We start from the raw sequence: 288,358 nt of genomic DNA on the forward strand, positions 1-288,358 counted from the left end.
GTGTAACCTGGGTGACTGACTACACTCCAGCAAGGGCAACCAGCCTTAGTGATGCTGAATGTATTTGCATTACTGACTGAAACCTCAAACCCCACTCGGTTGTGAATACTGTGCATGATTCCACAGGGTAAGCAGCTGGCTGTGTGCTAAGAGTCTGCTTCTGCATAAAAAAATACCTCCCCCTTTCCATCTAATGCAAATGTAAAATCACCAGAGCAATACCAAACAGCTTTCTGAGACCAACAACATGTGTAACCTGGGTGACTGACTACACTCCAGCAAGGGCAACCAGCCTTAGTAATGCTGAATGTATTTGCATTACTGAGTGCAACCTCAAACCCTAAAAGTATTCCTTATTTATACCAGTACACCTTAATTTATCGTGAAAACATAGTCCATATTATTTTACATGTTCCTCACATTTAAATTTCTCCCAAAACAGAAAATGATAAACACAACTTCAACAAAAGGAATTCCATTTCTATTATTCATTTCTTAATTTACCATATACATCCCCTCTCAAACTCTAAACTCACCTTTAAAATTAGTTAGTTGTGAAAGAAATGTGGCACTCAAACAGCAGATTATCAGAGCCAGGATCTCTGTTCTTTACACCTCTCTCCTCTCAGCAGAACCAGATAATGGCAAACTTTTCCTCTCTTTTTCCACACATATACATGTTAATTTCAAATCTCAGTGCTTCCCCCTTTTTTTCAAATGTAATCACACATTTCTATTGGTTGAAAACCAACCCTTTTCCAAAAGTACCCTTCCCCCAACTTGACGTCTGCCTAGTACCCTTCCCCCAACTTGACTTCTGCCTGCTACCATAGCAACAGCTCATGGAACACTGCTGTGTGGAGTTAGGTCAGAAGTTCACCAAACAATGTTTCATTTCCAAAGAGCAAGAGTGCTTGACTTTTCAAACCTAACAGCAAATCCATAGTACTGTTCTTTGGTAACACATTTTTCTGTACCAATACAAAACATGCTTCTATTAATTTACACATACAGCCTAGTTTTTATTGTAGAATGGTATGAAACAGCCAATCAGTTCTTTTTTTTATAAAAAAAATATGTATGCCCCCATTTCCAAACTGTCTTTCATTTCTTTTTACCATTCTACTGAATTACACCTCCTGAGTGCATCCAGTTCTCCTTTGAAGATGTTCACAGTGTGGATTGTAGGCCAAGCTATGTCTTCTGGAGTGAAAAGTATGCAGAGAAAACAGATATGGTGAGAGACCTTGCTTTGCCAAATGTAGACATTAAATGGATTGGTCAGAGAGGGTTAAAGTGGCACCAATTGATGCCATTGGTGAAATCCTTCATGCAAATCCAACACCCTGACCTCATAATAGTGCACTGTGGTGGCAATGACCTAGGCACTTTGACTGGGGTAGGTCTGGAAATGCTTATGAAGGACACCTTTGCACAACTGTTTTCACTTTTCCCTAAAACTGCCTTTGTGTTTTCTAACATATGCCAAAGGCAAAAATGGAACTGGTCCAATCATTTCTGTCCGCAGATTGACAAAGCAAGAAAGCACGTCAACAAATCTGTTTCTGCTTTCCTCCGTGACTATGGTATGGGTTCCATTTACCACAACAACTTGCGTTACGACATGCAAGACATTTATAGAGGAGATGGTGTACACTTCAATGATGAAGGGAACAGAGTCTTCCTCTTGAACCTTAGACTCTGCATCGGTACTTACTTGTAGGTACCACTAAAAAATCACTTCATAAACACAACGGCTCTTTTTAGAGCCTCCTAATATCTAAACTCTTAAATCTGCATTTCATTTCTTTTTTTTTCTTTTTTTTCTACCGTACGCATACGTTGAGCTTACCGTACGCGTACCCCGTGATTTTTTTTAAAATCAATAAATGTTTTCTTTGTACTTTTCTGTCCTTCTTTGACCCCCTTACAAATGTTAGGGGGTCTGTAACTCTCTCCCTTGCCCCCTCTTCAAGATATCACCCTTTTTTTTCTGAGTGAAACACACGAAATGGCGGCCGCCGCTTCCTGGTTTCGACCGATTCGAATGTTTACTAAGATCTAAGAGCCAATCAGAATCGCGCTCGCGCACGCCACCGTACGCGTACGGTAAGCGCACCGTAAGTGCACCGTACGCTGGCTCAGATATATATATTGATTTAAAGGCTATTTTCTCAGAATCTACTGAACAGATTTACACCAAACCTACAAAAGGCACTTCCTTGACCTGAGGACTACCTCTCTGCCAAATTTCAAGTAATTCTGTTCAGCCGTTCGGGCTGTAGCTGTGTCTAAAGGTCCTATGGAAAAATGCATGGGAAAAACGTGTTTTGGGACCCCCCTTTTATCTCAGCCCCCGCTTGACGAATCCCCCCGAGACTTTCAGGGTAGGAGCGGAGCGTAGCGCCCCACCTATTTTGAAAAATTCGCGAGGATTCGTCAACCGGCGCCAAAGTTATTCAAAATAGAATGTTGCGGATTTCCTATGGAAACGTGGTCCTAACTATAACTACCTACTGGCGACCGCCAGTAGGTAATATATCTATATATATGTGTGTATATATGTGTTTATATATATATATGTTAGCGGAAGATGCTTGAGATGCTGCAGCCACGGGAGGGCATGTGTACGGCCCCAACGGGACTGTGATTACACAGAGAGACTCGCAGCATTGTCACAAGTTTTCACAAACCCTGCCCACTACGGAGGCTTCAGAAGGTGTTGGGCAGTTCAGGTGTTGTAATTTGTGTAAAGAAACTGTTCTTCAATCCAGGTAGCCTTCCTGTCATCCGCCCAGATGGATGCTGGATCCTGCAGTCCTTCCGTGTTTCACCAATGGGGAGGAGGTAGTTACCATAAAAGGAGGGACTGCGGCAGGCACCTGAAAAACATGGATGGCACCTGACAAAGAAAGTTGTTCCGAAACGCGTTATGCCATGCTAAATAAACCTACCTGAAACAGGCCCGCTGTGTCCCTTTCATTTCTTCATTTAAGGCAAGTGAACTTTGATAGATATATATGTATATATATATCTACATATATATATGTGTGTATATATGTGTAAATATATGAGTATATATATATTCACTGAAAAAACCATAGGTTTCAGGGGCGTTATAGTTAGCTGGACTTTTCACTCGTACAAAACCATTGAAATTGCCCCGTTATAGTTAGTTCAGCTAACTATAACTCGCGCGCCCGCAATGCACTGCTGATGACGTCACATATTACATCACTCATGACATGGTCAGTGACATCACTCATGACATCGTAAGATGTCGAACAGATAAAGAAAACCGCGACCTAAACATATGGCTTAGGAATGATTAAACGGAACTCATTTCTCTTTTGTTTCCCCATTCCAACATGGCGCCCATACCGATGAGCAATAGTCCGTTTTTTAACTTGCTTGCTTGCTCACTCGTGACATTGCAGGGAACACTTCCGGGACATAATTGGTTTTTAAATCAGACCTCGGGCGGGTCTATCTGATGCAGGAAGGCTACGGACGGGAGGATTCTTAGGAAGTCACAATTTACAGACTGAAGGTAAATGCGGTGGACAGTGTAGTGTGTGACGGGAGGTTTTTGTTGGTGGTTAGTAGTCCTTACACTCGTAATCGGAGATAAATTGCCGTAAATGCCATAACTGGATACCGTAGCACTAACGATGGCCGAATACTTAGGATCCATCTTTTCCTGTTTTTCAAAATTACTTAAACTTGTAACAACCAGTTATATGTTGGGCTTGACACATTAGTGATATTTATTTTTATATTCTTGAACTTTAGGACCTTATCATGGTGCCTTAGAAGAATTCACGGGATACTTGACGAATAGCAGAGCGTATATAGCTTGCTGGTGACTTCGTAAGTGCTTTTGAGCTAGACATAGTTATTTTTACTATTTTAGCTTTATTATTAAATATGAGGAATCTCATACTCAAATTAAACAAATCCTTCCTACTATGTATTGAATGTGCACACTTTTTTCTTTCCATAGACTTTTATTTATTCGGATAGAATGACAGGGATATCTATCACTTCTGGATGTAAGAGCCTGTGTCCTTAAACTATAACGTGCTTTATGTAAGTCACGCTCATTTGATGTGTTTTACAAATAACAAGGCCTGATGACCTTCAAAAAAAATTTTTTTTTAAAGAAAAAAAAAAAAAAAAACACATTTTGTAACTTCATTTCTTTCTTGTCTTATATGTAGTTTTTGCCAAATCGCACCAAACTACTTACTGCTTACTGGACTTCAACACTCTCCAGGACTTTGGAGGGTGTACACGATCCTAATATAGGACAATCCTCTCTTCCACATATAAGAAGCCATATAAGGTGAATGTCTAGCTGTCCGGTTATAGGTACAGACAATATAATGTATTGGCCTGGGTTCTAGAATTATCAACGCTTGCTCAAATGGACTATCTAATTTTGCTAGGACTGGTTCGCTTTTTCTCCTTCTCCAGCTTCGATTTTTTCAACCTTACGAGACAGTGAATATCCGGAGTCATCGAGATATTTTCGAGGGATTGCGGAGAAATCTAGGGGATCGGGCCGACTATAGCCATCGCTAACTCTTTTACAACCATCATAGCTGAAGGTGATTTACAAATACAAGAATTTGGACTACATAATGTTTCTATATATACTCTTCAATTCTTTTCTTTTGACTAGTTATACTTGGGGTCAATAGGGGGACCATTTCAGATTCACTTTACTTTTCGTTAAAATACTTTTGTATTCTTGTTCCATATTAATGGAGTAGTTTCTTCTCACTATATCTTGGGAGTGGACATTGACTCACAGATCCTCTTTATTTCACTGGTTTCTAGCTTTTTTCTCATAGTCACGAACACCCTTTCAGTTGGCTTGACTTTGGTACTCTTTGGTATGACTGTTTCTTTTGTACTCGGAGTCTTTTTCACGCTTCCCACATTACTCCAATCTCTGCATGTCTTTTCACTTTTATTTTTGGCTCGTGTTTTTAGGGTGATATTAAAACATAGAAATCGTTTTTAAGCGGTCTTCTGTCACTGACATATATCTTTTTTAATAGTATTTAAATAAAAACTTTTAGAAACGGACATTTAAAGTAGCTTGTGCACTGATGTCGGAACACTTCAATGTTTGTTCTACTATTACCTTACAGCCTTGAGGAAGTCACGGTGGTGACGAAACGCGCGTTGGCTGTTTCAGAGAGAACACTCTACGTGTCAAACCCTTGCATTTACAAGAACTACAAGAATTGAGATGTATATACCAACGAAAAAAATCTTCTTTGTTTGATGTCTTATCTGATATATGATGTTACACGCTAGATGAAGTGCTTTGTGTCTGACAATCATTAAAACTGAGCTCACAGCACACATTTGTATGTTTCATGACATTCTTTATGCCAATTGGTTTCTTCTCTATATTACTTGGAGCTTGCAGCTTATATGATTAATTTCTAACAAATGTGTATTGTTTTCAATTTGATGAAGAGTGCCGGGGTCTTTTTGTATGTCTATATTACGGGCCATGTTTGACCTGTTCAACTGATATCCTTGGTAGTGGGATGTCTGACCTCGAGTCGGCACCTTCTTTACATGTGTCTCATAGTTGAATATACATATTGTATCGAACTGCCCCATTATCTGATTTAAATTGTTTATGTGATTTTGCGACTCACTATCCAAAACTACCTTGTGTATTGATTGCGCTTACTGGAAGCACCTGGTGGGCTAGTTGGCCCCCAGGGTCCCTCAGGATTGAAAGGGAATTATTTCCCCAACTTAAAACGTGCCACAGGGCGTGTTTGCACACATCACCTCAGGCCCCGTCCCCTCCCTTCACCACTGTGTAAACGTGCCCTGTGGCCGTTCTATGTTGAGAGATTAAGTCCCCTTGAATCCTAATGGTCCCTAGGGTCAAACTAGCCCACTAGGTACCTCTCTAGGTACCTCCTGTAAGCGCCACAGAGCAGCGTTGCATAGAGGTGTAAAAGGGGCGTGGCCTCAGAACACCTGTCTGCAATGCAGCTTCCTGGCGCACACTGGAGATACCTGTTGGGCTAGTTGGCCCTCCGGGACCCTCAGTATTGAAGGGGAATTAATTCCCCAACTTACAACTGGCCAGGGGGCGCGTTTGCAGAGTGCTGCAAGGAGGGGGCGTGGCCTCCAGCGCGATGCTGGTCTTTTATTTATTGTATTTTTTTAAGAAGGAGGGCTGTGTGGCCCCCCTTCTTTTTCTAATTTACTGGCCCTGGGGACCCCATCCCCCAGTGCCTGCACCCTAATTTTTTTTGTTGAAAAAAATAAATTTGGCCCTCCCAGGGCATTAATCGGCCCCAGGGACCCCAACCCCCGGGTCATGGCCTTTTTTTAATTTAAATTCTTTAGGAGGGGGCTGCGTTGCCCCCCTACTCAAGCCACTTATTGCTCCGGGGACCCCATCCCCCGGGGCTGAACTTTGTTTTTTATTATTTTAAAAATATATATATTTACAGAAACACCTAGGACATGCTGGACAAACCGTATGTACCTATCACCATGACGATTTGCGTCATATTCATTAAAAGGTGACTATGCATAGAATGAATCCACATGGAATGTATTTACACCGCTAGTGAAGCTCTGACGTGTCTGACGCCCTACCGTGCCTAATCCCAGCGCCCCTGCCGGTGGGTACTCTCCAAGTAGACACCCTTGTCGTTTATTTATACAAACATGGGCAGCTATTGATGGGCACATTTAATATACACGCACACCAAGCCATTCAAAGGGGATTCGACAAAAATTCGACCAAACTATGCAAGAAACCCCCCTCACGGTTAATAAAAAACACATCCACCGCCGGATGTGTAATACTTTTTATTTTACTCTCTGGAAAGGAGACGAACCTCACTTGAGAGTCACAGCGTGCTCCTGGCTGAGCACAATGCTGTGTTACACCCACCAGTGCCCGCCGATTGCCTCACACCACTGTGTTGTATTCCACCAGCTAGTGCGTATGCTATGACACTCTCTAGCCCATGTGCACTGTAACACCACCCCGTGAATATGTCATGCCACACTTGCCTTCGCATGGATTATATTGCCCCATCTAACGTGCCTTCCTCGATGTGTATGTTATAATGCACAGTGCTATGCCATACATATTACAATCTGGGATCCATATCTTTGTCACAGTGCATATGCAACGTTACACTCCCCAGCACATATTTTATATTACAACTTTAGAGACTAGTTATGTTACACAACACTGCCCTGTGCATGTTACACTCCAAGGCGCATATCGCATAGCACGCGCTAGTGCCTGTGCCATCTCGTGCTCTCCAATGAATCTGTCATTGCACACAATGTATTGCATATTATATTTCACGCCCCGGTTCATCTTATATCACACTTTTTGGTGCATAGTTTATACCATATACTACATTTAGTGTTTCTGCCAAGTGAGCCCGGAGTCACAGTCACAAACGTCCTCTTCTTCCTGAATAAAAGTGAGATTATGCTGCATACTTGTTCATATTTTAAGTAGTTCGCACAGACACACATTTTAAAAACAATAAAGTTCTTAATACCCACCTTCTCTGAACAGTTAGCTTGCTGCCCCATCCACCTCCTCCCTATCCTCTGTTGTCTGAATCCATGGACTAGCCTCCTCCCTCCTGCAATGCATGGTCTGATGTGCTGCCACTGCCCTCCATTTAGCATGATGTACCAGTCCACTCCTCCTGCCCTCCATTGCCCAATTCTATGGCCCATCATTGACCTCCTGCTTAGCCTCTGTGCTTAGCTTGCTGCCCCTATTCTCCTTCCCCCTGCCCTCCGATGTCTTAGTGCATGCCCCTGCTCCATCTGTTCTCTTGAGCTGCCACTCCCCTCCCATCTGCCTAGCATTGTCAGATGACTGTAACCTGTCCCTGCCACCTCCACCCTGCCTGTCCACATGCCAGGCCCCTATCCCCTTCCTCCTGTCCTCCATGGTCCATTTTACTGCCACACCCTTCTGCCCTCCCTGATCTGTTGTGCTGCACCTGCTCCTCCTGCCTGTCCCGCGCGGTCTGTTGTGAGCCCCTTCCCCTGAACTCTCTTGTCTGTGCGCAGGTCATGACCCTCCCTTCTATCCTCCATGGTCCTTTGTGCATAGCCCTGCACCCTCCTTCTTGCCCATCATAGCCATTGTGCTGCCACTAACTCTCCCGCTTGCCATGCATGGTCTTCTGTGCTGCCATGGCCCCTCCCACCTTCCCTGTGTGGTCAGCTAGCTGCCCCTGACCTCCTCCTACCTTCCCTCCATGGTCTGTGTGTATGCCACCATAGTCTCATTGTTGCTCTCCATGGTGTGTCTTGTTTCTAGTGCCTATCCTGCCTGACCTCCATGGTCATCTTGCTGCTCCTGCCCTGCCACCTTGCCCCCAGCCCTCTGTTTCCATGTGCAGACCCCCTATTCCCTCCCTCCTGGCTTGTCTGTTCCATTGTAATGCCCCTGATCCGTCCCTCCTGCCCTTTATGGTCTGTTATGCTGCAGCTTTCTCTCCTGTCTGTCCATTATGGTCAGCTAGCTACCATTGCCTCTTTCCCGTCAGTTCTCTGTTGTACATGTGCATGGTCCTGTCCCCTCCCTATTGCTTTCTATGGATTGTTGTGCTGCACTCCCGTCCCGCATGTGCTGTGTGGTGTATTGTGCTGCTGCAAACCCTGATGCCTGCCCTGTAGGGTCAGTTTGGTGCACCTCTCCATGTCCCTCCTGTCCTCTGTTATCCGAGTCCATGTCCCTACCCCAATTCCTCCTGCCTACCATGATTCAATGTACCATACTTGCGAACATTTTGAACTTGGTAAAAGGGAGATTTTGAAAAAAAAAAACTGGGGTATTGATTTTCCCCTTTGAGTTACATTGAAAAAGAGGAGATTGTAGACAGGAGACAGATCAAATAAAGCCCATTTGAGCTTAAAAACATTGGACGTTTCCTGTCTGAAACGGGTCTGTTGGCATGTATGGTTGTACTACCACTGCCTCTTCCTTCTGCCCACAATGGTCTATTATATTGCCACAGCCTCTCTTGCAAGTCCTGTATTGTTGGTTTGTTGCCCCTGCCCCCCTTTCCACTGCCCTCCATAGTCTGTTGTGCTGCCACTGCCCTTCCTGCCTGCCCAGTGTGGTCAAATTGTTGCCTCTGCACTCTCCTACCTGCCTTCAATTTTCACAGTCTGTGCCCCTGGCCTCTGCCTCTCAACAGCATCCCAATGAACAGCTAGATTGCTAACATTCTATATTTATTACAAAAGTGTGGAACACCTGACGTCATCTTGATGTAATCAAAACTGTAATACCTAGAGTATTTCCTTTAGAAATTAAATATATGAGAGGGTCTTATTTGCATCAAAATTATGGTTAGTGATCTAAAAAACTAAAATGAGGACATATTTTCTGAGTTTTCAAATAGCGACAAAAAACTTTTAAATTATTTGTAATCTTAGTTTTTTTATCCAGTTGACCACTTGATTAAATGTTGCATCGAAGGGGAGAGGGTGTGGTGTTACTTCCAGAGCTGCAGACTTTGCAACTGGGGAACCAGGTTAGAGTTTCTGCTTCAGCTCAACATTCTGTGATTCTGGTCAAATCACTTAATCTCCCCATGTCTACAACCAAAATGAATTTGATCTTGTGTGATGTAACCAATGTTCATGTAAAGCACTCCAATACCTGACAAGTCTGCACTTAGAATACAGTGAAAACACCTACATACACTAGGGAACATTATGCGTTGGGGTCCCCCTGTGATTAGCATGACCTCCTCTGTAAGCCCCTAGTATATAATAGGGCAGGGGGATTAAAACTACCTCTTAAAACGGGCCACAGGGTGTTTTTGCACATGTTAACTCAGGCCCCGTCCCCTCCCTTCACCACTGTGTAAACATGCCCTGTGTCCATTTTTAGTTGGGAGATTAAGTTCATTTGAATCCTGAGGGTCCCTAGGGTCCAACTAGCCCACTAGGTACCTCCAGTAAGTGCCACAGAGCTGCGTTGCAGAGAGGTGTAAAAAGTGGCACGGCCTGGACCACCTCTCTGCAATGCAGCTCAGTGGCGCTTAATGGAAGCACTTGGTGGGCTAGTTAGCCCCCAGGGGCCCTCAGGATTGAAGGGAAATTATATCCCCAATTTAAAACGTGCCATAGTGCATGTTTGCACACGTCACCTCAGGCCCCGTCCCCTCCCTTCACCACTGTGTAAACGCGCCCTGTGGCTGTTCTAAGTTGAGAGATTAAGTCCCCTTGAATCTTAAGGGTCCATAGGGTCAAACTAGACTACTAGGTACCTCCAGTAAGCGCCACAGAGCTGCGTTGCAGAGAGTTGTAAAAAGGGGCTTGGCCTCAGAACACCTGTCTGCAGCACAGCTCCCCGGCGCATACTGGAGATGCCTGTTGGTCTAGTTGGCCCTCAGGGACCCTCAGTATTGAAGAGGAATTAATTCCCCAACTTACAACTCGCCAGGGGGCGCGTTTGCAGAGTGCTGCATGCGCGCGTGCTCCGTACGCGCATGCGTGCGTGCTCCGTGCGCGCACCGTGCGTGCTCCGTGCACGCACCGTGCACGCACCGTGCACGCACGGAAAGTCATGTGATTTAGAAACAACACTTTTCATTGGTATATAGTAGTTTCAGGTCATGTGATTAAGAAACAACACTTTTCATTGGTTTATAGTAGTTTCAGTTCCAGAAACTTCCAACACCACACCCACTCCTCTCATTATTTCTTCTGATTCCCTGGGAGAAGGAGCTGAGCAGCTTTTCCAGTACTCCAGTACTTCAGAATGGCAGAGCAGCAGTCATCTTCTGGGAGTGAGCAGGAGACCCTTGTGAGACAGAGGAAACAGAAAGACTCTTTATATGGCAATTTTTTACATTTCCATACGGGCAGAAGAAGGTGAATGCTCCAAAAGTCACCTGCACTATTTGTGGTGTTGGCTTATCAAGAGGAGATCCTAAAAAGAAATACTCTTTTAGTATTTTCACTATGATCAGGTACGTTAAAGGAGTACATCCTGTGGCTTTTGTTCGAGCTGCTAGAGACAACCCTCCAGCAGCTCAGCCGAGCACATCCGCAGCAGCTCAGCCGAGCAAATCATCGGCAGCTCAGCCGAGCACTTCATCTGCGGCGGCAGCTTCACCTGCTTCTGTTCCTCTGGATATACACCCTCTTTTCAAGAGGGTGCATATACAGTGCAATGCGTGCAATGCTCTTCTCTCTTATGGTGACACCAGCATTCCCCTAATAGAGAGCAAGATACAGCAGCACACATGCGGCACCCCATAATTTTTTTCATTTTTTTATTCCTCTGTTCCTCAATTAACACAGCGGCTCTTTTTAGAGCCACCTAACATCTAAACACTTAAATTTGATTTTTCATTCTATTTTTTTTAATGATTTTTTTCCGCCGTGCGCGCACCGTGTGCGCACCTTGCGACGGTGCGCGCACGGTGTGCGCACCCCTCGAATTTTTAAAAGAAAATAAAATGTTTTTTTCACCCTTCGGGGTCCTTCAGAGACCCCCTGACAAAACCTAGGGGGTCAGAAACTCTGTACCCTGCCCCCTTTTCACGTTCTCCACCTTTTTTTTTCACTGTCACACACAAAATGGCGGACAACACTTCCTGATTTCGACCGATTCGAATGTTGACTGACATGTAACCACCAATCACAATTACGCTCGCGCACGTTAAGGTGCGCACACGGTGCGCACATATAGATATTTATGTACTTTTAACTGCAATTTTCTCAGGAACTACTGAACAGATTGACACCATATATGCAAAAGGCACATCCCTGACCTGAGGACTACCTCTTTGCCAAATTTCAAGTAATTCTGTTCAGCCGTTCGGGCTGTACCTTCGACTAAAGGTCCTATGGGAAAATGCATGGGGAAAATGCGTTTTGGGACCCCCTTTTTTCTCAGCCCCCGCTTGACGAATCACCCCGAGACTTGCAGGATAGGAGCTGAGCGGAGCGCCCCATAAGTTTTGAAAATTTCACGAGGATCTGTCAACCGGCGCCAAAGTTATTCAAAATAGAATTTTCAGATTTCCTAGACCGCCAGTAGATAATAAACATGTATATAGACATACATATATAAACATATATATATATACATATATAAACATATATATACTTACATATATACACATATATACATACATATATACACATACATACACATATATACACATATATACACATATATATACATATATACACATATATACACACATATATATATATTCACTGAAAAAACCATAGGTTTCACACATGTTATAGTTAGCTGGACATTTCACTCGTACAAAACCAATGAAATTCCCCTGTTATAGTTAGTTCAGCTAACTATAACTCGCGCGCCCGCAATCCACTGCTCATGATGTCACATATTACATCACTCATGACATGGTCAGTGACATCACTGATGACATCACTGATGACATCTCAAATGACATCACTGATGACATCACTGATGACATCATCTAGTGAGTATGTGTTTTATAAAAATTTGAATATGTTTAATATATATAGGGAAAGGCCTGTTTAAGAATGTGTGGGTGTACAAGTGTGTAAATGGATGATTTTCTGTGGTGCATAACATGATTCTTTAAGTTAGTCATTAAATGTATCTTACTGCAGACTAGTGAGTAAACTGTGTAAATGTATGTATGTGTATGTATGTTGGTGTATAAGTGGCTGCATGGTTTTGAGAACAGCTATATGAGCGTCTATATGAGTTATTGATTGCTTGTGTGAGTATCTGTATGGGTTCATAAGTGTTTGTGTGGGTAGGGTGTGTGTGACTCTGGATATAGATGTGTGAGTGGGTAATTCTATGGGTGCATGGTTTTAAGAGTGCATCTGTGTTGAACTGTATGGTTAGGTGAGTGTATGTATGGGTGTGTTAGGGATTGCATGCATATCTCAATGGTACATGTGTGACTAACTACATATGTGAAAGGCAGTATATATGCGTGTAAGAGTATATAAGTGGGTATATGTGAGAGTGTGTGATTGTGAGAGTGGCTGTATGGATGAGTGTGTGCTTGCATCAATGATTGTATAAGAGCGTAAGAATGTGATACTATTTTTATGTGTAGGTGAACTTGAGTGTGTTTCACTGCCTAGATGAGTAAATGGGAGTGTGATTATTTGCATGATTGAGTAAGTGTGAGAGTACCTCTATGGATGATTTGTAGTGTGTGAGTGTCTATTTATGTGTGTGTATAAATTCATATGACACATTTGTTTGAAGTGACTGTAAGTATGAGTGACTGTACAGGTGAGTGTGTGGAGGTGTATGTTGACCTAAGAGTTAATAATTGGGTATGTAGTTATTGGTATTGCAGTATGTATGGTTTTGAGAATGGAAATCTTACATTTTTTGTCGGTGTTTTAAAGGTTATTTTATTGTGTGAGAAGATGTGCTACTCTATCACACGGATGATGTCATGAGTGATGTCATGAGTGATGTCATTTGAGATGTCATCAGTGATGTCATCAGTGATGTCACTGACCATGTCATGAGTGATGTAATATGTGACGTCATGAGCAGTGGAATGCGGGCACGCGAGTTATAGTTAGCTGAACGAACTATAATGGGGGAATTTCATTGGTTTTGTACGAGTGAAATGTCCAGCTAACTATAACATGTGTGAAACCTATGGTTTTTTCAGTGAATTTGCAAGGTTTTTTAAATGCTAATTTCTAACTATAACGTGTGTGAAACCTATGGTTTTTTCAGTGAATTTGCAAGGTTTTTTACATGCTAAGTTATGTATTTTTTATTTATATTTTTTAAATATTTTTTTTTACAAAAATTTCCAATGTATTCATTTATATATTATCTTTATCCTTTAATTTTTTTTGGCTCATTTTTTTATAAATTTTCAATTAGGATAAAGTTGAACAGCATAGTTAATATTTTCTATTAAGTTATCTCCTTTTTTTTTTATATTAATTCTTAGGGTGCGCGCTCAGAGCGCGCACCTAGTACGTTTGCGTAAGTTTTTATGAATTCCGTTTTACGTTATTTACGTACGCATACATACGTTTTTTTTCGCGCTCGGAGCGCGCACCCATTACGCATGCGTACGTACGCATGCGTGCGTGCGTCGTACGTGCTCCACGCGGTACACTTCCGTATACGCGTAGAGTACGCGCGCTGTCGTTTGCGTATACGTGCGTGCTACGTATGCGCGTTACGTACGCGCATACCACGTATGCGCATGCGCTCGTACTCGTTCGCGCATGCGTAATTGCCCGGTGCGCGCTCCGAGCTTGCTCCCTGCGCGCACCTCGGGTTATGTTCTGAATAAAACAACACTTCTAATTGGTTTTCATTACTTTCAGTTTCTGATTGTTTCAACACCACTCCCAATCCCCTCATTGCAAGTCATGTGATCAACAATAATCACTTTTGATTGGTTTGAAGTACTTTCAGTTCCAGATTCTTCCAACACCACTCCCACTTTCTTCATTATTAGTTCTGATTCCCTTGGAGAAGGAGCTAATCTGTTGTTGAGAGACAATGGCTGAGCAGCAACCATCTTCAGAGAGTGAACAGGACACTCTTGAGGAACAGGAAGCAGAAAGACAGCTTTATATGGCAGTTTTTTACTTTCCCTGAGGGACAAAAAAAAGTGAATGCACCGAAAGTTACAGTCTTGACCCTGTGCCTCATGGGAACAGTCCAGCCCGAACTGCCAAGCCATGTCTTCCCTGGACCGGAATCAAGCATCCTAGGACCGGTTTCTGGCTATCAGCCGTCATCAGCCAGGATAGCTTGACTCCAGTGGCGTAGTGAGCACGGGTCCCACGTCTGGGAATACCCATCCCACTTAGGGCGAAAAGCGTTACAACAAACAAATGATGGACGGAATGCTGACAATGCATACATTCTCCCCCAGTCAAGAGATCTGGGTTAAATCCATCGTTCTTTTGCCCACTACACCACCCCAGTTTAGACATGGCCATGTGCAAATCAGTCTTGACCCTGTGCCTCATGGGAACAGTCCAGCCCGAACTGCCAAGCCATGTCTTCCCTGGACCGGAATCAAGCATCCTAGGACCGGTTTCTGGCTAGCCCGAAACCGGTCCTAGGATGCTTGTTTCCAGTCCAGGGAGGACCTGGCTTGGCAGTTCGGGCTGGACTGTTCCCAGGGGGCACAGGGTCAAGACTGATTTGCATATGGCTGGGTTCAAACTGGAATGGCATGGTGAGCAAAAAAACGATGGATTTAGGCCCAGATCTCTGTACTGGGGTGAATGTATGACATTGTTCTGCATTCTGTCCATCAATTGTTGTTTTTGCATTTGTCACCCCGAGTGGGAAGGGTATGCTCAGACGTGAGTCCCTTGCTCTCCATGCCACTGGAATCAAGCTATCCTGGCTGATGAGGGCTGAAAGCCCGAAACCGGTCCTAGGATGCTTGTTTCCAGTCCAGGGAGGACCTGGCTTGGCAGTTCGGGCTGGACTGTTCCCATGGGGCACAGGGTCAAGACTGATTTGCATATGGCTGGGTTCAAACTGGAATGGCATGGTGAGCAAAAAAACGATGGATTTAGGCCCAGATCTCTGTACTGGGGTGAATGTATGACATTGTTCTGCATTCTGTCCATCAATTGTTGTTTTTGCATTTGTCACCCCGAGTGGGAAGGGTATGCTCAGACGTGAGTCCCTTGCTCTCCATGCCACTGGAATCAAGCTATCCTGGCTGATGAGGGCTGAAAGCCCGAAACCGGTCCTAGGATGCTTGTTTCCAGTCCAGGGAGGACCTGGCTTGGCAGTTCGGGCTGGACTGTTCCCATGGGGCACAGGGTCAAGACTGATTTGCATATGGCTGGGTTCAAACTGGAATGGCATGGTGAGCAAAAAAACGATGGATTTAGGCCCAGATCTCTGTACTGGGGTGAATGTATGACATTGTTCTGCATTCTGTCCATCAATTGTTGTTTTTGCATTTGTCACCCCGAGTGGGAAGGGTATGCTCAGACGTGAGTCCCTTGCTCTCCATGCCACTGGAATCAAGCTATCCTGGCTGATGAGGGCTGTAAGCCCGAAACCGGTCCTAGGATGCTTGTTTCCAGTCCAGGGAGGACCTGGCTTGGCAGTTCGGGCTGGACTGTTCCCATGGGGCACAGGGTCAAGACTGATTTGCATATGGCTGGGTTCAAACTGGAATGGCATGGTGAGCAAAAAAACGATGGATTTAGGCCCAGATCTCTGTACTGGGGTGAATGTATGACATTGTTCTGCATTCTGTCCATCAATTGTTGTTTTTGCATTTGTCACCCCGAGTGGGAAGGGTATGCTCAGACGTGAGTCCCTTGCTCTCCATGCCACTGGAATCAAGCTATCCTGGCTGATGAGGGCTGAAAGCCCGAAACCGGTCCTAGGATGCTTGTTTCCAGTCCAGGGAGGACCTGGCTTGGCAGTTCGGGCTGGACTGTTCCCATGGGGCACAGGGTCAAGACTGATTTGCATATGGCTGGGTTCAAACTGGAATGGCATGGTGAGCAAAAAAACGATGGATTTAGGCCCAGATCTCTGTACTGGGGTGAATGTATGACATTGTTCTGCATTCTGTCCATCAATTGTTGTTTTTGCATTTGTCACCCCGAGTGGGAAGGGTATGCTCAGACGTGAGAAACCGGTCCTAGGATGCTTGTTTCCAGTCCAGGGAGGACCTGGCTTGGCAGTTCGGGCTGGACTGTTCCCATGGGGCACAGGGTCAAGACTGATTTGCATATGGCTGGGTTCAAACTGGAATGGCATGGTGAGCAAAAAAACGATGGATTTAGGCCCAGATCTCTGTACTGGGGTGAATGTATGACATTGTTCTGCATTCTGTCCATCAATTGTTGTTTTTGCATTTTCCCCTTACAATGCCTAGCGGGTCAATATCTCCCCACTCTGCCCCCTTTAAACGTTCTCCCCCTTTGTTTCTCTCCCCCTCTAAATGCGAGAGACAAAATGGCGGCCACTGCTTCCTGATTTCCACTGATTCGAATGTTTACTTACTTCTAACAACCAATCAGAAGTGCGCTCACGCACTGCCGAGTGCGTGCACCCAGCGCGTACGCTGCGCGCATACAGATATATATATTGATTTAAATGCTTTTTTCTCTGGAAATACTGAACAGATTTACGCCAAACCTGCAAAAGGCACTTCATGGACCTTTTAGCTACCACTCTGCCAAATTTCACATAATTCTGTTCAGCCGTTCGGGCTGTAGCTGCGACTAAAGTCCCTATGGAAAAATCCATGGGGAAAACGTGTTTTGGGACCCCCCCTTTTTCTCAGCCCCCGTTTTACGAATCAACCCGAGACTTCCAGGGTAGGAGCTGAGCGGAGCGCCTCATTAGTTTTGAAAATTTCGCGAGGAATCGCCAACCGGCGCCAAAGTTATTCAAAATAGAATTTTGAGATTTCCTATGGAAACTCGGTCCTAACTATAACTATCTACTGGCGACCGCCAGTAGATAATATACATATATACATATATCAAAAACAGCAAATGGCGATTTACACTGGCGTGCTTCCAGAACGTCGGTGGTGCTGGCTGTGGAGCGCTTCACCTCGCTCCAAACGTATTCAAAAATAAGATTCTCCTTGGTAGGAAGAAAACCGTCCAGCACTCCAGAGGGATTAAATCATTCAGATTTTTATTTAGATGAAAAACATCTACGCGTTTCGGCAGTCTCAGCTGCCTTGTTCACGATCAGCTGAGACTGCCGAAACAAGTAGATGTTTTTCATCTAAATAAAAACCCAAATGATTTAATCCCTCTGGAGTGCGGGAAGGTTTTCTTCCTACCAAGGAGAATCTTATTTTTGAATATATACATATATTACCTACTGGCGGTCGCCAGTAGGTAGTTATAGTTAGGACCGTGTTTCCATAGGAAATCCGCAACATTCTATTTTGAATAACTTTTGCGCCGATTGACGACTCCTGGCGAAATTATCAAAATAGGTGGGGCGCTCGGCTCCACTCCTACCCTGAAAGTCTCGGGGGGATTCGTCAAGTGGGGGCTGAGAAAAAGGGGGGGTCCCAAAACGCGTTTTCCCCATGCATTTTTCCATAGGACCTTTAGTCCAAGCTACAGCCCGAACGGCTGAACAGAATTACTTGAAATTTGGCAGAGAGGTAGTCCTCAGGTCAGGGATGTGCCTTTTGTAGGTCTAGTGTAAATGTGTTCAGTATTTGCTGAGAAAATAGCATTTGAATCAATATATATATCTATAGGCGCGCTCCGAGCGCGTACGGTAAGCTTACCGTACGCGCACGCTGCCGTGCGCGAGCTTAATTCTGATTGGTGGTTACATGACTGTAAACATTCGAATCGGTCGAAATCAGGAAGTGTCGGCCTCCATTTTGTGTGTCTCACACTGATAAACAAAGGAGGAGAACGTGGAAAGGGGGCAACGAAGAGAGTTGCAGACCCCCTAGCGTTTGTCAGGGGGTCCAAGAAAGTCATAAAAGTATGAAAAATAAATTTACATTTTTTTTAAAAAAATCACGTGGTGTGCGTACGGTAAGCTTACCGTACGCGTACGGTAGAAAAATAAAATAAAAAAAATAGAAGTAAAAAACAAATTTAAGTGTTAAGATATTAGGGGGCTCTAAAAAGAGCCGTTGTGTTTATGAAGTGTTTTTTGGTACCTATAAGTAAGTACCGATGCAGAGTCTAAAGTTCAAGAGGAAGACTCTGTTGCCTTCATCATTGAAATGTACACCGTCTCCTCTATAAATGTCTTGCATGTTGTAACGCAAGTTGTTGTGGTATATAGAACCCATACCATAGTCTCTGAGGAAAGCAGAAACAGACTTATTGACGTGCTTTCTTGCTTTGTCAATTTGCGGACAAAATTGGTTGGACCAGTTCCACTTTTGCCTTTGGCATATGTTAGAATATACGAAGGCAGATTGAGGAAAAAGCGACATCAATTGTACAAAGGTGTCCTTAATAAGCATTTCCAGACCTACACCAGTTAAAGTGCCTAGGTCATTTCCACCAGAGTGCACAATAATAAGGTTAGACTGTGGGAGATGTTGAAAGGTTTTCACCAAAGGCAATAATTGGTGCCACTTTAACCCTCTCTGACCAATCCATTTAATGTCTACATTTGGCAAAGCAAGGTCTCTCACCATACCTCTGTTTTCTGCATACTTTTCACTCCAGAAGACATAGCTGTGAACTACAATCCACACTGTGAACATATTTCAAGGAGATCTGGATGCACTCAGAAGGTGTTTTTCAGTAGAATGGCAATATGAAATGAAAGACAGTTGTAAAATGGAGGCATACATATTTTTTTTAAATAAAAAGAACTCATTGGCTGATTCAAATCTTTTTACAGTAAAAAGTAGGCTGTATGTGTACATTTTTAGAAGCATGTTTTGTATTGGTTCAGAAAATGGTGTTCCCACAGAATATTAGTTTGGATTTGCTGTTAGGTTGGACAGGTAAAGCACTCTTGCTCTTTGGATTTGAAACATTGTGTGCTGAACTTCTGACCTCTCTCCTCACAGCAGTGTTCCATGAGCTGTTGCTATGGTAGCAGGCAGAAGTCAAGTTGGGGGAATGGTACATTTGGAAAAGGGTTGAAGTTTTCAACCAATAGAAATGTGTGATTTCATTTGAAAAAAAGTGGGAAGCACTGAGATTTGTAATTAACATGTATATGTGTGAAAAAAGAGAGGGAAACATTGCCATTTACTGGTTCTGGAGAGAGGCGAGAGGTGTAGAGCTCTGATATTCTGACTCTGATAGTCTGCTGTTTGAGTGCCACATTTCTTTCTCAACTAACTAATTTTAAAGGTGAGTTATTATTTTTTCGAGGGGATGTATGTGGTGATTTTTGATATAAATATTAGAATTGTGATTCTTCTTTAAAAGTTATGTTTTACATTTTGTGGTTTGGGAGATATTTAACTGTCTTTAACTAGTTAAATATTATGGAGTGTGTTTTTACCATAAGTTAAGGTGTACTGGTATCACTGAGGAATACTGTTTTGTGCCTAGAATCAACCCATGACTCTGTGTACACACAGGAATTGTTGTTAGAGATTTTAATAGTGATGGTCCGGTTCTGTAAGAATGGCATTTGTAGGAAAGGGGCAGCTTTCTTTTTGTAAATATGATGGTTTCCATTCAGCATAAATCAGTAAGACACAAATGGGAGGCAAATGCTAACACATTTGAAATTGATATCGCATATTTTGCTTCTAATCATGCAATTGCTGAGCTTGGTCATACATATTCAAAACTGCAATTAAACCTTGCCACACATGTACTTTTACATACATTACTACAATGTTTAAGCTGTTATGGATGCATGCATGAATATGTCTCTTGCAACTGAAAATACACAGTCTGCATAAGCAGACTGTTAGCACACACCCAGCAGTTTATCCTGTAGAATCATGCTGAGTATTCACAAGTGAGTGGTGTTTCAGGTAGCAGTGAGTAACGCTAATACATTCAACATCACTAAGGCTGATTTCTTTTGCTGGAGTGTAGTTAGTCACGAAGGTCACACATGTTCATGGTCTCAAAAAGCTGTTTGCACATGTGCTCTTTTGTGTTTCTGAAAACTGTAATGAAAATGTATCAGACTGTTAGAGTACTTAACACTTGCAGAAAAAAACAGTAGTAAGTGTGCTTTGAAATTGGCAAGCAAATTTCATTTTCTGCCTAGAATCACAGCATGAGTCTGTGAGCACACAGGAATTGTTGTCAGAGATGTATTTCGTGTCACTCTGGGTCTTTTAGGATGTATCCATGCATATGTCTCTTGTAACTGAAAATACACAGTCTGCATAAGCAGACTCTTAGCACACACCCAGCAGTTTATCCTGTAGAATCATGCTTAGTATTCACAAGTGAGTGGTGTTTCAGGTAGCAGTGAGTAACGCTAATACATTCAACATCACTAAGGCTGATTACTTTTGCTGGAGTGTAGTCAGTCACCAAGTTCACACATGTTCATGGTCTCAAAAAGCTGTTTGCACATGTGCTGTTTTCTGTATATGAAAACTGTAATGAAAATGTATGAGACTGTTAGAGTACTTAACACTTGCAGAAAAAGACAGTAGTAAGTGTGCTTTGAAATTGGCAAGCAAATTTCATTTTCTGCCTAGAATCACAGCATGAGTCTGTGAGCACACAGGAATTGTTGTCAGAGATGTATTTCGTGTCACTCTGGGTCTTTTAGGATGTATCCATGCATATGTCTCTTGTAACTGAAAATACACAGTCTGCATAAGCAGACTTTTAGCACACACCCAGCAGTTTATCCTGTAGAATCATACTTAATATTCACAAGTGAGTGGTGTTTCAGGTAGCAGTGAGTAACGCTAATACATTCAACATCACTAAGGCTGATTACTTTTGCTGGAGTGTAGTCAGTCACCAAGGTCACACATGTTCATGGTCTCAAAAAGCTGTTTGCACATGTGCTGTTTTCTGAATATGAAAACTGTAATGAAAATGTATGAGACTGTTAGAGTACTTAACACTTGCAGAAAAAAATAGTAGTATGTGTGCTTTGAAATTGGCAAGCAAATTTCATTTTCTGCCTAAAATCACAGCATGAGTCTGTGAGCACAGAGGAATTGTTGTCAGAGATGTATTTCATGTCACTCTGGTTCTTTTTGGAAGTATCCATGCATATGTCTCTTGTAACTGAAAATACACAGTCTGCATAAGCAGACTCTTAGCACACACCCAGCAGTTTATCCTGTAGAATCATGCTGAGTATTCACAAGTGAGTGGTGTTTCAGGTAGCAGTGAGTAACGTGTGTGTGTGTAATGTGTCAGACTGTTAGAGTAATTAACAGTTGCACAAAAAAAAGTAAGTGTGCTTTTGAATTGCAAATGAAATATCGTGTTCTGCCTAGAATCACACCAAGAGTCTGTGTGCACACAGGAATTGTTCTTAGAGATTAAATTTGTGTTGGTTTTGTTGTGTTTTTCACTTGTAGGAGAGGGGTAGATAGTGTTATAAGATTAGAAAAGATCATAACAAATATAGTAATATATTTAAATTACAAAAAGGTATTTTTTTTTAGTTTCATTCAGGTATTGCTGCAGAGCAGTGAAGGAAAAACATGTATATTTGAAGACAACTGGAGGACCCAAGTTAGTTGAAGATGCTCATGTTGGGAAAAAGAAAAAGTCTTCTGGTAAGCAGACAAAGGAATTCTTGAAAAATATATTCAAAAAAAGGAAAAAATTAAAAAATGTCCCCATTGGAAAAACTGTTTCAAGTAGAAAACAACAGGACAATAATGAGAATTTACTAAATGCTAATGTAGAAGCACAAGCAATAAAAATTGACTTGAAAAGAAAATCAGCATTTAAAGAGATCCGTAGGAAAATGTTTCAGAGAAGAGTGATGTCCAATTTGCTAAAGGATGTGAAAAAATATAAGAAAAGAGCTAAATTTTACAAGAGAAAAAAAGATATTGAAGCCATTGTAGCTAAGGCTTTAGAATTAAAAAGAAAACTATTCATTTTAATTTTGAACAGGATGCGTACATTAGATAAAATGGTCAATGCAATGAAGTCACAAAGCAAAACGAAAAGAGTAGTGAAAAGAAATAACTTTTGTAAAGTGTTTTTAGGAGAATGGATGCATAGTTCAAGTACTGAACCATTTTTTAATGAAGAGAGTTATCTTCAAAGTAATAGTTTGCTGCATGCAGTTGACACCACTGGACGAGCATATGAAGTAAAAGATGGTTGTATATTGGAAAAGGAGAAAATGGTTCCAAGAAATGAGGAAGAAGTGATGGCGGCTGAGGTTATGGGGAGACGTCCTAAAGCCCCAGTGTATACTTGGAATTGTAGTAGTATTTGTACTTTGCGACAGGAATCTATTGATAAATTACGTGAGTTTTTAAGAGAATATAGTAAAAAGAGTGTTAAACAGAAGATTAAGGTGCTTCAAGGACTAGATCCATGCAGAGTGAGAGAGAATACTGGTTTGCAAGGACACTCTCTGGCTTGTCTATCTAGGAAAGTTTGTAAAAGTGTTTTTCACCATTTTAGGATGCTGGCAGTTCATCATACTGAAATGAGAAAGTTTGTGAGAAGATTGTATTTTGCTAAAAGTCCAACACTAAAGTTAAAGGAGTTGAATAGAGATCTGTTCCGTGGATCTGTATCAGATGTAGAGAAGGTTACTGATGAAATTCAGTTTTGTTACTTTGGTCCGGAACAAGAAAGTGCAGAAAATGACACAGTTATTGAGGAAAATGTGGAAGAGAATGTAGAACCCTCTGTAAGTAAGAAATTTGAAGATCAGATGACAAAATTTGCTATCACCTCTAATGAAAGACCAAATATTACTTGTATATGTTGCCGGAGAAGCCATTACAAAAATCAAACAAGGAATGTTGATCTGTATGAAAAAAGTGAAGAAGAAGATAATTATAAGTGGAAGGATTTTGCAACATATATATTTCTTGAAAAATGTTTTGATTTGGGTGAAGATCAGCGTATTTGCAAATATTGTTATAACAAGTTAGAAGAAAATAAAATGCCTGCTAGAGCTGTACATAATAATTTAGAACTGGTTGATATTCCAGTTGAACTTTCTGATTTAAATACGTATGAGTCTATACTCATTCAATGTGTTCATCCGTTCCAGACCATAGTACGTATGGAGCCAAAAACCGGTAAATTACCTCCTTCAGATTTACAGAGAGGTTTAAAAGGAAGAAAGGTCTAGTTGCCGTTGGATTTGAAAAAAAATATGGAAACTATTGATGCAGATACTTTGGAAACTGAACCATTAGTTATTCTGGTTAATGGTGTACCTACGAAGAATAAGACAATTTGGCAGGAGCTGGTAGATGTACGGAAAGTACAAAGAGTTAATTTATATTTGAAAAGGAATAATAAATGGTGTGAATCAATTTATATAGATGAAGATGAAGAAGATGTACTAGGAGACACAGAAACACCAACTGGGCAAATTGAAAAAGTTGACAAGTCAAAAGAAAAAGAAATTTATGAACATTTCAGCATACATCCTCTTCATTCAAAAGAAGTAATGGCAAACACCATTGATCTGTTTCAAATGAAAAAAGCCAAAGGAATTCCCGTGAGTGTATGGGAGGAGAGCTTGGAAGCTCGTTGTTTTCCCCAGCTGTTTCCTACAGGAGAAGGTGGACGATACAATAAACGCCCAGTACAGATTCCTGCTTCTGAGTATCGGACTACAAGATTATATGCAGAAGATCCAAGATTTCGTCAAAGTATTCCATATTTGTTCCATCTGTTATTTGAAAGTGACTTGTCTGCACTATCTTATGCAGTAAACCATATTTTAAAAAGTGGAACACATCTACATAATGTGTCTACTAAGGATTTTATGAACAAAGTGCAGCAGCGAGATGATCATTTGGAATCACAATTGATCAATCTGATGGCTTGTCAGCGTGGGACAAATGAATATTGGTACCGACGCCATGGAGAATTGAAATGTATGTTACGAAATTTAGGAACTCCTACATGGTTCCTAACCCTAAGCTGTGCCGAGTACGCTTGGGATGATTTACTGGATTTTCTACGAGAGGCAAATTCAAACATTAAAAACATCGAATACAAGACAGCAGGAGAACTGTGCTCATTGGATCCGGTTAATGTTTGTAGATATTTCAATCATAGATTTGAGGCTATGATGTCCTTCATCTGCAATAAAAAAAATCCACCTCTTGGAGAAGTTGTGGATTTCTTTTGGAGAAAAGAGTACCAAGCAAGAGGTGCTCCTCATATTCATATGCTGTTGTGGATCAAGGATGCTCCAAAATTTGGAACAGATGCTGATGAAGCAGTGTTATCTTTCATTGAAGAATATGCAACATGTGCTATACCTAAAAGCACAGAAGAGAAAAAGTTAAAAGAGCAAGTTTTACGTTTCCAAAGTCATCGGTGTGGAAAATACTGTCGACGGAAATACAAGAGCAAAGATAAATACTACACTAAATGTCGATTTGGATTTCCTAGACCTGTTCTTTCAAAAGGAAGAGTCAACAGTTTTATGTCAGCTGTGCGACATACTATTACAAGAAAATCTCCCAAAAATACGTACAACCTAAGAAGGAAAGAAGAGTCAAAATATATAAATGACTACAACCCAGTCATTTTATCCATGTGGAATGCTAACATGGATATTCAGTATGTGGCAGACAATTCTATTGCTGTTGCTCGGTATGTCACATCTTACATCACTAAATCTGAGAAAACGGAATTGAAGGAAATGTGGGAAGAGATTTCTCATGAGAAGACTGTCAGTAAGAAGCTGTACAGTTTCAGTTTAAAGATGTTATCACATCGAGAAATTGGATCCTACGAATGTTCAGATAGGTTTTCATCTGCAAGTCTGTACTTGAAATCAAGAAGAATAATTTGGGTCAGTTTAGGCCTTGCAGGAATGCGAAATCGGGTACTGAAATCTGTTGGAGAAATTGAATATTTGGCCGAGAACGACCCAGAACGTACAGATATTTTGAAAACAAACATGTTGGACACATATTCCCCAAAAAGAAGTCATCATCTTGACAACATGTGTCTCTATGAAGTGCTGCAGAACTACATTTTTTCAAGGAAAGCCACAGAAGACATCAACAATGGAAAATATAAAGTCATTGGTGAGGAAGGATGTTTGGTGAAGCAAACAAAAGGAAGTTTGATTAATCACAGGAAGCTGAGTTGTGACACTACTGACAAAAAGGAATTTTACTACTTGGCACTTTTACAGCTGTTTAAACCATGGCGTTCAGAGGACAAACTACTTGGAGAATTTCAAAGCTATGAGGATTCATTTAATGCATGTAAAGATACCATTGAATGCAGTATTTTCCGGAATTATGTCCAAATGTTAAACGAAGAAATTGAACAGGAAGCTACAATTGCAGCTGAAGTAGCTAGAGACAGTTCTCAAGACAGCCAAAGTTCTGGAACGCTCAGTCAAGATCCACTAGGACAGCCAATCTTAGAAAATGAAGCTGCAATAGCCATGACTGAAGTGGAAACGGCTATGAATCAAGCTCAGGAAGATTTAATAGACTTACTAAATTTGGAACAACAACTGAATGAAGAACAACAACAAATTTATGAAGAAGTCAGAAAAAAAATTGATCACGGATTACTACATGAAAATAAAGAGTGCACATGCACATCATTTGAACCAATTAGGTTGTATGTGAGTGGACAAGCTGGAACTGGGAAAAGTTTCTTAATTAAAGTCATCAGAAGCTACCTACAGCAAAAAACTGATTCAACTTTATCTTGTGTTGTTACTGCTCCAACTGGGTTAGCAGCATATAACATTAAAGGAATTACTCTCCATCGCTTGCTAATGTTACCAGTGGAGCATGAGAACAAAATAGAATATCACAAGCTAACTGGCGAAGCATGCTTCGAAGTTTCAAGAGTGTTGAAGAAGATGCAAGTTCTCATTATTGATGAGGTAAGCATGGTATCAAACTTAATGCTTGCCTTTGTTCATTTAAGAATGCAGCAAATTCTAAAGAGAGACTATGACGTGTTATTTGGTGGAAAACATGTTATAGTTTTTGGGGATCTTCTACAGCTTACTCCAGTTAAAGGACAACCAGTGTTTAATACTGTGACACATGAGGACACGAAGAAGTCATTAGGAAGCATTGGTAATGCGAATATTTGGTCATTCTTTGAGTACAAAGAACTCACTACCAATATGAGGCAAGCAAACGATGAAGAATATGGAAGTATTCTGAAAGATATCAGAATTGGACTACTCACAGAAGTTGGCAGAAACGCATTACAGAGTCGGTTGCTACATAATTTATTTCCAAGTGAAGAAATAGTTGCAGAGTAAATATACAAGAACATTGCAGAAAAAAATACTGTAATCTGCTTAATGCCAACACTACGTGAATGCTCAATATTCAATGAGGAACTTTTGAAATTGGAAAAGGAAGAGATTAAGAAAATGGAAGCAGTGGACAAAATCCAACATGAAAGAATTACTATTACATTAACAGGCGAACTGAAAAATAAATTGGATTCTCTAGAGAAGAACATTTCGAAAACAGCTGGATTAGAAAAAAATCTATATCTTTGCATGAACTGTCGAGTATTTTTAAGGAGAAATATGGATGTTGAAAAAGGTTTAGTAAATGGAGCTATGGGTAAAGTTGTGGGTTTTGTTAACTACCAGAAAAAAGAAGGAATTGAGTTTTTAAAAATAAAATTTGATCAGATTGAAGAGGTAAAAGACATTAGTCGTTGTTCAGTTCGTTTTTTGTTTGTGAAAGACTTATATGTACGTAGGAAGCAGTTTCCATTTTCTCTAGCATATGCTGTAACTATTCACAAATCTGAAGGATTAACTGTAGATAGTGCTTTTGTAAACATTGGTTCTACTGTGTTCAAAGAAGGTATGGCATATGTTGCTTTGTCACGAGTGAAAACATTATCTGGTTTATTCATGATAGACTTTGATGACTCAAAAGTTAGTGCTGATGCAAATTGTGTAAAGGAGTATAATAGATTAAGAAGAATCTATGCTCCTCATTTAGGTCAGTATCCTGTGTTTGAAAAACGTGTTGTTTCTCGGAAAAGGAGATTTGAGAATATCTGTAATGAGGATGTAGAGAAGAGGAAACAAAAAGAGAGTCATGTAATTGCAAGCAAAAAGAAAAAGGACAATGTTGAAGAGGTTGTTGGTTGCCATTTTGAAAATAGCTCTGGTGTCAACTGCTACGCAAATGTAGTGCTGAATGTTGTATTTTTTCTTGAAAGTTTGCAAGAGCAGATAATAGAAAATCATGAAAAAAGATTCTGTTCTGTGCTAAGTCTTCTTTATGAGAAGCTGAGTGTTGATAAAGCTAAAATGGAAAGTGCGACTGAAATTAGAAATCTATTAGATGTATGTTCAGGACGAACACAGTTTTCTCAAAATGTCCAGCAAGATGCACAGGAATTCTTGATGTACATCCTTTTGGTACTTGAAGATGAAGGGATAGAAATTGAAAATTTGTTTGGTCTCTGTTATAAATGGGAGCATAGTTGTGAAAACAGTTTCTACACATGCAGCTCTAATGTTGACTCAGAAAGGTTTATCTATTTAACATTGCCAGAGACTAAATCAGTGACTTTTAGTAAATTAGTTAAAGATGCCAATCATAGCATGGAATGTTGTGAATGTAAATCTGACATGTTTTCAACCTTACTTTTAAAGAAATATGGACAGTATGTAATTTTAATGATGCAACATTGTAGAGCTGATGGAACAAAATTGGACACTTTAATAAAGAAATTTACAGGACAGCAATTATCAATTTCTGGAAAAACTTTTGTCACAGTTGCAATAATTTTCCATGATGGGCCTATTGTAACTTCTGGTCATTACACAGTTTTTCTTAAATGTGAAAAAGGCTGGACACTGTGTAATGATTCTCAATTGGTTTTCAAGCAACGTTTGCCTTTTGATTTAGCAAATTCCTATTTAATTTTTCTGAAACCAACATTTTAGACAGAAATTGCAACATCTGTACAAAACATTATTGCAATTTAATTGGATTACCATTGGAAATGTCATCAAAAAATATTTTAAAAATTACCATTTGGCCTAAAAGAAAGGTAATAATTTGCATTGTGGACTTCTTTGACACAAATTATTTTGGTGATTATGCTTATGCAACAGAATTTTCAGACGATATTTATTGGAATTAGTTATTGTTCTTACTTGAGATTTTTATTGCAAATGTTACATTTCTATTACGGTATGTTTTAGTGAGAAGAGATTCTGGGCTTTTTTTAAACAATCTTTCAGATTGTTTTTTTTTTTTGCCCACTGTTAAGTGATGAATGCAATTGCTTTTACGATTTACAGTGAAAAGCAATATATTCTGAAAACAGCAAAAAAAGGGCAAAAAAATGTTTGTTGAAATATGAAAATGTGTGCACTGTATTCTAAAATGTATTGCTAAATATTAATACTTTTTTCTTTTTTTACAGATTGAGAAAGGAAAAATATGAAAAATAAACTTCTTTATAGAAAGTTAAATAAATCACTTATTATTAATTAAGGTTTTTTGATTGGCAGGTAAGTGTGAAATTTCTGGAATTATCACACATTTACTTTAATGCTCACTTTTTTTCACTACTCTTCTCTATGTTTTTCTCATTTCTATAGTAGTCCCTCAAGGACCTTGTACGGTGATTTAAAAATTTTTGTTTAAAAAAAAAAAACAAAAAAATGCGCATACCGTACGCGTACGGTAAAAAAAATAAAATAAAAAAAGTGATTACAAAAATTTAAAAAAAGTTAAGAGGTAAGGTTGGCTCTTAAAAGAACCGTTGTGTTCATAAAGGGAAAGAGGAAAGAAAGAATGGGAATATTAACAAGGACCACAGATGTGCTGGTCTATCCTATTGTTTATTAGGGAAACACTGGTCTCCGCATGAACAATTAGGCCATGACATCTTGTGCACCTCATTGAAACCCTCCCAAAACAAGGGTTTATTTCCAGAGGAGCAGAAGAGGGTGATGCTCCCACCGCAGAGGAAGGGCTCAGCTGAGCTGCCGAAGATGTACTCGGCTGAGCTTCTGCAGGTGTGCTCGGGTGACTTACTGGAGATGTTTCTCCAGTATGTCGAGCATAAGTCCTGGGATGTTTATCCTTAATGTGTCTAACCATAGAGTGATTACCAAAGGAATACTTCTTCCATGGATTCCCTCTAGATAAGACACGCTCACAAAGTGAGCAGGTGACTAAAGGAGCATTTACCTTTTTCTGCCCCTCTGGATAGGTAAAATATTCCCATACAAAAGAAGTCTTTTGTTTCCTCCTTCTCTCTCTGATGATGCTGCTACCAGGCTCACTCTCAGAAGAGGACTGCTGTTCTGCCATCGTATCTCAAAGAAAATTCAGCTCCTTCTCCTAAGGGGTCACAAGCAGTAATGAGGGGAATGGGTGTGGTGTAGGAAGGTTCTAGAACTGAAAGTAGTTTAAACCAATCAAAAGTGTTGTTTCTTGATCACATGATCAACCGTACGCGCACGTTAAGCTTACCGAGCGTGTACGGTAAAAGTACGCATGCGCATACGGAAGACACGCGCACGCGCGCATGCGCATTACAGGCACGCTCGTACACTTCCGCATAACGTGCGCGCGCGCGTGCGCGTGTAAAGCATGCGCTTACGCGTCGCGTAGGAAGTACGGATGCCTACGCAAATTGCGTAACCATACACAAACAGAGTAGAAATATTACGTACATAAAGCGAACCGTGCGCTTACGGTAAAAATTAAAAAAAAAAAAAAAAAAAGTTTGTTAAAGAGTTTCACTATGTTATACAACTATATCTTACCTTTTTTTTAAAAAAGGTGAAACTTTATATATTGCAGAATGCATTACATTTCAGCATAGTGTTTAAAGGGAAAAAAAAGTATTAAAAAAAGATGTAAAAAACCTTGCAAAGTAAAAAAATAAACGAAATGTTTCACACACGTTAAATTTAAGAATTAGCATTTAAAAAACCATACAAATTCACTGAAAAAACCATGGGTTTCACACACGTTATAGTTAGGAATTAGCATTGAAAAAAACCTTGCAAATTCACTGAAAAAACCATAGGTTTAACATACGTTATAGTTAGCTGGACATTTCACTTGTAAAAAACCAATGAAATTCCCCCATTATAGTTAGTTCAGCTAACTATAACTCACGCACCCGCAATCCACTGCTGATGACGTCACATATTACATCACTCATGACATGGTCAGTGACATCACTCATGACATCACTGATGACATCTCAAATGACATCACTGATGTCATTACTGATGACATCATCCTTGTGATAGAGTGGCAGACCTCCTCTCACCCTAATATAACAATTGATACACACATTCAAAAATAGAGACTAACATTTTCAAAATATTGGACATACCAATACCAGTTACAACAATCTCTTCAGTAATTCTAAGATCCACATACACATCCACTCATTCACCAACAGTCCAATACAGTCACTCATACATGTACTCACTCATATGTACTCATACACCTATACATTCTGTTACACAATGCCACTCATCCATAGAGTTACTCACACTCATGGGTGTCTATATAGGTTATTAGTTGGTTTTTTGAGTATCAGTCTGAGTGTCTGCATGGTTCGGTGGGGGTATTACGTAGTGCATAGGTGCATGAATGAGTGACTCACTGTATGTGTTGAAGACAGCATGTGTGCAGGACTGTATGGGTGGATGAGTGTGCGTAAGGGTGTGTTAGTGAGTGAATGACTGTCTCAATAGTGTCTTTATGCGTAACTACATATGTTTTAAACTAGTATATGTGACAATTGGTGTATATAAGTGAGTATATGTGAGAGTGAGAGATTGAAAGAGTTCCTGTATGAATAAGTATATGTTTCTATAAGTGATTGTTTAAAAGACTAAGTATGTGTAATTTTCTGTAGAAGTAAGTGTGGTGGTTTGTGTATAACTGTATATGCAAGTAAATGGATGTTTGATTCTTTATTAGCATGAGTGACTATGTGTGTGAGTAACTCTATGGCTGAGTGGTGTTGTGTAACTGGATGTATAGGTGTGTGAGTACATATGATGAGTGAGTACATGTATGAGTGACTGTATAGGACTGTTGGTGAATGAGTGGATGTGTATGTGGATCTTAGAATTACTGAATAGGTTGTTGTAACTGGTATTGGTATGTCCATTGTTTTGAACATTGTAGTTTCTATTTTTGAATGTGTGTATCAAAGGTTATATTAGGGGAAGAGGAGGTCTTCCACTCTATCACAAGGATGATGTCATTAGTGATGTCATTTGAGATGTCATCAGTGATGTCATGAGTGATGTCACTGACCATGTCATGAGTGATGTAATATGTGACGTCATCAGCAGTGCATTGCGGGCGTGCGAGTTATAGTTAGCTGAACTAACTATAACGGGGGAATTTCAATGGTTTTGTACGAGTGAAAAGTCCAGCTAACTATAACACCCCTGAAAACTATGGGTTTTTCAGTGAATTTAAAAGGTTTTATAAATGCTAATTCCTAACTATAACGTGCCTGAAACCTATGGTTTTTTCAGTGATTATCTACTAGCGGTCGCCAGTAGATAGTTATAGTTAGGACCGTGTTTCCATAGGAAATCCACAACATTCTATTTGGAATAACTTTGGCGCCGGTTGACGAATCCTCGTGAAATTTTCAAAATAGGTGCGGCGCTTCGCTCTGCTCCTACCCTGAAAGTCTCGGGGGATTCATCAAGCGGGGGCTGAGAAAAAAGGGGGGTCCCAAAAAACGTTTTCCCCATGCAATTTTCCATAGGGACCTTTAGTCCAAGGTACAGCCCGAACGGCTGAACAGAATTACTTGAACTTTGGCAGAGAGGTAGTCCTCAGGTCAGGCACGTGCCTTTTGCAGGTCTGGTGTCAATCTGTTCAGTAGTTCCTGAGAAAATCAAAAGTAAAATCATATATATATGTGGGCGGAGCCTAACCACACATCTCATCCTGAGATCTGATTGGCTGTCAGCACTTCATCCAAGAAGTGTTGGCAGCCATCTTGGGACCAATATACATGATAGCACCTCATTAAAAAGCATTTCAGTTTTTAGAAGGTTTTAAGACTTTAGTTACATTATAAATCATTTGTTGATGGTACATACTCATTTTAGGAATTGTCATATGTTCTAAGGTGATTTCACCATGTGAAAAAGCCTTCTGTTGGGATATCATGATTGAGAGAAAAATATTTTCTCATGCTTTTCCCACAGAGGTTTGGAAGGTGATCTATAAGCTAAACTGAGAGCTTATTTTCTGTAAATTCACATTATCTTTCTCAGTCATGTGAGAATGAAGTCTGACATTCTCAGTAAAACATGTACATCCAACAAGGGCAGAGACTGTCAGTTGATTCCTTTGTGTTCTACTGCAGCTTCCCAGAGTGTTCCAAAGTACAACTAGAGCGTTAACAGTCCTACTTATGATAAACATATGGCACACCTGAAGCCATCTTGCTTGGATTAAAGTGGTAACTCTTAAAATATTTAATTTAAAAAGGAACAAAATGAGGGGGTTTATTTTTCCATAAAAAGTATGATTAGTGCTGCAGAAAGAAAAATTAGGGCACATTTTGAGTGACTTCTCAAATCCTCTTCTATTTCATTAAAAAATTCTGACATGCAGACTGAAACATGCACTTTCAATACCAGCAGCAGTTTTCCCTGGTGAGCAGTAGCTTTACTACAGTGATCTAATGAGCAAAAAGAGTGCTAACATTCAGAATTTATGGCAAATGTGTGACATATCTGAATACCTTCATGATGGAATCAAAGTAAAAAAACTGAAAGCATTTCCTACTGAGGAGACTGCAGTACATGAGGAAATTAGGAAACTTCATAACCAAAAAATCTCCCAAGATGGCCACCGGAGACAAAAGAGCCCAAATGTAGCCCAAAATCACCCAGATGTAGCCCAAATATAGCCCAATGACAGAAGTGTGCAAAACACTAATTATTTTGTGTTTTTGCAGTGTTATATAGTGCAGACCTGTCAGGTATTGGAGTGCTTTACATGAGCATTGGTTACATCACACAAGAACAAATTCACTTTGGTTGTAGACATGGGGAGACTAAGTGATTTGACCAGAATCACAGAATGTCGAGCTGAAGCAGAAACTCCAACCTGGTTCCCCAGTTGCAAAGTCTGCAGTTCTGGAAGTAACACCACATCCTCTCCCCTAAGTGCAACATTTAATCAAGTGGTCAACTGGATAAAAAAACATAAAGATAACAAATAATTTAAAAGTGCTTTGTCGCTATTTGAAAACTCAGAAAATATGTTCTTATTTTAGTCTTTTAGAGCACTAACCATAATTTTGATGCCAATAAGACCCTGTCATATATGTAATTTCTAAAGGAAATGCTCTAGGTATTACAGTTTTGACATAGGCATCGAGGAAGGCACTTTAGATGGGGCAATATAACCCGTGCGAAGACAAGTGTGGCATGACATATTCACAGGGTGGTGTTATAGTGCACATGGGCTAGAGAGTGTCATAGCATATGCACTAGCTAGTGGAATACAACACAGAAGTGTGTGGCACTCACCAGGCAATGGTGGGTCTAACACAGCATTGGGCTCTGTCAGGAGCGCGCTGTGACTCTCAAGTGATGTTTGTTCCCTTTCCAGAGAGTAAAATAAAAAGTATTACACATCCACGGCAGTGGATGTGTGTTTTATTAATCGTGAGGGGGGTTTCTTGCATAGGTTTGGTCGAATTTTTGTCGAATCCCCTTTGAATGGCTTGGTGTGCATGTGTATTAAATGTGCCCGTCAATAGCTACCCATGTTTGTATAAATAAACGACAAGGGTGTCTAACGGGATTAGGCACGGTAGGGCATCAGACATGTCAGAGCTTCACTAGTGGTGTAAATACATTCCACGTGGATTCATTGTATGCATAGTCGCCTTTTAATGAATATCACGCGAATCGTCATGGTGATAGGTACGTATGGTTTGTCCAGCATGTCCTAGCTGTGTCTATAAATATATATTTTTTAAAAATAATAAAAAACAGTGGCCGGCCCTGGGGATTGGGGTCAAAAAAATATAATTAGGAGACAGGCCCTGGGGGATGGGGTCATCAGGGACAATAAATTAGAATAAGAAGGGGAACCACACAGCCCCCCTTCTTAAAAAATTAAAATAAATAAAAGACTGGCATCGTGCCGGAGGCCACGCCCCCTCCTTGCAGCACTCTGCAAACGCGCCCCCTGGCGAATTGTAAGTTGGGGAATTAATTCCTCTTCAATACTGAGGGTCCCTGAGGGCCAACTAGCCCAACAGGCATCTCCAGTATGCGCCAGGGAGCTGCGCTGCAGACAGGTGTTCTGAGGCCAAGCCCCTTTTTACACCTCTCTGCAATGCAGCTCTGTGGTGCTTACTGGAGGTACCTAGTGGTCTAGTTTGACCCTAGGGACCCTTAGGATTCAAGGGGACTTAATCTCTCAACTTAGAACAGCCACAGGGCGCATTTACACAGTGGTGAAGGGAGGGGACGGGGCCTGAGGTGACGTGTGCAAACACGCACTATGGCACATTTTAAATTGGGGATATAATTTCCCTTCAATCCTGAGGGCCCCTGGGGGCTAACTAGCCCACCAAGTGCTTCCAGTAAGCGCCACTGAGCTGCATTGCAGAGAGGTGGTGCAGGCCGTGCCACTTTTTACACCTCTCTGCAACGCAACTCTGTGGCACTTACTGGAGGTACCTAGTGGGCTAGTTGGACCCTAGGGACCCTCAGGATTCAAATGAACTTAATCTCCCAACTAAAAACGGACACAGGGCGTGTTTACACAGTGGTGAAGGGAGGGGACGGGGCCTGAGTTAACGTGTGCAAAAACGCCCTGTGGCCTGTTTTAAGAGGTAGTTCTAATCCCCCTGCCCTATTATATACTAGGGGCTTACAGAGGAGGTCATGCTAATCACAGGTGGACCCCAACGCATAATGTTCCCTAGTGTATGTAGGTGTTTTCACTGTATTCTAAGTGTCTTTTAACATAGCACTGGCTCTAGGACTGGTTAGTCAGACTCAGTTACCACCAGTATCCGTCTGAAAAAGTTGAGGGTACAGGATGATTTTGCAACAAGGCTTCTTTCTGCTCTTCCTTATGTTCTTTCTGCACGTTGTCCTTCTTCCTGCACTTTTCTTCGTCTTTGAGGACTTCTGTTGCTTCTTTCTGCACTTCTTTTTTTTCTTTCTGTGCATTTTTTCTTCTTTCTTCACATGTCCTATCTCTGTAGGCATAGTTAGAAATTAGCATTTAAAAAACCTTTGAAATTCACAGAAAAAACCATAGGTTTCAGGCATGTTATAATTAGGAATTAGCATTTAAAAAACCTCAGAAATTCTCTGAAAAAACCATAGGTTTCAGGGGTGTTATAGTTAGCTGGACTTTTCACTTGCACAAAACCATTGAAATTCCCCCGTTATAGTTAGTTCAGCTAACTATAACTCGCGCGCCCGCAATGCACTGCTGATGACGTCACATATTACATTACTCATGACATGGTCAGTGACATCATTTATGACATCACTGGTGACATCTCAAATGACATCACTAATGACATCATCCTTGTGATAGAGTGGCAGACCTCCTCTCACCCTAATATAACCTTTGATACACACATTCAAAAATAGAGACTAAAATGTTCAAAACAATGGACATACCAATACCAGTTACAACAACCTCTTCAGTAATTCTAAGATCCACATACACATCCATTTATTCACCAACAGTCCTATACAGTCTCTCATACATGTACTCACTCATCATATGTACTCATACACCTATACATCCTGTTACACAATGCCACTCATCCATAGAGTTACTCACACACATAGTCACTCATGCTAATAAATAATCAAACATACATTTACTTGCATATACAGTTATACACACACCACCACACTTACTTCTACGGAAACTTACACATACTTAGTCTTTTAAACAATCACTTATAGAAACACATACTTATTCATACAGGAACTCTTTCAATCTCTCACTCTCACATATACTCACTTATATACACCAATAGTCACATATACTAGTTTAAAACATATGTAGTTACTCATAAAGACACTATTGAGACAGTCATTCACTCACTAACACACCCATACACACACTCATCCACACATACAGTCCTGCACACATGCTGTCTTCAACACATACAAACAGTGAGTCACTCATTCATGCACCTATGCACTACGTAATACCCCCCACCGAACCATGCAGACACTCAGACTGATACTCAAAAAACCAACTAATAACCTATATAGACACCCATGTAGCTACTCACCAACCCATGCAGCCACTTATACACAAAGTGAGAGACTGATACAGATATTTACATATTTAAACATTAATCACTAAGCCATGTATTCACTATGATACACTTAATCAGTCAGTTACACAATCAATTTTTCAAAAACAAATCATCCATTTAGACACTTATATACCCATTTATTCTTCCATCGACCTTGAGATATACATATATAAAACATATTTAATTTTCAGAAAAACACACATTCACTGGATGATATCATCATTGATGTCATCAGTGATGTCATTTGAGATGTCATCAGTGATGTCATCAGTGATGTCACTGACCATGTCATGAGTGATGTAATATGTGACGTCATCAGCAGTGGATTGCGGGCGCGCGAGTTATAGTTAGCTGAACTAACTATAACGGGGGAATTTTATTGGTTTTTTACGAGTAAAATGTCCAGCTAACTATAACGTGTGTGAAACCTCTGGTTTTTTCAGTGAATTTGCAAGGTTTTTTAAATGCTAATTCCTAACTATAACGTGTGTCAAACCTATGGTTTTTTCAGTGAATTTCAAAGGTTTTTTAAATGCAATTTTTTTTATTTTTTTATTATATTTTTTAAATATTTCTTTTTTAAAAACTTCCCTATGTATACATTTATATATTATCTGTATCCTTTAATTTGGTGTGGCTCATTTTTTTTAAAAGTTTTATTTATTTTAAAGTTGAACAGCATAGTTAATATCTTCTATTAAGTTATGTCCACTTTTTTTTTTTATATAAATTCTTGGGGTGCGCGCTCAGAGCGCGCACCTAGTACGTTTGTGTATATTTTTCATGAATTCCGATGTACGATATTTACGTACGCATACATACGTTTTACTGCGCGCTCGGAGCGCGCACCTAGTACGCATGCTTACGTACGTCGTATGTACTCCACGTGGTACACTTCCGTATATGCGTAGAGTGCGCGCGCTGACGTTTACGCATACGCGCGTGCTGCGTATGCGCATTATGTACGCGCATAGTACGTAAGCGCATGCGTGCATACGCGTTCGCGCATGCGTAATTGTACCGTGCGCGCAGGGAGCTTGCTCGGTGCGCGCACCTCGGGGTATGTGATAAATAAAACAACACTTCTAATGGGTTTTCATTACTTTCAATTTCAGATTGTTTCAACACCACACCCAATCCCCTCATGGCAAGTCATTTGATGAAGAAACATCACTTTTCATTGGTTCAAAGTACTTTCAGTTCCAGATTCTTCCAAAATCACACCCACCCCCCTCATTGTTAGTTCTGATTCCCTAGGAGAAGGAGCTAATCTGTGTGTTGAGATACAATGGCAGAGCAGCAGCCATCCTCTGAGAGTGAGCAGGACACTCTTGAGAGACAGAGGCAGAGGAAGCAGAAAGACTCCTTTATATGGCAGTTTTTCACTTTTCCTGAGGGACAAAAGAAGGTGAATGCACCAAAGGTCACCTGCAAACTGTGTCAGCGCGTCTTGTCATGTGGGAATCCTAACAAGAAGTATTCTTTTAGTATTCATACTATGACGAGGCACGTTGAGGCAATGCATCTAGTGACTTTTCATCAAGCTTCTGGAGCAAACCCTCCATCTGCTCAGCCGACGACATCTGCAGCAGCTCAGCCGAGCACATCTTCGGCAGCTCAGGCAAGCACTTCTTCTGCAGTGGTGCCTTCACCTTCTTCCACACCTTTGGATATTTGTCCTTGTTTTGGGAGGATGAGTACACGGTGCATAGATTGTGGTACTCTTATTACTATGGGTGAGAGCAGTATTGATCTCATTCAGAGGAAATTTAAGGAGCATCCTTGCACTAGGCCATAGTTTTTTTTTTTTTTTTCGTTTTTCTCTTCCTCTGTCCCTACATTAACCCAAGGGCTCTTTTTAGAGCCACCTAAAATCAAAACTCCACAACTTGTTTTTTAGAATCTAATTCTTTTTTTTTTTAGAGTGCGCGCACCCAGCGCGCACCCAATGGGTTTTAAAAAAAAAAAAAAAATCATTTTTTTTCACCTTAAGTAAACCTTCAGGAACTCCCTGAGAAAGAGAGGGGAGTGGCAAAGTAATTAAAAAAGAGATGGTGTACATTTCACAGATGAACGGAAGACAGTCTTCCTATTAAACTTTAAACTCTGCATCAGTATTTATGTATAGGTACCCAAAAAACATAATAGCTCAATTAAGTGCTGCATTTGAATTGGCTGTATTTACAACGAGAGGAAAAGACACACAGAGAGGCTTATCCTCTCCTTGTAAATATGGAGGAGCACCCTGCGCCACAAGTTCGTCAAGAAAATTGACGTAGTGGTGGCGCAGGTGGCTTGTAAATGTGCCCCAGAGATGTTAAGGAAATTAAGGGTGAAACAGACAAACCGAGAGTGACAGATACAGACACAGAGAGCAAACAACTGAGAAGGAGTAAGGCAGTTAAAAAGACTAAGACATGTGGATGCAGAAAAAGAAACATGGATGACAAATTAGTGATGGAGGTAGTAAAGGTAGGGGAGTAGTATAGAAGGAGGGAGGGAGTTACAAAAGAGTAGTAAAGCAGGAAGAGAGAGTGAGAAGAGAAATGAGAAAAGTAGAGTAAGGAGAGGTGAAGAAAAGGAAGCATGAAACGAAACCAGTGACACATACAGATATGTTAAACTTACCTGACCATCAAAATAAATAATTTAGAATTAAATGTTTTTATTTAATTGCAAAGATAACTGAATAACATCTTCTAAATTTTCTTTCTAGTTCTGAAAAAAAGAAAAAAAGTATTAATATTCAACAATACACTTTATTAAACAGTACATGTTTTTTCATATTTAGCAAAGCAATTTTTTGCCCTTTTTTTCTGTTTTCAGAATGTTTTGATTTTCACTGAAAATAGTGAAATCAATTGTATTCATCATTTAACAGCGGACAAAAAAAAAACAATCTGAAAGATTGTTTAAAAAAGCCCCAAATGTATCCTCACTAAAACATACCTTAATAGAAATGTTAAAAATACCTTTTAAGAAGAATAACAATTTCCAAAAAATAACGTCTGTAAACCTTGATGCAAAAGAACATTTTCCAAAATAATATCTGTCAAAAAAGTCCACAATTGTTTGTTTTACCTTTCCTTACGGCCAAATGATAAGTTTAAAATCTCTTTTGAGCAAAATATCCAATTTAAATCCTTTTAAATTTGAATAATGTTTTCTTCCAATGATGATGTTAGTATTTAAAATTTGGGTTTCAGAAAAATTAGGTAACAATTGGGTAAATCATAAGGCAAACGTTGCTTGAAAATCAATTGAGAATCATTACACAGTGTCCATCCTTTTTCACATTTAAGATAAACTGTGTAATGACCAGAAGTTATAGAAGGCCCATCATGAAAAATTATTGCAACTGCAACAGACGTTTTTCCAGATATTGATAATTGTTGTCCTGTAAACTTCTTTATTAAAGTGTCCAATTTTGAACCATCAGCTCTACAACGTTGCATCATTAAAATTACATACTGTCCATATTTCTTTAAAAATAATGTTGACAAAATGTCTGATTTACTTTGAGAACATTCCATGTTGTGATTAGCATCTTTAACTAATTTACTAAAAGTCACTGTTTTACTCTCTGGTAATGGTAAATATATGAACCTTTCAGAATCAACATTACTACTGCTTGTGTTCATACAGTTATCACAAGAATGTTCCCATTTATAAGAGACACCAAATACATTTTCTACTTCTACTCCTTCATCTTCCAGTACCATCAGGATATACATCAAGAATTCCTGTGCATCTTGCTGGACATTTTGTGTAAACTGTGTACGTACAGAACATACATCTAAAAGATTTCTAACATCATAAGCACTTTCTATTTTAGTTTTATCATTACTCAGCTTCTCATAGAGGAGACTCAGCAAAGAACAGAATCTTTTTTCATGATTTAGTGTTATCTGCTCTTGCAAAAATTCAAGATAAAATACAACATTCAGCACTACATTTGCGTAGCAGTTGACACCAGAGCTATTTTCAAAATGACAACCAACAACCTCTTCAGCATTGTCCTTTTTCTTTTTGCTTGCATTCACATCACTATCATTTTGTTTTCTCTTCTGTACACCCTCATTACAGATATCCTCAAATCTCCTTTTCCGACAAACAACACGTTTTTCAAACACAGGATACTGACCTAAATGAGGAGCATAGCTTCTTCTTAATCTATTATACTCCTTTACACAGTTTGCATCAGCACTTACTTTTGAGTCATCAAAGTCTATCATGAATAAACCAGATAATTTTTTCACGCGTGACAAAGCAACATATGCCATACCTTCTTTAAACACACTAGATCCAATGTTTACAAAAGCACTATCAACAGTTAATCCTTGAGACTTGTGAATAGTTACAGCATATGCTAGAGAAAACGGAAACTGCTTGCTACGCACATATAAGTCTTTCACAAGCAAGAAACGAACTGAACAACGACAAATGTCTTTAACCTCTTGTATCTGATCAAATTTTATTTTTAAACATTCAATTCCAACTTTTTTCTGGTAATTAATAAAACCCACAACTCTTCCCATAGCTCCATTCACTAAACCTTTCTCTACATCCAAATTCCGTCTTAAAATTACTCTCCAGTCCATACACACATAAAGATTCTTTTCCAAACCAGCTGTTTTTGAAATGTTTTTCTCCAGAGAATCCAATTTAGTACCCAATTTGCCTGTCAATATAACAGTTATTCGTTCATGTTCTATTTTATCCACATCTTCCAGTTTTATGATCTCTTCATTTTCCAATTTCAAAAGTTCTTGATTGAATACAGAGCATTCATGTAGTGTTGGCATTAAGCAGATTACAGTATTTTTTTCTGCAATTTCCTTGTATATTTTCTCTGGAACTATTTGTTCTGTTGGAAACAAATTACTCAGCAATCGACTCTGTAATGCTTTTCTGCCATGTTCTGTGAGTAGTCCAATTCTTATATCTTTCAGAATACTTGCATAGTCCTCATCATTGGCTTGCCTCATATTGGTAATGAGTTCCTTATACTCAAAATATGTCCAAATATTTACATTGCCTATACTTCCTAATGACTTTTTTGTGTCTTCATGTGTAAGTGTATGGAATACCAGTTGTCCTTTAACTGGAGTAAGTTGCAAAAGATCTCCAAAAACTATGACGTGTTTTCCTCCAAATAGGACATCAAAGTCTGTCTTCAGAATTTGCTGCATTCTTAAATGCACAAAGGCAAGCATTAAGTTTGATACCATGCTTACCTCATCAATAATCAGTACTTTCATTTTCTTCAATACTCTTGAAACTTCCAAGCATGCTTCTCCTGCTAGTTTGTGGTACTGTATTTTGTTCTCATGCTCTACTGGTAACATTAGCAAACGATGTAAGGTAACTCCTTTGATGTTATACGCTGCTAACCCAGTTGGAGCAGTAACAACTAGGCCTGGGCAAAAATTTCGTTCCGTTCGCGGAAATTGCGATAATTTGACATTTTTGCGTTCCACGGAGAGCGCGAAAATGTCAAAAATTCCGGTTTCCGCAGCTTGGCGATAATTTGTTTCTTGCTCGCGCTGTAAAATGATACATTCTCGCGCGCGCGCGATCGCCTTACCTGAATCCCTGCGTTCGCCGACAAGTTTTCTTGATCCGGTCGCGTTCTCCATGAGATGTTGTATTGTTTTTAGCCATTTGCGCTGTCTCGCGACAGTTCGCGCCCGCAGTGACGTCATGCGTCGCGCGATCACGTCTTTCTTCTCGCGATCATGCACCGCGAGAACAACTCAAAACAAGATGGCCGCGCCCGCAAGCAACCACATGGGTAAGTTGGCGACCCGCAACCATGCAGAAAATCTCGCGAACATGCCGGAAAAAAACTTCCGCATCTTCGCGATATTTCTGCTTGTTTGCGATAATTTTAAACATTCTCGCGATAATTTGCGAAGGTTAATTCCGCAAATTCCGCCCACCCCTAGTAACAACACAAGACAAAATGGAATCCATTTTCTTCTGTAGGTAGCTTCTAATTACATTAATTAAGAAACTTTTTCCAGTTCCTGCTTGTCCACTTACATACATTCTCATTGGTTCAAAAGATGTGCATGAGCACTCTTTATTTTCATGTAGTAATCCGTGATCAATTTTTTCTCTGACTTCTTCATAAATTAGTTTTTGTTCTTCATTCAGTTGCTCCTCCAAATATGTTAAGTCTACTAAATCTTCCTGAGCTTGATTCATAGCTGTTTCCACTTCATTCATGGCTATTGCTGCTTCATTTTCTACGATTGGTTGTCCTAGAGGATCTTGACTGAATGTCCCAGAACTTTGACTGTCTTGAGAACTGTCTCTAGTTACTTCAGCTGCAATTGTTGCTTCTTGTTCAATTTCTTCATTTAACATTTGAACATAAGTTGTGAAAGTACTGCATTCTATGCTGTCTTTGCTAGCATTGAAGGAATCTTCATAACTCTGGAATTCTCCAAGTAGATCATCCTCTGAACGCCATGGTTTAAACAGCTGCAAAAGTGCCAAGTAGTAAAATTCCTTTTTGTCAGGAGTGTCGCAACTCAGCTTCCGGTGATTTATCAAACTTCCTTTTGTTTGCTTCACCAAACATCCTTCCTCACCAATGACTTTATATTTTCCATTGTTGATATCTTCTGTGACATTCCGTTTAAAAATAAAGTTCTGCAGCACTTCATAGAGACACATGTTCTCAAGGTGATGACTTCTTTGTGGATAATATGTGTCCAACATGTTTGTTCTTAAAATGTCTGTACTTTCTGGTTCGAACTCTGCTAAATATTCAATTTCTCGAATAGGTTTCAGTACCCGATTTTGCATTCCTGCAAGGCCTAAACTTGCCCAAAGTATTCTTCTGGATTTTGAGTACAGACTTGCAGATGATAACCTATCTGAGCATTCATAGGATCCAATTTCTCGATGCGATAACATCTTTAAACTGAAACTGTATAGCTTCTTACTGACAGTCTTCTCGTGAGAAATCTCTTCCCACATTTCCTTCAATTCCGTTTTCTCAGATTTAGTGATGTAAGATGTGACATACCGAGCAACAGCAATAGAATTGTGAGCTACATACTGAATATCCATGTTAGCATTCCGCATGGATAAAATGACTGGGTTGTAGTCATTTATATATTTTGACTCTTCTTTTCTTCTTAGGTTGTAGGTATTTTTAGACGATTTTCTTTTAATGGTATGTAGCACAGCTGACATAAAACTGTTTACTCTTCCTTTTGAAAGAACAGGACGTGGAAATCCAAATCGACATTTTGTGTAGAATTTATCTTTACTCTTGTACTTCCGTCGACAGTATTTTCCACACCGATGACTTTGGAAACGTAAAACGTGCTCTTTTAAATTTTTCTCTTCTGTGCTTTTAGGTATAGCACATGTTGCATATCCTTCGATGAAACTTAAAACTGCATCATCAGAATCTGTTCCAAATTTTGGAGCATCCTTGATCCACAACAGCATATGAATATGAGGAGCACCTCTGGCTTGGTACTCTTTTCTCCAAAAGAAATCCACAACTTCTCCAAGAGGTGGATTTTTTTTATTGCAGATGAAGGACATCATAGCCTCAAATCTATGATTGAAATATCTGCAAACATTAACTGGATCCAATGAGCACAATTCTCCTGCTGTCTTGTTTTGGATGTTTTCAATATTTGAATTTGCCTCTCTTAGAAAATCCAGAAGATCACCCCAAGCGTACTCAGCACAGCTTAGGGTAAGGAACCATGTAGGAGTTCCTAAATTTCGTAGCATACATTTCAATTCCCCATGGCGTCGGTACCAATATTCATTCGTCCCACGCTGACAAACCATCAAATTGATCAATTGAGATTCCAAATGATCATCTCGCTGTTGCACTTTGTTCATAAAATCCTTTGCAGTCACATTACGTAGATGTACTCCAGTTTTCAAAATGTGATTTACTGCATGAGATAGTGCTGACAAGTCACTTTCAAATAAAAGATGGAACAAATAAGGAATACTTTGACGAAATCTCGGATTTTCTGCATATAGTCTTGTAGTCCGATACTCAGAAGCAGGAATCTGTACTGGACGTTCATCATATCGTCCTCCTTTTCCTGTAGGAAACAGCTGGGGAAAACAACGAGCTTCCAAGCTCTCCTCCCATACACTTACGGGAGTTCCTTGTGCTTTCTTCATCTGAAACAGATCAATACCGTTTCCCATAACTTCTTTAGAATGTAGAGGATGTATGCTGAAATGTTCATAAATTTCTTCTTCTTTTGACTTATCCACTTTTTCAATTTGCCCAGTTGGTATTCCTGTGTCTTCTAGTAAAACTTCTTCATCTTCATCCATATAAATGGCTTCATACCATTTATTATTTTTTTTCAAATACAAATTTGCTCTTTGTATTTTGCGTACATCCACCAGCTCCTGCCAAATTTTCTTATTCTTCGTAGGTACACCATTAACCAGAATAACTAATGGTTCAGTTTCCAAAGTATCTGCATCAATTGTTTCCATATTTTTTTCAAATCCAATGGCAAATACACAACTCTTCCTTTTAAACCTCTTTGTAAATCCGAAGGAGGTAATTTACCAGTTTTTGGCTCCATACGCACTATGGTCTGAAACGGATGGACACATTGAATGAGTATAGACTCATACGTATTTAAATCAGAAAGTTCTGGAGGAATATCAACCAATTCTAAATTGTTATGTACAGCTCTAGCTGGCATTCTATTTTCTTCTAACTTGTTATAACAGTATTTACAAATACGCTGATCTTCACCCGAATCAAAACAATTTTCCAGAAATATATATGTGGCAAAATCTTTCCACTTATAATTATCTTCATTTTCACTTTTTTTATACAGATCAACATTCCTTGTTTGATTTTTGTAATGGCTTCTCCGGCAACATATACAAGTAATATTTGGTCTTTCATTAGAGATGATAGCAAATTTTGTCATTTCATCATCAAAATTTTTACTAACAGTGAGTTCTACATTCTCTTCCACATTTTCATCAATAACTGTGTCATTTTCTGCACTTTCTTGTTCTGGACCAAAGTAACAAAACTGAATCTCATCAGTAACCTTCACTACATCTGATACAGATCCACGGAACAGAGCATTATTCAACTCATTTAACTTTAGTGCTGGACTTTTAGCAAAATACAATGTTCTCACAAACTTTCTCATTTCAGTATGATGAACAGCCAGCATCCTAAAATGGTGAAAAACACTTTGACACACTTTACTAGATAGATAAGCCAGAGAATGTCCTTGCAAACCAGTATTCTCTCTCACTCTGCATGGATCTAGTCTTTGAAGCACCTTAATTTTCTGTTTAACACTCTTTTTACTATATTCTCTCAGAAAGTCACGTAATTTATCAATAGATTCCTGACGCACAGTACAAATACTACTACAATTCCAAGTGTACACTGGGGCTTTAGGACGTCTTCCCATAACCTCATCAGCCATCACTTGTTCCTCATTTCTTTCCATTTTCTCCTTTTCCATTACACAACCATCCTTAACTTCATAAGCTCTACCATTGGTGTGAACTGCATGCAACAAACCATTACTTTGAAAATAACTCTCTTCATTAAAAAATGGTTCAGTACTTGAACTATGTTTCCATTCTCCTAAGAACACTTTACAAAAGTTTTTTTTTTACTTCTCTTTTCCTTTTGCTTTGTGACTTCATTGCATTCACTAATTTATCTAATCTACGCATCTTTCAAAATTAAAATGAATAGTTTTTTTTTTTTATTTCTAATGCCTTGGTAGCAATACTTTCAATAAATTTATTTTTCTTGTAAAATTTTGTTTTTTTCTTATATTTTTTCACATCCTTCAGCAAATTTAACATCACTCTTCTCTGAAACATTTTTCGACAAATGTTTTTAAAATCTATTTTCCGTGTTAAGTCACTCTTCCTAACTTCTGAGTCTATATTAGCATTTTGTTTTTGCTGTCGACTCTGTTGTAGTTTTGTACTTGAAACACTGTTTGAATGTATCTTTCGATCATTTTTTTTTTTTTAACATATTTTTTAAAAATTCTTTAGTTTGCTTACCAGAAGACTTTTTCTGTTTTCCAACACGTGCTTCGCCTCCTATTTTTTTTTTATCAGTCGTCTTCAAATATAGTTATGTTTCTTTTCTTATCTTTTTCTTGACTTTATAGGCATCTTTATATTTTTTCACTGTTGCTCACCAATACCTGCAAAAAACTAAAAAAAATACCTTTATGTAATTTCAATTCATTACATTTTCTTTTTAAAAACTTTTCAAATCCTATCACATGAGCTGATCCTTTCCTACGAGTCAAACTCTTACAAAATAGAAGAAACATCAATTAAATCTCTGACAACAATTCCTGTGTGCACACAGAATCATGGTCTGATTCTAGGCAGAAAGCGATATTTCTTTTGGCAATTTGAAAGCACATTTACTACTGGGGTAGACCAAGTGATCATTACTGTAACAGCCTGACACATGTTCCTTCTAGTTTAGAAAGGCAGAAAAGAGCACATGTCCTAACAGCTCCTTGAGACCATGACCATGTGTTAGAGGGTGACTGATTAGACTAGAGCAAAGGAAGTGAGCCCTGGTGATTTAGAATCTGTTTGCGTTACACACTGCTATCTGAAGCACCACACTGAGCTGACTATTACACATGGGAGTGTAGCAGAAGCTGCTGCGTGTGTGCAAAGAGTGTGTTTCTGGAGACAGTGTATTGTCAGCTGCAAGAGAGATCTGCATGGAGACTCCCACAACTGCATGAAGAGTACAGACATGTGTGTAAGAGTACATGTGTGATAAGGGTTAATTGGAGTTTTCAACATGTAGGAACCACCTCAGCCATTGCAAGAATTGATGAAAACTCTACCATGCTATTTTCAAATGTATTTGCATTTGCCTCACATTTTTGAGATACTGATTTCTGCTGAGTGCTAACCAACACATTGGAAGAAAACAAGCTGGGCCTTTCTTGAATGTGCAAGTTTTACAGAACAACAGCAACACAAATTAAAACGCTGACAACAATTCCTGTGTGCACACAGACTCATGGTCTGATTCTAGGCAGAAAGCGATATTTCCTTTGGCAATTTGAAAGCACATTTACTACTGGGGTAGAGCAAGTGATAATTACTGTAACAGCCTGACACATGTTCCTTCTAGTTTAGACAGGCAGAAAGGAGCACATGTCCTAACAGCTCCTTGAGACCATGACCATGTGTTAGAGGGTGACTGATTAGACTAGAGCAAAGGAAATGAGCCTTGGTGATTTAGAATCTGTTTGCGTTACACACTGCTATCTGAAACAGCACACAGAGCTGACTAATACACATGGGAGTGTAGCAGAAGCTGCTGCGTGTGTGCAAAGAGTGTGTTTCTGGAGAATGTGTATTGTCAGCCGCAAGAGACATCTGCATGGAGACTCCCACAACTGCATGAAGAGTACAGACATATGTGTAAGAGTACATGTGTGGTAAGGGTTAATTGGAGTTTTCAACATGTAGGAACCACCTCAGCCATTGCAAGAATTGATGAAAAATCTACCATGCTATTTTCAAATGTGTTTGCATTTGCATCACATTTTTGAGATACTGATTTCTGCTGATTGCTAACCAACACATTGGAAGAAAACAAGCTGAGCCTTTCCTGAATGTGCAAGTTTTACAGAACAACAGCAACACAAATTAAAACGCTAACAACAATTCCTGTATGCACACAGACTCATGGTCTCATTCTAGACAGAAAGCAATATTTCCTTTGGCAATTTGAAAGCACATTTACTACTGAGGTAGAGCAAGTGATAATTACTGTAACAGACTGACACATGTTCCTTCTAGTTTAGACAAGCACAAAGGAGCACATGTCCTAACAGCTCCTTGAGTCCATGAGCATGTGTTAGAGGGTGACTGATTAGATTAGAGTGTTACAAAAAACAAGCTGCCCCTTTCCTGCGAGTGCAAGGGTAATAGAGCAAGACCAACTGGAATGAAATCTCTCTTTACATTTCCTATGTGCTCACTGTCTCATGGTATGATTCTAGGTAGAAAACAGTATTCCTGAGTGATACCAGTAAACATTAACTTATAATGAAGACATACTCCATAATATATAACATGTTCAAGCCACTTAAATATCTTCCTTAACATAAAATGTAAAACACAACTTTTAAAGTGGTAGGAAAATGTACCATACTATTTTCAAATGTGTTTGCATTTGCCTCTCACTGATCAGTAAATGATTTCTGCTGAATGCTAACCATCACACTTTAACATAACAAACTACCCCTTTTCTGCGAGTGCAAGGCTAACAGAACAAAAGCAACACAAATTAAATCTCTGTCAACAAATCTTGTGTGCAGACAGACTCATGATGTAATTCTAGTCACAAAACAAAATTCCTCACTAATACCACTACACCTTAACTTACAGTGAAGACATACTCCATAATATCTTACTAGTTCAAGACAGTTAAATTTCTCCTAAATCACAAAATGTAAAACACAACTTTAAAACAAGAATGGCAATTCTATTATTTATATCAAAATACACCACATACTTCCCCTCTCAAACTCATAACTCACCTTTAAAATTAATTAGTTGAGAAAGAAATGTGGGACTCAAACAGCAGATTATCAGAGCCAGAATCTCAGAGCTGTACACCTCTCTCCTCTCTCCACAACCAGTGAATGGCAATTTTTCCCTCTCTTTTTTCCCACATATACATGTTAATGTAAAATCACAGTCCTTCCCACATTTTTTCAAATGGAATCACACATTTCTATTGGTTGCAACTTTCAACCCCTTTGCAAATCATCCCTTCCCCCAACATGACTTCTGCCTGCTACCATAGCAACAGCTCATGGAACACAGGTGTGAGCAGAGAGGTCAGAAGTTCAGCAGACATTGTTTCAAATCAAAAGAGCAAGAGTGCTTGACTTTTCAAACCTAACAGCAAATCCAAAGTAATGTTCAGTGGGAACACATTTTTCTGTACCAATCCAAAACATGCTTTTAAAAATTTAAACATACAGCCTAGTTTTAACTTTAAAATGGTTTAAATCAGCCAATGAGTTCTTTTTATCAAAAAAAGTATGTATGCCTCCATTTTTCAACTGTGTTTCTTTTCATATTGCCATTCTACTGAAAGACACCTTCTGAGTGCATCCAGATCTCATTGAAAGATGTTCACAGTGTGGATTGTAGGTCATAGCTATGTCTTCGGGAGTGAAAAATTTGCAGAAAAAAGAGGTATGGTGAGAGACCTTGCTTTGCCAAATGTAGACATTAAATGGATTGGTCAGAGAGGGTTAAAGTGGCACCAATTAATGCCTTTGGTGAAAACCTTTCTACATCTCCCACAGCCTAACCTTATTATTGTGCACTGTGGTGGAAATGACCTAGGCACTTTAACTGGGGTAGGTCTGGAAATGCTTATTAAGGACACCTTTCTGCAATTGATGTCGCTTTTTCCTCAATCTGCCTTTGTATATTCTAACATATGCCAAAGGCAAAAGTGGAACTGGTCCAACCAATTTTATCCACAGATTGACAAAGCAAGAAAGCACGTCAATAAGTCTGTTTCTGCTTTCCTCAGAGACTATGTTATGGGTTCTATATACCACAACAACTTGCGTTACAACATGCAAGACATTTATAGAGGAGACGTGTACATTTCAATGATGAAGGGAACAGAGTCTTCCTCTTGAACTTTAGACTCTGCATCGGTACTCACTTGTAGGTACCGAAAAACACTCAATGAACACAAGGGCTCTTTTTAGAGCCACCTAATATCTAAACACTTAAATGTGATTTTTATTTCTATTTTTTTTAAGGTTTTTTTTCGGGTGCAGGCTAGGTGCGCGCACGTCGTGATGTTTTAAAGGTTTTTTCAGGTACGCGTAGAGTGCGCACACTTCACGATGTTTTTTAAAAAAATTTAAATCTTTTTTTTTGCCCTTCGTGGTCCTACTGTGCCCCCCTGACAATGGCTAGGGGGTCTAGAACTCCCTACCCTGCCCCCTTTTCATGGTCTCCATCTTTCCTTTTTAGTGTGACAGACAAAATGGCGGCCGACACTTCCTGATTTCGACCGATTCGAATGTTTACTAACATGTAACAACCAATCAGAATTACGCTCGCGCACGGCAGGGTGCACGCACAGGGCTTGCTCAGTGCGTGCACGCTGCGCGTGTATAGATATTGATATGCTTTTAAATGCTATTTTCTCAGGAAATACTGAACAGATTTACACGAGACCTGCAAAAGGCACTTCCTTGCCCTTATGGCTACCTCTCTGCCAAATTTCAAGTAATTCTGTTCAGCCGTTCAGGCTGTAGCTGTGTCTAAAGGTCCTATGATACAGATACAGATATTTTCATATTTAAACATTACTCAGTAAGCCATGTATTCACTAAGATACACTTCATCAGTCAGTTACACAAACAATTTTTCAAAAACAAATCATCCATTTAGACACTTATATACCCATTTATTCTTCCATTGACCTTGAGATATACATATATAACACATATTTAATTTTCAGAAAAACACACATTCACTGGATGATGTCATCAGTGATGTCATCAGTGATGTCATTTGAGATGTCATCAGTGATGTCATGAGTGATGTCAGTGACCATGTCATGAGTGATGTAATATGTGACGTCATCAGTAGTGCATTGCGGGCGCGCGAGTTATAGTTAGCTGAACTAACTATAACGGGGGAATTTCATTGTTTTTTTACGAGTGAAATGTCCAGCTAACTATAACATGTGTGAAACCTTTGGTTTTTTCATTGAATTTCTAAGGTTTTTTAAATGCTAATTCCTAACTATAACGTGTGTGAAACCCATGGTTTTTTCAGTGAATTTGCAAGGTTTTTTAAATGCTAATTCTTATATTTACATTTTCTTTTTTTTTTTTTTAATTTTTTTTACATAGTTTTATTTTAATTTTCTATCCTTTTTTAAAGACTATGGTTACATTTTAAAAATTCTACAATATATTTTTTATTTTTACCATTTTTTTAAACTAAACAGGTAAGATTTATTAATATAACATAGTGGGTTTTTTTTCCCCTTTTTTTTTTTTGTTTTTAGTATTTTTTTAACGTGCGCATACGGTAAGCGCACGTCTTGCTTTTATAACGTTAGATTTCTACGCTGTTTGCGTTCCTTTACGCAATTTGCGTAGACGTACGTCACGCGTGCGCAGCGCGTAACGCGTACGCTGCACGCGCATGTTACGCGGAAGTGAAGGGGCGTGCCTGTTTTGCGCATGCGCGCGTGCGCGTGTCTTTTTTACGCGCATGCGTACTTTTGCCGTAAGCGCTCCGTAAGCGCACCGTAAGCGTAACGTATGCGCACGGTAGGTCATGTGATCAAGAAACAAAACTTTTGATTGGTTTAAAGTACTTTCAGTTCTAGAACTCTCCTACACCACACCCATTCCCCTCATTTCTGCTTGTGATCCCTTAGGAGAAGGAGCTGAGTTGTCTTTGTGATACGATGGCAGAACAGCAGACCTCTTCTGAGAGTGAGGCTAGCAGCACTACCTTGAGGCAGAGAAGGAGGAAACAAAAGAGCTCTTTCATATGGGAGTATTTTTCTTTTCCAGAGGGCAAGAAAAAGGTAAATGCACCCTTAGTGACTTGTAAGCTTTGTGACCGTGTACTTTCAAGAGGGAATCCCAACAAGAAGTATTCCTTCGGGAATCACACCATGTTGAGACACCATCATGATGTACACGGTAGGACATATGCTCGACATACTGAAGGTAACCCTTCAGTAAGTCAACCAAGCACATCCACAGCAGCTCAGCCTGGTCCATCATCTGCAGGGCCGAGTCCATCTTCGGCAGGTCAGCTGAGCCCTTCATCTGTGGGGGGGAGCATCTCCTTTTTCTGGTCCTCTGGAAACCAACCATCGGTTTGCGAGGGTTTTAATTTGGTGCGCCACTTGTCATGATCTAATTTGTCATAGGGAGACCAGTGTTGCCCTAGTGAACAATTTAATAGATCAGCACATTTGTCGTACCGACTAATATTCCCATTCTTTCTTTCCTCTGTCCCTGCATGAACACAACGGCTCTTTTAAGAGCCAACCTTACCTTTCAACTTTTTTTATATATTTTTTTTAACTTTTTTTTATTTTTTTGTTTTTACCGTACGCGTTTTTTTAAAAACACTAAAAATCAATTATCACATTACAAGGTCCTTGAGAGAACTACAATGAAAAACTGAAAATGTGATTGTGGAGAAGTGGAAAAATGGGACCATGAAATTTTTGACTTACCATACCCACTCAAAAAATTATTTATTAATTAAAATTTAATTTTAATTGCTTTAAAAATGGTTCAAGTTTTCGAAAATTTTCTATCTCAATCTGAAAAAAAAGAAAAAAGTATTAATATTTAATAAAACATTTTATAATACAGTACACATATTTACATATTTTCCCCAAAAAATGTTTGCCTTTTTTTTGCTGTTTTCAGAATATATTGCATTTCACTATAAATTGTGAAAGCAATTGCATTCATCATTTAACAGCGGGCAAAAAAAAAATAACAATCTCAAAGATTGTTTTAAAAAAGCCCAGAATCTCTTTTTACTTAAACATAACATTATAGAAATGCATAATATTCTAAAAAAATATCATCTAACATCAATACTTATTTCTTTAAAATACCGTCTGACATTTTTGTTTCAGAAGTATAATCACAAAAATATATCTCAAATTACTCCACAATACATCTGGTTCCATTTCCTTTAGGCCAAATAGTAATTTTAAAATTCTTTTTTGATTAAATTACCAATGTTAATCCAATAAAATTCTAAAGTTTAAATTGTACAGATCTCACCGATTCTCTGTAACATTTTGGTTTCCGAAAGATTAATTAATAATTAAATAAGTCCACAATACAATTGTTTACCTTTCCTCATGGCCAAATAGTAATTTTAAAAATCTTTTTTGAATAAATTTCCAATGGCAATCCAATAACATTCCAAAATTTAAATTGTGCAGATGTTACCGATTTTGTCTAAATTTTTGGTTTTCCAAAGTTTCATTAAAAATGTAAAAAGTCCACATTACAATTGGTTACCTTTCCATTAGGCCAAATGATAATTTGTAAAATCATTTTTTTTTTAAATTCCAATGGTAATCCAATAAAATGGTAAAATTGTTTTGTACAGATCTTGCCAAGTCTCTCTAAAATTTAGGTTTCAGGAAGATTAGATAGGAATTTGCTAAATCAAAAGGCAAACGTTGCTTGAAAATCAATTGGGAATCATTACACAGTGTCCAGCCTTTTTCACATTTAAGATAAACTGTGTAATGTCCAGAAGTAACAGTAGGTCCTTCATGGAAAATTATTGCAACTGTTACAAAAGTTTTTCCTGAAATTGATAATTGCTGTCCTGTAAACTTCTTTATTAAAGTATCCAATTTTGAACCATCAGCTTTACATCGTTGCATCATTAAAATTACATATTGTCTGTATTCCTTTAAAATTAACGTTGAAAACATTTCAGATTGACTCTCACTGCATTCCATGCTATGATTAGCATCTTTAACTAATTTAGCAAAAGTGACTGTTTTACTTTCTGGCAATGTTAAATAAATAAACCTTTCAGAATCAACATTAGAGCCACATGTATTGTAACAGTTTTCACAACTATGTTCCCATTTATAAGAGACACCAAACATATTTTCAATGGGAACCCCTTCTTCTTCCAGTACCTAAAGAAAAAACATCAAGAATTCCTGTGCGTCTTGCTGTACATTTTGAGAAAACTGTGTTCGTCCTGAACATACATCTAAAAGTTTTCTAATTTCAGTAGCACTTTCTATTTGAGTTTTATCATTACTCAGCTTTTGAAAAAGGAGACTCAACTCAGAACAGAATCTTTTTCTCTGATTTACTATTATCTGCTCTTGCACACTTTCCAGATAAAATGCAACATTCAGCACTACATTAGCGTAGCAGTTGACACCAGAGCTATTTTCAAAATGACATCCTACAACCTCTTCTTCATTTTCCTTTTTCTTTTTGCTTGCAATTACATCACTCCTCTTTTTTTTCCTCCTCTCTACATCTTCATTACAGATATTCTCATTTCTCCTTTTACGAGAAACTACACGTTTCTCCAACACAGGATACTGACCTAAATGAGGAGCATAGGTTCTTCTTAATCTATTATACTCATTTACACTATTTGTATCAGCACGAACTTTTGAGTCATCAAAGTCTATCATGAATAAACCAGATAATGTTTTCACTCGTGACAAAGCTACATAAGCCATACCTTCTTTGAACACAGTTGAACCAATGTTCACAAAAGCACAATCTACAGTCAATCCTTGAGACTTGTAAATAGTTACAGCATATGCTAGAGAAAACGGAAACTGCTTCCTACGTACATATAAGTCTTTCACAAGCATGAAATGAACTGAACAACGACAAATGTCTTTAACTTCTTCTATCTGATCAAATTTTATTTTTAAACATTCAATTCCATCTTTTTTCTGATAATTAATAAAACCCACAACTCTTCCCATAGCTCCATTAACTAAACCTTTTTCAACATCCAAATTTCTCCTTAAAAATACTCTACAGTTCATGCAAACATATAGATTTTTTTCTAATCCAGCTGTTTTGGAAATGTTCTTCTCTAGTGAATCCAATTTATTTTTCAGTGTGCCTGTTAATGTGATAGTAATTCTTCCATCCTCAATTTTGTCCACTGCTTCCAATTTCCTGATATCTTCCTTTTCCAATTTTAAAAGCACCTCATTGAATATTGAGCATTCACGTAGAGTTGGCATTAAGCAGATGACACTTTTCTTTTCTGCAATGTTCTTGTATATCTTCTCTGCAACTATTTCTTCCTTTGGAAATAAATTATGTAGCAGCCGACTCTGTAATGCTTTTTTGCCAACTTCTGTGAGTAGTCCAATTCTGATATCTTTCAGAATACTTCCATATTCTTCATCGTTTGCTTGCCTCATATTAGTAGTAAGTTCCTTGTACTCAAAGAAGGACCAAATATTTGCATTACCGATGCTTCCCAATGACTTCTTTGTGTCTTCATGTGTCACAGTATTAAACACTGGTTGTCCTTTAACTGGAGTAAGTTGTAGAAGATCACCAAAAACTATGACATGTTTTCCACCAAATAACACGTCATAGTCTGTCCTTAGAATTTGCTGCATTCTTAAATGCACAAAGGCAAGCATTAAGTTTGATACCATGCTCACCTCATCAATAATGAGAACTTGCATCTTCTTCAATACTCTTGAAACTTCCAAGCATGCTTCTCCAGTTAGCTTGTTGTATTGTATTTTGTTCTCATGCTCCACTGGTAACATTAGCAAACGATGTAAGGTGATTCCTTTTATGTTATATGCTGCTAACCCAGTTGGAGCAGTAACCACACAAGACAAAGTAGAATCCGTTTTTTGCTGTAGGTAGCTTCTGATGACTTTTATTAAGAAACTTTTTCCAGTTCCAGCTTGTCCGCTTACATACATCCTGATTGGATGAAATGATGTGCATGAGCACTCTTTTTTTTCATGTAGAAATCCGTGATCAGTTTTGCTTCTGATCTCTTCATAAATTTGTTGCTGCTCTTCATTCAGTTGTGTTTCCAAATTTTGTAAGTCTATAAATTCTTCTTGAGCTTGATTCATAGCCGTTTCCACTTCATTCATGGCTATTGATGCTTCATTTTCAACGATTGGTTGTCCTAGGGGATCTTGACTGAGTGTTCCTGAACTTTGGCTGTCTTGAGAACTGTCTCTAGCTCCTTCAGCTGCAATTGTAGTTTCCTGTTCAATTTCTTCATTTAACATTTGCAGATAAGTTGAGAATGTACTGCATTGTATGCTGTCTTTGCAAGCATTAAAAGAATCTTCATAGCTTTGAAATTCTCCCAGTAGTTCATCCTCTGTACGCCATGGTTTAAACAGCTGTAAAAGAGCCAAGTAGTAAAATTCCTTTTTGTCAGTAGTGTCGCAACTCAGCTTCCTGTGATTTATCAAACTTCCTTTTGTTTGCTTTACCAAACATCCTTCCTCACCAATGACTTTATATTTTCCATTGTTGATGTCTTCTGCGGCTTTCCGTGAATAAATGTAGTTCTGCAGCACTTCACAGAGACACATGTTCTCCAGATGATGACTTCTTTTTGGATAATATGTGTCCAACATGTTTGATTTCAAAATATCTGTACTTTCTGGGTCATTCTCGGCCAAATATTCAATTTCTCCAACAGATTTCAGTACCCGATTTCTCATTGCTGCAAGGCCTAAACTTGCCCAAATTATTCTTCTTGATTTCGAGTAGAGACTTGCAGAAGATAACCTATCTGAACATTCGTAGTATCCAATTTCTCGATGTGATAACATCTTTAAACTGAAACTGTACAGCTTCTTACTGACAGTCTTCTCGTGAGAAATCTCTTCCCACATTTCTTTCAATTCAGTTTTTTCAGATTTAGTAATGTAAGACGTTACATATCGAGCAACAGCAATGGAATTGTCAGCTACATACTGTATATCCATGTTAGCATTCCACATGGATAAAATGACTGGGTTGTAGTCATTTATATTTTTTGATTCTTCTTTTCTTTTTAGGTTGTAGGTATTCTTAGGTGATTTTCTTGTGATAGTATGTCTCACAGATTACATAAAACTGTTTACTCTTCCATTTGAAAGAACAGGTCTAGGAAATCCAAATCGACATTTAGTGTAGTATTTATCTTTGCTCTTGTATTTCCGTCGACAGTATTTTCCACACCGATGACTTTGGAAACGTAAAACTTGCTCCTTTAACTTTTTCTCTTCTGTGCTTTTTGGTATAGCACATGTTGCATATTCTTCAATGTAAGATAACACTGCTTCATCAGTATCTGTTCCAAACTTTGGGGCATCCTTGATCCACAACAGCATATGAATATGAGGAGCACCTCTTGCCTGGTACTCTTTTCTCCAAAAGAAATCCACTAGTTCTCCAAGGGGTGGATTTTTTTTATTGCAGATGAAGGACATCATAGCCTCAAATCTATGATTGAAATATCTGCAAACATTAACCGGATCCAATGAGCAAAGTTCTCCTGCTGTCTTGTATTCAATGTTTTTAATGTTTGAATTTGCCTCTCGTAGAAAATCCAGTAAATCATCCCAAGCGTACTCAGCACAGCTTAGGGTAAGGAACCATGTTGGTGTTCCTAAATTCCGTAACATGCATTTTAATTCACCATGGCGTCGGTACCAATATTCATTTGTCCCACGCTGACAAGCCATCAGATTGATCAGTTGTGTTTCCAAATGATCATCTCGGTGCTGCACTTTCTCCATAAAATCCTTAGCAGACACATTTAGTAAATCTACTCCACTTTTTAAAATGTGATTTACTGCATAAGATAGTGCAGACAAGTCGCTTTCAAATAAAAGATGGAACAAATAAGGAATACTTTGTCGAAATCTGGAATCTTCTGCATATAGTCTTGTAGTCCGATACTCAGAAGCTGGAATCTGTTCTGGACGTTCATCGTATCGTCCTCCTTTTCCTTTAGGAAACAGCTGGGGAAAACATCGAGCTTCCAAGCTCTCCTCCCATACACTCACAGGAGTTCCTTTTGCTTTCTTCATCTGAAACAGATCAATATTGTCTCCCATAACTTCTTTTGAATGTAGAGGATGTATGCTAAAATGTTCATAAATTTCTTCTTCCTTTGACTTGTCCACTTTTTCAATTTGTCCAGTTGGTGTTTCTGTGTCTTCTTGTAAATCTTCTTCTTCTTCTTCTATATAAATTGATTCATACCATTTGTTATTCCTTTTCAAATACAAATTTGCTCTTTGTACTTTCCGTACATCTACCAGCTCCTGCCAAATCTTCTTATTCTTTGTAGGTACACCATTAACCAGAATAACTAATGGTTCAGTTTCCAAAGTATCTGCATCAATAGTTTCCATATTTTTTTTCAAATCCAAGGGCAAATACACCACTCTACCTTTTAAACCTCTCAGTAAATCTGAAGGAGGTAATTTACCAGTTTTGGGCTCCATACGTACTATGGTCTGGAATGGATGAACACATTGAATAAGTATAGACTCATATGTATTTAATTCAGAAAGTTCGGCAGGAATAACATCCAATTCTAAATTATTATGTACAGCTCTGGTTGGCATTCTATTTTCCTCTGACTTGTTGTAACAGTATTTACAAATACGCTGATCTTCACCCAATTCAAAACAATTTTCAAGAAATATATATGTGGCAAAATCCTTCCACTTATAATTATCTTCATTTTCACTCTTTCTGTAGAGATCAACATTCCTAGTTTGTTTTCTATAATGAGTTCTGCGGCAACAAATACAAGTTATATTTGGTCTTTCATTAGAGATTATTGCAAATTTTGTTATGTGATCATTAAATGTTTTACTTACAGAGGGTTCTACATTCTCTTCCACTTCTTCCTCATTTACTGTGTCCTTTTCTGCACTGTCTTGTTCAGGACCAAAGTAACAAAACTGAATTTCATCAACAACCTTCTCTACATCTGATACCGATCCACGGAACAGAGCCCTATTCAATTCATCTAACTTTATTGCTGGACTTTTAGCAAAATACAACCGTCTCACAAACTTTCTCATTTCAGTATGATGAACAGCCAGCATCCTAAAATGATGGAAAACACTATTACACACTTTTCTAGATAAACAAGCCAGAGAATGACCCTGCAAACCAGTATTCTCTCTCACTCTGCATGGATCTAGACTTTGAAGCACCTTAATCTTCTGTTTTACACTTTTTTTACTATATTCTCTTAGAAACTCACGAAATTTATCAATAGATTCCTGATGCACAGTGCAAATACTACTACAATTCCAAGTGTACACTGGGGCTTTAGGACGTCTCCCCATAGCCACATCCGCCATCACTTGTACCTCATCTCTTGGAACCATTTTCTCCTTCTCCATTATACAACCATTTTTCACTTCGTAAGCACGACCTCTGGTGTCAACTGCATGCAGCAAACTATTACTTTGAAAATAACTCTCTTCATTAAAAAAAGGTTCACTACTTGAACTATGCATCCATTCTCCTAAAAACACTTTACAAAAGTTTGTTCTTTTCACTACTCTTTTCCTTTTGCTTTGTGATTTCAGTACATTGACCATTTTATCTAATGTACGCATCCTATTCAAAATTAAAATGAATAGTTTCCTTTTTAATTCTAATGCCTTTGCTGCAATGGCTTCAATTTCTTTTTTTCTCTTGTAATATTTTGCCTTTTTCTTATATTTCTTCACATCCTTTATCAAATTGGACATAACTCTTCTCTGAAACATTTTTCTACGAATCTCTTTACACGCTGTTTTTCTGTTTAAGTTAATCTTTGTTATTGCAGAAGGTATATTTGCATTAACTAAATTCTCAATTTTTTCCTGTTCTTTTCTATTGAAAACATTATTTCCAGTACAGACATTTTGTACATTTTTCCTTTTTTTGAAGATGTTCTTTAAAAAATCTTTTGTCTGCTTACCAGAAGACTTTCTCTTTTTCCCAACATGAGCATCTCCAGCTAACTTAGGTCCTCCAGTTGTCTTCAAATATAGATTTTTTTTGTGGTTTTTCCTTTGTCTGGATTTTGTAGGCATTTTAAATTTTGTTCACTGCTCTTAAGCAATACCTGAAAAAAACTAAAAAAAAATTCCTTTATTTTATTTAAATATATTACTACATTTTTTATGATCTTTTCAAATCTTAAAATACTATGTACCCCTTTCCTACAAGTGAAAATCACAATAGCACCATCACAAATTAAATATCTAAAAACAATTCCTGTGTGCACACAGAGTCATGGTTTGAAATTAGGCAGAAAACGAAATTTCTTTGCCATTTTGAAAGCACACTTACTACTCTTTTTTTTGGCAAGTAATAAGTACTTTTACAGTCTGACACATTTTGAATCCACTTTTCAGATTCTGATGAAAGCACATGTTCAAACTGCTTTTTGAGACCAGCACCATGTGTAACCTGGGTGACTGCCTACACTCCAGCAAGAGCAACCAGCCTTAGTGATGCTGAATGTATTTGCATTACTGACTGAAACCTCAAACCCCACTCGCTTGTGAATACTGTGCATGATTCCACAGGGTAAGCAGCTGGGTGTGTGCTAAGAGTCTGCTTCTGCACCAACAAATGGCTCCCCCTTTCCATCTAATGCAACTGTGAAATCACAAGAGCAATACGCAATAAATCTCTGCCTGTAATTCCTTTTTGCACACAGAGTCATGTTTTCATATTAGTCACAAAACGAAATTTCTTTGCCATTTTGAAAGCACACTTACTACTCTTTTTTTTGGCAAGTAATAAGTACTTTTACAGTCTGACACATTTTGAATCCACTTTTCAGATTCTGATGAAAGCACATGTTCAAACTGCTTTTTGAGACCAGCACCGTGGGTAACCTGGGCGACTGACTACACTCCAGCAAGGGCAACCAACCTTAGTGATGCTGAATGTATTTGCATTACTGACTGCAACCTCAAACCCAACTCGGTTGTGAATACTGTGCATGATTCCACAGGATAAGCAGCTGGGTGTGTGCTAAGAGTCTGCTTTTGCATAAAAAATTAGCTCCCCCTTTCCATCTAATGCAAATGTAAAATCACCAGAGCAATACCAAACAGATTTCTGAGACCAGCAACATATGTAACCTGGGTGACTGACTACACTCCAGCAAGGGCAACCAGCCTTACTGATGCTCAATGTATTTGGATTACTGACTGCAACCTCAAACCCTAAAAGTATTCCTCATTTATACCACTACACCTTAATTTATGGTGAAAACATAGTCCATATTATTTTACATGTTTTTATTTGCATTATTAAGTGCAACCTCAAACCCCACTCAGTTGTGAATACTGTGCATAATTCCACAGGATAAGCAGCTGGGTGTGTGCTAAAAGTCTGCTTCTGCATAAAAAAATAGCTCCCCCTTTCCTACTAATGCAACTGTAAAATTACCAGAGCATAACGCAATAAATCTCTGCCTGTAATTCCTCTTTGCACACAGAGTCATGTTTTCAAATTAGTCTGAAAACGTAATTTCTTTGCCAATTTGAAACCACACTTACTACTCTTTTTTTTTGGCAAGTGATAAATACTTTTACAGTCTGACACATTTTAAATCCACTTTTCTGATTCTTAAAAAAGCACATGTCCAAACTGCTTTTTCAGACCAGCAACATGTGTAACCTGGGTGACTGACTACACACCAGCAAGGGCAACCAGCCTTAGTGATGCTGAATGTATTTGCATTACTGACTGCAATCTCAAACCCCACTCGGTTTTGAATACTGTGCATGATTCCACAGGATAAGCAGCTGGCTGTGTGCTAAGAGTCTGCTTCTGCACAAAAAATAGCTCCCCCTTTACATCTAATGCAAATGTAAAATCACCAGAGCAATACGCAATAAATCTTTGCCTGTAATTCCTCTTTGCACACAGAGTCATGTTTTCATATTAGTCAAAAAACAAAATTTCTTTGCCAATTTGAAAGCACACTTACTACTCTTTTTTTTGGCAAATGATAAGTACTTTTACAGTCTGACACATTATGAATCCACTTTTTAGATTTTTAAAAAAGCACATGTCCAAACAACATTTTCAGACCAGCAACATGTGTAACCTGTGTGACTGAGTACACTCCAGGAAGGGCAACCAGCCTTAGTGAAGCTGAATGTATTTGCATTACTGACTGCAACCTCAAACCCCACTCGGTTGTGAATACTGTGCATGATTCCATAGGATAAGCAGCTGGTTGTGTGCTAAGAGTCTGCTTCTGCATAAAAAAATAACACCCCCTTTCCATCTAATGCAAATGTAAAATCACCAGAGCAATACCAAACAGCTTTCTGAGACCAGCAACATGTGTAACCTGGGTGACTGACTACACTCCAGCAAGGGCAACCAGCATTAGTGATGCTGAATGTATTTGCATTACTAAGTGCAACCTCAAACCCCACTCGGTTGTGAATACTGTGCATGATTCCACAGGATAAGCAGCTGGGTGTGTGCTAAGAGTCTGCTTCTGCATAAAAAAAATGCTCCCCCTTTCCATCTAATGCAAATGTAAAATCACCAGAGCAATACGCAATAAATCTCTGCCTGTAATTCCTCTTTGCACACAGAGTCATGTTTTCATATTATTCTGAAAACGTAATTTCTTTGCCAATTTGAAACCACACTTACTACTCTTTTTTTTGGCAAGTGATAAATACTTTTACAGTCTGACACATTTTAAATCCACTTTTCAGATTCTTAAAAAAGCACATGTCCAAACTGCTTTTTCAGACCAGCAACATGTGTAACCTGGGTGACTGAGTACACTCCAGCAAGGGCAACGAGCCTTAGTGATGCTGAATGTATTTGCATTACTGACTGCAACCTCAAACCCCACTCGGTTGTGAATACTGTGCATGATTCCACAGGATAAGTAGCTGGCTGTGTGCTAAGAGTCTGCTTCTGCACAAAAAAATAGCTCCCCCTTTACATCTAATACAAATGTAAAATCACCAGAGCAATACGCAATAAATCTCTGCCTGTAATTCCTATTTGCACACAGAGTCATGTTTTCATATTAGTCACAAAACGAAATTTCTTTGCCAATTTGAAAGCACACTTACTACTCTTTTTTTTGGCAAGTGATAAGTACTTTTACAGTCTGACACATTATGAATCCACTTTTCAGATTCTTAAAAAAGCACATGTCCAAACAACATTTTCAGACCAGCAACATGTGTAACCTGGGTGACTGACTACACTCCAGCAAGGGCAACCAGCCGTAGTGAAGCTGAATGTATTTGCATTACTGACTGCAACCTCAAACCCCACTCGGTTGTGAATACTGTGCATGATTCCATAGGATAAGCAGCTGGTTGTGTGCTAAGAGTCTGCTTCTGCATAAAAAAATAACACCCCCTTTCCATCTAATGCAAATGTAAAATCACCAGAGCAATACCAAACAGCTTTCTGAGACGAGCAACATGTGTAACCTGGGTGACTGACTACACTCCAGCAAGGGCAACCAGCCTTAGTGATGCTGAATGTATTTGCATTACTGACTGAAACCTCAAACCCCACTCGGTTGTGAATACTATGCATGATTCCACATGATATGCAGCTGGCTGTGTGCTAAGAGTCTGCTTCTGCAGAAAAAAATACCTCCCCCTTTCCATCTAATGCAAATGTAAAATCACCAGAGCAATACCAAACAGCTTTCTGAGACCAGCAACATGTGTAACCTGGGTGACTGACTACACTCCAGCAAGGGCAACCAGCCTTAGTGATGCTGAATGTATTTGCATTACTGAGTGCAACCTCAAACCCTTAAAGTATTCCTTATTTATACCAGTACACCTTAATTTATCGTGAAAACCTAGTCCATATTATTTTACATGTTCCTCACATTTAAATTTCTCCCAAAACAGAAAATGATAAACACAACTTCAACAAAAGGAATTCCAATTCTATTATTCATTTCTTAATTTACCATATACATCCCCTCTCAAACTCTAAACTCACCTTTAAAATTAGTTAGTTGTGAAAGAAATGTGGCACTCAAACAGCAGATTATCAGAGCCAGGATCTCTGTTCTGTACACCTCTCTCCTCTCAGCAGAACCAGATAATGGCAAAGTTTCCCTCTCTTTTTCCACACATATACATGTAAGTTTCAAATCTCAGTGCTTCCCCCTTTTTTTCAAATGTAATCACACATTTCTATTGGTTGAAAACCAACCCTTTTCCAAAAGTACCCTTCCCCCAACTTGACTTCTGCCTAGTACCCTTCCCCCAACTTGACTTCTGCCTGCTACCATAGCAACAGCTCTTGAAACACTGCTGTGCAGAGTTAGGTCAGAAGTTCACCAAACAATGTTTCATTTCCAAAGAGCAGGAGTGCTTGACTTTTCAAACCTAACAGCAAATCCATAGTACTGTTCTTTGGTAACACATTTTTCTGTACCAATACAAAACATGCTTCTATAAATTTACACATACAACCTAGTTTTTATTGTAGAATGGTATGAAACAGCCAATCAGTTTAAAAAAAAAAAAAAAAAATATGTATGCCTCCATTTCCAAACTGTCTTTCATTTCTTTTTACCATTCTACTGAATTACACCTCCTGAGTGCATCCAGTTCTCCTTTGAAGATGTTCACAGTGTGGATTGTAGGGCACAGCTATGTCTTCAGGAGTGAAAAGTATGCAGAGAAAACAGGTATGGTGAGAGACCTTGCTTTGCCAAATGTAGACATTAAATGGATTGGTCAGAGAGGGTTAAAGTGGCACCAATTGATGCCATTGGTGAAATCCTTCATGCAAATCCAACACCCTGACCTCATAATAGTGCACTGTGGTGGCAATGACCTAGGCACTTTGACTGGGGTAGGTCTCGAAATGCTTATGAAGGAGACCTTTGCACAACTGTTTTTACTTTTCCCTAAAACTGCCTTTGTGTTTTCTAACATATGCCAAAGGCAAAAATGGAACTGGTCCAATCATTTCTGTCCACAGATTGACAAAGCAAGAAAGCACGTCAACAAATCTGTTTCTGTTTTCCTCCGAGACTATGGTATGGATTCCATTTACCACAACAACTTGCGTTACGACATGCAAGACATTTATAGAGGAGATGGTGTGCACTTCAATGATGAAGGGAACAGAGTCTTCCTCTTGAATCTTAGACTCTGCATCGGTACTTACTTGTAGGTACCACTAAAAAATCACTTCATAAACACAACGGCTCTTTTTAGAGCCCCCTAATATCTAAACACTTAAATCTGCATTTCATTTCATTTTTTATTTTTTTTTCTACTGTACGCGTACGGTTAGCTTACCGTACGCGTACCCCGTGATTTTTTTAAAAATTAATAATTTTTTTTTTTTTTGTACTTTTCTGTCCTTCTTTGACCCCCTTTCAAATGTTAGGGGGTCTGTAACTCTCTTCCTTGCCCCCTTTTCAAGTTATCTTCCTTTTTTTTTCTGACTGAAACACACGAAATGGCGGCCGCCGCTTCCTGGTTTCGACCGATTCGAATGTTTACTAAGATCTATCAGCCAATCAGAATCGCGCTCGCGCACGTCACCGTACGCGTACGGTAAGCGCACCGTAAGCGCACCGTAAGCTGGCTCAGATATATATATTGATTTAAAGGCTATTTTCTCAGAATCTACTGAACAGATTTACACCAAACCTACAAAAGGCACTTCCTTGACCTGAGGACTACCTCTCTGCCAAATTTCATTCAGCCGTTCGGGCTGTAGCTGTGTCTAAAGGTCCTATGGAAAAATGCATGGGAAAAACGCGTTTTGGGACCCCCCTTTTATCTCAGCCCCCGCTTGACGAATCCCCCCGAGACTTTCAGGGTAGGAGCGGAGCGCAGCGCCCCACCTATTTTGAAAATTTGGCGAGGATTGGTCGACCGGCGCCAAAGTTATTCAAAATAGAATGTTGCGGATTTCCTATGGTAAGAGGGTCCTAACTATAACTACCTACTGGCGACCGCCAGTAGGTAATATATATATATATATATATACATATATAAACATATAAATATAATCTGCGTATCTATATAAATATAAATTCATGCAAACATATACATATACATATATGCATACATATGCATGGTATGTATATGAAAGTTTGAAAATGCTTGTTTACTTTGATTCCATCAAGAAGGCATTCAGATGTGTCACACATTGTAAATAAATTCTGAATGGTATCACTCTAGTTGCTCATTAGATCACTGTAGTAAAGCTACTTGAAGTATCTTAAATAAGAACAGGATCAAGGGTTGATATAAACCATAAGATTTATTGTAGTAAGGAAGATCTCATCCAACCACCAGCCATCAGATTAATAACTGAAGATCTCTAGAACATTGTGACACAGAACAGTCCATGACATCAGACAGTGATGTCATGATAACTCATGAGATACCACACATCTCCCTTCCCCAAATACAAAACAACAATAAGCAATCTTAATATACAATCTTAATAAACATCATATGCATTAAATAAAATGAAGACTGCCAAGTAAATAGGCTTCTCAACCGCAGTGGAAAACTCTCTTTGAACAATACAATTTTACATACAATATACAATCCTAATAAATGTCATGTAAAATAAATTAAACGAAGTCAGCCAAGTAGCTAGGCTTCACAACCACCCTGGTAGATTTCCTTGAACAACTTAATTTCTCACCCACTCCACTAGTATCATGTGAAGAGATGTTATCATCCCCCTTATACACAGTGTCACCACCACATTCCAATTTTCCCCTGCACACAGCTACTCTATTTAAATTCCAAATGCGATGATCTTGGGTTTGAATCGCATTGTTAAAAATTTTAATCACCTTAATTGGTTTCATGTACTTGGACATGGAGCCGCCTAGTACACCAGGACGTTTAATCCTGACCCAATCCCCAACATGCACCACAGTCTTCTTCACAGCATGTCTTCTATCAAAATACTCTTTTCTTATTCTCCCTTTTTCCTCTTCAACTCTCAACATCTTCTCCCCATCACATTCTTTTTCTTTTCCTTTTTGCATTTCATATTTATTAACCCAAAATGGTTCAACACATGTGTTGGGAAGTCTACCCCGAAACAGTAAGAAAGGAGTTTTCCCTGTAGTTGCATGTGGAGCCAACCTATATTCCTCAATTTTTGCAACAACCTCTTTTTTCCAGTCTAACCCAACACTCTTCGCTAAGGCAATAGTCTCCTTAACAACTCTGTTAAATCTCTCTACCATCCCATTCGTCTCTGGATGATAGAGAGCAGAGGTTTTATGGACAACACCCTTAGAGGACAAAAATTGTTCCATTTCTCTTGAGATTAACTGAACACCATTATCCGATAGAATGGAAACAGGCAAACCTTCCCTGGCAAACAGAGACTTCAAACACTCAATTACACAACCTGTGTTGACATGTGACAAAAAAAATACTTCAGGCCACCTAGAGTACATGTCTATGACCACTAGTAAGAATGTTTGAGATTCTTTCCCATGAATGGGACCAACTATATCCAAAGCGATTTCCTGCCAAGGACCATTAGGACGTTTCCTTAATACCAAAGGTTGTTCATGTGTACACTTAGATTTATCACTTATGGCACACGACACACAATCCCTAATGATCCGCTCAATCATTCTGTCCATGCCTGGCCACCAATAAGACAAACGCAATCTTTCTTTACACTTAGATAAACCTGAATGAGCCACATGTACTGAGTCTACCAATTCCCTTCTTAAACTAATGGGAGGAATCAATCTTGTTCCCCTAAACAAGAGATTGTTATCCACAGACAATTCATTTCTTACCCCCCAAAAACATCTTACATCTTCTGATACATTTTTGTTGGAACACCACCCTGCCTTTAACAAAGACATAACCTCACACAAAGTTGAATCTTTCTTAATTTCATCCAACCACTTGTCCTCCGATATGATAACCTGGTCTACAACACAAACAATTTCATCATCCTCATCATACACAGGATTATCCTCACAGAAACCGACAGAAGGCACCAAACGCGAGAGAACATCCGCTACCCCATTTTCAATGCCTGGAATATACTTGATCATGAAATTATATTCCTGTAAGCCAATCACCCACTTGGTAATTCTACTAGAAACTAGATCCAAACCTTTCTTACTGAAAATCTCAACTAAAGGCTTATGATCCGTATGGACCTCAAAATCTACACCCCACAGAAACTTCTTGAGTTTTTTTACCGCCCAAAACACTGCTAGAGCTTCCCTCTCCACAACTGAATATCGAGTTTCTGGATCTCTAAGACTTCTAGACAGAAACATGATAGTTTTCATTCCATCAACACCACTCTGCTTCAATACAGCTCCCAATCCCTTCTCACTCGCATCTGTAACCAAAATGGATTTTCCAGAAGGATTGAAACTCTTCAACGAAGGAGCTAATCCCAACTTTTCCTTCATGGCCACGAACTCATCCTCACATTTTACTGACCACAAATACTCCTCACCCTTTCGTAATAACCTTCTCATATTCACAGTTGCTAAGGCAAAGCCTTTGATGAACTTCCCATAATATTCAATCATGCCTAAAAATTTCATAAGCTCAGACTTATTGGTGGGAGAACTCATATTTCTAATTGTTTCAACCAATTCTGACTTTGGCTTCACACCTTCCCCTGAGATGCTATGGCCTAGATAATTAATGGTGTTGGATCCAAATGTGCATTTTTCCACTTTAATAGTGAGATTGTGCTCACTCAATGCCTTTAACACAGCTCTCAACCTACAGTCATGTTCCCTAACATTTTTAGCAAAGACCAATATATCGTCTTGGTAGACACACACACCAGGGAGATTCTTTAATACTCTTTCCATTACCCTTTGAAATACTGAGGATGCAGACACCAACCCGAAAGGCATTCTTCTAAATCTAAAAGTACCAAATGGAGTAATAAACGAGGTACAATCTCGAGACGACTCATCAAGCTCAATTTGGTGATACGCCGATGTTAAATCTATCGTACTAAAAATCTGTGCCCCATCAAGTAATGTTAATAATTCGGTAATGTTAGGCAAAGGGTATCTGTCCACCACAACACTCTTATTTAGTTGTCTCAAGTCAATGCACAAACGCAAACTGCCATTTGGTTTGCGTGCAGCGACAACTGGAGCAAGCCATTCCGAACCTTCAACTTCCTCAATGATCCCACCTTTGCTCAATTTCTCAATTTCCTTTTTCATGTCATCCCTAACTGATAGAGGAACATTCCTCACTTTACATTGTGTTGGAATTGCATTAGATTTTAACAGTATTTTGTGCTTGTACCCTTCCAGGCATCCCAAGGTTTCGCTAAATACATTAGGAAATTCTGATTCAAGCACGTGAGCATACATTTCATTTGCGTTCTTTTCTACAGATTGAATCCTTTCTCTCAATTGTATAGGAAAATCCGCATTTGGGTCAAGATACACACCTAAATCCCCTTGATGCAGCCAACTAATAATGCTGTCCCCACGCTTTGAAACATAAATTTTCCCATTGATCAATCGATCCTTATACTCTACCAGCCCATTAAAATAACCATGCAACTTTATTGGTTCTCCCCCATACGCTAAAGGTATAATGTCTGGTTTAGCAAGAGTAACCTTTCCTTTCAGTTTAGAAGCATAAAAATCATTTGATACTATGGTGATCTTCGCCCCGGAATCAAATAATACCTTCGTACATTCTCCTTCCACCATAATTTCATCATAGGGTCCTGTCTTTTTCATGTTTTCACCCTCCACCTGCACCACAATTTGCTCACAAATTTGATTCTCAAAATCACTACCTTGGTAAATTTCTACCTCTTTGACCTTTGTCTTAAGTTTAGTCTTACAAAAAGCAGTGAAATGTCCCTTCAACTTACACTTTGAGCATGTTTGACTAAGAGCCGGACACTTTCTATCATTAGCCAGATGGTCCGTTTTGCCACATCTATAACATTTTCTTTCTAACCCTACTTTGTCTGAATGAGTTTTAGTATTAGAATCATTTCTTTTTGTTTTAATCTTTATCACCTCAACCTTGGCCCCTTTTTCAGCATCCTTCTTAATCACCGCAACACATTTCAAAGAGTGTTCTATGCGTTTTGCAACACTCAACACTTCATCCAGCGACGGTTCATCCCTCAACCATAACTCTTCTCTAACCTTTTCCATGTTGCACCCAAACATAAATTGATCTCTGATACGTTCATCCGTTAAAGTATCAAACTTGCATGAAGAGGCAAGTTTCCTCAACTGAGTTATATAATCTTCAATTGATTCATCAGTAGATTGCATTCTCTTTGCAAACTGATACCTTTCCAGTATAGTGCTGACCTTGGGCAAATAATGTTTATCAAGTTTTTTGATACAGATTTCGTAATCATTTAAACCTCTTGCTTCTTCTGGTGATAGATCTGGCAAATTATCAAACACATCTTGGCCCTCCGAACCCAAACAGTGGAGTAAAAGAGCTGACCGTCTTTCAGCACTCAATGACGGACCACATACTCTGGCATATCTTTCAAAAACCACCTTCCACTTTTTCCATTTAATTGGGGGAGAGCCCGGACATGATAAGAAGAAAGGTGCCGCAGTTACATTCTGCATGGTTAAATTCACTTAAAATATTTTCCTTTTTTTTTTTTTTTAACCCGCAGCTACTGTGATATATAAATAAACCCCAAAACAGTGTACACCAAAAGAAGAAAAGACCTACTGTTTAGAGTGGCTGATTCCGCAGTTATAACACGCAGTTATGATACAGCGATATGATAAAACCTCATGCCATTCACTCACTCGTACATAACAACGCTCTGAATAGAAATTCACAGTTGCTAAGCAACCGTAAACAAAATGGCCGCCACGCACATCCAACGTAGCGTGATACGGAATGACGAGCTACGGAAAGTCCTAGAAGCCAGTTCCTGCATCGGCTGGACAATGACGCGTTCCGAAGATCATCACAGAATTCCGAGAAGAAGAACCACTGCTTGCAGATTGAAGTTCCAATTCCAGGTAGGATGAGGCGCTCGTCGACGCGTTGAAAAGTTCTAACTGGAACGAGAATAAAAGTTCCAGATGCTGTGCTCCGCGACAGTTGGGCAAGTGTTTATTTTTAAATAGCTCAGGTTAAAGTTGAAAGCTCCCATAACAATCAATCCCTTTTTGAAAAACGATCGAAAATAAAATAAATAGCCGCGAATACACTAGTCTGGTAGAAAAATCGCTCACCAGTAGTTCCTTGGCAATAACACAAAGCAGACAATATAGCTGCATCACATAACTGCTACACGATGAACTGATACGCAGTTAGTGTGCCATGCCCCGTCGTTCCCAAAACTCTTCACAGTTAATGTGTCAGGCTTCGCTCCAAAGACATCCAAAAGGCAAAAGATCAACGAGCTTATCCGACTCCACCAGACTCAAAAAGAATTTCTTCACAACGATGATTTTCCAACGCTGAAGCACTTGATAATAAGTCCGCTTCTTAAAGTCCAACATTAATTAACTGAGGGACATAGTAGACTGATGTGATTGCACGCAACCATTTCTTCCTCTTTTTAGAGTTTTCTCAGAAGCTTTACTCTTAAATTCAGTAGAAGCTTGACTCTTGTGTTGAGATCTTCCTCATTCCAATGCCGACTACGCCAGTGAAGTATCTTAAATAAGAACAGGATCAAGGGTTGATATAAACCATAAGATTTATTGTAGTAAGGAAGATCTCATCCAACCACCAGCCATCAGATTAATAACTGAAGATCTCTAGAACATTGTGACACAGAACAGTCCATGACATCAGACAGTGATGTCATGAGAACTCATGAGATACCACACTACTGCTCACCAGGGAAGTCTGCTGCTGGTATTGAAAGTGCATGTTTCAGTCTGCATGGCAGAATTTTTTAATGAAAAAGAAGAGGGTTTGAGAAGTCACTCAAAATGTGCCCTAATTTTTCTTTTTTCCTCACTAATCATAATTTCTATGGCAAAATGAACCTCCTCATTGTGTTCCTTTTAAATTAAACTACTCACTCTCAACTACTCACTCACCACTACTTTCTACTACTCACTCTCTACTACTCACTTTCTACTACTCTCTAGTACTCTACTACTCTTTACTACTACTCTCTACTACTCACTCTCTACTACTCACTCTCTACTACTCTCTACTACTCTCTACCACTCACTCTCTACTACTCTACTACTCACTCTCTACTACTCTCTACTACTCTCTACTACTCTCTCTCTACTACTCCCTCTCTACTACTCACTCTACTACTCTCTACTACTCACTCTCTACTACTCACTCTCTACTACTCTCTTCTACTCTCTACTACTCACTCTCTACTACTCACTCTCAACTACTCACTCTACTACTCTCTCTACTACTCACTCTCTACTACTCTCCACTACTCACTCTACTACTCACTCTCTACTACTCTCTCTCTCTACTACTCACTCTCTACTACTCACTCTACTACTCTCTACTACTCTCTCTGCTACTCACTCTCTACTACTCTCTACTACTCACTCTCTACTACTCTACTACTCTCTACTACTCTCTCTACTACTCACTCTCTACTACTCACTCTCTACTACTCTCTACTACTCTCTCTCTACTACACGCTCTCTACTACTTGCTCTCTACTACTCACTCTACTGCTCACTCTACTACTCACTCTCTACTACTCCCTACTACTCACTCTAATACTCACTCTCTACTACTCTCTACTACTCACTCTCTACTACTCTCTCTCTACTACTCACTCTCTACTACTCACTCTCTACTACTCGCTCTCTACTACTCACTCTCCACCACTCACTCTCTACTACTCGCTCTCTACCACTCTCTACTACTCACTCTCTACTACTCACTCTCTACTACTCTCTACTACTCTCTACTACTCTCTCTGCTACTCAATCTCTACTACTCACTCTCTACTACTCTACTACTCTCTACTACTCGCTCTACTACTCACTCTCTACTATTCTCTACTACTCACTCTACTACTCTCTCCTACTCTCTACCACTCACTCTCTACTACTCACTCTACTACTCTATACTACTCACTCTGTACTACTCTCTACTACTCACTCTGTACTACTCACTCTCTACTACTCACTCTCTACTACTCTCTAATGCTCACTCTCCACTACTGATTCTCTACTACTCGCTCTCAACTACTCTTTACTACTCACTCTACTACTCACTCTCTACTACTCTACTACTCTCTCTACTTCTCACTCTCTACTACTCTCTCTACTACTCACTCTCTACTACTCACTCTCTACTATACACTCTCTACTACTTGCTCTCTGCTACTCGCTCTCTACTACTCTCTAGTACTCACTCTAATACTCACGCTCTACTACTCTCTACTTCTCACTCTCTACTACTCCACTACTCTCTCCTACTCACTCTCTACTACTCACTCTCTACTACTCTACTACTCTCTCTTTCTCTCTCTCTACTACTCACTCTCTACTACTCACTCTCTACTACTCTCTCTACCACTCTCTACTACTCTCTACTACTCACTCTCTACTACTCACTCTCTACTACTCTCTCTCTACTACTCTCTACTACTCACTCTGCTACTCACTCTCTACTACTCTCTACTACTCACTCTCTACTACTCACTCTCTACTACTCTCTACTACTCACTCTCTACTACTCTCTACTACTTTCTACTACTCACTCTACTACTCACTCTCTACTGCTCTCAACTACTCACTCTCTAATACTCACTCTCTACTACTCACTCTCTACTACTCACTCTACTACTCTCTACTACTCACTCTCTGATACTTTCTCTACTACTCTCTACTACTCACTCTCTACTCTCTATTACTCGCTCTCTACTCTCTACCTCTCTACCTCTCTCTCTACTACTCTCTACCTCTCTACCTCTCTACCTCTACACCTCTACCTATACACCTCTACCTCTCTACCTCTCTGTACATGCACACATATGCATATATATATATATGCATATATATGCATATGCATTTATATATATGTATGTATATATATATATATACATATATAAATATATAAATATCTGCATATCTATATAAATATAAATTCATGCAAACATATACATATACATATATGCATACATATGCATGGTATGTATATGAAATTTTGAAAAACTCTAATACAAGCAAAGCTAAAAAGCCACCTAACTACAAATAGAATTGCTTTAAATTAAACGAGGGCGAGACCTATTGCATTTTCAATGCTTATTTACTTTGATTCCATCAAGAAGGCATTCAGATGTGTCACACATTGTAAATAAATTCTGAATGGTAGCACTCTAGTTGCTCATTAGATCACTGTAGTAAAGCTACTGCTCACCAGGGAAGTCTGCTGCTGGTATTGAAAGTGCATGTTTCAGTCTGCATGGCAGAATTTTTTAATGAAATAGAAGAGGATTTGAGAAGTCACTCAAAATGTGCCCTAATTTTTCTTTTTTCCTCACTAATCATAATTTCTATGGCAAAATGAACCTCCTCATTGTGTTCCTTTTAAATTAAACTACTCACTATCTACTACTCACTCGCTACTACTTTCTACTACTCACTCTCTACTACTCACTTTCTACTACTCTCTAGTACTCTACTACTTTCTACTACTACTCTCTACTACTCACTCTCTACTACTCACTCTCTACTACTCTCTACTACTCTCTACCACTCACTCTCTACTACTCTACTACTCACTCTCTACTACTCTCTACTACTCTCTCTCTACTACTCCCTCTCTACTACTCACTCTACTACTCTCTACTACTCACTCTCTACTACTCACTCTCTACTACTCTCTACTACTCTCTACTACTCACTCTCTACTACTCACTCTCAACTACTCACTCTACTACTCTCTCTACTACTCACTCTCTACTACTCTCCACTACTCACTCTACTACTCACTCTCTACTACTCTCTCTCTCTACTACTCACTCTCTACTACTCACTCTACTATTCTCTACTACTCTCTCTGCTACTCACTCTCTACTACTCTCTACTACTCACTCTCTAGTACTCTACTACTCTCTACTACTCTCTCTACTACTCACTCTCTACTACTCACTCTCTACTACTCTCTACTACTCTCTCTCTACTACACGCTCTCTACTACTTGCTCTCTACTACTCACTCTACTACTCACTCTACTACTCACTCTCTACTACTCCCTACTACTTACTCTAATACTCACTCTCTACTACTCTCTACTACTCACTCTCTACTACTCCACTACTCTCTACTAATCACTCTCTACTACTCACTCTGTACTACTCTCTACTACTCACTTTTATTTATTTTTATTTATTTCACATTTATAAAGCGCATTGATACCCAGAGGTGTCCTGGCGCTAATTGACAGAGAGTGTATGGGCAGGGGATTAATGTGTGAAGAGCCACGTCTTTAAAACTCTCCTAAAGGACAGGAGGTCCGGCAGTTGTCTGAGGTTCAGCGGCAGAGCATTCCATGCCTTTGCTGCACCTAGGGAGAAGCTCCTGCCTCCCAAAACGAGCTTTCCTGACTCTGGGGATGACTGCCAGACCCTGCTCAGCTGACCTCAGTAGTCTTATCGGTCTGTGCCATTGGAAGAGTTGGGAGATGCAGTGGGGCCCTAGGCCATGCAGGGCCTTAAAAGTTACGCAAAGTGATTTGAAAATAATTCTTTTGCGAACTGGTAGCCAGTGTAGCTTCACCAAGTCCCGCGATACAGAGGCAAATTTAGGTGTACCTGTAATCAGTCGGGCTGCCGCATTCTGCAAAATTTGGAGTTTGTTGAGGAGCCCCTGATGGGCATTCAACAATAAGCTGTTACAATAGTCCAGTCGGGACATCACCAATCCTGTTACCACGGTCTTCTTGTGCTCGTCCGCAAGAAACGGCAAGACTTTCCGAATGGTTTTTAGGACGAAGTGAGTTGCTGAAGAGAGCGCATTGATTTGAGGCCTGAAGGACAGCGAGTCGTCCATCAATACACCCAAGTTTTTGACCTTCGAGACCGGAACTGGGGGGGTGCCCATTTCCTCCGGCCACCAGCGTGCCACCCGAACAGCAACACTTCGGTTTTAGCTGAGTTTAACTTGAGACAGTTATCAGCCATCCAGCTACTGACTTCCCGCATGCAGCCTCTGAATCTATCAGCTGTGCTGTCTGTTTCCCCTGGTAGCAGAGAGACCACTATCTGAGTATCATCTGCGTATGATGTTAACTTGAAGCCAAAGGATCTAATAATTGGTGCCAGGGTGGAGAAGTATACATTATAAAGAGTGGGACTCAGGGAGGACCCCTGAGGGACTCCGCAGGGAAGCACGACAGGGTCTGATTCATAGTCCCCTAGTGCCACCTTCTGAGTACTGTCGGACAGGAAGGCGAGCAGGATTTTAAGCGCATTTCCCTGAATCCCGGTGGCCCTGAGCCGATCCCCTAGTATCTTATGGTGGACCGTGTCAAAGGCCGCGGACAAGTCCAACAGGATCAGGGAGGCTCTGCCTCCTGCATCCACCACTGTTCTCACGTCTTCTGCTGATTTAATCAGTTCAGATTCGGTACTGTGCCCCGTCCGAAATCCATGTTGAGAAGGGTCCAGGCTCTGGCCTGCCCCCAGGAAGGCGCTTAGCTGTGTGTTTAAAATACCCTCCAGGACTTTAGCCGGAAGGGGCAGCCTGGCTATTGGCCGATAATTATTCAGGTCGGTCACCTCTAAATTCGGTTTCTTCAACAGGGGTAAAATGGAAGCTTGTTTCCAGCGTGAAGGAAACTCCCCACTGTCCAACATAGCATTGAACAATGGGGTGAGTCCTGCGGCCAAGGCCGAGGAGGCAAGTTTGACCACGCTGGCTGGACAGGGGTCATTAGGGAAACCTGATTGTATCCGCTGAATTCAGTTCTCCACCTCCTCCTCGCTAATGGGGGAGAAGTTGAGTAGCCTCTGTAGGTTACTGTCTGCCTCTGGTTGAGTTTCTGGAGTGGCGGTCTTGGCGCGAGTGTCTAGTGGAAGGAAGATGTTTTCTACCTTTTCCTGGAAGAATTTCGCCAAATCTTCGCATAATTTGCGGCTAGGAGGTATCTCAGCTGGTTTGGGGGTAGCCAGGGACGATACTGTGCGAAATAATTCCTTAACGGAATTACTAGCCTCCTTAATGCGTTTCGTGTAAAACTCATATTTGGCCTCTTGGATCGCGTGTTTATACCTTTTCAACTCTGCGTTGAGAAGCTTTCTGTCCTCCTCTTTGTAGTTTTTCCGCCAGATTCTTTCCTGCTTTTTTCAGAGCATTTTATGGTCCCTGATATGTTCAGAGAACCAGGGCACAGAGGGGCTAGATCGTGTAGAGTAATACGTTTTAGGAGGGGCAAGGTTGAGGCAAGCTGCCTCCAGCCAGTTCTAGTATGAAGTGGCTGCATCTTCCACATTGACTATGAGGGGCCCCATGGAGGTTTTAAGCAAGCTCTCTAGAGCCTCTCCATCTATATTTTTCCACCTCCTGATCGTTCTAGGCGGGTTCATGATCTTGCTAGGTCTAGGAGGCGGGACCAGGCTAATTTGAAATTGCACTACCGCGTGGTCAGACCAGGGGACCGGTCGAACTGCAGTAATTTCTAGGTTGGGAAGATTTGAAACAATCCCGTCTAGAGTATGTCCTGCCCTGTGGGTTGGGCCAATGACCCTTTGGTTTAGCTCAACCCCATGCATCAGTTCTATGAAATCCCGCATATCAGGGTCTGAATCACATTCCAGATGAAAGTTCAAATCTCCCAGCACTGTAAATGTCTTGGCGCAAAGCGCTTCTTCTAGCAGGCAACTTAGTGCTGGGAGAAACGGGGCTTTGGGTCCGGAGGGCCTGTACATTAGGCCACCCTTGAGAGTTTGATGGTTGGAAAGGGTAAAGTTATAGATAAGTGCTTCAAATAGGTCTGTGGTACCCGGCTGGAAGGATCCTCTAATTGAGTTGTGGTAAATAATGGCAAGACCTCCTCCCCTTTTCTTTTCTCTGTTCTGGACAAAGCACTCGTACTCAGGGGGGGTGGCTTTGACAACATCTGGACCTGAGGCTGCATCTGTCCAGGATTCCGTTACGAATGCTATCAGGGATTTGGTTTCGACTATAAGCTCCGCTAGCTCTATACTGTGTTTCACCAGAGATCTGGTGTTCAGTAGCAGGCATTTGACTACAGTGTGATCTTTCCTCTTCCACGGCATGGATGGGGCCGAGAAACAGTTACTGGTTTGCCAACATACCTTGGGGAGAGCCTGCTTGCAATTAGTGCAGAGCTGTGGGGGGGACAGCAAATCCTCCCGCATTTCTAGGATAGCGCATCCAGTGTTCCCGCCTTTGCACCGAAGGGCCAGAAGAGTGTCACGGCTGTAGAAGTAACGACTCGAGTTTTTCCTTAACCCCCAGGACCAGGGGTTCTGGCACTAGGCGCGGAACCGGCACGGACGGGCTGCGCTTCCTGAGGACGGTGGCCATTTTATACAGATTGGGGAGTGAGGGGCGGAGCACTAGTCTGCTCGCCCAGCTCCTCTAAGAAGAGGGCGGTACAGCGGGCCACTAATCACGGGTTCGATCCCCGAGTGTGCAAAATGTGCAAATTTACAAAGTGTGCAAGTTTCCAAAATACAGGCAGTAGAATAAAAACGAGTACTTTTAAAAACAAGCAGCAGGTTATGTAGGGCATAAAAACCACATACCAAACAACAAAGTGACGGAGCTTCAAGTCCCGGCTTCCGCCTCAGGACCGTTCTGACACATACACACACTAGCAATCAGCGGTGATGTGTTGGGGCGGGAAGTTTATACAGATCGGGGAGTGAGGGGCGGAGCACTAGTCTGCTCGCCCAGCTCCTCTAAGAAGAGGGCGGGACAGCGGGCCACTAATCACGGGTTCGATCCCCGAGTGTGCAAAAAGTGCAAATTAACAAAGTGTGCAAGTTTCCAAAATACAGGCAGTAGAATAAAAACGAGTACTTTTAAAAACAAGCAGCAGGTTATGTAGGACATAAAAACCATGTACCAAACAACAAAGTGACGGAGCTTCAAGTCCCAGCTTCCGCCTCAGGACCGTTCTGACACATACACACACTAGCAATCAGCGGTGATGTGTTGGGGCAGGAAGTTTATACAGATCGGGGAGTGAGGGGCGGAGCACTAGTCTGCTCGCCCAGCTCCTCTAAGAAAAGGGCAGGACAGCGGGCCACTAATCACGGGTTCGATCCCCGAGTGCACAAAATGTGCAAATTTACAAAGTGTGCAAGTTTCCAAAATACAGGCAGTAGAATAAAAACGAGTACTTTTAAAAACAAGCAGCAGGTTATGTAGGGCATAAAAACCACGTACCAAACAACAAAGTGACGGAGCTTCAAGTCCCGGCTTCCGCCTCAGGACCGTTCTGACACATACACACACTAGCAATCAGCGGTGATGTGTTGGGGCGGGAAGCTTATACAGATCGGGGAGTGAGGGCCGGAGCACTAGTATGCTCGCCCAGCTCCTCTAAGAAGAGGGCGGGACAGCGGGCCACTAATCACGGGTTCGATCACTCTCTACTACTCTCTACTACTCACTCTCTACTACTCTCTCTCTACTACTCACTCTGTACTACTCACTCTTTACTACTCACTCTCTACTACTCACTCTCTACTACTCTCTCTCTACTACTCTCTACTACTCTATACTACTCACTCTCTACTACTCTCTATTACTCACTCTCTACTACTCTCCCTACTACTCTCTACTACTCACTCTACTACTCATTCTCTACTACACATTCTCTACTAGTCTCTCTCTGCTACTCAGTCTCCACTACTCACTCTCTACTTCTCTCTACTACTCACTCTCTAATACTCACTCTCTACTACTCACTCTCTACTACTCTCTACTACTCCCTCTACTACCCACTCTCTACTGCTCTCTACTACTCTCTACTTCTCACTCTCTACTACTCTCTACTACTCACTCTCTACTACTCACTCTACTACACTCTCCTACTCACTCTCTGCTACTCTCTCTACTAATCTCTACTACTCTCGCTCTACTCTCTAAAACTCATCCTCTACTCTCTACCTCTCTACCTTTCTCTACCTCTCTCTCTACTACTCTCTACCTCTACCTCTCTACCTCTACATCTCTACCTCTACACCTCTACCTCTCTACCTCTCTCTACCTCTCTCTACACGCACACATATGCACATATATGAATATGCATTTATATATATGTATGTGTATATATATATATACATACATATATAAACATATATATAATCTGCATATCTATATAAATACAAATATAAATGCATGCATACATATACATATATGCATGTTATGTAGATGACATTTTGAAAAACACTAATAAAAGCAAAGCTAAAAAGCCACCTAATTACAAACAGAATTGCTTTAACTTAAACGAGGGCGAGACCTATTGCATTTTCAATGCTTGTTTACTTTGGTTCAATCAAGAAGGCATTCAGATGTGACACATTTGCCATAAATTCTGAATGGTAGCACTCTAGTTCCTCATTAGATCACTGTAGCAAAGCTACTGCTCACCAGGGAAGTCTGCTGCTGGTATTCAAAGTGCATGTTTCAGTCTGCATGTCAGAACTCTTTAATGAAATAGAAGAGGATTTGAGAAGTCAAAATGTGCCCTAAGTTTTCTTTCTGCAGCACTAATCATAATTTCTATGGCAAAATGAACCCCCTCATTTTGTTCCGTTGCAAATTACATTTTTTAAATGTTACCACTTTATTCCAATCAAGATGGCTTCAGGTGTGCCATACCTTTGTCATAAGTAAGACTGTTAGCGCTCTAGTTTTTCTTTGGAACACTCTGGGATTTCTGTCATTGGGCTATACTTGGGCTACATCTCGGTGATATTTGTGCTACATTTGGGCTCTTTTGTCTCTGGTGGCCATCTTGGGAGACTTGTTATGAAGTTTCCTAATTTCCTCATTTACTGCAGTCTCCTCAGTAGGCATACTGTCAGTTTTTTACTTTGATTCAATGAAGAAGGCATTCAGATGTGTCACACATTTGCCATAAATTCAGAATGTTAGCACTCTAGTTGCTGATTAGATCACTGTAGCAAAGCTACTGCTCACCAGGGAAGTCTGCTGCTGGTATTGAAAGTGCATGTTTCAGTCTGCATGTCAGAATTCTTTAATGAAATAGAAGAGGATTTGAGAAGTCACTCAAAATGTGCACTCATTTTTCTTTCTGCAGCACTAATCATACATTCTATGGCAAAATGAACCCTCTCATGTTGTTCCTTTTTAAATTAAATGTTTTAAATGTTACCACTTTATTCCAATCAAGATGGGTTCAGGTGTGCCATACCTTTGTCATAAGTAAGACTGTTAGCGCTCTAGCTGTTCTTTGGAGCTGCAGTAGAACACAAAGGAATCAACTGACAGTCTCTGCCCTTGTTGGATGTACATGTTTTACTGAGAATGTCAGACTTCATTCTCACATTACTGAGAAAGATAATGTGAATTTACAGAAAATATGCTCTCAGTTTAGCTTATAGATCACCTTCCAAACCTCTGTGGGAAAAGCATGTGAAAATAGTTTTCTCTCAAAGATGATTCATGATATCCCAGCAGAAGGCTTTTTCACATGGTAAAATCACCTTAGAACATACCACAATTCCTAAAATGAGTATGGTACCATCAACAAATGATTTATAATGTAACTAAAGTCTTAAAACCTTCTATTAGCTGCAATGCTTTTTAATGAGGTGCTATCATGTATATTGGTCCCAAGATGGCTGCCAACACTTCTTGGATGAAGTGCTGACAGCCAATCAGATCTCACAATGAGATGTGTGGTTAGGCTCCGCCCAGATATGTATATGATTTTACTTTTGATTTTCTCAGGAACTACTGAACGGATTTACACCATATTTGCAAAAGGCACGTGCCTGACCTGAGGACTACCTCTTTGCCAAATTTCAAGTAATTCTGTTCAGCCGTTCGGGCTGTACCTTCGACTAAAGGTCCTATGGGAAAATGCATGGGGAAAACGCGTTTTGGGACCCCCCTTTTTTCTCAGCCCCCGCTTGATGAATCACCCCGAGACTTTCAGGGTAGGAGCTGAGCGGAGCGCCCCATTAGTTTTTAAAATTTCACGAACATAAGTCAACCGGCGCCAAAGTTATTCAAAATAGAATTTTTAGATTTCCTATGGGAACTCGGTCCTAACTATAACTATCTACTGGCGACCGCCAGTAGATAAAAGATACATATATACACATACATGTATACACATACATATATCCATATATATATACACATATATACACAAATACACACATAGATATATACACATATATAGATACATATATTACCTACTGGCGGTCGCCAGTAGGTAGTTATAGTTAGGACCGTGTTTCCATAGGAAATCTCAAAATTCTATTTTGAATAACTTTGGCGCCGGTTGACGAATCCTCGCGAAATTTTTAAAACTAATGGGGCGCTCCGCTCAGCTCCTACCCTGAAAGTTTCGGGGTGATTCGTCAAGCGGGGGCCGAGAAAAAAGGGGGGTCCAAAAACGCGTTTTCCCCATGCATTTTTCCATAGGGACTTTAGTCGCAGCTACAGCCCGAACGGCTGAACAGAATTATGTGAAATTTGGCAGAGAGGTAGCCATAAGGTCCATGAAGTGCCTTTTGCAGGTTTGGTGTAAATCTGTTCAGTATTTCCTGAGAAATTAGCATTTAAATCAATATATATATCTGTACGTGCGCAGCGTGCGCGCACTGAGCAAGTCCTGTGCGCGCACCCTGCCGTGCGCGAGCGCACTTCTGATTGGTTGTTAGATGTCAGTAAACATTCGAATCGGTGGAAATCAGAAAGCGGCGGCCGCCATTTTGTCTCTCGCATAAAGAGGGGGTGATAAACAAAGTGGGAGAACGTGAAAAGGGGGCAGAGTGGGGAGATATTGACCCACTAGGCATTGTAAGGGGGTCACAGTAGGACCTTGTAGGGCAAAAAAAAAGATTTATATTTTGAAAAAAAATATCGCCGAGTGAGCGCAACCAGCGCGCACCCGAAATTTTTTTTAAAACAAAATAATAAAAATTTGCAATTAAGTGAAAAGATATAAGGTGGCTCTAAAAAGAGCCCTTGTGTTTATTGTGTGTTTTTTGGTACCTACAAGTAAGTACCGATGCACAGTCTAAAGTTCAAGAGGAAGACTCTGTTGCCTTCATCAGTGAAGTGTACACCATCTCCTCTATAAATGTCTTGCATGTTGTAACGCACGTTGTTGTGGTATATAGAACCCATACCATAGTCTCTGAGGAAAGCAGAAATTGATTTGTTGACGTGCTTCCTTGCTTTGTCAATCTGCGGACAAAATTGGTTGGACCAGTTCCACTTTTCCCTTTGGCATATGTTAGAATATACAAAGGCAGTTTGTGGAAAAAGCGACATCAATTGCAGAAAGGTGTCCTTAATAAGCATTTCCAGACCTACCCCAGTTAAAGTGCCTAGGTCATTTCCACCACAGTGCACAATAATAAGGTTAGGCTGTGGGAGATGTAGAAAGGTTTTCACCAAAGGCATTAATTGGTGCCACTTTAACCCTCTCTGACCAATCCATTTAATGTCTACATTTGGCAAAGCAAGGTCTCTCACCATACCTCTTTTTTCTGCAAATGTTTCACTCCAGAAGACATAGCTGTGACCTACAATCCACACTGTGAACATCTTCCAAGGAGATCTGGATGCACTCAGGAGGTGTCTTTAAGTAGAAAGGCAATATGAAATGAAAGACAGTTGAAAAATGGAGGCACACATAGTTTTTTTTATAAAAAGAACTCATTGGCTGTTTCAAACCATTCTACACTAAAAACTAGGCTGTATGTTTAAATTTTAAAAAGCATGTTTTGTATTGGTTCAGAAAAATGTGTAACCAAAGAACATTACTATGGATTTGCTGTTAGGTTTGAAAAGTCAAGCACTCTTGCTCTTTGGATATGAAACATTGTCTGCTGAACTTCTGACCTCTCTCCTCACAGCAGTGTTCCATGACCTGTTGCTATGGTAGCAGGCAGGAGACAAGTTGGGGGAAGGGTACATTTGGAAAGGGGTTGAAGTTTTCAACCAATAGAAATGTGTGATTTCATTTGAAAAAAAGTGGGAAGCACTGAGATTTGAAATTAACATGTAAATGTGTGAAAAAGAGAGGGAAACATTGCCATTTTCTGGTTCTGGAGAGAGGAGAGAGGTGTGGAGCTCTGATATTCTGACTCTGATAGTCTGCTGTTTGAGTGGCACATTTCTTTCTCAACTAACTATTTTAAAAGGTGAGTTATGAGTTTGAGAGGGGATGTATGTGGTGATTTTTGAGATAAAAATTAGAATTGTGAATCTTCTTCAAAAGTTATGTTTTACATTTTGAGGTTTGCGAGATATTTAACTGTTTTGAACTTGTAAGATATTATGGAGTATGTTTTCACAATAAGTTTATGTAGACTGGTAAGAATGAGGAATACTGTTTTGTGCCTACCATCAAACCATGAGTCTGTGTGCAGAGAAGAATTGTTGACAGGGATTTAATTTGCGTTGCTGTTGAAAAGTAAGAGTTGCAGTTGAAAGGAAAGGACAGCTTGTTTTTAATTGTGATGGTTAGGATTTAGCAGAAATCACTTTGAAAGAAAAGAGAGGAAAATGGCAGCACATTTGAAATTAGCATTAGTTCTGTAAGAATTGGTGACCCAGGAAAGGGGCAGCCTGTGTTTTGTGCCTACCAACACAGCATGAGTCTGTGTGCATAGAGGAATTGTTGTCTGAGATTTAATTTGTGAAGTTGTTGTTCTGTAAGGATTGCAGACCCAGGAAAGGGGCAGCCTGTGTTTTGTGCCTACCAACACAGCATGAGTCTGTGTGAATATAGGAATTGTGGCCAGAGATGTATTTTGTGTTGCAGTTGTTTTGTAAAACATGCACTTGCAGGAAAGGGACAGCTTGTTTTCTTCAAATGTGGTGGTTAGCAGTCAGCAGAAATCACTTAATCGCAAATGAGAGGCAAAAGCTAAAACATTTGAAACCAACAGGGTAGATTTCCCTTTCAAAATAGCAAAGGCACAGGTAGTTGCCATATGTTCAAAACTGAAAATAACCCTTAGCACACATGCACTGTTACATACATCCCAGCAGTCTTCATGCAGTTTTGGAAGTCTCTTTGCTCATCTGTCTTGCACCAGACAATACACAGTCTCCAGAAACACATTCTTGGCACACACGCAGCAGATTCTCCCACACTCCCATGTGCAGTACTCAGGTCTGTGTGGTGTTTCAGATAGCACTGTGTAACACAAACACATTCAACGTCATCAAGGCACATTTCCTTTGCTCTAGTGTAGTCACTCACCCAGATTGCACATGGTCATGGTTTGATGTAGCTGTTAGGACATGTGGTCTTTTCTGCCTCTGTGATCTAGAAGGAAAATGTGTCAGGCTGTAACAGTAATTATCACTTGCTCTACCACAGTAGTAAATGTGCTTTGAAATTGCAAATCAAATTCTGTTTTCTGCTTAGAAGCACACTATGAGGCTGTGTGCGCACAGGAATTGTGGCCAGAGATGTAATTTGTGTTGCAGTTGTTTTGTAAAACATGCACTTGCAGGAAAGGGACAGCTTGTTTTCTTCAAATGTGGTGGTTAGCACTCAGCAGAAATCACTAAATCGCAAATGAGAGGCAAAAGCTAAAACATTTGAAACCAACAGGGTAGATTTTCCTTTCAAAATATCAAAGGCACAGCTAGTTGCCATATGTTCAAAACTGAAAATAACCCTTAGCACACATGCACTGTTACATACATCCCAGCAGTCTTCATGCAGTTTTGGAAGTCTCTTTGCTCATCTGTCTTGCACCAGACAATACACAGACTCCAGAAACACACTCTTGGCACACACGCAGCAGCTTCTCCCACATTCCCATGTGTAGTACTCAGGTCTGTGTGGTGTTTCAGATAGCACTGTGTAACGCAAACACATTCAACGTCAACAAGGCTCATTTCTTTTGCTCTAGTGTAGTCACTCACCCAGAATGCACATGCTCATGGTCTCAAGGAGCTGTTAGGACATGTGCTCTTTTCTGCCTCTGTGATCTACAAGGAAAATGCGTCAGGCTGTAACACTAATTATCACTTGCTCTACCATAGTAGTAAATGTGCTTTGAAATTGCAAATCAAATTCTGTTTTCTGCTTAGAAGCACACTATGAGGGTGTGTGCATATAGGAATTGTGGCCAGAGATGTAATTTGTGTTGCAGTTGTTCTGTAAAACATGCACTTGCAGGAAAGGGACAGCTTGTTTTCTTCAAATGTGGTGGTTAGCACTCAGCAGAAATCACTTAATCGCAAATGAGAGGCAAAAGCTAAAACATTTGAAACCAACAGGGTAGATTTCTCTTTCTAAATAGCAAAGGCACAGGTAGTTGCCATATGTACAAACTGAAACTAACCTTTCGCACACATGCACTGTTACATACATCCCAGCAGGCTTCATGCAGTTTTGAAGTCTCTTTGCTCATCTGTCTTGCACCAGACAATACACAGTCTCCAGAAACACACTCTTGGCACACACGCAGCACCTTCTCCAACACTCTCATGTGTAGTACTCAGCTCTGTGTGATGTTTCAGATAGCACTGTGTAATGCAAACACATTCAACGTCACCAAGGCCTCATTTTTATTGATCTAGTCTAATCACTCACCCTGTAACACATGGTCATGGTCTCAAGGAGCTATTAGGACATGTGCTGTTTTCTGCCTCTGTAAATGATAAGGAAAATGTGTCAGGCTGTAACAGTAATTTGGTACTATTCAGGAACACTGTTTTGTTCCAAAAAACATAGCATGAGTCTGTGTGTATACAGGAATTGTGGGTAGAGATTTAATTTGTGAAGTTGTTGTTCTGAAAGAAATGCAGTCCCAGGAAAGGGGCAGCCTGTGTTATGTGCCTAAAATGATGATATGAGTCTGTGTGCACACAGGAATTGTGGGCAGAGATTTAATTTATGAAGTTGTTGTTCAGTAAGAATTGCAGTCCCAGGAAAGGGGCAGCCTGTGTTATGTTCCTAAAATGATGGCATGAGTCTGTGTGCGCACAGGAATTGTGGGCAGAGATTTAATTTGTGAAGTTGTTGTTCAGTAAGAATTGCAGTCCCAGGAAAGGGGCAGCCTGTTGTCTTTACACAAATTATCCCTTAGCATACATGCACTGTTACATACATCCCTGCAGTCTTCATGCAGTTCTGGAAGTCTCCTTGCTCATTTCTCTTGCACCAGAGAATACACAGTCTCAAGAAACACACTCTTGACACACACGCAGCAGCTTCTCCAACACTCCCATGTGTAGTACTCAGTTCTGTGTGATGTTTCAGATAGCAGTGTATAACGCAAACACATAAAAACATCATCAAGGCCTCATTTTCTTTGCTCTGGTCTAATCACTCACCCAGGTTGCAGATGCTCATGGTATGATGTAGCTGATAGGACACGTGCTCTTTTCTGCCTCTGTGATCTACAAGGAAAATGTGTCAGGCTGTAACAGTAATTTTCACTTGCTCTACCACAGTAGTAAATGTGCTTTGAATTTGCAAATCAAATTCTGTTTTCTGCTTAGAAGCACACCTTGAGGCTGTGTGCGCACAGGAATTGTGGCCAGAGATGTAATTTGTGTTGCAGTTGTTCTGTAAAACATGCACTTGCAGGAAAGGGGCAGCTTGTTTTTTTTCAACTGTGGTGGTTAGCACTGTGCACAAATTAGTAAGTCACAAATGAGAGGCAAATGGTAAAACATTTGAAATTAATGAAAAGCTTAAAAAATATTTTAATGAATTATAATTACAAAAAAGATTTTTTTTTAAGTTTCTTGCAGGTATTGATGAGCAACAGTGAAAAAATAAAAAAATGCCTTTAAGGACAAGAAAGAGGAAAGAAAAGCAACAACAAGTATATCTGGACAAAACTGTGGAAAAAAAAATCGGAGGAGAAGCTGGTGATGGCAAAAAGAAAAAGTCTACTGGTACGCAGAGTAGAGATTTCTTAAAAAAGATCTTCAAAAAACAAAAAAATGGCAAAAATAAATGTAAAAAAAACAGTGTTTTATGTACAAAGCAACAACAGAGTCAACAGCAAAAAACAAAAGCTAATGTACAATCAGAAGTATGTAAAACTGATTTAACACGAAAATTAGATTTTAAAAACATTAGTCGAAAAATGTTTCAGAGAAGAGTGATGTTAAATTTGCTAAAGGATGTAAAAAAATATAAGAAAAAATCAAAATTTATTAAGAAAAAAAATGTATAGAAAATATTGTAAGTAAGGCTTTGGAAATAAAAATAAATCTTTTTATTCTAATTTTGAATAGGATGCGTAGATTAGATAAATTAGTCAATGCAATGAAGTCACAAAGCAAAAGGAAAAGAGAAGTGAAAAAAAGTAACTTTTGTAAAGTGTTCTTGGGAGAATGGAAACACAGTTCAAGTACTGAACCATTTTTTAATGAAGAGAGTTATCTTCAAAGTAATAGTTTGTTGCATGCAGATGACACCAATGGTAGAGCATATGAAGTTAAGGATGGTTGTGTGATGGAAAAAGAGAAAATGGTCCCAAGAAATGAGGAAGAAGTAATGGCTGCTGAGGCTATGGGGAGACGTCCAAAAGCCCCAGTGTACACTTGGAACTGTAGTAGTATTTGTACTGTGCGTCAGGAATCTATTGTTAAATTACGTGACTTTCTAAGAGAATATAGTAAAAAGAGTGTAAAACAGAAGATGAAGGTGCTTCAAACACTAGATCCATGCAGAATGAGAGAGAATACTGGTTTGCAAGGACATTCTCTGGCTTGTCTATCTAGAAAAGTGTGTAAAAGTGTTTTTCATCATTTTAGGATAAAGGCTGTTCATCATACTGAAATGAGAAAGTTTGTGAGAACATTGTATTTTGCTAAAAGTCAAGCAGTAAAGTTGAATGAGTTGAATAATGCTCTGTTCCGTGGATCTGTATCAGATGTAGTGAAGGTTACTGATGAGATTCAGTTTTGTTACTTTGGTCCAGAACAAGAAAGTGCAGAAAAGGACACAGTTAATGAGGAAAATGAGGAACAGAATGTAGAACTCATTATTACTAAAAATTTTGAGGAAGAAATGACAAAATTTACTATCATCTCTAATGAAAGACCAAATATTACTTGTATTTGTTGCCGCAGAAGCCATTATAAAATTCAAACAAGGAATGTTGATCTGTATAAAAAAAGTGAAAATGAAGATAATTATAAGTGGAAGGATTTTGCAATATATATATTTCTGGAAAATTGTTTTGAATTGGGTGAAGATCAGCGTATTTGTAAATACTGTTAAAACAAGTTAGAAGAAAATAGAATGCCGACCAGAGCTGTACATAATAATTTAGAATTGGATGCTATTCCTGCCGAACTTTCTGATTTAAATACATATGAGTCTATACTCATACAATGTGTTCATCCGTTCCAGACCATAGTACGTATGGAGCCCAAAACTGGTAAATTACCTCCTTCAGATTTACTGAGAGGTTTAAAAGGAAGAGTGGTGTATTTGCCCTTGGATTTGAAAAAAAATATGGAAACTATTGATGCAGATACTTTGGAAACTGAACCATTAGTTATTCTGGTTAATGGTGTACCTACAAAGAATAAGAAGATTTGGCAGGAGCTGGTAGATGTACGGAAAATACAAAGAGCAAATTTATATTTGAAAAGGAATAATAAATGGTATGAATCAATTTATATAGATGAAGAAGAAGAAGATTTACAAGAAGACACAGAAACACCAACTTGACAAATTGAAAAAGTGGACAAGTCAAAGGAAGAAGAAATTTATGAACATTTTAGCATACATCCTCTTCATTCAAAAGAAGTTATGGGAGACACTATTGATCTGTTTCAGATGAAGAAAGCAAAAGGAACTCCCGTGTATGGGAGAAGAGCTTGGAAGCTCAATGTTTTCCTCAGCTGTTTCCTACAGGAAAAGGTGGACGATACGATGAACGCCCAGAACAGATTCCAGCTTCTGAGTATCGGACTACAAGACTATATGCTGAAGATTCAAGATTTCGTCAAAGTATTCCTTATTTGTTTCACCTTTTATTTGAAAGCGACTTGTCTGCATTATCTCATGCAGTAAATCACATTTTAAAAAGTGGAGTACATCTACATAATGTGTCTGCTAAGGATTTTATGGAGAAAGTGCAGCACCGAGATGATCATTTGGAAACACAACTGATCAATCTGATGGCTTGTCAGCGTGGGACAAATGAATATTGGTACTGACGCCATGGTGAATTAAAATGCATGTTATGGAATTTAGGAACTCCTACATGGTTTGTTACCCTAAGCTGTGCCGAGTATGCTTGGGATGATTTATTGGATTTTCTACGAGAGGCAAATTCAAACATTAAAAACATTGAATACAAGACAGCAGGAGAACTGTGCTCATTGGATCCGGTTAATGTTTGCAGATATTTCAATCATAGATTTGAGGCTATGATGTCCTTCATCTGCAATAAAAAAAATCCACCTCTTGGAGAAGGTGCTCCTCATATTCATATGCTGTTGTGGATCAAGGATGCCCCAAAATTTGGAACAGATGCTGATGAAGCAGTGTTATCTTTCATTGAAGAATATGCAACATGTGCTATACCTAATAGCACAGAAGAGAAAAACAAGTTTTACGTTTCCAAAGTCATCGGTGTGGAAAATACTGTCGACGGAAGTACAAGACCAAAGATAAATTCTACACAAAGTGTCGATTTGGATTTCCTAGACCTGTTCTTTCAAAAGGAAGAGTCAACAGTTTTATGTCAGCTGTGCGACATACTATAACCAGAAAATCTCCCAAAAATACATACAACCTAAGAAGAAAAGAAGAGTCAAAATTTATAAATGACTTCAACCCAATCATTTTATCCATGTGGAATGCTAACATGGATATTCAGTATGTGGCAGACAATTCTATTGCTGTTGCTCGGTATGTCACATCTTACATCACTAAATCTGAGAAAACAGAATTAAAGGAAATGTGGGAAGAGATTTCTCACGAGAAGACTGTCAGTAAGAAGCTGTACAGTTTCAGTTTAAAGATGTTATCGCATCGAGAAATTGGATCCTACGAATGCTCAGATAGGTTATCATCTGCAAGTCTTTACTCGAAATCCAGAAGAATAATTTGGGTAAGCTTAGGCCTTGCAGGAATTTGAAATCGGGTACTGAAATCTGTTGGAGAAATTGAATATTTGGCCGAGAATGACCCAGAAAGTACAGATATTTTGAAAACAAACATGTTGGACACATATTACCCAAAAAGAAGTCATCATCTTGAGAACATGTGTCTCTATGAAGTGCTGCAGAACTACATTTTTTCACGGAAAGCCACAGAAGACATCAACAATGGAAAATATAAAGTCATTGGTGAGGAAGGATGTTTGGTGAAGCAAACAAAAGGAAGTTTGATAACTCACAGGAAGCTGAGTTGCGACACTACTGACAAAAAGGAATTTTACTACTTGGCACTTTTGCAGCTGTTTGAACCATGGCGTTCAGAGGACGAACTACTTAGAGAATTCCAGAGTTATGAAGATTCCTTCAATGCTAGCAAAGACAGCATTGAATGCAGTACTTTCAAAACTTATGTCCAAATGTTAAATGAAGAAAATGAACAGGAAGCAAAAATTGCAGCTGAAGTAGCTAGAGACAGTTCTCAAGACAGCCAAAGTTCAGGAACACTTAGTCAAGATCCCCTAGGACAACCAATTGTAGAAAATGAAGCTGCAGTAGCCATAACTGAAGTAGAAACGGCTATGAATCAAGCACAGGAAGATTCAATCGACTTACTAAATCTGGAACAACAACTGAATGAAGAACAAAAACAAATTTATGAAGAAGTCACCAAAAAAATTGATCATGGATTACTACATGAAAAAAACAGTGCTCATGCACATCATTTGAACCAATCAGGATGTATGTGAGTGGACAAGCTGGAACTGGTAAAAGTTTCTTAAAAAAAGTCATCAGAAGCTACCTACAGCAAAAAACAGCTTCAAATTTGTCTTGTGTGGTAACTGCTCCAACTGGGTTAGCAGCCTATAACATAAAAGGAATTACCTTACATCGCTTGCTAATGTTACCAGTGGAGCATGAGAACAAAATAGAATACCACAAGCTAACTGGAGAAGCATGCTTCGAAGTTTCAAGAGTGTTGAAGAAGATGCAAGTTCTCATTATTGATGAGGTGAGCATGGTTTTAAATTTAATGCTTGCCTTTGTGCATTTAAGAATGCAACAATTTCTTAAGAGAGACTATCACGTGTTATTTGGAGGTAAATACGTCATAGTTTTTGGAGATCTTTTACAGCTCACTCCAGTTAAAGGACAACCAGTGTTTAATACTGTGACACATGAAGACACGAAGAAGTCATTAGGAAGCATTGGTAATGCGAATATTTGGTCGTTCTTTGAGTACAAAGAACTCACTACCAATATGAGACAAGCAAACGACGAAGATTATGAAAGTATTCTGAAAGATATCAGAATTGGACTACTCACAGAAGTTGGCCAAAAAGCATTACAGAGTCGGTTGCTACATAACTTATTTCCAAATGAAGAAATAGTTGCAGAGAAAATATACCAGAACATTGCAGAAAAAAATACTGTAATCTGCTTAATGCCAACACTACGTGAGTGCTCAATATTCAATGAGGAACTTTTGAAATTGGAAAACGAAGAGATTAAGAAAATGGAAACAGAGGACAAAATTCAGCATGAAAGAATTACTTTTACATTAACAGGCAAACTGAAAAATAAATTGGATTCACTAGAGAACAATATTTCCAAAACAGCTGGATTAGAAAAAAATCTATGTTTGCATGAATTCTCGAGTGATTTTAAGGAGAAATTTGGATGTAGAAAAAGGTTTAGTGAATGGAGCTATGGGAAGAGTTGTGGGTTTTATTAATTACCAGAAAAAAGATGGAATTGAATGTTTAAAAATAAAATTTGATCAGATAGAAGAAGTTAAAGACATTTGTCGTTGTTCAGTTCGTTTCATGCTTGTGAAAGACTTATATGTACGTAGGAAGCAGTTTCCATTTTCTCTAGCATATGCTGTAACTATTCACAAGTCTCAAGGATTGACTGTAGATAGTGCTTTTGTAAACTTTGGTTCTACTGTGTTCAAAGAAGGTATGGCATATGTTGCTTTGTCACGAGTGAAAACATTATCTGGTTTATTTGTGATAGACTTTGATGACTCAAAAGTTAGTGCTGATGCAAACTGTGTAAAGGAGTATAACAGATTAAGAAGAACCTATGCTCCTCATTTAGGTCAGTATCCTGTGATTGAAAAACATGTTGTTTGTCGGAAAAGGAGATTTGAGAATATCTGTAATGTGGATGAACAGAACAAAAAAAAAAGGACAGTGATGTGATAGCAAGGAAAAAGAAAAAGGACAGTGTTGAAGAGGTTGTTGGTTGCCATTTTGAAAATAGCTCTGGTGTCAACTGCTATGCAAATGTAGTGCTGAATGTTGTATTTTATCTTGAAAAGTTGCTAGAACAGATAATAGTAAATCATGGAAAAAGATGGTGTTCTCTGCTGAGTCTCCTTTTTGAGAAGCTGAGTACTGATAAAACTAAAATAGAAAGTGCTACTGATGTTAGAAATCTTTTAGATGTATGTTGTGGTTCTACACAGTTTAAAGAAAATGTCCAGCAAGATGCTCAGGAATTCTTAATATATATTTTGAGTGTACTAGAAGATGAAGGAGTAGAAGTAGAAAACTTATTTGGTGTCTCTTACAAATGGGAACATTGCTGTGAAAACTGTATGAACACATGTAGTAGTAATGTTGATTCAGAAAGGTTCATATTTTTACCATTACCACAAAGTAAATCAGTGACTTTTAGTAAATTAGTTAAAGATGCCAATCGCAACATGGAATGTTCTGAATGTAAATCTGACATGTTTTCCACGTTATTTTTACAGAAATATGGTCAGTATGTAATTTTAATGATGCAACGTTGTAGAGCTGATGGTTCAAAATTGGATACTTTAATAAAGAAGTTTACAGGACAGCAATTATCAATTTCTGGAAAAACTTTTGTTACAGTTGCAATAATTTTTCATGAAGGACCTACTGTAACTTCTGGACATTACACAGTTTAGCTTAAATGTGAAAAAGGCTGGACACTGTGTAATGATTCCCAATTGATTTTCAAGCAACGTTTGCCTTATGATTTACCCAATTCTTACTTAATTTTTCTGAAACCTAAATTTTGAAAACTAAAAACTGCATCTGAAGGAAGCATTTTTTGTAATTTTAAAGGATTATAATTGAAGATATCACTTAAAAGGGATTTTGAAATTACTATTTGGCCTAAAGGAAAAGTAATAAAAACAATTGTGGACTCCTTTGACAGAAATTATTTTGGCATGTGTGCTTTTGCGACAAGGTTTGAAGACGGTTTGTCTAGAAATTTTTTATTCATCTAGAGAAGTAGTTGTAATATATATGTAATATTTCTAACAAGGTATATTTTAGTGAGGAAAGTTTAAGGGCTTTTTTTAAGCAATCTTTTAGATTGTTTTTTTTTTGCCCGCTGTTAAATGATGAATACAATTGTTTTCACTATTTTAAGTGAAAAATAAAAAATTCTGAAAACAGTAAAAAAAGGGCAAAAAATTGCTTTGTAAAATATGTAAAAACATGTAATGCTTTTTGTAATGTATGATTGAATATTAATACTTTTTTTCTTTTTTTGCAGAACTGGAAAGAAAAAAAAAAAAAATTATGTTCCCTTGTAAAATACTTTAAAAAAAAAAATTTGGGGAAAATTTTTATTTTTTAAAAAAAATAAGTGAAAAATATTAGTATTACTCAATCCTCCCTTTTCATGCTTCCATTTCTTCACCTCTTTTTGTACATTAAATTTAAAAAAAAAACAACCTAATTTAAAAAAAAAAACCTTGGGTGCGCGCAGGGTGCGCGCACCTCAAAGAAAAAAGAAAAAAAATCCCTGAAAAAAAATTTTGGGGGTTTAGTTTATAAGTGGCTCTTAAAAGAGCCCTTGAGTTAATGGAGGGAAACAGGAAGAGAAAAACGAAAAAAAAGAAAAAACATCTATGGCCTACTGCACTCATGGGCATCAAATTTTCTCTGAATGAGATCAAGACTGGTCTCACACACAGAAATAAGTTTACCGCAATCAGTGCAACGTGTGGACAACCTAGCAAAACAAGGTGGTCCAAAACGAGGTGTGGAAGAAGGCAAAGGCACCACTGCAGCTGAAGTGCTCGCCTGAGCTGCCGAAGATGTGCTCGGCTGAGCTGCTGCAGATGTCATCAAGCTTCTGGAGCAAACCCTCCACCTGCTCAGCCGATGACATCTGCAGCAGCTCAGCCGAGCACATCTTCGGCAGCTCAGCCGAGCACTCCTTCTGCAATGGTGCCTTCACCTTCTAACACACCTCTGGATATTCGTCCTTGTTTTGGGAGGATGAGTACATGGTGCATGGATTGTGCTACTCTTATTACTATGGGTGAGAGCAGTATTGATCTCATTCAGAGTAAATTTGAGGAGCACCCTTGCACTAGGCCATAGTTTTTTTTTTTCGTTTTTCTCTTCCTCTGTCCCTACATTAACTCAAGGGCTCTTTTTAGAGCCACCTAAAATCAAAACACAAAAACTTGTTTTTTTAATCTATTTGTCATTTTTTTTTGGGGTGCGCGCACCCTGCGCGCACCCATTGACGTTTTAAAAAAAAAATAAAATTTTTTTCACCTTTAGTAAACCTTCAGGGACTCCCTGACAAAGAGAGGGGAGTGGCAAAGTAATTAAAAAAGAGAACTTTAAACTCTGCATCAGTACTTACCTATAGGTACCCTAAACCTATCAAAAAAGATAATAGCTCATTTTAGTGCTGCATTTGAATTGGCTATATTTACAAGGAGAGGAAAAGACACACTGAGTGGCTTATCCTCTCCTTGTAAATATGGAAAAGCACCCTGCGCCACTAGTACGTCAAGAAAAGTGACGTAGTGGTGGTGCAGGTGGCTTGTAAATCTGCCCCAGAGATGTTAAGGAAATTAAGGGTAAAACAGACAAACAGAGAGTGACAGATACAGAGACAGAGAGCAAACAACTGAGAAGGAGTAAGGCAGTTAAAAAGACTAAGACATATGGATACAGAGAAAGAAACATGGATGAAAAATTAGTGATGGAGGTAGTAAAGGTAGGGGAGTAGTAGAGAAGGAGTGAGGGAGTTACAAAAGAGTAGTAAAGCAGGAAGAGTGAGTGAGAAGAGAAATGAGAAAAGCAGAGTAAGGAGAGGTGAAGAAAAGGAAGCATGAAACGAAAGCAGTGACACATACAGATATGTTAAACTTACCTGACCATCAAAGTAAATTATTTAGAATTAAATATTTTTATTTAATTGCAAAGAAAACTGTATTACATCTTCTAAATTTTCTTTCTAGTTCTGAAAAAAAGTATTAATATTCAACAATACACTTTATTAAACAGTACATGTTTTTTCATATTTAGCAAAGCAATTTTTTGCCCTTTTTTTGCTGTTTTCAGAATGTTTTGATTTTCACTGAAAATAGTGAAATCAATTGTATTCATCATTTAACAGCGGGCAAAAAAAAAAACAATCTGAAAGATTGTTTAAAAAAGCCCCAAATGTATCCTCACTAAAACATACCTTAATAGAAATGTCAAAAATACCTTTTAAGAACAATAACAATTTTCAAGAAATAACGTCTGTAAACCTTGTTGCAAAAGAACATTTTCCAAAATATTATCTGTCAAAGAAGTCCACAATTGTTTGTTTTACCTTTCCTTGAGGCCAAATGGTAAGTTTAAAATCCCTTTTGTGTGAAATATCCAATTTTAATCCTTTTAAATTTTAATAATGCTTTCTTCCGATGATGATGTTAGTATTTAAAATTTGGGTTTCAGAAAAATTAAGTAACAATTGGGTAAATCATAAGGCAAACGTTGCTTGAAAATCAATTGAGAATCATTACACAGTGTCCATCCTTTTTCACATTGAAGATAAACTGTGTAATGACCAGAAGTTATAGAAGGACCATCATGAAAAATTATTGCAACTGCTACAAAAGTTTTTCCAGATATAGGTAATTGGTTGCCAACAAACTTCTTTAGTAAAGTTTCCAATTTTGTTCCATCAGCTCTACAACGTTGTACTATTAACATTACATACTGTCCATATTTCTTTAAAAATAACATTGACAACATATCAGACTTACATTTAGAACATTCCATGTTGTGATTAGCATCTTTAACTAATTTACTAAAAGTCACTGTTTTACTTTCTGGTAATGGTAAATTTATGAACCTTTCAGAATCTACATTACTACTGGCTTGTGTTCATACAGTTATCACAACAATGTTCCCCTGTATAAGAGACACCAAATAAATTTTCTACTTCTACTCCTTCATCTTCCAGTATCATCAGGATATACATCAAGAATTCCTGTGCATCTTGCTGTACATTTTGTGTAAACTGTGTGCATCCAGAACATACATCTAAAAGATTTCTAACATCTGAAGCACTTTCTATTTTAGTTTTATCATTACTCAGCTTCTCATAAAGGAGACTCAGCAAAGAACAGAATCTTTTTTCATGATTTAGTATTATCTGCTCTTGCAAAGTTTCAAGATAAAATACAACATTCAGCACTACATTTGCGTAGCAGTTGACACCAGAGCTATTTTCAAAATGACCACCAACAACCTCTTCCACACTGTCCTTTTTCTTTTTGCTTGCAGTCACATCACTATCTTTTTGTTTTCTCTTCTGTACATCCTCATTACAGATATTCTCAAATCTCCTTTTCCAACAAACAACACGTTTTTCAAACACAGGATACTGACCTAAATGAGGAGCATAGCTTTTTCTTAATCTATTATACTCCTTTACACAGTTTGCATCAGCACTTACTTTTGAGTCATCAAAGTCTATCATGAATAAACCAGATAATTTTTTCACGCGTGACAAAGCAACATATGCCATACCTTCTTTGAACACAGTAGACCCAATGTTTACAAAAGCACTATCAACTAGCAAAAAACGAACTGAACAACGACTAATGACTTTAACCTCTTCAATCTGATCAAATTTTATTTTTAAGAATTCAATTCCATCTTTTTTCTTGTACTTTACAAAACCCACAACTTTACCCATAGCTTCATTCACTAAACCTTTTTCTACATCCAAATTGCGTCTTAAAATTACTCTACAGTTCATACACACATAAAGATTATTTTCCAAACCAGCTGTTATTGAAATGTTTTTCTCCAGAGAATCCAATTTAGTAGCCAATTTGCCTGTCAATATAATAGTTATTCGTTCATGTTGAATTTTATCCACAGCTTCCAGTTTTATGATCTCTTCATTTTCCAATTTCAAAAGTTCTTGATTGAATACAGAGCATTCATGTAGTGTTGGCATTAAGCAGATTACAGTATTTTTTTCAGCTATGTTCTTGTATATTTTCTCTGGAACTATTTCTTCTGTTGTAAACAAATTACTCAACAATCGACTCTGTAATGCTTTTCTGCCATGTTCTGTGAGTAGTCCAATTCTTATATCTTTCAGAATACTTGCATAGTCCTCATCATTGGCTTGCCTCATATTGGTAATGAGTTCCTTATACTCAAAATATGTCCAAATATTTACATTACCTATACTTCCTAACGACTTTTTCGTGTCTTCATGTGTAAGAGTATGGAATACCGGTTGTCCTTTAACTGGAATAAGTTGCAAAAGATCCTCAAAAACTATGACGTGTTTTCCTCCAAATAACACGTCATACTCCGTCTTCAGAATTTGCTGCATTCTTAAATGCACAAAGGCAAGCATTAAGTTTGATACCATGCTTACCTCATCAATAATGAGTACTTTCAATTTCTTCAATACTCTTGAAACTTCCAAGCATGCTTCTCCTGCTAGTTTGTGGTACTGTATTTTGTTCTCATGCTCTACTGGTAACATTAGCAAACGATGTAAGGTAACTCCTTTTATGTTATACGCGGCTAACCCAGTTGGAGCAGTAACAACACAAGACAAAATGGAATCCATTTTCTTCTGTAGGTAGCTTCTAATTACATTAATTAAGAAACTTTTTCCAGTTCCAGCTTGTCCACTTACATACATTCTCATTGGTTCGAAAGATGTGCATGAGCACTCTTTATTTTCATGTAGTAATCCGTGATCAATTTTTTCCCTGACTTCTTCATAAATTTGTTTTTGTTCTTCATTCAGTTGCTGCTCCAAATATGTTAAGTCTACTAAATCTTCCTGAGCTTGATTCATAGCTGTTTCCACTTCATTCATGGATATTGCTGTTTCATTTTCTACGATTGGTTGTCCTAGAGGATCTTGACTGAATGTCCCAGAACTTTGACTGTCTTGAGAACTGTCTCTAGTTACTTCAGCTGCAATTGTTGCTTCTTGTTCAATTTCTTCATTCAACATTTGAACATAAGTTGTGAAAGTACTGCATTCTATGCTGTCTTTGCTAGCATTGAAGGAATCTTCATAACTCTGGAATTCTCCAAGTAGTTCATCCTCTGAACGCCATGGTTTAAACAGCTGCAAAAGTGCCAAGTAGTAAAATTCCTTTTTGTCAGGAGTGTCGCAACTCAGCTTCCGGTGATTTATCAAACTTCCTTTTGTTTGTTTCACCAAACATCCTTCCTCACCACTGACTTTATATTTTCCATTGTTGATATCTTCTGTGGCATTCTGTTTAAAAATGAAGGTCTGCAGCACTTCATAGAGACACATGTTCTCAAGGTGATGACTTCTTTGTGGGTAATATGTGTCCAACATGTTTGTTCTTAAAATGTCTGTACTTTCTGGTTCAAACTCTGCTAAATATTCAATTTCTCGAATAGATTTCAGTACCCGATTTCGCATTCCTGCAAGGCCTAAACTTACCCAAATTATTCTTCTGGATTTCGAGTACAGACTTGCAGATGATAACCTATCTGAGCATTCGTAGGATCTAATTTCTCGATGCGATAACATCTTTAAACTGAAACTGTATAGGTTCTTACTGACAGTCTTCTCGTGAGAAATCTCTTCCCACATTTCCTTCAATTCCGTTTTCTCAGATTTAGTGATGTAAGATGTGACATACCGAGCAACAGCAATAGAATTGTCAGCCACATACTGTATATCCATGTTAGCATTCCACATGGATACAATGACTGGGTTGTAGTCATTTATATATTTTGACTCTTCTTTTCTTCTTAGGTTGTAGGTATTCTTAAGCGATTTTCTTGTAATAGTATGTCGCACAGCTGACATAAAACTGTTTACTCTTCCTTTTGAAAGAACAGGTCGTGGAAATCCAAATCAACATTTTGTGTAGAATTTATCTTTACTCTTGTACTTTCGTCGACAGTATTTTCCACACCGATGACTTTGGAAACGTAAAACTTGCTCTTTTAAGTTTTTCTCTTCTGTGCTTTTAGGTATAGCACATGTTGCATATCCTTCAATGAAAGATAAAACTGCTTCATCAGCATCTGTTCCAAATTTTGGGGCATCCTTGATCCACAACAGCATATGAATATTTGGAGCACCTCTTGCTTGGTACTCATTTCTCCAAAAGAAATCCACAACTTCTCCAAGAGGTGGATTTTTTTTATTGCAGATGAAGGACATCATAGCCTCAAATCTATGATTGAAATATCTGCAAACATTAACCGGATCTAATGAGCACAATTCTCCTGCTGTCTTGTATTCGATGTTTTCAATGTTTGAATTTGCCTCTCGCAGAAAATCCAGTAAATCATCCCAAGCGTACTCAGCACAGCTCAGGATAAGGAACCATGAAGGAGTTCCTAAATTCCGTAACATACACTTCAATTCTCCATGGCGTCGGTACCAATATTCATTAGTTCCACGCTGACAAGCCATCAAATTGATCAATTGAGATTCCAAATGATCATCTCGCTGTTGCACTTTGTTGAGAAAGTCCTTTGCTGACACATTATGTAGATGTACTCCAGTTTTTAAAATGTGATTTACTGCATAAGATAGTGCAGACAAGTCACTTTCAAATAAAAGATGGAACAAATAAGGAATACTTTGACGAAATCTGGGATCTTCTGCATATAATCTTGTAGTCCGATACTCCGAAGCGGGAATTTGTACTGGACGTTCATCTTATCGTCCACCTTCTCCTGTAGGAAACAGTTGGGGAAAACAACGAGCTTCCAAGCTCTCCTCCCATACACTCACAGGAGTTCCTTTTGCTTTCTTCATCTGAAACAGATCAATAGCGTTTCCCATAACTTCTTTAGAATGAAGAGGATGTATGCTGAAATGTTCATAAATTTCTTCTTCTTTTGACTTATCCACTTTTACAATTTGTCCAGTTGGTATTCCTGTGTCTTCTACTATTTCTTCTTCATCTTCATCCATATAAATGGCTTCATACCATTTATTATTTTTTTTCAAATACAAATTTGCTCTTTGTACTTTTCGTAAATCCACCAGCTCCTGTCAAATTTTCTTATTCTTTGTAGGTACACCATTAACCAGAATAACTAATGGTTCAGTTTCCAAAGTATCTGCATCAATTGTTTCCATATTTTTTTTCAAATCCAATGGCAAATAGACAACTCTTCCTTTTAAACCTCTTTGTAAATCCGAAGGAGGTAATTTACCTGTTTTTGGCTCCATACGCACTATGGTCTGAAACGGATGGACACATTGAATAAGTATAGACTCATTTATATCCGAAAGTTCTGGAGGAATTTCAACCAATTCTAATTTATTATGTACAGCTCTTGCTGGCATTCTATTTTCTTCTAACTTGTTATAACAGTATTTACAAATACGCTGATCTTCACCCAAATCAAAACAATTTTCCAGAAATATATATGTTGCAAAATCTTTCCACTTATAATTATCTTCATTTTCACTTTTTTATACAGATCAACATTCCTTGTTTGAATTTTGTAATGGCTTCTCCGGCAACAAATACAAGTAATATTTGGTCTTTCATTAGAGATGATAGCAAATTTTGTCATTTCATCTTCAAAAATTTTACTAACAGTAAATTCTACATTCTCTTCCACATTTTCATCAATAACTGTGTCATTTTCTGCACTTTCTTGTTCTGGACCAAAGTAACAAAACTGAATCTCATCAGTAACCTTCACTACATCTGATACAGATCCACGGAACAGAGCATTATTCAACTCATTCAACTTTAGTGCTGGACTTTTAGCAAAATACAATGTTCTCACAAACTTTCTCATTGCAGTATGATGAACAGCGAGCATCCTAAAATGGTGAAAAACACTTTGACACACTTTCCTAGATAGACAAGCCAGAGAATGTCCTTGCAAACCAGTATTCTCTCTCACTTTGCATGGATCTAGTCTTTGAAGCACCTTAATTTTCTGTTTAACACTCTTTTTACTATTTTCTCTTAGAAAGTCACGTAATTTATCAATAGATTCCTGACGCACAGTACAAATACTACTACAATTCCAAGTGTACACTGGGGCTTTAGGACGTCTCCCCATAACCTCATCAGCCATCACGTCTTCCTCATTTCTTGGAACCATTTTCTCCTTTTCCATTACACAACCATCCTTAACTTCATATGCTCTTCCATTGGTGTCAACTGCATGCAACAACTATTACTTTGAAGATAACTCTCTTCATTAAAAAATGGTTCAGTACTTGAACTATGCTTCCATTCTCCTAAGAACACTTTACAAAAGTTATTTTTTTTTACTTCTCTTTTCCTTTTGCTTTGTGACTTCATTACATTGACTAATTTATCTAATCTACGCATCCTGTTCAAAATTAAAATGAATAGTTGTTTTTTTATTTCTAATGCCTTGGTAACAATACTTTCAATTAATTTCTTTTTCTTATAAAATTTGTTTTTTTTCTTATAGTTTTTTCACATCCTTTAGCAAATTTAGCATCACTCTTCTCTGAAACATTTTTCGACGAATGTTTTTAAAATCTATTTTCCGTGTTAAGTCACTCTTTCTTACTTCAGAGTCTACATTAGCATTTTGTTTTTGCTGTCGACTCTGTTGTTGTTTTGTACTTGAAACACTGTTTAAATTTATCTTTTGATCATTTTTTTTTTTGGAAGATATTTTTTAAAAATTCTTTAGTTTGCTTACCAGAAGACTTTTTCTGTTTTCCAACACACGCTTCGCCTCCTATTTTTTTTCTACCAGTCGTATTCAAATATAGTTGTTGTTTCTTTTCTTTTCTCTTTCTTGACTTTATAGGCATCTTTATATTTTTTCACTGTTGCTCAGCAATACCTGCAAAAAACTAAAAAAAAATACCTTTATGTAATTTTAATTCATTACAATTTTTTTTTTCAACTTTTCAAATCCTATCACATGAGCTGATCCTTTCCTACGAGTCCAAGTCTTACAAAACAAGAGAAACATGAATTAAATCTCTGACAACAATTCCTGTGTGAACACAGACTCATGGTGTGATTCTAGGCAGAAAACGATATTTGATTGGCAATTTGAAAGCACATTTACTTCTGTTGAGGAGCAAATGATAATTACTGTGACAGCCTGACACATTTCCCTTATATTTTAGGGAGGCAAAAAGGAACACATGTCCTAATAGCTACTTGAGACCATCAGCATGTGTTACAGGGTGAGTGATTAGAGTAGAGCAAAGGAAATGAGCCTTGGTGACGTTGAATGTGTTTGCGTTATACACTGCTATCTGAAACACAACACAGAGCTGAGTATTATGCATGGGAGTGTAGGAGAAGCTGCTGCATGTATGCAAACAGTGTGTTTCTGAAAACTGTGTATTGTCAGTTGCAAGAGAGATCTGCATGGAGACTTTTACAAGTGCATGAAGACTGCAGATATGTGTGTAAGAGTACATGTATGGTAAAGGTTAATTGGAGTTTTGTACATGTAGGAACTACATCACCCATTGCAGGAGTGGAAGGACAATCTACCCTGTTGATTTGAAATGTGTTACCATTTGCCTCTCATTTTTCTGATAGTGATTTCTGCTGAGTACTAACCAACACATTTGAACAAAACAAGCTGGCCCTTTCCTGAAAGTGCAAGTTTTACAGAACAACAGCAACACAAATAAAATCTCTGACAACAATTCCTCTGTCCACACAGACTCATGCTGTGATTCTAGGCAGAAAACGATATTTCCTTTGGCAATTTGAAAGCACATTTAGTACTGTGGATGGAGCACGTGATAATTACTGAGACAGCCTCACACATTTCCCTTATATTTTAGAGAGCCAAAAAAGAGCACATGTCCTAATAGCTACTTGAGACCATCAGTATGTGTTACAGGGTGAGTGATTAGAGTAGAGCAAAGGAAATGAGCCTTGGTGACGTGGAATGTGTTTGCGTTACACACTGCTATCTGAAACACAACACAGAGCTGAGTATTATGCATGGGAGTGTTGGAGAAGCTGCTGCATGTGTGCAAACAGTGTGTTTCTGGAGACTGTGTATTGTCAGTTGCAAGAGAGATCTGCATGGAGAGTTTTACAAGTGCATGAAGACTGCAGATATGTGTGTAAGAGTACATGTTTGGTAAAGGTTAATTGGAGTTTTGTACATGTAGGAACTACCTCACCCATTGCAGGAGTGGAAGGACAATCTACCCTGTTGATTTGAAATGTGTTACCATTTGCCTCTCATTTTTCTGATAGTGATTTCTGCTGAGTACTAACCAACACAGTTGAACAAAACAAGCTGGCCCTTTCCTGAAAGTGCAAGTTTTACAGAACAACAGCAACAGAAATAAAATCTCTGACAACAATTCCTCTGTCCACACAGACTCATGCTGTGATTCTAGGCAGAAAACGATATTTCCTTTGGCAATTTGAAAGCACATTTAGTACTGTGGATGGAGCAAGTGATAATTACTGAGACAGCCTGACACATTTCCCTTATATTTTAGAGAGGCAAAAAAGAGCACATGTCCTAATAGCTACTTGAGACCATCAGCATGTGTTACAGGGTGAGTGATTAGAGTAGAGCAAAGGAAATGAGCCTTGGTGACGTTGAATGTGTTTGCGTTACACACTGCTATCTGAAACACAACACAGAGCTGAGTATTATGCATGGGAGTGTAGGAGAAGCTGCTGCATGTGTGCAAACAGTGTGTTTCTGGAGACTGTGTATTGTCAGTTGCAAGAGGGATCTGCATGGAGACTTTTACAAGTGCATGAAGACTGCAGATATGTGTGTAAGAGTACATGTTTGGTAAAGGTTAATTGGAGTTTTGTACATGTAGGAACTACCTCACCCATTGCAGGAGTGGAAGGACAATCTACCCTGTTGATTGGAAATGTGTTACCATTTACCTCTCATTTTTCTGATAGTGATTTCTGCTGAATACTAACCAACACATTTGAACAAAACAGGCTGCCCTTTTCCTGCGAGTGCAAGTTTTACAGAACAACAGCAACACAAATAAAATCTCTGACAACAATTCCTGTGTGCACACTGTCTCATGGTGTGATTCTAGGCACAAAACAGTATTCCTGGGTGATACCAGGCCCTTTTCCTGCGAGTGCAAGTTTTACAGAACAACAGCAACTCAAATTAAATCTCTGACAACAATTCCTGTGTGCACACTGTCTCATGGTTTGATTCTAGGCACAAAACAGTATTCCTGGGTGATACCAGGCCCTTTCCTGAAAGTGCAAGTTTTACAGAACAACAGAAACACAAATTAAATCTCTGACTACAATTCCTGTGTGCATGTTGTCTCATGGTGTGATTCTAGACAGAAAACAGTATTCCTGGGTCATACCAGTACACCTTAACTTATGGTGAAGACATACTCCATAATATCTTTCAAGTTCAAGGCACTTAAATATCTTCCTTAACATGAAATGTAAAACACAACTTTTAAATTGGTAGGAAAAAGTACCATGCTATTTTCAAATGTATTTTCATTTGCCACACACTTTTCAGATAGTGATTTCTGCTGAGTGCTAAGCAACACACTTGAAAAAAAGAAACTGCCCTTTCTTAAAAGTGCAAGTTTTACAAAACAACAGCAACACAAATTAAATCTCTGACAACAATTCCTGTGTGCACACAGACTCATGGTGTGATTCTAGGCACAAAGCGATATTTTCTATGGCAATTTGAAAGCACATTTAGTACTGTGGTGGAGTAAGTGAAAATTACTGTGACAGCCTGACACTTTTTGCTTATATTTTAGACAAGCAGAAAAGAGCACATGTCCTAACACCTCCTTGACACCATGACCATGTATTACAAAAAACAAGCTGCCCCTTTCCTGCAAGTGCAAGGGTAATAGAGCAAGACCAACACGAATTAAATCTCTGATAACAATTCCTGTGTGCACACTGTGTCACGGTGTGATTCTAGGCAGAAAACAGTATTCCTGGGTGATACCAGTACACCTTAACTTATAGTGAAGACATACTCCATAATATCTAACATGTTCAAGGCACTTAAATATCTTCCTTAACATAAAATGTAAAACACCACTTTTAAAGTGGTAGGAAAATGTACCATGCTATTTTCAAATGTGTTTGCATTTGCCTCTTTTTTGTGAGTAACTAATTTCTGCTGAATGCTAACCATCACACTTTAAGCAAACAAACTGCCGCTTTTCTGCGAGTGCAAGGCTAACAGAACAAGAGCAACACACATTAAATCTCTAACAACAAATCCTGTGTGCACACAGACTCATGATGTGATTCTAGGCACAAAACAGTATTCCTCAGTGATACCAGTACACCTTAACTTACAGTGAAGACATACTCCATAATATATTACTAGTTCAAGACAGTTAAATTTCTCCTAAATCACAAAATGTAAAACACAACTTTCAAACAAGAATGACAATTCTATTATTTATATCAAAATACACCACATACTTCCCCTCTCAAACTCATAACTCACCTTTAAAATTAATTAGTTGAGAAAGAAATGTGGCACTCAAACAGCAGATTATCAGAGCCAGACTCTCAGAGCTGTACACCTCTCTCCTCTCTCCACAACCAGTAAATGGCAATTTTTCCCTATCTTTTTTCACACATATACATGTTAATGTAAAATCACAGTCCTTCCCACATTTTTTCAAATGGAATCACACATTTCTATTGGTTGCAACTTTCAACCCCTTTCCAAATCATCCCATCCCCCAACATGACTTTTGCCTGCTACCATAGCAACAGCTCATGGAACACAGGTGTGAGCAGAGAGGTCAGAAGTTCAGCACACAATGTGTCAAATCCAAAGAGCAAGAGTGCTTGACTTTTCAAACCTAACAGCAAATCCAAAGTAATTTTCAGTGGGAACACATTTTTCTGTACCAATCCAAAACATGCTTTTAAAAATGTAAACATACAGCCTAGTTTTAACTGTAAAATGGTTTGAATCAGCCAATGAGTTCTTTTTATTAAAAATAAGTATGTATGCCTCCATTTTTCAACTGTCTTTCTTTTCATATTGCCATTCTACTGAAAGACACCTCCTGAGTGCATCCTGTTCTCCTTGGAAGATGTTCACAGCGTGGATTGTAGGTTATAGCTATGTCTTCTGGAGTGAAAAGTATGCAGAAAAAAAGAGGTATTTTCAAAGACCTTGCTTTGCCAAATGTAGACAATAAATGGATTGGTCAGAGAGGGTTAAAGTGGCACCAATTAATGCCTTTGGTGAAAACCTTTCTACATCTCCCACAGCCTAACCTTATTATTGTGCACTGTGGTGGTAATGACCTAGGCACTTTAACTGGGGTAGGTCTGGAAATGCTTATTAAGGACACCTTTCTGCAATTGATGTCACTTTTTCCACAAACTGCCTTTGTATATTCTAATATATGCCAAAGGCAAAAGTGGAACTGGTCCAACCAATTTTGTCCGCAAATTGACAAAGCAAGAAAGCACGTCAATAAGTCTGTTTCTGCTTTCCTCAGAGACTATGGTATGGGTTCTATATACCACAACAACTTGCGTTACAACATGCAAGACATTTTTAGAGGAGACGGTGTACATTTCAATGATGAAGGGAACAGAGTCTTCCTCTTGAACTTTAGACTCTGCATCGGTACTTACTTGTAGGTACCGAAAAACACTCAATAAACACAAGGGCTCTTTTTAGAGCCACCTAATATCTAAACACTTAAACGTGATTTTAATTTCTATTTTTTTAAATGTTTTTTATCGGGTGCGCGCAGAGTGCGCGCACCTCGCGATGTTTTTTAAAAAAAGGAAAATCTTTTTTTTTCCCCTTCGTGCTCCTACTGTGACCCCCTTACAATGGCTAGGGGGTCAAGAACTCCCTACCCTGCCCCCTATTCATGGTCTCCACCTTTCCTTTTCAGTGCGACAGACAAAATGGCGGCCGACACTTCCTGATTTCGACTGATTCGAATGTTTACTGACATCTAACAACCAATCAGAATTACGCTCGCGCACGGCAGGGTGCGCGCAAAAGGCTTGCACTGTGCGCGCACCCTGCGCGTGTATAGATATTGATATGCTTTTAAATGCTATTTTCTCAGGAAATACTGAACAGATTTACACCAGACCTGCGAAAGGCACTTCCTTAACCTTATGGCTACCTCTCTGCCAAATTTCAAGTAATTCTGTTCAGCCGTTCGGGCTGTAGCTGTGTCTAAAGGTCCTATGGAAAAATCCATGGGGAAAACGCGTTTTGGGACCCCCGTTTTTCTCAGACCCCGCTTGACGAATCACCCCGAGACTTTCAGGGTAGGAGCTGAACGGAGCGCCCCATTAGTTTTGAAAATTTCGTGAGGATTCGTCAACCGGCGCCAAAGTTATTCAAAATAGAATTTTGAGATTTCCTATGGAAACACGATCCTAACTATAACTATCTACTGGCGACCGCCAGTAGATAATACACACATATATATAAACATACATATATACACACATATATATTACCTACTGGCGGTCGCCAGTAGGTAGTTATAGTTAGGACCACGTTTCCATAGGAAATCCGCAACATTCTATTTTGAATAACTTTTGCGCCGGTCGACGAATCCTCGCGAATTTTTCAAAATAGGTGGGGCGCTACGCTCCGCTCCTACCCTGAGAGTCTCGGGGGGATTCGTCAAGCGGGGGCTGAGATAAAAGGGGGGTCCCAAAACGCGTTTTTCCCATGCATTTTTCCATAGGACCTTTAGACAGGGCTACAGCCCAAACGTCTGAACAGAATTACTAAAAATTTGGCAGAGAGGTAGTCCTCAGGTCAAGGAAGTGCCTTTTGTAGGTTTGGTGTAAATCTGTTCAGTAGATTCTGAGAAAATAGCCTTTAAATCAATATATATATCTGAGCCAGCTTACGGTGCGCTTACGGTACGCTTACCGTACGCGTACGGTGGCGTGCGCGAGCGCGATTCTGATTGGCTCTTAGATCTTAGTAAACATTCGAATCGGTCGAAACCAGGAAGCGGCGGCCGCCATTTCGTGTGTTTCACTCAGAAAAAAAAGAGTGATATCTTGAAAAGGGGGCAAGGAGGAGAGTTACAGACCCCCTAACATTTGTAAGGGGGTCAAAGAAAGACAGAAAAGTACAAAGAAAACATTTATTGATTTTAAAAAAAATCGCGGGGTACGCGTACGGTAAGCTTACCGTAAGCGTACGGTAGAAAAAAAAAATAAAAAAAGAAATGAAAATCAGATTTAAGTGTTTAGATATTAGGGGGCTCTAAAAAGAGCCGTTGTGTTTATGAAGTGATTTTTTAGTGGTACCTACAAGTAAGTACCGATGCAGAGTCTAAGGTTCAAGAGGAAGACTCTGTTCCCTTCATCATTGAAGTGCACACCATCTCCTCTATAAATGTCTTGCATGTCGTAACGCAAGTTGTTGTGGTAAATGGAACCCATACCATAGTCACGGAGGAAAGCAGAAACAGATTTGTTGACGTGCTTTGTTGCTTTGTCAATCTGCGGACAGAAATGATTGGACCAGTTCCATTTTTGCCTTTGGCATATGTTAGAAAACACAAAGGCAGTTTTAGGGAAAAGTGAAAACGGTTGTGCAAAGGTGTCCTTCATAAGCATTTCCAGACCTACCCCAGTCAAAGTGCCTAGGTCATTGCCGCCACAGTGCACTATTATGAGGTCAGGGTGTTGGATGTGCATGAAGGATTTCACCAATGGCATCAATTGGTGCCACTTTAACCCTCTCTGACCAATCCATTTAATGTCTACATTTGGCAAAGCAAGGTCTCTCACCATATCTGTTTTCTCTGCATACTTTTCACTCCAGAAGACATAGCTGTGCCCTACAATCCACACTGTGAACATCTTCAAAGGAGAACTGGATGCACTCAGGAGGTGTCTTTCAATAGAATGGCAATATGAAAAGAAAGACAGTTTGGAAATGGAGGCATACATATTTTTTTCAAAAAAAAGAGAACTGATTGGCTGTTTCATACCATTCTAGAATAAAAACTAGGCTGTATGTGTAAATTAATAGAAGCATGTTTTGTATTGGTACAGAAAAATGTGTTACCAAAGAACAGTACTATGGATTTGCTGTTAGGTTTGAAAAGTCAAGCACTCTTGCTCTGTGGAATTGAAACATTGTTTGGTGAACTTCTGACCTAACTCCACACAGCAGTGTTCCATGAACTGTTGCTATGGTAGCAGGCAGAAGTCAAGTTGGGGGAAGGGTACTAGGCAGAAGTCAAGTTGGGGGAAGGGTACTTTTGGAAAAGGGTTGGTTTTCAACCAATAGAAATGTGTGATTACATTTGAAAAAAAAGGGGCAAGCACTGAGATTTGAAACTAACATGTATATGTGTGGAAAAAGAGAGGGAAAGTTTGCCATTATCTGGTTCTGCTGAGAGGAGAGAGGTGTAAAGAACTGAGATCCTGGCTCTGATAATCTGCTGTTTGAGTGCCACATTTCTTTCACAACTAACTAATTTTAAAGGTGAGTTTAGAGTTTGAGAGGGGATGTATATGGTAAATTAAGAAATGAATAATGGAAATGCAATTCTTTTTGTTGAAGTTGTGTTTATTATTTTCTGTTTTGGGAGAAATTTAAATGTGAGGAACAAGTAAAATAATATGGACTATGTTTTCACAATAAATTAAGGTGTACTGGTATAATAAAAGAATAGTTTAAGGGTTTGAGGTTGGACTCAGTAATGCAAATACATTCAGCATCACTAAGGCTGGTTGCCCTTGCTGGAGTGTAGGCAGTCACCCAGGTTACAAATGGTGCTGGTCTGAAAAAGCAGTTTGGACATGTGCTTTTTAAAAAATCTGAAAAGTGGATTCATAATGTGTCAGTCTGTAAAAATGTTTATCACTTGCAAAAAAAAAAGAGCAGTAAGTGTGCTTTCAAATTGGCAAAGAAATTTAGTTTTGTGACTAATGTGAAAACATGACTCTGTGTGCAAATAGGAATTACAGGCAGAGATTTATTAGGTATTGCTCTGGTGATTTCAAATTTGCATTGGATGGAAAGGGGGAGCCATTTTTTGGTGCAGAAGCAGACTCTTAGCACACACCTAGCTGCTTACTATGTGGAATCATGCACAGTATTCACAAGCGAGTGGGGTTTGAGGTTTCAGTCAGTAATGCAAATACATTCAGCATCACTAAGGCTGGTTGCCCTTGCTGGAGTGTAGGCAGTCAACCAGGTTACACATGGTGCTGGTCTGAAAAAGCAGTTTGGACATGTGCTTTTTAAAAAATCTGAAAAGTGGATTCATAATGTGTCAGTCTGTAAAAATGTTTATCACTTGCAAAAAAAAGAGCAGTAAGTGTGCTTTCAAATTGGCAAAGAAATTTCGTTTAGAGGCTAATGTGAAAACATGACTCTGTGTGCAAATAGGAATTACAGGCAGAGATTTATTGCGTATTGCTCTGGTGATTTCACAGTTGCATTAGATGGAAAGGGGGAGCCATTTTTTGGTGCAGAAGCAGACTCTTAGCACACACCTAGCTGCTTACTATGTGGAATCATGCACAGTATTCACAAGCGAGTGGGTTTTGAAGTTTCAGTCAGTAATGCAAATACATTCAGCATCACTAAGGCTGGTTGCCCTTGCTGGAGTGTAGGCAGTCACCCAGGTTACAAATGGTGCTGGTCTGAAAAAGCAGTTTGGACATGTGGTTTTTAAAAAATCTGAAAAGTGGATTCATAATGTGTCAGTCTGTAAAAGTGTTTATCACTTGCCAAAAAAAAGAGCAGTAAGTGTGCTTTCAAATTGGCAAAGAAATTTCGTTTTGTGACTAATGTGAAAACATGACTCTGTGGGCAAATAGGAATTACAGGCAGAGATTTATTGCGTATTGCTCTGGTGATTTCACAGTTGCATTAGATGGAAAGGGGGAGCCATTTTTTGGTGCAGAAGCAGACTCTTAGCACACACCCAGCTGCTTACCATGTGGAATCATGCACAGTATTCACAAGCGAGTGGGGTTTGAGGTTTCAGTCAGTAATGCAAATACATTCAGCATCACTAAGGCTGGTTGCCCTTGCTGGAGTGTAGGCAGTCACCCAGGTTACAAATGATGCTGGTCTGAAAAAGCAGTTTGGACATGTGCTTTTTAAAAAATCTGAAAAGTGGATTCATAATGTGTCAGTCTGTAAAAATGTTTATCACTTGCAAAAAAAAAGAGCAGTAAGTGTGCTTTCAAATTGGCAAAGAAATTTCGTTTTGTGACTAATGTGAAAACATGACTGTGTGCAAATAGGAATTACAGGCAGAGATTTATTGCGTATTGCTCTGGTGATTTCACAGTTGCATTAGAAGGAAAGGGGGAGCCAGTTTTTGGTGCAGAAACAGACTCTTAGAACACACCCAGCTGCTTACCATGTGGAATCATGCACAGTATTCACAAGCGAGTGGGGTTTGAGGTTTCAGTCAGTAATGCAAATACATTCAGCATCACTAAGGCTGGTTGCCCTTGCTGGAGTGTAGGCAGTCATCCAGGTTACAAATGGTGCTGGTCTGAAAAAGCAGTTTGGACATGTGCTTTTTAAAAAATCTGAAAAGTGGATTCATAATGTGTCAGTCTGTAAAAGTGTTTATCACTTGCCAAAAAAAGAGCAGTAAGTGTGCTTTCAAATTAGCAAAGAAATTTCGTTCTGTGACTAATGTGAAAACATGACTCTGTGTGCAAATAGGAATTACAGGCAGAGATTTATTGTGTATTGCTTTGGTGATTTCACAGTTGCATTAGATGGAAAGGGGGAGCCATTTTTTGGTGCAGAAGCAGACTCTTAGCACACACCCAGCTGCTTACCATGTGGAATCATGCACAGTATTCACAAGCGAGTGGGGTTTGAGGTTTCAGTCAGTAATGCAAACACATTCAGCATCACTAAGGCTGTTTGCCCTTGCTGGAGTGTAGGCGGTCACCCAGGTTACAAATGGTGCTGGTCTGAAAAAGCAGTTTGGACATGTGCTTTTTAAAAAATCTGAAAAGTGGATTCATAATGTGTCAGTCTGTAAAAGTGATTATCACTTGCCAAAAAAAAGAGCAGTAAGTGTGCTTTCAAATTGGCAAAGAAATTTCGTTTTGTGACTAATGTGAAAACAAATGTAGTAATATATTTAATTAAAATAAAGGATTTTTTTTTTAGTTTTTTTCAGGTATTGCTGAAGAGCAGTGAACAAAATTTAAGATGCCTACAAAATCCAGAGTAAAAAAAGACCACAAAAAAAACCTATATTTGAAGACAACTGGAGGACCTAAGTTAGTTGAAGATGCTCATGTTGGGAAGAAGAAAAAATCTTCTGGTAAGCAGACAAAAAATTTTCTAAGGAACATATTCCAAAAAAGGAAAAATGTACAAAATGTCTGTACTGGAAAGAATGATTTCAATCGAAAAGCACAGGAAAAAATTGAGAATTTAGTTAATGCAAATATACCTTCTGCAACTAAAAAGATAAACTTAAACAGAAAAACAGCGTTTAAAGAGATACGTAGAAAAATGTTTCAGAGAAGAGTTATGTCCAATTTGATAAAGGATGTGAAGAAATATAAGCAAAAGGCAAAGTTTTATAAGAGAAAAAAAGAAATTGAAGCCATTGCAGCAAAGGCATTAGAATTAAAAAGGAAACTATTCATTTTAATTTTGAATAGGATGCGTACATTAGACAAAATGGTTAATGTACTGAAATCACATAGCAAAAGGAAAAGAGTAGTGAACAGAACAAACTTTTGTAAAGTGTTTTTAGGAAAATGGATGCATAGTTCAAGTAGTGAACCTTTTTTTAATGAAGAGAGTTATTTTCAAAGTAATAGTTTGCTGCATGCAGTTGACACCAGAGGTCGTGCTTATGAAGTGAAAAATGGTTGCATAATGGAGAAGGAGATAATGGTTCCAAGAGATGAGGTACAAGTGATGGCGGATGAGGCTATGGGGAGACGTCCTAAAGCCCCAGTGTACACTTGGAATTGTAGTAGTATTTGCACTGTGCGTCAGGAATCTATTGATAAATTTCGTGAGTTTCTAAGAGAATATAGCAAAAAAAGTGTAAAACAGAAGATTAAGGTGCTTCAAAGTTTGGATCCATGCAGAGTGAGAGAGAATACTGGTTTGCAGGGTCATTCTCTGGCTTGTCTATCTAGAAGAGTGTGTAATAGTGTTTTCCATCATTTTAGGATGCTGGCTGTTCATCATACTGAAATGAGAAAGTTTGTGAGACGGTTGTATTTTGCTAAAAGTCCAGCAATAAAGTTAGATGAATTGAATAGGGCTCTGTTCCGTGGAACGGTATCAGATGTAGAGAAGGTTGTTGATGAAATTCAGTTTTGTTACTTTGGTCCTGAACAAAACAGTGCAGAGAAGGACACAGTAAATGAGGAAGAAGTGGAAGAGAATGTAGAACCCTCTGTAAGTAAGACATTTAATGATCACATAACAAAATTTGCAATAATCTCTAATGAAAGACCAAATGTTACTTGTATTTGTTGCCGCAGAACTCATTATAGAAAACAAACCAGGTATGTTGATCTCTACAGATAGAGTGAAAATGAAGATAATTATAAGTGGAAGGATTTTGCCACATATATATTTCTTGAAAATTGTTTTGAATTGGGTGAAGTTCAGCGTATTTGTAAATACTGTTACAACAAGTTAGAGGAAAATAGAATGCCGACCAGAGCTGTACATAATAATTTAGAATTGGATGCTATTCCTGCTGAACTCTCTGAATTAAATACATATGAGTCTATACTCTTTCAATGTGTTCATCCGTTCCAGACCATAGTACGTATAGAGCCCAAAACTGGTAATTTACCTCCTTCAGATTTACTGAGAGGTTTAAAAGGTAGAGTGGTGTATTTGCCCTTGGATTTGAAAAAAAATATGGAAACTATTGATGCGGATACTTTGGAAACTGAACCATTAATTATTCTGGTTAATGGTGTACCTACAAAGAATAAGAAGATTTGGCAGGAGCTGGTAGATGTACGGAAAGTACAAAGAGCAAATTTGTATTTGAAAAGGAATAACAAATGGTATGAATCAATTTATATAGAAGAAGAAGAAGAAGAAGATTTACAAGAAGACACAGAAACACCAACTGGACAAATTGAAAAAGTGGACAAGTCAAAGGAAGAAGAAATTTATGAACATTTTAGTATACATCCTCTTCATTCAAAACAAGTTATGGGAGACAATATTGATCTGTTTCAGATGAAGAAAGCAAAAGGAACTCCCGTGAGTGTATGGGAGGAGAGCTTGGAAGCTCGATGTTTTCCCCAGCTGTTTCCTAAAGGAAAAGGAGGACGATACGATGAACGTCCGGAACAGATTCCAGCTTCTGAGTATCGGACTACAAGACTATATGCTGAAGATCCCAGATTTCGACAAAGTATTCCTTATTTGTTCCATCTTTTATTTGAAAGCGACTTGTCTGCACTGTCTTATGCAGTAAATCACATTTTAAAAAGTGGAGTACATTTACAAAATGTGTCTGCTAAGGATTTTATGGAGAAAGTGCAGCACCGAGATGATCATTTGGAAACACAACTGATCAATCTGATGGCTTGTCAGCGTGGGACAAATGAATATTGGTACCGACGCCATGGTGAATTAAAATGCATGTTACGGAATTTAGGAACACCAACATGGTTCCTTACCCTAAGCTGTGCGGAGTACGCTTGGGATGATTTACTGGATTTTCTACGAGAGGCAAATTCAAACATTAAAAACATCGAATACAAGACAGCAGGAGAACTGTGCTCATTGGATCCGGTTAATGTTTGCAGATATTTCAATCATAGATTTGAGGCTATGATGTCCTTCATCTGCAATAAAAAAAATCCACCTCTAGGAGAAGTAGTGGATTTCTTTTGGAGAAAAGAGTACCAGGCAAGAGGTGCTCCTCATATTCATATGCTGTTGTGGATTAAGGATGCCCCAAAGTTTGGAACAGATGCTGATGAAGCAGTGTTATCTTACATTGAAGAATATGCAACATGTGCTATACCAAAAAGCACAGAAGAGAAAAAGTTAAAGGAGCAAGTTTTACGTTTCCAAAGTCATCGGTGTGGAAAATACTGTCTACGGAAATACAAGAGCAAAGATAAATACTAAACTAAATGTCGATTTGGATTTCCTAGACCTGTTCTTTCAAATGGAAGAGTTAACAGTTTTATGTCATCTGTGAGACATACTATCACAAGAAAATCACCTAAGAATACCTACAACCTTAAAAGAAAAGAAGAATCAAAAAATATAAATGACTACAACCCAGTGATTTTATCCATGTGGAACGCTAACATGGATATACAGTAGGTAGCTGACAATTCCATTGCTGTTGCTCGATATGTAACGTCTTACATTACGAAATCAGAAAAAACAGAATTGAAGGAAATGTGGGAAGAGATTTCTCACGAGAAAACTGTCAGTAAGAAGCTGTACAGTTTCAGTTTGAAGATGTTATCGCATCGAGAAATTGGATCCTACGAATGTTCAGATAGGTTATCTTCTGCAAGTCTCTACTCGAAATCAAGAAGAATAATTTGGGCAAGTTTAGGCCTTGCAGCAATGAGAAATCGGGTACTGAAATCTGTTGGAGAAATTGAATATTTGGCCGAGAATGACCCAGAAAGTACAGATATTTTGAAATTAAACATGTTGGACACATATTATCCCAAGAGAAGTCATCATCTGGAGAACATGTGTCTCTATGAAGTGCTGCAGAACTACATTTATTCACGGAAAGCCGCAGAAGACATCAACAATGGAAAATATAAAGTCATTGGTGAGGAAGGATGTTTGGTGAAGCAAACAAAAGGAAGTTTGATAAATCACCGGAAGCTGAGTTGCGACACTACTGACAAAAAGGAATTTTACTACTTGGCTCTTTTACAGCTGTTTAAACCATGGCGTACAGAGGATGAACTACTGGGAGAATTTCAAAGCTATGAAGATTCTTTTAATGCTTGCAAAGACAGCATACAATGCAATACATTCACAACTTATCTGCAAATGTTAAATGAAGAAATTGAACAGGAAACTACAATTGCAGCAGAAATAGCTAGAGACAGTTCTCAGGACAGCCAAAGTTCAGGAACACTCAGTCAAGATCCCCTAGGACAACCAATCGTTGAAAATGAAGCATCAATAGCCATGAATGAAGTGGAAACGGCTATGAATCAAGCTCAAGGAGAATTTATAGACAACTGAACGAAGAGCAGCAACAAATTTATGAAGAGATCAGAAACAAAATTGATCACGGATTTCTACATGTAAAAAAAGAGTGCTCATGCACATCATTTCATCCAATCAGGATGTATGTAAGTGGACAAGCTGGAACTGGAAAAAGTTTCCTAATAAAAGTCATCAGAAGCTACCTACAGCAAAAAACGGATTCTACTTTGTCTTGTGTGGTTACTGCTCCAACTGGGTTAGCAGCATATAACATAAAAGGAATCACTTTACATCGTTTGCTAATGTTACCAGTGGAGCATGAGAACAAAATACAATACAACAAGCTAACTGGAGAAGCATGCTTGGAAGTTTCAAGAGTATTGAAGAAGATGCAAGTTCTCATTATTGATGAGGTGAGCATGGTATCAAACTTAATGCTTGCCTTTGTGCATTTAAGAATGCAGCAAATTCTGAAGACAGACTATGACGTGTTATTTGGAGGAAAACACGTCATAGTTTTTGGAGATCTTTTGCAACTTACTCCAGTTAAAGGACAACCAGTGTTTAATACTGTGACACATGAAGACACGAAGAAGTCATTGGGAAGCATCGGTAATACAAATATTTGGTCCTTTTTGAGTACAAGGAACTTACAACTAATATGAGGCAAGCAAACGATGAAGAATATGGAAGTATTCTGAAAGATATCAGGATTGGACTACTCACAGAAGCTGGCAAAAAAGCATTACAGAGTCGGCTGCTACATAATTTATTTCCAAAGGAAGAAATAGTTGCAGAGAAGATATACAAGAACATTGCAGAAAACAAAAGTGTCATCTGCTTAATGCCAACTCTACGTGAATGCTCAATATTCAATGAGGAGCTTTTGAAATTGGAAAAGGAAGATATCAGGAAATTGGAAGCAGTGGACAAAATTGATGATGGAAGAATTACTGTCACATTAACAGGCACACTGAAAAAAAAATTGGATTCACTAGAGAAGAACATTTCCAAAACAGCTGGATTAGAAAAAAATCTATATGTTTGCATGAACTGTAGAGTATTTTTAAGGAGAAATTTGGATGTTGAAAAAGGTTTAGTTAATGGAGCTATGGGAAGAGTTGTGGGTTTTATTAATTATCAGAAAAAAGATGGAATTGAATGTTTAAAAATAAAATTTGATCAGATAGAAGAAGTTAAAGACATTTGTCGTTGTTCAGTTCGTTTCATGCTTGTGAAAGACTTATATGTACGTAGGAAGCAGTTTCCGTTTTCGCTAGCATATGCTGTAACTATTCACAAGTCTCAAGGATTGACTGTAGATTGTGCATTTGTGAACATTGGTTCAACTGTGTTCAAAGAAGGTATGGCATATGTTGCTTTGTCACGAGTGAAAACATTATCAGGTTTATTCATGATAGACTTTGATGACTCAAAAGTTAGTGCTGATGCAAATTGTGTAAAGGAGTATAATAGATTAAGAAGAAGCTATGCTCCTCATTTAGGTCAGTATCCTGTGTTGGAGAAACGTGTAGTTTCTCGTAAAAGGTGAAATGAGAATATCTGTAATGAAGATGTAGAGAGGAGGAAAAAAAAGAGGAGTGATGTAATTGCAAGCAAAAAGAATAAGGAAAATGAAGAACAGGTTGTAGGATGTTATTTTGAAAATAGCTCTGGTGTCAACTGCTACGCTAATGTAGTGCTGAATGTTGCATTTTATCTGGAAAGTTTGCAAGAGCAGATAATAGTAAATCAGGGAAAAAGATTCTGTTCTGTGCTGAGTCTCCTTTTTGAAAAGCTGAGTAATGATAAAACTCAAATAGAAAGTGCTACTGAAATTAGAAAAGTTTTAGATGTATGTTCAGGACGAACACAGTTTTCTCAAAATGTACAGCAAGACGCACAGGAATTCTTGATTTATTTTCTTCAGGTACTGGAAGAAGAAGGGGTTCCCATTGAAAATATGTTTGGTCTCTCTTATAAATGGGAACATAGTTGTGAAAACTGTTATAATATATGTGGCTCTAATGTTGATTCTGAAAGGTTTATTTATTTAACATTGCCAGAGAGTAAAACAGTCACTTTTGCAAAATTAGTTAAAGATGCTAATCATAGCATGCAATGCGGTGAGTGTAAATCTGACATGTTTTCAACATTAATTTTAAAGGAATACAGACAGTATATAATTTTAATGATGCAACGATGTAGAGCTGATGGTTCAAAATTGGATACTTTAATAAAGAAGTTTACAGGACAGCAATTATCAATTTCAGGAAAAACTTTTGTAACAGTTGCAATAATTTTCCATGATGGACCTACTGTAACTTCTGGTCATTACACAGTTTATCTTAAATGTGAAAAAGGCTGGACACTGTGTAATGATTCCCAATTGATTTTTAAGCAACGTTTGCCTTTTGATTTAGCAAATTCCTATCTAATCTTCCTGAAACCTAAATTTTAGAGAGATTTGACAACATCTGGACAAAACAATGTTACCATTTTATTGGATTACCATTTGGAATTTACAAATAAAAAGATTTAACAAATTATCATTTGGCCTAATGGAAAGGTAACCAATTGTAATGTGGAATTTTTCCATTTTTTAAGGAAACTTTGGAAAACCAAAAATTTAGAAAAAATCGGTAACATCTGCACAATTTAAATTTTGGAATGTTATTGGATTGCCATTGGAAATTTTTTCAAAAAAGATTTTTAAAATTACTATTTGGCCATGCAGAAAAGTAAACAATTCTATTGTGGACTTATTTAATTATTAATTAATCTTTCGGAAACCAAAATGTTACAGAGAATCGGTGACATCTGTACAATTTAAACTTTAGATTTTTATTGGATTACCATTGGAAATTAAACAAAAAAAGAATTTTAAAATTACTATTTGGTCTAAAGGAAATGGAACCAGATGTATTGTGGAGTTATTTGAGATATATTATTGTGATTATACTTGTGAAACAAAAATATCAGACGGTATTTTAAAGAAATAAGTATTGATATTAGATGATATTTTTTAAGAATATTATGCATTTCTAAAAAGTTATGTTTATGCAAAAAGAGATTGTGGGCTTTTTTAAAACAATCTTTGAGATTGTTAATTTTTTTTTGCCTGCTGTTAAATGATGAATGCAATTGCTTTCACAATTTATAGTGAAATGCAATATTTTCTGAAAACAGCAAAAAAAAGGCAAAAATATTTTTTGAAAAATATGTAAATATGTGTACTGTATTATAAAATGTTTTATTAAATATTAATACTTTTTTCTTTTTTTTCAGATTGAGATAGAAAATTTTCGAAAACTAGAACCATTTTTAAAGCAATTAAAAAATAAATAAATGAATAAATCTTTTTTTGAGTGGGTATGGTAAGTCAATAATGTCATGGTCCCTTTTTTCCACTTCTCTACAATCACATTTTCAGTTTTTAATTGTAGTCTCTCAAGGACCTTGTAAAATGATAATTGATTTTTAGTGTTTTTAAAAAAAAAAAAAAAGTTTTAAAAAAAATATATAAAAAATAGATGAAAGGTAAGGTTGGCTCTTAAAAGAGCCGTTGTGTTCATGCAGGGACAGAGGAAAGAAAGATTGGGAATATTAGACGGTACGACAAGTGTGCTGATCTATTTTACTGTTCACTAGGGACATACTGGTCTGCCTATAAGTAATTAGATCGTGACAAGTGGCGCACCGTACTTCAACCCTCGCAAACCGAGGGTTAAATTCCAGAGGACCAGAAAAAGGAGATGCTCCCCCCACAGATGAAGGGCTCACCTGACCTGCAGAAGAAGGACTCGGCCCTGCAGATGATGGTCCAGGCTGAGCTGCTGTGGATGTGCTTGGTTGAATTACTGAAGGGTTACCTTCAGTAAGTAGAGCATGTGTCCTTCTGTGTACATCCTTAAGGTGTCTCATCATGGTGTGATTCCCAAAGGAATACTTCCTGTCAGGATTACCTCTTGAAAGTACACGCTTACACAGCTTGCAAGTCACTAAGGGTGCATTTACCTTTTGCTGGCCTTCTGGAAAAGTAAAATACTCCCATACGTAAGAGGTCTTTTGTTTCCTCGCTCTCTGCCTCAAGGTAGTGCTGCTAGCCTCACTCTCAGAAGAGCTCTGCTGTTCTGCCATCGTATCACAAAGACAACCCAGCTCCTTCTCCTAAGGGATCACAAGCAGAAATGAGGGGAATGGGTGTGGTGTAGGAGAGTTCTAGAACTGAAAGTAGTTTCAACCAATCAAAAGTTGTGTTTCATGATCACATGACCTACCGTACGCTTACGGTACGCTTACGGCAAAAGTACGCATGCGCGTAAAAAAGACACGCGCTCGCGCGCATGCGCATAACAGTCACTCCCCGACACTTCCGCGTAACGTGCGCGTGTAGCGTACACGCGTACGCGCCCCACACGGAGTACGCACGACTACGCAAATTGCGTAACTATACGCAAACAGCGTAGATAAATTACGGACATTGCGTAAACCGTACGCTTACCGTAAGCTTACCGTACGCGCACTAAAAAAAAATTTTAAAAAAAGGAAAACATTTATTGCTAATAAATTTTACCTGTTTATTTTATAAAAAATGTACAAAAAAACATATTGTAGAATTTTAAAAATTTAACCATAGTCTTTAAAAAAGGATAGAAAATTAAAATAAAAATATGTAAAAAAAAAAAGAAGAAAAAAAAAAAAATTAGCATTTAAAAAACCTTGCAAATTCACTGAAAAAAACATGGGTTTCACACACATTATAGTTAGGAATTAGCATTTAAAAAACCTTTGAAATTCACTGAAAAAACCATGGGTTTCACACACGTTATAGTTAGGAATTAGCATTTAAAAAACCTTAGAAATTCAATTAAAAAACCAAAGGTTTCACACATGTTATAGTTAGCTGGACATTTCACTCGTAAAAAACCAATGAAATTCCCCCGTTATAGTTAGTTCAGCTAACTATAACTCGCGCGCCCGCAATGCACTACTGATGACGTCACATATTACATCACTCATGACATGGTCAGTGACATCACTCATGACATCACTGATGACATCTCAAATGACATAACTGATGACATTATCCTTGTGACAGAGTGGTAGACCTCCTCTCACCCTAATATAACCTTTGATACAAACATTCAAAAATAGAGACTAAAATTTTCAAAAAAATGGACATACCAATAACAGTTACAACAACCTATTCAGTAATTCTAAGATCCACATACACATCCACTCATCCACCAACAATCCTATACAGTCACTCATACATGTACTCACACATCATATGTACTCATACACCTATACATCCTGTTACACAATGCCACTCATCCATAGAGTTACTCACACATAGTCACTCATGCTAATAAAGAATCAAACATCCATTTACTTGCATATACAGTTATACACACACCACCACACTTACTTTTACAGAAACTTACACATACTTAGTCTTTTAAACAATCACTTATAGAAACACATTCTTATTCATACAGGAAGTCTACCAATCTCTCACTCTCACATATACTCACTTATAAACACCAATACTCACATATATTAGTTTAAAATATATGTAGTTACTTATGAAGACACTATTGAGACAGTCATTCACTCACTAACACACCCATGCACACACTCATCCACCCATACAGTCCTGCACACATGCTGTCTTCAACACATACAAACAGTGAGTCACTCATTCATGCATCTATGCACTACGTAATACCCCCCACCGCACCATGAAGACACTCAGACACTCATACTGATACTCAAAAAACCAACTATTAACCTATATAGACACTCATGTAGCTACTCACCAACCCATGCAGCCACTTATATACAAAGTGAGAGACTGATACAGGTATTTACACATTTAAACATTACTCACTAAGCCATGTATTCAAAAAGATACACTTAATCAGTCAGTTATACAATCAATTTTTCAGAAACAAATCATCAATTTAGACACTTATATACTCATTTATTCTTCCATCGACCTTGAGATATACATATATAAAACATATTTAATTTTCAGAAAAACACACATTCACTGGATGATGTCATCAGTGATGTCATTTGAGATGTCATCAGTGATGTCATGAGTGATGTCACTGACCATGTCATGAGTGATGTAATATGTGACGTCATCAGTAGTGCATTGCGGGCGCGCGAGTTATAGTTAGCTGAACTAACTATAACGGGGGAATTTCATTGGTTTTTTACGAGTGAAATGTCCAGCTAACTATAACATGTGTGAAACCTTTGTTTTTTTCATTGAATTTCTAAGGTTTTTTAAATGCTAATTCCTAACTATAACGTGTGTGAAACCCATGTTTTTTTCATTGAATACATATATATATATATACACATGTGATCAAGCTCCCTGTGTGGAGCGAAACGCATCATGGAGGACACTGGTCCGAATATTTCTTCGTTTTAAAAACTTTGGGTATTAAACTCTTTTGCTTCACCCACCTTTTGCTTGTGGATTGGCTAATTTTGGGATCGGAGGCGAGAGGTCCGTGCCTACATTTCCGCCGAGAGAAGAGCGGAATGGACTATTTCTATATATATACACATATATACATATACACACACACACACACACATATATATACCCATATATACACATTACCTACTGGCGGTCGCCAGTAGGTAGTTATAGATAGGACCACGTTTCCATAGGAAATCCGCAACATTCTATTTGGAATAACTTTGGCGCCGGTCGACGAATCCTCGCGAATTTTTCAAAATAGGTGGGGCGCTACGCCCCGCTCCTTCCCTGAAAGTCTCGGGGGGATTCATCAAGCGGGGGCTGAGATAAAAGGGGGGTCCCAAAACGCGTTTTTCCCATGCATTTTTCCATAGGACCTTTAGACAGGGCTACAGCCTGAACGGCTGAACAGAATTACTAGAAATTTGGCAGAGAGGTAGTCCTCAGGTCAAGGAAGTGCCTTTTGTAGGTTTGGTGTAAATCTGTTCAGTAGATTCTGAGAAAATAGCCTTTAAATCAATATATATATCTGAGCCAGCTTACGGTGCGCTTACGGTACGCTTGCCGTACGCGTACGGTGGCGTGCGCGAGCGCGATTCTGATTGGCTCTTAGATCTTAGTAAACGTTCGAATCGGTCGAAACCAGGAAGCGGCGGCCGCCATTTCGTGTGTTTCACTCAGAAAAAAAAGAGTGATAACAAGAAAAGGGGGCAAGGAGGAGAGTTACAGACCCCCTAACATTTGTAAGGGGGTCAAAGAAGGACAGAAAAGTACAAAGAAAATATTTATTGATTTTAAAAAAAATCACGGGGTACGCGTACGGTAAGCGTACGCTAAAAAAAAAAAAAAAAAAGGAATGAAATGCAGATTTAAGTGTTTAGATATTAGGGGGCTCTAAAAAGAGCCGTTGTGTTTATGAAGTGATTTTTTAGTGGTACCTACAAGTAAGTACCGATGCAGAGTCTAAGGTTCAAGAGGAAGACTCTGTTCCCTTCATCATTGAAGTGTACACCATCTCCTCTATAAATGTCTTGCATGTCGTAACGCAAGTTGTTGTGGTAAATGGAACCCATACCATAGTCACGGAGGAAAGCAGAAACAGATTTGTTGACGTGCTTTCTTGCTTTGTCAATCTGCAGACAGAAATGATTGGACCAGTTCCATTTTTGCCTTTGGCATATGTTAGAAAACACAAAGGCAGTTTTAGGGAAAAGTGAAAACAGTTGTGCAAAGGTGTCCTTCATAAGCATTTCCAGACCTACCCCAGTCAAAGTGCCTAGGTCATTGCCACCACAGTGCACTATTATGAGGTCAGGGTGTTGGTTTTGCATGAAGGATTTCACCAATGGCATCAATTGGTGCCACTTTAACCCTCTCTGACCAATCCATTTAATGTCTACATTTGGCAAAGCAAGGTCTCTCACCATACCTGTTTTCTCTGCAAACTTTTCACTCCAGAAGACATAGCTGTGTCCTACAATCCACACTGTGAACATCTTCAAAGGAGATCTGGATGCACTCAGGAGGTGTATTTCAGTAGAATGGTAAAAAGAAATGAAAGACAGTTTGGAAATGGAGGCATACATATTTTTTTATAAAAAAAAGAACTGATTGGCTGTTTCATACCATTCTACACTAAAAACTAGGCTGTATGTGTAAATTTATAGAAGCATGTTTTGTATTGGTACAGAAAAATGTGTTACCAAAGAACAGTACTATGGATTTGCTGTTAGGTTAGAAAAGTCAAGCACTCTTGCTCTGTGGAATTGAAACATTGTTTGGCAAACTTCTGACCTAACTCCACACAGCAGTGTTCCATGAGCTGTTGCTATGGTAGCAGGCAGAAGTCAAGTTGGGGGAAGGGTACTAGGCAGAAGTCAAGTTGGGGGAAGGGTACTTTTGGAAAAGGGTTGGTTTTCAACCAATAGAAATGTGTGATTACATTTGAAAAAAAGGGGGAAGCACTGAGATTTGAAATTAACATGTATATATGTGGAAAAAGAGAGGGAAAGTTTGCCATTATCTGGTTCTGCTGAGAGGAGAGAGGTGTAAAGAACAGAGATCCTGGCTCTGATAATCTGCTGTTTGAGTGCCACATTTCTTTCACAACTAACTAATTTCAAAGGTGAGTTTAGAGTTTGAGAGGGGATGTATATGGTAAATTAAGAAATGAATAATAGAAATGGAATTCTTTTTGTTGAAGTTGTGTTTATTATTTTCTGTTTTGGGAGAAATTTAAATGTGAGGAACAAGTAAAATAATATGGACTATGTTTTCACAATAAATTAAGGTGTACTGGTATAAAAAAAAGAATAGTTTAAGGGTTTGAGGTTGGACTCAGTAATGCAAATACATTCAGCATCACTAAGGTTGGTTGCCCTTGCTGGAGTGTAGGCAGTCACCCAGGTTACAAATGGTGCTGGTCTGAAAAAGCAGTTTGGACATGTGCTTTTTAAAAAATCTGAAAAGTGGATTCATAATGTGTCAGTCTGTAAAAGTGTTTATCACTTGCCAAAAAAAAGAGCAGTAAGTGTGCTTTCAAATTGGCAAAGAAATTTCGTTTTGTGACTAATGTGAAAACATGACTGTGTGCAAATAGGAATTACAGGCAGAGATTTATTGCGTATTGCTCTGGTGATTTCACAGTTGCATTAGATGGAAAGGGGGAGACATTTTTTGGTGCAGAAGCAGACTCTTAGCACACACCCAGCTGCTTACCATGTGGAATCATGCACAGTATTCACAAGCGAGTGGGGTTTGAGGTTTCAGTCAGTAATGCAAATACATTCAGCATCACTAAGGCTGGTTGCCCTTGCTGGAGTGTAGGCAGTCACCCAGGTTACAAATGGTGCTGGTCTGAAAAAGCAGTTTGGACATGTGCTTTTTAAAAAATCTGAAAAGTGGATTCATAATGTGTCAGTCTGTAAAAGTGTTTATCACTTGCCAAAAAAAAGAGCAGTAAGTGTGCTTTCAAATTGGCAAAGAAATTTCGTTTTGTGACTAATGTGAAAACATGACTCTGTGTGCAAATAGGAATTACAGGCAGAGATTTATTGCGTATTGCTCTGGTGATTTCACAGTTGCATTAGATGGAAAGGGGGAGCCATTTTTTGGTGCAGAAGCAGACTCTTAGCACACCCAGCTGCTTACCATGTGGAATCATGCACAGTATTCACAAGCGAGTGGGGTTTGAGGTTTCAGTCAGTAATGCAAATACATTCAGCATCACTAAGGCTGGTTGCCCTTGCTGGAGTGTAGGCAGTCACCCAGGTTACAAATGGTGCTGGTCTGAAAAAGCAGTTTGGACATGTGGTTTTTAAAAAATCTGAAAAGTGGATTCATAATGTGTCAGTCTGTAAAAGTGTTTATCACTTTCCAAAAAAAAGAGCAGTAAGTGTGCTTTCAAATTGGCAAAGAAATTTCGTTTTGTGACTAATGTGAAAACATGACTCTGTGTGCAAATAGGAATTACAGGCAGAGATTTATTGCGTATTGCTCTGGTGATTTCACAGTTGCATTAGATGGAAAGGGGGAGCCATTTTTTGGTGCAGAAGCAGACTCTTAGCACACCCAGCTGCTTACCATGTGGAATCATGCACAGTATTCACAAGCGAGTGGGGTTTGAGGTTTCAGTCAGTAATGCAAATACATTCAGCATCACTAAGGCTGGTTGCCCTTGCTGGAGTGTAGGCAGTCACCCAGGTTACAAATGGTGCTGGTCTGAAAAAGCAGTTTGGACATGTGGTTTTTAAAAAATCTGAAAAGTGGATTCATAATGTGTCAGTCTGTAAAAGTGTTTATCACTTGCCAAAAAAAAGAGCAGTAAGTGTGCTTTCAAATTGGCAAAGAAATTTCGTTTTGTGACTAATGTGAAAACATGACTCTGTGTGCAAATAGGAATTACAGGCAGAGATTTATTGCGTATTGCTCTGGTGATTTCACAGTTGCATTAGATGGAAAGGGGGAGCCATTTTTTGGTGCAGAAGCAGACTCTTAGCACACACCCAGCTGCTTACCATGTGGAATCATGCACAGTATTCACAAGCGAGTGGGGTTTGAGGTTTCAGTCAGTAATGCAAACACATTCAGCATCACTAAGGCTGGTTGCCCTTGCTGGAGTGTAGGCAGTCACCCAGGTTACAAATGGTGCTGGTCTGAAAAAGCAGTTTGGACATGTGCTTTTTAAAAAATCTGAAAAGTGGATTCATAATGTGTCAGTCTGTAAAAGTGTTTATCACTTGCCAAAAAAAAGAGCAGTAAGTGTGCTTTCAAATTTGCAAAGAAATTTCGCTTAAGGGCCTAATGTGAAAACATGACTCTGTGTGCAAATAGGAATTACAGGCAGAGATTTATTGCGTATTGCTCTGGTGATTTCACAGTTGCATTAGATGGAAAGGGGGAGCCATTTTTTGGTGCAGAAGCAGACTCTTAGCACACACCGAGCTGCTTACCATGTGGAATCATGCACAGTATTCACAAGCGAGTGGGGTTTGAGGTTTCAGTCAGTAATGCAAATACATTCAGCATCACTAAGGCTGGTTTCCCTTGCTGGAGTGTAGGCAGTCACCCAGGTTACAAATGGTGCTGGTCTGAAAAAGCAGTTTGGACATGTGCTTTTTAAAAAATCTGAAAAGTGGATTCATAATGTGTCAGTCTGTAAAAGTGTTTATCACTTGCCAAAAAAAAGAGCAGTAAGTGTGCTTTCAAATTGGCAAAGAAATTTCGTTTTGTGACTAATGTGAAAACATGACTGTGTGCAAATAGGAATTACAGGCAGAGATTTATTGCGTATTGCTCTGGTGATTTCACAGTTGCATTAGATGGAAAGGGGGAGCCATTTTTTGGTGCAGAAGCAGACTCTTAGCACACACCCAGCTGCTTACCATGTGGAATCATGCACAGTATTCACAAGCGAGTGGGGTTTGAGGTTTCAGTCAGTAATGCAAATACATTCAGCATCACTAAGGCTGGTTGCCCTTGCTGGAGTGTAGGCAGTCACCCAGGTTACAAATGGTGCTGGTCTGAAAAAGCAGTTTGGACATGTGCTTTTTAAAAAATCTGAAAAGTGGATTCATAATGTGTCAGTCTGTAAAAGTGTTTATCACTTGCCAAAAAAAAAGCAGTAAGTGTGCTTTCAAATTGGCAAAGAAATTTCGTTTTGTGACTAATATGAAAACATGACTCTGTGTGCAAATAGGAATTACAGGCAGAGATTTATTGCGTATTGCTCTGGTGATTTCACAGTTGCATTAGATGGAAAGGGGGAGCCATTTTTTGGTGCAGAAGCAGACTCTTAGCACACACCCAGCTGCTTACCATGTGGAATCATGCACAGTATTTACAAGCGAGTGGGGTTTGAGGTTTCAGTCAGTAATGCAAACACATTCAGCATCACTAAGGCTGGTTGCCCTTGCTGGAGTGTAGGCAGTCACCCAGGTTACAAATGGTGCTGGTCTGAAAAAGCAGTTTGGACATGTGCTTTTTAAAAAATCTGAAAAGTGGATTCATAATGTGTCAGTCTGTAAAAGTGTTTATCACTTGCCAAAAAAAAGAGCAGTAAGTGTGCTTTCAAATTTGCAAAGAAATTTCGCTTAAGGGCCTAATGTGAAAACATGACTCTGTGTGCAAATAGGAATTACAGGCAGAGATTTATTGCGTATTGCTCTGGTGATTTCACAGTTGCATTAGATGGAAAGGGGGAGCCATTTTTTGGTGCAGAAGCAGACTCTTAGCACACACCCAGCTGCTTACCATGTGGAATCATGCACAGTATTCACAAGCGAGTGGGGTTTGAGGTTTCAGTCAGTAATGCAAATACATTCAGCATCACTAAGGCTGGTTGCCCTTGCTGGTGTGTAGGCAGTCACCCAGGTTACAAATGGTGCTGGTCTGAAAAAGCAGTTTGGACATGTGCTTTTTAAAAAATCTGAAAAGTGGATTCATAATGTGTCAGTCTGTAAAAGTGATTATCACTTGCCAAAAAAAAGAGCAGTAAGTGTGCTTTCAAATTGGCAAAGAAATTTCGTTTTGTGACTAATGTGAAAACATGACTCTGTGTGCAAATAGGAATTACAGGCAGAGATTTATTGCGTATTGCTCTGGTGATTTCACAGTTGCATTAGATGGAAAGGGGGAGCCATTTTTTGGTGCAGAAGCAGACTCTTAGCACACACCCAGCTGCTTACCATGTGGAATCATGCACAGTATTCACAAGCGAGTGGGGTTTGAGGTTTCAGTCAGTAATGCAAATACATTCAGCATCACTAAGGCTGTTTGCCCTTGCTGGAGTGTAGGCGGTCACCCAGGTTACAAATGGTGCTGGTCTGAAAAAGCAGTTTGGACATGTGCTTTTTAAAAAATCTGAAAAGTGGATTCATAATGTGTCAGTCTGTAAAAGTGTTTATCACTTGCCAAAAAAAAGAGCAGTAAGTGTGCTTTCAAATTGGCAAAGAAATTTCGTTTAAGGGCCTAATGTGAAAACATGACTCTGTGTGCAAATAGGAATTACAGGCAGAGATTTATTGCGTATTGCTCTGGTGATTTCACAGTTGCATTAGAAGGAAAGGGGGAGCCATTTTTTGGTGCAGAAGCAGACTCTTAGCACACACCCAGCTGCTTACCATGTGGAATCATGCACAGTATTCACAAGCGAGTGGGGTTTGAGGTTTCAGTCGGTAATGCAAATACATTCAGCATCACTAAGGCTGGTTGCCCTTGCTGGAGTGTAGGCAGTCACCCAGGTTACAAATGGTGCTGGTCTGAAAAAGCAGTTTGGACATGTGCTTTTTAAAAAATCTGAAAAGTGGATTCATAATGTGTCAGTCTGTAAAAGTGTTTATCTCTTGCCAAAAAAAAGAGCAGTAAGTGTGCTTTCAAATTGGCAAAGAAATTTCGTTTAAGGGCCTAATGTGAAAACATGACTCTGTGTGCAAATAGGAATTACAGGCAGAGATTTATTGCGTATTGCTCTGGTGATTTCACAGTTGCATTAGATGGAAAGGGGGAGCCATTTTTTGGTGCAGAAGCAGACTCTTAGCACACACCCAGCTGCTTACCATGTGGAATCATGCACAGTATTCACAAGCGAGTGGTGTTTGAGGTTTCAGTCAGTAATGCAAACACATTCAGCATCACTAAGGCTGGTTGCCCTTGCTGGAGTGTAGGCAGTCACCCAGGTTACAAATGGTGCTGGTCTGAAAAAGCAGTTTGGACATGTGCTTTTTAAAAAATCTGAAAAGTGGATTCATAATGTGTCAGTCTGTAAAAGTGTTTATCACTTGCCAAAAAAAAGAGCAGTAAGTGTGCTTTCAAATTGGCAAAGAAATTTCGTTTTGTGACTAATGTGAAAACATGACTGTGTGCAAATAGGAATTACAGGCAGAGATTTATTGCGTATTGCTCTGGTGATTTCACAGTTGCATTAGATGGAAAGGGGGAGCCATTTTTTGGTGCAGAAGCAGACTCTTAGCACACACCCAGCTGCTTACCATGTGGAATCATGCACAGTATTCACAAGCGAGTGGGGTTTGAGGTTTCAGTCAGTAATGCAAATACATTCAGCATCACTAAGGCTGGTTGCCCTTGCTGGAGTGTAGGCAGTCACCCAGGTTACAAATGGTGCTGGTCTGAAAAAGCAGTTTGGACATGTGCTTTTTAAAAAATCTGAAAAGTGGATTCATAATGTGTCAGTCTGTAAAAGTGATTATCACTTGCCAAAAAAAAGAGCAGTAAGTGTGCTTTCAAATTGGCAAAGAAATTTCGTTTTGTGACTAATGTGAAAACATGACTCTGTGTGCAAATAGGAATTACAGGCAGAGATTTATTGCGTATTGCTCTGGTGATTTCACAGTTGCATTAGATGGAAAGGGGGAGCCATTTTTTGGTGCAGAAGCAGACTCTTAGCACACACCCAGCTGCTTACCATGTGGAATCATGCACAGTATTCACAAGCGAGTGGGGTTTGAGGTTTCAGTCAGTAATGCAAATACATTCAGCATCACTAAGGCTGTTTGCCCTTGCTGGAGTGTAGGCAGTCACCCAGGTTACAAATGGTGCTGGTCTGAAGAAGCAGTTTGGACATGTGCTTTTTAAAAAATCTGAAAAGTGGATTCATAATGTGTCAGTCTGTAAAAGTGTTTATCACTTGCCAAAAAAAAGAGCAGTAAGTGTGCTTTTAAATTGGCAAAGAAATTTCGTTTAAGGGCCTAATGTGAAAACATGACTCTGTGTGCAAATAGGAATTACAGGCAGAGATTTATTGCGTATTGCTCTGGTGATTTCACAGTTGCATTAGATGGAAAGGGGGAGCCATTTTATGGTGCAGAAGCAGACTCTTAGCACACACCCAGCTGCTTACCATGTGGAATCATGGACAGTATTCACAAGCGAGTGGGGTTTGAGGTTTCAGTCAGTAATGCAAATACATTCAGCATCACTAAGGCTGTTTGCCCTTGCTGGAGTGTAGGCGGTCACCCAGGTTACAAATGGTGCTGGTCTGAAAAAGCAGTTTGGACATGTGCTTTTTAAAAAATCTGAAAAGTGGATTCATAATGTGTCAGTCTGTAAAAGTGTTTATCACTTGCCAAAAAAAAGAGCAGTAAGTGTGCTTTCAAATTGGCAAAGAAATTTCGTTTAAGGGCCTAATGTGAAAACATGACTCTGTGTGCAAATAGGAATTACAGGCAGAGATTTATTGCGTATTGCTCTGGTGATTTCACAGTTGCATTAGAAGGAAAGGGGGAGCCATTTTTTGGTGCAGAAGCAGACTCTTAGCACACACCCAGCTGCTTACCATGTGGAATCATGCACAGTATTCACAAGCGAGTGGGGTTTGAGGTTTCAGTCGGTAATGCAAATACATTCAGCATCACTAAGGCTGGTTGCCCTTGCTGGAGTGTAGGCAGTCACCCAGGTTACAAATGGTGCTGGTCTGAAAAAGCAGTTTGGACATGTGCTTTTTAAAAAATCTGAAAAGTGGATTCATAATGTGTCAGTCTGTAAAAGTGTTTATCTCTTGCCAAAAAAAAGAGCAGTAAGTGTGCTTTCAAATTGGCAAAGAAATTTCGTTTAAGGGCCTAATGTGAAAACATGACTCTGTGTGCAAATAGGAATTACAGGCAGAGATTTATTGCGTATTGCTCTGGTGATTTCACAGTTGCATTAGATGGAAAGGGGGAGCCATTTTTTGGTGCAGAAGCAGACTCTTAGCACACACCCAGCTGCTTACCATGTGGAATCATGCACAGTATTCACAAGCGAGTGGGGTTTGAGGTTTCAGTCAGTAATGCAAATACATTCAGCATCACTAAGGCTGGTTGCCCTTGCTGGAGTGTAGGCAGTCACCCAGGTTACAAATGGTGCTGGTCTGAAAAAGCAGTTTGGACATGTGCTTTTTAAAAAATCTGAAAAGTGGATTCATAATGTGTCAGTCTGTAAAAGTGATTATCACTTGCCAAAAAAAAGAGTAGTAAGTGTGCTTTCAAATTGGCAAAGAAATTTCGTTTTGTGACTAATGTGAAAACAAATGTAGTAATATATTTAAATAAAATAAAGGAATTTATTTTTAGTTTTTTTCAGGTATTGCTGAAGAGCAGTGAACACATTTTAAGATGCCTACAAAATCCAGAGTAAAAAAAGACCACAAAAAAAACCTATATTTGAAGACAACTGGAGGACCTAAGTTAGTTGAAGATGCTCATGTTGGGAAAAAGAAAAAATCTTCTGGTAAGCAGACAAAACATTTTCTAAAGAACATATTCAAAAAAAGGAAAAATGTACAAAATGTCTGTACTGGAAAGAATGATTTCAATCGAAAAGGACAGGAAAAAATTGAGAATTTAGTTAATGCAAATATACCTTCTGCAACTAAAAAGATTAACTTAAACAGAAAAACAGCGTTTAAAGAGATACGTAGAAAAATGTTTCAGAGAAGAGTTATGTCCAATTTGATAAAGGATGTAAAGAAATATAAGCAAAAGGCTAAGTTTTATGAGAGAAAAAAAGAAATTGAAGCCATTGCAGCAAAGGCATTAGAATTAAAAAGGAAACTATTCATTTTAATTTTGAATAGGATGCGTACATTAGACAAAATGGTTAATGTACTGAAATCACATAGCAAAAGGAAAAGAGTAGTGAACAGAACAAACTTTTCTAAAGTGTTTTTAGGAAAATTGATGCATAGTTCAAGTAGTAAACCTTTTTTTAATGAAGAGAGTTATTTTCAAATTAATAGTTTGCTGCATGCAGTTGACACCAGAGGTCGTGCTTATGAAGTGAAAAATGGTTGCATAATGGAGAAGGAGATAATGGTTCCAAGAGATGAGGTACAAGTGATGGCGGATGAGGCTATGGGGAGACGTACTAAAGCCCCAGTGTACACTTGGAATTGTAGTAGTATTTGCACTGTGCGTCAGGAATCTATTGATAAAGTTTGTGAGTTTCTAAGAGAATATAGTAAAAAAAGTGTAAAACAGAAGATTAAGGTGCTTCAAAGTTTGGATCCATGCAGAGTGAGAGAGAATACTGGTTTGCAGGGTCATTCTCTGGCTTGTCTATCTAGAAAAGTGTGTAATAGTGTTTTCCATCATTTTAGGATGCTGGCTGTTCATCATACTGAAATGAGAAAGTTTGTGAGACGGTTGTATTTTGCTAAAAGTCCAGCAATAAAGTTAGATGAATTGAATAGGGCTCTGTTCCGTGGAACGGTATCAGATGTAGAGAAGGTTGTTGATGAAATTCAGTTTTGTTACTTTGGTCCTGAACAAAACAGTGCAGAGAAGGACACAGTAAATGAGGAAGAAGTGGAAGAGAATGTAGAACCCTCTGTAAGTAAGACATTTAATGATCACATAACAAAATTTGCAATAATCTCTAATGAAAGACCAAATATTACTTGTATTTGTTGCCGCAGAACTCATTATAGAAAACAAACCAGGTATGTTGATCTCTACAGAAAGAGTGAAAATGAAGATAATTATAAGTGGAAGGATTTTGCCACATATATATTTCTTGAAAATTGTTTTGAATTGGGTGAAGTTCAGCGTATTTGTAAATTTAGAGGAAAATAGAATGCCGACCAGAGCTGTACATAATAATTTAGAATTGGATGCTATTCCTGCTGAACTTTCTGAATTAAATACATATGAGTCTATACTCATTCAATGTGTTCATCCGTTCCAGACCATAGTACGTATGGAGCCCAAAACTGGTAAATTACCTCCTTCAGATTTACTGAGAGGTTTAAAAGGTAGAGTGGTGTATTTGCCCTTGGATTTGAAAAAAAATATGGAAACTATTGATGTGGATACTTTGGAAACTGAACCATTAATTATTCTGGTTAATGGTGTACCTACAAAGAATAAGAAGATTTGGCAGGAGCTGGTAGACGTACGGAAAGTACAAAGAGCAAATTTGTATTTGAAAAGGAATAACAAATGGTATGAATCAATTTATATAGAAGAAGAAGAAGAAGAAGATTTACAAGAAGACACAGAAACACCAACTGGACAAATTGAAAAAGTGGACAAGTCAAAGGAAGAAGAAATTTATGAACATTTTAGCATACATCCTCTTCATTCAAAAGAAGTTATGGGAGACAATATTGATCTATTTCAGATGAAGAAAGCAAAAGGAACTCCCGTGAGTGTATGGGAGGAGAGCTTGGAAGCTCGATGTTTTCCTCAGCTGTTTCCTAAAGGAAAAGGAGGACGATACGATGAACGTCCGGAACAGATTCCAGCTTCTGAGTATCGGACTACAAGACTATATGCTGAAGATCCCAGATTTCGACAAAGTATTCCTTATTTGTTCCATCTTTTATTTGAAAGCGACTTGTCTGCATTGTCTTATCTAATAAATCACATTTTAAAAAGTGGAGTACATTTGCAAAATGTGTCTGCTAAGGATTTTATGGAGAAAGTGCAGCACCGAGATGATCATTTGGAAACACAACTGATCAATCTGATGGCTTGTCAGCGTGGGACAAATGAATATTGGTACCGACGCCATGGTGAATTAAAATGCATGTTACGGAATTTAGGAACACCAACATGGTTCGTTACCCTAAGCTGTGCGGAGTACGCTTGGGATGATTTACTGGATTTTCTACGAGAGGCAAATTCAAACATTAAAAACATCGAATACAAGACAGCAGGAGAACTGTGCTCATTGGATCCGGTTAATGTTTGCAGATATTTTAATCATAGATTTGAGGCTATGATGTCCTTCATCTGCAATAAAAAAAATCCACCTCTAGGAGAAGTAGTGGATTTCTTTTGGAGAAAAGAGTACCAGGCAAGAGGTGCTCCTCATATTCATATGCTGTTGTGGATCAAGGATGCCCCAAAGTTCGGAACAGATACTGATGAAGCAGTGTTATCTTACATTGAAGAATATGCAACATGTGCTATACCAAAAAGCACAGAAGAGAAAAAGTTAAAGGAGCAAGTTTTACGTTTCCAAAGTCATCGGTGTGGAAAATACTGTCGACGGAAATACAAGAGCAAAGATAAATACTACACTAAATGTCGATTTGGATTTCCTAGACCTGTTCTTTCAAATGGAAGAGTTAACAGTTTTATGTCATCTGTGAGACAAACTATCACAAGAAAATCACCTAAGAATACCTACAACCTTAAAAGAAAAGAAGAATCAAAAAATATAAATGACTACAACCCAGTGATTTTATCCATGTGGAACGCTAACATGGATATACAGTATGTAGCTGACAATTCCATTGCTGTTGCTCGATATGTAACGTCTTACATTACGAAATCAGAAAAAACAGAATTGAAGGAAATGTGGGAAGAGATTTCTCACGAGAAAACTGTCAGTAAGAAGCTGTACAGTTTCAGTTTGAAGATGTTATCGCATCGAGAAATTGGATCCTACGAATGTTCAGATAGGTTATCTTCTGCAAGTCTCTACTCGAAATCAAGAAGAATAATTTGGGCAAGTTTAGGCCTTGCAGCAATGAGAAATCGGGTACTGAAATCTGTTGGAGAAATTGAATATTTGGCCGAGAATGACCCAGAAAGTACAGATATTTTGAAATCAAACATGTTGGACACATATTATCCCAAGAGAAGTCATCATCTGGAGAACATGTGTCTCTATGAAGTGCTGCAGAACTACATTTATTCACGGAAAGCCGCAGAAGACATCAACAATGGAAAATATAAAGTCATTGGTGAGGAAGGATGTTTGGTGAAGCAAACAAAAGGAAGTTTGATAAATCACCGGAAGCTGAGTTGCGACACTACTGACAAAAAGGAATTTTACTACTTGGCTCTTTTACAGCTGTTTAAACCATGGCGTACAGAGGATGAACTACTGGGAGAATTTCAAAGCTATGAAGATTCTTTTAATGCTTGCAAAGACAGCATACAATGCAATACATTCACAACTTATCTGCAAATGTTAAATGAAGAAATTGAACAGGAAACTACAATTGCAGCAGAAATAGCTAGAGATAGTTCTCAGGACAGCCAAAGTTCAGGAACACTCAGTCAAGATCCCCTAGGACAACCAATCGTTGAAAATGAAGCATCAATAGCCATGAATGAAGTGGAAACGGCTATGAATCAAGCTCAAGGAGAATTTATAGACTTACAAAATTTGGAAAGACAACTGAACGAAGAGCAGCAACAAATTTATGAAGAGATCAGAAACAAAATTGATCACGGATTTCTACATGAAAAAAAAGAGTGCTCATGCACATCATTTCATCCAATCAGGATGTATGTAAGCGGACAAGCTGGAACTGGAAAAAGTTTCCTAATAAAAGTCATCAGAAGCTACCTACAGCAAAAAACGGATTCTACTTTGTCTTGTGTGGTTACTGCTCCAACTGGGTTAGCAGCATATAACATAAAAGGAATCACTTTACATCGTTTGCTAATGTTACCAGTGGAGCATGAGAACAAAATACAATACAACAAGCTAACTGGAGAAGCATGCTTGGAAGTTTCAAGAGTACTGAAGAAGATGCAAGTTCTCATTATTGATGAGGTGAGCATGGTATCAAACTTAATGCTTGCCTTTGTGCATTTAAGAATGCAGCAAATTCTGAAGACAGACTATGACGTGTTATTTGGAGGAAAACACGTCATAGTTTTTGGAGATCTTTTGCAACTTACTCCAGTTAAAGGACAACCAGTGTTTAATACTGTGACACATGAAGACACGAAGAAGTCATTGGGAAGCATCGGTAATAAAAATATTTGGTCCTTCTTTGAGTACAAGGAACTTACTACTAATATGAGGCAAGCAAACGATGAAGAATATGGAAGTATTCTGAAAGATATCAGAATTGGACTACTCACTGAAGCTGGCAAAAAAGCATTACAGAGTCGGCTGCTACATAATTTATTTCCAAAGGAAGAAATAGTTGCAGAGAAGATATACAAGAACATTGCAGAAAACAAAAGTGTCATCTGCTTAATGCCAACTCTACGTGAATGCTCAATATTCAATGAGGAGCTTTTGAAATTGGAAAAGGAAGATATCAGGAAATTGGAAGCAGTGGACAAAATTGAGGATGGAAGAATTACTGTCACATTAACAGGCACACTGAAAAATAAATTGGATTCACTAGAGAAGAACATTTCCAAAACAGCTGGATTAGAAAAAAATCTATATGTTTGCATGAACTGTAGAGTATTTTTAAGGAGAAATTTGGATGTTGAAAAAGGTTTAGTTAATGGAGCTATGGGAAGAGTTGTGGGTTTTATTAATTATCAGAAAAAAGATGGAATTGAATGTTTAAAAATAAAATTTGATCAGATAGAAGAAGTTAAAGACATTTGTCGTTGTTCAGTTCGTTTCATGCTTGTGAAAGACTTATATGTACGTAGGAAGCAGTTTCCGTTTTCGCTAGCATATGCTGTAACTATTCACAAGTCTCAAGGATTGACTGTAGATTGTGCATTTGTGAACATTGGTTCAACTGTGTTCAAAGAAGATATGGCATATGTTGCTTTGTCACGAGTGAAAACATTATCAGGTTTATTCATGATAGACTTTGATGATTCAAAAGTTAGTGCTGATACAAATTGTGTAAAGGAGTATAATAGATTAAGAAGAAGCTATGCTCCTCATTTAGGTCAGTATCCTGTGTTGGAGAAACGTGTAGTTTCTCGTAAAAGGAGAAATGAGAATATCTGTAATGAAGATGTAGAGAGGAGGAAAAAAAAGAGGAGTGATGTAATTGCAAGCAAAAAGAATAAGGAAAATGAAGAACAGGTTGTAGGATGTTATTTTGAAAATAGCTCTGGTGTCAACTGCTACGCTAATGTAGTGCTGAATGTTGCATTTTATCTGAAAAGTTTGCAAGAGCAGATAATAGTAAATCAGGGAAAAAGATTCTGTTCTGTGCTGAGTCTCCTTTTTGAAAAGCTGAGTAATGATAAAACTCAAATAGAAAGTGCTACTGAAATTAGAAAAGTTTTAGATGTATGTTCAGGACGAACACAGTTTTCTCAAAATGTACAGCAAGACGCACAGGAATTCTTGATTTATTTTCTTCAGGTACTGGAAGAAGAAGGGGTTCCCATTGAAAATGTATTTGGTCTCTCTTATAAATGGGAACATAGTTGTGAAAACTGTTATAATATATGTGGCTCTAATGTTGATTCTGAAAGGTTTATTTATTTAACATTGCCAGAGAGTAAAACAGTCACTTTTGCTAAATTAGTTAAAGATGCTAATCATAGCATGCAATGCGGTGAGTGTAAATCTGACATGTTTTCAACATTAATTTTAAAGGAATACAGACAGTATGTAATTTTAATGATGCAACGATGTAGAGCTGATGGTTCAAAATTGGATACTTTAATAAAGAAGTTTACAGGACAGCAATTATCAATTTCAGGAAAAACTTTTGTAACAGTTGCAATAATTTTCCATGATGGACCTACTGTAACTTCTGGTCATTACACAGTTTATCTTAAATGTGAAAAAGGCTGGACACTGTGTAATGATTCCCAATTGATTTTTAAGCAACGTTTGCCTTTTGATTTAGCAAATTCCTATCTAATCTTCCTGAAACCTAAATTTTAGAGAGATTTGGCAACATCTGGACAAAACAATTTTACCATTTTATTGGATTACCATTTGGAATTTACAAATAAAAAGATTTAACAAATTATCATTTGGCCTAATGGAAAGGTAACCAATTGTAATGTGGAATTTTTCCATTTTTTAAGGAAACTTTGGAAAACCAAAAATTTAGACAAAATCGGTAACATCTGCACAATTTAAATTTTGGAATGTTATTGGATTGCCATTGGAAATTTTTTCAAAAAAGATTTTTAAAATTACTATTTGGCCATGCGGAAAGGTAAACAATTCTATTGTGGACTTATTTAATTATTAATTAATCTTTCGGAAACCAAAATGTTACAGAGAATCGGTGACATCTGTACAATTTAAACTTTAGATTTTTATTGGATTACCATTGGAAATTTAACCAAAAAAGAATTTTAAAATTACTATTTGGCCTAAAGGAAATGGAACCCGATGTATTGTGGAGTTATTTGAGATATATTATTGTGATTATACTTCTGAAACAAAAATATCAGACGGTATTTTAAAGAAATAAGTATTGATATTAGATGATATTTTTTAAGAATATTATGCATTTCTATAAAGTTATGTTTATGCAAAAAGAGATTGTCGGTTTTTTAAAACAATCTTTGAGATTGTTAATTTTTTTTTTGCCTGCTGTTAAATGATGAATGCAATTGCTTTCACAATTTATAGTGAAATGCAATATTTTCTGAAAACAGCAAAAAAAAGGCAAAAATATTTTTTGAAAAATATGTAAATATGTGTACTGTATTATAAAATGTTTTATTAAATATTAATACTTTTTTCTTTTTTTTCAGATTGAGATAGAAAATTTTCGAAAACTAGAACCATTTTTAAAGCAATTAAAAAAAAATTTGAATGAATAAATCTTTTTTTGAGTGGGTATGATAAGTCAATAATATCATGGTCCCTTTTTTCCACTTCTCTACAATCACATTTTCAGTTTTTAATTGTAGTCTCTCAAGGACCTTGTAATGTGATAATTGATTTTTAGTGTTTTTTAAAAAAAAAAAAAAAATTACGCGTACCGTACGCGTACGGTAAAAAAAAAAAAAAAAAAAGTTTTTAAAAACATATATAAAAAATAGATGAAAGGTAAGGTTGGCTCTTAAAAGAGCCGTTGTGTTCATGCAGGGACAGAGGAAAGAAAGATTGGGAATATTAGATGGTACAACAAGTGTGCTGATCTATTTTACTGTTCACTAGGGAAATACTGGTCTCCCTATAACTAATTAGATCATGACAAGTGGCGCACCGTACTTCAACCCTCGCAAACTGAGGGTTAATTTCCAGAGGACCAGAAAAAGGAGATGCTCCCCCCACAGATGAAGGGCTCACCTGACCTGCAGAAGAAGGACTCGGCCCTGCAGATGATGGTCCAGGCTGAGCTGCTGTGGATGTGCTTGGTTGATTTACTGAAGGGTTACCTTCAGTAAGTCGAGCATGTGTCCTTCTGTGTACATCCTTAAGGTGTCTCATCATGGTGTGATTCCCAAAGGAATACTTCCTGTCAGGATTCCCTCTTGAAAGTACACGCTTACACAGCTTACAAGTCACTAAGGGTGCATTTACCTTTTGCTGGCCTTCTGGAAAAGAAAAATACTCCCATACGTACGAGGTCTTTTGTTTCCTCGCTCTCTGCCTCAAGGTAGTGCTGCTAGCCTCACTCTCAGAAGAGCTCTGCTGTTCTGCCATCATATCACAAAGACAACCCAGCTCCTTCTCCTAACGGATCACAAGCAGAAATGAGGGGAATGGGTGTGGTGTAGGAGAGTTCTAGAACTGAAAGTAGTTTCAACCAATCAAAAGTTGTGTTTCATGATCACATGACCCACCGTACGCTTACGGTGCGCTTACGGCAAAAGTACGCATGCGCGTAAAAAAGACACGCGCTCGCGCGCATGCGCATAACAGTCACTCCCCAACACTTCCGCGTAACGTGCGCGTGTAGCGTACACGCGTATGCGCCCCACGCGGAGTACACGCGGCTACGCAAATTGCGTAACTATACGCAAACAGCGTAGATAAATTACGGACATTGCGTAAACCGTACGCTTACCGTAAGCTTACCGTACGCGCACTAAAAAAAAATAAAAAAAAAAGGAAAAAATGTATTGCTAATAAATTTTACCTGTTTATTTTATAAAAAATGTAAAATAAAAACGTATTGTAGAATTTTAAAAATTTAACCATAGTCTTTAAAAAAGGATAGAAAATTAAAATAAAAATATGTAACAAAAAAAAGAAGAAAAAAAAAAAATTAGCATTTAAAAAACCTTGCAAATTCACTGAAAAAACCATGGGTTTCACACACGTTATAGTTAGGAATTAGCATTTAAAAAACCTTGCAAATTCACTGAAAAAACCATAGGTTTCACACACGTTATAGTTAGGAATTAGCATTTAAAAAACCTTAGAAATTCAATGAAAAAACCAAAGGTTTCACACATGTTATAGTTAGCTGGACATTTCACTCGTAAAAAACCATTGAAATTCCCCCGTTATAGTTAGTTCAGCTAACTATAACTCGCGCGCCCGCAATACACTACTGATGACGTCACATATTACATCACTCATGACATGGTCAGTGACATCACTCATGACTTCACAGATGACATCTCAAATGACATCACTGATGACATCATCCTTGTGATAGAGTGGTAGACCTCCTCTCACCCTAATATAACCTTTGATACACACATTTAAAAATAAAGACTGAAATTTTCAAAAAAATGGACATACAAATAACAGTTACAACAACCTATTCAGTAATTCTAAGATCCACATACACATCCACTCATCCACCAACAATCCTATACAGTCACTCATACATGTACTCACACATCATATGTACTCATACACCTAAACATCCTGTAACACAATGCCACTCATTCATAGAGTTACTCACACATAGTCACTCATGCTAATAAAGAATCAAACATCCATTTACCTGCATATACAGTTATACACACACCACCACACTTACTTTTACAGAAACTTACACATACTTAGTCTTTTAAATAATCACTTATAGAAACACATACTTATTCATACAGGCACTCTTCCAATCTCTCACTCGCACATATACTTACTTATATACACCAATAGTCATATATACTAGTTTAAAAAATATGTAGTTACTCATAAAGACACTATTGAGACAGTCATTCACTCACTAACACACCCATACACACACTCATCCACCCATACGGTCCTACACACATGCTGTCTTCAACACATACAAACAGTGAGTCACTCATTCATGCACCTATGCACTACATAATAACCCCCACCGAACCATGAAGACACTCAGACACTCATACTGATACTCAAAAAACCAACTAATAACCTATATAGACACTCATGTAGCTACTCACGAACCCATGCAGCCACTTATATACAAAGTGAGAGACTGATACAGGTATTTACACATTTAAATATTACTCACTTAGCCATGTATTCATAAAGATACACTTAATCAGTCAGTTACACAATCAATTTTTAAAAAACAAATCATCAATTTAGACACTTATATACTCATTTATTCTTCCATCGACCTTGAGATATACATATATTAAACATATTTAATTTTCAGAAAAACACACATTCACTGGATGATGTCATCAGTGATGTCATTTGAGATGTCATCAGTGATGTCATGAGTGATGTCACTGACCATGTCATGAGTGATGTAATATGTGACGTCATCAGTAGTGCATTGCGGGCGCGCGAGTTATAGTTAGCTGAACTAACTATAACGGGGGAATTTCAATGGTTTTTTAAGAGTGAAATGTCCAGCTAACTATAACATGTGTGAAACCTTTGGTTTTTTCATTGAATTTCTAAGGTTTTTTAAATGCTAATTCCTAACTATAACGTGTGTGAAACCTATGTTTTTTTCAGTGAATATATATATAGATATATATACATATATATATTATCTACTGGCGGGCGCCAGTTGTCGTGGCGCACCTGGGGTGTTCTCCTCGGGATGATGCTGATGCTATAGAGGGGTCCCCCTCCCATCCGTCCCCAGCCCGGATTCGTATGAAAGACCCTCGGACTTGGGAGACAGGTGGGCGAGGGAAGGAAGGGAGGAGTCAGCAGGGAGAGATACCTGTAATGAGAGAAGGAGAGGTATTAAGGACGAGTCCTTCCTTCTTGTGACAAGAGTTCGGTCTGTTGTAGCTTTCTACTTCACCTGCGTCTCTCTTCCTTAAACGGGGGGTGTTGGGTTCTATATCCTCTTCCAGGTTGTAGCGCACGGCAGACGGTAGTTAGGCCCCCTCTCGCAGGGAAGGCACAAAGGGCCTCTGATGAGGCTTCCTGATCGGCTCCTGGCGCGGTACCCCAATGCGTTTTTGGAGCGGCGCCAACGCCGAGGGGGAAGTGCTACTCCAGGCCCAGGTATCCTTGGGGCCGAGCAGCGCCAATAGTGCAAGTGGTTGGAGAGGTTGGCATGATGGTCAAGGAGTTCCCTGTCACCGCCGAAAGCGCTTCTACTCGAAGGCCAGGTAAGGGATCCGTGGGGCTGATGAGCGCAGAGATAGCGGTTCTCACAAGGGAACTGTAGGGGACTCACCGGAAGAGGTGCACTCTGAGGAGCCGTTAGCCGCGCTTCCACTCGAAGCCCAGGTATCCGTGGGGCTGAGGAGCGCTGAGGGAACGGCTCTCGTGCGGAAACTGGTCGTACTGCGAGGTCCCGCAATACCACTGACGAGCACTCTGCGGGGGAAGGAGGGCGGGCCCACCGAAGACGGGATCTCGGCAACTCTTGGGTGTTCCAGGAGGGAGGCCGGCGTTCTCACTCACCTCATACGCTGGGTTCCGAGGTGGCGGCGTAAGAACCTTCTTCGGGAGTGAGGAGGACGGGCAGGAATCAAGGCGGGAATCACTGAGTGATGAGCTCTTCGGATGTCGAGATGGAGGGCCGATGACTGGAAACCAGAACTGATGAGGAATCATTGGCACCGCCCCCTGCCTCTGGCGGTCTTTTATGTCGGCAGTGCTCCTGCCCACTGGGGAACATAGGCGCGGTGCAATCTGGGTGATGTAGTCCTGGAGCGCTGTTTGCAGCCAGCAGGGTGCGCGGGTTCGTTCTCTCCCGCCGGGGCGATCATGACAGCACATCCCCCTTCACACCGCTCCCGCGGCGAGAGAAGGACCGGGCCTGTCCGGGCAGCGGCGGTGGAAGGCCGCCACCAGGCGATCAGCATGGACCGCCGAAGCCGGTTCCCAGGAGTTTTCTTCCGGGCCGTACCCCTTCCATGCTAGAAGGTACCACAGTTTGCCTCTAGAGAACTTGGAGTCCAGTACACGTCTCACCACGTATTCCTGCTCGTGTTGTACCCAGACCGGGGCCATGACCTTGCGGACCGGACAGAAGGAGGGTTTCAGCAGGGAGACGTGAAACACAGGATGTATTTTCAGAGTCTTGGGTAGTCGCAGCTGTACCGCCACCGGGTTCACGTGTCGAACCACAGGATAAGGAGGATATTTCGGGTTGAACACGCTAGGTTTTCGGAACCGGATGTGTTTCGTCGACAACCACACCTTGTCGCCTTTGTGGTACTCTGGAGGGTCTCGTCGTCGTTTATCAGCCTGGGCTTTATAGCGAGTTTTAGCCAGGTTCAGATTGTCTCGGGCTTTTTTGATCGCCTCGCGAATATTTTTCAACCTGTCTTGGACCGCAGGAAGCTTACTGTGTGTGTAGGGGAGGAGAAACGGGAGGAATCGGGGGTGATGACCGGTAGCAAGAAAGAAGGGCGAGTAGTGCGTGGAGGAGTGTATGGAGTTATTGTAGGCTACCTCGGCCACCCAGAGCCAGTCCACCCAGGAGCCCGCTGCCTGATCTACGTAACAGCGCAGGTACTGTTTGAGGGTTTGGTCCAGTCTTTCGGTCTGACCATCTGTTTGAGGATGGAAGCTGGTGGACAGGGATGAGTGGATGCCAAGTTCTTCACACCAGACCTTCCGAAAACGGGCTGTGAATTGCGATCCCCTGTCAGATACGATCCCTAGGGGGAGGCCATGGAGCCGTACCACATGTATCAATAGGAGTTTTGCCAGGGCCCCTGCGGTGGGCACTTGTTTGCACGCGAGGAAGTGTCCCATCTTTGTGAGATAGTCGACGATGACTATTATCGCGGAGCAGCCCTGATCCTTAGGCAGACCGACGATGAAGTCGACAGAGATTTTCTCCCACGGCTGCGTCGGGGTCGGCAGCGGCATCAGAAGGCCTTGTTCTTTTTGATGATCTGTTTTCATTTGGGCGCAGACGTGACAGCTTTTCACCCATCGTAGCACATCTGGACGCACCGAAGGCCACCAGCATTGTCTTAACACCAGTTCTAGTGTCTTTGTTCCTCCCATGTGACCTGCGCATGGGGCCGTGTGACACCAGGTGAAGATGAGTTTGCGGAGCCGAAGATTAGGGAGCAACACTCGAGAACCGCACATGGGAAGGCCGCGGTGTACTTTCCATTCCTTGTGTCGCTTCAGCCAATTCGCCCAGGCGAACGTCTGTATCCCTTTTTTCACTTCCTGTAGGAATGACGTGGTTTGTACGCTGCCCACCACTTGACTTGGTGACAGTATGGGCTGCTCGAGGGTCTCTGCCGGGAAGCAGGGAAGATCCTGGCGGGATAAGGCGTCTGCCTTCTTGTTCAGGGCTCCTGGCCGGTAGGTCACTAGAAAGTTGTATTCCGCAAAAAAGAGCATCCATCTTTTTTGGCGGGGCGAGAGATGTCTTGCTGATCGGAGGAACTGAAGATTTTGGTGGTCGGTAAACACCGTCACTTGGTGTTGCGCGCCCATCAACCAATGTCGCCACTCCAGAAACGCTTCCCGTATGGCGAGCAGCTCTTTTTCTGAGATGGTGTAATTCAGTTCGGCCGGGACATAAAGGCAACTGGATGGAGCTGTCCGGTATGGGGTTGTTTTTGCGACAGGACAGCCCCGACTGCCACATCGGAGGCGTCTGCTTCCACGATGAAGGGAAGGTCGGGTTTGGCGTGGCGTAGGATGGGCGTGGAGGTAAACGCCTTCTTCAGGTGGTCGAAAGCCGTTTGGGTCTCGGCAGACCAGACAAATGGAACCCCTTTTCGTGTTAACCTGGTGAGAGGGGTCACCAGTTGGGAGAAGTGGTGGATGAATCTCCTATAAAAGTTCGAAAAGCCCAGGAAGCTCTGGACCTCTTTCACGGTTCGGGGTTGGGGCCACTCGGCCACGGCCTGTACCTTCCGATCGGCCATGATCTGCCCGGTGGGGGTCAACAGGACACCCAGGAATTCCACGGTGGTGACATGGAACTCGCACTTCGTGAGTTTACAGAACAGATGATGGTTTTTCAGGGCTTGAAGTACGGTCCTTATGTGGTGTACATGGTTGTGCAACATAGATGAAAAGATTAAAAGGTCATCTATGTACACCACGACGTACTTGTCTAGGAAGTCCCTCAACACTTCGTTGAGGAAAAACTGAAAAGAGGCCGGGGCATTACAGAGCCCGAAGGGCATGACCAGATATTCGAACAGGCCAAACCTAGTTTTGAATGCGGTCTTCCACTCGTCCCCTCTTCTCATGCGAACCAGGGAGTATGCCCCTCGGAGATCCAACCGGGTGTAGATGTTTGCTTCCTGTACTTGTTCTAGGAGCACCGGAATGAGTGGGAGTGGGTATTGATTTTTTATGGTTAGCGCATTGAGCGCGCGGTCGTCGATGCAGCAGCGGTGTTCACCGTTGGCCTTCGGGATGAAGAAGAGGGGGTATGCCGCCGGAGACCTGGAAGGGCGGATGAAGCCCAATTTCAGGAATTCATCCAAATACTCACAGAGGTGCTGGGTTTCGGGACCCGTGAGGGCGTGTATCCTGCTACATGGAACTACCGCGCCAGGGATCAAGTCTATGCGGCAATCGTATTGCCGGTGTCGTGGTAGCTCTTCTGCTCTTCGTTTATCGAAGACCTCTGAGTAGGTGGAGTACCAGTGCGGGAGCGAGACGTCCTTCTCAGCAGCTGTGGCCACGTGCTGGTGGGGTATGTCTTCCGTGCCTGGTTGACGTCTTGGTTTCTTGCACTGCTGGTGACAGAAAACGGAGTCGAACTTTATGGAGTTGTCCGCCCAATTTATGTGTGGTTCGTGTACTCTCAACCAAGGCAATCCCAGGATGAGATTGCAACGTGGAGCCTGGATGACGTTGAAGGTGAGCCATTCACCATGGTCTTCCCCGATGTTGACCCATAGAGAAGGGGTTTGATGTATTATAGGACTGGAGTCCAGCTCTTTTCCGTCCACCGCATAGACGAGTTCCGTCTTCTCCTTGAGCCGTAGGGGGATTCCTAGCCTTTCGGCCTCTGTTTTGTCGATGAAACACCCGGTGGCTCCGGAGTCGATCATGGCTCGAACGGGTCGGGGACAGTGGTTTACTACCACAGATACGGAAACAAAGAAGTGGTTGGGTTCCTTGGTGATGTCAGCCTCGGTTGAAGGGATGTAGTGGAAGCTTGAAGATGTCCCTTCCTGGACCTTCAATCTCTCGGGTTTCCCGCCGGTTCGTCTTGGAGCACGACTGCTGCTTGGCCGCTGCGGTTGCGACCGATCTTGGGACGCACTGGACATTCTCGCAGGAAGTGACCCTTCTTGCCGCAGTATAAGCAGAGACCCTGCTTCCGTCGATGGTCTCGTTTGCTGAGGGTTAGCGACGCTCTGACGGTCCCTATTTCCATAGGGTCGGGACGAGATGGCCTGTGCTCCGTAGCGCGGGGGAGGTCGTATGCCACCGAAGGCTTCTCCTTTCGTTTATTATCTCCTTTACGTTCCGTCAGACGATACTCTAGACGGGACGCCAACTCGATCATAGCCGTACAGGTGCGGGGTTGGGGGTCTATTTATGCGATAATGTCCTTGAGTTCTTCTGTTAGTCCTCGGTAGAAAATGGCCGCCTGCTTGGATTCGGGCCAGTCCGTTTCGGCCACCAACCTTCGAAAGCTATTGATGTATCCGATAAGGTTGTTGTTCTTTTGACGAAGGTCAAGGAGGTCGCTGTCTGCTGAGAAGGTGTCAGCCCGACGATCGAAGGTTTTTTCAAACTCCAGCCGAAAGGTGTCCCAGTCATATAGGAGGGCATCGTCTCTCCTGACGATTGGAACAGCCCATTGCGCGGCTTCTCCAGCCAGGTAGGAGATGAGGAAGGCAACCCGGGCTTGGTTGGTTACAAATAATTTAGGTTTGCAATGGAAGTGCAACAAAATTTGCATCATGAATACCTGCACTTTTTGTATCTCCCCATGATATCGTTCTGGAAGAGCTAAAGGAACGTGGGAAGGCATCTCCACGACCACTTGGGGAGAGGTTGTAGGGAACACAGTCCCTGCATCGAAGGGGTTTCTCTGGAGGCGGTCCAAGCGGGTATGCAATGCCGCTGTTTCCGCTCTAGACGTGGCCAGCTCTACCTGAACCTGCGCCAATGCGGCTAACACGTCCTCTAACATGGCCATCTCTAGGTCAGCGTGATCAGGAGGAGGGTAATTCGTGGGCCAATGATTCTGTCGTGGCGCACCTGGGGTGTTCTCCTCGGGATGACGCTGATGCTATAGAGGGGTCCCCCTCCCATCCGTCCCCAGCCCGGATTCGTATGAAAGACCCTCGGACTTGGGAGACAGGTGGGCGAGGGAAGGAAGGGAGGAGTCAGCAGGGAGAGATACCTGTAATGAGAGAAGGAGAGGTATTAGGGACGAGTCCTTCCTTCTTGTGACAAGAGTTCGGTCTGTTGTAGCTTTCTACTTCACCTGCGTCTCTCTTCCTTAAACGGGGGGTGTTGGGTTCTATATCCTCTTCCAGGTTGTAGCGCACGACAGACGGTAGTTAGGCCCCCTCTCGCAGGGAAGGCACAAAGGGCCTCTGATGAGGCTTCCTGATCGGCTCCTGGCGCGGTACCCCAATGCGTTTTTGGAGCGGCGCCAACGCCGAGGGGGAAGTGCTACTCCAGGCCCAGGTATCCTTGGGGCCGAGCAGCGCCAATAGTGCAAGTGGTTGGAGAGGTTGGCACGATGGTCAAGGAGTTCCCTGTCACTACCGAAAGCGCTTCTACTCGAAGCCCAGGTATCCGTGGGGCTGAGGAGCGCAGAGATAGCGGTTCTCACAAGGGAACTGTAGGGGACTCACCGGAAGAGGTGCACTCTGAGGAGCCGTTGGCCGCGCTTCCACTCGAAGCCCAGGTATCCGTGGGGCTGAGGAGCGCTGAGGGAACGGGTCTCGTGCGGAAACTGGTCGTACTGCGAGGTTCCACAATACCACTGACGAGCACTCTGCCGGGGAAGGAGGGCGGGCCCGCCGAAGACGGGATCTCGGCAACTCTCGGGTGTTCTCACTCACCTCGTAGGCTGGGTTCCGAGGTGGCGTCGTAAGAACCTTCTTCGGGAGTGAAGAGGACGGGCAGGAATCAAGGCGGGAATCACTGAGTGATGAGCTCTTCGGATGTCGAGGTGGAGGGCAGCGCTCCTGCCCACTGGGGAACATAGGCGCGGTGCTGTTTGCAGCCAGCAGGGTGTGCGGGTTCGTTCTCTCCCGCCGGGGCGTTCATGACACCAGTAGATAGTTATAGTTAGGACCGATTTTCTATAGGAAATCCGCAATATTCTATTTGGAATAACGTTGGCGCCGGTTGACGAATCCCCGTGAAAGTTTCCAAGCTTTTGGCCAGCTCCGCTCTGCTCCTTCCCTGAAAGTTTTGCGGTGATCCGTCAAGCGGGGGCCGAGAAAAAAGGGGGGTCCCAAAACGCGTTTTCCCCATGCAATTTCCCATGGGATCTGTTGTCGCAGTTACAGCCCGAACCGCTGAACAGAATGACACCAAATTTGGCAAAGAGGTAGTCCTCAGTTCGGACTCGTGCCTTTTGCATATATGGTGTGAATCTGTTCAGTAGTTCCTGAGAAAATGAGGGTAAAAAGGTTAGTGATATCTATGGCCGCGGAGGATCCGCGGACCGTACCGGCACCGTATGCGCACCCTCCCCGAACCGAGCGCGCACCCTCCCCGAACCGAGCGCGCACCTTCCCGATCGCGCGCTGAATGCTAATTGGCTGTCAAGAGTCTTTCTACATTTGAAACCAGGAGCTGTTGGCGGCCATTTTCTGCCTCGGTAGAAGCGAGGCTGAAGATGCAAGGGTAATAAGTGTGTAAAACATATAAAGGGGGCAGAGTGGAAATACTCTGACCCTCTAGAGGTGCTTAGGGGGTGCTAGAAGGACCCCCTGGGGCCCCCCTTTTAAAAAAAACAAAACGGCAAAATGCACGCATGGTGCGCGCATCCTATCGCGTTGGATGCACGGTTCCTCTCGTGGTGGGTGCGCGGATCCACGGCAACGTTTTTTGAAAAACGACAAGAAATCATTGGTTGTATGACAACTTTCTACACTGAAAGGTAGGGTGTATATTTCTGTTTTTTAAAGGTATGATTGTTATTGGTTAACAAAAACAGATTGTAAGGAACATAATATATGATAAGCTGATATGTTGAAAAGTCTTCCTGTCTTGTGAAGGAACATTGTGTGCTGAACTTGTGACCTGTGAGCTCAGTGCAGTGTTCCATGACCTTTTTCTATGGTAACAGGCAGAAGGTAGATTGGGGGAAGGGTGGAAATGTATTTAAGTTGGAAAGGGTTGAAATGTTTAACCAATAGAAATGTGTGTTTGCTTTTGAGTTTATGTGCGAAGGATTCTGATCTGATGTTTACATGTATATGTGTGGAAAATGAAAGGGAAACTTTTTCATTCTTTGCTTTTGCTGAGAGGTGCACAGTGCAGAGATTCTGTAAAAGAAAATATGGTGAGTGATTTATATACTTCTTAATCTACAAAAGAACTTGAAAGATGAGTTATTTAATTGTGAGGGGATGTATGTAGACTATTTTGATTTTAATCAGACTAATGTATGTTTCCTGCTAAAGTGTAGGGAGTACTTTTTTTCTCTACAATGTGTGTGCATGTAGAAACCATTCTGTGATAAGCATTTGTGTTTTTCATGTGTTTGTAAATAGATAACTGTGCAGTTTTTATATTTTGGTAGAATTAGAAACCAGTCATTGTTTATGAATTTGTGAAATGTGTTATGTTATCTTTCTATACTAAAATGTAGTACTACTTCTAGATGAAGAAATGTGTTTTGATATAGTGCAAGGGATAGTGTTGTTTGTCTAGAATCACACAGTGAGTCTGTGTGCATTTGGGAACCACTGTGAGAAAAGCATTTGGTGACATCGTGTATTTGCTGACAGATAACTGTTTTAACTTGTCATGTTGTGAAGTTTTAGTAGCATTAGAAGACAGTTATGGCTTATGATTTGATTAAATGAGTCAGGCTTTGACAGAAAAGTTCAGTCCTAAAATATGTAGATTGTGTGCAGTTCCCTTACCAGTTGCACTGTAGTGAATGAGTTTTGGTAAACTCCTAGGGATAATGTTGCATGTCTAGAATCACAGTGTGAGTTAGTGTGTATTTGGCATCAGTGTGAGAGAAGCATTTGGTGATATAATGTATTTGCTTACAGATAACTTTTTTAAAACCTGTCATGTTGTGAAGTTTTAGTAGCCTTAGAATCCAGTCTTTGCTTATGCGTTGATTAAATGAGTCATGCTTTGACACTGATGTGCTATACTTAAATATGTAGATTGTGTTCAGTACCATTAACTCTTCTAGACTAGTGAATGAGTTTTGGTAAACTCCTAGGATAGTGTTGATTGTCTAAAATCACACTGTGAGTCTGTGTGCATTTGGGTAAGGATTGTGAGAGAAGCGTTTGGTAATATTGTGTATTTGCTGACAGATAACTGTTTTAAAACCGGTCATGTTGTCAAGTTTTAGTAGCATTAGAAGCCAGTCTTTGTTTATGCTTTGATTAAATGAGTCAGGTTTTGACACAAAAGTGCAGTCCTGAAATATGTAGATTGTGTGCAGTTCCCCTTACCACTTGCACTGTAGTGAATGAGTTTTGGTAAACTCATAGGGATAGTGGTGCTTGTCTAGAATCACACTGTGAGTTAGTGTGTATTTGGGATCAGTGTGAGAGAATCATTTGGTAACATCATGTATTTGTTGACAGATAACTGTTTTAAAATCTGTCATGTTGTGAAGTTTTAGTAGCATTAGAATCCAGTCTTTGCTTATATGTTGATTAAATGAGTCATGCCTTGACACTGATGTGCTGTACTTAAATATGTAGATTGTGTGCAGTCCCCTTACCCCTTCCACAGTAGTGAATGAGTTTTTGGTAAAGTCCTAGGATAGTGTTGATTGTCTAAAATCACACTGTGAGTCTGTGTGCATTTAGGTTAGGATTGTGAGAGAAGCATTCGGTAACATCGTGTATTTACGTTGTCAAGTTTTGGTAGCAATTAGAAGCCAGTCTTTGCTTATGCGTTGATTAAATTAGTCAGGCATTGACATTAAAGTGTAGTTGTGAAATATGTAGATTGTATGCAGTTCCTTTACCACTTCCACTGTAGTGAATGAGTTTTGTTAAACTCCTAGGGATAGTGTTGTTTGTCTAGAATCACACTGTAAGTCTGTGTGCATTTGGGAACCACTGTGAGAGAAGTGTTTGGTAACATCGTGTATTTTCTGACAGATAAGTGTTGTAAAACATGTTATGTTGTCAAGTTTTAGTAGCATTAGAAGACAGTTATGGCTTATGCTTTCATTATATGAGTCAGGCATTGACAGTAAATTGCAGTTGTGAAATATGTAGATTGTGTGCAGTTCCCTTACCACTTGCACTGTAGTGAATGAGTTTTGGTAAACTCATAGGGATAGTGGTGCTTGTCTAGAATCACACTGTGAGTTAGTGTGTATTTGGGATCACTGTGAGAGAAGCATTTGGTAACATCATGTATTTGCTGATAGATAACTGTTTTAAAACGTGTCATGTTGTGAAGTTTTAGTTGGATTAGAATCCAGTCTTTGCTGATGCGTTGATTAAATGAGTCATACTTTGACACTGATGTGGTGTACTTAAATATGTAGATTGTGTGCAGTACCATTAACTCTTCCAGAGTAGTGAATGAGTTTTGGTAAACTCCTAGGATAGTGTTGCTTGTCTAAAATCACACTGTGAGTCTGTGTGCATTTGGGTAAGGATTGTGAGAGAAACATTTGGTAACATCGTGTATTTGCTGACATATACCTGTTTTAAAACCGGTCATGTTGTGAAGTTTTAGTAGCATTAGAAGCTAGTCTTTGCTTATGCTTTGATTATATGAGTCAGGATTTGACATAAAAGTGCAGTCTTGAAATATGAAGATTGTGTGCAGTTCGCTTACCACGTCCACTGTAGTGAATGAGTTTTGGTAAACTCCTAGGGATAGTGGTGCTTGTCTAGAATCATACTGTGAGTCTGTGTGCATTTGAGAACCACTGTGAGAGAGGCATTTGGTAACATCGTGTATTTGCTGACAGATAACTAATTTAAAACCTCTCATGTGGTCAAGTTTTAGTAGCATTAGAAGCTAGTCTTTGCTTATGCATCGATAAAATGAGTCAGGGTTTGACACTAAGGTGCAGTACCATGTACTATTCTGTTCACTGTGGCAGAACTGAAAATTTAGAAGTTTTATCTAAGCACTGTCCTAGAAGTAGTCTGATTATTTAGTCAGTTTCTAAGTACCAAATAGACTGCTTCAAATGTCTATGCAGTATGCATGTAGTGTTCTAACATACTATACACTTGTCTTTTACACCTTCAATTCCCGAGTCAGTATCCATACACTTCCAGGAAATATCCTGTCACTTCCTTTGCAGTCCTCTGGAGACCCTTTCAACAGCATGTACTAATCCATTCACTGTGTCAAAACCCAAACACTTATAAATTCACCAAGACACTCTCTTTCCAGTACTCTAATGATTCAGTCACTGCCTAAGTATTCATGCACAGAGCCAGGTCTTAGCATATGGACTTCTTCAAACCCCTATCCACGATGCATGCGGTCCTCTAAGCACCTACACACTTGTCTTTCACACCTTCAATTCCCGGGTCAGTATCCGTTCACTTCCAGGAAATACCCTGTCACTCCCTTTGCAGTCCTCTAGTGACCCATTCAGCACCATGTACTAATCCATTCACTGTGATAAAACCCAAACACTTATAAATTCACCAAGATACTATCTTTACAGTACTCTAATCAGTCAGTCAGTGCCTAGGTATTCATACACTGAGCCAGACCTTAGCACATGAACTGCTTCAAACCCCTATGCACTATGCATGCAGTCTTCTAACCACCTAGACACTTGTCTTTCACACTTTCAATTTCCTAGTCAGTATCCATACAGTCCAGCACTTGTGACTGCCTTTGCACTCCTCTAGTGACTCATTCAGTACCAAGTACTAATCCATTCCCTATGCGAAAATCCTAGCACTTATAAATTCACCTAGGCACTCTCCTTGCTGTACTCTAATCATTCAGTCAGTACCCAAGTAGTCATGCAGTGAGCCAGGCCTTAGCACATGGACTGCTTTAAATGCCTATGCAGTATTGATGCAGGCCTCTAATCACCTACACAGTTGTCTTTCACACCTTCAATTCTCTAGTTAGTATTTATACTCTTCTAGCAAACACCCTGTCACTCACCCAGTGTGTCTCCTTATAGTACTGTAATCATTTAGTCAGTTAGCATGTAGTCTTTTAGTGAGGTAGGCTTTAGGGCATGAACTGCTTCAAAGTAGTATGCACTATGCATGTAGTGTTTTAACGATCGTCACACTTGTGGTTCAGGGCTATAATTTCTTAGTCAGTTTTTATATAAAATGTGTTTGTACAGTAATGGAATAGTATAAATTTGAAAGTTATTAATATACATTTATTTGTGATTCTTTTTTACAGATACAGAACAGGAGTGTTTCTCATCTGTTTGCACTCTTCTCGTGCAAGATTGTTTGGATGAAGGGTCCTTAGGTGTTTCATCATACTTGCTGTGCCGCACGAGTATTTTTTGTTAGGATCCCCTCATAACAGAACTCTTTGGCAAATCTTGCGAATGAAGAAGGTGGCATTGGTCTTTGTTTGCCCCTTGGAAAAAAGTAAAAATTTCTTCACCACTGATGAAAAACTTTGTGGGCGTGGTGTCTTCTGCAAAAAAAATTCCTCAGATTCAGTAAATATTTTAAAGCGGCAACATTTACAGTTTTTGTAAGTTAAACTTATGAAATTTTGTTAGCTGTAGACATTTTATATATCTGTGATTTGTTTCTTGTGGTATTTTGTTAAGAATACCATGTTGGTTTTTTTTAACAATCTTTTTGATTTTCCAGGTCTGTCGTCGACATCCGTGGTTCCCACAGGAATGTTCTGCTTTGTTGTTTTGTGTTATTGTTGTTACATTTTGTTTATTAGTTTATTGTTTATATTTATGTTAATAAAAATATAAAGTTTGAAAATAGTTCATCGTTTATATTTTTATTATTATAAAAAATAAAGTTTGAAAAAAAAATAATAATGTTTTTGGTTGCTCTCATAACTGCTGTGTGACTCTTTCTTGTTCTTATTACTGTTATTTGATGAAGTCCACCATGGTGTTAAATTTTGGGGCACTTATTGCTGGAATACTAGTGATATCTGCAGTTTGCACCAACTTCTGAATAGTGTGTTAGATTTATCTCAACTTTACTTCCGTTAAAGTGCTGATAATGAAATGGAGAGTAGCCGTCCCGTGCAAAAAGACATGAGGTGCACCTTTGCGATTTATTCTAAATACTAAAATCCTGTATTGTATTGCACTGAGGTATTGGCTGCACTAGCAGTGTACACACGAAATCTATTAAGAAATCTCATTGTATTTATATTGATTGGGAATAGTGCGTCAGGTGCTGGATCTTGACGAGATACACTGCTCAGTTTGTATATTGTTCTGCATACGAAAAAAATCATATCACAACTTTCACACTAATTGCAATGCGAACCAAATTCCGGCGATAAGACACATTAGCACCAGGGATTTTACACCTGCTTTCTGCTGGTGTTAAGCAGGACAACTACCTGCACCATGAAAGGGAACACAGCCAAGAGCCACACCAGAACACCCACAGGTGCCATATAGTCAATGAGCATGATACAGGGATACCCATGAGGGCCAGAAGACTCATCTCAACAACTCCAGGACCGCCAATGCCCCACAAACCCATATCTTAGTAAGTGTGTCCCTGTGGTCATTGTCTTAGCATGATAGGCACGAGCCCTGCAACATCACAGTGTGCTGTCACCTCAGAGTTGGCAGTGAGCCTAGATGGGTAGCTACGTACGCATCCTCCTGCATGCACAACTGGCGTGTGCTGGTCTGGTGTTCACAGGTCAGTGGAGGGGGTGTGCCTATCCGGCAAGGGGAACGGGGTGTCTCAGACATGTCAGTGTACAGGAAGTGCGGTAAGTGTGTCTCTGTGTTCTGGTGTGGCCTGTTACAAGAGCCGCAGCAGTCGATGTTGTACAGTGGCATGTACTACCTCCAAACGGCACTGTGATGTTGTTGTTGGAATGTAGCAGGACATGCGCAAATAGGCATTACAATGGCATGCCGTACAAGTGCACGAGATACAACAGCTCACTGTACAAAAGTGTGGGGGCTCGTGGGAGGGAGGAGCAGCCGTTTAGCAACATAACACACAGTGAACTCGACCATGTGCCACATGCTGGGCATCTCATCCATGATGACTACGGTCACAGACATCCCACAACACCGACTGGCCTTTGTACACATCCTGAATGCAGCGTGGTTTTCACTTCTATGCTCGTTCGGTGGTATGATATTGGCGGGTTGTGTGACTTGTGCTCCTTGTTGGTGTATTTCATTTTGGCCATTGTTTGTCTATACTTGTGCTGTACTTAATTGTGCATGTGTGCCATTCTGCCCATCTCCCCTCATCCCCCCACTCCCTGCTTCTTCCTCTTCCTGGTGCTGTTGTGTCTATAATTTTGTTGCTGCACACATAAATACATGTGAACAATAAATTAGAATAGTTCCTTGATTCTTTTAGGTTTCAAAACTTCTCTATTGGTTTCTTTTTAATTTTCCATATGAACCGTTTTTTTAATATTCAACAACACATAGAAGTCAGAAGTGCAACGTATTCTATCAACACACTTTCTAGAACATTCTACAACACGTGCAGGTTAAAAGTTCATCAATTTTTTAAAACTTTACGACATTTTTTTGTAACATTTTCTTGAACATTTAATGACACGTGCAGGTTAAAATTTGATGATTGTTTTAAGTTCGAACAGTGCCTTCCAAATGCAAGTAGCAGGTGTGGTTGAGCTGAGCATATTTTATCCTATGATATGTACTCCACGTTGAAACTGCTTTTTCTTAACCAATCACAAAGATGCTTTTCCACAAAACTAATGTGTAAAAAAGAATGCCTTTCATGATATCTTCAGAGATAAGTTATAGATAGGAATTAGCATTTAAAAAACCTTTGAAATTCACTGAAAAAAACTTAGGTTTCATGCACGTTATAGTTAGGAATTGGCATTTAAAAAACCTTTGAAATTCAATAAAAAAACAAAGGTTTCAGGAGCGTTATAGTTAGGAATTGGCATTTAAAAAACCTTAGAAATTCACTGAAAAAACCATAGGTTTCAGGGGTGTTATAGTTAGCTGGACATTTCCCTCATACAAAACCCTAGAAATTCCCCTGTTATAGTTAGTTCAGCTAACTATAACTCACGCCCCCGCTATGCACTGCTGATGACGTCACATATTACATCACTCATGACATGGTCAGTGACATCACTGATGACATCACTGATGACATCTCAAATGACATCACTGATGACATCACTGATGACGTCATCCATGTGATAAATTAGTGCTTCTTCTCACACCCTAATATAACCTTTGATACACCGACTCAAAATTTCAGACGGCCATTTTGACAACCATAGATACTCCAATACCAATAACTACTCACCCACTCATTGACTTTTAGGTCTACATACATCTCCACTCACTCACCTGTACAGTCACTCATACTTACAGTCACTCTGTGGATTTATACACCTATATAGACACTCACAAACCGCCAATCATCCATTGAGGTACTGATACATCTAGTCAGTCATGCAAATAATTAATCACAGTAAAATTTACTCACCTATACAGTTAAAAAAACTTACAGTTCACTTACTCATAAAAATACTAACAAATTCTGTGTCTTCCTGCAGAAAAGCAAACAGCACATGACACAGATATCCTTGCACTATGGCGCATACAGTCACTCCCAAAATCACACACTCTCACATATAGATAATTATATACTCTTACACACATATACATTGCATTGCACATATGTAGTTAATGACACATGTACAACTGAGATATACATTCAATCACTAACACACCCATACATACACTCACCCAACCACACAGTCCATCACAGATGCACTCTTAAAAACATGCACCCACTGAATCACCCACTCACACATCTAGTCACAGAGTCACACACACCCTACCCACACAAACACTCAGGCACCCATACAGATACTCAGACAACCAATCAATAACCCATATAGACACTCCTATAGCTATTCACAAAACAATGCAGCCACTTATACACCAACACACAGACACATACAGACATTCACACAGTTTAGTCACTAGTCTGCAGTAAGATACATTTAATGACTCACATATAGACTCAGTTACGCACCTAGAAAATCATCCATTCACACACTTGTACACCCACTTATTTTTCAACAGGCCTTTCCCTATATATATTAAACATAATAAAACTGTTCAGAAACACATACTCAATGGATGATGTCATCAGTGATGTCATCAGTGATGTCATCAGTGATGTCACTGACCATGTCATGAGTGATGTAATATGTGACGTCATCAGCAGTGCATTGCGGGGGCGCGAGTTAAAGTTAGCTGAACTAACTATAACAGGGGAATTTCTAGGGTTTTGTACGAGGGAAATGTCCAGCTAACTATAACGCCCCTGAAACCTATGTGTTTTTCAGTGAATTTCTAAGGTTTTTTAAATGCTAATTTCTAACTATAACGTGCCTGAAACCTATGGTGTTTTCAGTGAATTTCAAAGGTTTTTTAAATGCTAATTTCTAACTATGCCCACAGAGATAGGACATGTGAAGAAAGAAGAAATAACGCACAGAAAGAAAAAAAAGAAATGCAGAAAGAAGCAACAGAAGTCCTCAAAGACGAAGAAAAGTGCAGGAAGAAGGATACCGCGCAGAAAGAACAAACAGAAGAGCAGAAAGAAGCCTTGTTGCAAAATCATCCTGTACCCTCAACTTTTTCAGACGTATACTGGTGGTAACTGGGTCTAACTAACCAGTCCTAGAGCCAGTGCTATGTTAAAAGACATTCAGAAAACAGTGAAAACACCTACATACACTAGGGAACACTATGCGTTGGGGTCCCCCTGTGATTAGCATGACCTCCTCTGTAAGCCCCTAGTATATAATAGGTCAGGGTATTAAAACTACCTCTTAAAATGCGCTACAGGGTGTGTTTGCACATGTCACCTCAGGCCCCGTCCCCTTACTTCCCCACTGTGTAAACACGCCCTGTGGCCATTTTAAGTTGGGAGATTAAGTCCCCTTGAATCCTGAGGGCCCTAGGGTCCAACTAGACCACTAGGTACCTCCAGTAACGCCACAGAGCTGCGTTGCAGAGAGATACAAAAAGGGGCACGGCCTAGACCACCTCTCTGCAACGCAGCACAGTGGTGCTTACTGGAAGCACCTGGTGGGCTAGGTGGCCCCCAGGGTCCCTCAGGATTGAAGGGGAATTATTTCCCCAACTTAAAATGCGCCAGTCTTACTTATGACAAAAGTATGGCACACCTGAAGCCATCTTGATTGGAATAAAGTGGTAACACTTAAAACATTTAATTTGCAAAGGACCCAAATGAGGGGGTTCATTTTGCCATAGAAATTATGATTAGTGCTGCAGAAAGAAAAATTAGGGCACATTTTGACTTCTCAAATCCTATTCTATTTAATTAAAAAGTTCTGACATGCAAACTGAAACATGCACTTTGAATACCAGCAGCAGACTTCCCTGGTGAGCAGTAGCTTTACTACAGTGATCTAGTGAGGAACTAGAGTGCTACCATTCAGAATTTATGGCAAATGTGTCACATCTGAATGCCTTCTTGATGGAACCAAAGTAAACAAGCATTGAAAATGCAATAGGTCTCGCCCTCGTTTAAGTTAAAGCAATTCTGTTTGTAGTTAGGTGGCTTTTTAGCTTTGCTTTTATTAGTGTTTTTCAAAATTTCATGTACATAACATGCATATATGTATTAGTATGCATGCATTTATATTTGTATTTATATAGATATGCAGATTATATATATGTTTATATATGTATGTATATTTATATTCACTTAAAAAACCATAGGTTTCACACAAGTTATAGTTAGCTGTACATTTCACTCGTAAAAAACCAATGAAATTCCACGTTATAGTTAGATCAGGTAACTATAACTTGCGCGCCCACAATAAACTGCTGATGACGTCACATATTACATCACTTATGACATGGTCAGTGACATCACTCATGACATCAATGATGACATCTGAAATGACACATTGTGCATTGCGGTCGCGCAAGTTATAGTTACCTGATCTAACTATAACGTGCAATTTCATTGGTTTTTTACGAGTGAAATGTACAGCTAACTATAACTTGTGTGAAACCTATGGTTTTTTAAGTGAATTTGCAAGGTTTTTTAAATGCTAATTCCTAACTATAACGTGTGTGAAACCTAAGATTTTTTCAGTGAATTTGTACGGTTTTTTAAATGCTAAGTTATGTATTTATTTTAAATTTTTGCGAGCACGGTGCGCTTCGCGCACCGTGCGCGCGCTGTGGGCACTCGGTGCGCATCGCGCACCGAGCGCCCACGTTGCGCATTTCGTACCGTGCACGCCTCGCCATTTTTTACAAAATATCAATTGTTTTTTTCTCCCTTGGGGGTCCTTAGATTTATATATTAAATGTGATTGTTAATTCTATTTTTTTTTTTTTTTTTTTTTACCGTACGTGTACGGTAAGCTTACCGTACGCGCACTCCGCGATTTTTTTTTTAAATTATTAATTTTATTTTTCATACTTTTTGGTCCTTCGTGAACCCCCTGACGAACGCTAGGGGTCTGCAACTCTCTTCGTTGCCCCCTTTTCATGTTATCAACCTTTGTTTTTCAGTGCAAGAGACAGAAAATGGCGGCTGATACTTTCTGATTTCGACCGATTCGAATGTTTACAGTCATGTAACCACCAATCAGAATTGAGCTCGCGCACGGCACCGTACGCGTATGGTAAGCTTACCGTAAGCGCACGGAGCGCGCTTACAGATATATATATTGATTTAAATGCTATTTTCTCAGGACCTATTGAACAGATTTACACCAGACCTGCAAAAGGCACATCCCTAACCTGAGGACTACCTCTCTGCCCAATTTCAAGTAATTCTGTTCAGCCGTTCGGGCTGTAGCTTGGACTAAAGGTCCTATGGGAAAATGCATGGGGAAAACGCGTTTTGGACCCCCCTTTTTTCTCAGCCCCCGCTTGACGAATCCCCCCGAGACTTTCAGGGTAGGAGCGGAGCGTAGCGCCCCGTTTGTTTTGAAAAATTCGCGAGGATTCGTCAACCGGCGCCAAAGTTATTCCAAATAGAATGTTGCGGATTTCCTATGGAAACACGGTCCTAACTATAACTATCTACTGGCGACCGCCAGTAGATAATATACACATACATATATATAAATGCATATGCATATATGTGCATATGTGTTCGTGTAGAGAGAGGTAGAGAGAGGTAGAGAGGTAGAGGTGTAGAGGTAGATACGTAGAGGTAGAGACGTAGAGGTAGAGAGGTAGAGAGTAGTAGAGAGAGAGGTAGAGAGAGGTAGAGAGGTAGAGAGTAGAGGATGAGTAATAGAGAGTAGAGAGTAGAGAGAGAGTAGTAGAGCGTAGTAGAGAGAGTAGCACAGAGTGAGTAGGAGAGAGTAGTAGAGTGAGTATTAGAGAGTGAGTAGTAGAGAGTAGTAGAGAGTGAGAAGTAGAGAGTAGTGTAGAGTGAGTAGTAGAGAGTAGTAGAGAGTGAGTAGTAGAGAGTAGTAGAGAGTGAGTATTAGAGAGTGAGTAGTAGAGAGTAGTAGAGAGTGAGTAGTGGAGACTGAGTAGCAGAGAGAGAGTAGTAGAGAATGAGTAGTAGAGAATGAGTAATAGAGTGAGTGGTAGAGAGTAGTAGAGAGAGAGTAGTAGAGAGTGAGTAGTAGAGAGCAGTAGAGTGAGTAGTAGAGAGTAGTAGAGAGTGAGTAGTAGAGAGTGAGTAGTAGAGAGTTGTACAGAGTGAGTAGTAGAGAGTGATTAGTAGAGAGTAGTGGAGTAGTAGAGAGTGAATAGTAGAGAGTGAGTAATAGAGTGAGTAGTAGGGAGTAGTAGAGAGTGAGTAGTAGAGTGAGTAGTAGAGAGCAAGTAGTAGAGAGTGTGTAGTAGAGAGAGAGTAGTAGAGAGTAGTAGAGAGTGAGTAGTAGAGAGTGAGTAGTAGAAAGAGTAGTAGAGAGTAGTAGAGTAGTAGAGAGTGAGTAGTAGAGAGTGAGTACTAGAGAGTAGTAGAGAGTGAGTAGCATAGAGAGTAGTAGAGAGTAGTAGAGTAGTAGAGAGTGAGTAGTAGAATGAGTAGTAGAGTAGTAGAGAGTGATTATTAGAGAGTGAGTAGTAGAGAGAGAGTAGTAGAGTGAGTAGTAGAGAGTGAGTAGTAGAGAGAGAGTAGTAGAGAGTGAGTAGTAGAGTAGTAGAGAGTGAGTGGTAGAGGGTAGTAGAGAGTAGTAGAGTGAGTAGTAGAGAGTAGTAGAGAGTGAGTAGTTGAGAGAGTAGTAGAGAGTGAGTAGTTGAGAATGAGTAGTAGAGCGTAGTAGAGAGTAGTAGAGTAGTAGAGAGTGAGTAGTAGAGAGTGAGTAGTAGAGAGTAGTAGAGTGAGTAGTAGAGAGTGAGTAGTAGAGAGAGAGTAGTAGAGAGTGAGTAGTAGAATAGTAGAGAGTGAGTGGTAGAGAGTAGTAGAGAGCAGTAGAGTGAGTAGTAGAGAGTAGTAGAGAGTGAGTAGTAGAGAGTGAGTAGTAGAGAGTAGTAGTAGAGAGTAGTAGAGAGTAGTAGAGAGTGGGTAGTAGAGAGTGAGTAATAGAAAGTAGTAGCGAGTGAGTAGTAGAGAGTGAGTAGTTTAATTTAAAAGGAACACAATGAGGAGGTTCATTTTGCCATAGAAATTATGATTAGTGCGGAAAAAAATTAGGGCACATTTTGAGTGACTTCTCAAATCCTCTTCTATTTCATTAAAAATTCTGACATGCAGACTGAAACATGCACTTTAAATACCAGCAGCAGACTTCCCTGGTGAGCAGTAGCTTTACTACAGTGATCTAATAAGCAACTAGAGTGCTAACATTCCGAATTTATGGAAAATGTGTGACACATCTGAATGCCTTCTTGATGGAATGAAAGTAAAAAACCTGAAAGTATTTCCTACTGAGGAGACTGTTGTAAATGAGGAAATTAGGAATCTTCAAAACAAATAAGTCTCCCAAGATGGCCACCAGAGACAAAAGAGCCCAAATGTAGCACAAATATCACCGAGATGTAGCCCAAGTATAGCCCAATGACAGAATGTCCCAGAGTGTTTTAAATAACAACTAGAGCGCTAACAGACTTACTTATGACAAAAGTATGGCACACCTGATGCCAAACTTTCATGTACATACCATGCATATCTATGCATATATGTATTCACTGAAAAAACCATAGGTTTCAACCAAGTTATAGTTAGCTGTACATTTCACTCGTAAAAAACCAATGAAATTCCACGTTATAGTTAGTGCAGGCAACTATAACTCACGCGACCGCAATCCTCTGCTGATGCTAATACTGTATTTAGACACTTATTTGCCCATGTCTTCTTCCATTAAATTTTAGCTATACATATATTACAAATATTTTTTTTTCATAAAGACACATATGTCATTAGCAGAGGATTGCGGTCGCGTGAGTTATAGTTGCCTGCACTTACTATACCGTGGAATTTCATTGGTTTTTTACGAGTGAAATGTACAGCTAACTATAACTTGTGTGAAACCTATGTTTTTTTCAGTGAATTTGCAAGGTTTTTTAAATGCTAATTCCTAACTATAACGTGTGTGAAACCTATGGTTTTTTCAGTGAATTTGTACGTTTTTTTAAATGCTAAGTTACTTTACGCCGTTCGTGCCGTGCGCGCCCACTTCACGCAGTTCGCACCGTGCGCGCACAGTGAGCACGCGGTGCGCTTTGCGCTCCGCGCGCCCACTTAACGCAGTTAGTGCCGTGCACGCACGGTGGGCACGCGGTGCGCTACGCGCACCGCGTGCCCACGTTAGGCTGGATGGGCCATGTACGCACGATGCCCTTCGCGCACCGTCCGCACACGGAGGACATATTATGCGCTTCGTTCTGAAAGGTTTTCTATTAAATGTTCACTGAGGAAATACATGCCAAGCTCAAAAGGTGGCCTGCGGGCACCTTTTGCACACGGGGGGGGGAAATGGATTTTGTTTTTTTTTTATTAATTTTTTACCGTACGCGTACGGTAAGCGTATTCGCTGTTTTTTCAAAAAAAAAAAAAAAAAAATGTTGGCCTTGGATGTCCTTCTGGCACACCGTAACCAAGGCTAGGTGGTTAGGAGCTGTCTAGCCTGCCCCCTTTTTATGATATCCAACTTTGTTTTTCCTCCACCCCTCCGAGTGCGAGACGGAAAATGGCGGCCGACACTTCCTGGTTTCGACCGATTCGAATGTTTACTAAGATCTAACAGCCAATCAGAATCGCGCTCGCGCACGGCACCGTACGCGTACGGTAAGCTTACGGTGCGCGCTCGGAGCGCGCTTACAGATATATATATTGATTTAAATGCTATTTTCTCAGGAGCTACGGAACAGATTTACACCAGACCTACAAAAGGCACTTCCTTGACCTGAGGACTACCTCTCTGCCAAATTACAAGTAATTCTGTACAGCCGTTCGGGCTGTAGCTGTGTCTAAAGGTCCTATGGAAAAATGCATGGGGAAAACGCGTTTTGGGACCCCCCTTTTTTCTCAGCCCCCGCTTGACGAATCCCCCCGAGACTTTCAGGGTAGGAGCGGAGCGGAGCGCCCCATTAGTTTTGAAAATTTCGCGAGGATTCGTCGACCGGCGCCAAAGTTATTCCAAATAGAATGTTGCGGATTTCCTATGGAAACAGGGTCCAAACTATAACTACCTACTGGCGACCGCCAGTAGGTAATATGTATATGTTTGCATGCATTTATATTTATATAGATATGCAGATTATATTTATATGTTTATATATGTATATATATATACACATACATATATATAAATGCATATGCATATATATGCATACATATGTGCATATGTGTGCATTTACAGAGAGGTAGGGAGGTAGAGGTGTATAGGTAGAGGTGTAGAGGTAGAGAGGTAGAGAGATAGAGAGTAGTAGAGAGAGAGGTAGACAGGTAGAGAGTAGAGACCGAGTAATAGAGAGTAGAGAGTGAGTAGTAGAGAGTAGTAGAGAGTAGTAGAGAAAGAATCAGAGAATGAGTAGTAGAGAGTAGTAGAGTGAGTAGTAGAGTGAGTAGTAGAGAGTGAGTATTAGAGAGTGAGTAGTAGAGAGTAGTAGAGAGTGAGTAGTAGAGAGTGAGTAGTAGAGTGAGTAGTAGAGAGTAGTAGAGAGTGAGTAGTAGAGAGTAGTAGAGAGTGAGTAGTAGAGAGTGAGTAGTAGAGAGTAGTAGAGAGTGAGTAGCAGAGAGAGAGTATTAGAGAGTAGTAGAGAGTGAGTAGCAGAGTGAGTAGTAGAGAGTAGTAGAGAGTAGTAGAGAGTGAGTAGTAGAGAGTAGTAGAGAGTGAGTAGTAGAGAGTAGTAGAGAGAGAGTAGTAGAGAGTGAGTAGTAGCGAGTAGTAGAGAGTGAGTAGTAGAGAGAGAGTAGTAGAGCGAGAGTAGTAGAGAGTAGTAGATTAGTAGAGAGTGAGTAGTAGAGAGTGAGTAGTAGAGAGTAGTGGAGTAGTAGAGAGTGAGTAGTAGAGAGTAGTGGAGAGTGAGTAATAGAGTGAGTACTAGAGAGTAGTAGAGAGCGAGTAGCAGAGAGCAAGTAGTAGAAAGTGTGTAGTAGAGAGTGAGTAGTAGAGAGTAGTAGAGAGTGAGTAGTAGAGAGAGAGTAGTAGAACGTGAGAAGTAGAGAGATTAGTAGAGTAGTTGAGAGTGAGTAGTAGAGAGTAGTTGAGAGTGAGTAGTAGAAAATGTGTAGTGGAGAGTGAGCAGTAGAGAGTAGTAGAGAGTGAGTAGTAGAGAGTAGTAGAGTGAGTAGTAGAGAGTGAGTAGTAGAGAGAGAGTAGTAGAGAGTGAGAAGTAGAGTAGTAGAGAGTGAGTGGTAGAGAGGAGAGAGAGAGAGTAGTAGAGTGAGTAGTAGAGAATAGTAGAGAGTGAGTAGTAGAGCGAGTAGTAGAGAGTAGTAGAGTAGTAGAGAGTGAGTAGTAGAGAGTGAGTAGCAGAGAGAGTAGTAGAGAGTAGTAGAGAGTGAGTAGTAGAGAGTAGTAGAGAGCGAGTAGTAGAGAGTGAGTAGTGGAGAGTGAGTAGTAGAGAGCGAGTAGTAGAGAGTGAGTAGTAGAGGGTGAATAGTAGAGAGTGAGTAGTAGAGAGAGAGTAGTAGAGTAGTAGAGAGTGAGTGGTTGAGGGCAGCAGAGAGTAGTAGAGTGAGTAGTAGAGAGTAGTAGAGAGAGAGTAGTAGAGAGTGTAGTAGAGAGTGAGTAGTAGAGAGTAGTAGCAAGTGAGTAGTAGAGAGTAGTAAAGAGTGAGAGGTAGAGTAGTAGAGAGTGAGTGGTAGAGAGTAGTAGAAAGTAGTAGAGTGAGTAGTAGAGAGTGAGTATTAGAGAGTGAATAGTAGAGAGTAGTAGAAAGTGAGTAGTAGAGAGAGTAGTAGTAGACAGTGAGTAGTAGAGAATAGTAGAGCGTGAGTAGTAGAGAGTGAGTAGTAGAGAGTGAGTAGTAGAGAGTAGTAGCGAGTGAGTAGTAGAGAGTGAGTAGTAGAGTAGTAGAGAGTGAGTAGTTGAGAGTGAGTAGTAGAGAGTGAGTAGTAGAAAGTAGTAGAGTAGTAGATAGTGAGTAGTAGAGAGTAGTAGAGAGTGAGTAGAGGAGAGTGAGTAGTAGAGATAGAGTAGTAGAGAGTAGTAGAGAGTCAGTAGTAGAGTAGTAGAGAGTAGTCAGTCAGTGTCAGTCAGTGTCAATCAGTCAGTGTCAGTCAGTCAGTCAGTGTCAGTCAATCAGTGTCAATCAGTGTCAGTCAGTGTCAGTCAATCAGTGTCAGTCAGTCAGTGTCAGTCAATCAGTGTCAGTCAGTGTCAATCAGTGTCAGTCAGTGTCAGTCAGTCAGTTAGTGTCAGTCAGTCAGTGTCAGTCAATCAGTGTCAGTAAGTGTCAGTCAATCTGTGTCAATCAGTGTCAATCAGTCAGTGTCAGTCAGTCAGTCAGTGTCAGCTAGAGCAGCTCTGCTGACCTGGTTCTCTGGCTCTAAAGCAGCTCTGCTGACCTGGTTCTCTCGCTCTAAAGCAGCTCTGCTGACCTGGTTTCTCTGGCTCTACAGCAGGTCTGCTGACCTGGTTCTCTGGCTCTAGAGCAGCTCTGCTGACCTAGTACTTATGCTACAGAGCAGCTCTGCTGATCTAGTTCTCTGGCTCTACAACAGCTCTGCTGACCTGGTTCTCTGGCTCTAAGAAGCTCCGCTGACCCAGTTCTATGGCTATGAAGCGGTTCTACTGACATGGTTCTCTGGCTCAAGAGCAGCTCTGCTGACCTGGTTCTCTCCCTCTAAATCAGCTCTACTGACCTGGTTTCTCTGGCTCTGCAGCAGCTCTGCAGACCTTGTTCTCTGGCTCTAGAGCAGCTCTGTTGACCTGGTTCTTAGGCTCTAGAGCAGCTCTACTGACCTGGTTCTCTGGCTCTAAAGCAGCTCTGCTGACCTGGTTCTATGGCTCCAAAGCAGCTCTGCTGATTTGGTTCTCTGGCTCTAGAGTAGCTCTGCTGACCTGGTTCTCTGGCTCTAAAGCAGCTCTGCTAACCTGGTTCTCTGGCTCTAAAGCAGCTCTGCTGGCCTGGTTCTCTGGCTCTAAAGCAGCTCTGCTGACCTGGTTCTTTCCCTCTAAAACAGCTCTGCTGACCTGGTTTCTCTGGCTCTACAGCAGCTCTGCTGACCTAGTTCTTAAGCTCTAGAGCACCTCTGCTGACCTGGTTCTCTGGCTCTAAAGCAGCTCTGCTGATTTGGTTCTCTGGCTCTAGAGTAGCTCGGCTGACCTGGTTCTCTGGCTCTAAAGCAGCTCTGCTGGCCTGGTTCTCTGGCTCTAAAGCAGATCTGCTGACCTGGTTCTCTCCCTCTAAAGCAGCTCTGCTGACCTGGTTTCTCTGGCTCTACAGCAGCTCTGCTGACCTGGTTCTCTGACTCTAGAGCAGCTCTGCTGACCTAGTTCTTAGGCTCTAGAGCAGCTCTGCTGACCTGGTTCTCTGGCTCTACAGCAGCTCTGCTGACCTGGTTTTCTGCACTCACGACGCACGCACCCGACTTCGCGAAAATATATTTAAAAATAATATAAGTTTCTTATAAGTACAAATATATTATTTTGATGAAAATCTTACATAATCTCTTGCCTTAATATGTATATTAAAGACACATACATATCATTTTGGAACATAAATTTTTTTTGCGGGAGTCGCGCACCCAACGCGCCCCAGCACGTATATGATGTCACGCGGGACCCGCAAGCGTGCAAACATCACGTACCGTAATGCGCATGTGTTGCGAATGCGCGGGAGCAGCTGTCGCAGACTGGTCGCATACCAATCGCGCATATCACATGATATTAAATGTATATGATGTAACTGAAAAACACGCAGCCATCGCACACCATACATGGATCCTTCATGACTTTTCTAAATGGCGGCTAGAATGCGCGCACCCACCGTGATGTGTACACTTTGAGTGCACGACTCCGAAAAAAAATTTTATTTAAAAAAAAAAGAAAATAATATAAATATATTAAAATAAAAAATGAAAACAAGAAAATTAATCAATATTTCAGTTTTAATTAAAAAAAAAATTTTTGTTGCAATTTTCAGAAAAATATATAATGTTATTTAATGAATAAAATATTTATAAATAACCAGTTCAAAAACTGTAGAAAATCAGTACAAAAAAATAGATGTAACTACTATCACACAAACAGGTTTCAGAGACGTTATAGTTAGAAATTAGCATTTAAAAAACCTTAGAAATTCACAGAAAAAAACATAGGTTTCAGGCTTGCTATTGTTAGCTGCCCATTTCACTCATACAAAACCATAGAAAATTCTCCGTTATAGTTAGTTCTGCTAACTATAACTCACGCGCCCGCAATGTACTGCTGATGATGTCACATATTGCATCATTCATGACATAGTCAGTGACATCACTGATGACATCTCAAATGACATCACTGATGACATCATCCACTTGACAATCTGATACACCTCATCATACACTAGTATGACCTTTCATCACTCACTGTAAAATACATTGACACACCAATACCAGTTACTACATACCCACTCACTGATTCCTAAGTCTACACACACAACTACCCAATCAACAACAGAATCATCTATACATGCAGTCATTAATTAATAGAACACTATCAAATGCACTTATACAAATATATAGACATTGACACATCAGCAGTCATCTTAGTCAGTTATGCAGTCATCCTACTCACTCATGAAAAAAATGTATCGCACTTAAATTTACTCACTTACACAATTATCCAACAACACCTCATTTATTCAAACACATAGTAACTCATCGTTAATATGTTAAACAAGCATTGGCATAGCCAATAGGTCTCGCCTTTGGGACCTTATAAGTGTTTAGCCATGCAACAGTTGCATAACTAAATACTTATAAGGTCCCAAAAACGAGACCTATTGGCTATGCCAAGCGGCTGCGAAAGTGAAAGTGATCGCGATCAAACTTCAAAGCGGCCGTGAAAGTGAAAGTAATCGCGGCGCGGCGTGCGCCCGCGCACATGCACTGTAGTTCTAGGCTGGCCTGGTAGCACTTTTTGGAGCCCTCTCAATAAGTCTCGCCAGACCAGCGCATGCACTAGGTCAGGCGAGACCTAAAAAGCACCATTACAATTATACACTCATTCATATAGTTACTCTCAGAATCACTGACTCTTACACATACTTATTTATATACACCAACACTCACATACAATGCCTTTTATTTTTTTACTTTGTTGAAGATGTACAACTAAAACATATATTCGCTCACCAACACACAAATAAATACACTCAGTCACCCAAACAACTGTTTCCACATGCACTCTTAAACCCATACACCTAGTCAATCAACCATTCACACATCTATGCATAGAGTTACACACACCCCATCCAACCACACACAAACTCAGTGTCCCATACAAATACTCACCCAACTAATCAATAACTAATATACACACTCATGTAGTTAGTGACCAACTGATGCAGCATGTTATACAACAACAGAGACAGTGCTGCACACATTCACATAGTTTAGTTACTAATCCATGTATTAAGTGAGACACTTTTAATTACTCACTTAAAAAGTCAGACAGCTACTAAATCCTCCATCCAGACAGTTATATATCCACTCAATCTTCAATACAGATTGGTATATATATAATACATATTTAAATTTCAAACTAAACCACATTCAGTGGATGAAGTCATCAGTGATGTCATCAGTGATGGCATTTGAGATGTCATCAGTGATGTCATCAGTGATGTCACTGACCATGTCATGAATGATGCAATATGTGACATCATCAGCAGTGCATTGCGGGCGCGTGAGTTATAGTTAGCAGAACAAACTATAACGGAGGAATTTCTATGGTTTTGTATGAGTGAAATGGGCAGCTAACTATAACACCCCTGAAACCTATGGTTTTTTCTGTGAATTTATATATATATACACACACACACACACACACATATATATATATATATATATATTATCTACTGGTGGTCGCCAGTAGATAGTTATAGTTAGGACCGTGTTTCCATAGGAAATCCGCAACATTCTATTTGGAATAACTTTGGCGCCGGTTGACGAATCCTTGCGAAATTTTCAAAATAGGTGGGGCGCTCTGCTCCGCTCCTACCCTAAAAGTCTCAGGGGGATTCGTAAAGCGGGGGCTGAAAAAAAAGGGGGGTCCCAAAACACGTTTTCCCCATGCAATTTTCCATAGGGACCTTTAGTCCAAGGTACAGCCCGAACGGCTGAACAGAATTACTTGAAATTTGGCAGAGAGGTAGTCCTCAGGTCAGGGAAGTGCCTTTTGCAGGTCTGGTGTCAATCTGTTCAGTAGTTCCTGAGAAAATCAAAAGTAAAATCATATATATATGTGGGCGGAGCCTAACCACACATCTCATCCTGAGATCTGATTGGCTGTCAGCACTTCATCCAAGAAGTGTTGGCAGCCATCTTGGGACCAATATACATGATAGCACCTCATTAAAAAGCATTGCAGTTAATAGAAGGTTTTGAGACTTTAGTTACATTATAAATCATTTGTTGATGGTACCATACTCATTTTAGGAGTTGTGGTATGTTCTAAGGTGATTTCACCATGTGAAAAAGCCTTCTGCTGGGATATCATGATTGAGAGAAAAATATTTTCTCATGCTTTTCCCACAGAGGTTTGGAAGGTGATCTATAAGCTAAACTGAGAGCTTATTTTCTGTAAATTCACATTATCTTTCTCAGTCATGTGAGAATTAAGTCTGACATTCTCAGTAAAACATGTACATCCAACAAGGGCAGAGACTGTCAGTTGATTCCTTTGTGTTCTACTGCAGCTTCCCAGAGTGTTCCAAAGAACAACTAGAGCGCTAACAGTCCTACTTATGATAAACATATGGCACAACTGAAGCCATCTTGCTTGGATTAAAGTGGTACCTCCTAAAACATTTAATTTAAAAAGGAACAGAATGAGGGGGTTCATTTTTCCATAAAAAGTATGATTATTGCTGCAGAAAGAAAAATTAGGGCACATTTTGAGTGACTTCTCAAATCCTCTTCTATTTCATTAAAAAATTCTGACATGCAGACTGAAACATGTACTTTCAATACCAGCAGCAGTTTTCCCTGGTGAGCAGTAGCTTTACTACAGTGATCTAAAGAGTGCAAACATTCTGAATTTATGGCAAATGTGTGACACATCTGAATGCCTTCTTGATGGAATCAAAGTAAAAAACTGAAAGTATTTCCTGCTGAGGAGACTGCAGTAAATAAGGAAATTAGGAAACTTCATAACACATAAGTCTCCCAAGATGGCCACCAGAGACAAAAGAGCCCAAATGTAGCCCAAATATTACCCAGATGTAGCCCAAGTATAGCCCAATGACAGAATGTCCCAGAGTGTTCTTAAAAACAACTAGAGAGCTTACTGTCTCCATTATGACAAAAGTATGGCACACCTGAAGCCATCTTGATTGGAATAAACTGGTAACACTTAAAACATTTAATTTAAAAAGGAACACAATGAGGGGGTTCATTTTGCCATAGAAATTATGATTAATGCTAAAGAAAGAAAATGAGGGCACATTTTGAGTGACTTCTCAAATCCTCTTCTATTTCATTAACAAATTCTGACATGCAGACTGAAACATGCACTTTTAATACCAGGAGCAGACTTCCATGGTGAACAATAGTTTTACTACAGTGATCTAATGAGCAACTAGAGTGCTAACATTCAGAATTTATGGCAAATGTGTGACACATCGGAATACCTTCATGATGGAATCAAACTAAAAAACTGAAAGCATTTCCTACTGAGGAGACTGCAGTACATGAGGAAATTAGGAAACTTCATAACAAATAAATCTCCCAAGATAGCCACCGGAGACAAAAGAGCCCAAATGTAGCCCAAAATCACCCAGATGTAGCCCAAATATAGCCCAATGACAGAAGTGTGCAAAACACTTATTATTTTGTGTTTTTGCAGTGTTATATAGTGCAGACTTGTCAGGTATTGGAGTGCTTTACATGAGCATTGGTTACATCACACAAGAACAAATTCATTTTGGTTGTAGACATGGGGAGACTAAGTGATTTGACCAGAATCACAGAATGTCGAGCTGAAGCAGAAACTCCAACCTGGTTCCCCAGTTGCAAAGTCTGCAGTTCTGGAAGTAACACCACATCCTCTCCCCTAAGTGCAACATTTAATCAAGTGGTCAACTGGATAAAAAAACATAAAGATAACAAATAATTTAAAAGTGCTTTGTCGCTATTTGAAAACTCAGAAAATATGTCCTTATTTTAGTCTTTTAGAGCACTAACCATAATTTTGATACCAATAAGACACTCTCATATATGTAATTTCTAAAGGAAATGCTCTAGGTATTATAGTTTTGATTACATCAAGATGACGTCAGGCGTTCCACTCTTTTGTAATAAATATAGAATGTTAGCAATCTAGTTGTTCATTAGGATACTGTTGAGAGGCAGAGGCCAGGTGCACGGACTCTGAAAATTGAAGGCAGGTAGGAGGGTGCAAAGGCAACAATTTAACCACACTGAGCAGGCAGGAAGGGCCGTGGCAGCACAACAGACTATGGAGGGCAGTGGAAAGGGGGGCAGGGGCAACAAACCAACAATACAGGACTTGCAAGAGAAGCTGTGGCAATGTAATAGACCATTGTGGGCAGGCAGAAGGAAGAGGCAATGGTAGTACAACCATACATGCCAACAGACCCGATTCAGCCAGGAAACGTCCAATGTTTTTAAGCTCAAATGGGCTTTATTTGATCTGTCTCCTGTCTACAATCTCCTCTTTTTCAATGTAACTCAAAGGGGAAAATCAATACCCCAGTTTTTTTTCAAAATCTCCCTCTTACCAAGTTCAAAATGTTCGCAAGTATGGTACATTGGATCATGGAAGGAAACGGCGTAGGGACATGGACTTGGATAACAGAGGACAGGAGGGACATGGAGAGGTGCACCAAACTGACCCTGCAGGGCAGGCATCAGGGTTTGCAGCAGCACAATACACCACACAGGGCATGTGGGACGGGAGTGCAGCACAACAATCCATAGAAAGCAAGAGGGAGGGGACAGGACCATGCACATGGACAACAGAGAACAGAGGGGCAAGAGGCAATGGTAGCTAGCTGACCATAACGGACAGACAGGAGAGAAAGCTGCAGCATAACAGACCATAAAGGGCAGGAGGGACGGATCAGGGGCATTACAATGGAACAGACAAGCCAGGAGGGAGGGAGTAGGGGTCTGCACATTTAAACAGAGGGCTGGGGGCAAGGGGTAGGGCAGGAGCAGCAAGATAGCCATGGAGGTCAGGCAGGATGGGCACTAGAAGCAAGACACACCATGAAGAGCAACACTGAGACTGTGATGGCATACACACAGACCATGGAAGGAAGGTGGGAGGGGGTCAGGGGCAGCTAACTGACCACACAGGGAAGGTGGGAGGGGCCATGGCAGAACAGAAGACCATGCATGGCAAGTGGGAGGGTTAGTGGCAGCACAATGGCTATGATGGGCAAGAAGGAGGGTGCAGGGGCATGCACAAAGGACGATGGAGGATAGAAGGGAGGGTCAGGACCTGTGCACAGACAAGAAAGTTCAGGGGAAGGGGCCTCACAACAGACCGCATGGGGCAGGTAGGAGGAGCAGTTGCAGCACAACAGACCAGGGAGGGCAGAAGGGTGTGGCAGTACAATGAACCATGTAGAACAGGAGGAAGAGGATAGGGGCATGGCATGTGGACAGGCAGGGTGTAGGTGGCAGGGACAGGTTACAGTCATCTGACAATGCTAGGCAGGTGGGAGGGGAGTGGCAGCTCAACAGAACACTCAGAGTAGATAGGAGTGGCAGGTCCATGGAACATGGTGGGCAAAAAGGATGGAGCAGGGGCATGCACAAAGACATCGGAGGGCAGGGGGAAGGAGAATAGGGGCAGCAAGCTAAGCACAGAGTTTAAGCAGGAGGTCAATGATGGGGCATAGAATTGGGCAATGGAGGGCAGGAGGAGTGGACTGGTACATCATACTAAATTGAGGGCAGTGGCAGCACATCAGACCATGCATGGCAGGAGGGAGGAGGCTAGTCCATGGATTCACACAACAGAGGATAGGGAGGAGGGGGATGGGGCAGCAAGCTAACTGTTCAGAGACGGCGGGTATTAGGAACTTTATTGTTTTTAAAACGTGTGTCTGTGCGAACTACTTAAAATATGAACAAGTATGCAGCATAATCTCACTTTTATTCCGGAAGAAGAGGACGTTTGTGACTGTGACTCCGGGCTCACTTGGCAGAAACACCCCCTGACCCTCCACCCCCTATCGCAAAATGTAATGCCCGTGAAAAGGGTAGGTGAACACAGTGTTATATAGAACATAGTCCTGAGAGCACAATTGAAAATGAAAACTAGATATAGTGTATGGTATAAACTATGCACCAAAAAGTGTGATATAAGATGAACCGGGCGTGAAATATAATATGCAATACATTGTGCGCAATTACAGATTTATTGGAGAGCGCGAGATAGCATAGGCACTAGCGCGTGCTATGCGATATGCGCCTTGGAGTGTAATATGCACAGGGCAGTGTTGTGTAACCTAACTAGTCTCTAAAGTTGTAATATAAAATATGTGCTGGGGAGTGTAACGTTGCATATGCACTGTGACAAAGATATGGATCCCAAATTGTAATATGTATGGCATAGCACTGTGCGTTATAACATAGGCATCGAGGAAGGCACGTTAGATGGGGCAATGTAACCCGTGCAAAGACAAGTGTAGCATGAGATATTCACGGGGTGGTGTTACAGTGCACATGGGCTAGAGAGTGTCATAGCATATGCACTAGCTAGTGGAATACAACACAGAGGTGTGTGGCACTCAGCAGGCAATGGTGGGTGTAACACAGCATTGGGCTCTGCCAGGAGCGCTCTGTGACTCTCAAGTGATGTTCGTCCCCTTTCCAGAGAGTAAAATAAAAAGTATTACACATCCGGCAGTGGATGTGTGTTTTATTAACCGTGAGGGGGGTTTCTTGCATAGTTTTGGTCGAATTTTTGTCGAATCCCCTTTGAATGGCTTGGTTTGCATGTGTATTAAATGTGCCCATCAATAGCTACCCATGTTTGTATAAATAAACGACAAGGGTGTCTACCGGGATTAGGCACGGTAGGGCATCAGACATGTCAGAGCTTCACTAGTTGTGTAAATACATTCCACGTGGATTCATTGTATGCATAGTCACCTTTTAATGAATATTTTTACACCTCTCTGCAACGCAGCTCTGTGGCGCTTACTGGAGGTACCTAGTGGTCTAGTTTGACCCTAGGGACCCTTAGGATTCAAGGGGACTTAATCTCTCAACTTAGAACAGCCACAGGGCGCGTTTACACAGTGGTGAAGGGAGGGGACGGGGCCTGAGGTGACGTGTGCAAACACGCACTATGGCACGTTTTAAATTGGGGATATAATTTCCCTTCAATACTGAGGGCCCCAGTGATGTCATTTGAGATGTCATCAGTGATGTCATGAGTGATGTCACTGACCATGTCATGAGTGATGTAATATGTGACGTCATCAGCAGTGCATTGCGGGCGCGTGAGTTATAGTTAGCTGAACTAACTATAACGGGGGAATTTCAATGGTTTTGTACAAGTGAAAAGTCCAGCTAACTATAACACCCCTGAAACCTATGGTTTTTTCAGTGAATATATATATATATAGCTTTGATGCCTGAGTTGCTGTTAGGTTTCAACACACAGGTACAGACCTCTCGATGTCTTTAAAGATGAAAAAACCGCTTCAAACAACAGGGGTTACTCCATGATAGTAATTTAATCAACCATCGTAGTAAAAACAGACAAGTGTCCGCCCTGGACGCGTTTCAATCGCAAAAGCGATCTTGATCACCTGACGCGCCTGTGACGGGTTGCCATATTTAAATTACATTCAACCAATAAAAACCTTTCAGTAATTAACTCTTCATGTAAATTTAAAGCAATACAAGCACCTTGAGGTGTCACAGATATTTTGACAAACCTCTTTAAATTAATTTGATCATTGCAATACATTTGCCAGGTGCATATAGGAACAAAACAATAGAAATAAATCAAACATTATTGGCATATACCAATCATCCAAATTAAATTACATGCAAGGACTAATGCTTTTAATATATGCATATGACCACTGCCCTCCTGTTCGTGTTGTACATACAACACTGAGAATGACCACAGGAGAGATGAATTACACAGCAACAAAGGCTAGTGCCCATTAAAGTATTACTCGAAAGCAGTGTGTCTAAGTTCATGTCCCTAAAATATGAGGCAAATGCCTATAATTTCATCTGATTTTGATGGATATTTATTTAGTATGTTCCATTGATTATTGATATGCTCCTCTTATTTCTCATGTGAGACTTGTAACTTATCTAAGCACCAGCTATTATTCAAATACAAATATATAAAAAGTAATCATTGTGATCACTTATCATGTTTGTCTAGAAGATCCTGTGCACTTCTAATGATGAAAAAATTTAATGGTGCTAAATTATATATTCTACCACAGAAGAGAAAATTAGAAAAAAAAATAACGTTTTAAAAAAAAAGGTTATTTTAGGTGGTGCAGCAAGGAACAGTAATAGTGAATTTTATTTAATTGCTGTGTAGATTAATCAAAGGACACGGCTATCAGGTATTTGAAACAGTCATGTGTACTGTTAAAATGTAAATCAAGCATACTAATGGCCATGTTATCAACAGTTCTACGTCATCTCAATGCTAGACTGGTTAAGAGTAGAGTGATTTCATTCCATGGGATTGACCTAGAATTAACAACAGATTCATTTCCATAAACGAAAATTACTTTACATGAAGATCCAATGATATAACTATATTTTTCACATTCCTTCTATGTATGTTAAACATAAGGCCGAACCTCTTATGCTGTTTATAGGAAATGATGTAAGTCCTCACTAGTGTTTAATCCATGCGGTATGCGTGTATCCAGCATGAGAATAAATGAAGACTCCATCTGTCTTAATCTTTTCTCCCTGTTGCCTCCCCGAAAGTGAGATGGAACCGCCCCAATTACAGAATATGTCAGATCTTGCAATCTGTTATTGTGAACTGCTTTAAAATGGCGTGCCACAGGATAGTTTTCATCCGAATTCACAATAGCACGCAAATGTTGAAGAATCCGGTTGAAAACCGGAAGTTTTGTGCTGCCAATGTACTTCAATTGACATGTACATTGCAGTTGATATACTGCAAAGTCAGTTCTACACGTATAATGTTCTTTTATACAGATTGGGGATTCACTAAAAGCTGTACAATATTCCGACAAGTTCAGACCAATCTTACATGCTCGACATGATGAGCATTTGAAAAAGCCTTGTTTGAACAACCAATTGGTTTTAGTCACAATTTCAGGGCATGTTTTATCAAGTGCATCCCTCATAGAGGGTGCCCTCCTGAAAGTTATATCAGGAAGTTTAGGCAACAAGAATCTGAGTGTTAAGTCTGTCAAGACAATAGGCCAATGTTTGTAGACAATATGTCTTATACTCTTTTCCTGTCTGCTAAAAGTAGTGATAAGGCGGATGGTTTGAGTTGTTTCTAGAGTGGGCTCACAGTGAATTGGAGTAATGAGGCTTTTTTTAGGTACTAGGCATAGATCCCGTGATTGCGAGTTAGCTTTGTCCAAGGCCTTGGATAAATCTGAATATGCATAACCCCGCATCAGGAATCATGAAAAGGCCTCTTTCTGACATTTATCTAAATCCAATTCTAAGCTACAAATACGTCTTATACGTAGAAATTCTCCATATGGAATACTTTGTATTAAGTGATGTGGATGGGCACTGCTGGCAAGCAAGATGGAATTGCCAGCCGTGCCCTTTCTATGTAGCCGAGTTTGTAAATGGTTCTCATCAATGTATACCTCAACATCTAGGAATTCCAGGGCGGGAGTAGGGGTCTGCACATGTAAACAGAGTGCTGGGGGCAAGGGGGCAGGGCAGGAGCAGCAAGATAACCATGGAGGTCAGGCAGGATGGGCACTAGAAGCAAGACACACCAGGAAGAGCAACAGTGAGACTGTGATGGCATACACACAGACCATGGAGGGAAGGTGGGAGGGGGTCAGGGACAGCTAACTGACTACACAGGGAAGGTGGGAGGGGCCATGGCAGCACAGAAGACCATGAATGGCAAGTGGGAGGGTTAGTGGCAGCACAATGGCTATGATGGGCAAGAAGGAGGGTGCAGGGGCATGCACAAAGGACGATGGAGGATAGAAGGGAGGGTCAGGACCTGTGCACAGACAAGAAAGTTCAGGGGAATGGGCCTCACAACAGACCGCATGGGGCAGGCAGGAGGAGCAGTTGCAGCACAACAGACCAGAGAGGGCAGAAGGGTGTGGCAGTACAATGGACCATGTAAGACAGGAGGAAGAGGATAGGGGCATGGCATGTGGACAGGCAGGGTGGAGGTGGCAGAGACAGGTTACAATCATCTGACAATGCTAGGCAGGTGGGAGGGGAGTGGCAGCTCAACAGAACACTCAGAGTAGATAGGAGCGGCAGGTCCATGGAACATGGTGGGCAAAAAGGATGGAGCAGGGGCATGCACAAAGACATCGGAGGGCAGGGGGAAGGAGAATAGGGGCAGCAAGCTAAGCACAGAGTTTAAGCAGGAGGTCAATGATGGGGCATAGAATTGGGCAATGGAGGGCAGGAGGAGTGGACTGGTACATCATACTAAATTGAGGGCAGTGGCAGCACATTAGACCATGCATGGCAGGAGGGAGGAGGCTAGTCCATGGATTCACACAACAGAGGATAGGGAGGAGGGGGATGGGGCAGCAAGCTAACTGTTCAGAGAAGGCGGGTATTAGGAACTTTATTGTTTTTAAAACGTGTGTCTGTGCGAACTACTTAAAATATGAACAAGTATGCAGCATAATCTCACTTTTATTCAGGAAGAAGAGGACGTTTGTGACTGTGACTCCGGGCTCACTTGGCAGAAACACCCCCTGACCCTCCACCCCCTATCGCAAAATGTAATGCCCGTGAAAAGGGTAGGTGAACACAGTGTTATATAGAACATAGTCCTGAGAGCACGATTGAAAATGAAAACTAGATATAGTGTATGGTATAAACTATGCACCAAAAAGTGTGATATAAGATGAACCGAGCGTGAAATATAATATGCAATACATTGTGCGCAATGACAGATTCATTGGAGAGTGCGAGATAGCACAGGCACTGGCGCGTGCTATGCGATATGCGCCTTGGAGTGGAATATGCACAGGGCAGTGTTGTGTAACCTAACTAGTCTCTAAAGTTGTAATATAAAATATGTGCTGGGGAGTGTAACGTTGCATATGCACTGTGACAAAGATATGGATCCAAGATTGTAATATGTATGGCATAGCACTGTGTGTTATAACATAGGCATCGAGGAAGGCACATTAGATGGGGCAATATAACCCGTGCGAAGACAAGTGTGGCATGACATATTCACGGGGTGGTGTTACAGTGCACATGGGCTAGAGAGTGTCATAGCATATGCACTAGCTTGTGGAATACAACACAGAGGTGTGTGGCACTCAGCAGGCAATGCTGGGTCTAACACAGCATTGGGCTCTGCCAGGAGCGCGCTGTGACTCTCAAGTGATGTTCGTCCCCTTTCCAGAGAGTAAAATAAAAAGTATTACACATCCGGCAGTGGATGTGTGTTTTATTAACTGTGAGGGGGGTTTCTTGCATAGTTTTGGTCGAATTTTTGTCGAATCCCCTTTGAATGGCTTGGTGTGCATGTGTATTAAATGTGCCCGTCAATAGCTACCCATGTTTGTATAAATAAACGACAAGGGTGTCTACCGGGATTAGGCACGGTAGGGCATCAGACATGTCAGAGCTTCACTAGTGGTGTAAATACATTCCACGTGGATTTCATTGTATGCATCGTCGCCTTTTAATGAATATCACGCAAATCGTCATGGTGATAGGTACGTACGGTTTGTCCAGCATGTCCTAGGTGTGTCTATAAATATATATTTTTTTAAAATAATAAAAAACAGTGGCCGGCCCTGGGGATTGGGGTCAAAAAAATATAATTAGGAGACAGGCCCTGGGGGATGGGGTCATCAGGGCCAATAAATTAGAATAAGAAGGGGAACCACACAGCCCCCCTTCTTAAAATATTAAAATAAATAAAAGACTGGCATCGTGCCAGAGGCCACGCCCCCTCCTTGCAGCACTCTGTAAACGTGCCCCCTGGCGAGTTGTAAGTTGGGGAATTAATTCCTCTTCAATACTGAGGGTCCCTGAGGGCCAACTAGCCCAACAGGCATCTCCAGTATGCGCCAGGAAGCTGCGCTGCATACAGATGTTCTGAGGCCAAGCCCCTTTTTACACCTCTCTGCAACGCAGCTCTGTGGCGCTTACTGGAGGTACCTAGTGGTCTAGTTTGACCCTAGGGACCCTTAGGATTCAAAGGGACTGAATCTCTCAACTTAGAACAGCCACAGGGTGCGTTTACACAGTGGTGAAGGGAGGGGACGGGGCCTGAGGTGACGTGTGCAAACACGCACTATGGCACGTTTTAAATTGGGGATATAATTTCCCTTCAATACTGAGGGCCCCTGGGGGCTAACTAGCCCACCAAGTGCTTCCAGTAAGCGCCACTGAGCTGCATTGCAGAGAGGTGGTCCAGGCCGTGCCACTTTTTACACCTCTCTGCAACGCAGCTCTGTGGCACTTACTGGAGGTACCTAGTGGGCTAGTTGGACCCTAGGGACCCTCAGGATTCAAATGAACTTAATCTCCCAACTAAAAATGGACACAGGGCGTGTTTACACAGTGGTGAAGGGAGGGGGCGGGGCCTGAGTTAACGTGTGCAAAAACGCCCTGTGGCCTGTTTTAAGAGGTAGTTTTAATACCCCTGCCCTATTACATACTAGGGGCTTACAGAGGAGGTCATGCTAATCACAGGGGGACCCCAACGCATAATGTTCCCTAGTGTATGTAGGTGTTTTCACTGTATTCTAAGTGTCTTTTAACATAGCACTGGCTCTAGGACTGGTTAGTCAGACTCAGTTACCACCAGTATCCGTCTGAAAAAGTTCAGGGTACAGGATGATTTTGCAACAGGGCTTCTTTCTGCTCTTCTTTTTGCTCTTTCTGCACGTTATCCTTCTTCCTGCACTTTTCTTCGTCTTTGAGGACTTCTGTTGCTTCTTTCTGCACTTCTTTTTTTTCTTTCTGTGCATTTTTTCTTCTTTCTTCACATGTCCTATCTCTGTAGGCATAGTTAGAAATTAGCATTTAAAAAACCTTTGAAATTCACAGAAAAAACCATAGGTTTCAGGAACGTTATAGTTAGGAATTAGCATTTAAAAAACCTCAGAAATTCACTGAAAAAACCATAGGTTTCAGGGGTGTTATAGTTAGCTGGACTTTTCACTTGTACAAAACCATTGAAATTCCCCCGTTATAGTTAGTTCAGCTAACTATAACTCACGCGCCCGCAATGCACTGCTGATGACGTCACATATTACATCACTCATGACATGGTCAGTGACATCACTCATGACATCACTCATGAAATCTCAAATGACATCACTGATGACATCACTGATGACATCATCCTTGTGATAGAGTGGCAGACCTCCTCTCACCCTAATATAACCTTTGATACACACATTCAAAAATAGAGACTAACATTTTCCAAACAATGGACATACCAATACCAGTTACAACAACCTCTTCAGTAATTCTAAGATCCACATACACATCCACTCATTCACCAACAGTCCTATACAGTCACTCATACATGTACTCACTCATCATATGTAATCATACACCTATACATCCTGTTACACAATGCCACTCATCCATAGAGTTACTCACACACATAGTCACTCATGCTAATAAAGAATCAAACATACATTTACTTGCATATACAGTTATACACACACCACCACACTTACTTCTACGGAAACTTACACATACTTAGTCTTTTAAACAATCACTTATAGAAACACATACTTATTCATACAGGAACTCTTTCAATCTCTCACTCTCACATATACTCACTTATATACACCAATAGTCACATATACTAGTTTAAAACATATGTAGTTACTCATAAAGACACTATTGAGACAGTCATTCACTCACTAACACACCCATACACACACTCATCCACCCATACAGTCCTGCACACATGCTGTCTTCAACACATACAAACAGTGAGTCACTCATTCATGCACCTATGCACTACGTAATACCCCCCACCGAACCATGCAGACACTCAGACTGATACTCAAAAAACCAACTAATAACCCATATAGACACCCATGTAGCTACTCACCAACCCATGCAGCCACTTATACACAAAGTGAGAGACTGATACAGATATTTACATATTTAAACATTACTCACTAAGCCATGTATTCACTATGATACACTTAATCAGTCAGTTACACAATCAATTTTTCAAAAACAAATCATCCATTTAGACACTTATATACCCATTTATTCTTCCATCGACCTTGAGATATACATATATAAAACATATTTAATTTTCAGAAAAACACACATTCACTGGATGATGTCATCAGTGATGTCATCAGTGATGTCATTTGAGATGTCATGAGTGATGTCATGAGTGATGTCACTGACCATGTCATGAGTGATGTAATATGTGACGTCATCAGCAGTGCATTGCGGGCGCGTGAGTTATATTTAGCTGAACTAACTATAACGGGGGAATTTCAATGGTTTTGTACAAGTGAAAAGTCCAGCTAACTATAACACCCCTGAAACCTATGGTTTTTTCAGTGAATATATGTATATATAGCTTTGATGCCTGAGTTGCTGTTAGGTTTCAACACACAGGTACAGACCTCTCGATGTCTTTAAAGATGAAAAAACCGCTTCAAACAACAGGGGTTACTCCATGATAGTAATTTAATCAACCATCGTAGTAAAAACAGACAAGTGTCTGCCCTGGACGCGTTTCAATCGCAAAAGCGATCTTGATCACCTGACGCGCCTGTGACGGGTTGCCATATTTAAATTACATTCAACCAATAAAAACCTTTCAGTAATTAACTCTTCGTGTAAATTTAAAGCAATACAAGCACCTTGAAGTGTCACAGATATTTTGACAAACCTCTTTAAATTAATTTGATCATTGCAATACATTTGCCAGGTGCATATAGGAACAAAACAATAGAAAAAAATCAAACATTATTGGCATATACCAATCATCCAAATTAAATTACATGCAAGGACTAATGCTTTTAATATATGCATATGACCACTGCCCTCCTGTTCGTGTTGTACATACAACACTGAGAATGACCACAGGAGAGATGAATTACACAGCAACAAAGGCTAGTGCCCATTAAAGTATTACTCGAAAGCAGTGTTTCTAAGTTCATGTCCCTAAAATATGAGGCAAATGCCTATAATTTCATCTGATTTTGATGGATATTTATTTAGTATGTTCCATTGATTATTGATATGCTCCTCTTATTTCTCATGTGAGACTTGTAACTTATCTAAGCACCAGCTATTATTCAAATAAAAATATATAAAAAGTAATCATTGTGATCACTTATCATGTTTGTCTAGAAGATCCTGTGCACTTCTAATGAAGAAAAAATGTAATGGTGCTAAATTATATATTCTACCACAGAAGAGAAAATTAGAAAAGAAAATAACGTTTTAAAAAAAAGGTTATTTTAGGTGGTGCAGCAAGGAACAGTAATAGTGAATTTTATTTAATTGCTGTGTAGATTAATCAAAGGACACGGCTATCAGGTATTTGAAACAGTCATGTGTACTGTTAAAATGTAAATCAAGCATACTAATGGCCATGTTATCCACAGTTCTACGTCATCTCAATGCTAGACTGGTTAAGAGTAGAGTGATTTCATTCCATGGGATTGACCTAGAATTAACAACAGATTCATTTCCATAAACGAAAATTACTTTACATGAAGATCCAATGATATAACTATATTTGTCACATTCCTTCTATGTATGTTAAACATAAGGCCGAACCTCTTATGCTGTTTATAGGAAATTATGTAAGTCCTCACTAGTGTTTAATCCATGCGGTATGCGTGTATCCAGCATGAGAATAAATGAAGACTCCATCTGTCTTAATCTTTTCTCCCTGTTGCCTCCCCAAAAGTTAGATGGAACCGCCCCAATTACAGAATATGTCAGATCTTGCAATCTGTTATTGTGAACTGCTTTAAAATGGCGTGCCACAGGATAGTTTTCATCCGAATTCACAATAGCACGCAAATGTTGAAGAATCCGGTTGAAAACCAGAAGTTTTGTGCTGCCAATGTACTTCAATTGACATGTACATTGCAGTTGATATACTGCAAAGTCAGTTCTACACGTATAATGCTCTTTTATACAGATTGGGGATTCACTAAAAGCTGTACAATATTCCGACAAGTTCAGACCAATCTTACATGCTTGACATGACGAGCATTTGAAAAAGCCTTGTTTGAACAACCAATTGGTTTTAGTCACAATTTCAGGGCATGTTTTAACAAGTGCATCCCTCATAGAGGGTGCCCTCCTGAAAGTTATATCAGGAAGTTTAGGCAACAAGAATCTGAGTGTTAAGTCTGTCAAGACAATAGGCCAATGTTTGTAGACAATATGTCTTATACTCTTTTCCTGTCTGCTAAAAGTAGTGATAAGGCGGATGGTTTGAGTTGTTTCTAGAGTGGGCTCACAGTGAATTGGAGTAATGAGGCTTTTTTTAGGTACTAGGCATAGATTCTGTGATCGCGAGTTAGCTTTGTCCAAGGCCTTGGATAAATCTGAATATGCATAACCCCGCATCAGGAATCGTGAAAAGGCCTCTTTCTGACATTTATCTAAATCCAATTCTAAGCTACAAATACGTCTTATACGTAGAAATTCTCCATATGGAATACTTTGTATTAAGTGACGTGGATGGGCACTGCTGGCATGCAAGATGGAATTGCCCGCCGTGCCCTTTCTATGTAGCCGAGTTTGTAAATGGTTCTCATCAATGTATACCTCAACATCTAGGAATTCCACCTTTTTTTATTGATAGAGGCTGTAAATTGGAGGTTCATGGAGTTAGTATTGATAGACGAAGTAAACTCCTTAGCTTCGCCTTCTGTACCATCCCATATGACAAATATATCATCAATATATCTGCCATAGTATCTTACATGATCCTCCCAGGCCTGTTTATGTTGCACTTTGAGGATGTGCTCCTCCCACCATCCTACCAAAAGACAGGCATAGGTGGGTGAAAAACACGCCCCCATAGCAACTCCCCTAAGTTGTTTGTAGGGAATTTTGTTAAACAAAAAGAATTTGTTGTGTAGGTATAACTCAATCATCTGGAGTAACATATTATTGTGTTCGTTAAAGCCAATGTTGCGACTATTGAGAAAATATTTTACAGCTGTTAAGCCTTGTGAATGGTGAAGACATGTATAAAGTGATGTGATGTCTAAGGTCATTAAACACCAATCATCTTGCCATTATATTTGGTTAATTTTCATCAAAAAGTCACCAGTGTCTCTTAAGAAGGAAGGTAGATTCATCATATGTGGTTGAAGGAAATAGTCTACATATCTAGAAATGGCCTCTAGGATGTTATTTCTTGCAGAAATTATTGGTCTTGCGTAGAGTAGACAGGGGATATACCCTTATGCACTTTAGGAATAAAGTACATAATGGGGGTATATATACATATACATATATACACACATATTATCTACTGGCGGTCGCCAGTAGATAGTTATAGTTAGGACCGAGTTCCCATAGGAAATCTGAAAATTCTATTTTGTATAAGTTTGGCGCCGGTTGACTTATGTTCGTGAAATTTTCAAAACTAATGGGGCGCTCCGCTCAGCTCCTACCCTGAAAGTCTCGGGGTGATTCGTCAAGCGGGTGCTGAGAAAAAAGGGGGGTCCCAAAACGCGTTTTCCCCATGCATTTTCCCATAGGACATTTAGTCGAAGGTACAGCCCGAACGGCTGAACAAAATTTCTTGAAATTTGGCAAAGAGGTAGTCCGCAGGTCAGGCATGTGCCTTTTGCATATATGGTGTAAATCCGTTCAGTAGTTCCTGAGAAAATCAAAAGTAAAATCATATACATATCTGGGCGGAGCCTAACCACACATCTCATTGTGAGATCTGATTGGCTGTCAGCACTTCATCGAAGAAGTGTTGGCAGCCATCTTGGGACCAATATACATGATAGCACCTCATTAAAAAGCATTGCAGTTAATAGAAGGTTTTAAGACTTTAGTTACATTATAAATAATTTGTTGATGGTACCATACTCATTTTAGGAATTGTGGTATGTTCTAAGGTGATTTTACCATGTGAAAAAGCCTTCTGCTGGGATATCATGAATCATCTTTGAGAGAAAACTATTTTCACATGCTTTTCCCACAGAGGTTTGGAAGGTGATCTATAAGCTAAACTGAGAGCATATTTTGTAAATTCACATTATCTTTCTCAGTCATGTGAGAATGAAGTCTGACATTCTCAGTAAAACATGTACATCCAACAAGGGCAGAGACTGTCAGTTGATTCCTTTGTGTTCTACTGCAACTTCCCAGAGTGTTCCAAAGAACAGCTAGAGCGCTAACAGTCTTACTTATGACAAATGTATGGCACACCTGAAGCCATCTTGTTTGGAATAAAGTGGTAACATTTAAAACATTTAATTTAAAAAGGAACAAAATGAGAGGGTTCATTTTGCCATAGAATGTATGATTAGTGCTGCAGAAAGAAAAATTAGGGCACATTTTGAGTGACTTCTCAAATCCTCTTCTATTTCATCAAAGAATTCTGACATGCAGACTGAAACATGCACTTTCAATACCAGCAGCAGACTTCCCTGGTGAGCAGTAGCTTTACTACAGTGATCTAATGAGCAATTAGAGTGCTAACACTCTGAATTTATGGCAAATGTGTGACACATCTGAATGCCTTCTTCATTGAATCAAAGTAAAAAACTGACAGTATGCCTACTGAGGAGACTGCAGTAAATGAGGAAATTAGGAAACTTCATAACAAGTCTCCCAAGATGGCCACCAGAGACAAAAGAGCCCAAATGTAGCACAAATATCACCGAGATGTAGCCCAAGTATAGCCCAAAGACAGAAATCCCAGAGTGTTTAAAAGAACAACTAGAGCGCTAACAGTCTTACTTATGACAAAGGTATGGCACACCTGAAGCCATCTTGATTGGAATAAAGTGGTAACATTTAAAACATTTAATTTGCAAAGGAACAAAATGAGGGGGTTCATTTTGCCATAGAAATTATGATTAGTGCTGCAGAAGGAAAACTTAGGGCACATTTTGACTTCTCAAATCCTCTTCTATTTCATTAAAAAGTTCTGACATGCAGACTGAAACATGCACTTTCAATACCAGCAGCAGACTTCCCTAGTGAGCAGTAGCTTTGCTACAGTGATCTAATGAGGAACTAGAGTGCTACCATTCAGAATGTATGGCAAATGTGTCACATTTGAATGCCTTCTTATTGCAACCAAAGTAAACAAGCATTTAAAATGCAATAGGTCTCGCCCTCGTTTAAGTTAAAGCAATTCTGTTTGTAATTAGGTGGCTTTTTAGCTTTGCTTTTATTAGTGTTTTTCAAAATTTCATGTACATAACATGCATATATGTATATGTATGCATGCATTTATATTTGTATTTATATAGATATGCAGATTATAGATATGTTTATATATGTATGTATATATTATCTACTGGCGGTCGCCAGTAGATAGTTATAGTTTGGACCGTGTTTCCAGAGGAAATCCGCAACATTCTATTTGGAATAACTTTGGCGCCGGTTGACGAATCCTCGCAAAAGTTTCAAAATAGGTGGGGCGCTCCGCTCCGCTCCTACCCTGAAAGTCTCGGGGTGATTCGTCAAGCGGGGGCCGAGAAAAAAGGGGGGTCCCAAAACACGTTTTCCCCATGCATTTTTCCATAGGACCTTTAGTCAAAGGTACAGCCCGAACAGCTGAACAGAATTACTTGAAATTTGGCAGAGAGGTAGTCCTCAGGTCAGGGAAGTGCCTTTTGCAGGTCTGGTGTCAATCTGTTCAGTAGTTCCTGAGAAAATCAAAAGTAAAATCATATATATATGTGGGCGGAGCCTAACCACACATCTCATCCTGAGATCTGATTGGCTGTCAGCACTTCATCCAAGAAGTGTTGGCAGCCATCTTGGGACCAATATACATGATAGCACCTCATTAAAAAGCATTGCAGTTAATAGAAGGTTTTAAGAATTTAGTTACATTATAAATCATTTGTTGATGGTACCATACTCATTTTAGGAATTGTGGTATGTTCTAAGGTGATTTCACCATGTGAAAAAGCCTTCTGCTGGGATATCATGATTGAGAGAAAAATATTTTCTCATGCTTTTCCCACAGAGGTTTGGAAGGTGATCTATAAGCTAAACTGAGAGCTTATTTTCTGTAAATTCACATTATCTTTCTCAGTCATGTGAGAATGAAGTCTGACATTCTCAGTAAAACATGTACATCCAACAAGGGCAGAGACTGTCAGTTGATTCCTTTGTGTTCTACTGCAGCTTCCCAGAGTGTTCCAAAGAACAACTAGAGCGCTAACAGTCCTACTTATGATAAACGTATGGCACACCTGAAGCCATCTTGCTTGGATTAAAGTGGTAACTCTTAAAACATTTAATTTAAAAAGGAACAAAATGAGGGGGTTCATTTTTCCATAAAAAGTATGATTAGTGCTGCAGAAAGAAAAATTATGGCACATTTTGAGTGACTTCTCAAATCCTCTTCTATTTCATTAAAAAATTCTGACATGCAGACTGAAACATGCACTTTCAATACCAGCAGCAGTTTTCCCTGGTGAGCAGTAGCTTTACTACAGTGATCTAATGAGCAAAAAGAGTGCTAACATTCTGAATTTATGGCAAATGTGTGACACATCTGAATGCCTTCTTGATGGAATCAAAGTAAAAAACTGAAAGTATTTCCTACTGAGGAGACTGCAGTAAATGAGGAAATTAGGAAACTTCATAACAAATAAGTCTCCCAAGATGGCCACCAGAGACAAAAGAGCCCAAATGTAGCCCAAATATCACCCAGATGTAGCCCAAGTATAGCCCAATGACCGAATGTCCCAGAGTGTTCTTAAAAACAACTAGAGCGCTTACTGTCTTCATTATGACAAAAGTATGGCACACCTGAAGCCATCTTGATTGGAATAAACTGGTAACACTTAAAACATTTAATTTAAAAGGAACACAATGAGGGGGTTCATTTTGCCATAGAAATTATGATTAATGCTGAAGAAAGAAAATGAGGGCACATTTTGAGTGACTTCTCAAATCCTCTTCTATTTCATTAAAAAATTCTGACATGCAGACTGAAACATGCACTTTTAATACCAGGAGCAGACTTCCATGGTGAACAGTAGTTTTACTACAGTGATCTAATGAGCAACTAGAGTGCTAACATTCAGAATTTATGGCAAATGTGTGACATATCTGAATACCTTCATGATGGAATCAAAGTAAAAAACTGAAAGCATTTCCTACTGAGGAGACTGCAGTACATGAGGAAATTAGGAAACTTCATAACAAATAAATCTCCCAAGATGGCCACCGGAGACAAAAGAGCCCAAATGTAGCCCAAAATCACCCAGATGTAGCCCAAATATAGCCCAATGACAGAAGTGTGCAAAACTCTTATTATTTTGTGTTTTTGCAGTGTTATATAGTGCAGACTTGTCAGGTATTGGAGTGCTTTACATGAGCATTGGTTACATCACACAAGAACAAATTCATTTTGGTTGTAGACATGGGGAGACTAAGTGATTTGACCAGAATCACAGAATGTCGAGCTGAAGCAGAAACTCCAACCTGGTTCCCCAGTTGCAAAGTCTGCAGTTCTGGAAGTAACACCACATCCTCTCCCCTAAATGCAACATTTAATCAAGTGGTCAACTGGATAAAAAAACATAAAGATAACAAATAATTTAAAAGTGCTTTTTCGCTATTTAAAAACTCAGAAAATATGTCCTTATTTTAGTCTTTTAGAGCACTAACCATAATTTTGATGTCAATAAGACCCTCTCATATATGTAATTTCTAAAGGAAATGCTCTAGGTATTACAGTTTTGATTACATCAAGATGACGTCAGGCGTTCCACACTTTTGTAATAAATATAGAATGTTAGCAATCTAGTTGTTCATTAGGATACTGTTGAGAGGCAGAGGCGAGGGGCACGGACTCTGAAAATTGAAGGCAGATAGGAGGGTGCAAAGGCAACAATTTAACCACACTGACCAGGCAGGAAGGGCCGTGGCAGCACAACAGACTATGGAGGGCAGTGGAAAGGGGGGCAGGGGCAACAAACCAACAATACAGGACTTGCAAGAGAGGCTGTGGCAATGTAATAGACCATTGTGGGCAGAAGGAAGAGGCAATGGTAGTACAACCATACATGCCAACAGACCCGATTCAGCCAGGAAACGTCCAATGTTTTTAAGCTCAAATGGGCTTTATTTGATCTGTCTCCTGTCTACAATCTCCTCTTTTTCAATGTAACTCAAAGGGGAAAATCAATACCCCAGTTTTTTTCAAAATCTCCCTCTTACCAAGTTCAAAATGTTCGCAAGTATGGTACATTGGATCATGGAAGGAAATGGGGTAGGGACATGGACTTGGATAACAGAGGACAGGAGGGACATGGAGAGGTGCACCAAACTGACCCTGCAGAGCAGGCATCAGGGTTTGCAGCAGCACAATACACCACACAGGGCATGCGGGACGGGAGTGCAGCACAACAATCCATAGAAAGCAAGAGGGAGGGGACAGGACCATGCACATGGACAACAGAGAACAGAGGGGCAACAGGCAAAGGTAGCTAGCTGACCATAATGGACAGACAGGAAGAAAGCTGCAGCATAACAGACCATAAAGGGCAGGAGGGACTGATCAGGGGCATTACAATGGAACAGACAAGCCAGGAGGGCGGGAGTAGGGGTCTGCACATGTAAACAGAGGGCTGGAAGCAAGGGGGCAGGGCAGGAGCAGCAAGATAACCATGGAGGTCAGGCAGGATGGGCACTAGAAGCAAGACACACCATGAAGAGCAACAGTAAGACTGTGATGGCATACACACAGACCATGGAGGGAAGGTGGGAGGGGGTCAGGGACAGCTAACTGACCACACAGGGAAGGTGGGAGGGGCCATGGCAGCACAGAAGACCATGCATGGCAAGTGGGAGGGTTAGTGGGAGCACAATGGCTATGATGGGCAAGAAGGAGGGTGCAGGGGCATGCACAAAGGACGATGGAGGATAGAAGGGAGGGTCAGGACCTGTGCACAGACAAGAAAGTTCAGGGGAATGGGCCTCACAACAGACCGCATGGGGCAGGCAGGAGGAGCAGTTGCAGCACAACAGACCAGGGAGGGCAGAAGGGTGTGGCAGTACAATGGACCATGTAAGACAGGAGGAAGAGGATAGGGGCATGGCATGTGGACAGGCAGGGTGGAGGTGGCAGGGACAGGTTACAGTCATCTGACAATGCTAGGCAGGTGGGAGGGGAGTGGCAGCTCAACAGAACACTCAGAGTAGATAGGAGTGGCAGGTCCATGGAACATGGTGGGCAAAAAGGATGGAGCAGGGGCATGCACAAAGACATCGGAGGGCAGGGGGAAGTAAATAGGGGCAGCAAGCTAAGCACAGAGTTTAAGCAGGAGGTCAATGATGGGGCATAGAATTGGGCAATGGAGGGCAGGAGGAGTGGACTGGTACATCATACTAAATTGAGGGCAGTGGCAGCACATCAGACCATGCATGGCATGAGGGAGGAGGCTATTCCATGGATTCACACAACAGAGGATAGGGAGGAGGGGGATGGGGCAGCAAGCTAACTGTTCAGAGAAGGCGGGTATTAGGAACTTTATTGTTTTTAAAACGTGTGTCTGTGCGAACTACTTAAAATATGAACAAGTATGCAGCATAATCTCACTTTTATTCCGGAAGAAGAGGACGTTTGTGACTGTGACTCCGGGCTCACTTGGCAGAAACACCCCCTGACCCTCCACCCCCTATCGCAAAATGTAATGCCCATGAAAAGGGTAAGTGAACACAGTGTTATATAGAACATAGTCCTGAGAGCACGATTGAAAATGAAAACTAGATATAGTGTATGGTATAAACTATGCACCAAAAAGTGTGATATAAGATGAACCGGGCGTGAAATATAATATGCAATACATTGTGTGCAATGACAGATTCATTGGAGAGCGCGAGATAGCACAGGCACTAGCGCGTGCTATGCGATATGCGCCTTGGAGTGGAATATGCACAGGGCAGTGTTGTGTAACCTAACTAGTCTCTAAAGTTGTAATATAAAATATGTGCTGGGGAGTGTAACGTTGCATATGCACTGTGACAAAGATATGGATCCCAGATTGTAATATGTATGGCATAGCACTGTGCGTTATAACATAGGCATCGAGGAAGGCACATTAGATGGGGCAATATAACCCGTGCGAAGACAAGTGTGGCATGACATATTCACGGGGTGGTGTTACAGTGCACATGGGCTAGAGAGTGTCATAGCATATGCACTAGCTAGTGGAATACAACACAGAGGTGTGTGGCACTCAGCAGGCAATGGTGGGTCTAACACAGCATTGGGCTCTGCCAGGAGCGCGCTGTGACTCTCAAGTGATGTTCGTCCCCTTTCCAGAGAGTAAAATAAAAAGTATTACACATCCGGCAGTGGATGTGTGTTTTATTAACCGTGAGGGGGGTTTCTTGCATAGTTTTGGTTGAATTTTTGTCGAATCCCCTTTGAATGGCTTGGTGTGCATGTGTATTAAATGTGCCCGTCAATAGCTACCCATGTTTGTATAAATAAACGACAAGGGTGTCTACCGGGATTAGGCACGGTAGGGCATCAGACATGTCAGAGCTTCACTAGTGGTGTAAATACATTCCACGTGGATTTCATTGTATGCATAGTCGCCTTTTAATGAATATCACGCAAATCGTCATGGTGATAGGTACGTACGGTTTGTCCAGCATGTCCTAGGTGTGTCTATAAATATATATTTTTTAAAAATAATAAAAAACAGTGGCCGGCCCTGGGGATTGGGGTCAAAAAAATATAATTAGGAGACAGGCCCTGGGGGATGGGGTCATCAGGGCCAATAAATTAGAATAAGAAGGGGAACCACACAGCCCCCCTTCTTAAAAAATTAAAATAAATAAAAGACTGGCATCGTGCCAGAGGCCACGCCCCCTCTTTGCAACACTCTGTAAACGTGCCCCCTGGCGAGTTGTAAGTTGGGGAATTAATTCCTCTTCAATACTGAGGGTCCCTGAGGGCCAACTAGCCCAACAGGCATCTCCAGTATGCGCCAGGAAGCTGCGCTGCATACAGATGTTCTGAGGCCAAGCCCCTTTTTACACCTCTCTGCAACGCAGCTCTGTGGCGCTTACTGGAGGTACCTAGTGGTCTAGTTTGACCCTAGGGACCCTTAGGATTCAAAGGGACTGAATCTCTCAACTTAGAACAGCCACAGGGCGCGTTTACACAGTGGTGAAGGGAGGGGACGGGGCCTGAGGTGACGTGTGCAAACACGCACTATGGCACGTTTTAAATTGGGGATATAATTTCCCTTCAATACTGAGGGCCCCTGGCGGCTAACTAGCCCACCAAGTGCTTCCAGTAAGCGCCACTGAGCTGCATTGCAGAGAGGTGGTCCAGGCCGTGCCACTTTTTACACCTCTCTGCAACGCAGCTCTGTGGCACTTACTGGAGGTACCTAGTGGGCTAGTTGGACCCTAGGGACCCTCAGGATTCAAATGAACTTAATCTCCCAACTAAAAATGGACACAGGGCGTGTTTACACAGTGGTGAAGGGAGGGGACGAGGCCTGAGTTAACGTGTGCAAAAACGCCCTGTGGCCTGTTTTAAGAGGTAGTTTTAATACCCCTGCCCTATTATATACTAGGGGCTTACAGAGGAGGTCATGCTAATCACAGGGGGACCCCAACGCATAATGTTCCCTAGTGTATGTAGGTGTTTTCACTGTATTCTAAGTGTCTTTTAACATAGCACTGGCTCTAGGACTGGTTAGTCAGACTCAGTTACCACCAGTATCCGTCTGAAAAAGTTCAGGGTACAGGATGATTTTGCAACAGGGCTTCTTTCTGCTCTTCTTTTTGCTCTTTCTGCATGTTATCCTTCTTCCTGCACTTTTCTTCGTCTTTGAGGACTTCTGTTGCTTCTTTCTGCACTTCTTTTTTTTCTTTCTGTGCATTTTTTCTTCTTTCTTCACATGTCCTATCTCTGTAGACATAGTTAAAAATTAGCATTTAAAAAACCTTTGAAATTCACAGAAAAATCCATAGGTTTCAGGCACGTTATAGTTAGGAATTAGCATTTAAAAAACCTCAGAAATTCACTGAAAAAACCATAGGTTTCAGGGGTGTTATAGTTAGCTCGACTTTTCACTTGCACAAAACCATTGAAATTCCCCTGTTATAGTTAGTTCAGCTAACTATAACTTGCGCGCCCGCAATGCACTGCTGATGACGTCACATATTACATCACTCATGACATGGTCAGTGACATCACTCATGACATCACTGATGACATCTCAAATGACATCACTGATGACATCACTGATGACATCATCCTTGTGATAGAGTGGCAGACCTCCTCTCACCCTAATATAACCTTTGATACACACATTCAAAAATAGAGACTAACATTTTCAAAACAATGGACATACCAATACCAGTTACAACAACCTCTTCAGTAATTCTAAGATCCACATACACATCCACTCATTCACCAACAGTCCTATACAGTCACTCATACATGTACTCACTCATCATATGTACTCATACACCTATACATCCTGTTACACAATGTCACTCATCCATAGAGTTATTCACACACATAGTCACTCATGCTAATAAAGAATCAAACATACATTTACTTGCATATACAGTTATACACACACCACCACACTTACTTCTACGGAAACTTACACATACTTAGTCTTTTAAACAATCACTTATAGAAACACATACTTATTCATACAGGAACTCTTTCAATCTCTCACTCTCACATATACTCACTTATATACACCAATAGTCACATATACAGTGCATTGCGGGCGCGCGAGTTATAGTTAGCTGAACTAACTATAACGGGGGAATTTCAATGGTTTTGTACAAGTGAAAAGTCCAGCTAACTATAACACCCCTGAAACCTATGGTTTTTTCAGTGAATATATATATATACACATACATATATATAAATGCATATGCATATATGTGCATATGTGTGCGTGTAGAGAGAGGTAGAGAGAGGTAGAGAGGACGAGGTGTAGAGGTAGAGACGTAGAGGTAGAGAGGTAGAGGTAGAGAGGTAGAGAGTAGTAGAGAGAGAGGTAGAGAAAGGTAGAGAGGTAGAGAGTAGAGGATGAGTAATAGAGAGTAGAGAGAGAGTAGTAGAGAGTAGTAGAGAGAGTAGCAGAGAGTGAGTAGGAGAGAGTAGGAGAGTAGTAGAGAGTGAGTAGTAGAGAGTGAGTAGTAGAGGGAGTAGTAGAGAGTAGTAGAGAGTGAGTAGTAGAGAGTAGTAGAGAGTGAGTATTAGAGAGGGAGTAGTAGAGAGTGAGTAGTGGAGACTGAGTAGCAGAGAGAGAGTAGTAGAGAATGTGTAGTAGAGAATGAGTAGTAGAGTGAGGAGTAGAGAGTAGTAGGGAGAGTAGTAGAGAGTGAGAAATAGAGAGTAGTAGAGAGTGAGTAGTAGAGAGTAGTAGAGAGTGAGTAGTAGAGAGCAGTAGAGAGTGAGTATTAGAGAGTGAGTAGTAGAGAGTAGTAGAGAGTGAGTAGTATAGAGTAGTAGAGAGTAGTAGAGAGAGAGTAGTAGAGAGTGAGTAGTAGAGAGTGAGTAGTAGAGAGTGAGTAGTAGAGAGTAGTACAGAGTGAGTAGTAGAGAGTGATTAGTAGAGAGTAGTGGAGTAGTAGAGAGTGAGTAGTAGAGAGTAGAGGAGAGTGAGTATTAGAGTGAGTAGTAGGGAGTAGTAGAGAGTGAGTAGTAGAGTGAGTAGTAGAGTGAGTAGTAGAGTGAGTAGTAGAGAGCAAGTAGTAGAGAGTGTGTAGTAGAGAGAGAGTAGTAGAGAGTAGTAGAGAGTGAGTAGTAGAGAGTGAGCAGTAGAGAGAGTAGTAGAGTGTAGTAGAGTAGTAGAGAGTGAGTAGTAGAGAGTAGTAGAGAGTGAGTAGCAGAGAGAGTAGTAGAGAGTAGTAGAGTGAGTAGTAGAGAGTGATTAGTTGAGAGAGAGAGAGTAGTAGAGAGTGAGTGGTAGAGAGTAGTAGAGTGAGTAGTAGAGAGTGAGTAGTAGAGAGTAGTAGGGTAGTAGAGAGTGAGTAGTAGAGAGTGAGTAGTAGAGAGTATTAGAGTGAGTAGTAGAGAGGGAGTAGTAGAGAGAGAGTAGTAGAGAGTAGTAGAGAGTGAGTAGTAGAGTAGTAGAGAGTGAGTGGTAGAGAGTAGTAGAGAGTAGTAGAGAGTGAGTAGTAGAGAGTGAGTAGTAGAGAGTAGTAGAGTACTAGAGAGTAGTAGAAAGTGAGTAGTAGAGAGTGAGTAGTAGACAGTAGTAGCGAGTGAGTAGTAGAGAGTGAGTAGTTTAATTTAATAGGAACACAATGAGGAGGTTCATTTTGCCATAGAAATTATGATTAGTGAGGAAAAAAGAAAAATTAGGACACATTTTGAGTGACTTCTCAATTCCTTTACTATTTCATTAAAAAAATTCTGCCTTGCAGACTGAAACATGCACTTTCAATACCAGCAGCAGATTTCCCTGGTGAGCAGTAGCTTTACTACAGTGATCTAATGAGCAACTAGAGTGCTACCATTCAGAATTTATGGAAAATGCGTGACACATCTGAATGCCTTCTTGATGGAATCAAAGTAAACAAGCATTGAAAATGCAATAGGTCTCGCCCTCGTTTAAGTTAAAGCAATTCTGTTTGTAATTAGGTGGCTTTTTAGCTTTGCTTGTATTAGAGTTTTTCAAACTTTCATATACATACCATGCATATGTATGCATATATGTATATGTATATGTTTGCATGAATTTATATTTATATAGATATGCAGATTATATTTATATGTTTATATATTACCTACTGGCGGTCGCCAGTAGGTAGTTATAGTTAGGACCAAGTTTCCATAGGAAATCCGCAACATTCTATTTTGAATAACTTTGGTGCCGGTTGACGAATCCTCGCCAATTTTTCAAAATAGGTGGGGCGCTACGCTCCGCTCCTACCCTGAAAGTCTCGGGGGGATTCGTCAAGCGGGGGCTGAGATAAAAGGGGGGTCCCAAAACGCATTTTTCCCATGCATTTTTCCATAGGACCTTTAGACACAGCTACAGCCCGAACGGCTGAACAGAATTACTTGAAATTTGGCAGAGAGGTAGTCCTCAGGTCAAGGAAGTGCCTTTTGTAGGTTTGGTGTAAATCTGTTCAGTAGATTCTGAGAAAATAGCCTTTAAATCAATATATATATCTGAGCCAGCGTACGGTGCGCTTACGGTGCGCTTACCGTACGCGTACGGTGGCGTGCGCGAGCGCGATTCTGATTGGCTCTTAGATCTTAATAAACATTCGAATCGGTCGAAACCAGGAAGCGGCGGCCGCCATTTCGTGTGTTTCACTCAGAAAAAAAAGGGTGATATCTTGAAAAGGGGGCAAGGGAGAGAGTTACAGACCCCCTAACATTTGTAAGGGGGTCAAAGAAGGACAGAAAAGTACAAAGAAAACATTTATTGATTTTAAATCGCGGGGTACGCGTACGGTAAGCTCAACGTACGCGTACGGTAAAAAAAAAATTTAAAAAAAGAAATGAAATGCAGATTTAAGAGTTTAGATATTAGGGGGCTCTAAAAAGAGCCGTTGTGTTTATGAAGTGATTTTTTAGTGGTACCTACAAGTAAGTACCGATGCAGAGTCTAAGGTTCAAGAGGAATACTCTGTTCCCTTCATCAGTGAAGTGTACACCATCTCCTCTATAAATGTCTTGCATGTCGTAACGCAAGTTGTTGTGGTAAATGGAACCCATACCATAGTCACGGAGGAATGCAGAAACAGATTTGTTGACGTGCTTTCTTGCTTTGTCAATCTGCGGACAGAAATGATTGGACCAGTTCCATTTTTGCCTTTGGCATATGTTAGAAAACACAAAGGCAGTTTTAGGGAAAAGTGAAAACAGTTGTGCAAAGGTGTCCTTCATAAGCATTTCCAGACCTACCCCAGTCAAAGTGTCTAGGTCATTGCCACCACAGTGCACTATTATGAGGTCAGGGTGTTGGATTTGCATGAAGGATTTCACCAATGGCATCAATTGGTGCCACTTTAACCCCTCTCTGACCAATCCATTTAATGTCTACATTTGGCAAAGCAAGGTCTCTCACCATATCTGTTTTCTCTGCATACTTTTCACTCCAGAAGACATAACTGTGCCCTACAATCCACACTGTGAACATCTTCAAAGGAGAACTGGATGCACTCAGGAGGTGTAATTCAGTAGATTGGTAAAAAGAAATGAAAGAGAGTTTGGAAATGGGGGCATACATATTTTTTTTATAAAAAAAAGAACTGATTGGCTGTTTCATACCATTCTACAATAAAAACTAGGCTGTATGTGTAAATTAATAGAAGCATGTTTTGTATTGGTACAGAAAAATGTGTTACCAAAGAACAGTACTATGGATTTGCTGTTAGGTTTGAAAAGTCAAGCACTCTTGCTCTTTGGAAATGAAACATTGTTTGGTGAACTTCTGACCTAACTCCACACAGCAGTGTTCCATGAGCTGTTGCTATGGTAGCAGGCAGAAGTCAAGTTGGGGGAAGGGTACTAGGCAGAAGTCAAGTTGGGGGAAGGGTACTTTTGGAAAAGGGTTGGTTTTCAACCAATAGAAATGTGTGATTACATTTGAAAAAAAGGGGGAAGCACTGAGATTTGAAATTAACATGTATATGTGTGGAAAAAGAGAGGGAAAGTTTGCCATTATCTGGTTCTGCTGAGAGGAGAGAGGTGTAAAGAACAGAGATCCTGGCTCTGATAATCTGCTGTTTGAGTGCCACATTTCTTTCACAAGTAACTAATTTTAAAGGTGAGTTTAGAGTTTGAGAGGGGATGTATATGGTAAATTAAGAAATGAATATCATTTTCTGTTTTGGGAGAAATTTAAATGTGAGGAACATGTAAAATAATATGGACTATGTTTTCACGATAAATGAAGGTGTACTGGTATAAATAAGGAATACTTTTAGGGTTTGAGGTTGCACTCAGTAATGCAAATACATTCAGCATTACTAAGGCTGGTTGCCCTTGCTGGAGTGTAGTCAGTCACCCAGGTTACACATGTTGTTGGTCTCAGAAAGCTGTTTGGTATTGCTCTGGTGATTTTACATTTGCATTAGATGGAAAGGGGGAGGTATTTTTTTATGCAGAAGCAGACTCTTAGCACACAGCCAGCTGCTTACCCTGTGGAATCATGCACAGTATTCCCAACCGAGTGGGGTTTGAGGTTTCAGTCAGTAATGCAAATACATTCAGCATCACTAAGGCTGGTTGCCCTTGCTGGAGTGTAGTCAGTCACCCAGGTTACACATGGTGCTGGTCTGAAAAAGCAGTTTGGATATGTGCTTTTTTAAGAATCTAAAAAGTTGGTTTAAAATGTGTCAGTCTGTAAAAGTGTTTATCACTTGCCAAAAAAAAGAGTAGTAAGTGTGCTTTCAAATTGGCAAAGAAATTTAGTTTTGTGACTAATATGAAAACATGACTCTGTGTGCAAAAAGGAATTACAGGCAGAGATTTATTGCGTATTGCTCTGGTGATTTCACAGTTGCATTAGATGGAAAGGGGGAGCCATTTTTTGGTGCAGAAGCAGACTCTTAGCACACACCCAGCTGCTTACCCTGTGGAATCATGCACAGTATTCACAAGCGAGTGGGGTTTGAGGTTTCAGTCAGTAATGCAAATACATTCAGCATCACTAAGGCTGGTTGCCCTTGCTGGAGTGTAGTCAGTCACCCAGGTTACACATGGTGCTGGTCTGAAAAAGCAGTTTGCACATGTGCTTTTTTAAGAATCTGAAAAGTGGATTCATAATGTGTCAGTCTGTAAAAGTGTTTATCACTTGCCAAAAAAAAGAGTAGTAAGTGTGCTTTCAAATTGGCAAAGAAATTTCGTTTTGTGACTAATATGAAAACATGACTCTGTGTGCAAAAAGGAATTACAGGCAGAGATTTATTGCGTATTGCTCTGGTGATTTCACAGTTGCATTAGATGGAAAGGGGGAGCCATTTTTTGGTGCAGAAGCAGACTCTTAGCACACACCCAGCTGCTTACCCTGTGGAATCATGCACAGTATTCACAAGCGAGTGGGTTTTGAGGTTTCAGTCAGTAATGCAAATACATTCAGCATCACTGAGGCTGGTTGCCCTTGCTGAAGTGTAGTCAGTCACCCAGGTTACACATGGTGCTGGTCTGAAAAAGCAGTTTGGACATGTGCTTTTTTAAGAATCTAAAAAGTGGATTCAAAATGTGTCAGTCTGTAAAAGTGTTTATCACTTGCCAAAAAAAAGAGTAGTAAGTGTGCTTTCAAATTGGCAAAGAAATTTCGTTTTGTGACTAATATGAAAACATGACTCTGTGTGCAAAAAGGAATTACAGGCAGAGATTTATTGCGTATTGCTCTGGTGATTTCACAGTTGCATTAGATGGAAAGGGGGAGCCATTTTTTGGTGCAGAAGCAGACTCTTAGCACACACCCAGCTGCTTACCCTGTGGAATCATGCACAGTATTCACAAGCGAGTGGGGTTTGAGGTTTCAGTCAGTAATGCAAATACATTCAGCATCACTAAGGCTGGTTGCCCTTGCTGGAGTGTAGTCAGTCACCCAGGTTACACATGGTGCTGGTCTGAAAAAGCAGTTTGGACATGTGCTTTTTTAAGAATCTGAAAAGTGGATTCAAAATTTGTCAGTCTGTAAAAGTGTTTATCACTTGCCAAAAAAAAGAGTAGTAAGTGTGCTTTCAAATTGGCAAAGAAATTTCGTTTTGTGACTAATATGAAAACATGACTCTGTGTGCAAAAAGGAATTACAGGCAGAGATTTATTGCGTATTGCTCTGGTGATTTCACAGTTGCATTAGATGGAAAGGGGGAGCCATTTTTTGGTGCAGAAGCAGACTCTTAGCACACACCCAGCTGCTTACCCTGTGGAATCATGCACAGTATTCACAAGCGAGTGGGGTTTGAGGTTTCAGTCAGTAATGCAAATACATTCAGCATCACTAAGGCTGGTTGCCCTTGCTGGAGTGTAGTCAGTCACCCAGGTTACACATGGTGCTGGTCTGAAAAAGCAGTTTGGACATGTGCTTTTTTAAGAATCTAAAAAGTGGATTCAAAATGTGTCAGTCTGTAAAAGTGTTTATCACTTGCCAAAAAAAAGAGTAGTAAATGTGCTTTCAAATTGGCAAAGAAATTTCGTTTTGTGACTAATATGAAAACATGACTCTGTGTGCAAAAAGGAATTACAGGCAGAGATTTATTGCGTATTGCTCTGGTGATTTCACAGTTGCATTAGATGGAAAGGGGGAGCCATTTTTTGGTGCAGAAGCAGACTCTTAGCACACACCCAGCTGCTTACCCTGTGGAATCATGCACAGTATTCACAAGCGAGTGGGGTTTGAGGTTTCAGTCAGTAATGCAAATACATTCAGCATCACTAAGGCTGGTTGCCCTTGCTGGAGTGTAGTCAGTCACCCAGGTTACACATGGTGCTGGTCTGAAAAAGCAGTTTGGACATGTGCTTTTTTAAGAATCTAAAAAGTTGGTTTAAAATGTGTCAGTCTGTAAAAGTGTTTATCACTTGCCAAAAAAAAGAGTAGTAAGTGTGCTTTCAAATTGGCAAAGAAATTTTGTTTTGTGACTAATATGAAAACATGACTCTGTGTGCAAAAAGGAATTACAGGCAGAGATTTATTGCGTATTGCTCTGGTGATTTCACAGTTGCATTAGATGGAAAGGGGGAGCCATTTTTTGGTGCAGAAGCAGACTCTTAGCACACACCCAGCTGCTTACCCTGTGGAATCATGCACAGTATTCACAAGCGAGTGGGGTTTGAGGTTTCAGTCAGTAATGCAAATACATTCAGCATCACTAAGGCTGGTTGCCCTTGCTGGAGTGTAGTCAGTCACCCAGGTTACACATGGTGCTGGTCTGAAAAAGCAGTTTGGACATGTGCTTTTTTAAGAATCTGAAAAGTGGATTCATAATGTGTCAGTCTGTAAAAGTACTTTTCACTTGCCTAAAAAGTAGTAGAAAGTATGCTTTGCAATTGGCAAAGAAATTTCGTTTTCTGTCTAATTTCAAAGCATGACTTTGTGTGCACACAGGAATTATTTTTAGATATTTAATTTGTGAAGGTGTTATTGTGATTTTCATTTATAGGAAAGGGGTTTATAGTATTTTAAGATTTCTAAAGAACATAAAAAATGTAGTAATATATTTAAATAAAATAAAGGAATTTTTTTTTAGTTTTTTTCAGGTATTGCTGAAGAGCAGTGAACAAAATTTAAGATGCCTACAAAATCCAGAGTAAAGAAAGACCACAAAAAAAACCTATATTTGAAGACAACTGGAGGACCTAAGTTAGTTGGAGATGCTCATGTTGGGAAAAAGAAAAAATCTTCTGGTAAGCAAACAAAAGATTTTTTAAAGAACATATTCAAAAAAAGGAAAAATGTACAAAATGTCTGTACTGGAAAGAATGTTTTCAATAGAAAAGGAGAGGAAAAAATTGAGAATTTAGTTAATGCAAATATACCTTCTGCAACTAAAAAGATTAACTTAAACAGAAAAACAGCGTTTAAAGAGATACGTAGAAAAATGTTTCAGAGAAGAGTTATGTCCAATTTGATAAAGGATGTGAAGAAATATAAGCAAAAGGCTAAATTTTACAAGAGAAAAAAAGAAATTGAAGCCATTGCAGCAAAGGCATTAGAATTAAAAAGGAAACTATTCATTTTCATTTTGAATAGGATGCGTACATTAGATAAAATGGTTAATGTACTGAAATCACAAAGCAAAAGGAAAAGAGTAGTGAACAGAACAAACTTTTGTATAGTGTTTTTAGGAAAATGGATGCATAGTTCAAGTAGTGAACCTTTTTTTAATGAAGAGAGCTATTTTCAAAGTAATAGTTTGCTGCATGCAGTTGACACCAGAGGTCGTGCTTACGAAGTGAAAAATGGTTGCATAATGGAGAAGGAGATAATGGTTCCAAGAGATGAGATACAAGTGATGGCGGATGAGGCTATGGGGAGACGTCCTAAAGCCCCAGTGTACACTTGGAATTGTAGTAGTATTTGCACTGTGCGTCAGGAATCTATTGATAAATTTCGTGAGTTTCTAAGAGAATATAGTAAAAAAAGTGTAAAACAGAAGATTAAGGTGCTTCAAAGTCTAGATCCATGCAGAGTGAGAGAGAATACTGGTTTGCAGGGTCATTCTCTGGCTTGTCTATCTAGAAAAGTGTGTATTAGTGTTTTCCATCATTTTAGAATGCTGGCTGTTCATCATACTGAAATGAGAAAGTTTGTGAGACGGTTGTATTTTGCTAAAAGTCCAGCAATAAAGTTAGATGAATTGAATAGGGCTCTGTTCCGTGGGTCAGTATCAGATGTAGAGAAGGTTGTTGATGAAATTCAGTTTTGTTACTTTGGTCCTGAACAAAACAGTGCAGAAAAGGACACAGTGAATGAGGAAGAAGTGGAAGAGAATGTACAACCATTTGTAAGTAAGACATTTAATGATCACATAACAAAATTTGAAAAAATCTCTAATGAAAGACCAAATATTACTTGTATTTGTTGCCGCAGAACTCATTATAGAAAACAAACCAGGTATGTTGATCTCTATAGAAAAAGTGAAAATGAAGATAATTATAAGTGGAAGGATTTTGCCACATATATATTTCTTGAAAATTGTTTTGAATTGGGTGAAGTTCAGTGTATTTGTAAATACTGTTACAACAAATTAGAAGAAAATAGAATGCCGACCAGAGCTGTACATAATAATTTAGAATTGGATGTTATTCCTGCCGAACTTTCTGAATTAAATACTTATGAGTCTATACTTATTCAATGTGTTCATCCGTTCCAGACCATAGTACGTATGGAGCCCAAAACTGGTAAATTACCTCCTTCAGATTTACTGAGAGGTTTAAAAGGTAGAGTGGTATATTTGACCTTGGATTTGAAAAAAAATATGGAAACTATTTATGCAGATACTTTGGAAACTGAACCATTAGTTATTCTGGTAAATGGTGTACCTACAAAGAATAAGAAGATTTGGCAGGAGCTGGTAGATGTACGGAAAGTACAAAGAGCAAATTTGTATTTGAAAAGGAATAACAAATGATATGAATCAATTTATATAGAAGAAGAAGAAGAAGAAGATTTACAAGAAGACACAGAAACACCAACTGGACAAATTGAAAAAGTGGACAAGTCAAAGGAAGAAGAAATTTATGAACATTTTAGCATACATCCTCTTCATTCAAAAGAAGTTATGGGAGAGAATATTGATCTGTTTCAGATGAAGAAAGCAAAAGGAACTCCCGTGAGTGTATGGGAGGAGAGCTTGGAAGCTCGATGTTTTCCCCAGCTGTTTCCTAAAGGAAAAGGAGGACGATACGATGAACGTCCAGAACAGATTCCAGCTTCTGAGTATCGGACTACAAGACTATATGCAGAAGATCCAAGATTTCGACAAAGTATTCCTTATTTGTTCCATCTTTTATTTGAAAGCGACTTGTCTGCATTATCATATGCAGTAAATCACATTTTAAAAAGTAGAGTACATTTACAAAATGTGTCTGCTAAGGATTTTATGGAGAAAGTTCAGCACCGAGATGATCATTTGGAAACACAACTGATCAATCTGATGGCTTGTCAGCGTGGGACTAATGAATATTGGTACCGACGCCATGGTGAATTAAAATGCATGTTACGGAATTTAGGAACACCAACATGGTTTGTTACCCTAAGCTGTGCTGAGTACGCTTGGGATGATTTACTGGATTTTCTACGAGAGGCAAATTCAAACATTAAAAACATCGAATACAAGACAGCAGGAGAACTGTGCTCATTGGATCCGGTTAATGTTTGCAGATATTTCAATCATAGATTTGAGGCTATGATGTCCTTCATCTGCAATAAAAGAAATCCACCTCTAGGAGAAGTAGTGGATTTCTTTTGGAGAAAAGAGTACCAGGCAAGAGGTGCTCCTCATATTCATATGCTGTTGTGGATCAAGGATGCCCCAAAGTTTGGAACAGATGCTGATGAAGCAGTGTTATCTTACATTGAAGAATATGCAACATGTGCTATACCAAAAAGCACAGAAGAGAAAAAGTTAAAGGAGCAAGTTTTACGTTTCCAAAGTCATCGGTGTGGAAAATACTGTCGACGGAAATACAAGAGCAAAGATAAATACTACACTAAATGTCGATTTGGATTTCCTAGACCTGTTCTTTCAAATGGAAGGGTAAACAGTTTTATGTCATCTGTGAGACATACTATCACAAGAAAATCACCTAAGAATACCTACAACCTTAAAAGAAAAGAAGAATCAAAAAATATAAATGACTACAACCCAGTCATTTTATCCATGTGGAATGCTAACATGGATATACAGTATGTAGCTGACAATTCCATTGCTGTTGCTCGATATGTAACGTCTTACATTACGAAATCAGAAAAAACAGAATTGAAGGAAATGTGGGAAGAGATTTCTTACGAGAAGACTGTCAGTAAGAAGCTGTACAGTTTCAGTTTAAAGATGTTATCGCATCGAGAAATTGGATCCTACGAATGTTCAGATAGGTTATCTTCTGCAAGTCTCTACTCGAAATCAAGAAGAACAATTTGGGCAAGTTTAGGCCTTGCAGCAATGAGAAATCGGGTACTGAAATCTGTTGGAGAAATTGAATATTTGGCCGAGAATGACCCAGAAAGTACAGATATTTTGAAATCAAACATGTTGGACACATATTACCCAAAGAGAAGTCATCATCTGGAGAACATGTGTCTTTATGAAGTGCTGCAGAACTACATTTATTCACGGAAAGCCGCAGAAGACATCAACAATGGAAAATATAAAGTCATTGGTGAGGAAGGATGTTTGGTGAAGCAAACAAAAGGAAGTTTGATAAATCACAGGAAGCTGAGTTGCGACAGTACTGACAAAAAGGAATTTTACTACTTGGCTCTTTTACAGCTGTTTAAACCATGGCGTACAGAGGATGAACTACTGGGAGAATTTCAAAGCTATGAAGATTCTTTTAATGCTTGCAAAGACAGCATACAATGCAGTACATTCTCAACTTATCTGCAAATGTTAAATGAAGAAATTGAACAGGAAACTACAATTGCAGCAGAAGTAGCTAGAGACAGTTCTCAGGACAGCCAAAGTTCAGGAACACTCAGTCAAGATCCCCTAGGACAACCAATCGTTGAAAATGAAGCATCAATAGCCATGAATGAAGTGGAAACGGCTATGAATCAAGCTCAAGGAGAATTTATAGACTTACAAAATTTGGAAAGACAACTGAACGAAGAGCAGCAACAAATTTATGAAGAGATCAGAAACAAAATTGATCACGGATTTCTACATGAAAAAAAAGAGTGCTCATACACATCATTTCATCCAATCAGGATGTATGTAAGTGGACAAGCTGGAACTGGAAAAAGTTTCTTAATAAAAGTCATCAGAAGCTACCTACAGCAAAAAACGGATTCTACTTTGTCTTGTGTGGTTACTGCTCCAACTGGGTTAGCAGCATATAACATAAAAGGAATCACCTTACATCGTTTGCTAATGTTACCAGTGAAGCATGAGAACAAAATACAATACAACAAGCTAACTGGAGAAGCATGCTTGGAAGTTTCAAGAGTATTGAAGAAGATGCAAGTTCTCATTATTGATGAGGTGAGCATGGTATCAAACTTAATGCTTGCCTTTGTGCATTTAAGAATGCAGCAAATTCTAAGGACAGACTATGACGTGTTATTTGGTGGAAAACATGTCATAGTTTTTGGGGATCTTCTACAGCTTACTCCAGTTAAAGGACAACCAGTGTTTAATACTGTGACACATGAAGACACAAAGAAGTCATTGGGAAGCATCGGTAATGCAAATATTTGGTCCTTCTTTGAGTACAAGGAACTCACTACCAATATGAGACAAGCAAACGATGAAGAATATGGAAGTATTCTGAAAGATATCAGAATTGGACTACTCACTGAAGCTGGCACAAAAGCATTACAGAGTCGGTTGCTACATAATTTATTTCCAAAGGAAGAAATAGTTGCAGAGAAGATATACAAGAACATTGCAGAAAAGAAAAGTGTCATCTGCTTAATGCCAACTCTACGTGAATGCTCAATATTCAATGAGGAGCTTTTGAAATTGGAAAAGGAAGATATCAGGAAATTGGAAGCAGTGGACAAAATTGAGGATGGAAGAATTACTATCACATTAACAAGCACACTGAAAAATAAATTGGATTCACTAGAGAAGAACATTTCCAAAACAGCTGGATTAGAAAAAAATCTATATGTTTGCATGAACTGTAGAGTATTTTTAAGGAGAAATTTGGATGTTGAAAAAGGTTTAGTTAATGGAGCTATGGGAAGAGTTGTGGGTTTTATTAATTATCAGAAAAAAGATGGAATTGAATGTTTAACAATAAAATTTGATCAGATAGAAGAAGTTAAAGATATTTGTCGTTGTTCAGTTCGTTTCATGCTTGTGAAAGACTTATATGTACGTAGGAAGCAGTTTCCGTTTTCTCTAGCATATGCTGTAACTATTCACAAGTCTCAAGGATTGACTGTAGATTGTGTATTTGTGAACATTGGTTCAACTGTGTTCAAAGAAGGTATGGCATATGTTGCTTTGTCACGAGTGAAAACATTATCAGGTTTATTCATGATAGACTTTGATGACTCAAAAGTTAGTGCTGATACAAATTGTGTAAAGGAGTATAATAGATTAAGAAGAAGCTATGCTCCTCATTTAGGTCAGTATCCTGTGTTGGAGAAACGTGTAGTTTCTCGTAAAAGGAGAAATGAGAATATCTGTAATGAAGATGTAGAGAGGAGGAAAAAAAAGAGGAGTGATGTAATTGCAAGCAAAAAGAAAAAGGAAAATGAAGAACAGGTTGTAGGATGTCATTTTGAAAATAACTCTGGTGTCAACTGCTACGCTAATGTAGTGCTGAATGTTGCATTTTATCTGGAAAGTGTGCAAGAGCAGATAATAGTAAATCAGGGAAAAAGATTCTGTTCTGAGTTGAGTCTCCTTTTTCAAAAGCTGAGTAATGATAAAACTCAAATAGAAAGTGCTACTGAAATTAGAAAACTTTTAGATGTATGTTCAGGACGAACACAGTTTTCTCAAAATGTACAGCAAGACGCACAGGAATTCTTGATGTTTTTTCTTCAGGTACTGGAAGAAGAAGGGGTTCCCACTGAAAATGTATTTGGTCTCTCTTATAAATGGGAACATAGTTGTGAAAACTGTTATAATATATGTGGCTCTAATGTTGATTCTGAAAGGTTTATTTATTTAATATTGCCAGAAAGTAAAACAGTCACTTTTGCTAAATTAGTTAAAGATGCTAATCATAGCATGGAATGCAGTGAGTGTCAATCTGACATGTTTTCAACGTTAATTTTAAAAGAATACGGACAGTATGTAATTTTAATGATGCAACGCTGTAAAGCTGATGGTTCAAAATTAGATACTTTAATAAAGAAGTTTACAGGACAGCAATTATCAATTTCAGGAAAAACTTTTGTAACAGTTGCAATAATTTTCCATGATGGACCTACTGTAACTTCTGGTCATTACACAGTTTATCTTAAATGTGAAAAAGGCTGGACACTGTGTAATGATTCCCAATTGATTTTTAAGCAACGTTTGCCTTTTGATTTAGCAAATTCCTAACTAATCTTCCTGAAACCAAAATTTTAAAGAGACTTGGCAAGATCTGTACAAAACAAATTTACCATTTTATTGGATTACCATTGGAATTTAAAAAAAAAATGATTTTACAAATTATCATTTGGCCTAATGGAAAGGTAACCAATTGTAATGTGGACTTTTTCAATTTTTAATGAAACTTTGGAAAACCAAAAATTTAGAAAAAATAGGTAACATCTGCACAATTCAAATTTTGGAATGTTATTGGATTGCCATTGAAAATGTATTCCAAAAAGATTTTTAAAATTACTATTTGGCCATGCGGAAAGGTAAACAATTCTATTGTGGACTTATTTAATTATTAATTAATCTTTCGGAAACCAAAATGTTACAGACAATCGGTGAGATCTGTACAATTTAAACTTTAGATTTTTATTGGATTACCATTGGAAATGTAATCAAAAAAGAATTTTAAAATTACTATTTGGCCTAAAGGAAATGGAATCAGATGTATTGTGGAGTTATTTGAGATATATTTTTGTGATTATACTTCTGAAACAAAAATGTCAGACGGTATTTTAAAGAAATAGGTATTGATATTAGATGATATTTTTTAAGAATATTATGCATTTCTATAAAGTTATGTTTATGCAAAAAGAGATTGTGGGCTTTTTTAAAACAATCTTTGAGATTGTTAATTTTTTTTTTGCCCGCTGTTAAATGATGAATGCAATTGCTTTCACAATTTATAGTGAAATGCAATATATTCTGAAAACAGCAAAAAAAAGGCAAAACATTTTTTTGAAAAATATGTAAATATGTGTACTGTATTATAAAAAGTTTTATTAAATATTAATACTTTTTTCTTTTTTTTCAGATAGAGATAGAAAATTTTCGACAACTAGAACCATTTTTAAAGCAATGAAAAATTAAATTTAAATTAATAAATATTTTTTGAATGAGTATGGTAAGTCAAAAATTTCATGGTCCCTTTTTTCCACTTCTCCACAATCACATTTTCAGTTTTTCATTGTAGTCTCTCAAGGACCTTGTAATGTGATAATTGATTTTTAGTGTTTTTTTAAAAAAAAAATAATAATAATTACGCGTACCGTGCGCGTACGGTAAAAAAAAAATCAAAAAAAAGTTTTAAAAACATATATAAAAAATAGATGAAAGGTAAGGTTGGCTCTTACAAGAGCCGTTGTGTTCATGCAGGGACAGAGGAAAGAAAGAATGGGAATATTAGTCGGTACGACAAATGTGCTGATCTATTTTATTGTTCACTAGGGAAACACTGGTCTCCCTATGACAAATTAGATCATGACAAGTGGCGCACCGTATTTCAACCCTCAAAAAACGATGGTTGGTTTCCAGAGGAGAAGAAAAAGGAGATGCTCCCACCACAGATGAAGGGCTCACCTGACCTGCAGAAGAAGGACTCGGCCCTGCAGATGATGGACCAGGCTGAGCTGCTGTGGATGTGCTTGGTTGACTTACTGAAGGGTTACCTTCAGTATGTCGAGCATGTGTCCTTCTGTGTACATCTTTAAGGTGTCTCAACATGGTGTGATTCCCGAAGGAATACTTCTTGTTGGGATTCCCTCTTGAAAGTACACGGCCACACAGCTTACAAGTCACTAAGGGTGCATTTACCTTTTTCTTGCCCTCTGGAAAAGTAAAATACTCCCATATGAAAGAGGTCTTTTCTTTCCTCCTTCTCTGCCTCAAGGTAGTGCTGCTAGCCTCACTCTCAGAAGAGCTCTGCTGTTCTGCCATCGTATCACAAAGACAGCCCAGCTCCTTCTCCTAAGGGATCACAAGCAGAAATGAGGGGAATGGGTATGGTGTAGGAGAGTTCTAGATCTGAAAGTAGTTTCAACCAATCAAAAGTTGTGTTTCATGATCACATGACCCACCGTGCGCGTACGTTACGCTTACGGTGCGCTTACGGTGCGCTTACGGCAAAAGTACGCATGCGCGTAAAAAAGACACGCGCTCGCGCGCATGCGCATAACAGTCTTTCCCCAACACTTCCGCGTAACGTGCGCGTGTAGCGTACACGCGTACGCGCCCCACGCACAGTACGCGCGGCTACGCAAATTGCGTAACTATACGCAAACAGCGTAGATAAATTACGGACATTGCGTAAACCGTACGCTTACCGTAAGCTTACCGTACGCGCACTAAAAAAAAAAAAAAACATATTTTCAAAGTTATACTAATATATCTTACCTGTTTTGTAAAAAAAAAAAAGAGAAAACTTGAAATATTGCAGATTGTTTAGAAAAAAAACATAGTGTTTTTAGAGAATAAAAAGTTAAAAAAAAACTTGTTTTTTTAAAAAAAAAAAACACATTTAATATAAGAATTTATAAAAAAAAATCATAAAAAATCAATAAAAAAAACATATATGGGAATCACATATGTTATAGCTAAGAATTAGCATTTCAAAAACCATACAAATTCACTGAAAAAAACATGGGTTTCACACACGTTATAGTTAGAAATTAGCATTTAAAAAACCTTGCAAATTCACTGAAAAAACCATAGGTTTCACACGTTATAGTTAGGAATTAGCATTTAAAAAACCTTGCAAATTCAGTGAAAAAACCATAGGTTTCACACACGTTATAGTTAGGAATTAGCATTTAAAAAACCTTGCAAATTCAGTGAAAAAACCATAGGTTTCACACACGTTATAGTTAGCTGGACATTTCACTCGTAAAAAACCAATGAAATTTCCCCGTTATAGTTAGTTAAGCTAACTATAACTCGCGCGCCCGCAATGCACTGCTGATGACGTCACATATTACATCACTCATGACATGGTCAGTGACATCACTCATGACATCACTGATGACATCTCAAATGACATCACTGATGACATCACTGATGACATCATCCATGTGATAGAGTGGCAGACCTCCTCTCACCCTAATATAACCTTTGATACACACATTCAAAAATAGAGACTGAAATTTTCAAAAAAATGGACATACCAATACTAATTACAACAACCTCTTCAATAATTCTAAGATCCACATAAACATCCACTTATTCACCAACAGTCCTGTACAGTCACTCATTCGTGTACTCACACATCATATGTACTCATACACCTAAACATCCTGTAACACAATGCCACTCATCCATAGAGTTACTCACACACATAGTTACTCATGCTAATAAAGAATCAAACATCCATTTACTTGCATATACAGTTATACACACACCACCACACTTACTTCTACGGAAACTTACACATACTTAGTCTTTTAAACAATCAATCAATCAATCAATCAGTGACACTTGTAAAGCGCGCTACATACCCGTAGGGTCTCAAGGCGCTGGGGGGGGGAGGGGGGGGTGCCGCTACTGCTCGAACAGCCAGGTCTTCAGCTTCTTCCTGAAGGAGAGGTGGTCTTGGGTCAGGCGCAGGTCGGTCGGGAGGGAGTTCCAGGTCTTGGCGGCCAGGTAGGAGAAGGACCTTCCTCCTGTAGTCGCTCTTCGGATGCGGGGGACGGCGGCGAGGGCGTGGTTGGCTGATCGGAGGTGGCGTTTGGGAGCGTGGAAGTTGACTCGGCTGTTGAGGTAGCTCGGGCCTTGGTCGTGTAGGGCTTTGTGTGCGTGGGTGAGGAGGCGGAAGGTGATTCTTTTGTTGACGGGGAGCCAGTGAAGGTCTCTCAGATGTCCGGAGATGTGGCTGGTTCGTGGGATGTCGAGGATGAGTCTGGCTGAGGCGTTCTGGATCCGCTGGAGTCTCTTCTGGAGCTTGGCGGTGGTACCGGCGTAGAGGGCGTTGCCGTAGTCCAGTCGGCTGGTGACGAGGGCCTGGGTGACGGTCTTCCTGGTCTCGGTGGGGATCCACCAGAAGATCTTCCGTAGCATGCGTAGGATGTTGAAGCACGCCGAGGAGACGTTGTTGACTTGCCTGGTCATGGAGAGGGAGGAGTCCAGGAGGAAGCCCAGGTTGCGTGCATGGTCTGTCGGTTTGGGTGCGGTGCCCAGGGCGGGAGGCCACCAGGAGTCGTCCCAGGCGGAGGGTGAGGAGCCCAGGATGAGGACCTCCGTCTTGTCCGAGTTCAGTTTCAGGCGGCTGGTCGTCATCCACTCGGCTACCTCTTTCATCCCTTCGTGCAGGTTGGATCTGGCGGCGGCGGGGTCGTTGGTCAGGGAGAGGATCAGTTGGGTGTCGTCGGCGTAGGAGATTATGCTGAGGTTGTGTTTGCGTACGATGGCCGCGAGGGGGCTCATGTAGACGTTGAAGAGGGTGGGGCTCAGAGATGATCCTTGAGGGACGCCGCAGGTGACTTCGGAGGCCTCTGACTTGTACGGTGGTAGGCGGACTCTCTGTGTTCTTCCGTCGAGGAAGGAGATGATCCAGTCCAGCGCCTTGTCCTGGATTCCGATGTTGCTGAGGCGCCGTACTAGGGTGCGGTGGCAGACCGTGTCGAATGCCGCAGAGAGGTCTAGGAGGATGAGGGCCGCTGTTTCTCCATTGTCCATCAGGGCTCGGATGTCATCGGTGGCGGCGATGAGGGCGGTCTCGGTGCTATGATTGGCTCGGAAGCCGGACTGTGAGGGGTCGAGGGATCCGTTTGTCTCGAGGAAGGCGGCCATCTGCTTGTTGACGGTCTTCTCGATGACTTTGGCTGGAAACGGGAGGAGCGAGATGGGGCGGTAATTCTTGAGGTCGGTGGGGTCCGCTGTAGGTTTCTTTAGTAGGGCGCTGAGTTCGGCGTGCTTCCAGCTCTCAGGGAAGATGGTGGTGTCGAAGGAAGTGTTGATGATGTCTCGCAGGTGGGGTGCGATGACAGCGTCGGCCTTGTTGAAGACGTGGTGAGGGCAGGGGTCGGTCGGTGATCCGGAGTGGATGGAGTTCATCGTGCGGATGGTGTCTTCGGTGCTGATCGGGGTCCAGGCGTGGAGGGTGGTGGTGGGGGGTGGTTGTTCGGTCATGGTGTGCGTTGGTTGGTTGTTGAAGCTGTTATGTATGTCCGCGATCTTGTTGTGGAAGTATGAAGCGAGGGAGTTGCAGAGGTCTTGCGATGGGGTGATGTCGTTGTTTCCTGCGCTGGGGTTGGAAAGCTCTTTCACGATGTTGAAGAGTTCCTTGCAGTTGTGTGCGTTGTTGTCCAACCGGTCTTTGAATGCTGTTTTCTTGGTGGCGCGGATCAGCTGGTGGTGTTTCCGGGTGGCAAGTTTGAAGGAGGTCCTGTTGTCCGGTGTCGGTTCCCTTCTCCAGACTTTCTCGAGGGCTCGGCAGTTCTTCTTGGAGCTCTTGAGTTCGTCGGTGAACCATGGGGCCTTCTTGCTGCCGGGTCTGCTAGGCGGGGTCCTCAGTGGGGCGAGTTCGTCCGCGCAGTTGCTGATCCACTTCGTGAGGTTGTCGGCAGCTTGGCTGGGGTTCGCTGAGCTGGCAGGAGGGTGCTGGTTCAGGGGGGTGGCGAGCTGGTCTGCTGTGATCTTGTTCCAGCTTCTGCGGGCTGCCTGTTGCTGGTGTTGGTGGGTCGTCGTTCTCTTGAAGGTGAAGTGGACGCAGCTGTGGTCCGTCCATTGAAGCTCTGTGGCGTGGCTGAAGTCTATGTCTGTGCTGGATGAGAAGACTGCGTCGAGTGTGTGTCCGGCGAGGTGGGTGGGGGTGGACACCAGTTGCTTGAGTCCCAGGTTGGCGAGGTTGTCGAGCAGGGTGCTGGTGTTGCGGTCGTTGTTGTTCTCCAGATGGAAGTTGAGGTCTCCCAGGAGGATGTAGTCGGCGGAGGGGAGGGCATGCGGGCTGACGAAGTCGGCGATGTCCTCGCTGAATTGTGTGCGTGGTCCAGGGGGTCGGTAGATCAGGGTGCCTCTGAGGGTGGTGTTCGGGTTGGTGTGGATCTGGAAATGCAGGTGTTCGGCGCTGGTCAGGGTGTTGTCGGTGCTGGTCGTGAGACGGATGGTGTTCCTGTGGATGATGGCGATGCCTCCTCCCATCTGGTTGGCGTTTCGGTCCCTCCGGACGACCTTGTAGCCCTCTGGGATAGCGATGGCGATGTCGGGAGCTGAAGAGGCGTTCATCCAGGTCTCCGTGAGGAAGGCGACGTCAGGGGCTGTGGCGTCTAGAAGGTTCCAGAGTTCGATGGCGTGTCTGTGGACGGAGCGGGTGTTGAGCAGGATGCACTTGAGGTGGGTGCTGCTGGTGTTCGACTTGGTGGGTGCTGGTGCGAAGCTGGTCCGGATGCAGGTGAACTTGCAGGCGTGGCAGCTGAAAGGTCCGTGGGTACGTCGTGGAGTGGCTTGATGGCATTCTGGGAGTCGGCCGGTGTTGAGTGCGGTGAGGGTGGCGGCGGAGTACGTCAGGCGGGTCGGTCGGGATCTTCGTTGGCCAGGGGTCCTGGCGCTGGGCGCGGTCCGGTCGCGGACGGGGGCAGACGGGCTTACCTTTGGCGCGCCTTCGGCGCACAATCGGCGCGCCCGCTGCGCGTGACCGCTGCGCGTTCGCACGGTCGCCATATAAGGCGAAGTGCGCGGGTGGGCGGGGCAGCTGGGAGGCGGGAGCGGGGAGGGAACAGAAAGGAAAAAGGGGCGTGGTCAGCGGTGGTGGCGGGAAGCGGGGAGCGGGGAGGGAAGGCGGAGGGCGGCGAGGTAGGCGGGCAGACAGGCAGGAGAACGCAAAGGGCTGAAACTGACTAGAAAAAAATACAGGCACAAAAGTCAGACAAAAGCTGCTAACACGGGAGGAAAATGCAGTTCAAACAAGCACAAATGCTAGACAAAACAAGCACAAAAGTCAGACAAAAGCTGCTCACTTATTGAAACACATACTTATTCATACAGGAACTCTTTCAATCTCTCACTCTCACATATACTCACTTATATACACCAATAGTCACATATACTAGTTTAAAACATATGTAGTTACTCATAAAGACACTATTGAGATAGTCTATCACTCACTAACACACCCATGCACACACTCATCCACCCATACAGTCCTGCACACATGCTGTCTTCAACACCTACAAACAGTGAGTCACTCATTCATGCACTTATGCACTACGTAATACCCCCCACTGAACCATACAGACACTCAGACACTCATACTGATACTCAAAAAACCAACTAATAACCTATATAGACACTCATGTTGCTGCTCACCAACCCATGCAGCCACTTATACACAAAGTGAGAGACTGATACAGGTATTTACACATTTAAACATTACTCACTTAGCCATGTATTCAATAAGATACACTTAATCAGTCAGTAATACAATCAATTTTTCAAAAACAAATCATCCATTTAGACACTTATATACTCATGTATTCTTCCATCGACCTTGAGATATATAAAACATATTTAATTTTCAGAAAAACACACATTCACTGGATGATGTCATCAGTGATGTCATCAGTGATGTCATTTGAGATGTCATCAGTGATGTCATGAGTGATGTCACTGACCATGTCATGAGTGATGTAATATGTGACGTCATCAGCAGTGCATTGCGGGCGCGCGAGTTATAGTTAGCTTAACTAACTATAACGGGGAAATTTCATTGGTTTTTTACGAGTGAAATGTCCAGCTAACTATAACGTGTGTGAAACCTATGGTTTTTTTCACTGAATGTATATATATATACACATACATATATATAAATGCATATGCATATATAAGCATATATATATGTGCATATGTGTGCATATACAGAGAGGTAGAGAGGTAGAGGTGTATAGGTAGAGGTGTAGAGGTAGAGAGTTAGAGGTAGAGAGGTAGAGAGTTGTAGAGAGAGAGGTAGAGAGGTAGAGAGTAGAGAGCGAGTAATAGAGAGTAGAGAGTGAGTAGTAGAGAGTAGTAGAGAAAGTATCAGAGAGTGATTAGTAGAGAGTAGTAGAGTGAGTAGTAGAGAGTGAGTAGTAGAGAGTGAGTATTAGAGAGTGAGTAGTTGAGAGTAGTAGAGAGTGAGTAGTAGAGTGAGTAGTAGAAAGTAGTAGAGAGTAGTAGAGAGTGAGTAGTAGAGAGTAGTAAAAAGTGAGTAGTAGAGAGTAGTAGAGAGTGAGTAGCAGAGTGAGTAGTAGAGAGTAGTAGAGAGAGAGTAGTAGAGAGTGAGTAGTAGAGAGTAGTAGAGAGTGAGTAGTAGAAAGTGGTAGAGAGAGTAGTAGAGAGTGAGTAGTAGAGAGTGAGTAGTAGAGAGAGAGTAGTAGAGAGTAGTAGAGTAGTAGAGCGTGAGTAGTAGAGAGTGAGTAGTAGAGAGTAGTGGAGTAGTAGAGAGTGAGTAGTAGAGAGTGAGTAATAGAGTGAGTACAAGAGAGTAGTAGAGAGTGAGTAGCAGAGAGCAAGTAGTAGAGAGTGTGTAGTAGAGAGTGAGTAGTAGAGAGTGAGTAGTAGAGAGAGTAGTAGAGAGTGAGAAGTAGAGAGAGTAGTAGAGAGTGAGTAGTAGAGTGAGTAGTAGAGAGTAGTTGAGAGCAAGTAGTAGAGAATCAGTAGTAGAGAGTGAGCAGTAGAGAGTAGTAGAGAGTGAGTAGTAGAGAGTGAGTAGTACAGAGTGAGTAGTAGAGAGTAGGACAGAGTGAGTAGTATAGAGTAGTAGAGTGAGTAGTAGAGAGAGAGTAGCAGAGAGTGAGTAGTAGAGAGTGAGTGGTAGAGAGTAGGAGAGAGTAGTAGAGTGAGTAGTAGAGAATAGTAGAGTGTGAGTAGTAGAGCGAGTAGTAGAGAGTAGTAGAGTAGTAGAGAGTGAGTAGTAGAGAGTGAGTAGCAGAGAGAGTAGTAGAGAGTAGTAGAGAGTGAGTAGTAGAGACTGAGTAGTAGAGAGCGAGTAGTAGAGAGTGAGTAGTGGAGAGTGAGTAGTAGAGTGCGAGTAGTAGAGAGTGAGTAGTAGAGAGTGAATAGTAGAGAGTGAGTAGTAGAGAGAGAGTAGTAGAGAGTAGTAGCGAGTGAGTAGTAGAGAGTAGTAGAGAGTGAGTAGTAGAGTAGTAGAGAGTGAGTGGTAGAGAGTAGTAGAAAGTAGTAGAGTGAGTAGTAGAGAGTGAATAGTAGAGAGTAGTAGAGAGTGAGTAGTAGAGAATAGTAGAGCGTGAGTAGTAGAGAGTGAGTAGTAGAGAGTCAGTAGTAGAGAGTAGTAGCGAGTGAGTAGTAGAGAGTGAGTAGTAGAGTAGTAGAGAGTGAGTAGTTGAGAGTGAGTAGTAGAGAGTAGTAGAGTAGTAGAGAGTGAGTAGTAGAGAGTAGTAGAGAGTGAGTAGTAGAGAGTGAGTAGTAGAGAGAGAGTAGTAGAGTAGTAGAGAGTCAGTAGTAGAGTAGTAGAGAGTAGTCAGTCAGTGTCAGTCAGTCTGTCAGTGTCAGTCAATCAGTGTCAGTCAGTGTCAGTCAATCAGTGTCAGTCAGTCAGTGTCAGTCAATCAGTGTCAGTCAGTCAGTGTCAGTCAGTGTCAATCAGTGTCAGTCAGTGTCAATCAGTCAGTGTCAGTCAGTCAGTGTCATCTAGAGCAGCTCTGCTGAACGGGTTCTCTGGCTCTAAAGCAGCTCTGCTGACCTGGTTCTCTCTCTCTAAAGCAGCTCTGCTGACCTGGTTTCTCTGGCTCTACAACAGGTCTGCTGACCTGGTTCTCTGGCTCTAGAGCAGCTCTGCTGACCTAGTTCTTATGCTACAGAGCAACTCTGCTGATCTAGTTCTCTTGCTCTACAACAGCTCTGCAGACCTGGTTCTCTGGCTCTAAAGCAGCTCCGTTGACCCAGTTCTATGGCTCTGAAGCAGTTCTGCTGACATGGTTCACTGGCTCTATAGAAACTCTGCTGACCTGGTTCTCTCCCTCTAAAGCAGCTCTACTGACCTGGTTTCTCTGGCTCTGCAGCAGCTCTGCTGACCTGGTTCTCTGGCTCTAGAGCAGCTCTGTTGACCTGGTTCTTAGGCTCTAGACCAGCTCTACTGACCTGGTTCTCTGGCTCTAAAGCAGCTCTGCTGATTTGGTTCTCTGGCTCTAGAGTAGCTCGGCTGACCTGGTTCTCTGGCTCTAAAGCAGCTCTGCTGGCCTGGTTCTCTGGCTCTAAAGCAGATCTGCTGACCTGGTTCTCTCCCTCTAAAGCAGCTCTGCTGACCTGGTTTCTCTGGCTCTACAGCAGCTCTGCTGACCTGGTTCTCTGACTCTAGAGCAGCTCTGCTGACCTAGTTCTTAGGCTCTAGAGCAGCTCTGCTGACCTGGTTCTCTGGCTCTACAGCAGCTCTGCTGACCTGGTTTTCTGCACTCACGACGCACGCACCCGACTTCGCGAAAATATATTTAAAAATAATATAAGTTTCTTATAAGTACAAATATATTATTTTGATGAAAATCTTACATAATCTCTTGCCTTAATATGTATATTAAAGACACATACATATCATTTTGGAACATAAATTGTTTTTGCGGGAGTCGCGCACCCAACGCGCCCCAGCACGTATATGATGTCACGCGGGACCCGCAAGCGTGCAAACATCACGTACCGTAATGCGCATGTGTCGCGAATGCGCGGGAGCAGGAGTCACAGACTGGTCGCATACCAATCGCGCATATCACGTGATATTAAATGTATATGATGTAACTGAAAAACATGCAGCCGTCGCACACCATGCACGGATCCTTCATGACTTTTCTAAAATGGCAGCTAGAATGCGCGCACCCACCGTGAAGTGTACACTTTGAGTGCGCGACTGCGAAAAAAATTGGATTTTTTTTTAAAGAAAATGATATAAATATATTAAAATAAAAAATGAAAACAAGAAAATTAATCAATATTTCAGTTTTAATTAAAAAATGTTTTTTTGCAATTTTCAGAAAAATATATAATGTTATTTAATGAATAAATTATTTATAAATAAACAGTTAAAAAACTGTAGAAAATCAGTACAAAAAATAGATATAACTACTATCACACTTGAAAGTTACATAGGTTTCAGAGACATTATAGTTAGAAATTAGCATTTAAAAAACCTTAGAAATTCACAGAAAAAAACATAGGTTTCAGGGGTGTTATAGTTAGCTGCCCATTTCACTCGTACAAAACCATAGAAATTCCTCCGTTATAGTTAGTTCTGCTAACTATAACTCACGCGCCCGCAATGCACTGCTGATGATGTCACATATTGCATCATTCATGACATGGTCAGTGACATCACTGATGACATCACTGATGACATCATCCACTGAATGTGGTTTAGTTTGAAATTTAAATATGTACACTTCCTCTTCTAACTATTGAAAGACCCCACCCATTTCAATCATTCTTCTTTGACCTTCTTTAGAGCACCATCTCTTTGGAGGGAAGAAGATTTTTTAGACTAAGTTTACACTTAGCTCTAACTTTTTTCAACCAAAAATGGCTTCAGGGCAGCAGGCATCACCTGCATCACCTCATACTTCTGAGGATGAATTTTTTCCGGAGGCACCACCCAAAAAACGTTTTTCTTCAGTGGTGTGAAAATTTTTTACTTTTCCCGAGGGGCAGAATAAGACCAATGCCACCTTGGTCACGTGCAAGATTTGCAAAAGAGTCCTGTTGAGAGGGGATCCTAACAAGAAATACTCTTGTGTCACGGCAAGTATGATGAAGCACATGAGGACCCTTCATCCGAACAATCTTGCACAAGAAGAGTGCTGACGGATGAGAACCTCTCCTGCTCCTGCGCCATCCACCTCATCGCAGCCGAGCACATCACGAGTGCATACATCAGCCCAAACCTTAGACATCCGTCCTCAATTTCAATTTTTAAAAGTGCTCTGCACTATGTGCAATAAGACTTTGTGCTATGATGAGCAGTCGATCGATCTGATCTGCCGCCGGCAAGAAAGTCACATTTGCTAGTTTTATTTGTTTTTTTTTTAATTGTTCCCTGAAGTTCATTGTTTGGTTTCTCCTGTTTTGTTTTTTGGGGTTTTTTTTGCAGAAAAACCAAAACAAATTAAAAATTGTTCAAAACCCCCCAAAAAATTATAAAAGAAGAAAGAAGACAAAAAAAAAGTTCTTGTAAGAACTAACTTTCCTGGTTTAAAAAAAGAGCTAAATTTCTTTGTTAGTGTTAGTTTAGATGAATGTATTTGTAGTATATAATTGACTGAATGAATGCATTAGTAGCGTATGGTGAATGTATAAGTGCAGAACTATGAGGAAGTGGTGCAGCATCACACAGTAACCTCTTTAACTGCAGTGTGCTGTAGTACTTCCGACTCAGACTTGGACTGACCACTCGCTGATCCAGTTCCGGATTCAAATACCTGGTGGTGAACCTCCTGTAACATGTCGTATGGGGAGAGACTGGGCTAAACTTATGAAATGTCGGACGGAGCCGCTTTTTCAAAATCTGCCTCCTTTTGACCCCTATGAGTCAGTGGGTTCGAACTATCGTCTGTACCATAATTACATCCATGAAGTACTGGATCAGCACGTGCCTCTGAAGCGCCTTAAGGCCAAAATTAAACATTCCGCACCGTGGTTTACTGAAGAGCTGAGTACTACACGCAGGTCCTGTCGGCTGGCAGAGAGGAAATGGCGCAGGCACTATGCTGAGCATGACAAAGTGGCTTTCAAAGGGGTGCTAGCTCAGTACAAGGAGCAGATTGTGAAAGCCAAGGCAGACTTTTTTGCCAGTACCATCTTGTCTTCATCGAATAGCGCCAGAGCTCTCTTTAAGATCGTCAGAGACCTCTCCACCCCCACTAGTCTGGGAAACAAAGTGGTGGCCTCGCAGGCATTATGTGACAAAATTGCCTCCCATTTTGAGGAGAACATTTTAAAAATTGTTGGGGGGCTTTCTTTGTGTGACGCCTCCCCCCAAAACATTTATGGTCAAAGACCTGCGGAAAAACCAGGGGTGGTAACCTCTCTGGAACACTTTACACCGCTTACTGACGAGCTGTTTAACAGCTGTGTACAGAACGTGAGGTCAGGGTCTCCACTAGACCCCTTACCTAACAAGATCTGGAAAGAGCATGCACAGGCACTGCTTCCCCGGATGTGGCAGATATGCTGCCAATCCTTGGAGGAAGGGGTGGTGCCAGAAGCATGGAAGCTGGCAGTGGTCACTCCCTTACTAAAGAAGCCATCTCTGGACCCAGGAGATCCCACTAATTTTAGACCTATCTCCTTGCTGCCTTTTCCTATAAAAATCCTTGAAAAGGTAGTGAGTAGGTCTCTCTCAGGGTAACTTGAAGAGTTCCATCTCCTGGATAAGAGCCAGTTTGGTTTCCGGCCAGGTCATGGAACGGAGACAGCTCTGGTCACCGTGCTAGACAATCTGCGGATGCGGGCTGACAGAGGCCTTTCATCTGTACTGGTCCTCTTAGATATGTCTGCCGCTTTCGACACGGTTAACCATCGAATTCTGTTGAATAGATTGGAGCTTCTGGGAGTTAAGGGACGTGCCATGAGGTGGATACAATCCTATCTTACAGGGAGACAACAGGTAGTGACCTTGTCCCCTTTCCCCTCCAGCAGGACCTTGGTGGAGCATGGGGTCCCTCAGGGGTCGGCCATTAGCCCCATCCTCTTTAATATTTACCTGCAGCCACAAATCTCGATAATCAAGTCGCATGGGGTCGACTTTGTGAACTATGCAGACGACACCCAATTGGTGTTCTCATTGGAGGGGAAGGGTGCTCTGCCTATGGATGACTTCCAGATATGTATGCGCCAGACATCGGACTGGCTTAGGGCCAACTCCCTGCAGTTCAATGGAGGAAAGACAGAGGTGATTTACTGTTCCTCTGCAGGAGTACGTGATATGCCTTTTGACCTCAGACTGGCCCCAGAGGCAGAACCCATTGTCCCTGTGACAACAGTGCGGAATCTGGGGGTTATGTTTGACGATAATCTTCAAATGGCCTCTCAAGTTAAAAAAACAGTGGGGGTTTGCTTTGCTCTCCTGAAAGCCCTACGACAGATTCTTCCTCTTTTGCCAGCGGAGAAAAGACCTCTGGTGGTACGCAGTATCATCCTGAGCAGGCTGGACTACTGCAACTCTCTGTACCTCGGAGCTCCTCTTTACATCTTCCAGAGCTTGCAGAGGGTCCAGTCTATGGCAGCCAAATTGGCGCTGAATAAGAAATGCGGATTTTCAACCACGCTGGCATTACAAGAGCTCCATTGGCTTCCTATAAGGGAAAGGGTTAGGTTTAAAGCCCTATGCATTGTTTATAGAGCGGCACACGGTCTCGGCCCAACCCCCCTGCAGGAGAAATTGTCCTGGTATAAGCCTCAAAGGACTCTACGCTCTTCAAATGCTTCTCTGCTAACCACTGGCAGGGTTAAGAAGGCCAGGATGGGGGGCAGGGCCTTTAGCACAGTGGCATCACAGTGCTGGAATGATCTTCCTCTGAATATTAGACAGGCTATCTCTCTGATGGATTTTAGGCACAGCCTGAAAACTTGGCTTTTCCCTAGGGAGAAGCCCTTGATTTCCTGATCTCCTAATTCTGCTCCTCCGGCCGACCTCAGTATTTTTCTTGGTTTGTCTGTGGTTACTTGGCTGGTTAAAAGTCTCTTTACCATCTCAGTCTAGCGCCAGGATACCCGTTGGGTGACAGTAGCGCTCTACAAGAACAAAATACAAATACAAATACAAGCACAGGGATGCAACACATGTACATAAATATTTTGCAAATCTATGCTTCTCTCTGCATGGCTGCTTAAACAGCAGCCATGTGGTGACACAGGCACCCTTGCACCATGGAGCAAGGATATCTGTGTCATGTGCTGTTTGTTTTTCTACAGGAAGACACACCTTCCTGCACAAAAACAATGAGAAAATGCATTTTTCTTCTTCAATGTATGCTGAACATTTCAGCATGCATTGAAGATATAAAAATGTGGAGAAATTAAAACAATTCTCCTTGTTGTGCTTTCCTACACCAATTTTAGAATGGTGCAGCATTCACATACATATCGAGATTCATGATTTCTGATAAATCTAGACATGTGTCTTGTTCTATGTGTATTAAGTGAAATCATGCACAACAATACTTATAGAAAACCCTTTCAACACAAAGTGGTGTGCATGATGAGGTTATATTTACATGGAGTATAAAAAGTGCACAGAGTGCCTTTTCCTCTCTTTGTAAATATGAAAGAGTATCTTGCACAATAACTATGTTACAAAAAGTGACATATTTCCGTTTTTAAATTTCCTTGCGAATGATAGAAGGTAAGCACAGAGTTTTGTCTGCAAAGATGTTCAAAGAAGAATGATTGAAATGATTGCGGTCATTCAACAGCTAAAATGGGAAATATTATGAACCCCTCAAATCTCTTTTTTTGCAGGTCACATGATATCTGATTATGGTCAGATTTCAAAACTACATAAACAGGGTGTTTTAAGAAACGTGTTTCAACTTTGTAGCTTCTTGCAGGCCTCTTCATTCTGCATATTGAGACTTAGTTAAACTTACCTTCACAGTAATAGGAATAAAAAATGGTATACATTTTTTTCTGTTCTTCATTCAAATATAAATTCATATAAATTGCTTATTTTAAAATTTGGATCTGTGAAAGAAAAGGAAAAAAAAAATATAACATGGAATAATACATTTTTTACATGCCATTCTCAAAATACAAATCACAGATATATAAAATGCACACAGCTAACAAAAATGTTTAACTTTAACTTACAAAAACTGTAAATGATGTCGCTATAAAATATTCACCAAATCTAAAGATGAATTTTTGGAGGATGGACCACGCCCACAACGTTTTCCTTCAGTGATGTGGACATTTTCTACTTTTCTCAAGGGGCAAACAAAGACCAATACCACCTTTCTCATGCACAAGATTTTCAAAAAAGTTCTGTTACGAGGGGATCCTAACAAAAAATACTCATGCGGCACAGCAAGTATGATGAAACACCTAAGGACCCTTCATCCAAACAATCTTGCACGAGAAGAGTGCAAACAGATGAGAAACACTCCTGTTCTGTATCTGAAAAAAAGAATCACAAATAAATGTATATTAATAACTTTCAAAATTATACTATTCCATTACTGTACAAACACATTTTATATAAATACTGACTAAGAAACTATAGCCCTGAACCACAAGTGTGACGATGGTTAAAACACTACATGCATAGTGCATACTACTTTGAAGCAGTTCATGCCCTAAAGCCTACCTCACTAAAACTCTACATGCTAACTGACTAAATGATTAGAGTACTAAAAGGAGACACACTGGGTGAGTGACAGGGTGTTTGCTAGAAGAGTATGAAGAGTATGAATACTAACTAGGGAATTGAAGGTGTGAAACACAACTGTGTAGGTGATTAGAGGACTGCATCCATACTGCATAGGCATTTAAAGCAGTCCATGTGCTAAGGCCTGGCTCACCGCATGACTACTTGGGTACTGATTGAATGATTAGAGTACAGCAAGGAGAGTGCCTAGGTGAATTTATAAGTGCTAGGCTTTTCGCACAGGGAATGGATTAGTACTTGGTACTGAATGGGTCACTAGAGGAGTGCAAAGGCAGTGACAAGATGTTTGCCGGACTGTATGGATACTGACTAGGAAATTGAAAGTGTGAAAGACAAGTGTCTAGGTGGTTAGAAGACTGCATGCATAGTGGATAGGGGTTTGAAGCAGTCCATGTGTTAAGGCCTTGCTCAGTGCATGAATACTAAGGCACTGACTGAATGATTAGAGTACTGCAAAGATAGTATCTTGGTGAATTTATAAGTGTTTGAGTTTTTGCACAGTGAATGGATTAGTACATGATGCTGAATGGGTCACTAGAGGACTGCAAAGGGAGTGACAGGGTGTTTCCTGGAAGTGTATGGAAACTGACTAGGGAATTGAAGGTGTGAAAGACAATTGTGTAGGTGGTTAGAGGACTGCATGCATAGTGGATAGGGGTTTGAAGCAGTCCATATGCTAAGGCCAGGGTCACTGGATGAGTACTTGGGTACTGACTGAAAGATTAGAGTACTGCAAGGAGAGTGCCTGGGTGAATTTTTTAGGGTTTGGGTTTTGGCGCAGTGAATGTATTAGTACATGATGCTTAGACTTGAATGTAGCCCATTAGCAGCTGGCCGAGAGGGTTCAGCTGAAATGCCTGACACTGCTAGATTATTCTGTTCTACTATATCTAGCACTTCTAATATAGATTGCACCATTCCATCTCAGGCAGATCTTAGCATACTAACCTTACCTCGACCGAAGCCTCCACACCCTAATTCCATCTCTAACATCATTTCACAGGATAGGGAGGAAAATACTGCTGGGTCTAAATTGACATAATTGCACAAGGTAGGGGTGAGAGAAGGAGCAATTCCCCAAAACAACAAGAGGTCCCAGAACTCACGGGGGAAAAAACGTAAAAACGCTAAAAATCTTAACCTTACCAGAGAAGGAGAAGCCTGAGACAATTAATAAACGGCAAACCCCACCACAACATAAAGGGATTTTGCCATCTAATGTACCACTCCAGAAATCTCCCAATATTGGATTAATTTCTGGGGAGGAGGACATTACACTCTCCGATATTCGTAATCTGATGAGGCTGATGCTTAAACCGTTGGAAGCACGGCTAGGAAAAATTGAAACCTCTTTAAATTGTATTGAAAAGGAACTGGCTTATATAACATCTGCCCGTGTAAAAGATAGCAGACTACCAGATACAGGGCTGAATAGTGCAATGAATAAAATACCCCCATCAGCTATACATTTGAATCCTCCCTCTGATCCCCAAAGTTCCATACCTCACCTCCTCATTCTAATTTGCCAGTCATAGAACAGGTATTAAACAAAAGTCTGAAGGAGAAGCCGGCCGTGCCTGGCAATGAGGGTATGAACAATAGTAGCACTGGAAAATAAAGGATTATTAATTTACCGCCTGAGGCTAGTCCATACATAGTAATTCTAGCAGGTATCCCTGTTCTAAAAGAATCCATGCAAGAGTCTGTGGAAGCCCTTAAAAACAAGGTTATTAATTGGCTTACCATTAATAGACCGCTCCCCGAAGGAATAACCAGTGAAGTCCTGATGGTAAGAAGGGTTCCATGGCTGGGTGGTGCAAAGAAATCTATCGATGGAGACTGTGTCCTGGTCAATTTCAGGGACCCTAGGACCGTCTCTCATATATCCAACTGGCCCTATTGTGATAGGGGAACCTCAATCCAAGCCTTACCGCTATCCTTCTTCTACCCACCCCCATTTCAAGTCCAGGGAGAGGGAGATTGGGAACTAGTACGGAGTAGAGGTGTTAGGTGGGGCAATAGGGAAAGGGGTATCCCCTGCAGGAAAGAAATATCGTACCTTGACTACTTCCCTACCCAGAATAGATATGGGAATTTAGACTGGGTGGATTGACAGTCCAGGACAGGTAGTAAAGAGGAATGCGCTATATCCCCCCTAACTGAGGAAGTTAACTCTATAAAGGCTGACATCACGAATCAGATAGTTAATTCCCTTGCTCACTCTAATACTCCTGCCCGGGAGGTAGAGATTTCCCAAGCCCTCACCTCCCGCACCAGTATATCACAGGTGGACCAAGTGCGTAGTCCTCCTGCCTTAGAAGATCCCACTGACAGCACTAACTCTCCCTTCCTAAAAATATTATCATGGAATGTGGCAGGCCTCACTAACAAGTTGCACTGCCCAGAATGGAACACATTTGTCAGGAGTAAAGACATATGTATGTTCCAAGAAACCTGGGCACGTGAAGAGGTGACTTACCCAGGATACGCGACATTCTTTACGCAGGCGAGATAGGGTGGGAAAGGACGTCCCTCGGGTGGACTCGCAACTTGGTTGGCAGTAGATTTGGGATGTAGCGCTGTTTTACATCCACTTTCGACGGAGGATATCCTTGTTGTATTATTGGAATGGCCAAACTCAAATAAACTCATGGTGGTAAATGTCTATTCTCGCCCAGTAAATAATGGGCTTGAATCTTGTACCATAGAGGAACTTGCCTTAGTCTTAAGTGAAATCCCTGCAGACACCCCTTATTTAATTGGGGGTGATCTAAATTGTCATTACGAGCCACTTTATGGCCCATTAGATGGTCTGACTGATGAGGAGGATGCGCTCTGGTCCATACCTCCTCTGGAGGCGCTTGGCCCAAGAGCATGGACACCTCTTGCGGTCCAAATTACAACACTAACCTTAAAATTTGGTCTTCGGGCCTGTAATGGTCGGAAAAAATCTGATATTCCACCAAAATATACATACAATAGAGGTGGTAGGGAATCAAGATTGGATTACATTCTTGTCCCCCTAGCATCTTGGTCACTTATTAACGACTTTCGGGTTCTTCCGAGGTTGGATAGTGACCATCATGCTTTGGAAACGGAATATATTCTTCCTGACCGTGAGGCCATGAGGGATCAGACATCGACATTCCGGACGGGCCTAACTCTTGCGAACAATAGACGGAGAGTGAGATGGGAGAGATTACTCTCAAATCCAGATAATCTCCCCAGGCTTTACGACCGGGCCATTCCCATACTCACAAAAGCTCTTGTAATTACTGAACAAGATGCTATCCTTGACACTCGGAATGAGTGGGGAATACTCCATGAAGACCTAATTTTTGCATTGGCTGACATCCTCTTTTCAACCCAGCAAGGACCTATTAGACGCCCTTCTGGTCCCACTTGGTATAATTCCACATGCCGGAAGGCCAAATCGGATCTTCTAGATGCAATGAAAGAGGGCCAGGGGATCGAGGTTATCAGGGCTAGGCGTTCAGCATACAAACGTATGATTGGTCTTGCACAAAAGGAATGGGAGCACAATAAATGGGAGGAACTTAAAACTACTTTAGCACGAGGAGATTCTCATATATTTTGGCGTCTTGTGAATACAGGGTCAGAAACACAACTCGATGCAATTGAGCCAAATATCTCAGCTATTGTTTGGCAAAATCATTTTAAATCTCTATATAGCACACCCGGTCTACCAAACTTAACCAATTTTAATAGGGACGAACCAAAAGGGCACCCATTTACTTTAAAGGAGGTTTATGAGGCGATAGACAGATTAGCATCTGGCAAGGCACCCGGCTTAGATGGTTTGCCTGGCGATCTATTTAAAAATGAACCAGTTGTCTGGGCCCCATATTTATTGAGTTTATTTAATTCAATTCTGGGAGGCATGGAGGTTCCAAAAACTTGGCTGGGTGCAGAGATCGTCCCAATATTTAAAAAGGGATCCCCTCTGCTCCCCTCCAATTACAGACCAATCAGTTTAAAAGATGGTCCCCAAAAGTTGTTCGGTAGATTGCTATTGAACCGACTCCAAGCATGGATTGCTGAGCGGGACATACTGAGCCCGTACCAAGCCGGGTTTAGAGAGGGTGTCTCAACAATAGATCAGATCTTCCGATTTAATTTCTTATACTGGAAGACTGTGTCAATTGGTAGAGGCACCCTGTATACGGTCTTTGTGGACCTACGAGCAGCGTTCGACTTGGTACCCAGGGATAAATTATGGGGAGTACTTAAAGACCTAGATGTCCCGGCTGACATCTTATCAATGTTGATGAGATTGCACCAGGGCAATTTCGCCAAAGTGAGGTGTGGTAGGGGGGGAGCCCTTTCGGATGGTTTTCCCGTGGACACAGGGGTCAGACAGGGTTGTGTCCTCGCACCGACCCTGTTTTGCCTCTTTGTGAACGGGGTCATAGATTTTTTGACAGGGTTATCCCATACTGATGCCCCAGTGTTAAATGGCAGCAGGGTACCCGCAATTATGTTTGCGGATGATACCCTGCTGCTTTCTAAACCCCTGATGGGCCTTCAGAGAGTTTTGGACGGATTTATGAATTTTTGTGAGCTGCGTGGTTTGGAAGTGAACGCGACCAAAACCAAGTTCATGATCTTCAACCCACCCCCCACAACCCGCCCAAACCCTATGATAGGACACAAAAGATTAGATCGGGTTTTTACCTTTGAATATTTAGGTGTAACTCTAAATCAATATCTGACCTGGGGCTCGCACATAACGAAGGCAAATCTGAAACTCGCCCAACTATCAGGTGGCATATCTAGGATGATAACTAGGTCCTCGTACAAGCCATTCGGCCCACCTCTTCACATTTATAAAAGCCAGGCTAGAGGGGCAGTAACTTACGGGGGTGAGATATGGGGGCATATAGTGTGCCAGAAGTTACAGATAACTGAGAACAACTTCATTAGACAACTGGCCGCACTACCATCTAGTACCCCACTCCTCCCGTTAAGACTGGATCTCGGCCTAAGACCAATTACTGAAGAGTTGGGACTCAAGCCCCTGACTTATTGGCGCAGAATATGGAGCTCTGTAGAGCTATCTAGCTATAGAGCAGAATTAGAAGAAATCTTGCGCCTTCCGAAAGTGTTACAAATTCCCTGGCTTAAATACATCAAGCACACTTTTGAAATGATGGAGAGACCAGAGCTGTGGCTTGACCCGCAGAGTGCTTGTCCCAGGATCTCTCGTAGGTCCTTGGTGGAGGCATATCACGAGTACAAGTTACGGGTAGCAATTGAGCCCCTACGTCAAGACTCGCTTTCTAAACACTTTCTTGCTATCAAGGATCAATACCATTTGGAATTGGTCCTTGATGATGTAGGTCCATCATTAACACAGAAGTTGTATATGCAGTGGCGCTACGGAACCCTCCCTCTGAGGGCCCACACAGAACATTGGCTCAAAACGCAGACTATCCCTAATTGCCAAGTATGCCCTCTCTTGCGAGAAGATGAATTACATCTGATTTTCTTCTGCCCTGCATATAACAACCCACGGAAATACTGGCTCGTCCCACTTCTTAGGAACTTAGGTTTTAGAGAACACCGCCCTGCATATAGAATTTTAAAATCAGATCTATCTGCCCCCACTGTATTTGCAGTAGCCAAATTTTTAACCGCAGCATGGTTTATTCGCAATCGTTTTATGTCTAAATAATATTACATTTTAACTTTAAATCGTCTTATATGAGTGGCACATGTTTACTATTTTTGTTCATGTTTTATTGTGCAATTGTTATTGTATTTTGTCGCACTCTTTTATGGTCCATAGTGACTGAAATAAACATTTGATGATGATGATGATGATGATGCTTAATAAGGTCACTAGAGGAGTGCAAGGGGAGTGACAGGATGTTTGCTGGAAGTGTATGGATACTGACTGGGGAATTGAAGGTGTGAAAGACAAGTGTGTAGGTGGTTAGAGGACTGCATGCATAGTGGATAGGGGTTTGAAGAAGTCAAAGTGCTAAGGCCTGGCTCAGTGCATGAATACTTAGGCAGTGACTGAATCATTTGAGTACTGGAAGGAGAGTGTCTTGGTGAATTTATAAGTGTTTGGGTTTTGGCACAGTGAATGGATTAGTACATGGTGTTGAATGGGTCACTAGAGGACTGCAATGGGAGTGACAGGGTGTTTCCTGGAAGTGCATGGATACTGACTAGGGAATTGAAGGTGTAAAAGAAAAGTGTATAGTATGTTAGAACACTACATGCATACTGCATAGACATTTGAAGCAGTCTATTTGGTACTTAGAAACTGACTAAATAATCAGACTACTTCTAGGACAGTGCTTGGGTAAAACTTTTAAATTTTCAGTTCTGCCACAGTGAAGAGAATAGTACATGGTACTGCACCTTAGTGTCAAACCCTGACTCATTTTATCAATGCATAAGCAAAGACTAGCTTCTAATGCTACTAAAACTTGACAACATGACATGTTTTAAAAGAGTTATCTGCTAAAAAATACACAATGTTACCAAATGCTTCTCTCACAGTGGTTCCCAAATGCACCCAGACTCACAGTGTGATTCTAGACAACAACCACTATACCTAGGAGTTTACCAAAAATCATTCACTACTGTGGTAAGGGAACTGCACACAATCTTCATATTTCAGGACTGCACTTTTGTGTCAAAGCCTGACTCATTTTATCAAAGCATAAGCAAAGACTGGCTTCTAATGCTACTAAAACTTGACAACATGACCGGTTTTAAAACAGTTATCTGTCAGCAAATACACGATGTTACCAAATGCTTCTCTCACAATCCTTACCCAAATGCACGCAGACTCACAGTGTGATTTTAGACAAGCAACACTATCCTAGGAGTTTACCAAAACTCATTCACTAGTCTAGAAGAGTTAATGGTACTGCACACAATCTACATATTTGAGTACAGCACATCAGTGTCAAAGCATGACTCATTTAATCAACGCATAAGCAAAGACTGGATTCTAATGCTACTAAAACATCACAACATGACAGGTTTAAAAAAAGTTATCTGTCAGCAAATACATGATGCCACCAAATGCTTCTCTCACAGTGATCTCAAATACACACTAACTCACAGTGTCATTCTAGACAAGCACCACTATCCCTAGGAGTTTACCAAAACTCATTCACTACAGTGCAAGTGGTAAGGGAACTGCGCACAATCTACATATTTCAGGACTGCACTTTTCTGTCAAAGCCTGACTCATTTAATCAAAGCATAAGCCATAACTGTCTTCTAATGCTACTAAAACCTCACAACATGACAGGTTAAAACAGTTATCTGTCAGCAAATACACGATGTTACCAAATGCTTCTCTCACAGTGGTTCCCAAATTCACACATACTCACTGTGTGATTCTAGACAAACAACACTATCCCTTGCACTATACCAAAACACATGTCTTCATTTAGAAGAAGTACTACATTTTAGCATAGAAACAGAACATAACTCATTTCACAAATTCATAAACAATGACGGGTTTCTAATTCTACCAAAATATAAAAAAAGCACAGTTATCTGTCTGCAAACACATGAAAAACACAAATGCTTATCACAGAATGGTTTCTACATGCACACACACTGTCAATAAGATTGTAGAGAAAAAAAGTACTCCCTACACTTTAGCAGGAGAAATACATTAGTCTGATTAAAATCAAAATAGTCTACATACATCCCCTCACAATTAAATAACTCATCTTTCAAGTTATTTTGTAGATTAAGAAGTATATCAGTCACTCACCATATTTTCTTTTACAGAATCTCTGCACTGTGCACCTCTCAGCAAAAACAAAGAACCGTGCGCTCATTTCGCCATTCGTCCTTCTGGACCCCCCTAAGCACCTCTAGAGGGTCAGAGTATTTCCACTCTGCCCCCTTTATATGTTTTACACACTTATTCCCCTTGCTTCTTCAGCCTCTACCGAGGCAGAAAATGGCCGCCAACAGTTCCTGGTTTCGAATGTAGAGAGACTCTCAACAGCCAATTAGCATTCAGTGCGCGATCGGGAGGGTGCGCGCTCAGTTCGGGGAGGGTGCGCTCACGGTGCGGGTAAGGTCCGCGGATCCTTCCCGGCCATAGATATTTATGTACTTTTAACTCTAATTTTCTCAGGAACTACTGAACGGATTCACACCATTTATGCAAAAGGCACGAGTCTGAACTGAGGACTACCTCTTTGCCAAATTTGGTGTCATTCCGTTCAGCGGTTCGGGCTGTAGCTGTGACAACAGATCCTGTGGGAAATTGCATGGGGAAAACGCTTTTTGGGACCCCCTTTTTCTCGGCCCCCGCTTGACAAATCACCACAAAACTTTCAGGGTAGGAGCGGAGCGGAGCTGGCCAAAAGTTTGTAAAATTTTGCGAGGATTCGTCAACCGGCGTCAGACTTATTGGGAATAGAATGTTGTGGATTTCAACTACCTACTGGTAACCGCCAGTAGGTAATATACACATATATATATATACACACATATATATACATATATATACATAGATACACATATATATATACATATATACACACATATATACATATATACACACATATATATACATATATACACACATATATATACATATATACACACATATATACACATATATACACATTTCTAAAGAAACTTTCCAATGTGTTTTTTTTACTATGTCTAGAGCTGCTATTATTGGTTACTTGCACTTTAAAAAGAAGTAATCCTGCCTTTGGCGTTGACATGTGATCAAGGCCGTTCTACCGGCCGAAACGCGTCATGGCGACATGGTTATTGCTGAATAAAGAACACCACGAAAATATTTTGGGTCTGCTCTTGCCTACTTTCAAGCGGAGTGCAGTGGAGTGAAGTGGCGGCGAGCTTTCAAATATTGTTTCCGGATTGACCTCCTCCGGATTAGCGGACCCCTCCGTGCAAGTTGTCTCCGAGGTTGGCGGTTACATTTTTCCGGGGAACTCGGCATACCGGCGCTATAAGTTTCGACGGCCAGAGCAGGGATGTGTAGATGAACCCAGAAGTTCTTACAGAATAATTCCAGGTCGGGAATCCACGGAGCCCCCTCTGTGCATGAAACGCAGAATGAGACCATCCGTTGGTGTTGAACGTAGAGGAGCAGTTCTCGGACACGCTAGCTGGAGTAGCTCGGACGAGCACAGCCACCGCGTTAGGGACTACCCCTACAGACGACCGACGGATTTTTCAATTTTTCAAATTTGCACTGATTGCACAGGTGGGGAGGTATAAGCTTTAGTCGGCAGCCCCCCTCCCCGGATGGTTTGGTAGGGGCTTGTAAGAACAAAAAGCTCGCAAAATAATATGGTCCGGTCAGCAATCACCATGTCAGCCGCAACGCTGAGAGACCGCGAGTCTGCAGCGGAGGAAATGTTCATGGACAATCCTCCTCAGAGGCAGCAGCCCAGTGAGCATGGAGCTGGGGAAGTTATGGCAGTTACTAAAGGACTCAAAGAAAATTACCGCATTTTAGAAAAACGTATGCGACAAGAAACAGCAAAATGGCGGGAGGCCAAATCCCTCCAAAAATATCTGGACACTGGCAGGATACCGAGGGGGCTCAGGATTAGGCTAGCCCCCAGCTATGACACCCCTAACCCATGCATGATGGCAGAGTGAGCTGAGTGTAACCTCGACTTTTCCCGCAAACTAGTTCAAATTTTAGTTAAATATGCAGAGGTGGATCGGTTAGAACTCCAAGATAAAATAGATGCACTCACTGTGGAAATAGAAACAGAGGGGGACCCACAATTAAGGAAGAAATATCATGAGGAAATGGTGTCAAGACTCAACAAGGAAGAAGATAAGATTAAGCAAAGGAAAATGTATAAATTCTAAAGGGACAAAGATGATTATGCCAGTGGTCAAATTTTCACATATGCACGGAAATATGATGCCTTCAGAAATAAATCATCAAGGGGCAATAGATTTCCACAAGAACGCAATGAAGATCTGAGTGGTGCAATGTCTACCTCAGCATCTGATCTCAGCTCAGCTGTTGAATGTGAAACCGAGACAGAAAACAGAAGAGGGAGGTTAGATCCGGGAGTAACTAAGCCATCTCTCGGTGAGGAATTGGACTACCTGAGAAGAAGCCGCAGAGAAACCCTCAGGCCCCGGGTAACTAAACAGGCAAAAAAAACGAAGAACAAAGAGTAGGCGGCAACGAAGGAGGGCCGCCAGAGAAAGGTGGCAGAGGTGGAAATGCAAAATCAGCGAGAGGACGGGGACAATGGAGAAAGAAATAGAACCATATCCAACCACACTTAATACCAGTGACACAGATGGAACAACCAGTTTAAACAACAATATTATAAATCTAACGGATATTAACTTGGATGCATCTGAAGAGCAAATTTTATCGTTGGGTTTGTCATATTGCCCCGAAACAGATTTTGATTATACTGGTACACGTGCGGATGTGTATAAATTTGTAAGAAAACTTAAACTGCAAAAGTTTCATAAACTATAGGCAAGACCACAGGAACAATCGCATGCTTTGAAAACGTAGAGTCGGTTCGCGACTGAGACTGATGAACGAAACCTTACAGTCTCAGATCTCAGCACACTAAAAAATCTATACAATTTGGGTAATATAGGTTCTACATGTGAAGACTTGAATGACACACAGGGTAAACACATGGAACTGGGGACACAGGATCTTTTATCCCCACAATATGAGACGTGTGCTAAGCTGATAACTGCATTTAAAGAAAAATCCAAGTTCATACCCATTACGCACCGTGATTCCTTAGATCTATTTAATGAGCATGTAGTGGCGGAAATCAAGCAGTTACATATGGACCCCAACAAAACCAGACATAAAATCAAAAACCAGGAACGCAAGTACAAGCAACCAATGGACAAAATTAAAAACAATAAACAGGATGCAGTCAGGACTGTGGACAAAGGGGGGAATGTGGTACTTTGGCCCCTTAAAGACTATGCAGAGGAAGCAGCAAAACAACTCAGTGATGTGGACTGCTACCGGAAAAGCTCAGTCCTTAAATTCAAACAGGCTCAAAATAGCTTTTTTGGCAAACTACTGGCGTGGAAAAGCATGGGCCTATTGGATTTACAGGAATATGAATATCTCAAAAAAGAAAATCCAACCATCCCCCTTTTATATTTTGTCCCTAAAGTGCACAAACCAATTGATAAACCACCGGGCAGACTAATTATCTCAGCCTGTGATGGCCCGTTGGAAAATATGTCCATCTGCATGGATTCCTTTTTACAAGAACATGTGAAAAAACTTGACTCATATGTACAGGATACTAGTGACTTTATTAGAAAAATCGACAAAATGAAAGGGCAAGAAGGCTATTGTCTTATAGCCCTGTATAAGAAATAGTGATGGAATCAAAGCAGTGGAACATTTTCTGGCCAAAAGACCTATGAGATTCGCCAAACATAACCAAATGCTGATAGACTTACTGGCATTCTGTTTAGAAAACAACTTGTTTCTGTATAAAAACCAAATATACCAGCAGATTCAAGAAGTAGCAATGGGGGCCAGCTTCTCCCCCAGTTATGCCTGTCTCTTTATGGGATGGTGGGAGGAGCTGGTCCTCATGAAACAGCATGCACATATTTTCACATAAAATGTCATTGTTTGGCTAAGATTCATAGATGATCTTTTTATTGTCTGGAACGGTTCAGAACAAAGTGCGCATAGCTTTATATCTGACATCAACAAAAATAACCTAAATCTTAACCTCTTCAGCGCGGCGCGGATTTCCGCGCCACGCTGAAGATTCCGTGCGCGGGCGAGGCCATGACGGAACGGTTCCGTCATGTGCACAGCTCAACCGACGTGCATGACGGAACCGTTCCGTCATGCGCGTTGAAGGGGTTAAGTTTACATATGCCATCAGTAGTGATAATATAACTTTTCTGGACACAAAAGTATACATTTCCAACAATACTCTGGCTACTTCACTTTATAGAAAACCAACTGCAGGCAATGCTATATTGCATGCAACCAGCGCACACCCATCTCACCTTATACGCAGCATCCTCTACGGGGAGATGCTAAGAATAAGTAGGATTTGCAGTGAGGACCTAGATACTAATACAAAACAATGAGAATGCAAATATAGATTCCTCCAGAGAGGGTATAGCACAAAAATCATAGAAGCTGCAATTTCAAAATCTAGATGCAAGGCCAGACAGGATTTACTCCAATACAAATCTAAACCCAAGATTGCAAATGGCACAAAACCCAATGAGCCAACCCGGCTCATTTTGGGGTATTCGAGACATGAGGGACAGTCGTAACTGGCCTACAGTCTTGGGTGATACTATTATAGGTGGACAATTGCCAAAACAACAGCAATTACCCTTGGAAAAACAGCCACTATGGGAAATACTCTTATCAAAAATAACCCGGAGAATGTCGAATCAAGTACTTGGCTCACATCCAGAACGGGATTTTTTAAGTGCCCGAGCTGTAAGGCATGCCAATATGGCATCAACATGAAGTCGTATCAAACACCTTTCAGCCAAAAAATCCATCCAATCAACAAATACCTGTCATGCAAAACCGAATTTTCTGTGTATGCATTGGTATGCAGCTGCAATTTACTCTATATAGGCAGCACAGAATTGGCAGTGCATAAAATAATTTTACAGCATACACGTGCCATTGTAAACTATGATCCAAGCTACCCTATAGCTAGACACTTTAAGGAGAAACACGAGAGCAGTCTAAAATACTTTAAGTATTATGTTTTGGACTCAGTGCCAGCTACTAAAAGAGGAGGAAACAGGGAAGCCAAACTGGATACCAAGCAACCAGGGGGTTTAAACACAAGTGAGGATATGTATACATACCTATGAGAATTAATTAATTAAACTCACAGGACTGCCATTTTAGAGATTATATTTCTGGTTTTCATATGTTTTCAAACCCTTTTGGATACAACGCACAATTTTTCTTCAGTAAAATAGTAATCATATAGATTCTGTATATATCTGTATGCTATGTAACCTTAACTATTTTATAATGAACACAAATGAATATGGCAATACTGTTTTAGATACTAGTATTTTATAGAGTCGATTTTAGGAGTTTTTTAGCTTATTTATTGGGATTTTAGGTTGAAATGTTTTTATATAATTAATATTATAGAAATCATTTGTGGGAATCAACTATTTATAGAATTCTGTAAATTTCTTCGAAATTGCTTATCGACTCCTATTCCTAATGTTGGCTTCCGGATGGAGGTCTCTATCCAACTTTAAGTAGATTTTACCAATTCTTCAAAAATAAAATAATTGGAAAGCGTGTTTCTTCTTGAAGAAAGTTTTATTCACTTTTCTTTGAAGATTCAATTCTTTTGATTTCTAACATGGCTCATTTGCATTTTATTCCAATACATTTCGGGTTAGGACAACCCTTCATCAGGGACAAATCTGTAATGCAACAATACTATGAGGAAACAATAGTAACTGTCATGAATCAATTATTAATAATGTGGCATGCTCTCAAGCACGGTGCGAAGTGGGTCGCACACCGCTCGTCATACTAGCAAATAGCCCCATAGGATTCTGGAGGATGTAGTGACAGCGGCGGGTACACCTATGCCACGAGTAAAAAGTTTAAAATGCCATCCCTGGACACGTGTTTCGAGGTAATTGCCTCTCGTCAGCAGGGAGCAGGTACGTATGCGGGGTGCTGTAGACTGCCAAAAATTATCAGGTATAGTACCTCTCACGGCGCGCGGGTGCGGGATCCGGGCTCGTCAACCCATAGCTCAGGGAGCTTTAAATACAAAATGCGAAGTGGGTCGCACACCGCTCGTCATACTAGCAAATAGCCCCATAGGATTCTGGAGGATGTAGTGACAGCGGCGGGTACACCTATGCCACGAGTAAAAAGTTTAAAATGCCATCCCTGGACACGTGTTTCGAGGTAATTGCCTCTCGTCAGCAGGGAGCAGGTACGTATGCGGGGTGCTGTAGACTGCCAAAAATTATCAGGTATAGTACCTCTCACGGCGCGCGGGTGCGGGATCCGGGCTCGTCAACCCATAGCTCAGGGAGCTTTAAATACAAAATGCGAAGTGGGTCGCACACCGCTCGTCATACTAGCAAATAGCCCCATAGGATTCTGGAGGATGTAGTGACAGCGGCGGGTACACCTATGCCACGAGTAAAAAGTTTAAAATGCCATCCCTGGACACGTGTTTCGAGGTAATTGCCTCTCGTCAGCAGGGAGCAGGTACGTATGCGGGGTGCTGTAGACTGCCAAAAATTATCAGGTATAGTACCTCTCACGGCGCGCGGGTGCGGGATCCGGGCTCGTCAACCCATAGCTCAGGGAGCTTTAAATACAAAATGCGAAGTGGGTCGCACACCGCTCGTCATACTAGCAAATAGCCCCATAGGATTCTGGAGGATGTAGTGACAGCGGCGGGTACACCTATGCCACGAGTAAAAAGTTTAAAATGCCATCCCTGGACACGTGTTTCGAGGTAATTGCCTCTCGTCAGCAGGGAGCAGGTACGTATGCGGGGTGCTGTAGACTGCCAAAAATTATCAGGTATAGTACCTCTCACGGCGCGCGGGTGCGGGATCCGGGCTCGTCAACCCATAGCTCAGGGAGCTTTAAATACAAAATGCGAAGTGGGTCGCACACCGCTCGTCATACTAGCAAATAGCCCCATAGGATTCTGGAGGATGTAGTGACAGCGGCGGGTACACCTATGCCACGAGTAAAAAGTTTAAAATGCCATCCCTGGACACGTGTTTCGAGGTAATTGCCTCTCGTCAGCAGGGAGCAGGTACGTATGCGGGGTGCTGTAGACTGCCAAAAATTATCAGGTATAGTACCTCTCACGGCGCGCGGGTGCGGGATCCGGGCTCGTCAACCCATAGCTCAGGGAGCTTTAAATACAAAATGCGAAGTGGGTCGCACACCGCTCGTCATACTAGCAAATAGCCCCATAGGATTCTGGAGGATGTAGTGACAGCGGCGGGTACACCTATGCCACGAGTAAAAAGTTTAAAATGCCATCCCTGGACACGTGTTTCGAGGTAATTGCCTCTCGTCAGCAGGGAGCAGGTACGTATGCGGGGTGCTGTAGACTGCCAAAAATTATCAGGTATAGTACCTCTCACGGCGCGCGGGTGCGGGATCCGGGCTCGTCAACCCATAGCTCAGGGAGCTTTAAATACAAAATGCGAAGTGGGTCGCACACCGCTCGTCATACTAGCAAATAGCCCCATAGGATTCTGGAGGATGTAGTGACAGCGGCGGGTACACCTATGCCACGAGTAAAAAGTTTAAAATGCCATCCCTGGACACGTGTTTCGAGGTAATTGCCTCTCGTCAGCAGGGAGCAGGTACGTATGCGGGGTGCTGTAGACTGCCAAAAATTATCAGGTATAGTACCTCTCACGGCGCGCGGGTGCGGGATCCGGGCTCGTCAACCCATAGCTCAGGGAGCTTTAAATACAAAATGCGAAGTGGGTCGCACACCGCTCGTCATACTAGCAAATAGCCCCATAGGATTCTGGAGGATGTAGTGACAGCGGCGGGTACACCTATGCCACGAGTAAAAAGTTTAAAATGCCATCCCTGGACACGTGTTTCGAGGTAATTGCCTCTCGTCAGCAGGGAGCAGGTACGTATGCGGGGTGCTGTAGACTGCCAAAAATTATCAGGTATAGTACCTCTCACGGCGCGCGGGTGCGGGATCCGGGCTCGTCAACCCATAGCTCAGGGAGCTTTAAATACAAAATGCGAAGTGGGTCGCACACCGCTCGTCATACTAGCAAATAGCCCCATAGGATTCTGGAGGATGTAGTGACAGCGGCGGGTACACCTATGCCACGAGTAAAAAGTTTAAAATGCCATCCCTGGACACGTGTTTCGAGGTAATTGCCTCTCGTCAGCAGGGAGCAGGTACGTATGCGGGGTGCTGTAGACTGCCAAAAATTATCAGGTATAGTACCTCTCACGGCGCGCGGGTGCGGGATCCGGGCTCGTCAACCCATAGCTCAGGGAGCTTTAAATACAAAATGCGAAGTGGGTCGCACACCGCTCGTCATACTAGCAAATAGCCCCATAGGATTCTGGAGGATGTAGTGACAGCGGCGGGTACACCTATGCCACGAGTAAAAAGTTTAAAATGCCATCCCTGGACACGTGTTTCGAGGTAATTGCCTCTCGTCAGCAGGGAGCAGGTACGTATGCGGGGTGCTGTAGACTGCCAAAAATTATCAGGTATAGTACCTCTCACGGCGCGCGGGTGCGGGATCCGGGCTCGTCAACCCATAGCTCAGGGAGCTTTAAATACAAAATGCGAAGTGGGTCGCACACCGCTCGTCATACTAGCAAATAGCCCCATAGGATTCTGGAGGATGTAGTGACAGCGGCGGGTACACCTATGCCACGAGTAAAAAGTTCTCAAGCACGGTGGTTGCAGCTTTTTATCCATAAACAACATCGTTAATTAGGTAATTTAGTGCATAGTAGCAGTTAATGGGGGAAAAAACAGAATGGAATAAAATACAAATAAGACATGCAAGACAACAAAAGAATTGAATCTTCAAAGAAAAGTGAATACAACTTTCTTCAAGAAGAAACACGCTTTCCGATTATTTTATTTTTGAAGCATTGGCAAAATCTACTTAAAGTTGGATAGAGACCTCCATCCGGAGGCCAACATTAGTGCCCAGGGGGACACATCCACCCTGTGATGTGCTGCCTTTTTCACTCAAACTGACGTTATTGACCGGCACGTTGCCCCAGGAGCACATATAAAACTCACAGCATATTTAGTTTCTTACAACAACCTAAAGTTGTAGCGCGCACTACCTACTTTTTGTCAGTACACATATATACATATACACACACATATATATACACACACATATATATACACATATATATATATACATATATATATATATATATATATATATATATATATATATATATATATATATATATATATATATATATATATATATATATATATATATATTACCTACTGGCGGTCGCCAGTAGGTAGTTATAGTTAGGACCGTGTTTCCATAGGAAATCCACAACATTCTATTTTGAATAACTTTGGCGCAGATTCAGGTGTATATATCTCAATATCCGCTCCATGATTAAACACCAATCAGATATTTTTCTGCTACTCATGGATAAACAACCTGACATGCTGCTATTGACAGAGACCTGGCTCACTCCGGACTCACTACCGGACATTTTAGCTGCCCTACCTGCAGATTACTACATTCTATCAGCACTCCGCCCAGGCGGAAAAACTGGGGGAGGAGCAGCTATAATCATCAATAAAAAATTCCAAATTAGACAGCTCCCCTCTCTGCCTCTACCTAATACTGAAAACATAGTCGCCAAAATAGATACTCCCAATGGCTCACTTGTACTGGTCCTACTATATCGCCCTCCCCAAACCATGGCCACATTCCCTTCCACTCTAGCTCAGCTACTGGCACCGTTGGTCACTAACCATCCTAAACTACTTCTGGTTGGGGATTTAAACTTCTGGTTTGACAACTTATCATTGGACCCCCAGGCTGCAGAGATGAGTGAACTTTTCTGTGATCTCAACCTGACACAACACATCCACACTGAGACTCACCAGAAGGGCCATAGCCTCGACCAAATCTGGTCTCTGAACTTGTCACTATCCGCATTAGACATAAAACCTTGCTGCTGGTCTGATCACCACAGCATAAGTTTCTCCTTCCAGTTAGATAAGACAACCCACTTCAAGCTACAAACCAGCAAAACCATTAGGAAATGGACCTCTATGGATATGGCAGCCTTTCTTAAATTTTTGGGTGACTCCCTTCCCCTTGACAGCACTAATGTGGAGGAGGCCGATGGCCGGTTCAATGAATGGCTTACTGCAGCGATTAACATCTATGCTCCTCCTACGCATCTCAGCAGCTCTAGGAGTCCGGACGCACAGAAATGGTTTACACCTGAACTAAAAAAACTGAAACTGGAAGTGAGGCAAAAGGAAAGAACCTGGCGCTCCCAGTACTGCCCACTGGCCAAGGCCACATACTGCTCAGCCAGGAAGACATACCAAAAAACTCTACAAAACCATAAAACAACCTATTACTCATCCAAAATCCTAAACTCCACCAATAAGTCAAAAGAAATTTTCAGGATAGTGAACGACCTTTGCAATGACGATAGAACTTCCCCTCCGGTAGTTCCCACACAAGCGCTATGCAATTCCCTGAATGATTTTTTCCGCGATAAGATCTTAATGATTAAGCAGAACATTTCCACACTTCCAGCTTGCGCCCCAGTGGATGACATCTATCTCAATCCCTCAACTTTACATTCTTTTCCCCTTATCGATTTGAAAACTTTCTTGGCACTACTGTCCAGAGTCAAATCAGGCTCCCCTATGGATGTCTGCCCCCCCCAAATCATGAAAGAAATTGGTCGAGCTATGCCCAACAGCATGATACCCTTGCTCAACGACTCTCTCATTTCAGGGACAGTGCCTAGCAGCTTCAAGCAGGCCTTATTGATTCCCCTCACCAAGAAACCTGGTATCGACCCGCTGGACCTCACGAACTATCGGCCCATATCCTTGCTGCCCTTCCTATCGAAAATGCTGGAGGCGCATGTTACCAACTGCCTCTCTAATTTCGTGGAGGAAACGGAATATCTCCAACCCAACCAAGCAGGTTTCCGGCCTGGTCACTCCACTGAGGCAGTAATATTGGCCGTCCAGAACACCTTGAGGTCCAACGCTGACAACAACTTTCATCAAGCCCTAGTACTTCTTGACTTGTCTGCTGCATTCGACACGGTTGACTATTCCATTCTGGTCAACCGTGTCGAACAGGCAGGTCTCAGAGACTCTACCCTAGCCTGGTTGAAATCGTTCATCTCCGAACGTACTCAGTCTGTCCGCTTAGGCTCCTTTTCTGCCGCCAAAGTCAAGTCTTTCTGTGGGGTGCCCCAAGGCTCTTCATTATCCCCCTTGTTATTCAATTTGTACATGCGACCCCTTCTTTTTGCCCTGAGAATGCACAAAGTCACTGTATATAACTATGCAGATGACTTGCAGCTCGTTTTTGTTCTCAACTCCCCAAATGCGGTGGAGGACTTCCAAGCCACTATGACTCTAATCCAGAGTTGGATGTCCTCAAATCACCTTAAATTAAACCCAGGGAAAACTGAGTTGATCCTGCCCGGCAAGAGCGAAATCAGTTGGAGCCCTAACTTCTGGCCGACTGACATGGGCCTCCCCCCTAAGAAATCTCTGACTGTAAAAAGTCTGGGGATAACCATCAATGAGGACCTCTCGCTAAAATCTCAAATTGGAACCGTGGTTTCTTCTGGATTTTTCCAATTGAGGAAAATTAGGAAAATCGCCCATTTCCTCACTCCCTCCGCCTTAATTCAGGTTGTCATGGCCCTAGTCCTCTCCCACATCGACTTCTCAAACAGCCTATACCTAGGCCTACCCGTAGGACAACTCAGAAGACTGCAGTACTTGCAGAATCAGGCCGCTAGGCTGATCTGCAAAGTACCCAAATGGGAATCGATTAAACTAGGCCTAGAGAGCCTGCACTGGCTACCCGTGGCTCAAAGAGCCGAATTCAAAGCCGGGTGCATCATCTTTAAGGCTCTGCAAGGCAAGGGACCTCTATTCATCAGACAGCTGATCGGAAGATATGTTCCCTCACGGAACCTAAGATCTGCCCACAAAGACCTTCTTGAAGTACCTCGCTTTAAGAAAAAACGACAAGGCGGCAGCAGCTTCCATTTCCTAGCAGCTACCCTATGGAATTCTCTGCCACTAGCCCTCAGACAGAGTAAAGACCTCCTTGCCTTCAGAAAGGCATTCAAGACTCACCTCTTCACAAAAGCTTACTTGAAATAACGCTTCCGGTAGACTCACCCTTTGTTATGTTTTTTATCTTTCCAGCGCCAAGAAGCCCTCGGGCGTACGTGCGCTTTATAAATTTTTAATAACATAACATAACATAACAGATTGACAAATCCTGGCGAAATTTTCAAAATAGGTGGGGCACTCCGCTCCGCTCCTACCCTGAAAGTCTCGGGGGGATTCGTCAAGCGGGGGCTGAGAAAAAGGGGGGGTCCCAAAACGTGTTTTCCCCATGCATTTTTCCATAGGACCTTTAGTCCAGAATTACTTGAAATTTGGCAGAGAGTTAGTCCTCAGGTCAGGGATGTGCCTTTTGTAGGTCTGGTGTAAATGTGTTCAGTATTTGCTGAGAAAATAGCATTTAAATCAATATATATATCTATAGGCGCGCTCCGAGCGCATACCGTAAGCTTACCGTACGCGCACGCCGCCGTGCGCGAGCGCGATTCTGATTGGTTGTTAGATCTTAGTAAACATTCGAATCGGTCGAAACCAGGAAGTGTCGGCCGCCATTTTGTCTCTCGCAGTCTGAGGGGGTGAAAAACAAAGGTGGAGAACGTGAAAAGGGGGCAGGGTGGACAGTTCCTGACCCCCTAGCCTTTGTCAGGGGGTCCCAGAAGGACCCTCAAGGGCAAAAATTAATTTTAATTTTTTTTCGAAAAATCGCAGAATGCGCGCAGAGTACGCGCACGGCGTAAACGGAGGAATTCCGCGAGAAAAATTCCGCGAACTTCGTGTAACTATACCGCGATTACGCGTAGCGTATGCGCACAGCAGAAAAAAAAATTCAAAAAGGAAAGCTTAAAAAAAAATTAAAAAAATTGTGAGGTAAGGTTGGCTCTTAAAAGAGCCGTTGGGTTAATACAGGGATAGAGGAAAGAAAGAATGGGAATATTATGAACGTCTACAAACGTGCTGGTCTATCTTATTGTTAATAAGGGAAACACTGGTCTTCCCAAAAACAATAGGACCACAACACGTTGTACACCTCATTGAAACCCTCCAAAATCGAGGGTTAATGTCCAGAGGAGCTGAAGAAGGTGATGCTCCCACCTCAGAGGAAGGGCTCAGCTGAGCTGCCGATGATGTACTCGGCTGAGCTTCTGAGGTTGGGCTCCGGTGAATTACTGAAGAGTTTTCTTCAGTATGTCGAGCAAAGGTCGTGGGATGTTTATCCCTAAGGTGTCTCATCATAGAGTGATTTCCAAAGGAATACTTCTTCCTTGGATCTCCTCTAGATAAAACACGCTCACAAAGTCTGCAAGTGACCAATGGAGCATTGACCTTTTTCTGCCCCTCTGGAAAAGTAAAATACTCCCACACAAAAGAATCCTTTTGTTTCCTCCTTCTCTGTCTGATGATGGTGCTGCTAGGCTCACTCTCAGAAGAGGACTGCTGTTCTGCCATTGTATCTCAATGTCAATTCAGCTCCTTCTCCTAGGGGATCTCAAGCAGTAATGAGGGGAATGGGTGTGGTGTGGGAAGTTTCTGGAACTGAAAGTAGTTTCAACCAATGAAAAGTGTTCTTTGTGGATCACATGACCTACCGTGCGCGCTCCGTAAGCTTACGGTACGCGCTCGTAATCAAGTACGCATGCGCAAACGTGACGTAAATATGCGCTTACAGAGCGCTTGCGGAGCGCGTATGTAGGACGCACTCGCGCATGCGCATTACACGCACCCGCGTAACCGCGACATTGGTTCCGCGCAACGCGCATGCGTGTACGCGTACGTCACGCACGTATTACGTAAGCGCACCGTACTTATGACGTACGGAGCGCGTGGCGTCAGCTTACCGTACGCGCATCGTATCACGTAAGCGCACCGTACTTATGACGTACGGAGCATGTAGCATCAGCTTACCGTACGCGCACAGCTAAAAATGCATAAAATAAAATACAAGTTTCAAGATTTGTAGAAGATAACAACTGTATGTAGACATTAATTTTTAAAAAATTAACCATTCCATAATGCAGGATATAGTACATATATTATTTTATACATAGGTTGGATATTATTTTTTACCAGAAATCTCAAAAAAAAATTGCATTTAAAAAACCGTACAAATTCACTGAAAAAACCATAGGTTTCACACACGTTATAGTTAGGAATTAGCATTTAAAAAACCTTGCAAATTCACTGAAAAAACCATAGGTTTCACACATGTTATAGTTAGCAGGACATTTCACTCATGAAAAACCAATGAAATTCCCCCGTTATAGTTAGTGTGGGCAACTATAACTCACGCGACCGCAATCCTCTGCTGATGATGTCAGATATTACATCACTGATGACATATGTGTCTTTATGAAAAATAAATATTTGTAATATATGTATAGCTAAAGATTAATGGAAGAAGACATGGGTAAATAGGTGTCTAAATACAGTGATGTAATATCTGACATCATCAGCAGAGGATTGCGGTCGCGTGAGTTATAGTTGCCTGCACTAACTATAACGGGGGAATTTCATTGGTTTTTCACGACTAAAATGTCCTGCTAACTGTAACATGTGTGAAACCTATGGTTTTTTCAGTGAATTTGCAAGGTTTTTTAAATGCTAATTCCTAACTATAACGTGTGTGAAACCTATGGTTTTTTCAGTGAATATATATATACATATATATACACACACATATATATAAATATACATATTATCTACTGGCGGTCGCCAGTAGATAGTTATAGTTAGGACCTATTTTCCATAGGAAATCTGCAACATTCTATTTGGAATAACGTTGGCGCCGGTTGACGAATCCTCGCGAAATTTTCCAAACTTTTGGCCAGCTCTGCTCCGCACCTACCCTGAAAGTTTTGCGGTGATCCGTCAAGCGTTTTCCCCATGCAATTTCCCATAGGATCGGTTGTCGCTGCTACAGCCCGAACCGCTGAACGGAATGACACCAAATTTGGCAAAGAGGTAGTCCTCAGTTCGGACTCGTGTCTTTTGCATATATGGTGTAAATCTGTTCAGTAGTTCCTGAGAAAATGAGGGTAAAAAAGTTAGTGATATCTATGGCCGCGGAGGATCCGCAGACCGTACCCGCACCGTAAGCGCACCCTGCCCGAACCGAGCGCGCACCTTCCCGATCGCGCGCTGAATGCTAATTGGCTGTCTAGTGTCTCTCTACATTCGAAACCAGGAACTGTTGGCGGCCATTTTCTGCCTAGGCAGAAGCGAGGCTGAAGATGCAAGGGGAATAAGTGTGTAAAACATATAAAGGGGGCAGAGTAGAAATACTCTGACCCTCTAGAGGTGCTTAGGGGGTCCCAGAAGGACCCCCTAGGGCCTCCTGTTAAAAAAAAAAAAAACACAGGGAAATGCGCGCACGGTGCGCGCATACTATCGCGTTGGATGCACGGATCCACGGCAACGTTTTTTTAAAAACGACAAGAAATCATTGGTTGTATGACAACTTTCTACACTGAAAGGTAGGGTGTATATTTCTATTTTTTAAAGGTAGGATTGTTATTGGTTAAAAAAACAGATTGTAAGGAACATTATATATGATAAGATATGTTGAAAAGTCAAGCACACTTCCTGTCTTGTGTAGGAACAATGTGTGCTGAACTTGTGACCTGTGAGCTCAGTGCAGTGTTCCATGACCTGTTTCTATGGTAACAGGCAGAAGGCAGATTGGGGGAAGGGTTGAAATGTATTTCAGTTGGAAAGGGTTGAAATGTTTAACCAATAGAAATGTGTGTTTGCTTTTGAGTTTATGTGTGAAGGATTGTGATTTGATGTTTACATGTGTATGTGTGGAAAATGAAAGGGAAACTTTTTCATTTTTTTCTTTTGCTGAGAGGTGCACAGTGCAGAGATTCTGTAAAAGAAAATATGGTGAGTGATTGATATACTTCTTAATGTACAAAAGAACTTGAAAGATGAGTTATTTAATTGTGAGGGGATGTATGCAGACTATTTTGATTTTAATCAGACTACTGTATTTTTCCTGCTAAAGTGTAGGGAGTACTTTTTTTCTCTACAATGTGTGTGCATGTAGAAACCATTCTGTGATAAGCATTTGTGTTTTTCATGTGTTTGTAAACAGATAAATGTGCAGTTTTTATATTTTGGTAGAATTAGAAACCAGTCATTGTTTATGAATTTGTTAAATGAGCTATGTTATGTTTCTCTACTAAAATGTAGTACTACTTCTAGATGAAGAAATGTGTTTTGGTATAGTGCAATGGATAGTGTTGTTTGTCTAGAATCACACAGTGAGTCTGTGTGCTTTTGGGAACCACTGTGAGAGAAGCATTTGGTAACATTGTGTATTTGCTGACAGATAACTGTTTTAACTTGTCATGTTGTGAAGTTTTAGTAGCATTAGAAGACAGTTATGGCTTATGATTTGATTAAATGAGTCAGACTTTGACAGAAAAGTGCAGTCCTGAAATATGTAGATTGTGTGCAGTTCACTTACCAGTTGCACTGTAGTGAATGAGTTTTGGTAAACTCCTAGGGATAGTGGTGCATGTCTAGAATCAGAGTGTGAGTTAGTGTGTATTTAGGATCAGTGTGAGAGAATCATTTGGTGTATTTGCTGACAGATAACTGTTTTAAAATCTGTCATGTTGTGAAGTTTTAGTAGCATTAGAATCCAGTCTTTGCTTATGCGTTGATTAAATGAGTCATGCTTTGACACTGATGTGCTGTACTTAAATATGTAGATTGTGTTCAGTACCATTAACTCTTCCAGACTAGTGAATGAGTTTTGGTAAACTCCTAGGATAGTGTTGATTGTCTAAAATCACACTGTGAGTCTGTGTGCATTTGGGTAAGGATTGTGAGAGAAGCATTTGGTAACATCGTGTATTTGCTGAGAGATAACTGTTTTAAAACCAGTCAGGTTGTCAAGTTTTAGTAGCATTAGAAGACATTCATGGCTTATGCTTTCATTACATGAGTCAGGCCTTGACAGTAAATTGCAGTTGTGAAATATGTAGATTGTGTGCAGTTCCCTTACCACTTGCACTGTAGTGAATGAGTTTTGGTAAACTCCTAGGGATAGTGTTGTTTGTCTAGAATCACACTGTGAGTCTGTGTGCATTTGGGAACCTCTGTGAGAGAAGTGTTTGGTAACATTGTGTATTTGCTGACAGATAAGTGTTGTAAAACATGCCATGTTGTCAAGTTTTAGTAGCATTAGAAGACAGTTATGGCTTATGCTTTCATTACATGAGTCAGGCCTTGACAGTAAATTGCAGTTGTGAAATATGTAGATTGTGTGCAGTTCCCTTACCACTTACACTGTAGTGAATGAGTTTTGGTAAACTCATAGGGATAGTGGTGCGTGTCTAGAATCACACTGTGAGTTAGTGTGTATTTGGGATCACTGTGAGAGAAGCATTTGGTAACATCATGTATTTGCTGACAGATAACTGTTTTAAAACCTGTCATGTTGTGAAGTTTTAGTAGGATCTTTGCTTATGCGTTGATTAAATGAGTCATGCTTTGACACTGATGTGGTGTACTTAAATATGTAGATTGTGTGCAGTACCATTAACTCTTCCAGAGTAGTGAATGAGTTTTGGTAAACTCCTAGGATAGTGTGGATTGTCTAAAATCACACTGTGAGTCTGTGTGCATTTGGGTAAGGATTGTGAGAGAAGCATTTGGTAACATCGTGTATTTTCTGACATATACCTGTTTTAAAACCGGTCATGTTGTGAAGTTTTAGTAGCATTAGAAGCCAGTCTTTGCTTATGCTTTGATTATATGAGTCAGGCTTTGACATAAAAGTGCAGTCCTGAAATATGAAGATTGTGTGCAGTTCGCTTACCGTGCAGTTCGCTTACCACTTCCACAGTAGTGAATGATTTTTGGTAAACTCCTAGGTATAGTGGTTGTTGTCTAGAATCACACTGTGAGTTTGTGTGCATTTGAGAACCACTGTGAGAGAAGCATTTGGTAACATTGTGTAGTTGCTGACAGATAACTAATTTAAAACCTCTCATGTTGTCAAGTTTTAGTAGCATTAGAAGCTAGTCTTTGCTTATGCATTGATAAAATGAGTCAGGGTTTGACACTAAGGTGCAGTACCATGTACTATTCTGTTCATTGTGGCAGAACTGAAAATTTAAAAGTTTTACCTAAGCACTGTCCTAGAAGTAGTCTGATTTTTTTGTCAGTTTCTAAGTACCAAATAGACTGCTTCACGTGTCTATGCTGTATGCATGTAGTGTTCTAACATACTATACACTTGTCTTTTACACCTTCAATTCCCTAGTCAGTATCCATACACCTCCAGGAAACATCCTGTCACTTCCTTTGCAGTCCTCTAGAGACCCATTCAACAGCATGTACTAATCCATTCACTGTGCCAAAACCCAAACACTTATAAATTCACCAAGACACTCTCTTTCCTGTACTCTAATGATTCAGTCACTGCCTAAGTATTCATGCACTGAGCCAGGTCTTAGCACATGGACTTCTTCAAACCCCTATCCACTATGCATGCAGTCCTCTAAGCACCTACACACTTGTCTTTCACACCTTCAATTCCCCAGTCAGTATCCGTTAACTTCCAGCAAACACCCTGTCACTCCATTTGCACTCCTCTAGTGACCCATTCAGCATCATGTACTAATCCATTCACTGCGCCAAACCCTAATAAATTCACCCAGGCACTCTCCTTGCAGTACTCTAATCATTCAGTCAGTACCCAAGTGCTCATCCAGTGACCCAGGCCTTAGTATATGGACTGCTTCAAACCCTTATCCACTATGCATGCAGTCCTCTAACCACCTACACAATTGTCTTTCTCACCTTCAATTCCCTAGTCAGTATCCATACACTTCCAGGAAATACCCTGTCACTCCCTTTGCAGTCCTCTAGTGACCCATTCAGCACCATGTACTAATCCATTCACTGTGCTAAAACCCAAACACTTATAAATTCACCAAGATACTATCTTTGCAGTACTCTAATCATTCAGTCAGTGCCTAAGTATTCATACACCGAGCCAGGCCTTAGCACATGGACTGCTTCAAACCCCTATGCACTATGCATGCAGTCTTCTAACCACCTCACACTTTCAATTTCCTAGTCAGTATCCATACATTCCAGCTCTTGTGACTGCCTTTGCACTCCTCTAGTGACCCGTTCAGTACCAAGTACTAATCCATTCCCTGTGCGAAAAGCCTAGCACTTATAAATTCACCTAGGCACTCTCCTTGCTGTACTCTAAACATTCAGTCAGTACCCAAGTAGTCATGCAGTGAGCCAGGCCTTAGCACATGGACTGCTTTAAATGCCTATGCAGTATGGATGCAGTCCTCTAATCACCTACACAGTTGTTTTTCACACCTTCAATTCCGTAGTTAGTATTCATACTCTTCTAGCAAACACCCTGTCACTCACCTAGTGTGTCTCCTTATAGTACTGTAATCATTTAGTCAGTTAGCATGTAGTCTTTTAGTGAGGTAGGCTTTAGGGCATGAACTGCTTCAAAGTAGTATGCACTATGCATGTAGTGTGTTGCAGGGATTCTGCTTATGCGCAGAACTATGCGCAGGAACCCAGGCCCTCAGTGAATTGCGGTGTACCAAAAACTCACTTCAGAACCCAGAACCCCTTATCCGGCCAGCATCATTGTCCCATTCGTTATCCGAGGTTTAGCTCGGCGGTCCCAATGTATAGACAACTCAGAACAAGCGACTTAGTATATTTCTCAGGAATGGTGGGAATCAGAAATACCTTTTCGTAATTATTCTCGTACCAGTCCACAACAGAATAAACTGAGGCATGGTAAAAGTTTAAAGAGTTTATTTTATAAACCTTGTGTCCTAAGATGCAGCAGTTTGGCTAACATAAGCAGACAAACGATTAAAATCAAAACGATCAGCATAGTTACAATACCATAGAAAATGAAACGAGCAATCATACTAAAATGACAGTGGATCTAAGCCACCTTCCTTTCTCTAACACGCTAATAGTATTGTTAGACTAATAAAAGGTCTCTAGGCTTGAATGGGGAACCCCATACCGTAAAGATCAGCTCAGAGAGTTCACATCACAGGATCAGCTATGCTCTGCTCCTGGGAACGCTCTTCTTCCGAATGTGTTGAAAACATGTAACACTGCAATATTAAAAGCACTCGATTTTCAGGTATTTGCAGCTGCGTGCGTGTTAGGGCTAAACTAGTGGGCCGATCAACCTGAACTCAACAACATGCACCGTCTAGCGACCCAGACTGTTTCTTTTACACTGTGTACAGACCAAGGTCGCTGCTCACTGTTTGGGATGTTAACAACAGACAGTTCTTATGTGAAGCAAAGTCGAGTAAGCATTTCTCAATTTAATAACATGTGACTACAGTGTCGTGTGCAAAGGCAGCAAAAGCGGCAAGATGGCTTTCTAACATCTAACGTGGTTATGCTAACTTAGCATTGTACATATGTAGATAACGATCTTCACTACAAGTGTTTTAACGATCGTCACACTTGTGGTTCAGGGCTATAGTTTCTTAGTCAGTTTTTATATAAAATGTGTTTGTACAGTAATGGAATAGTATAAATTTGAAAGTTATTAATATACATTTATTTGTGATTCTTTTTTACAGAACAGGAGTGTTTCTCATCTGTTTGCACTCTTCTCGTGCAAGATTGTTTGGATGAAGGGTCCTTAGGTGTTTCATCATACTTGCTGTGCCGCACGAGTATTTTTTGTTAGGATCCCCTCGTAACAGAACTCTTTGGCAAATCTTGCGATTGAAGAAGGTGGCATTGGTCTTTGTTTGCCCCTTGAAAAAAGTTAAAAATTTCTTTACCACTGAAGAAAAACGTTGTGGGCGTGGTGCCTTCTGCAAAAAAAAATCCTCAGATTCGGTAAATATTTGAAAGCGGCAACATTTACAGTTTTTGTAAGTTAAACTTATAAAATTTTGTTAGCTGTATCAATTTTATATATCTGTGATTTGTTTCTTGTGGTATTTTGTTGAGAATACCATGTTGTTTTTTTTTTTAACAATCTTTCTGATTTTCCAAGTCTGTCGTCGACATCCGTGGTTCCCACAGGAGTGTTCCGCCTTGTTGTTTTGTATTATTGTTGTTACATTTTGTTTATTAGTTTATTGTTTATATCTATGTTAATAAAAAAATAAAGTTTGAAAATTGTTTCTCGTATATATATTTATTATTTTAAAAAATAAAGTTTGAAAAAAAAATGTATAATGTTTTTGGTTGTTCTCTTAACTGCTGTGTGACTCTTTCTTGTTCTTATTACTGTTATTTGATGGAGTCCACCATGGTGTTAAATTTTGGGGCACTTATCGCTGGAATACTGGTGATATCTGCAGTTTGCACCAACTTCTGAATAGTGTGTTAGATTTATCTCAACTTTACTTCCGTTAAAGTGCTGAAAATGAAATGGAGAGTAGCCGTTCCCGTGCAAAAAGACACGAGGTGCACCTTTGCGATTTATTCTAAATACTAAAATCCTGTATTGTATTGCACTGAGGTATTGGCTGCACTTACAGTGTACACACAAAATCTATTAAGAAATCTCATTGTATTTATATTGATTGGGAATAGTGCGTCAGGTGCTGGATCTTGACGAGATACACTGCTCAGTTCGTATATTATTGAGCACACGAAAAAAATCACATCACAACTTTCACACCAATTGAAATGCGAAACAAATTCCGGCGATAAGACACATTAGCACCAGGGATTTTACACCTGCTTTCTGCTGGTGTTAAGTAGGACAACTACCTGTACCATGAAAGGGAACACAGCCAAGAGCCACACCAGAACACCCACAGGTGCCATAGAGTCAATGAGCATGATACAGGGATACTCATGAGGGCCAGAAGACTCATCTCAACAACTCCAGTACCGCCAATGCACCCCAAACCCACATCTTAGTAAGTGTGTCCCTGTGGTCATTGTCTTAGCATGATAGGCACGAGCCCCGCAACATCACAGTGTGCTGTCACCTCAGCGTTGGCAGTGAGCCTGGATGTGTAGCTACGCACGCATCCTCCTGCATGCACAACTGCCGTGTGCTGGTCTGTTGTTCAAAGGTCAGTGCAGGGGTGTGCCTATCCGGCAAGGGGAACGGGGTGTCCCGGACATGTCCGTGTACAGGAAGTGCGGTAGGTGTGTCTCTGTGTTCTGGTGTGGCCTGCTACAAGAGCCGCAGCAGTTGATGTTGTAAACTGGCATGCACCACCTCCAAACGGCACTGTGATGTTGTAGTTGGAATGTAGCAGGACATGCGCAAATAGGCATTACAATGGCGTGCTGTACGAGTGCACGAGATACAACAGCTCACCGTACAAAAGTGTGGGGGCTCGTGGGAGGGAGGTGCAGCCGTTTGGCAGCATAACACACAGTGAACTCGACCATGTGCCATATGCTGGGCATCTCATCCATGATGACCACGGTCGCAGACATCCCACAACACAAACGACTGGCCTTTGTACACATCCTGTATGAATGCAGCGTGGTTTTCACTTCTATGCTCGTTCAGTGGTGTGATGTTGGCAGGTTGTGTGACTTGTGCTCCTTGTTGGTGTGTTTCATTTTGGCCATTGTTAGTCTACATGTGTGTTGTACTTAATTGTGCATGTGTGTCATTCTGCCCATCTCCCCCCTCCCCCCACTCCCTGCTTCTTCCTCTTCCTAGTGCTGTTGTGTCTATAATTTTGTTGCTGCACACATAAATACATGTAAAGAATAAATTAGAATAGTTCCTTGATTCTTTTAGGTTTCAAAACTTCTCTATTGGTTTCTTTTTTAATTTTCCATACGAACAGTTTTTTTAAATATTCAACAACACATAGAAGTCAGAAGTGCAACGTATTCTATCAACACACTTTCTAGAACATTCTACAATACGTGCAGGTTAAAAGTTCTTAAATTTTTTAAAACTTTACGATATTTTTTGTAACATTTTCTTGAACATTTAACGACACGTGCAGGTTAAAAGTTGACGATTGTTTTAAGTTCGAACAGTGCCTTCCAAATGCAAGTAGCAGGTGTGGTTGAGCTGAGCAAATTTTATCCTATGATGTGTACTCCACGTTGAAACTGTTTTTCCTTAACCAATCACAAAGATGCTTTTCCACAAAATTAATGTGCACCCTACTTTTAAAAAAGAATGCTTTTCATGATCTCTTCAGAGATAAGTTATAGATAGGAATTAGCATTTAAAAAACCTTTGAAATTCACTGAAAAAACCATAGGTTTCATGCACGTTATAGTTAGGAATTGGCATTTAAAAAACCTTTGAAATTCACTGAAAAAACTAAAGGTTTCAGGGGCGTTATAGTTAGCTGGACATTTCCCTCATACAAAACCCTAGAAATTCCCCTGTTATAGTTAGTTCAGCTAACTATAACTCGCGCCCCCGCAATGCACTGCTTATGACGTCACATATGTTATGTTGTGTTATGTTACAATCACTTCTATAGCGCACAGATGCCCCAGCCAAGGGGCGTCCCGGCGCTGAAAAAAGGTCCCAACACCACAAAACTGTATAAGGGCAGAAGCGCGCGATCCAAATACTAGGCTGAGAAAGGAAACAAATGCGTTTTGATAGCCCTCCTGAACTTCAGAAGTTCATCCATTTCACGAATGTAAGGCGGAAGAGAGTTCCATAACTTTGCAGCCAGGACCTGGAAAGACCGGCCTCCGGCCCTACAGAGCCTAAACCGTGGGACCACCCCCAGGTTTTGCCCTGAGGATCTCAGAGAACGCGAGGGCACATAAGGCACCAAAAGGTTAGCAAGAATCTGGGGAGAAGCCCACTTGAGGATCTTGAAAGAAAGACACAAGGTCTTAAAAGAGATCCTCTGTGCTATAGGCAGCCAGTGCAGAGAACGGATGGTACTTTCCGCAGAGCAGAACCTCGGTAGACCTACCAGGGCTCTAGCTGCGGTGTTCTGAAAACGTTGCATCCGGGCAATTTCAGCCTGGTTGGCCCCCAACAGGAGAGAACTGGCGTAATCAAGCCGAGATAGTATGGATGCCTGTATGACCAGCTGCCTAGTAGGAGCATCAAAGAACCGCAAGATGGGTTTCAACCCTCGTAAGATGCCGAAGCAAGTGGCCGCCACTTTTTTAGTATGAATACTATAACTTAGGGCCGGATCTAGCCACACCCCCAAGTTTTTTACCTCTGAGACAGGAATAGGAGTTACACCCAGTTCAGGAGGCCACCACATGTCGCCCCAAAGATCCGTCTGCTTACCCACAATCATGACCTCAGTTTTTTTCGCATTTAACTGGAGACAGCTGGCATTCATCCAGCTAGCTACCGCCAAAAGACCATCCCGGAATCTGGGGGTGTCAAGGTCGGCGTCTCCACTCAAGGCAACCGCCAGCTGCGTTTCGTCAGCATAGGAGACCATGGTAATGCCCCAATGTTTGACGACAGCAGCTAGCGGTCTCACATAGTGGTTAAATAATGTGGGACTCAACGACGAACCCTGAGGCACACCCAGCTCCAGCGGATAGGACTTGGACTCAAACGGCGGAGTCGAGACCTTAAACGTCTGATCAGTAAGAAAAGAGCGGAACCAATCGAGAGCAATGTCCGTAACACCCGCCTCCCCGAGATGGATAAGATCAAGGAATATCAGTGCCGCAGTCTGACCAGAGTCAAGTACGGAACGAAGATGTTCCGTCATTGAAAGCAAGGCTGTCTGAGTGCTGTGACCAGCATGGAAGCCATTCTGGGAAGAATCCAGAATGCTAGCCTTTGTAACATGTTCAGTCAGCACCCCGTTCACATGGGACTCAACAATTTTCGCGGCCCAAGGGAGAAGCGAGATCGGATGATAGCTCTCGAGTTTAAGGGGGTCCAATGTGGACTTTTTCAAGCTGGGTGTTACGACGGCTTGTTTCCATTTAATTGGAACAACACCTGAGGTGAGAGAAAGATATATAAGATGGCACACTGGAGGAAGGCAGATAGCAGCAGAGTCTCTAAACTGAGCTGGCCTCATAGGATCCACTGGGGAACCAGATTTTATCTTATGGACCAGTTTCAGAAATGTCTCCATCGACAGACTAGGGAATGATGCCAAGGCCTCACCTATAGCTGATATAGGACCAGAAGGTTTAGCTACTAACTCTATAGTGGGAAAAGCACAATAGATAGCTTGAACCTTTTCAAGGAAAAAAGAGGCCAAGTCTTCACAATGGGCCACTGAACAAATTTCCGCCGCAGAAGCTCTTTTAGCCGTCAGGTCCTTTAGGACCTTAAAAATTAGTTTGGACGGGTTGATACTTGATCTAAATTCCTGTGAGTAATAAGCCGCACGTGCTCTACACACAGCTCTGTGATATATTTTAACTTTAGACAAATACAGAGATTTTTTCCCAGCCTCATAGGATTTCCGCCAGTCCCTTTCTGCCTGTTTACAGGCTTTTTTTAACAGCACCAGGGAACTGTCGTACCATGGGCTAGGTACTCTGGGGCGGCATTTCGTCCGAACCACAGGGATCAAAACATTCAAGGCCCGAGAGACCCAGTCACAGAAAAGGTCATACCCAGCGTCAACATTGAAAAAAGGGCCTAGAGGATTGACCTCCAACAAATGGTGAAAATCCTCCAGTTTAAGTTTCTTCTAATGGCGTTTAGACACTACTCTGTCCAGGGACTTAAATGGATGTCCATTGATCAGGAGAGAAATTTTAACTAGAAAGTGGTCGGACCAAGCAACTGGGCAAGGCATAGCCACCTTGACCCCTATCAAATTAGTAAATAAAGGATCAAGAATGTGACCCCCCTCATGAGTGGGGGAGGTCACCAGCTGGTTAAGCTGAAGGGCCTCCAAATCAGCCAAAGTGCTACTAATGGCAGAGGTATGACAGCGATCAAAATGGAGATTAAGGTCTCCAAGAATGCTGAAGTTAGCACAGCCCAATGCCAGAGAACTGACACAGTCCGGGAGAGCCTTTCTGAACGCAGCATCACACCCAGGAAGGCGGTAAATTAAGAGGCCAGAAAAAGAAAACTGGCTAATAGAGATTCTAAAAAAACGCACTTTCACATCCTAAAAGAGTGACTACCCTCCATTCACAGGGGTAGCAAGACTTTACGACCATCGCAATGCCACCACCCCTAGATACCTGATTGTGAGTAAAGATGGAGTAATCTGGAGGGAGTGCAAGATTCACGGCTGCCGTGTCCACTTCCTGAAGCCAGGTTTCCGTCATAAAGAACACGTCCAGTGTCTCATCCCTTAGGAGCTCATAGAGTTCAGAGTGGTGTCTCAGAAGGGACCTGACGTTAAGATTCCAAATGGAAATATCTCGTGAGACCGAAGGTCTACTACGAGAGGACTTGACCGGCAAAGACTCCGTCAGGGCCGAGATTGTAGAGGGGGCATTAAGCAACCAATTCCCGCGGGCACATTTATACTGGCCGCGGAGAGGGCTAACAGGCTCACGCGCACAAAATGGGACCGACTGTCCAATGTCCAGCAGCTCGTCCCTGGAATACCCATGTACCGGAGACATCACAAGAGAAGGAAGAGGACTCCCACAAGCAGAGTAACCCCCCACCTCGCGCCTCCTTGGCGCTGACGGGCGCAGACGGGAAGACAGTTATGGCTTATGCTTTCATTATATGAATCAGGCATTGACACAAAAGTGCAGTCATGAAATATGAAGATTGTGTGCAGTTTGCTTACCACTTCCACAGTAGTGAATGATTTTTGTTAAACTCCTAGGTATAGTGGTTGTTGTCTAGAATTACACTGTGAGTCTGTGTGCATTTGAGAACCACTGTGAGAGAAGCATTTGGTAACATCGTGTATTTCCTGACAGATAACTAATTTGAAACCTCTCATGTTGTCAAGTTTTAGTAGCATTAGAAGCTAGTCTTTGCTTATGCATTGATAAAATGAGTCAGGGTTTGACACTAATGTGCAGTACCATGTACTATTCTGTTCACTGTGGCAGAACTGAAAATTTAAAAGTTTTACCAAAGCACTGTCCTAGAAGTAGTCTGCTTATTTAGTCAGTTTCTAAGTACCAAATAGATTGCTTCAAATAAAAGTGTTCTGACATACTATACACTTGTGTTTTACACCTTCAATTCCCTTGTCAGTATCCATACACTTCCAGGAAACATCCTGTCACTTCCTTTGCATTCCTCTAGAGACCCATTCAACAGCATGTACTAATCCATTGACTGTGCCAAAACTCAAACACTTATAAATTCACCTAGACACTCTCTTTCCAGTACTCTAATGATTCAGTCACTGCCTAAGTATTCATGCACTGAGCCAGTTCTTAGCACATGGACTACGTCAAACCCATATCCACTATGCATGCAGTCCTCTAACCACCTACACACTTGTCTTTCACACCTTCAATTCCCCAGTCAGTATCTTTTCACTTCCAGCAAACACCCTGCCACTGCCGTTGCACTCCTCTAGTGACCCATTCAGCATCATGTACTAATCCATTCACAGCGCCAAATCCTAATAAATTCACCCAGGCACTCTCCTTGCAGTACTCTAATAATTCAGTCAGTACCCAAGTACTCATCCAGTGACCCAGGCCTTAGTATATGGACTGCTTCAAACCCTTATCCTCTATGTATGCAGTCCTCTAACCACCTACACAATTGTCTTTCACACCTTCAATTCCCTAGTCAGTATCCATACACTTCCAGGAAATACCCTGTGACTCTCTTTGCAGTCCTCTAGTGACCCATTCAGCACCATGTACTAATCCATTCACTGTGCTAAAACACTTATAAATTCACCAAGATACTATCTTTGCAGTACTCTAATCATTCAGTCAGTGCCTAAGTATTCATACACTGAGCCAGGCCTTAGCACATGGACTGCTTCAAACCCCTATGCAGTATGCATGCAGTCTTCTAACCACCTAGACACTTGTCTTTCACACTTTCAATTTCCTAGTCAGTATCCATACAGTCCAGCACTTGTCACTGCCTTTGCACTCCTCTAGTGACCCATTCAGTACCAAGTACTAATCTATTCCCTGTGCGAAAAGCCTAGCACTTATAAATTCACCTAGGCACTCTCCTTGCTGTACGATAATCATTCAGTCAGTACCCAAGTAGTCATGCAGTGAGCCAGGCCTTAGCACATGGACTGCTTTAAATGCCTATGCAGTATGGATGCAGTCCTCTAATCACCTACACAGTTGTGTTTCACACCTTCTATTCCATAGTTAGTATTCATACTCTTCTAGCAAACACCCTGTGAGTCACCCAGTGTGTCTCCTTATAGTACTGTAATCATTTAGTCAGTTAGCATGTAGTCTTTTAGTGAGGTAGGCTTTAGGGCATGAACTGCTTCAAAGTAGTATGCACTATGCATGTAGTGATTTAATGATCGTCACACTTGTGGTTCAGGGCTATAGTTTCATAGTCAGTTTTTATATAAAATGTGTTTGTACAGTAATGGAATAGTATACGTTTGAAAGTTATTAATATACATTTATTTGTGATTCTTTTTTACAGAACAGGAGTGTTTCTCATCTGTTTGCACTCTTCTCGTGCAAGATTGTTTGGAAGAAGGGTCCTTAGGTGTTTCATCATACTTGCTGTGCCGCACAAGAATTTTTTGTTAGGATCTCCTCGTAACAGAACTCTTTGGCAAATCTTGCGAGTCACGAAGGTGGCATTGGTCTTTGTTTGCTCCTTGGTAAAGGTAAAAAATGTCCTCACCACTGAAGAAATACGTTGTTTGTGTGGTGCCTTCTGCAAAACATTTTCTTCAGATTCGGTAAATATTTTAAAGCGGCAACATTTACAGTTTTTGTAAGTTAAACTTTGAAAATTTTGTTAGCTGTATGCATTTTATATATCTGTGATTTGTTTCTTGTGGTATTTTGTTGAGAATACCATGTTGTTTTTTTTTAACAATCTTTCTTATTTTCCAGGTCTGTTGTCGACATCCATTGTCCCCACAGTAGTGTTCCGACTTGTTGTTTTTTATTATTGTTGTTGTTACATTTTGTTTATTAGTTTATTGTTCATATATATGTTAATAAAAAAATTAAGTTTGAAAATAGTTTTTCGTTTATATATTTATTATTATAAAAAATAAAGTTTGGAAAAAAAATTAATAACGTTTTTGGTGTGACTCTTTCTTGCTCTTATTACTGATATTTGATGGAGTCCACCATGGTGTTAAATTTTGGGGCACTTATCGCTGGTATACTGGTGATATCTGCAGTTTGCACCAACTTCTGAATAGTGGGTTAGATTTATCTCAACTTTACTTCCGTTAAAGTGCTGATAATGAAATGGAGAGTAGCCGTTCCCATGCAAAAAGACACGAGGTGCACCTTTACGATTTATTCTAAATACTAAAATCCTGTATTGAATTGCACTGAGGTATTGGCTGCACTTACAGTGTACACACAAAATCTATTAAGAAATCTCATTGTATTTATATTGATTGGGAATAGTGCGTCAGGTGCTGGATCTTGATGAGATACACTGCTCAGTTCGTATATTGTTCTGCACACGAAAAAAATCACATCACAACTTTCACACCAATTGCAATGCGAAACAAATTCCGGCGATAAGACACGTTAGCACCAGGGATTTTACACCTGCTTTCTGCTGGTGTTAAGCAGGACAACTACCTGCACCATGAAAGGGAACACAGCCAAGAGCCACACCAGAACACCCACAGGTACTATAGAGTCAATGAACATGATACAGGGATACCCATGAGGGCCAGAAGACTCATCTCAACAACTCCAGGACTGCCAATGCCCCCCAAACCCACATCTTAGTAAGTGTGTCCCTGTGGTCATTGCCTTAGCATGATAGGCACGAACCCTGCAACATCACAGTGTGCTGTCACCTCAGCGTTGGCAGTGAGCCTGGATGTGTAGCTACGCACGCATCCTCCTGCATGCACAACTGGCGTGTGCTGGTCTGGGGTTCACAGGTCAGTGCAGGGGTGTGCCTATCCGGCAAGGGGAACGGGGTGTCTCGGACATGTCCGTGTACAGGAAGTGCAGTACGTGTGTCTCTGTGTTCTGGTGTGGCCTGCTACAAGAGCCGCAGCAGTTGATGCTGTAAACTGGCATGCACCACCTCCAAACGGCACTGTGATGTTGTAGTTGGAATGTAGCTGGACATGCGCAAATAGGCATTACAATGGTGTGCCGTACGAGTGCACGAGATACAACAGCGCACCGTACAAAAGTGTGGGGGCTCGTGGGAGGGAGGTGCAGCCGTTTGGCAACATAACACACAATGAACTCGACCATGTGCCGCATTCTGGGCATCTCATCCATGATGACCACGGTCGCAGACATTCCACAACACCAACGACTGGCCTTTGTACACATCCTGTATGAATGCAGCGTGGTTTTCACTTCTATGCTCGTTCAGTGGTGTGATGTTGGCGGGTTGTGTGACTTGTGCTGCTTGTTGGTGTGTTTCATTTTGGCCATTGTTAGTCTATATGTGTGTTGTACTTAATTGTGCATGTGTGCCATTCTGCCCATCTCCCCCCCCTTCCCCCCACTCCCTGCTTCTTCCTCTTCCTAGTGCTGTTGTGTCTATAATTTTGTTGCTGCACACATAAATACATGTAAAGAATAAATTAGAATAGTTCCTTGATTCTTTTAGGTTTCAAAACTTCTCTATTGGTTTCTTTTAAATTTTCCATATGAACCGTTTGTTTAATATTCAACAACACATAGAAGTCAGAAGTGCAACGTATTCTATCAACACACTTTCTAGAACATTCTACAACATGTGCAGGTTAAAAGTTCATCAATTTTTTAAAACTTAACAATATTTTTTTGTAACATTTTCTTGAATATTTAACGACACCTGCAGGTTAAACGTTGACGATTGTTTTAAGTTCGAACAGTGCCTTCCAAATGCAAGTAGCAGGTGTGGTTGATCTGAGCAAATTTTATCCTTTGATATGTACTCCACGTTGAAACTGCTTTTTCTTAACCAATCACAAAGATGCTTTTCCACAAAACTAATGTGCACCCTACTTTTAAAAAAGAATGCTTTTCATGATAACTTCAGAGATAAGTTATAGATAGGAATTAGCATTTAAAAAACCTTTGAAATTCACTGAAAAAAACGTAGGTTTCAGGGGCGTTATAGTTAGGAATTAGCATTTAAAAAACCTTAGAAATTCACTGAAAAAACCAAAGGTTTCAGGGGCATTATAGTTAGCTGGACATTTCCCTTGTACAAAACCCTAGAAATTCCCCTGTTATAGTTAGTTCAGCTAACTATAACTCGCGTGCCCGCAATGCACTGCTGATGACGTCACATATTACATCACTCATGACATGGTCAGTGACATCACTCATGACATAACTATAACGGGGGAATTTCAATGGTTTTGTACAAGTGAAAAGTCCAGCTAACTATAACACCCCTGAAACTTATGGTTTTTTCAGTGAATTTCTGAGGTTTTTTAAATGCTAATTCCTAACTATAACGTGCCTGAAACCTATGTTTTTTTCTGTGAATTTCACAGGTTTTTTAAATGCTAATTTCTAACTATGCCTATAGAGATAGGACATGTGAAGAAAGAAGAAAAAATGCACAGAAGAAAGAAAAAAAAGAAGTGCAGAAAGAAGCAACAGAAGTCCTCAAAGACGAAGAAAAGTGCAGGAAGAAGGATAACGTGCAGAAAGAACAAAAAGAAGAGCAGAAAGAATCCTTGTTGCAAAATCATCCTGTACCCTCAACTCTTTCAGACGGATACTGGTGGTAACTGAGTCTGACTAACCAGTCCTAGAGCCAGTGCTACGTTAAAAGACACTTAGAATACAGTGAAAAGACCTACATACACTAGGGAACATTATGCGTTGGGGTCCCCCTGTCATTAGCATGACCTCCTCTGTAAGCCCCTAGTATATAATAGGGCAGGGGGATTAAAACTACCTCTTAAAACAGGCCACAGGGCGTTTTTGCACACGTTAACTCAGGCCCCGTCCCCTCCCTTCACCACTGTGTAAACACGCCCTGTGTCCGTTTTTAGTTGGGAGATTAAGTTCATTTGAATCCTGAGGGTCCCTAGGGTACAACTAGCCCACTAGGTACCTCCAGTAAGTGCCACAGGGCTGCGTTGCAGAGAGGTGTAAAAAGTGGCACAGCCTGGACCACCTCTCTGCAATACAGCTCAGTGGCGCTTACTGGAAGCACTTGGTGGGCTAGTTAGCCCCCAGGGGCCCTCAGTATTGAAGGGAAATTATATCCCCAATTTAAAACGTGCCATAGTGTGTGTTTGCACACGTCACCTCAGGCCCCGTCCCCTCCCTTCACCACTGTGACAACGCGCCCTGTGGCTGTTCTAAGTTAAGAGATTAAGTCCCCTTGAATCCTAAGGGTCCCTAGGGTCAAACTAGACCACTAGGTACCTCCAGTAAGCACCACAGAGCTGCGTTGCAGAGAGGTGTAAAAAGGGGCTTGGCCTCAGAACACCTGTCTGCAGCGCAGCTCCCTGGCGCATACTGGAGATGCCTATTGGGCTAGTTGGCCCTCAGGGACCCTCAGTATTGAAGAGGAATTAATTCCCCAACTTACAACTCGCCAGGGGGCGCATTTGCAGAGTGCTGCAAGGAGGGGGCGTGGCCTCCGGCACAATGCCAGTCTTTTATTTATTTTAATTTTTTAAGAAGGGGGGCTGTGTGGTTCCCCTTCTTATTCTAATTTATTGGCCCTGATGACCCCATCCCACAGAGCCTGTCTCCTAATTATATTTTTTTTACCCCAATCCCCAGGGCCGGCCACTGTTTTTTATTATTTTTAAAAAATATATATTTATAGACACACCTAGGACATGCTGGACAAACCATACGTACCTATCACCATTTGAGTGATATTCATTAAAAGGCGACTATGCATACAATGAATCCACGTGGAATGTATTTACACCACTAGTAAAGCTCTGACATGTCTGATGCCCTACCGTACCTAATCCCGGTAGACACCCTTGTCGTTTATTTATACAAACATGGGTAGCTATTGACGGGCACATTTAATACACATGCACACCAAGCCATTCAAAGGGGATTCGACAAAAATTCGACCAAAACTATGTAAGAAACCCCCCCCACGGTTAATAAAACACACATCCACTGCCGGATGTGTAATACTTTTTATTTTACTCTCTGGAAAGGGGACGAACATCACTTGAAAGTCACAGCGCGCTCCTGGCAGAGCCCAATGCTGTGTTACACCCACCATTGCCTGCCGAGTGCCACACACCTCTGTGTTGTATTCCACCAGCTAGTGCATATGCTATGACACTCTCTAGCCCATGTGCACTGTAACACCACCCCGTGAATATGTCATGCCACACTTGTCTTCGCACGGGTTATATTGCCCCATTTAACATGCCTTCCTCGATGACTATGTTATAACGCACAGTGCTATGCCATACATATTACAATCTGGGATCCATATCTTGGTCACAGTGCATATGCAACGTTACACTCCCCAGCACATATTTTATATTACAACTTTAGAGACTAGTTAGGTTACACAACACTGCCCTGTGCATATTACACTCCAAGGCGCACATCGCATAGCACGCGCTAGTGCCTGTGCTATCTCGCGCTCTCCAATGAATCTGTCATTGCGCACAATGTATTGCATATTATATTTCACGCCCGGTTCATCTTATATCACACTTTTTGGTGCATAGTTTATACCATACACTATATCTAGTTTTCATTTTCAATCGTTCTCTAAGGACTATGTACTATATAACACTGTGTTCACCTACCCTTTTCACGGGCATTACATTTTGCGATAGGGGGTGGAGGGTCAGGGGGTGTTTCTGCCAAGTGAGCCCGGAGTCACAGTCACAAACGTCCTCTTCTTCCTGAATAAAAGTGAGATTATGCTGCATACTTGTTCATATTTTAAGTAGTTCGCACAGACACACGTTTTAAAAACAATAAAGTTCCTAATACCCGCCTTCTCTGAACAGTTAGCTTGCTGCCCCATCCCCCTCCTCCCTATCCTCTGTTGTGTGAATCCATGGACTAGCCTCCTCCCTCCTGCCATGCATGGTCTGATGTGCTGCCACTGCCCTCAATTTAGTATGATGTACCAGTCCACTCCTCCTGCCCTCCATTGCCCAATTCTATGCCCCATCATTGACCTCCTGCTTAAACTCTGTGCTTAGCTTGCTGCCCCTATTCTCCTTCCCCCTGCCCTCCGATGTCTTTGTGCATGCCCCTGCTCCATCCTTTTTGCCCACCATGTTCCATGGACCTGCCACTCCTATCTACTCTGAGTGTTCTGTTGAGCTACCACTCCCCTCCCACCTGCCTAGCATTGTCAGATGACTGTAACCTGTCCCTGCCACCTCTACCCTGCCTGTCCACATGCCATGCCCCTATCCTCTTCCTCCTGTCCTACATGGTCCATTGTACTGCCACACCCTTCTGCCCTCCCTGGTCTGTTGTGCTGCAACTGCTCCTCCTGCCGGCCCCGTGCGGTGTGTTGTGAGGCCCCTTCCCCTGAACTTTCTTGTCTGTGCACAGGTCCTGACCCTCCCTTCTATCCTCCATCATCCTTTGTGCATGCCCCTGCACCCTCTTTCTTGCCCATCATAGCCATTGTGCTGCCACTAACCCTCCCACTTGCCATGCATGGTCTTCTGTGCTGCCATGGCCCCTCCCACCTTCCCTGTGTGGTCAGTTAGCTGCCCCTGACCCCCTCCCACCTTCCCTCCATGGTCTGTGTGTATGCCATCACAGTCTCACTGTTGCTCTTCATGGTGTGTCTTGCTTCTAGTGCCCATCCTGCCTGACCTCCATGGCTATCTTGCTGCTCCTGCCCTGCCCCCTTGCCCCCAGCCCTCTGTTTACATGTGTAGACCCCTACTCCCTCCCTCCTGGCTTGTCTGTTCCATTGTAATGCCCCTGATCCGTCCCTCCTGCCCTTTATGGTCTGTTATGCTGCAGCTTTCTCTCCTGTCTGTCCATTATGGTCAGCTAGCTACCATTGCCTCTTGCCCCTCTGTTCTCTGTTGTCCATGTGCATGGTCCTGTCCCCTCCCTCTTGCTTTCTATGGATTGTTGTGCTGCACTCCCGTCCCGCATGCCCTGTGTGGTGTATTGTGCTGCTGCAAACCCTGATGCCTGCCCTGCAGGGTCAGTTTGGTGCACCTCTCCATGTCCCTCCTGTCCTCTGTTATCCAAGTCCATGTCCCTACCCCATTTCCTTCCATGATCCAATGTACCATACTTGCGAACATTTTGAACTTGGTAAGAGGGAGATTTTGGAAAAAAACTGGGATATTGATTTTCCCCTTTGAGTTACATTGAAAAAGAGGAGATTGTAGACAGGAGACAGATCAAATAAAGCCCATTTGAGCTTAAAAACATTGGACATTTCCTGGCTGAATCGGGTCTGTTGGCATGTATGGTTGTACTACCATTGCCTCTTCCTTCTGCCCACAATGGTCTATTACATTGCCACAGCCTCTCTTGCAAGTCCTGTATTGTTGGTTTGTTGCCCCTGCCCCCCTTTCCACTGCCCTGCATAGTCTGTTGTGCTGCCACGGCCCTTCCTGCCTGCTCAGTGTGGTTAAATTGTTGCCTTTGCACCCTCCTACCTGCCTTCAATTTTCAGAGTCCGTGCCCCTGGCATCTGCCGCTCAACAGTATCCTAATGAACAACTAGATTGCTAACATTCTATATTTATTACAAAAGTGTGGAACGCCTGACGTCATCTTGATGTAATCAAAACTGTAATACCTAAAGCATTTCCTTTAGAAATTACATATATGAGAGGGTCTTATTGGCATCAAAATTATGGTTAGTGCTCTAAAAGACTAAAATAAGGACATATTTTCTGAGTTTTCAAATAGCGACAAAGCACTTTTAAATTATTTGTTATTTTTATGTTTTTTTATCCAGTTGACCACTTGATTAAATGTTGCACTCAGGGGAGAGGATGTGGTGTTACTTCCAGAACTGCAGACTTTGCAACTGGGGAACCAGGTTGGAGTTTCTGCTTCAGCTCGACATTCTGTGATTCTGGTCAAATCATTTAGTCTCCCCATGTCTACAACCAAAATGAATTTGTTCTTGTGTGATATAACCAATGCTCATGTAAAGCACTCCAATACCTGACAAGTCTGCACTATATAACACTGCAAAAACACAAAATAATAAGTGTTTTGCACACTTCTGTCATTGGGCTATATTTGGGCTACATTTGGGTGATTTTGGGCTACATTTGGGCTCTTTTGTCTCCGGTGGCCATCTTGGGAGATTTATTTGTTATGAAGTTTCCTAATTTCCTCATGTACTGCAGTCTCCTCAGTAGGAAATACTTTCAGTGTTTTACTTTGATTCCATCATGAAGGTATTCAGATATGTCACACATTTGCCATGAATTCTGAAAGTTAGCACTCTAGTTGCTCATTAGATCACTGTAGTAAAACTACTGTTCACCATGGAAGTCTGCTCCTGGTATTAAAAGTGCATGTTTCAGTCTGCATGTCAGAATTTTTTAATGAAATAGAAGAGGATTTGAGAGGTCACTCAAAATGTGCCCTCATTTTCTTTCTGCCACATTAATCATAATTTCTATGGCAAAATGAACCCCCTCATTGTGTTCCTTTTTAAATTAAATGTTTTAAGTGTTACCAGTTTATTCCAATCAAGATGGCTTCAGGTGTGCCATACTTTTGTCATAATGAAGACAGTAAGCGCTCTAGTTGTTTTTAAGAACACTTTGGGACATTCTGTCATTGGGCTATACTTGGGCTACATCTGGGTGATATTTTGGCTACATTTGGGCTCATGTCTCTGGTGGCCATCTTGGGAGACTTATTTGTTATGAAGTTTCCTAATTTCCTCATTTACTGCAGTCTCCTCAGTTAGGAAATACTTTCAGTTTTTTACTTTGATTCCATCAAGAAGGCATTCAGATGTGTCACACATTTGCCATAAATTCAGAATGTTAGCACTCTTTTTGCTCATTAGATCACTGTAGTAAAGCTACTGCTCACCAGGGAAAACTGCTGCTGGTATTGAAAGTGCATGTTTCAGTCTGCATGTCAGAATTTCTTAATGAAATAAAAGAGGATTTCAGAAGTCAAAATGTGCCCTAGTTTTTCTTTCTGCAGCACTAATCATACTTGTTATGGAAAAATTAACCCCCTCATTTTGTTCCTTGTTAAATTAAATGTTTTAAGAGTTACCACTTTAATCCAAGCAAGATGGCTTCAGGTGTGCCATACGTTTATCATAAGTAGGACTGTTAGCGCTCTAGTTGTTCTTTGGAACACTCTGGGAAGCTGCAGTAGAACACAAAGGAATCAACTGACAGTCTCTGCCCTTGTTGGATGTACATGTTTTACTGAGAATGTCAGACTTCATTCTCACATGACTGAGAAAGATAATGTGAATTTACAGAAAATAAGCTCTCAGTTTAGCTTATAGATCACCTTCCAAACCTCTGTGGGAAAAGCATGAGAAAATATTTTTCTCTCAATCATGATATCCCAGCAGAAGGCTTTTTCACATGGTGAAATCACCTTAGAACATACCACAATTCCTAAAATGAGTATGGTACCATCAACAAATGATTTATAATGTAACTAAAGTCTTAAAACCTTCTATTAACTGCAATGCTTTTTAATGAGGTGCTATCATGTATATTGGTCCCAAGATGGCTGCCAACACTTCTTGGATGAAGTGCTGACAGCCAATCAGATCTCAGGATGAGATGTGTGGTTAGGTTCCGATCACATATATATATGATTTTACTTTTGATTTTCTCAGGAACTACTGAACAGATTGACACCAGACCTGCAAAAGGCACTTCCCTGAGCTGAGGACTACCTCTCTGCCAAATTTCAAGTAATTCTGTTCAGCCGTTCGGGCTGTACCTTGGACTAAAGGTCCCTATGGAAAATTGCATGGGGAAAAGGCGTTTTGGGACCCCCCTTTTTTCTCAGCCCCCGCTTGACGAATCCCCCCGAGACTTTCAGGGTGGGAGCGGAGCGGAGCGCCCCACCTCTTTTGAAAATTTCGCGAGGATTCGTCAACCGGCGCCAAAGTTATTCCAAATAGAATGTTGCGGATTTCCTATGAAAACACGTTCCTAACTATAACTATCTACTGGCGACCGCCAGTAGATAATGTATATATATGTGTGTGTATATGTGTATATATAAAAGTGTGTAAATATGTATATACATATGTGTGTATATATGTATATATATATGTGTGTTTATATATGTATATTCACTGAAAAAAACATAGGTTTCAGGGGTGTTATAGTTAGCTGGACATTTCCCTCGTACAAAACCCTAGAAATTTCCCTGTTATAGTTAGTTCAGCTAACTATAACTCGCGCCCACGCAATGCACTGCTGATGACGTCACATATTACATCACTCATGACATGGTCAGTGACATCACTGATGACATCACTGATGACATCTCAAATGGCATCACTGATGACATCACTGATGATGTCATCCATGTGATAAATTAGTGCATCTTCTGACACCCTAATATAACCTTTGATATACCGACTCAAAATTTCAGACGGCCATTTTGACAACCATAGATACTCCAATACCAATAACTACTCACCCACTCATTGACTTTTAGGTCTACATACATGTCCACTCACTCACCTCTACAGTCACTCATACTTACAGTCACTCTGTGCATTTATACACCTATATAGACACTCACACACCGCCAATCATCCATTGAGGTACTGACACATCTAGTCAGTCATGCAAATAATTAATCACAGTCCAATTTACTCACCTATACAGTTTAACACATTCAAGTTCACTTACTCATAAAAATACTAACAAATTCTGTATCTTCCTGCAGAAAAAACAAACAGCACATGACACAGATAGCCTTGCACTATGGCGTATACAGCCACTCCCAAAATCTCACACACTCAGATATAGATAGTTATATACTCTTACACACATATACACTGCGTTTCACATATGTAGTTACTGACACATGTACAACTGAGATATACATTCAATCACTAACACACCCATAGATACACTCACCCAACCATACAGTCCATCACAGATGCACTCTTGAAAACATGCACCCACTGAATCACCCACTCACACATCTAGTCACAGAGTCACACACACCCTACCCACACAAACACTCAGGCACCCATACAGATACTCAGACAACTAATCAATAGCCCATATAGACACTCATATAGCTATTTACAAAACCATGCAGCCACTTATACACCAATACACAGACACATACAGACATTCACACAGTTTAGTCACTAGTCTGCAGTAAGATACATTTAATGACTCACTTATAGAGTCAGTTACGCACCTAGAAAATCATCCATTCACACACTTGTACACCCACTTATTCTTCAACAGGCCTTTCCCTATATATATTAAACATAATAAAACTGTTCAGAAACACATACTCAATGGATGATGTCATCAGTGATGTCATCAGTGAAGTCATTTGAGATGTCATCAGTGATGTCATCAGTGATGTCACTGACCATGTCATAGCTGAACTAACTATAACAGGGGAAGTTCTAGGGTTTTGTACGAGGGAAATATCCAGCTAACTATAACGCCCCTGAAACCTATGGTTTTTTCAGTGAATTTCTAAGGTGTTTTAAATGCCAATTCCTAACTATAACGTATGGAAGAGATACGAAGATCAGGGCACTCGAAAAGACTGCACCAATCAAGAAAATGTGATACAATATTATAAATAAACAAAGATGTGGTGCAAGAAGCCAGGGACGTGACCTTCATGCGCCCCTAATATTTGGTATCACCCAAAGAATGCACAAGACAGAAGTGGCTCAGCACACAACTGAAATACAGATATAGCGGACAAAATTATTCGTCACAATCAATAAACAAATAAATGTGTAATGTATCCCCAAAGATTCACGATAAACTTCGAAGTCTTGAAGATGAGTTTCTCTTTATTTGATAGTTCAGATTTTTCATTTAAAATTACAGCATACAATTCATAGCCAGTTCATAGCCGACGCGTTTCGTCCCAACGGGACTTCTTCAAGGCTCGCGAACAGTAATTTTAATAAAATCCACACAAGTTAAAGTTTTCCATTTTCTCTTTTTCTGTAATTATGTGGTCAGATGTCTAAAATCTCAATATTGGCCTAGACCCAGTGTGAGTATGATGTAAAAGTGTAGGAAGGAAAGGTACGATGGCCTTGATCGTGCGATATAGTCAAAATCACCGGGTCCGTGCTCCGTATATGCCAAAAGGTCGAGCTTTTGGGGGAGAGATGGGCAGAATGGCACACATGCACAATTAAGTACAACACACATATAGACTAACAATGGCCAAAATGAAACACACCAACAAGGAGCACAAGTCACACAACCTGCCAACATCACATCACTGAACGAGCATAGAATTGAAAACCACGCTGCATTCATACAGGATGTGTACAAAGGCCAGTCGTTGGTGTTATGGGATGTCTGCGACGTGCCCAGCATGTGGCACATGGTCGAGTTCACTGTGTGTTATGTTGCCAAACGGCTGCTCCTCCCTCCCACGAGCCCCCACACTTTTGTACGGTGAGCTTTTGTACGGCACACCATTGTAATGCCTATTTGCGCATGTCCTGCTACATTCCAACTACAACATCACAGTGCCGTTTGGAGGTGGTGCATGCCACTTTACAACATCGACTGCTGCGGCTCTTGTAACAGGCCACACCAGAACACAGAGACACACTTACCGCACTTCCTGTACACGGACATGTCCGAGACACCCCGTTCCCCTTGCCAGATAGGCACACACCTGCACTGACCTGTGAACAACAGACCAGCACACGCCAGTTGTGCATGCAGGAGGATGCGTACGTAGCTACACATCCAGGCTCACTGCCAACGCTGAGGTGACAGCGCACTGTGATGTTGCAGGGCTCGTGCCTATCATGCTAAGACAATGACCACAGGGACACACTTACTAAGATGTGGGTTTGGGGGGCATTGGTGGTCCTGGAGTTGTTGAGATGAGTCTTCTGGCCCTCATGGGTATCCCTGTATCATGCTCATTGACTCTATGGCACCTGTGGGTGTTCTGGTGTGGCTCTTGGCTGTGTTCCCTTTCATGGTGCAGGTAGTTATCCTGCTTAACACCAGCAGAAAGCAGGTGTAAAATCCCTGGTGCTAACGCGTCTTATCGCCGGAATTTGTTTCACATTGCAATTGGTGTGAAAGTTGTGATGTGATTTTTTTCATGTGCACAACAATATACGAACTGAGCAGTGTATCTCGTCAAGATCCAGCACTTGACACACTATTCCCAATCAATATAAATACAATGAGATTTCTTAATAGATTTTGTGTGTACACTGTAAGTGCAGCCAATACCTCAGTGCAATACAATACAGGATTTTAGTATTTAGAATAAATCGCAAAGGTGCACCTCGTGTCTTTTTGCACGGGAACGGCTACTCTCCATTTCATTATCAGCACTTTAACGGAAGTGAAGTTGAGATAAATCCAACACACTACTCAGAAGTTGGTGCAAACTGCAGATATCACCAGTATTCCAGCGATAAGTGCCCCAAAATTTAACACCATGGTGGACTCCATCAAATAACAGTAATAAGAACAAGAAAGAGTCACACAGCAGTTAAGAGAACAACCAAAAACGTTATTATTTTTTTTTTCAAACTTTATTTTTTATAATATTAAATATATCACCAAAAAACTATTTTCAAACTTTATTTTTTTATTAACATATATATGAACAATAAACTAATAAACAAAATTTAACAACAATAACAAAAAACAACAAGGCGGAACACTACTGTGGGGACAATGGATGTCGACGACAGACCTGGAAAATAAGAAAGATTGTTAAAAAAAAAACAACATGGTATTCTCAACAAAATACCACAAGAAACAAATCACAGATATATAAAATGCATACAGCTAACAAACTTTTATCAGTTTAACTTACAAAAACTGTAAATGTTGCCGCTTTAAAATATTTACCGAATCTGAAGAAAATGTTTTGCAGAAGGCACCACACCAACAACGTTTTTCTTCAGTGGTGAGGAGATTTTTTACTTTTTCCAAGGAGCAAAGACCAATGCCACCTTCTTCACTCGCAAGATTTGCCAAAGAGATCTGTTACGAGGGGATCCTAACAAAAAATACTCATGCGGCACAGCAAGTATGATGAAACACCCTTCATCCAAACAATCTTGCACGAGAAGAGTGCAAACAGATGAGAAACACTCCTGTTCTGTATCTGTAAAAAATAATCACAAATAAATGTATATTAATAACTTTCAAATTTATACTATTCCATTACTGTACAAACACATTTTATATAAAAACTGACTAAGAAACTATAGCCCTGAACGACAAGTGTGACGATCGTTAAAACACTACATGCATAGTGCATAATACTTTGAAGCAGTTCATGCCCTAAAGCCTACCTCACTAAAAGACTACATGCTAACTGACTAAATGATTACAGTACTATAAGGAGACACACTGGGTGAGTGACAGGGTGTTTGCTAGAAGAGTATGAATACTAACTAGGGAATTGAAGATGTGAAACACAACTGTGTAGGTAATTAGAGGACTGCATCCATACTGCATAGTCATTTAAAGCAGTCCATGTGCTAAGGCCTGGCTCACTGCATGACTACTTGGGTACTGACTGAATGATTAGAGTACAGCAAGGAGAGTGCCTAGGTGAATTTATAAGTTCAAGCCTTTTCGCACAGGCAATGGTTTAGTTCTTGGTACTGAATGGGTCACTAGAGGAGTGCAAAGGCAGTGTCAAGTGCTGGACTGTATGGATACTGACTAGGAAATTGAAAGTGTGAAAGACAAGTGTGTAGGTGGTTAGAGGACTACATGCATAGTGGATATGGGTTTGACGTAGTCCATGTGCTAAGACCTGGCTCAGTGCATGAATACTTAGGCAGTGACTGAATCATTAGAGTACTGGAAAGAGAGTGTCTAGGTGAATTTATAAGTGTTTGAGTTTTGGCACAGTCAATGGATTAATACATGCTGTTGAATGGGTCTCTAGAGGACTGCAAAGGAAGTGACAGGATGTTTCCTGGAAGTGTATGGATACTGACTAGGGAATTGAAGGTGTAAAAGACAAGTGTATAGTATGTCAGAACACTTTTATTTGAAGCAATCTATTTGGTACTTAGAAACTGACTAAATAATCAGACTACTCGTAGGACAGTGCTTAGGTAAAACTTTTAAATGTTCAGTTCTGCCACAGTGAACAGAATAGTACATGGTACTGCACCTTAGTATCAAACCCTGACTCATTTTATCAATGCATAAGCAAAGGCTAGCTTCTAATGCTACTAAAACTTGACAACATGAGAGGTTTTAAATTAGTTATCTGTCAGCAAATACACGATGTTACCAAATGCTTCTCTCACAGTGGTTCTCAAATGCACACAGACTCACAGTGTGATTCTAGACAACAACCACTATACCTAGGAGTTTACCAAAAATCATTCACTACTGTGGAAGTGGTAAGCGAACTGCACACAATCTTCATATTTCAGGACTACACTTTTATGTCAAAGCCTGACTCATATAATCAAAGCATAAGCAAAGACTGGCTTCTAATGCTACTAAAACTTCACAACATGACCGGTTTTAACCCCTTCGCTGCTAGGCCTTTTACCCTCCTGTGCTAAGCCTTTTTTGGGCTATTTGGGGTAGTGCGCACTTAGGCCCCTGTAACTTTTTGACCACATTAGGTATCCACGCCAAATTTGCGTCCTTTTCTTCCAACATCATGGGGATTCTAAAGGTACCCAGGGTTTGTGGATTCTCCTAGAGGGTTCCCAGAAATTAGTCAAAATACAGCAACATTTTTGTTTTTTTGTGAAAAATTGAGAAAAGTGGCTACAAATGAAAAGCGTCTGGGTTTTTCTCTGCAAATGATATCAAAAAAGGGTTTGTGGGGCTGAAATCACAATTTCTCCAGCTTTTAGGGAATGACAGATTTTTGTCAGAAATACAACATTTTTTACACGGTTTTGACATTTTTCTGGGACATACCCTATTTTTGCTATTTTTTGTGCTTTGAACCTCCTTCCAGATAATGGTAAAAATGGGAAGAAAAGCAATAATGGATCCTGGAAAGCTATACTTTTTTGAAAAGTAGACAAAATTCTGAATTCAGAAAGGGGTCATTTGTGTAGATCCATCAAGGTTTCTTTATAGAAACTAACAGGTAAATATAGGAAAAAATAAAAAATTGTTGAAATAAGCAGCCTTTTGAGTCAACGTTTTCACCTGTAACTGCTTCGAATTATGACATCTCTTTGAAAGCAATGTACCGTTACATCCGGTGGACCTTCCTGGTTGTGGGGATATATAGTACTTGTAGGTTCACCAAGAGCCCAACGAACCCAGAGTAAAAAACTGAGCAGCATTTTGTAATGGTTTTTTTGTTTTGTTCCGGGTATATAGCAATTATTGTGGGAAAATGTATACATGGAAAAATCGGTATGAAAGACACCTATGTATTTCTGAAATGGGAACAAATTACAGAGTTTAGAAACAGTGTATATTTGGACATTTTCGAAATTGGGAATACTCATACTTGCATGACAATTATTGGTCATTTTTCAAAATGACTTTTTTTTTACACAATGTCTTTCATTTGGAAGGGAGAAATGCATCAAAAATCAATGGGTAATAACAGTTGCTTTACAAATCTGAACTACTCTAAGTCTCCCGATAAAAATGGTACCTCACTTGTGTGGGTAGGCATAGTGCCAACGACAGGAAGTTGCTCAAAACCTAAGGTGAACACACCACATTTTCACACTGAAAATTTACACTTTTTTGGGGAAGAGTCTAGCTGTAGTTTTTGAACCCTAGCCCTGCCGGCACCTAGGGAAACCTAGCAAACCTATACATTTTTGAAAACCAGACACCCAGGGAAATACAGGATGGGGTGACTTGAGTGCCTCCCACAATGGTCTGTTACCCAGAATCCCTTGCAAACGTAAAAAGTTGACAAAAAAAAACACATTTTCTCCACATTTCTGTGATGGAAAGTTCTGGAATCTGCGTGGATCCACAAATTTCCACCCACCCCGCATTCCCCAAAGTCCTACGAGAAAAATGGTACCTCACTTGTGCGGGTCGGCATAGTGCCCGCGACAGGAAATGGCGCAAAACGCAACATGGTCACACCTCAAGTTTGAAGTGAAAAATGACCCCTTTTTGGCAAAGTGACTAGCTGTAGTTTTTGAACCCTAGCTCTGCCGGCACCTAGGGAAACCTAGAAAACCTATACATTTTTGAAAACTAGACACCCAGGGGAATCCAGAATGGGGTGAACTGACTGCCTCCCACCATGGTCTGTTACCCAGAATCCCTTGCAAACGTAAAAAATTGCCAAAAAAACACATTTTCCCCACATTTCTGTGTTGGAAAGTTCTGGAATCTGCGTGGATCCACAAATTTCCACCCACCCCACGTTCCCCAAAGTCCTATGAGAAAAATGGTACCTCACTTGTGCGGGTCGGCCTACTTCCCGCAACAGGAAACGGCGCAAAACGCAACGTGGTCACACCTCAATTTTGCAGTGAAAAATGAACCTTTTTTGACAAAGTGACGAGCTGTAGTTTTTTAACCCTAGCCCTGCCGGCACCTAGGGAAACCTAGCACACCTATACATTTTTGAAAACTAGACGCCCAGGGGAATCCAGGATGGGGTAACTTGACTGCCTCCCACCATGGTCTGTTACCCAGAATCCCTTGCAAACGTAAAAAATGGACAAAAAAAACACATTTTCCCCACATTTCTGTGATGGAAAGTTCTGGAATCTACGTGGATCCACAAATTTCCACCCACCCCGCGTTCCCCAAAGTCCTAAGAGAAAAATGGTACCTCACTTGTGCGGGTCGGCATAGTGCCCGCGACAGGAAATGGCGCAAAATGCAACGTGGTCACACCTCAAGTTTGCAGTGAAAAATGACCCCTTTTTGGCAAAGTGACTAGCTGTAGTTTTTTAACCCTAGCCCTGCCGGCACCTAGGGAAACCTAGAAAACCTATACATTTTTGAAAACTAGACTCCCAGGGGAATCCAGGATGGGGTGACTTGACTGCCTCCCACCATGGTCTGCTACCCAGAATCCCTTGCAAACGTAAAAAATTGACCAAAAAAACACATTTTCCCCATATTTCTGTGATGGAAAGTTCTGGAATCTGCGTGGATCCACAAATTTCCACCCACCCCGCATTCCCCAAAGTCCTACGAGAAAAATGGTACCTCACTTGTGCGGGTCGGCATAGTGCCCGCGACAGGAAATGGCGCAAAACGCAACATGGTCACACCTCAAGTTTGCAGTGAAAAATGACCCCTTTTTGGCAAAGTGACTAGCTGTAGTTTTTTAACCCTAGCCCTGCCGGCACCTAGGGGAACCTAGCAAACCAATACATTTTTAAAAACTAGACTCCCAGGGGAATCCAGGATGGGGTGACTTGACTGCCTCCCACCATGGTCTGCTACCCAGAATCCCTTGCAAACGTAAAAAATTGACCAAAAAAACACATTTTCCCCATATTTCTGTGATGGAAAGTTCTGGAATCTGCGTGGATCCACACATTTTCACCCACCCCGCCTTCCCCAAAGTCCTACGAGAAAAATGGTACCTCACTTGTGCGGGTCGGCATAGTGCCCGCGACAGGAAACGGCGCAAAACGCAACGTGGTCACACCTCAATTTTACAGTGAAAAATGACCCTTTTTTGGCAAAGTGACTAGCTGTAGTTTTTGAACCCTAGCTCTGCCGGCACCTAGGGAAACCTAGAAAACCTATACATTTTTGAAAACTAGACACCCAGGGGAATCCAGAATGGGGTGACCTGACTGCCTCCCACCATGGTCTGTTACCCAGAATCCCTTGCAAACGTAAAAAATTGCCAAAAAAACACATTTTCCCCACATTTCTGTGTTGGAAAGTTCTGGAATCTGCGTGGATCCACAAATTTCCACCCACCCCACGTTCCCCAAAGTCCTATGAGAAAAATGGTACCTCACTTGTGCGGGTCGGCCTACTTCCCGCAACAGGAAACGGCGCAAAACGCAACGTGGTCACACCTCAATTTTGCAGTGAAAAATGAACCTTTTTTGGCAAAGTGACGAGCTGTAGTTTTTTAACCCTAGCCCTGCCGGCACCTAGGGAAACCTAGCACACCTATACATTTTTGAAAACTAGACGCCCAGGGGAATCCAGGATGGGGTAACTTGACTGCCTCCCACCATGGTCTGTTACCCAGAATCCCTTGAAAACGTAAAAAATTGACAAAAAAAACACATTTTCCCCACATTTCTGTGATGGAAAGTTCTGGAATCTACGTGGATCCACAAATTTCCACCCACCCCGCGTTCCCCAAAGTCCTAAGAGAAAAATGGTTCCTCACTTGTGCGGGTCGGCATAGTGCCCGTGTGAGAAGTTGGCCTGGTATATGCTGTTCACTAGTTCTAGTGACCACCTTGTACCATGCCAAGCAACCCTTATGGTGTGGTTGTAAGTCAACCTTTTTGGACTAGCTGCCCTAGTGGTAGCGTAGGCTAAGCAGTCTTTGAGGCTAAACTCGTGAAGCGTGTTAAGCCAGCTGTTTTACCAAATGCAACCCCCTTTTATACCAATGAAAGGACACCACACAGATATATATTCAAAATATATATGTATTTATTTATCAAAGTTACCCCTAGTCTCTTTATGAGCACAGGAGCACAAATCGTCAAACAAGATTATCACAGAATACACAGAAGTTGCACGTTATATGGATAGGCCCTGGTGGCCACTCAAACCATATACTAAAATAGTGGTATAAGTACCACGAACAGAAAAGGGAAAAGGCCTAGGGCCTCTAGAATCGCTGGGCCTACAAGGAGCTAACGTCAGTTAGTGACCAGGAGGTCCACGGGTGGCGTGTGCAGAGCAAATAGTCACACGCGTGCTCCCATAGGTTTCAATGGGTGCGTAAAAAGTACAAAGTTACTGCAAAAGGAATCTTCCGGATGACCTAGGAACTTAAGATTTGGAACACAGGCACTAGAGATGTAATACTACACTTGGGCACAGGTGTGCCAGCTTTACCTCACCCACAGGAAGCGGGTGCATAGGCCTCGAAGTGCGTCGGGTTTCTTCTATCTGTTCCGTGGGGCCTGTAGACAAAAGTGCTGCAGGCGGTCGGTCGGGAAGAGATGCAGTGGATCCAAGAGTGGATCGGAGATGTTGAAGACCTGTAAGCAGAGGGGACAGTGTTCACAGTCACTAGCCAGTGACCAGCGTGGCACCAGGTGGGTACCAGGCGATGTCGGGTGCAAACAGGTGATGAGGGGTATCTTGTCTCCGCAGCCACGTGGTCCCTGAAGGTCGACGACGTCCAGGAGTCGGCTCACGAGCTGTCGCACGCAGGCTCTCGCTGTCGGCGGTGTCGGCGACTTGATCGAAGCAAACAAGCCTTGGCAAAAGCAATTGTAGGAGGATTCGGAAATCAGCTGTTGGTTCTGACCAGCAAGGTCAGAGGGATTGCTCCTTTGGAGGGGAGCAAGGGCCAGTCTGGAGCAACCAGACCAGCGGTGTTTGTCGTAGATTTCGTCGCCAAGATGGCCACTAGCCAGCGGGCCAGCAACCGGTTAGGCGCGTCGAGTGGCAAAATGCAGAAGGGCCCCACGCAGATCGTGGAGATGCTGGAGGGCTCACCTTTGGTGCAGATGCTGCTCGAGGGTTGGGCTTCTCAGGACCCAAAGCACAACTTGGAGGGAGCCTCGGTTGTTGCACTTGTCAGCTTGTCGTAGTCGTTCCAAGATGGCTGGCTCCACGTGTCTCGGTGCCTCCACGGGTCTCCTCTTTGCAGGGACTGTGGATCGGGCGGTGAGAGGTCTGGAGGTCCAGGTCTTGTCAGTCTCTGGGCTCGGGCTCCGGCGGGAGGCGGCGGCAAAGCAGACGTTGATTCGCTGGATGGTGCTTGCGTTAGCAAGGTGGTCACTCCCTGACCACAGGGGAGATTTTCTTCAGTCTTCTGTGCAGCAGAATGTCGAAGTTCCCGTCTTCTTCTTAGTTTCAAGTTGATTCCAGGATGTCTGAAGTCTTAGGACACAGCTCCTACCTTTATTCGGATTCTAGGGGCCGGACTACCTGCTAGGTCCCTCCCTATGGGTGGGACCAGGAAGGGGGGTGGTTACACCCCCAATCCTTTGTCCAGCTCGCCCCAGGCCCGGGACTGGTGTGCCCCAGGACCGGTTTGAACTGGCATATGCACCGAGGCTCCTTGTGAGCCACAGGCATGTCTGGTTTCTTTCAAGCCCTACCTGACCAATACACAAAATCCTGTCTGGGGTGGTGCACGCACCTCCCCTGGCAGGAAACCCTTTGTCCACACCTCCCAAGCTGGAAGGACTCCCAGCAGCAGGAGGGCAGACTTGTGTCTGTGGTGGCAGCATCCATTTTGTGGAGCTGAGGCTATGTCTGATTTTACCCGGGTTTCAGGTACTGTACATGTCGTGTCCCTCTAGAAGGGTGGAATGCTAACCCCGTCGCCAGAATTGGCGAGGGGTTAGTATTCCAATTCGTATGACACCTTACTCGACATGTTTTGATAAAGCCAAACCAAAGATAGCATTTAACCGCGAGGTTCATAATGCACTTAAGAGTATATGGTATGACGATATCTGGAAACAGTAGAAGGAAGTTGTTCCGACCACTGCAGACAGGCTCAGCTCATGCCAGAGCACCATCTCACATGGAACCAAGCACTCTGCCTTCAGGATTGTTAAGGCCTGCCATAGGAGTGACTTATAGGTTACCAGGTGTCCCATTTAAGGTTAGGTATAGGTATACTACACCTAAGTAAGAGGTGATTACACCAACTTACCCCAGCTGAGTGATCAGCCAGTTGTGTCAAATTGTTAGGCCAAGCCTGGGGTGGCATAATACATGCTGCAGCCCTTGGCAGGCCTTGGGTACACCAATGCCCTGGGTACCTAGTGTACACTGGTACAGGGGCTGACAGGGTGATCCAACCAATTGGGTATGTACCTAGGGTACATGGAGTCCATTTTACAGAGAGAGCAGATAGCCTGAGAGCCTGAATGGCAGGATCTCAGGCCAACTAAGTCGAAAAACCAGCTAGACACTAGGCAAAAATTTGGGGGTAACCATAGTCAGATATCCACCTTCCTACACAACCCCCCCCCAAACGAAGGGAGATAAGGCTGACCTTGACCAGGTAAGCCTATATTGCCCAAGTGGCCATATAAGGAGGAACCAGCACTGGCATGGTTACCCCCTGTCTCATGGTCCACTAAGCAATCCCTCACCCTAAGGGTATCAGAGGGTCTCCACCATAGGGAATCTCTACCTGTGGTGTGTCTTGGCAAAGTAAAAGGCTGGTGTTGAGATGGAGTACTGAAGTGAGTGTCCTCAAAGTGAGGCCTCAGCTTCCTCCAATCATCCTCCACCATGGATGCCTTTCTTTCTTTAACTGAGTTGCACTGTGCTCTCAGGGTCAGCCTCTGGCTACCTAAAGCTGGAGGCTGGGTCCCTTTTGTGGGCTTACTGGAGGGACAGGTCAGGTTTGGGGCCCTAAGGTCCCATGTTTGCCTGTGCCCAACAGAATCCCCCTGGGGGAGGTCCCTAACTACCTGTAAAGGAGATCCCTCAGGAATGTTTTTACCCATCACCTGACTAGGGCTACTAGCCAGGCAATCCTCATTCTTTTGATGGGGGGGTTCTTGTGGACAGGGGCCCTCTGGGGGTCCACTGGCCTCCCTGACCTCTGCAGCCCTGGGCTGACTGAGGCAGGGTAGAGAGAGGCAGGCTACCTGCACCAGACTGGATCCCACCTTGGAAGGGGCCACTGACATCAGAGGCTCTGCCAGGCCAGGCCTGGCTACCTCTGGGGCAGTTCCTTCACAAGGGGTGAGGTCAGATCCCTGAGGAGGCTGACCTTTTCCTAATGTCTGGGGAGAGGGAGACTTTTCTTCCTCCCCACTACTCTCAGTTTGTGTGGAGTGATCCATTGTTTCAGGCTTCACTACACCTATGTCAGTCTGAGTATAGGCTGAGACCATTACAGCCTTGCCAACCTTTTCAGGGGGGCACTCAGTTTGTGTTTGAGCTGTGACTGTCACAGCTCTGCCAGTCCCTACAGGGAAGTCTGTCTGTGCCTGGGCTGTGGCTACCACTGCCCTTCCAACCTTTTCAGGGAGGAAATCTATTTGGACAGGGGTTGTGAATGGCACAACCCCCCTACCCTTTTGTGAAAGGCCTACCATTTTAGAATGGGTGTCTTGTTCAACTCCAGCCCAAGCTGAGAGTTCTAAGTCATTCCCCAGTAAGCAGTCTACAGGCAAGGTTGGGGACACTGCTACCCTTTTAGGGCCAGTGACCCCTCCCCAGCTGAGACATACCTCTGCCATGGGATGACTGTTCTGTTTGCCATCAATGTTAGTCACCTGGTAGGAGAAACCGGGCAAAAGCTGCTCAGAGGGAACTAGCCAATGGGCCACCATTGTGATGCTAGCCCCAGTGTCTCTGTAGGCCTCAGCTTTTGTACCATTGATGTAGGGCTCCTGTCTGTACCTACCCAAAGTGTTGGGACAGGCAGTGAAGTTGGCAAACCCCATGCCACCATCACAGACAAGAGTGGTTGCTGTAGGGGAATTGGCTAAGCCAGGGTCCCCCTGTGTTCCCCAAGTAAACCCACCCAGATTTCTGGGGGCACTCCCACCACCTGGGGGATTACTGCTGACAGTAATAGGTGGTGTGACAGGAGTAATTGGAGGAACAGTTTTGTTTTTAGCCCTTGGGCAACCGCTGTCAGTTTTCCAATGCCCAGGAGTTTTACACTCATGGCAGTAGGGCTTTTTAGCTGTGGTAGAGGAGGGAGCTTGGGACCCACCACCCTGTGTGGAGTTTTGGGGCCCTGAGGAAGGTTTCTCTTTTTCTTTATCCCCACCCTTCTCTTGAGGCTTGGTGGTATCTTTCTTTTGGTCACCACCCTGGTTTTTAGGCCTGATCCTGGTCCTGACCCATTTATCTGCCCTCTTTCCCAATTCTTGGGGAGAGGTCAAATCTGAGTCT

General features: G+C 40.9%; 1 long non-coding RNA gene across 1 annotated transcript; it reads left to right on the forward strand.

Annotated features, from left to right (window-relative positions):
• The first annotated feature begins 3,840 nt into the window (after positions 1 to 3,840).
• Positions 3,841 to 4,345, forward strand: LOC146771966 (uncharacterized). The gene is made up of 3 exons (XR_014975149.1): positions 3,841 to 3,870; positions 4,004 to 4,089; positions 4,221 to 4,345. It is a non-coding gene; the product is annotated as an uncharacterized LOC146771966 (long non-coding RNA).
• The last annotated feature ends 284,013 nt before the right edge of the window (positions 4,346 to 288,358 follow it).

This window comes from Triturus cristatus, unplaced genomic scaffold, assembly GCF_964204655.1.
Source record: "Triturus cristatus unplaced genomic scaffold, aTriCri1.1 SCAFFOLD_118, whole genome shotgun sequence".
NCBI lineage: Eukaryota > Metazoa > Chordata > Amphibia > Caudata > Salamandridae > Triturus > Triturus cristatus.